The sequence below is a fragment of the Barbus barbus genome (genome assembly GCF_936440315.1).
Source record: "Barbus barbus genome assembly, chromosome: 39".
Classification (NCBI taxonomy): Eukaryota; Metazoa; Chordata; class Actinopteri; order Cypriniformes; family Cyprinidae; genus Barbus; species Barbus barbus.
The window spans coordinates 22,247,356-22,535,713 of record NC_136717.1 but is presented as its reverse complement, the minus strand read 5'-3'; the positions used below and the strand labels follow the sequence as shown (position 1 = coordinate 22,535,713).

At 37.4% G+C, this 288,358-nt stretch overlaps 4 protein-coding genes across 9 annotated transcripts; 1 reads left to right on the top strand and 3 right to left on the bottom strand.

The window, feature by feature from the left end:
• Positions 1-128,287: 128,287 nt before the first annotated feature.
• Positions 128,288-198,785, bottom strand: LOC306859096 (transcription factor EC-like). Of its 6 annotated transcripts, XM_079399927.1 has the most exons (13): positions 198,674-198,785; positions 194,588-194,661; positions 183,121-183,309; positions 182,878-183,009; positions 180,953-181,126; positions 168,201-168,392; positions 139,041-139,286; positions 138,608-138,709; positions 135,884-135,929; positions 133,796-133,852; positions 132,464-132,539; positions 131,529-131,676; positions 128,288-129,248 (listed from the first exon to the last, which is right to left on the bottom strand). In XM_079399927.1, the coding sequence occupies exons 6-13, from the start codon at positions 168,375-168,377 to the stop codon at positions 128,778-128,780; spliced, it is 1,323 nt and encodes a 440-aa protein (XP_079256053.1). In that variant the 5' UTR covers positions 168,378-168,392; positions 180,953-181,126; positions 182,878-183,009; positions 183,121-183,309; positions 194,588-194,661; positions 198,674-198,785; the 3' UTR covers positions 128,288-128,777. The 6 variants fall into 6 exon arrangements, with proteins under 6 accessions (XP_079256053.1, XP_079256052.1, XP_079256056.1 ...); XM_079399926.1 differs by lacking the exons at positions 182,878-183,009; positions 183,121-183,309; positions 194,588-194,661; positions 198,674-198,785 and having other exon boundaries at positions 135,812-135,929; positions 180,953-181,017; XM_079399930.1 differs by lacking the exons at positions 168,201-168,392; positions 180,953-181,126; positions 182,878-183,009; ... (1 more) ...; positions 194,588-194,661; positions 198,674-198,785 and adding an exon at positions 153,342-153,532.
• A 1,453-nt stretch (positions 198,786-200,238) lies between these two features.
• Positions 200,239-211,672, bottom strand: LOC306858568 (leukotriene A-4 hydrolase-like). Its single transcript, XM_079399155.1, has 19 exons — positions 211,465-211,672; positions 210,538-210,668; positions 209,528-209,648; positions 208,161-208,229; positions 207,905-208,009; positions 207,769-207,821; positions 206,630-206,702; positions 206,320-206,460; positions 205,426-205,449; positions 205,253-205,323; positions 204,983-205,094; positions 204,636-204,780; positions 202,863-202,966; positions 202,542-202,612; positions 202,410-202,464; positions 202,211-202,306; positions 201,295-201,377; positions 201,100-201,204; positions 200,239-200,921 (listed from the first exon to the last, which is right to left on the bottom strand). The coding sequence occupies exons 1-19, from the start codon at positions 211,618-211,620 to the stop codon at positions 200,801-200,803; spliced, it is 1,836 nt and encodes a 611-aa protein (XP_079255281.1). The 5' UTR covers positions 211,621-211,672; the 3' UTR covers positions 200,239-200,800.
• Positions 211,673-213,668: 1,996 nt separating this feature from the next.
• LOC306858553 (ETS domain-containing protein Elk-3-like) lies at positions 213,669-231,883 on the top strand. Its single transcript, XM_079399133.1, has 5 exons — positions 213,669-214,066; positions 222,650-222,858; positions 223,088-223,846; positions 228,640-228,762; positions 230,777-231,883. The coding sequence occupies exons 2-5, from the start codon at positions 222,652-222,654 to the stop codon at positions 230,888-230,890; spliced, it is 1,203 nt and encodes a 400-aa protein (XP_079255259.1). The 5' UTR covers positions 213,669-214,066; positions 222,650-222,651; the 3' UTR covers positions 230,891-231,883.
• LOC306858552 (cyclin-dependent kinase 17) lies at positions 231,824-286,782 on the bottom strand. The gene is made up of 17 exons (XM_079399132.1): positions 286,464-286,782; positions 259,752-259,900; positions 248,918-249,082; positions 244,089-244,222; positions 241,904-242,029; positions 239,680-239,736; positions 238,643-238,757; positions 238,435-238,529; positions 238,286-238,348; positions 238,026-238,149; positions 237,017-237,137; positions 236,830-236,927; positions 235,527-235,632; positions 235,020-235,062; positions 234,742-234,832; positions 234,552-234,629; positions 231,824-233,444 (listed from the first exon to the last, which is right to left on the bottom strand). Exons 2-17 carry the CDS (start codon positions 259,876-259,878, stop codon positions 233,407-233,409), a joined length of 1,581 nt encoding a protein of 526 aa, XP_079255258.1. The 5' UTR covers positions 259,879-259,900; positions 286,464-286,782; the 3' UTR covers positions 231,824-233,406.
• Between the last annotated feature and the right edge of the window lie 1,576 nt (positions 286,783-288,358).

Genomic DNA, 288,358 nt, shown 5'->3' with positions numbered 1-288,358 from the left:
AAACATGAAATTAGTCCTGCACTTCTTGCCTTAGGTTAGAGATTAGAAATCGTGCTCATACTATCTAATTCAAACCAGTGCCAGCTCGCTCGGAGAGGAAGGACCCCAGAAGTTAATTACACTCAGCTGTGAATTGAAACAATATCTAATTGCATGCTGGATTAATTACAAGCATCTGTGGTGTGCATGCCTAAACAAGAGGCCTCATAAATAACAGCAGGTACATCTACACCGGTGGGAATTCTCCAGCACAGCCCTCAGTTTACTTGGAAAACACTCTACTATGTACTTCTAGTTTGGTAAGACAAAGTCTTTTGCCTAGAATCGTCATACTTTCTGGTTATTTACCCATAACCGAACCTATTTATCCTGGTATTAATATCTGTCTCTGGTGATCTGATCACAAGTTGTCAGCTGAGACAGATCACTATTAACACCTGGTATGTTATGCAGATGTCTTAATGTCTTAAATTGCCTTCTGTGACCACTTCTGAAGGCCAATGTGTGTGTCTGTATATGTGTGTACTTTTGTCAGGTTCTGCTTTCTTTATGAAGGCCAAATGTTTCCAGTTGTCCTCAAAGACAGTCAAATCTGAGAAATTTGGCTACCTTGTTGTCCCCATGAGTAAAGCAGCATCATAATGGAACTAAATGCTTTTTCATGTCTAAAAATACCAAAACTTTAGAGTGGAGTTGAGCTTTGGGTTAGTTAGTCTATAGTAATTATAATTAGCTTAATTTAAGAACAGTAGATGCCATAGGGAAGACCCCGGTACGTTTTCTTCATTATTTCTTCGGCATCTTGTGTAGGGTCTCGGTTTCAGACAGATCATCCCTTCCCTCCCCTCCCGGGCGCCGATCAACTAGCGTGTTTACATACAACACTCTTCAGTTTAAAGGAATTTGCATAGTCAAATCCCTTCTCATATTATAAATGTAATTAAATCTCTTAACACAGAGGCAACCTCTGAATGTTTTGGCTGCTGAAGCACTTTTTCCCCCGCTGTTTTACAATCAATTAAAATGAAGGAGATTCACAGTCATCGCCAAAGCGCTCTGATCAGCATCAGCTGCAAGTTTATGATGTGCGCAAGACAGTCGCAATTAATGCGCGCCCCGCGCTCGCAGGTGTTCTGCGCCTCAGGCCGCCTCGTGAGAATCATATCTAACTTTGTGCGGACCTCAGTCAAAGCTAAGGCTTTGCACGCGTCAGGTTTGCATTAAGAATATTAATGCCCATATTAATTTTGTATTGACCTTTCTTGGCCAGCTTCATCCGGCAGTCCAAACAGAGAAAGAGGCAGTTTTAATTCCCCGGCTTGAAGGCAGAGAGCCTTCGGCTAATGAAAAAAGGCAGTCAAACAGAGCTGCTCACACAACATATTAAAATAGCAAGATCAATAGTCCACTCTATGATTATAGCCAAACATTCCCATATTCCCAAACAGCAGGCAGGGAATAGTACAGCCCTTTCTGTTGGATGCCAGCAAATGAAATCAATAGCGCGACTTTAAGCTCAGGCACTGAAAGTAATAGGTTTTAAATATTTGTCATGTCTCCGGTGAGCGTTTTGTGGAGGAGGTCTATTTTAGGATACTCTTACTGCAGATATGTGCACAATTCGCTGTATTAATGCCATTCTCAGCAATATTCGGAAAGCTTGACCTCATGTTGAAGCGTGTTTCTTAACTTAATGGTCCAATGGGTCATATTATTGTAGGATTGTACATATATTTCTACAGCAGGGAAGCTTCCAAAATTTTGGCAACCCATGTAAAAGTAAAACCTAAACTCTTTAGCATCTCCGTTATAACTAATAATAACACATTTTCCCATTTTTTTAAAGTTAAATCAGCCTCGCCTTGTTCCATGAGTTGTGTTTTTAAATATTTGAGGGGGGAGGGGGGGTTTTTTTTTTTTTTTTACTTCCTGTGACTAGTTTTATTCATAATAATGCAGCCCGTCCAACCTTAAGATGAACACTTATGTTATTATGCAGATTCAGTCTGTACATAATGTATATTTGATTCCAAATTATGTATAAGAAATCACAAGATATCTCAGAAAAATGTGATTTAGTTAAATTAATAAGACCTAGATGTCACGTGAGCCCAAGCTGAGAAAGTCTGAAATCAACACATTAAATCTTTGCCTCTCAGGTGAATGAACACTTCTCAAAGTTAATCGTTTCATAAGTTTTCAGGTTTCAAGTACGATGACCATTGTGTTTAGTCGCAAAATAAACTTCAGCAGCGACAAAGGGGACGAAAGGAAGACACGTTAAGACTTATGTTGTGTTTTTCTAAAGTCGACTCTGTGTGAAGATCACTCAGGAGAAATTACATTTCTGCTTTGATTTAATTAAAGCTAAATATTGGCCAATCGTCAATGGCCGGCCTGGCGGATGCTTGACACTATAATTATCTCCTGAGGTACTTTGTTTTAAAGGCTGCGCTCGAGCGTGAAACCAATTCCAGCGTTCACTCATCAGGGGCCACGTCGCTCGGCTGTGTTTGCTTACTGCTTCTTTAAGTCGTTTCTGAATTGCACCATTGGATCAAACGGGAAAGCTTTGTGACTCGCATTGGCCGGGGAATTACAACCACGCTGCTGTTAATGAAGAAAATAATTCAGTCTGTTTGGTGGTCTAGTAGGTGGTAATTTTGAGGGCAAACGTGCAGTGTTTTATTGTGACGGTTGAAAGAGCCTAATATCTAGACCCCAATTCAACAAAACAGCATTCACAACCCATTGTACTTTGTCAATGTGATGTATTTATGACTTTTGTGAGGAAAAATGTATGGCGAGACATCAGCAATTCACTGGATCATAAAAAAGGCGCATGAAACACCCGAGTAGAAACAGAGTTAGTTGTGAAAAAATAATCAGTAAAAAAAAAAAAAGAAAAAAAAAGGCTTGCCGTAATGTCAAATTAGCTTTGAAATATTTTGATGAAAGCTAAAAAATGTTTATCTAAAATAATGGAATAGATTTTTTTTTTTATACGTTAGCTTTTGTGTGTCTGTATATATATATATATGTATATACATGTATGTATAAATATGTAATATTATATATATATAAATAAAATATTGTGACTGATCGTAAAATGGCAAACTCCATCAGGTGATCTGCTCCATGTAAAATAATACTGCTTTTATTGGGCTACATTTTTCAAAGTATTCAAATTTTTTTTGTCTTCATTCTGTCATAAGGAAAGAAACTGCGGATATGCCTTTAAGTATCTTAATTTTTGGGTCAACTTGAATTTTAGAGGGATTGAGAGGCCATGATTTTTGTTCAGACAAGCAGACAGATGCAAATGTTAGCAGATGTGGCCTCCCAGACCAGAAGTATTGTATTGCGGTGATGTAACTTGTAGACACTGCAATATGTTGCTTTTGATGGCACAGCAGCAGAGTGTTACGACAAGCCGAGAGTATCCACCCATACATGTTCTATACTTTTTGTCATTGACTTATCTACTCCCTCTCTCTTTCCCCCCTCATTCCTTCTTTCTTTTCTTGAATTATTCAACAATGTCACAGCAGTGACCTGTCCCTTGTCAGCACTACCTGCAGTACCTGCAACTCTGAGGCTGTGGTGATGTGAGGTCTGTCTCTCTTCTTTGCTTTCTCTCTCTCTCTCCTGGCTGTAATTTGTGTCAGTGACAGCAGGTTGACGACTCAGCGGCAGCATATGTTTGTGTGTGTGTGTGCATGAGGCCTACTAACACACATTTTCTCCCTCTCGCTGCCGTGTCATTGTGAGAAGCCTGGAGGAGACAGGCCACGGTTTTTTTAACCTGGCGCTCCGCCGTTCACAGCTGCGACTTGTCACATTAGTCAACTCAAATTTTAAGAAAATCAATTCCAAAGTTTAATTCGCTCGACTCCCATGTCTGTTCTCCCTCCGCACCTTGGCCTCGGCGCCCCCCGCCACCCCCCAGCACCTCATGAAACAGACTCCCAAGGGGCTGAAGTCATCAATCTTAAATCACGTCCTCAAAACTAATGGTGGAGCTCTGTGCCGGGCCTGCTAAATTGAATTATTAGTGGATTGACAAAAAACTGCTGGGATTATTTTAGGGACAGGCAGTGAGAGGCTTAATGACAGGAAGTGGCGGGGGGTAGAGGGAAGGGAGGATGTGGCCAGAGTGAAGTAAGAAGGGAAACGATTCAGAAGGGTCTTCGCTTCCATTTGCAAATCATCGAGGCATGTTCACCTGTGCAAGCTGCCAGTCTTGGGCCGAAACGCACACTCTCTATGCGAACGCAGACGTTTACGCAAGCAAGAATGCATTGCACTCTCGATGCACCACTAGGCCCGCTGGAGCGTGCGTTAGCTTAAACTGTCCTTCTGTAGTCAGTGTTCCCTGTCAGGTCAACTGGTAGAGAAACAGTATGAAGTTTGACACATTTGTTGCTAACTAACTCAATAATACCACATTAAACCGTTTCGCCACATTTGAAGCAATTGTCAAACCTTAGTAAAACAAAATGATTATGAAATGCATATTCCTGACTTTTTGTCTCTATCTTGTCTCTGTAGATTCATCTTGCTTTTAACCGAGTGCAAACTTGGTGACTTTTTAGGGAGGTATGAATATTTCTGCATCATCACTAATGCAGAAGTTGTTAAAAATTGCACCCTTTTAAATGTGTGAGTGTGTTGAGAAACTATGGTTTTGCAACTGATTACCTCAAAATACTACTGTAAAAAAGCAATAACTACATTAACACATCCTGTTTCTACAGAATTGACTGTGCCAACTAACTCTCTTTGGAAATGTTGATAACTTAACATGGTTTCAAATATATCCAGTCAGATGTTAATTCAGTAATTGCTCACAAATTTAGTGGACAGTTTGAGTCTTTGGATTCATTTAAATAACTGATTCAGAGTCATTTGTTCTGCAGTCTTTTGCAAAGTCATAACTTTAATTCAAACTTATCACTCTTGAAATAGTGAATCTTGTTGACCGATTCAATAAAAGAACCTGCTTAAAAATCATTTTTTCATTACATTTTAAGTTAATTTGAAATTAAATAAAAAAAAAATCGTAAATGCAGTATAGTTTAGTATGTAGTTCAAAAACTCACAACCCATCAGAACCTGCCAATATTGAGTGGTTTGGGCTTGTAAACGGATGTTGAGGTGTATTTACAGGGGTTTTCCCTCCACCGGGTCTTGTGTTGTGTATGAGCATGTGTGTTTAGAGTTACAGATGTGCTCCCGGCATATGATGGTGATGGATGAAAGTTGCTCTCTCCCAGAGTGCGGCACTGAATTAAATTGAAAGGTACTGTTGATTCCCCCCGTTACCACCTCAGAATCAAGTTTGTTAGAAATTGATTTAAGCCAGGGGGGTCTTTGTGGAAAGAAGGAGGCAGCGATTTCCTCTCGATGGGAAGGGATGATTAGATTTGTTTTGTCTTTTTTTTTTTTTTGTTCCTTTGCTGGTGTCAGCAAATCAGATCAGCTCTCTCTTGTCAACACAAGCTCCTTGTTGAGCAGTCAAAGCTAATTTGCAGACGTGCCACTTGTTATTTTTTGTCTTCCCCCAATACCCCATTCCCTTTCTTCTCGTCTGTCCGCCGAGATGTTTTGACACTAAACGTTCCATCATTGAAGTATTGTGAGTGATTTGTATAGAATCTTTCCACTGTTTAGACTGCACTCTTAAAAACAGGTTCTTTATTGGCATCTATGGTTCCATGAAGAACCTTGAAGAACATCCATGGGATCTTTATAGATGTTCTTATAAAATGTTCTTAACACTAAGAAAATCAATGGTTGTTTTAACAACTGTTCACTAAAAAGTTCTTTGGAGAACCCAAAATGGTTCTTCTATGGCATCTCTGCAAAAAAAAACATTTTGGAAGATTTTTAAGAGTGTAGATGAGGAGTTAGAAGCTGTAGAGGTTGGCTGTCATCTTTCCTACCATTTCTACAGGATGGTTTCCTTTGGGAAAACAGAGCTTCTGACTCGTCATTCATCACCGGTGCTTCTGGTCTGTTTTGCGGTCTCCAATGGCAGGAGTCTATCTCCGTCTCATCCATCTTCAGGCCAATGTCTCACCTCAGCACTGCAATTAAACCTCAACCTCTTGTGCGTAATAAACAAGTGGGCCATGTTAAACCAGATCAAATGCGGCTTATCATATCTTCAGCTGTTTAATTCAATTCAAAGATGAGCCGTTACCTCCACTCGGTTTTTACCCTCGGCCCCATAAGGTGTCAGTCATCGTGTCATCAGGCTTCCCCCAAGCCGCCCCGGGACGGTGTCCTGTTTTGAAGACTTCAGTCCTTCCCATCACAGCGATGGGGACTGAAAGAGACTAGCGCCATAAACCTCCGTGTCTGTGCTGTCCACAAGAGATTTGTCAATACACTGAGCCATATAGGTTCTGGCAGGCTTTCTACAGGGACGGCATTTGCCTTGAAGTACTGTCTTTTCTCATCTTCAATGTCAGCCCGCGGGCTGGAAGACAACATATGTTCTCTTCATGTCCACCAGACACGGCCCCACCAGTCACATGACACATTATTGAGCTTAAACGGATCACGTATTTCAGCTTTCTTCACTACTATGAGAACAGATGGCGTAAATTACCATCGCAGAGATACTTTGACAAACACGCGGTGTCCCAGCACCGAAATGACAAAATCATTAATTTGTATCGGGTACGTTGGTGATTTTTCGCACAGCGTGAAGGCCTGTCTGAAACTCACAGATGTAAAAGATTAATCTGTTGCCTTCAGGTAGGTGAGATGAAAATCAGTGCCCGCGATGACGACTCCTGACTGTTTGGAGTTGCTCTCCTCTTTAAACCGAAGAGGAAAGCACTTTCTCTTCCTCCTGGGAAAGTCTCTTTTTTTGTTGTTGTCCTTGAACTGCTCTGTGATGGTGACCCCTCTGGCTGTGGTAATTATGACAATTTGAGGAATGGCCTGCAACTATCAAGTGCTTTCCTCTCATTTACTCAACTTAGGATTTAATTGATTTTACCACCCAAGAAGCCAACTAAATATAATCATATTATAAACCCTTTCTCTGTGTAGAAAGTGATTTTTGTGGCGGCTCCGTTTCCATTTCAAACTATAAATTATTTTTGTTGATTTTAACAAATTTGCTATTTTCAGTATTGTCAAACTTTTTTAACTAAATTTATTAATAGGTAATTCAACATTATGTAATTAGTGTCAGATCAGTTTCATGAGATTATGAATCTTTTGTCTTCCAATTAATATTTAAATACTAATTACAGAATACAAAGCTTAATAAATTTGAGTAATAATAATCATTTTTGGATATTGATAGTAATTGTTTTTGTTGTTGTTTGTTTGTTTGTTTTTAATGAATTTGCTATTTTCAGTATTGTGACACTTTTATCAAGTAAATAATTTATTAATAAGTAATTCAGCATCTGTTTCATTATATTTTAAATATGAATCTTTGAAAGGTCTATATTTTTTAAGTTTATTTAAATGCTTATTAAATTGTTCATTATTTATTAGTATTACTGTATAAAATATATTTGCGGTTATTATTAAAAAGTATAATTTATCGTTGTTGTTGGTATTGAAGTATTTTATTTAAATCTAAAAATAATTTAAAATGAATCTAAATCTAAATGAATCAATATGGTTATATGATATGAGACATTCAACTAGCAATAGTTAATTACACAGTTTAGTGATCATTATGCAAACGTATTTGACCACAAAATGACATAATTGACTAATCGGATGCTATTAAATAAATATTATAAAGTGTTGCTCGAGTATTTCATAGCAAGTTACTCCATTACCCACTGTGTATGAAAACGCAGTTCATTTTTTAATATTCATTCAAGTATATCAGTGCAGCCATAACCCAGAGTCCCACGTAGAGAGCTATAATCTTGCGCCTCTCTGGATGTGTGGAGCCCTTGTTAATGTTAAACAGAGATTAGACCTTTCATTTGCCATACAGCTCAGTTCTCGCCCCCTCGTCTCCTCTGCCCCCTTCAAGTATTCAAAATTAATACTACCCTCAGCTCCGAGGCCACTGTCTGATATTAACAAAGTAATAAAGAGAATGAATTTTTTAAAGCATATATTCTTAGAGGGTTAATATTAGACTGTTATCAATGAGAGGTCAAGTGATGTGGGGAATTTTGCTGTCAGTTGTAGGAGCTCTGCAATTTTGATAGCTTAGTCGTTATTCATTTAACTTTATTTTATATGCCTTAATATATGGCGTATAGGTGAGCAGCCTTTTTGCAATGAGCTTTTTATGGTTGGTAGTTATTTTTACCACCAATGCATTGTTTAAATGGATAAACACATAATTAGGGATATGTACAGTATTAGGGTTTCTCGGTCTTGTATTGAACACAAACTTTATTACCCCTTTCTAGATACAAAGATGTAATGCCATCTTTCCTTCTGCCTCTCCAACATCTCAGTTCCTCTCACTTCTTCTTTTCTGTTGTCCTCTCTCTCCATTAATCTTTCTGAAAGGCCTGATATCATCCATCTCCCCAGTCGGCTATTCCCGAAGGGTAAATTACTCCAGAGGCCCGCGTGGCCCCGCTCTGTATCAGGTTGACCCACGTCTTGTTTGCCATTTTGTGTACGCCGCTGTTTATTTAACAAGGAGCAGAGTGAGAGGGCCTTCCAGAGACGGTCCTTTGATAGTAACTTTGACACCCGAGCTGAATAATAACCCTCATTATGGAGTGGCTGACAGCTCCTGAAAGAGCTGATTTATGAATATGCTGGGGGCTGAAGCCTGCTGCCTTTCCCTGCTCACTCTCCGCGGCTCCGCCGGCATCTCGGGCCGACACCGTCCCTGTGCTTCCACCTTCCTCTCCTTTCCTTTTCCCCTTTCTGTGTTAGTGATTACAAGCACGTTACGTCAGGAGACTGTAGGCCGATCTGAGAGTCTGAGATCTGAAATCAATGGTAGTTGTCCATTGAGACCAAGAAATAAACACATTTCCTCTAATGGTGTTTAGATGAAAAAGAAAACAATATATAGGATGGATGGATGTATGAAGAGATGGATGGATAGATGCATAGAAGTAGATGAGTGGGTATATAGTGTAAATGGATGGATGGATAGATGGGTGAAGAGATGGATAGATAGATGAATAGAAGTAGATGAGTGGGTTAGATAGTGTAAATGGGTAGATATGGATGGATGGATGGCTAGGTAGATACTATAGATGAGTAGATAGATAGATAGATAGATAGATAGATAGATTAGAATGACATGAGTAGGTAGGTACCACAGATGGCGAGATATGGATGGTTGGACAGATAGGTGGATAGATGGATAAATACTGTAGAAGTTGATTGATGGATGGATAGAAGTAGATGGGTTGGCAGAGGGATGGATGGCTAAATAGAAGTAGATTGGTTGGTGGAGAAATGGGTGGATGGATAGATAATCATTGTGTTGTGAGCTTTTGTCAAAACGTAACTTGCTCATAAACAATTTTCCTTTTCACATGGCATCACCAAGCCCTCTTTTTATTTTTTTTTTTATTTTTTTTTTTTAACGCTTGCCTCCAACCATCTGTCATGTTTTGATGATCCAAGTCATTTCCTGTTGGATAAAATACCCTATTTTTTCCTCAATGGATACACTCTGAAATACGTCACATTAAAGTACAATGAGTAGAAAAGTGTATATTTACTTTAAAGTTTTTTCTTTTTTTTTCTTTTTTAGAGCAATACTCTCTGTGGTTTTCTGCATTCATACTGTCAGTTCATGTTCAGCCAGTCAGTTCATAATCAAGTTAAGAATCTAAAAAGTGGCTTTTTTCTAAACTTGCAATTATTTCTCTATTTTTCGGATAGTTGTTCATGAAATTTTAAACCTACCCATGATAATTAAGCCTTATTCTGTATGTATTAACCCATTTTAAATATCACCCATATCTTTTTGGACACCCCAGCATAATCAATTAAGCATGGAAGGGAAGGGATCTTTGGTATGACTGTGGGTTTGGAGAGGCCTTGAGCCCGAGCTTTGGACACCGTGGAGGTGGGATATCCAGTGGATATGCATAAATGGGTTGAGGTGGATGAAAGCTGTGCAGCAGATAAAGCCATAGCAGCCTGTCGGAATCCTGCCATGCTGGCCTTGATTTATGACCATCTCAGTCAGACTCCCTACCAAATCCACCCGCTACCTTTTTTTGCTCAGTGGAGATGCTCATGTTTGAGCCGATAGTACAACCAAAGTTCACAAACACACAAGGTAAAGAAGACAAAATCGTTCATAGGACTTGTACCACTAGACTGTCAATTTTGTTTTCAGAAGACAATAGCAAGAAGAAAGACTTTTTTTTTAATGCTGCTCTATATAAACCATCTGTTTACATAGAATCGGCCACTTGCCATGTGTAATATTTACTGGCCATTAAATGATTTTGGTAAATTAATAAAATGTATAATTTATTCAAATTTTATTTTAATATATTTCCTAGCAGACATTAAACATTTTATTTTAATTTCATTTTGTGGTAAATTTTCAAATAAATCTACTCATTCTTAATAAAAAATGTTCTTAGTAATTATTGGTATACCTTTTGCAGACAGGTTGTAGAGAGTGCCAAAGAAATGTGATTGCACCGCAGCTCTGACAGAGCTTTCTAAAATCTTAAAGTTTAAACATAGAAAAACTGTTCATGTTTTTCTTCTTTGTCAGTCTGCTTTTCCATAAATACTGTATGAAAACCAAAAAGCGGCACAAAAACTTAATTGACACCAAAGCTCAAACACGATGCCTATTATCAGCAGTCCACTCAAAAAGTCAAAAAGCACCTCTAGAGTAGCAAAGCTGTATTATTTGGTGCTATTTTCATGTCATTAGTGTAATAATGATGTGTGCACTGTTTCCTCAGGGACGTGGTCTGGTACGTCACACTGAACCTAAGGACACAGCCGATGCCTCTGAGTAGCACTCTGATGTTCCCAGTTTCTACTCTCTCGCACAACATTAAAAAGTCTGGATAAAAGGTAAGGAATAGGCTTTATTAACTTTAAATATGCATGATGTTTCTGAGAAAAGTGCAGTACGGCATCGAGAAACGGCCAAAAGCTTGACTACTTATTTCTTCTTATTTTTTTCCCCTCTTCCTCTCTCCTTCTCAAAAATTGTAAATAATTGAAAACAGAGAAGGGAAGGAAAGGGGGGAAAAAGACACAAAGATTCTGACACACTCTGCATAAGCATCTCCTTATTAGTGACCCTAGATGCCCAGGGAGATTCTGCCGCCACACACACGCAGCCACAGCGGCTCTCGCCAGCATGACTGAAGCACCCTGCTGAGAGCTCAGATGTCAGGGGTCAGTCTTCGCCATCATAACCTCTACAGACGTGTCTTCCAGTCTTTCACAGGTGACTCATAACTGTGAACGATTAAGCAGTAAGGGCAGAGAGTTAGTGTAGTATTGTGAATACAGTCATGGCAAGAAAGCATTGTTAGGCAAAGTGTTTCTTTATAAATATTTTGTCAGCTAACTTAAAAATTGCTTACATTGTCTGTTATACAGTATACAGAGACACACTGCTGTTCAAAAGTTTTGGAAGAAATAAACAATTTTTATTCAGAAAGGACACAAGAAATGTATAACATTTGACTAAAGACATTTAGAATGTTACAAAAGAGGTTCTATTTTAAACATATGCTGTTCTTTTTAACATTCTATTCATCAAAGAGTCGTTAAAAATATACAACAATAAGAAGCGACACAACAGTTTTCAGCATTGATAATGATGAGAAATGTTTCAGCATTGCATCACAGGAATAAATTGCATTTTAATATATATTCAAATAGAAACCAGTTATTTTAAATTGTAAAAATGTCACTATTTTGCTGTTTTTACTGTATTTAATCAAATAAATGCATCATAAACACTACAAAATCTTACCAACCCCAAACTTTTGAATGCCAGTGTGTATTTTGTTTCATAACTCTATATCAAGTCTTGAGCATGACTGGAACCGCATATTGACCGATCAGAATCTGTTTTACAAGAAATATCGAAAGGCACTGATCTGTGATTATATGTTTATTGATTTATATTTAACCTGTGAAGCCAGAGAGGAATGACTCTAATAATTATTATTCAGTGGCTAAAGTCGTTAACATCATGAAAGACACATCATGTCTGTGAAACCTCCCTCTCGGTCGATTCCAATTACCGTAATTGTGTTGGTTGTCTGAATAGTGCAGTGTTGATTAGGGTTCTGCTTTATGAAAATATACAATGTATCAGAAGTGTTAAGACAATCAGAGCCTTTAATATTTTAAAAGGGCTTATGATGCTAAGTTTAAGCAAATGAAAATTAGGCGAAGAGAGATCTGTGTCGACTGTCTTAAAAGAATACTTCACACAAAAATGAAAATTTGCTGAAAATGTACACACGCTCAGGCCATCCAAGATGTAGATGAGTTTGTTTTTTCTCAGAACAGATTTAGAGAAATTTAGCATTACATTACTTGCTCACCAATAGATCCTCTGCAGTGAATGAACGCCACAATAATCCACAAGTAATACACACCACTCCAGTCCATCATTTAACATCTTGTGCAGTGAAAACCTGCTTGTTTGTAAGAAACAAAGCTATCATTAAGACAGACCTCTGTCCCGGGAACTCTCGTTTTCATTTGTGCCTAATTGAACTTGGCGTTTGCTTTGACTAAGGTTTATACTTGGCAAAGAACGAATTGAACATGAATTGATCTTTTAAGTCAGTCACTCAGTACTTATTCACCGAAAACATCTTGTTCTCTGCTTCTTAGTAAAACAAACCATTTGTAGTAGTTATAGTTGCCATGAATCTCTACTTGTGATGGGAGTCTTTCTTCATCCCACACACTCTCCTTCTTACTCTTCTTCACTGAAACTGTCAAGTCAAATGGATAAACAGCATGTATTTACCCATCGTCACGATACTGCCTCTGTACTAGTGCTCGCTAGGGTATTTATGACTCTCATTCACTGTCTTCTATTTATTATTACCTACGCTGCCTTTATTATCTCATGGCCTCTCACTAGCCAGTGATACATGGACCCTCCTCTGAATTTTAATTTCAGAATTGTGTGATTATTGCTGCCATGGCCTTGTAAGAGGACGTCCTTCATGGTTCTCTCTCAGTGATGGATTAACACCCGGCCGGTTAATGAATGGGCCTCATAAGTTGTTAATGCTGTTTTAAGGTGCAATTTCTATTAATTTTCCAGCCAGTGTGTCTCACGTTTTCTCTTATTCAACACTTTTTTTTGCAAGCATTTCTTCTGCAGTTTGCATTACATACACACACACACACACACACACACACACTTGTTTCGCTGAGTCTGTGTGTATTCAGGTTTAAGTCCTCTCCAGTATATAAAAACAAAAACACACAGACATACACTTTTGAGAATTTTTATTGTTAGGAAAGATTTCAATTTTATTTTAGCTTAATTGAATATTGTTATATTTATATATTTTAATTTGTGTTTTTTTTGTTTATTTTTAAATAAAATATTTACGATTTTTAACTAATATATTTTTTATGTGTCATTTTAATCTGAAATTAAGCATTACACATTTTTTTATTTATCTTTTAATTTTTTAATTTTAATTTTTTTCACTTTTTTTTTTGCCAATGTGATTCACGTTTTCTCTTATTCAACATTTTTTACAAACATTTCATCTGCAGTTTGCACTATACCCAAACACACCTTTGAACATTTTTATTGCTTTGCTCATTTATTTCTCTGATTACTACTTGATTTTAACGTAAAATTAAATATTGTATTTTTGTATTTTAATTACTAGTTTATATTTTACATTACATTCATGTTTGAATTCATATTTGAAATGTTGCACATTTTTAACAATTTTTCCTTTTTTTTGTTTTTGTTTTTTTTGTATTATATTACATATATTTTTATTTAAAATTTATTTTTTTTAGCCTTTGATAATTTTTATTGCTACAAAAATTGCTATGTAAAAACCCAGTTATATTTGAAAAACCCAGTTATATTAATCCATAAAGGATTGAAGGGTCAGTTTCACACCGTATCTACACAGAGCTCACAACTGTGCTCCATACTAGCCTCCCAGTGCTCCGTCATGCATTTTATTGGCAGGTGCTGTAATCTTAGGATCCCCACAACACACCCAGCACATATGTAAGCTGTCAGCCTCCGAGCCCGGCCTAAATTACAGCATAACAGGCTAAGCTAAAAGCTCCAGTTAGAATACGGCATGCTTCAAAATGCCCACGCTGGATGGCTAAATTACCGAGCGGCTGCGTCAGAGTGTGAGCAGGGGGATGCGATTCCTTCCCGCTCCACTGGGTAGATTATTCTCAGGTATCAGGAGCCAAGAAAGAGGATTATTTCGGTGCGAATAGAGTTGTCAGTTTGGAAACTCCAGATGCAATCATTTCCATCTCGGGATAATTATGGGATCAGGAGTGAGGTTTGGGTTGAAAAGCTGGTGTGGGATGAGCTATCACTCTCTAATGAAGGATTTTACACACTGAGGGTGAGCAAAGTGTCAGCTAGTGTTCTCTCCTGATCCGCACCTTTTTTCCCCCATCTGTTTTAATAGCAACGGGCCTGTCTGACCCGGAGAGCAGTCATAATTATATGCTTTGTCTCAACTCTAACAACTCTAACTCTTATTTTAACGCTAACTTGAGTCCTGTTTTAAGAAAGGGCTCTTTGTTATGGCCTTACGGTGACCACCTCCACTCCAGACTGGAGTATCTGCTCTCATCATGTACAACAGAGCGAGGTTAGGGCATCCACACAGCGGATGGTTAATTTTTAGTGAGATTTTAATAATGAGAGCATAAATTTGGAATAAAATAAGAGTTAGAGTTGTTAGGAAGCAGTGAAAACTAATGGGTTTTGCAAATGCTTTGTGTTTTCACATCTAGGTGTTCTTTCAGTTAATAATAGTTAAGTGACAGTGTCAATATCAAATAAACACTAATAGGATGATCAGGACCTCATTTGTCACATTTAATCAGTTTTAAATGTAATGCATATTTTTTTTTTTTTTTTTTAGAATTTGGTTACACTTAACGTTTATGATGTTGTTACAATGTAACTACATAAGTACAGAGTAATATTAAGTAATTACTTACTATAGGGTTAAGGTTAGGCTTAGGTTTTGATTTAGTATATAATTTACTGTTATTACTGTAGTATATGCATGCAACATGTAACTGTCATGTTAAAATATTTATAATTGTTTAATAGTTTTAGGGTAAAACAATGAAATCTATGTCTAAAAGGTTGTTGAAAAAGTAGCAAAAATATAGTGATAAAATAGTTAAATCTGTTTCATTTTAATATACTGAACAAAATTATAAACGCAACACTTTTGTTTTTGCCCCATTTTTCATGGACAAACTGCACAAACTGTCAGAAACCATCTCAGGGAAGCTCATCTGCATGCTTGTCATCCTCATCGGGGCCTCGACCTGACTGCAGTTCATCGTCGTAACCGACTTGAGTGGGCAAATGCTCACATTCGATGGCGTCTGGCACTTTGGAGCGGTGTTCTCTTCACGGATGAATCCCGGTTTTCACTGTACAGGGCAGATGGCTGACAGTGTGTATAGCGTCGTGTGGGTGAGCGGTTTGCTGATGTCAACATTGTGGATCGAGTGGCCCATGGTGGCGGTGGGGTTATGGTATGGGCAGGCGTATGTTATGGACAACGAACACAGGTGCATTTTCAATGATGGCATTTTGAATGCACAGAGATACCGTGACGAGATCCTGAGGCCCATTGTTGTGCCATTCATCCACAACCATAACCTCATGTTGCAGCATGATAATGCATGGCCCCATGTTGCAAGGATCTGTACACAATTCCTGGAAGCTGAAAACATCCCAGTTCTTGCATGGCTCACCGGACATGTCACCCATTAAGCATGTTTGGGATGCTCTGGATCGCATATATGACAGCGTGTTCCAGTTCCTGCCAATATCCAGCAACTTCACACAGCCACAGAGGAATGGCCAACCTGATCAATACAGTAAAACTGCACATTTTAGAGTGGCCTTTTATTGTGGCCAGCCTAAGGCACACCTGTGCAATAATCATGCTGTCTAATCAGCATCTTGATATGCCACACCTGTGAGGTGGATGGATAAGCATGGAAGTGCTCACTAACACAGATTTAGACAGATTTGTGAACAATATTTGAGCAAAATAGGCCTTTTGTATACATAGAAAAGATCTTAGATCTTTGAGTTCAGCTCATGAAAAATGGGGCAAAAACAAAAGTGTTGTGTTTATAATTTTGCTCAGTGTAAAAATTGCCATTTTAAAAGTCTTATTTTGCTGCACAATTTTCACATTTTTATAAATAAGTCAGGGCAAGGTAAATCAATGCTATTTTGACCTAAAAGCCATTGGGAAAAGTAGCAAAAATATACTGGATAGATCTGTTACTTTATTATTTAAATCATTTTAATAAAAATTGAAATATTTCTGAAATATATTTAAATTATTTTTTAATGCACAAGTGCCATAAGTTATTTTGCTGCGCAATTTTCACATTTTCAAAAACAAGCTAGGACAAGGTAATATTTTTCAGTGTAAACTAAAGTTTGTGATATTTCTTGCATTTGAGTGGCGCTACTCCTTTTTAAATAAATATGTATGTATGTATGTATGTATGTATGTATGTATGTATGTATGTATGTATGTATGTATGTATGTATGTATGTATGTATGTATGTATGTATGTATGTATGTATGTATGTATGTATGTATGTATGTATGTATGTATGTATGTATGTATGTATGTATGTTTTTGCTTTTAGTCATTTAGCAGACGCTTTTGTCCAAAGCGACTTACAAATAAGAAAAAGTAACTAAAACTAAAAGTTACAACTCTATAAATACTATATACCTACATGTTTAAGAAAATAAAGAAATTAAATAAAATTGACACATGCATATAACATTTCAATAATAAACAAATTAATGGAAAAACTAAAATAAAAAGAGATACTTCTATCCCTTGCCGGTGTCCCTGCCCGGTGGAGTCGCACGGTAGAGTTGATGGTCTTTACACTCTTCGGTCTTCACACTAAGAAGGCTTCACACGACGACTGCCGCGGTATAATAACCGTTTTTTATACCAATCCAACAAATCACCATTTCAATTCAGCTGGACCCACTTTCCTGTTAATCAACTAAAAATGGCCAAGCAAGTGCACACACTGACAAGATACGCGATACAGTACGAGACCAAACGCGATTTTAGCAACTCTCATCCTAGTAAACAAAATAAGCGTTTCCTAGCAACAGCAAATGCGCTAAACACTGAGACAAGTAAATACACTTACGAGCTGATTTTAAACTTCGCCTGACAGACTGCTTCTCTTAAAGACTATTTCATTACACTGCCTTCTGCTGGCGTTTGAACCCACTTTCCTGTTAATCAACTAAAAATGGCCAAGCAAGTGCACACACTGACAAGATACGCGATAGAGTACGAGACCAAACGCGATTTCGATATGTAATATAATATGATGTATGTATAGTTTAAAGGTAACACAATGCAATTTATATTCAAACGCCATTGGAAAATGAGCAAAAATGTAGTTGAAAAATTGGCAAAATCTGTTATTGTTTAAATAATTTTAATAAAAAGTACAAATGTATATATTTTCAAAATACATTTTAATAAAATCCCAACAAAGCATGTCTGAAGTCAAAGAGCATTGCTGTGAATTGCTGTGCTGGTTTTAATATGTGGTTGCTTGACAGGTTCTTACTGGTCCAGTTTAATAGATGACTGAAATCTAGATGGTATTTTGGTCTTAGATATTTTTTCCTTTTTAATTAGTTATAAATTGTAAGTCTGCAATCGAAACAAGCTGTTGCACACCTTTCCTTAAGGTCCAAGAATTTGAGGTATCATTCATATCATAAATATTGCTCAATTAGTTACACAAGTACGTTTCCTATTTGGTGTGGTACTGTCCACCTCGCTGTAAACCCGTCTTGAACTGTCTATAATAATTATGAATCAAAGGCTTATTTCATAGTTTAGCATTGAGCATTCATTCCCTCCGGTGTGTATGACACGTGAGGGGGTTCCTGCCAAACGCGGTGGCTGGATATGTCGCGCTGGGCTGTGCACGCTTGGAAAAGGTCACACATTTGAAGGGATGGCCATTATGTTGGTGTCACTGCATGATGATGTATCGTCGGAGCCGAGCTCTACCTGACACACAGCGAGCACGAATATGATTTCAGAGAGCATTAAAAATTCAACAGCCTGACCTAATTACGCTGTAATATTCAGATGAAGGGCTGCATATCACACCGGGAGCTTGCTTTTGGAATCCATTTCTAATTTTATTTAGTTTGATTCGTCAATAGTAGGAATTGTAATGCCTGATGCGATGCACTACTTCAATTGTGGAATTACATTGTTTGTTCATTCCTTCACCTCTCTACAATATACTATTCATATGCAAATGATTTTCCCCCAGGTTGACATTTATGCTGATATTGTGATTTATCAGTGAAGAGCGGGGTAAGCTGTGCCACTTTTTACTTAAGTTGTTCACTAAGAGGACACTAATATGCCTAATTATATTTCAAAACATCTGCTATTAACCGAAATAAGAAGAACTTAGCAGCAGTGATATGGAAAAAAGTGGTCCAATTATGAACAAAAAACAATTTACTAATGCACAAAATTTACTAATGCATCTATCTATCTATCTATCTATCTATCTATCTATCTATCTATCTATCTATCTATCTATCTATCTATCTATCTATCTATCTATCTATCTATCTATCTATCTATCTATCTATCTATCTATCTATCTATCTATCTATCTATCTATCTATCTGTTTTAGTTACTTCAGTACATCAAGTTAAACTAAATGGCAATAAGAAATGTTTCCTTGTTTCCTTTCCTTATTTTTTATGGTTTTAGTTTTAATTACGTGTAATAATGCTGTGCAACAATTGTTAACATTTTGAAATGAGTAAGTATTAGTAATATTAATAGTATATGTGAAATGTATCTCTGCATTTGAGTGGCACAGCTTGCCCCAAAGCATCTGACACACTTCAACCCACATCATATTTTGGGAAGGATGCTTAGTTTATCAAAAAAGTATTTTATTAATGACTTTTTAATAGATTTTTCTTGTATTCCAGTTAAAAAATAAATAAAATCTAAAAACAAGATGAATGTACTTGAGAAGTAACACTGGATAATATATTATGACTTGTTTTCTATATATTATATATGAAATATACTGTGTGTATTTTGTCTTACCAAATTTAAGCATGTGGCAACGCACTTAAAAAAAAAAAATGCATCTTAAACGGTGTTGGTTCTGAAGTAAGCTTTCAAGTTTTCCTTCCTCTATATTTTACTTTCTTATCTGTACTTTGTTGTATTATTATTATTTTAAATAAAAAAACGCAATTTAAAAAAGTAAGCTTTCAAGGATTTTTTGATTATTTTAAATTTAAAATCAGATCATTCTCATTAAGAATAACAGTTTTGCATTGCACTGACGCATTTCATCCCTCTCCCCTAGTGTTTAGACAGTAAAGTCCTTCACTTAGCATGTGTGGTGTGTAAAACGCCAGGTGGAAATCCTTATTTACAGCGTCTGTCTTGCTTTAGGCCCACAGTCTCCTCTAAAGACGCAGAGAAGCTGGGATTACACTCAAGATAAACACTATCTCTGCACACAGGCAGTCTTAGAGAAAAGCATTGCGTTTCCTGGCATTGTTCTAGAGTTAAATCAATTCCCTGTGGCATTCAACTCCCTTTTCTTACCCCGCTGATCAGGCCCGGTTATAAACAGCTATCATTTGCATGAGAAAAAAGAAAGCTCAAATGGAGAGAGTGGCGTATTATCAATATTACAAAGTGTTGCAGGTAGCTCCACTGAAGTCAACGAGGAGCCTGGCTTTTCATGTCTGTGCGCATTGATTTAATGCTACTTAAAATGAATTGCAGATCAATTGGATTACCCAGAGGCAGATTTAATGAGCCGCACACTGCAGAGGATGTTTGTGCCCCCCGTCATATCAGTGAGAGAGACTCGTCATTCTCTGGGAACGCTTTCTAGCACATGACGTCTTGAGCGGCGGTCATAACAATAGCGCAAACTTTGTGAAATACTTGGTTTTACTATGGTATTCTATCATATACAGTGGTGTGAAAAAGTGTTGGCTCCCTTCCTGATTTATTTTTTTGCATATGTCACACTTTAATATTTCAGATCATCAAACAAATTTAAATATTAATCAAAGATAACACTAGTAAACACAACATGCAGTTTTTGAATGACGTTTTTTATTATGAAGGGAAAACAAAATCCAAACCCACATGGCCCTGTGTGAAAAAGTGCTCGCCCCCTAAACCTAATAACTGGTTGGGCCACCCTTAGCAGCAACAACTGCAATCAAGCGTTTGCGATAACTTGCAATGAGTCTGTTACAGCGCTGTGGAGGAATTTTGGCCCACTCATCTTGGCAGAATTGTTGTAATTCAGCCACATTGGAGGGTTGTCATGCCACAGCATCTCAATAGGATTCAGGTCAGGGCTTTGACTAGGCCACTCCAAAGTCTTCATTCTGTTTTTCTTCAGCCATTCAGAGGTGGATTTGCTGGTGTGTTTTGGATCATTGTCCTGCTGCAGAACCCAAGTAGTATTCCATAGTATTCTATGAAGTGCGTTGGAGTGTCACTGTATCATGAGGTTTTTCTTTTGACATGATTGTTTGGAAATGGATAATTATAATACCATGGCTTTATGCACTTATACTATGGTATTACTATAGTATTCTTTGAAATAGGGGTGGGCGATATGGCAAAAATATCATATCACGATTTTTTATAGAAATATCACGATTCACGATTTTTATCACGATTCTTTGTTAGTTTTACTATTTTGGTTTTACAAGTTGTCTGAGCATTACAGCCAAACTAGAAAGACAAAGATGCATGGCAGATATTTAGGCCAAAGTGGGTGAAGATAAAAAATCTTTGTCATTATTTTATTTTTCTTATTAAAAAATAAGAACAAAGATACACATTACAAATACACATAATATACAAATAAAACAAACAGTGCTTTATTTCCAGGTACAATAGGTGTATTTAGCAGAGCATTCAATGAAATTGAATGAACAAATATAAAAATAAAACACTAGATAGACTGATTCCTAAAGCAACTGTATTAAAGTTTTTCAGTCAAGAATAGTGAGGGATTTTTCTCTTTGCGTTTTGTTGTTTTGTTAACGTTAAATGAATAGTTCCCCCACAAATTAATATTCTGTCATCTGTCTGTCAATTCTGTCATAATGTTGTATTTTTATACCATCATTTACTCAAAAGTTGTTTTAAACCAGAATGAGTTTCTTTCTTGTGCTGAACATTTATAAATGCTATTTTGAAGAAGGTGGAAAACCAATCAGTTGCTGGTCCTCAGTGACTTCCATAGGATTTTTCTTTCCTGCTATCAAAGTCAATGTGGACCAGCAACTGTTTGGTTTTCCACTGAGTAAATAATGACAGAAATGAAATTTTAGGGTGAACTATCCCTTTAATGACAGTCGACAGCATGTTTAGTGTCCTGTCCCTTTAAGAGCTGCACGCATCTAATATACAGTACAGGCACGCATCCGTTTCTCTCTTAACTATTTACTTTCATTTTAGAGATAACCAACTCAGTCTGTATGTAAACCTTGTGTGTTTAGACAGTATTAGCGCAAAATATAACTTAGTTGAGTAATCAGGCGCTGTTAGACAGGCGTTTTAGTGCGCGTGCTTCAGGTGTATGCACTCAGAACAAGCGCACGGCAGACCAGCGCGCGAATTAAACATTTAACCAGCAAGGCTTGTGTGCAAATAATGTACTTTTGCGATCGCGAATAAGTGCAGTGTCCTGTCTGAGTAACTCTACTGCTGTATGTCGTGTTGTACAGTATATAGAGACGGCGGCGCCAGAACTGTATTTGACAATGTGCGCGGTAGCACGATACTACAATATTTCTTAAAAAGCAGATCGTGGAGACATTTTTATCGTCCACGATCAAAAATCGTCATATCGCACACCCCTACTTTGAAATACTGCGGAAGATTATGGTAAATCCATATTTTTTGGAAATGTACCATGGTATTACTATAGTAGTCTTTGAAATACTTCAGATATGGTTAATACACATGTTTTGTACATGTACCGTGATATTAGCATAGTATTCTTTGAAATACTTTGGGCTACTATGGTTAATCCATATGTTTTGGACATGTACCATGGTATTACCATAGTTGCTTTTGAAATACGGTGGAATATTATGGTTAATCCATATTTTTTGGACATGTACTGTGATATTACCATATGTGAAATTCTTTGAAATACTTTGGGCTACTATGGTTAATCCATATGTTTTGGACATGTACCATGGTATTACCATAGTTGCTTTTGAAATACGGTGGAATATTATGGTTAATCCATATTTTTTGGACATGTACTGTGATATTACCATATGTGAAATACTTTGGAGTACTATGGTTACTTGTTTTTTTGGACATGAATCATGGTAAAACCATGGAGTTTTGGACATATATCATGGTATTCTCTGAAATACCTTGAGGTATGGGACTACTGTTGTATTAGTGGAAATGTCTTGGAGCACCTGAAAAAAGTACTGTGGTAGTACCATGGTACATTGGTGGTATCAGAAGGTGCTTTGTGATATACATCATGGTACTTATCCATGCTATATATCAATAAAACGTGTACCATGTTTTTGGTACTTGTCTGCAAGTGTGCTTTATACAATAAAAACCCTGGTACCATCAATATCTGATACCTTCACTGTACCTTTGTACAATCTTGAAGTGAATTCTCCAGTTCTGTGCCAGGTCTGCAGTGAGTTAAACCGGTCTATATTTATACTTGGAGTTAATTTTGTAAGTGATGTAATGCCCAGCCTCATACGTCATTATCCCATTTTTCGTTTCTCTGCCAGCTTTCCATTTCTAGCTCGTTTACCCATCATCTCTCACAGACTGGGTTCATCTTGATACTGGCATAAACTCTCTCTGTTTGACAAGCATGTTTTGAGTGGCTCTATACCATCATAGAGAGATGCAGGATAAATATTTATCCTTGGCTGCTGATCCGCACCTGGGATCAATAAGGCTTTTTCTGTGTGTTAATCAGATTGCCTCAGGATCATATAATTACTGTTTAATATCCTGTTACAGTGAACAGAGGGAGAACGCCTGTCTGCCAGCTCATGATTCCCTGCTCTGTCATTTGGAGCGGTGTTTATATCTGAGCGGCTGACCGCAGGACGGCAAGCACTCCCACGGGCCGCCTGACGCCACCGGTTCACTCAGCAGCCGATGTCTTCAAGTTGGACACAGAGTGGTCCTCAAATTTAGATCAGGTTCCTTGTTTAGATCAGAGAGGGAAACTTTGGAACATTAAGATGGAAACGAAAGAGTGCAAGAGGGAAGTGTAGAGAAACAGGAAGCCTTGTGGAAGTGCTCGTCTTGAAGCAAAGTTTAATTTGCTGCTTTGGATCTGTTTTAAAGGTAGAAAATATCAGAATTTTTTGAACATATATCATGGTAGTAACAGTGAACATTTCTTAAAAGAACCATTTTTTTCTTGAAGAACAAATGTTAATCATCTAAAGAACCTTTTCTCATTATGAAGAGTTTTTTTTTTTTTTTTATGGAACCATCAACACCAAATAAAGAACCTTTGTTTTTAAGCATGTGGCAACACACTAGTTCCTAAATGTTTGGCATTCAGAATAAATATAAATGTCCTTGAAATCAAACTTTATTAACCCTTTAAATTGCATCCCTCCTTTGGGACCAAACCAGGAAAATGTCTTTCTTAAACCCTCTGGAATTAGCGCACAGTTGCATGTTTTGAACAAAGACGCTTGAAACTTTATTTTTCAGTTTAAAGAATAAAAATAGATGTATGCATAAAAAAATTAAATAAAAGGTATAGAACCTGACTTTTGTGTTTTTGCAGATCATCTTTTTTTATCAATAAAACGTTTGATCTAAAATAATAAATGTGCATTTGACACATAGAAACAGAAATGTATGAAGACGTTGTTTTAAATTTGAGAATGATATAACCATTAATATTTATTAATGTAATTCAGCAAAAATAGTTTAAAATATAGTTAAAATATAGTTCTCTGTTAATGTTAGCTTACAGAGCATTAACTAATGTTAACATATAACTTTTGATTTTAATAATGTATGCGCCATGTGGGTGGTGATGGAGCAGTGGATAAGACACATGCCTTTGGTGTGAGAGACCCGGGTTCGAATCCACTGTGAGACACCAATGTGTCCCTGAGCAAGACACTTAACCCCTAGTTGCTCCAGAGGCGTGCGACCTCTGACATATATAGCAATTGTAAGTCGCTTTGGATAAAAGCGTCAGCTAAATGAATAAATGTAAATGTAAATAAGTAAATGTTAATTAATAATTTGATACAATGCACTTATTTTGTACGTTTTACATTGTAATTATATAAAAAAATACCTGCATGTAATTAAATCTGTAATTAATTTCTTTTAATTTCTTTTAAATTACTTTTACAATTACAATGTTGACTCATCCCTTACAACTTAACCCACCCTTGACCTACCCATACCACCAAACCTGTCCCTAACCTTACCCGTATCCCAACTCAATAGCAGCAAAAGTGTTTTGCTAAACTAAATGAACACAATAAGTACATTGTAGTTATTTTTTGGTGTAAGTACATTGCAGTTGAGGATAATATGGAGTGGGACCACTAAAATAATAAATGCTAAAAAAGTAATAAATAAATTCTAAAGTACTGTTAATGTCAACTAATGTATAGGGTGGGCCATTTATATGGATACACCGTAATAACATGGGAATGGTTGGTGATATTAGAGTCCTGTTTGTGGCACATTAGTATATGTGAGGGGGCAAACTCCTCAAGATGTGTGGTGACCATGGTGGCCATTTAGAAGTCGGCCATCTTGGATACAACTTTTGTTTTTTCAATAGGAAGAGGGCCATGTGACACATCAAACTTATTGGTAATGTCACAAGAAAAACAATGGTGTGCTTGGTTTCAACGTAACTTTATTCGTTCATGAGTTATTTACAAGTTTCTGACCACTTATAAAATGTGTTCAATGTGCTGCCCATTGTGTTGGATTGTCAATGCAACCCTCTTCTCCCACTCTTCACACACTGATAGCAACACCGTAGGAGAAATGCCAGCACAGGCATCCAGTATCCGTAGTTTCAGGTGCTGCACATCTCGTATCTTCACACCATAGACAATTGCCTTCAGATGACCCCAAAGATAAAAGTCTAAGGGGGTCAGATCGGGAGACCTTGGGGGCCATTCAACTGGCCCACGACGACCAATCCACTTTCCAGGAAACTGTTCATCTAGGAATGCTCGGACCTGGCACCCATAATGTGGTGGTGCACCATCTTGCTGGAAAAACTCAGGGAACGTGCCAGCTTCAGTGCATAAAGAGGGAAACACATCATCATGTAGCAATTTCAAATATCCAGTGGCCTTGAGGTTTCCATTGATGGTGCACCACCACATTATGGGTGCCAGGTCCGAGCATTCCTAGATGAACAGTTTCCTGGAAAGTGGATTGGTCGTCGTGGGCCAGTTGAATGACCCCCAAGGTCTCCCGATCTGACCCCCTTAGAAGAGTGGGAGAAGAGGGTTGCATTGACAATCCAACACAATGGGCAGCATATTGAACACATTTTATAAGTGGTCAGAAACTTGTAAATAACTCATGAACGAATAAAGTTACGTAGAAACCAAGCACACCATTGTTTTTCTTGTGACATTACCAATACGTTTGATGTGTCACATGGCCCTCTTCCTATTGAAAAAACAAAAGTTGTATCCAAGATGGCCGACTTCTAAATGGCCACCATGGTCACCACCCGTCTTGAGGAGTTTGCCCCCTCACATATACTAATGTGCCACAAACAGGACTTTAATATCACCAACCATTCCCATGTTATTACGGTGTATACATATAAATGGCCCACCCTGTAGTTATCAAATGAAACCTTAAAGTGCTGTATGAACTGAAAAATTCCAACCATATGCAAAAGCGAACATTTTGTACATGGATAAACAACAGCAGAAGTAAATTATAGATGGTTAGCTGCATTTTATAATTGCCATTTAGCATTATTTTCCCCTTGCTGTGTACTTTTCGAGATTGTTGTGGAACTTTGTGTCCAAATTGGATCTCCTTTTAAATTGTCCATTAGTTCCTCACCTTGTTAGCGACTCAAACATTATTTCACCTCAAACAGCTCTGAACTCAGTGTACCGGACCCCGTGGATGCACGTGACCTTCCCGTGAAGTGCATTTGCCACCTGAGGAGAAGTCACGCTGCGTGGCTGCCAGTTCGGTTCTTGGAAATCACGCCTCAACAACGCACATCAAAATTCAATCACACACGAGCACCATCCAGGCACCCTCCTCCACCCCCTTGTTGACTTGATTAAGGTGAGTGGGATTGCTTCAAAACCTTCACACACACACACACACACACTTGCACACAAACACAGGAGGGGCTCATAAGTCTGATTTCAAATCTTCGTAATTGGGAAAGGGTCTTTTAGACCTGGTGTGGAGCCCCGTTCTTTTATTGTTTCCTGATTTTCATGCGCATGGGGCACAATTACGGTATGAGGGTCCATTTAAAGAACAACTCTGCGCTGAAGATGAAGAAACCACGTCAACAGCCATGTCGTACCCTGCCATTACCGCTTCGGTTCCCTATTCCTATCCTGCTATTTGTTCCCATTAAAAAAGGCTACTAGAAGGACTGCAATTCATTCAGACGTATTGTATGTGGTAATGTACACTATTAAGTACCAGTATATTGAAACAAACCTTTGATTAAATGTATTTGAATCACAAAGAAACAGCAAGAATCCTCCCTGCCTTTGTTAATGAGGGCCTCATTGTGCTACCTGTGCACACCGACTTTTGTGCCTGTGGTTTCAAGAGGCCTTTTTTCCACAGTTCTACTCTAATATTAAATCAAATCAACTTGGGGAGAGAAAAAAAGGCTTTTGTTCACATTTGAATAATTTGTACATATTGTTAGTTATATTGGCTGATCTCGTAACAGTGCAAGGCAGGAAAGGATGCTATTTTTTTTCCCCCAGGTATAATTGGCATTAATATTATGGTTATGTTTTTTTATTTAGGTTTACTTTGTGTATAATTTGTTCATTTATGCATTTGTGTGATTCATTATGCTAATTTGTGCTCAATGTAATTTAAATAGACCAACACAAACAACCAAAAACAAACTCGAACTCACGATTTTTATTCGTGGCGCAAACCGAAAACCAAAGTAAACAGCGTCCAAAAGGGTACAAAAACAAGACTTTTAAATACTCCAGCACCTTAAATACACAATACAAAGGCATTGCTCAGCCATACCAAGAAAGGCGTGCAAATCTATGTAAGTATCATACTGTTTGCATAATAGATTAGAAATTAGCATTTTTGTTCATTTTCCATGTATGCACAGTGCCCTGGAAGAAAAACGCTCCATGCATATCAGATCAGCCAGCCTTCCATTTTGCGCAGTATATTATTTGACAATCTAAAATGTGTAATTTGCATGAAATTGCTTAATTAAAACACAGTCACTTGGGGTATTAATTTCTTTGTCTGCCGACGGAGTGCGGCGCAGGCAGATGTAAAGGGCTGTCAGAGAGGAATGTCAGGGAGTGAGAGGGGGGACACTGTCCCAGCACACAGTGTCTTGGCTGGGGAGGGTTACGATGCCTGTCTGCCCGCCTGCCTGCCTAACTGCCTGCTCTGGGCACGCTTGGTAAACGGAGGCCCCTGCGCTGGAAGGATACAAAGGGGAGGATGGCGGGGTGATGGAGGAGGAGGAGGGCGGCTGGCAGCGTGCCATCGGCATGTAAGATCTGAGAGTTGCTGATATCATGCTCTCCGTATAGATACACTTGCTGCTTGGGCCACAGGAAACACACACTAGGCTGTAATGTGTATCTATGTATCAGGATTTGTTTCATCCTGTTAATGTTATAATAGATGTTTAGTAGGCAATCACATGCAAAATATAGTGTTCTTTTGTGGCAAATGTTTCATAAAAAATTGCTGTATGCTGTATAGAGAGAGAGAGAGAAGGAAATTAACTAAAAGTTAAATTCAACCAAATCAATTAAGGAAGTGTTTTATTTTTAAGCTCAGGACTTTAAGGTGGCTTCTTTTTACTGTATCTTAAGAGAAATAAAACTGGACACAATTATTGACAAACAGTAAAATGAATAGCTGAAAAATTTATATGAATAGTATATCACAGATAATTTGGATAGATTGCTGAGATTTCCTTTAATACTCTTGAGGATAAAAAAAAATTCAGTATTTAAATGTTTAAATATTTTAAAAAAAAAAGTATAAAAAATGTAAAATAGGACAAATATTTATTTATTCAATCTAGAAAATAAAAATGTAAAAATAAATATTTAAATGTCATTAATTATAAAATCCCTGGGATTTCTGTTCTCATGAGTTAAAAAAAGTGGCATTTTTAAATAAACTTTAAAAAATGATTTGAGTTTCACAAGCAAATTCTATTTTTTTATTTAAACTTCAAATTTTCACATTTAATGTAATGTGTTGCTTGCCATGTCTTGGTAGTTGTGAAAATAGCAATTTCTAAAAATAGTTTCTACACCAAATGCTTTTAAATGTAGGAAAAACAACTGAGACGTGAAGGAGATTGCATTTATGATTTTATTAGAAGCTGAATCTGACATGACATTATTAAGCATATTGGTGTGCACATTTATAATGTTCTGGCGAAACCTTGTGACAAATGTGTTATTATAGAAAGAAATCACAATAAAATAGCTGTTTTGGAAGAGCATCTGACATGCACAAACACACTAAAAGAAATCAACCGCTCAAACACACGCTCTGAAAGCGTATTGGTAGATCATGACGCGTCAGATGAAATGTCCCGTTTCCAGTTTGTGAAGTGTCACTGTAAGTCTCACGCTGTACCCTTTTGTCTTAAATATCAAAGCCAACACGGGCACGTTAACATTTGAATATTTTCCAGTTCTTCATAAGGGGAGATTGTACAATAGGGTGGGGGGGAAAGGGCTCGGTGTAGTGAAGTAGCACATATCAAAATGAAAGAGCCCTTTCACTTTCTCTCTGTCTCTTCCTCTCAGTCGCTCTCTCTCTCTCTCTCTCTCACATCAGTGACTGCCTGTGAAGGGCTTCCAAATCACAGTCCTTGTACCATTCAGCACATACAAAAGGGCTGTGTGAGCCTGAGCAGGCAAGGCCTAATTAAAATCCTTTAACAGAGAGAGAAAGAGAGGGGCACATGGAGCTGGGCTGGGATTGTAAAGGAGGCTGTCAGTGAGTTGGGGCGTCGACAGCCACACACAGACTCTGTGACAGCTCTCCAGAGCAGCTACCACATACGCCATTTGCTCAGAGGGCCTTAATTGGGTCTTTGATGTCCCCAAGAAAGGTGGCAGAGAGATGGAAATGTTATCGTCGCCCACTTTCATACTGCCTACAAGCTTAGATTGTTTATGATTTACAAAAGATGTGCTTCTCCTGCTCACTGTCTTTTTTCACCCACCTCTTTCTCTCTTTCTAATAGGGATGGGTCAGGATGGTCAATTTAGTGAAGTCAACAAGTGAGTTTAGCTGCTTTTACTCCCTTTTGTTTTTAGAAGCAATGCTCTATTTTAAAGCAAAATTTCAGTGCTAAATATAACAACAGTCATAATACATGTTATATTTTTGAATGTTACAAGATATATTTATTATTTTTTTGTTCAAATGCGATTTCATCTTTTAATATTTTTAACTAAAATATTATTGCCAAATGTAACAAACAATAATAGTGAAAATAATAAATATATATAGTATTATATTTTTTAAATGTTAAAAGAGATTATTATTGTTATTATAAGCAATTTCAGTCCTTAATATTTTTAGCTAAGACATTAAGTATAACAATGATGATAATCATAATAAATAGTTGTTATATTTTAGATGTGCTTTTTATAATAATGTTATTTTCTAAAAAAACAAATATTTATTAGGGGATGTATTGAGATACATCTACTGGGAGAGAGAATCTATCTTTAAATTAATCAAAGCACTGTTTTTGCATTATTATTATTATTATTATTATTATTATTATTATTACATTTTTGTTAAAACGCCATTTCATCCCTTAATATATTTAGCTAAAATGTTATTGCTAAATGTAACAAAAACAATAATATATATATAATTTATTATTATTATTATTATTATTAAAGTAATTTCATCCCTTAATACATTTTAGCTAAAACTTTATCACTAACAAAAGCAACAATAATATAAATAATAATAATAGCTATTGTTATTATTATTATATTTTTTATTATTTCAAGAGATCGTTTATTATTATTGTTGTTGCTGTGATATTTTCTAAAAAAAAATAATAATTCTAGGGGATGAATTGAGGTACATCTACTCGGAGAGGGGATTTTCATTCTCAAGTTGCATCTGTAAGTTCATCAAAGCACTGTTTTTGTGCAGTGTGTATGTCCCAAAAACATGTCAGATCTGCATAATGGACTTTAAATCACGCAGTAAATTATGCAGTCCTTCCTTAAGACTGATCAGTAGACTACTGCTTCATGCATCCCATTGACTAGCTGTAGTTAAAAATATGTAGTTTTTCACATGTCTACTTCCAGAGTCATTACGCCGTTAGCTCGCATTTTAACTACTGTCAGGGTCGTAGCATCTGTAACTTCCACTCCGTGCTTAATTCTCTGCCCATAAATTCACAGCCATTGCAAGGGGGCAATAAAAGGAGCGCGCATGTATGTGTGTGCTGGGAAGGCTAGAGAGGGGCGAGTCCCTGCTGCCACTGCTGATCAAATGAAACAACAAGGGCAACGGCAGCTAATGCGGGGGAGCTGTTTAGTGCAGGGCTGCCTTTTGAAATGATGATGATAATGGATTCAGTCCGCTCATTAATGGAGTCCGAGTGCTCGTTAGAGTGAACAAACAAGCCAGCCTGTCAGCACTGGAAATGCCAAGTGCCGGCAACTGTCTCCGTTTTATGTGAGGACACAGCGTTCTCGCCATTTACCCACCTACTCCACCCCCAACATCAAAGTCGTTGGCGGGGACCACCGCGACACACCACCACGCTACCCCCGGAGGCAGCTCCGGTAAACGGGGTCGCCGGGTCAAGAGGGATGAAATCGATTCCTCTCTTTTGGCTGCATCCTCCGTCTAAGTTCAGAGTTTTAAGCTAGTGTGTTCGCTCATACATTAAGTAGTTCATGCAGTAACTTCGCTCATGAAGTAACTAGGGAGAGTTTCTCTTTATTTAAATGTAATGATGTGATTCTCATGTAATTCCAAACCTGTATGCACTGCTTTCTTCTGCAGAACACGTGCACACACACAAAGATATTTTGAAGAATGTTGATAAACAGTTTTGGTTCCTGTTGACTTCCATTAAATGGGTTCCCATTGACTTTTATTGGGAACCAAAACAAAGCTCATGCAGAAGTTACTTGGAAACCAAGCAGCTTTCGGCTGGTCAACGCAGCGAATCTGCATGTCCAAATTGAACCCATTGAGAAATCTGCATGGGGAAATCCTTTTCCCTCATGTGAAATTCACTGTGGATTCCCATTTAAATGCATCTTTTACTTTTAAGCCAGTGTATTTCCCTATATAAGCAGTAACTCGTGGGAGTTTCTTTTTATTTAAAGTTTTGTTTCACTTTTTCAATTGGTTTTAAGGTGAGGTCACATTACCTAAATTTCGCACTCTCTAGTGACAATAGTGTAGCGATGTATGAAGCACAGTTCACACAGAAGTCACTTTCAAACTGAGCAGCTTTCTGTTGGTCAAAGTGGCAACTTGAACCGGTTGTGAAATCTGCATGGTGAAGATTCAGAATATCACATGAAATGCACAATTGCATTGAATCTTGTTGAAAAGATTGTATTTCACCCGCTGAAATTCGCTGAACAACAGTAAATGTGACAGCACCTATATACTTTGAAAACCAGTGTGTTTGCTTATATAAAGAGTAACAGAATTTGCTTTCAAATGAAAGTTTTCTGTTGGTCAACGTGGCAACTCCAACTTGAATTTGTTGTGAAACCTTTCACTCGAAATTTATGATCACACGGAATTTGCTGTTGAAACGATTGGATTTCACTCATAGAAATTTGCCGAACAATGGTAAATGTGACTAGACCTTTAAAGGGATAGTTCATCCAAAAATGAAAATTCTTTCATTACTTACCCTCATGTCATTCCAAACCCGCAAGACCTCTCTTCGGAACACAAATTAAGATATTTTTGATGAAATCCGAGAGTTTTCTGACCCTGCATAGACAGCAACGCAACTGACATGTTCAAGGCCCAGAAAGGTAGCAAGGGCATCCTTTTGTGTGCAAAGAAAACAAAAATAACGACTTTATTCAGCAATTTCTTCTTTTCCTGTCAGTCTTCGAAGCGCGTTCAAAAGAGTACCATGACGCATGTTTTATTTTAGTTTTCTTTGTGCACTACAAGTTTTCTCGTAGCTTCGTAATGGTAAGGTTGAACCACTAATGTCAAATTGGCTATTTTAACAATGCCCTTACTACCTTTCTGGGCCTGGAAACATTTCAGTTACATTGCTGGCTATGCAGGTTCAGAAAGCTCTTTGATTTCATCAGAAATATCTTAATTTGTGTTCCAAAGGTGAACGAAGGTCTTATGGATTTGAAACGACATGAGTTTTTTTGTTTTTGGGTGAACTATCCCTTGAGTACTTTTAAAATTCTTCTATCCCAGCAGGGTTGTATTTCTTGACAAGCATAACCACTGTGGTTTTTTTCTGTCTCTTTTTCTTTCAGCAGCCCAAGATTGCATCGGTTCACACCATTGGCTCAGCCAAAGGTGGGGGTGGGACTATTTGTTTGTCCAAACAATGGAAACGGTAGAAATGTTGGCTGAGACATTGAAGGAGGCACCCATACTCAACTGTGTAGTTAGTTTCTCTATTCTCGCATGTCCTTATGTGTGAAATTCTTACACGTTCTTACATTCGTCTTTCTCTGAAAACAAATAAATTATTAACAGGCCTCACCTCCACTGGAACTGTAGCGCTGCACTTTCATAAAGCAGACATTTTTTTTTTTTCCTCTACATCCTTCAATTAAACATTGGCTGAATTAAACTGAGTCATCTACTGTATGTCAGACGATCCTCGATCTCCCAGCGTCTTTGAACCCATCAAAAAATAAAATGACAACATCTTGTCAAGGAAGTTGAAAGATCAGAGGACTTTGGTTCCAGAGATAAAATCACTAGGGTCTGTCACCATTTCATAGAAGTTCTAGCTTTCACCAAGAATGTAATGAGTGCACGTTGGCTACTTTTTGTGATTTGTAACGCACCTTATCTTTCCACAACAGATCTTTGCTAATCAGTGCCTCTTTTTTGAGTCGCTTCTCAGTACTCGTCTTGTATACATAATAATCATACCTCTCCATATCAGAAACGAACTGTCATACTGATTAAGTTTAGGGATTCGTTTTTTTTCTTCAAGTGCAACAAAGTGTGAAGTTTCAGATAACACTCTGTTCTGCATGAAAGGAACATTTGATCATATTATATAGTTTTTTTGGAGACGGAAAGAGAACAAAGATCATCGCCCATTAAAGTCAGGCAAAATTACCCGGGTTGCATTAAGCAGCTTTAAAAAAAAGAGAGAGATATGTATCATGCATGTGGAGATGCATAAATATGACGGGGCAGCTTAAGTAGAAAATGAGATCTGATGCCTTACTGAAGAAGAGACCTTGTGCTCAGAATGCATTTAAATTTAAATATTCATATCATTATAATCCAGAGGAATATGTAACAACTGTATGATATTTTATTGAGGAGGTTTTAAAAATGAATGCTGTCCCAACTCCTTAATAAAAATCCTGCCAAAGCTCTTAGTAGTCATACTGAAGGCGTTCCTCTTTGGTGTCATGCCAGTCAAGTCTGCTACAGGTCCTCGGGTGCTTTGCCCGGGCCCCACACACACACTCTCTCTCACAGGAAGTCTTTCTTCTAGCTGTATTTACTTCTTTCTTTGAATCGTCAGATTGTTCTTGTGCGTGTATATTTTCAGAAAAACATGTCAGAGAGTGGATGCACATGAAGACCCCGTGTGTGTTCATTCCCACTCTCACGCACACACGCACAAACATTTACTTTGCTGTCTAAATGATGACTTATCATAGACTTTAATTTAGAGGTTTTTTTTTATCTTATATAAACGTAATAATAATGGTTACAAAATAACCTTAAATTCATTTAAATATTAAAATATTGTATATTTTATATGCACACCTTTTGATGTTTTTTATTAAATAATATAATGAAAATAAAAGTTTCTTAAATTTTTTAGAATCCAAACACGGCTACTTACCACCTAATCTTTCATGTTTATAATAGCACAATATATATAATAATTAACATGAATATATTAAAATAAGAATATAATTTTTATTTTGTAATAAAAATACATACTTTATATTTTTAGAATATATTTTAGATATATACATATATTTATGCATTATTTTTATGTATTATATTTTATATGTGCACTGTTTGCATTTTTTGTGAAAAAAAATATAGCTAAATAATTATAAATTAATTCTTATTTCACCAACTTTTGGAGACAGTTTTGATATATGTACAGTACAGCTGCCTCTGCAATCATTGTAACACTCTGTTTGTGGTCCAGGTGTGATGTGGATTCAGTGCAGTGGTCTCCTGTTGTGTGTGAGGTGTGAAAGGCACTGCACACTTCTTGAGGAGTTGAGGACAGATTGAGTTCTGTACTGCTGAACAGCTGTCATTACCTGCTCACTGTCAAACAACATACAGGGACGCTTGGGGTTCTGACAGCTCTACCGCCATCCACAACGTTTATTTATCTGAGGAGAAAGAGAAGCTGGAGTGGATGATGGTAAGAGATGTACAGTTACAGTATGTGAAGAATGTCATTTCATGCCTAAATGAAAACAAAGTTGGTCTTCTGTCAATATTAAAGTCAACCAGTGTTATTCTAGTATTATTGATAATTAATATTTTGAATTAGTTTTTATTTTTATATTTTCTTTACTTTAAAGTTTTTATTAATCATTATTTTAGTTTGTTATTTTAGTACATCAACTGAAAATAAATATCGCTGAAAAATGTTGGCTTTGCAGCTAGATCAAATTAATCCATTCATTCATTCATTCATTCATGCTTATTTAATTTCAGGTAAATGCGTTTTTTTTTTTTAATGGCTTTAGTTTTAGTTTTCTACAGTATAATTAACCCTGTATCTTACCTTGATTTCAGCACCATCAAAAAGCTATTTAATTTTTCATGTTTAGAATTATTTCATGTTCATATTGCCATAATGTGTATGTATATATGTCATAATGTAGTTTTAATTGAGTAGCAGTTTTAATTAAAAGTTATCTTTTTTTGACTGAGGACTTCAGATTTGGCAAATATTTCCTGCCAGACTTTGTCATTTAGTTGACTGTCCATTGTTTAACTTCCTCTTGATCACTCTATATCCACGCTCAGATTCTCACACCTCTGGCTCAGCGTTGATATCTGTTCAGAGAGCGGCAGAGAGAATGATAGAATGGAAGGAGGAGGTGCAAAAAAAAAGGAGGAGGTAAAAATAAATTGCATTCCCCTCCTAACAGGGAGCCTTCACTAATTATGCTGTTTGAGTCCTCACAGAAGCCAAGTCTTGTAAATAGACCTGTGCTCGGTGAACCCTGAGTCGGGGGGTTCCTGGCGGTGCCCAGCCGGGCTCGGCTGCCCTACTTCCTGTCGTTAATTATCTTTTGTTTGCCCTTGATAATCCGTGGCCCGCCGTGCCCGTAATGAAAGCTCTGAATCACCGCTAAGTGTAAAAAACAATGGCATTGTCATTACCACATCATCAGCGCATTATAAATAATGAATGAAACGTGCATTAGGCAGACAGAGGGAGAGTTTATGAAAATGACTTGTGAGAATAGATTAAATTACAACTATTATTACTTTTCCTTTTGATGTAGTGCATCAGAGTAATTACAAATTTGTATAAAAAGGGATTCCATTCTCCGCGAGCGATATAAAAATCAAATTTATGTTACGAGGGAATTGTGTCTCGAGTTGACAGTACTTAATGTATTATTTTAAATAACATTTTCTTAAAAACATCCCTTTCATATTCAGAAGGACATCATTAGGACGAGAATAAAGCATTCATTTTCCACTTGGCCAAACGTGAATGCCATCTGTGCGTGTGTGTGTGTGTATAAACGCGTAGCGACGAATAAAACCCTTCGTGTGATAAGCAGCCATTAAACGTGGACGGGCCTGCTGCATTCTCGTCCCTGATTTTGCTTTACGATCTTCATAAATCTGTTGGCAAAACTTATCAAGTCACAACGATAGACTGCGTTGGGCCATTAGTTTGCAGTAGCACCTTGTCCTTTTTGGTGGGAAATGCGCGTCGGTTATGGATTATAGTTTCATAAATCTGATTTTGATGCTCAGGGTCTGGTTACAGATGCAAAACGAAAAAGTCAACACTGTTTTTCCCGATCAGCTGGGATTATCTCGTCTGCAATGGAAATCGACAGTGAGATGACATCCACTGACAATTCGTCATTTGATCATGGAAGTTTTCAAACTGTGGAAATGATGTTATTACTGGTTGGCCGCATTGTGCGGGTGTAATGTGCTATTTGCCATGCCAGGCCTGGGTTTTGCAGATGGAAATTAAAGGGAGAAAATTGCTACTAACTACTCAATTACAGCGCTTGATGGTTACGCTGACCTCGGTTGGCAGCAATGGCAACACCGGGCCAATCATGTGGCCCAGATGGCATTAAATTAGAATAGGAAAAGAGGACGATTGCACATATTCATCGCACAAAAGACATTTGAATTACCTCGGACGCTTCGGCTTGATATCGAACAATTAAGTGCAGTGATAGGATTTTATGGGACAGTTTAGAGGCAACGTGCATACAGGAATCACAGTGCGGCGGAGAATTGGCTTTAGATTTCAAATCTGTCAATTAAAGGCCTTCTTATTATTCCCCAACTGGTAACTCTGGTGTTTACCGTTTATTTAATAGCTTTATTTTATGTACTTATTTCAAGAGGAGGAAAAGAGCTGGAGTATATAAGGAGGAGTCTCATATGAAACTGGCAGCGACCGTCATACATAACAGATTACCCAGGAGATGGTCGGCCAAACTTATTTTCATATAAATCAATTACAGATCTCGGTATTGGATCGCTTCTTTCTTGGGCCGACAGTTGTTTGTATTCCACCTTTAGTGTTGATTACATCATGATGTGTGTACATAGCATATATTATTTATATCGAAATTCTGCACGGAAGGATTTACAATTACTGAAGGCACTGGACTGATTAATTCCATTGAGTTTTGCTGTCGTGTTGCTGCCATGTGAAAGCCATCATTTGAAGTCATTTTCTCTGAAGTCTCATCTCTTTAGACTTTATGATTAGTGTTATGATTCTGATATTGTTTTTAACATTTAAATAATAAATAAATATAGTAATAAATAGTTTACTTTAAATATATATAAATTCAAGAGTATATAATAAATTAAAAAATAAGTAAAAATAAAGCATAGGCAGACAGACATATATGCATACATAATTTTTTTTTAAACTGTACGGGTTTGTGTAATATCTAAAACTATACTATGCATTATAGGCAAAAATTACAATTTTCTCAAAATTTGGTCACATGAGTCACTTTAAAAAACGTATTATGATGCACCATCTTTATTAAAATCATTGCATTCACAGTGTTCTCTGGCTCTGCATAAACTCTAGCATCTAGACACAGTTATCAACCTTCTATATCAACCTTGTTAGCATTATTCATTCAAAATGTCTTATGATTTATAGTTTGTAGAGTGTAGATCACATCTGTAATAAATCCTGACTGATGTAACCAGGCTTAGTCAGACAATCTCTTTAAACCTGTACAATGCTGCTGGGTCATTACAGGCCTCCGGCCTCCTTGAAAAGCCTTGACTCTTTGTTTGTCTTGTGGTCTCGCGGAGATGTTCTATGGATTGCATTCAGCTGTAATTCTAGGCAGACACTAAACCCGGCCGGAGTCAATAGCCCATAAGTCTCTTGTTTATCACCAGATCAATTGCTCCACTTCACAAGGGAAGGAGAAGACTAATTGTTTTAGGAATAATCTTTCTTTGTGCATGCGGATATGGCCATCGATTTGCAGAAATGGAAAACGATTTTCGCCTCTCAAGCTAGATGAGAAGGTGCACTTCTGTTTGCTCATGTTTATAAGTAATGAGAACATTTGAGAGTTTTGTTAGTTTGAGATGATTGCAGCTAACAAAACCTCTTAATTTTAGCCCATATCATGTTTCATGTACTCCCAATTTTTGACTCAATCCTGCTCTTTCTTGACCTCAAATATTCTCAAAAAATCCATTCCAACACATTAGTCACTAAACTCTATTTTGACATGACCACTAGTAGCTTCAGGATGTTTTCATTCATTTTCCCCCTCTTCCCTGTGAAAAAAAGGCTAGCGTAGGTGAACTGTAATGCACAGAGGGCTGTTCCCCTGGTCTGTGGGTGAAAGCCCTTCCTTTTGGGATCAATTACTTGGCATAGGGATCTTTAAAAAAGAAACCTGCCTGATTAGAAGTCCACACGGCACCCTGAGATCCCATGTTTGGGGTTCCTGGCCTCGGCATGGCTATTTATTAGCATATAATATTTAAAGGTCAGTTGCTGTTTTACATAGGCGCTCTATTAAACGGGGGTCAGTCGGGCCATGTGTATTGTTTCATTGCAAGCATAAAATTTAGCGTTTTTGCTCTTTGCTTTCAAAACATTAAGATTGCATTGCCGCCCTCTCAGGGGAAAATGTGAAAAGCACTGTTGGTTTTGCCTCTGAATGTAGCCTTAGACATGCAGTAATACTCTCACATTGTAATGCATTTAGTTCTTCATTGTGGCTGAGGGAGTCAGTTTTTTTGAAGCACCGCACGGAGAATACCCACAACTCCTTGGGAAGGCGTCTCTATTGGCAAATCATTGGAGAATGCTCACAAAAAGAAGGTACCGTGTTCGACATAGCCGCTGATCAAAGAGGCCGGAGGCTGGTGGAGATGGAGCGGCTCACCTCCATGGATAAAACTGTATTATAGTGTATTAAACAAAACCAGTGAAGGAGCAGAGGAATCCCGCCAGTGCTTTCAGAAGTGCTAAATGCTGGGTCCCTGTAGAGTCTATTAGACCCCCATCCTGCACTGGTACTGCATTGTAGAGAGCGAGTGAGAGAGGATGAGATATCTTACTTTGTGTCTTCCTAGAACAATATTTAAGCTAGAAACTCAATATAGAAGGACTAAGGTATTTTTCCAGAGACTGCTGGTGGTAATGAAAAGCTTACAGTGCACTGAAAGGTTTTTCAGGAATAATGTCCATCTCACCATTGCCGTTTGCTTTTAGATTTGTAACTTTTTCTTTCCCCGTCTTGTAGGATCAGTTGATTTTAACAATTTATTTTTCTACATTTTTGTTGCTTTTTTCGCCAAGTCCATTTATGTAAATTGTGGTTTCTTGCATGGTTTCATGTCGAAATATACATTTTCCTCCAACAATTTGCAAACACCCTAGGCAAAGTGGGGTTTTGCAAAATATCCTAAATATGTATTATTTCTTGGCATAAATGCATTAAAGAAACAGGTTTATCTTTTGTAGACAATTGGGTCAATAAACCTTTATAGATTTATAGATGTGTTAATTTTCGTTATGTTATGAATTTATTAACTTTTTTTCAAAATAAAATGTTTTAATTGTATTATCCCTTATGAATGCAAAATCATGACAAAATGGTAAAGATTTTGCTGATATTGTTCAAAAGTGTTGCCATGGGCATTTTCAAAGTTTGAGTTTTATGATTTTCCACTAAAAATTTAAAAATATTTTTGGTAACACTCCACAATAAGGTTCCAGTTGTTAACACGAACAAAGAAAAATACTTCTAAAGCATCTATTAATCTTAGTTCATTTCAACATTTACTAATACATTATTAAAATCAAAGGTTGTATCTGTTAACATTATTTCATGGACCTGAGCTAGCATGAACTAACAATCAACATTTGTATTTTTATTAGATAACATTAAGAAAGATTAAGATATGCTGTAACAGATGTATTTCTCATTGCTACTTAATGCATTAATGTAATTACTGATAGGACCTTATGGTAAGTGTTAGCCATTTTCTTTCTTGCTACAGTAGCCTTTAAGTGTACTTTTTAGTGTTTAAGATGTAAATGGCAGCAGTGTTAGTATGCAAGTCCCACACAAGTATGCACGCATGAGCAGTCCTTACTTTCAAGATTTATCAAGTCTGCAGTACTCAAAGCCAAGAAAGACATATCGAATAAAATAACTAAGTTATAGGGGAGACGATGCTTACTTGTTACTTTTTTGAACATTTTTAGTCATGTTGCATTCTTTACTTAGGCAAGCAGTCCCTTAATTTGCATCAAGTCAAATCATGCAACTTGAATCAGTCGTCCACTTTTGGTAAATGCCATCAGTTTTTGGCAGCACACAGCAATTCATCAGGACAGGTCAGTGTGTTCATGATAATTATGGCAATACTATTACCATATTTTGAACATATTTTGTCTGTTTTAGCAGCTTAGTGTTCAGAAATGATGCACTGGAAGGAGAGTTTAGTGCTGTGAAAGCACATCAAACTATTATTTCAAAAGAGCAGCAAAATCCTGTTTTCCATGTTATGCCCCCTTTAATAATCAGTGAATATCTTCACAATATGCTGCATTTATTTATAGACTTGCATTTTTTAAGTAGATCGCTCAGAATCAGAATAATTGGAGCTTTTGGTCAAGCAGTAAGAAAATGTATGGCACTCTGTTATTAGATCTGACAGCAGAGAGGCTTGATTAGATAGTTGCAGCGTAAGATAATCATGAGTCAAATCACATACATTTTCATTTTTGGAGCTGTATGATCTCTCTCTCTCTGTACTTGTATCTGCGACATGTTCTCGCTGGAAAGCATGTAATTATGGCTTGCCCCGGCTGATAAACAGCTCCTGAGCTGCACTCCACCTCGTACAACAACACATGCAACATACTCCAGATCATACGTGTAATCATGTTGTTGAGTCTGATGGACGCAAGTGCAATTACAAGAGAGGCGGTCAGGTGGGCAAAATTAGAGCTGCCATGCTGCTGTTTGGTCGTGGAAGCAGTAATGACTACTTAAAGCTGTTTCTGACTAGGGCTGTTTACTCAGAAAAAAACTAAATCGTCCGATTACAGCATTCAGGGCCAATAAATGTATCCTGTCTCTCTATCTTTCCCCGGCTTCCTTCTATTCCTATGCTATATACTGGAATAAGTGAGTATGTACAGTGCCATTTTAAACTCCCTTTCCCAGTAGAGCTGTGAATAACTGGTTTGATTAAACAAGGTGATAAGCTTCCGTTTTTCTTCCTGAATGTCATTCCAGGTTTGCTTTATCGACCGCGCTCTAATTGGCAAACCATTTCCTTGTCGGGTTCAAAAATAATGAATTGATTTGGGCCTCTCTTCTTTGTTAGCTATGTCCGGACTGCCAGGATGTGTCTGTATATTTGTTTATTTTCCTATTTAATGAGCACATCAAATGCGTTCTGTATGTGTGTGTTTGTCTGCATATGGCGGTGGGTGTAATCTTTAATTTATTGAAGTTTTCATTGATGATGGAGACTGAGCTTCGCAAAGTTCTCCAAGCAAAGCACAAGGCCTAGATACAGTGTTTCAGGCTGTTTGCACACTTTTTTTATTTGGTTCTTGGTTGATTTGAGAGGAGAAAACACTAGCTTCATTGTTTTATTTTTGCTTTCTTTTTCCTTTGGTTTAGGCACGGAAAGGCAAGTGTATTTATATAGCAAATTTTATACACAATGTTAAAAAGGGAATTTTAAATGGGCAAAAAAAAAATTGATTTAAAATTGAGGAAAAATAGAGAAACATTTAAAACATGTAAAAATCTGTTTTAAAATATTTCATCATGATATAAAAAGAAATAACACCAAGTTTAATTTAAAAATGGATTAAAATGAAAAGTAGAATGAAATCTGCAGTTACAAACATGAACATGTAAAATGAGGTATAAAAAAATTATCATTCAATATCATTATCATTTCATTCATTCATTCTTATGAAGTGACTCATAAGAATCATTTGTTCATGAATCAGTTCACACAGCAAACTTTGCATATTATGCCCACCATCGAACTTGTTCATTTAATTTGAGTGTATATTTTCCTTACTGCTGACATTAACACAACAACATTCTCACAGTTCTCCATCAGTTTAAAAACTTTCACAGCAACTAAACGAACCAAACTCCATCAGACAGACAGAAACCTGTAGTATGAAAGCTCTCTCAGCTAGACAGAGAGATTGTGACAGAGCGGAAAAGGCAAAAAAAAAAAAGAGATAGTTTCCAGGACAGGGATCTACTGCATGGCCAGGCACTCAGCCACATCTGACTTTGATTAATTACAACCTCTCCATCCCCCTCATCCTAGTACCTGACAGGGAAAATCCATCCCTGTACAAGCACAGCAGACCAGGAAGCTCTACCACTTCACTTTCTCACACCGCACTCGTTTTCTCCCTCAGGATGTGCTTTTCAGAACACACTCGCTGAGAGATACAGGGCTGCGCTCTTTTGTCCGTGAGGATGTGGAGCTATGCCCAAAACAGATCATGCTGCATTAATCAGAGCTGGAGAGTACACAGTTGCCTGGCGGCCCTTCCATCGGATTTGTCGTGCAAGGCTTTAAGCGTTCGCATCGCAGGCCTTTTATCAGCCATAAGCGTCTAATTTATGAAGCGCTCCGGCCTTTGCCTTCAGTCAGCGTGAAACCACTAAAAGTGAGAAAGGACAGACCACGAGCCGCATCGTTTTATTTAATGTAGATCATTTTGCGGCATTAACTCCCGAAGAGCTTTTTGCAGCCACTGTGTGGGAGAAAGCAGCGCTAATGCAAGAACTTAAAGTCCGTAATAGGGTTGGAATTAGCCCGTATTAGAGTTGCCGAATGAAGTTTCTGGACTTTTTGTTCGTTAAACCCATAGTCTACCTCTTTGTCTTTGGGTTCCCGTCCAGAGTGGACGATGTGCAGGGTTTTAGTGGCACGTGGGTGAAATTAGCCAGACGTGAAAGCATATCGTTAATCAGAGGCTGCCATGTCACTTTGATTTCCTGTCGTAAGGTCGGAGACGTTTGTTTAAGGAAGACGGTCAAGTGTTAGCGAAGGACGTGTCTAAATTCACCCAGAGCGATGACTTCCTAATAAACTAATGCTGAACAAGAGGGAAAGGGTTTAGGGATGTTCTTGGTGGGTGTTAATTAATAACGTGGCCCGTAGCGGAAAGGTTAGGATTCAGTCCGATTCAAATATCAGGCGGATAAAAGCCACCATCTAGATTGTTGTTAATAAGACCTCAAACTACAGCAGAACTGAGTGTTGGCTTCCATTGAGCGATTTGTTCAAATATAAAATTGACCTTCAGCTAAGCTGTGGGCGCATTATTGAAATAACTCAGCGAAGGAACAGTCACGCGGCGCTCGCATGCCATGAATTTGTCCCCATTCCTTAAGATCGTCTGGGTTCCTGGGTGGGAAGAAATGAAAAAGCGACACAGAAACAGGGCTTACTGTTTCACTCTCTGGGTGTTTAACCAAGCACAATTTGCAGCTTCAATGAGACAAAGCTTGTGATCAATGCATAATAGCTCCTTATTAACCTCAATTACCACAATTAAGCCCGACTGCCACTGGGCTGCTTTGATGACTTAATTAATCTGATTCAGTGAAGAGGCCACAGTGTCCCCCCCATAGTTCCAAGCCTTGACCGACCATGTGGCCCCTGTTAAAAGCACATCTGCTGGAACAAAACATCTCCTCATTGGCAGACAAATGCCTCCACTCTGTGAATGAAAGGCAACCCTCTGCTCTGCGATGTTCGTAATGAATGGTACAAGCCCCTTGGCACAGTGCCTTATTGGGTGGCTTGGATAGCTGCCCAGTTTGTTCGCGGCTAATTGCTTAATTGATGCATTGTTTTTAGCGGCGATATGAATTGCTCTCATTTCTACAACAAAAGGCATTACATGCCATTAGCGAGTCACGGCTCTCTATGTGTGCTTGTTTTAAAGATTTAAGGCGCCTTTTAAGATTTTGCGCATCAATGCGATTAGTAAACACCCTCTTGGAAGACGTCACGCTCTGTGGCTAATATGCCTGCGGCAGGGTTGTTCAAAACTCACAATTGAAGATTGGGCTTCTTTTCAATTCCTGAGTAAGAATGTGAATTGAATTAGCCACAATACATAGGAAGTTGAATCAAGCTTTTTCAAAACTTTCAAACAAGTCTTTCTCGAACCAACATTCAAAGTTTTGCTTTTGTACTTCAAACTCTGAATTCAAAATTCGAATTCTGTACTTTTTTGCTAACACAATTCAAATTTTAGAATTTGAAATTGTAGAAGGCATTAAATTCTGAATGGCGCACAACCATGGCCAGCAGCTGCTTCTGCCAACAACTCCTTCTGTGGTTATTTTGCGAACCGAAGATGCATTTACTTCCCCCGCGCGAACACAAAAACACTGTTAGTATTTACAGTTCCCTCTTCGCAGTTAAAGGAAATGAAATGGCATTTGACTCAGTGTTGGAGCTGTTTAATTAGCAGGCTAAGGGTTAATAAGTTCCTCCTCCGGCGCTGGAGTGTCTCCTCAGGAGAGTTGACACTTCCATAATGCATTCCCTTTCCTGCTAGAGTGTAGCACTTCCACCCCCTCCTTCGTCTCTACATATTCCCACTGAAGTCTGGGATAAAGAGCTGTTTTTCCCTCTCTCTCTGCTGCATGTTTGTCCCCAGACCCTCAGAGAGCATTCCGGAAAGCCGGCAGCCTCTGTGGAGCGTCTTCTACTGCCAGGGGAGCTCGTGGAACTCGCAGGGATGAAGAGAGCGCTGGCCACATGGAGACACACTGTTACTTATTCATCAGTTCGCAGTGCTCTGAGAGAGGAAACAAGGCCTGTGTGCTGTAAACACTGCTGCACAACACAGACTGAAATAACAAGAGCTCAGCCCGGCATCCGAACTGACAGAGATGGGTGCCAGGCAGGTTGTGGATTTGGTGTGTATGTTTTGGAGGGGAAGACTGTGCTCAGACTCCCTTGATCATCTTTAGGTGCACCAGACAGTTGTGGGAGGAAATGTTGATGCGTGTTGCATATACAACACGAAAGCCATCTCTCTTGTGACCAGACAAATGCCGGTTTTGAACATTTTAATATGAACTGATTGGGGCCAAATGCGCCGGGAACGTGCATAAGGGGCTCTGTTTTGGTGAGATTTGGGATTTCACGGGGTATAAAAATAGATAGTTGCCGCCTATTATCTCAGCAAGACAGCGCCATACGTGCCTTTTCCCCCGTGGTGCGAGACACCGGCATTTACATCAGCCTTGCACGGAAGATAGGAAATTACCTGCTTTGTGATTTGCTTGTCTGCCGCGATTACAGCATTATCATAATGTTACGGTGGGAGAAGCGTACCTACGAGGTGTCTGGCCTTCTCTCCACCCCCTTCTCTCTCCAAGCAGGCCCCCTCCAGAGAGGAACCGAGGGCCCACACAGACGCATGTCGTGCCGGGCAGGTGGAGGATGCGGTCGGAGGCATCCCCCCGGGGAGCTGGCGGGTGCAGATGCTTGACAAAGCCCCCGTGTAGGCATTCTGATTCAATCAGTGCTTTCTGCAGCAGCAGCACACAGTGGCTCATCCTACTGTTACCACAGCAGCTGCTGCGGAGAAAGTCCGTCATAAGACTACAGTTTCAATGAGGAAGAGTAGGTGGATTGCATTAGGCCTTTATATGATATGTTCATAATATATTTTTATATGATATGTTCAAATATATTTTTTTGTTCTGTAAACACATCAAGTTCTTTGTAACTTCTAAATCAATTAGGTTGCTCGTTTATGTCATGAGAAAAGCTCATTTGTTTTTTTGTCGTTTGTGATGGACACCACTCTGGACAGGTTCTCATTCCATAAGTGATACAGTTGTGAGTTTGTACAAGGATCAAAGGTCATGATTTGTTGTGAAATTCACTGCTGTGAAGTATCTCATTCATTATTGATGTTCTTATGCCTCTAGAAACATACAGTGAAGTAATTGCAAAGCCACGCTCTCATCTCCTCACCTCTTTTGCTGCTAGAGAGAATACACTGCTACGTGTCTGGTCACAAGTTCAAGTGGGCCCAAAAAGCAAGTTCTTGCCTAGTAACTGCACTATAATTTGTTGTAAAATGAAAATGGGCAGTGCGGGCAGTGGAATGGGGAGACAACACAAGGTCTACAAACATGTTTTTTTAAGTTGAACTTATTTTAACTCGAGCACTGCTTGTTAGAATGCAGTGTCATGAGTAAGATGCTGCAAAAGAAGTGCAACGATCAAATTCGTCCATGTAGTGCGTTTACATACAAACACAATGGAATGTGGAATGGAAAACCGTGAATGAACCTCTAACTCTGGTATCTATAAGGCAAAGTGTGTTATTTGTAATGTAAACAGCACTGAAAAACCTTTAGAAATGGTACCATAGTAGTATTTTAAATTAACTTGATTTTCTTTCCCCCCTAATAGATTATTTATTATGAATCTACAATATTTCTTTAAGTGCTTTACTATGGTAAAATAATAGTATTTGTTTGTGAAAATGGAGTGTATTTGTTTGTTAATTGTCTTTGATAATTGCCAACAAATCATGCTTATTTACTATTCATTTACTAACAGTAGCTGTAGTTACTATGGTATAATGCCAAATACTGTGGTAAATGTGTGTATGGGTGGGCTGCTACAGGCCCTAGTTTTGCACGAGAAACATCATGTTAAAACCAGCGAGCTGTGAGCTGACTATCATCTGCTTTCGTCGTTTCGTGCAGTCGGAGCAACACTCATTGCATTTGCGTGTGTTTAGCAAGCCGTCACAATCAATTAGCTAACAAGATGTTACAGGTTACATTTAGTTGTGGATTCAGCGTTTAGAGCATCAGAGGAAAAATCTTATGAATAGTGAAATATTCATGATGTTTGTTTAAATGCTTGGCGCACGGCGTTAATCTGTTTATAAATTCTAATAGGCTGCTCTGGAGTCCTCGCACTCAAGTTTTCTAGCGTTTAGCAGTGATAGGCGGGGAGTCTATGAAACACAAGCAAAGGCCTGCCAAGCCTGTTATGTTACACCTCTGAAGTGCAAATGAGCGTTTTTCTCCCCAACCAACACTAGATTATGTTTTTATGAAACGGCAACATCAGCAGACGCGTGTTTATTTCACTTCAGATTAGCATAGCGCTAAGAGTGGGCATGACAACATAAACAAAATGATGTTAGTGCCGCCTTAGTGGATTTCGATTTAGTTTTTCTCTCATATATCTGTAGTTTGTTCTCGTGCCCTGTTATTTTTTGGTCGATGAGATCTGAAGCTTCAGAGAACATTGTGTTCAAAAGTACAGGTAACTTAGCAGCTTCTATCTCATTAAAGTTAGCCTGCTTGTTTATATAGCTAGCTCGTATTGACTACAAATTGAACATGTTTTTACACCCAAGAGGCCAAAAAATGTGCGTGGGTGTGTTTTTCTGAGTTAGTTTGGTGGTTATGTTTCACCAAGGGGTCGTCTGTCTTTCTCTCTCCAACAACCTCAGTGTGGTTTATTTTTTATTGAAATAGCTCGAATCAGACTTTGATTAAAGGACAGGGAGCTCGTCATCTTTCTGCCTGGGTGGTTGAAGCTGCAGCCTGGGGAAATTTGATATGGATCTAACTGATGTGACTAGATTAAGATCATAATTAGTGGCGTGCGGGATGGCGCTGATAGCGGCTCGGTCCAGCACGGGAAGAGAAGAGGATTAAAACATTTCCAGAATTGCTGTCTGTGTCTGTGTGTGTGTGTTTGAGGGCGCTGTCAGCTGACAGGGTGGGCAGTCCATGTGTCAGTAAGACAAGAGTGTGAATGCTAAACATTTCACATCATGTCAGAATGAATACCCGGCATCACGTGTAAGGGGCGGGTTAGATTTAGGAACCTGCGCCTGACGCAGGCCCTGGCTGATTAGCGCAAAGGGGCTCAATTATGCAAGTAAGGCTTCATTTAGAAATAAAATGAAGTTCTGTTGGCCCAAACTGTCACCCCAGTGGAATACATCATCCGGCGGATTGTGCCTAGCTTGGAATTGCTTCCTCGTCAATGCAGAATGAGAACGAGAGCGAAAAAAACATTTCCTGTTTTTACTCTTGAGTGCATTATTAAGAAATTTGTGACGGTGGGATGCGGGTGATGTGGTAATATCCTGTGACAAAAGCTAATATGATGGGGGGTGATATTACCGTCGGCCTTGTTAGGACAGGCTGGGTTTTTTTCCCGGGCTGTGTTTTTTTTGACTGGAGCCTTCAGGCGCGAGGGGGAATCGGACAGGGTAATTGCGCTAGGGCTTCTCCTTACTAAATTAACCTCTGCTTGGAAATTTATTGGCCTGCTGTTTTTGACAATTATTTAAACTTGCGATTTTTTCTGATTCAAAGCATTTGGTGTTGGACCTTTTTACTTTCCAATAGAGGGTTGATTATAGCAGAGAGGATGTTTGGAAGAGGAGATGGTCTGGATAATTCATTGTGGACAGGATTTGGCCCGGCAATGTTTTTAACTGCTCACCTGTGGAAATATACATAGGCTGGGGTAGCCATGACGACTGGGTTAAATCAATACACGTTCCCGGGTCATTGGAGGCACAACCACTACTCTGCATTAGGGTGATTCATGCTTTACGGGACATCGTCCAAAAAGAGTATGTTTTTTACATTGCTCTCTGGCAGCACTGTAAAGACATTACATCCTGCTCCAATGCTAGCAATAAATGAAAAATTCCTTAATTTCTAATCTCGTGTGAGATATGGTCATGTTGTTTGAAGTTAATTCCCATTGTCGCAGAAGGAAACGAGACCAGACTGAATGACTGAATTTGACTTGACATTCAGCTGTTAAGATTTAGACTTTATAGGTACATTCTTTTCTTTTTAGTTATTTTGTATGTGTTTGATTTGATTCACATGTCATACACCTGTTGGGATTATAATATTATGTATTATATTTTAGTGCCTAATAAAGTTACTGACCAACTGTCACCAAAGCCCATAGTCACATTTAGGACTTGACGAATGTGTTAATTTTGATCCAAACTACTAGCCCATAACAGACATTGTTTGATCTGATTTTATCCACATATTTTCAGTATGTAAACCACGGTGTGTGTTTTTTTTTTTTTTTTTGTTTTTTTTTAGTGCTGGACATTTTATGCATTGTAGGAGTCGTCATCGTTTCATAATATACATACATACCCACCAATACCCACCAACAACCCAGTCTTTTCTCCGAATGCCCCGCTGTTGAGGCTCCTCCACCGGCCACATACGGTCTGAGCGATTGCTTTTTATGGCACATTAAAAACGATCATGTGAAAATCCAATGTGGCAAATGCTAACACTTAAAAAGGATATTAAGACATCCTGAGCGATTAGTTCCCTGAACCCGAGCTCACTAAACTTCCCCGACAACCCTTTAAATATGGGTTAGATAAATGATACAATCTCTCAAGCTCTTCCGCTCTCCCCCCCTCGAGCATATTAAACCAGAATAGGTGGACTAATGATGAGGTGTCCGTTTTGATGGTTCCGTTCCTGAAATATGTTGGCCGGGCATTGAAGCGAGACCCCTTGAATAAACATCAATCTCAGGCTCTCTCTAAGTCGAAGACAATTGTCCAAACCATGCAGCGGAGACGGCCGACAGGAAACTGACAAGTAGCCGGGGAAACGGTCAGCCGATCATGATTTACATGCTATCTGGCATTTTGGCCGGCTGACGGAGAAAACTATCACTCAGCTCTATTTGACTTTTTCCCTCTGACAGGCCCTGAAGTCATCCTTGTGTGTCTATATGTAAAGCACTCCTTTTTCTTTCCACTTGTGTTCTTCCTTCTCCTGTTCCTGCAGTCGTTTGCTTTCAGGGCTGACCATCTCCACGTAGCGATGCCAATTTGGTGTGTTGGCCATGACAAGGAGAGAGATGTAGCATGTTGTCTTGTTCCGGCCGATAAAGCATTGGGGTTGTTGTCTGCGCCCCAGATACCCACCAACAACCCAGGCACATCAATGAACAAACCCACCCCCCTCTGCTCAAAAACCCCTCCTAAATCGTACCCCGCATTTGACGCCAATTTGTTAATAAGCTTGCCGGCTCATAATGAAGAGCTGATATTAAAACGGAAGCGTGTAGTACCACACTGACCTTTCAACGGGAGAATAACGGCTCCTCATAATCAGCTCTGTTGAGTAAGCAACCTAGAAGGCAAGGTTATAGTCTGGGAAAAATAAAAGGCTGTCCTGAATGCGATTTCACAAGTCAATAAACTTCCCGGGCGTGCGTGTGTGTGGCCGCGGCGGTTATGCTGATGTGCAGGTTTTTAAAAAGTCAGGACAGCGGGATCCCTCCAGACATTTGTAACGCATCAGATAGGAAAGCATCAATCTCTTCCTCCAAAGTGCCACGAATTTAACACGGCCAGAGGCAACGCGGGAAAGGAGAGCAGTTAAATGTTCTTTATTTATCTCCCTCGGAATTCTCTCGGTAGGCTGGAGGGGTGAAATTGATATGGATGCGTTCCAGGGTTTTTATTTTGCATCGTGCTGTGACTTTGCGGTGTCTTGTTTTGTATCCACTTATTTATTTATTATCTGTTTTCCCTGCCACTTTCATTGGCAGCACTGTTACCGGTTTTGTGTCGCTGTAAAATGAATTTCCATGCATTGCCTTGAACACAAACCCAATAACCGGAATGATATTTCACAGAAATGTGGTGCAATGACACTGTAAATGAAATGTTAATATGAGAATATAGTGTAGGCTCTGGTAGAAGAGGAAAAAAACCTTGTCTGACAATCCGTGTGAGAGAGAGAGAAAGTCAGAGTTTTCTGTTGGAGCATAACAAGCTTTCCCAAACAGTGGCACAAGTTTTTTTTTTTTTTTTTTTTTTCGCTGTGACTGCATCGGCAAGTGCATCTTCCTCTGCTTCCCTGCCTTCCTCCACGCATCGCAAACTTCTGCTGACACCAGCAGAGAAACATCTTCTTCCACCCCTTAACAATTTTAGCCACTGGTCCATCACTCTCGTCAAACCTTGTGTTTTGTGATTTTTACCTCACTGCAGTTGATAGTTGACCGCTGCACGAGACTTCAGACTGAGCAGGTCAGAGTTCAAGAAAAATAGTGGGTTCATATCATTTTACTCACACCTGGGACAAGTCGACTAGTTGAAGGTGTGAGTTACTTTCATTAGTTAAAGAAATGTTCCTGATTCAGTGCGAGTTAAACTTAGTCAAGAGCATTAAATAAATGTTAACATTATTTTCATTATTTTGTCTTGCTGTAGCTCAAAAATGTATGTGCGTTATTTAAGCTTTAATGAAAGCTTATTGCTGTTTTTAAATGCCTAACCACAGTTTCTTGGTGGTTAGGGAAAATTGATTTGCTGTGATGATCAATATTGTGCTGTAAATGTTGTCGTTAGAGTATATTAACTTGAACTTATTGAACTCAGAATATTGCTTTAAAGACATTCAGGGAAAAAAAAACCCCACCACTGAACAGCTTGCGTTGCAAATGACAGTGATTTTTGCATCACTCTTCGGTTTTCTCTTACTGTGCGTGTTTCTTTGTGCACACACAGAGGAAACAGACAAGGGATTATCAATCTTCATTTTGTAATTCATGAAGGCCCGCTTGTCAGGTATCCAGCGGTGACTGAAACAACTCATTCTAGCGTGCTGCGGTAGAAACCCGAGGGAACGGCAGCCTCCTGTATCTCTTCTCCACCTCACCGCTGTCAGCTCGATGCTCACCGCGTGGGATTAAACCCTCTGTTCCTCGCACAGGTGCGCGGGCACCCGCGTGTCCACACTCATTAAGACGGAGGGCAGACTGGTGCTGCCTCAACAAACGGGAAAACAAGTGCCGCCAGCGGTGGCGGGTCCAGCTCTGTGGAACCACGTCCCCACCGATAGGAGTCTCTCCACGGGCCTCTCCGCTAGCCCGGGACACTCAAACACGGTTAATTATTCAAGCACTGATGCAAACTCACCTGAGACGCTATCAAAGAAACATTTAGCTGTTTTTTTGCACTCTTTTGCACGTTGAACACTTTTCATAAGCAGCATTTCGGGGGATTTGGGTCTTTATATTATCAAAGCTTTTTTCTGCCACATAAGAAAACATGACGTGCCAAAATTATAAAAGATGTATTAATTTAGATGAAAATGTCATAATTATAAGTTTAAATTTGCACAAAAAAAGTATCATAATTATGGCAAAAAAGTACAAAATATGTAAAAAAAAATGAGATAAAAAGTCATAATTATAATAAAGAAATTATGGCAAAGTAATTAAGTCAAAATGATGTCAAGAAGTTGATGTTATGACAGAAGTTGAAATTTATTTCAGAATAAGAAATTATGAGAAGGCATAATTATGACATTTTAGTAATTTTATGAATCAGGGCATTTTCATAATTAGGATTTTGTCATAATTAAGACTTGGTATCTCTCAATATCAAGTTTTTATCATATTATGACTTCGTATCTCATAATTTCATTAAATCAATTATTATATTTTCTTTTTTGACCTTTGTCACGTCTGACAATTTTGACAGTTGAAGCAGCATCAAGAAAAGTTGGTAAAGTTGGATTGTCCCACAGCAGCACCGCAGCTCATGATGTTGTGAATTTACTGCTAAGCCACACCTCATTAACATCAATTATTACATTTAATATTTTACCAGAGTATAAACGCACGTTCTTCATCTCCAGTGGACTTGAAGTAGTTTTAGCCACATCGTTTTTTTAAACTTTAGTGAGGACCACTAATGTAATTTGAAAGAACACATTTAATTTCCGCCTTTTCATTTTTGCACTCTTTTTAGGGGGGATGTGGGTGATCGGAAGCAGTTTTAAACTAGTTTACATCATCAAAAGTTCACTTACTGTGGATTTCACCATCAAGGTGGAGAGCAAACTTAATTACCCAGCCAGCGAGGGTGTAGCCGAGGTCCGCTCTTAATAAATCTATCATTAATATTTCGAAGTGCATAAATCTGCAAATTTGAAAATCACTTTGATCGCATCTCGCTCTTACTCTCTCCATTTGCAGTTTTTTTCGTGCTTCTTTTTTTCCCTCTTTCCTCTTCTCTCTAACCATTAAAGATTGAAATGTACTTTTCAAGAAGCGGGCCCAAGAAAGAGTGGGTTCGGTTCATTTCAGAGGAGTTCGTTTGTGGCGACCTTTTTGCCTGTGAATAATTCACTCTCTTAAGGAGCTCAGTGGGCCTCCTCCCTGAGCTTTGATTGGGGAAAATGTGCTGATTTGCAAGCAATAGCCCCAGGCACCCTAGAGCAGCCTTTGGGCTTGGGGGGCCTCAGTCCTGCCCCCCACTTTCAATCCCCATCCCGATCAACCGGTCAGCAACCTTAAAGTCCGGCCTGAGAACGCTAACTACAGTCCTTTAAGGATTAGCATAGACTGGTGAAACTCTTGAGTGCAGTTGCTTTCAAAACCCAAACCCCCCCAGGATTGTGGCTTGATCTAGGAGCTGATCCTCTGAGAGACGGCCACTGATAGTTCTCCTGCGCTGGCCAAGAACCTTCCATCACCTCAGGCTGCAATTTGTCGCTTGACCTGCCAGGGGCCTTGAGAAAATCCTCACCGGAGGAGAGGACGGGTTTCTGCTCCTGCCGGCTCTAAATCGTGAAGCCAGTGTCATCCTCGTCTGTTTTTATCCTGGTATTTATGCATGTGGAAAGCTTGACCGCCACAAGCGTTTGAAGAAAACTCGCAGCACACCCATGAGTGTGTTTAGGTGCGGTGTTTGTCTCAATTGTAGACTGAGGCTTTGCTAAAGGATACAGGCATTCATTCATGCTCCATGCTTCTTTTCTTCTGTTCAGGGTTGTTATTATTGGAATCTTAAACCTAAAACTTACAAAGATTGTTTTTGAAAACACTTTTGTAAGATTTACATCTCAAAGCATTTCTTAAAACTTTTCCTCACTTATAAAAATCGCTGTGCATCTTAGCTGTACAACAAGCGGCCAATAAATTGGACTAATGTTTCCTGTGATTGGGATTCCTATGTAAAAAATAAATATATAAAATACTGCAATATAATAAATTAATACACAAATTAAATAATTAAATTGAGAGTGCATTTCCTATTACAGACTGAAATCAGATCAGAAGCACAAAATCACATTCCATCCCTGATGTTTTGTATTTCACAAACTACAACTAAACTGAAATGTAAAGTGAATTTGAAAATGCAAAAAACGAATAACTTTGTTTGCCTTCTGCTTGACATCCATTTGTTGCCATTAGTGGAGTGGCATGAAACTGCCTGTAATTGTTGTTGGATTTGCTGCTGCTTCACAGTGGCATGACAAAACAGGAAAACTTGATGTTTGATGTTTTTTTTTTTTTTTTTTCTTTCCACAGAAGTCTCAGATCTTCGTCTGACTCACAGACTCACCCCAAATAACCATCCATCCAAACCACCATAAGTAACTGGATGTCCAGCCGACGGCTTTTGCAGGGAACATCTAGTTTCTGACTCCAGATTCAGGGGTCTTTGGAGTTGCATGCACACGATGACTTGCAGATCAGATGTCTTGCGTTAGTTAGAAGGTAAGAGCAAGGACAAATACGCACAGGCCTGTTCAAATCTCACCGCTCGAATCTAAATACCACCTGTCCGTCTTTCTCGTGAACATCAGCACTTTTCACATCAAAATTAATTTTTGGTTGGATGTGGCTTCTCCGCTCTGCTTTGTTTGCCTGGAGTCTTTGCATCTTCAGAAAGATGGGAACAGGAGGATAAAAGACACTTTTATAATCAACATTTTGTCCTTAAGCAGTCTTTTTCTTCTCAAACGAGTTTTCATTATTTATAAGTGCTCCGGAGGTGTAACTGGGCTGGGATTTCACGCAAAGGTTTGATAGGAGTTAGATGAAGCTTACAGAATTGATTTGAGAAGCATGGAAATTATTATCTGCTCCACGCATTGCACCGTTAACACATTTCGCCTTGTATCCCAAGAAAAAAGTTGAAATCTCAGCGTGTGGACGCATGCGTTCAGCCGTGCCTTTGTGTGCAAGTGAGAATGCAAGTGTCCACTTGAACACCGCGTGACTTCAAAGATGAAATGAAGTGCTCAGAAACTAGAATTGAGACGAATTTTGTACTTGAAGAGGTATCAAAATATCAAAGAAATCGGCTAATTTGACTCTCGCATGCATCTGTCAAAGTTTCATTCCCTCTCATCCAGCATCTTGCACAAAGCTTTTTAACTATGGAAAAGAGGATCAATTCAGGCATAGTTTTTAAGGAAACTCCATCTAAATGCATACACACATTTCTCTTTTTCAATATGATAAATATTTCAGTACTAAGAAAAGCAAACTGATTCCAGAGTAAAGAATTGAGGGTCAGTGATTTTAGTTTTAAAGTAACTTCTCCTTTCTCTCTTTCTCCTTTTCTTTTTCCGTCTCTCTCTATCAGTCCTATATGTCGTCGGTGGTTTCTTCCAAGAATGTTAATGGCGAATATAAAATGACAAGAATGACTTAGACATACGTGTCAGGAAAAGAGGTCATCTCGTGGCAGTGGGATGTTAATTCTCCTCTATTAATGAAATTTATCCTCTTCACTGTCTAGTCGCTTCAAAAACAGGGATCCTCAAAAAAAATAAAAAAAGGGTGGGGGAAAGATAAAGAGAGAGGGGCTAAAAGAGTCTTTTTTTTTTTTTTTTGAGGCCACCGGGGGCAGGGCAAAAGGAAGAGACTGACAATCGTCAGGTGATTAAGAGGACTTGGAGGCTAGGTAGACCTACAAAATGAATAACCGTGGACCCAAAACCACGCCATAAGGCTCAATGGTTTGTGATTTGCAAGTTGATAAGACAAGAAGATTAATAATGCTGCATGATAATGGTTGCTGGCGACTCAGCTGGGGAGATGGTAATGATGTGATCCTGCTGTAGGAGCAGTTCAGCATGCCGCAGCGGTGAAGAGACGGCAAAAAAAATAAAACGCCAGAAAAAAAACCCACTCATCCCAATTGGCCCTCAGGATATGGAGAGTTTGAAAAATGAGAATACAGTTTTTTAATTAGATATAAAGGTTTTTTTCATATAATTTTGCTGAAATGAGGACTTCAAAGAATGCATTTTGCAGCGTTCAGCCCGCTGTAATTCCTGAGTGACAGTTTTGTTAATTTGTGAGGTGTTTTTTTCCTCCCCTGTTTGAATCAAACTTTTCCTTCAGGCGATTTGAGGAGGGCATTATAAATGAAAATCAGGCAGGTGTGTGCGCGCGCTTCCGGCGAGGATGGGAAGACTGAAATCTCAGCTGTGGACACATTTGATCTGATATTGTAAAACTTACAGCAATTCTTTTTCTTGCTTAATAAGCAGGGCTAGATATGGATGGATTTAGTGATTCTTTAGCAATTCAAATGTATTTATATCCTGCTTTACTTTGATTGTAACTGATAGTGATGCTTTAATCCACAGGGATACAAACATCGATATTGATTTATTATCTTAATTTTTTTGATGGCTGGATAAATAAATAAATAAATAAAGCTATATAATCCACAGGGACCCAAACATAAATATTATTATTATTATTATTATTATTATTATTGTTATTATTTATAAGGCTAATGTTAAGGTGATATTAACTATATATAGTTATATAATTTTATTTGTATTTAAAATAACTGATCATTTTGCTTTAATCCACAGGTATCCAAACATTAATATTGATTATCATCAATCTTTTTTTCTTTTTTTTTTTGGAAGGCAAAACAACAATAACAATAATATATAAATATTAACTTTGTATGGTTGTTTTAAAATGTTTGTGTACTTTTAAGAATATTATATTATTTATATATTTGTTTGTCTGTATTTTTGCAATACCATTGTTAGGAATCTAAGCCACTGGTTATAAAAATTATATTTATGTTTTGATCACTGATCACGCTGTAAAGTGCCGGAAAATTCATATCTCAATGCATATCTCAATGCCTGCAGTGCTGTTTCTTTGACCTTTAACCTTTAGTTTGTTCATCTTGAAGTGATCATGAACCCAGAATATTCCTGCTATATTAGCATTCGACTGCAATCGTGTCTGTTTTGTTGTGTCACATGACGGTGGCGGTGTCAGGTGACGCTGACGTGTTGATAAACCACTTAGTGTCTTCGAGCAAACAAATTAAACGTGAAAAACAAGTCGTAATAAGTTTGTTCACAGGATCCCCGAGTGCCGACGTGATACGGCACGTGTTGAAACTCCACGTTGGTGTGTGAAACGTGGGTGATAGTTTGTTTGTGTGTGTTTGGATCGAGAAGCATGCTGGAGACTCACGCCGAGCATCAGATATCGTCTTAGATACTCTGATACCTCTCCCATTTACAAAACAAAGTATGCGGCTTTTGCCAACAGTGCCGGGTTCATTTAAAACAATTCAAACAAATGAAATCTCATTTTTTTCTTTTTTTCACGCCATGGCTGACACACAATCCCTCCATTTATATTTTAATTTGAGGCACTCTAGTTAATTATTGCAGCTGGGTTGTAATGACGAACTCCACATTTGCATAGGTCACAATTAAATGAATGAATTTTCGGGAAATATTCTACCATTGAAGTGTCAACTTTGCTAGAGGTCACAGTAGCTACGAATGCTCCCCCTATGCCCCGTAATGAGTTAATAACTGCTATTAAACTCTAATTAAAAGGCCAGCGCTGGGTGAGTGAAACAGTTAATAGAGCAATATCTCAGATGTTTCTCTTAATACATAGCCAAAGTAGAGATTGCCTATTCAAATTAAACCTAGCAGGGTTATTGTCTGCGAGCCCGGCCGCATTCTGACACTTTAATTACGACGGGGGAGGAAGTTGCATTTTTCACCACGACACTTTGCATTGGCGTGACTTTGTATCGTCGGCGTCGCAGGAAGTGATACCTTACGCAAGTTATTATATGTGTCAGGTGGGCGTTTAAAAGCGCCATCCTATAATGGAGCTCTCGCTCAGTGTGTATCTGTGTATCGGGCCGCTGTGTTAACATACTGCGTCGGTCACGCTTGCCACGGTGGATATTTGTCCTGCGGTGGGATTGACATCTATTTGAGCGTGGTGGGCTGTCAGTTTGACACAAAGCGAATGAGGCATATTAGACGCACGCACGCTCCTCGAGTTTACGGCCTTTAAGTGGTGCGCCGATGCACTGATAGCTACCAGTAAGCAAAGATAAGTGCCGAGAGAAGTGACAATGTCAATAGTCATAATCTCGCCCGCCAGGAAATGATGAAACACACGTGGCGTATCTGCTAAACATGCCCCTCAATATCCACTAATAAAATGAAGGGGAAAATTTCTTTGAAGACGACGCCGGAAAAAAAGAAACAATCAATAAGCCATCGGATGATAAATATGAAATTGGCGTGTAGAGTGAATATATTTGCTCCCGCGTGGACGGCCGTCAGATCGGTATGAAGAGGGCTAAGAAGCCTATTTGTATGTAAATGTGGGATTGATTATATTTATTTGTAGGCTCGTGGAGGAGATGCGCTAGTGGGACGGGTCGTCTCGCGGCTCTACCTGCAGGGCTGATACAGTGAGAAGCGCTTCAATTAGCCTTTCGTTGTCAAAGCTGTGGCTTAGTGGTTAGCACAGAGGGTACAAACTGGGATATACAGGTTTGAATCTGGCTAGTGTCTATATATAAATAATAAAATGGAATTACGTGAAAATAGCCCTTCATTTTAATAGGAAAATTGACATCCTGCAGTTTGATGTGTTTTATTCCATCTTAAACTATTTGACATTTTGCTAATTAATATTAGAATAATTATTATGCTTTTATGACATCTCATTAATGGATACTTTACTCTGAATTGTATTTGTATTTAAAATAATTTGTCACATTGATAGACCACTTAAAATAAAATAGTGAAGGCAAAAAGGTGAATACAAATCGTTTTTAAAAAAAAACCTTAAAAGAAATGGTCAACAGAAACAGGTCCTACAAGAAGAAACAATTTTAAATCAGAAATTAAGTACATTTCACAATTAATTACAAAGTAATGGTAAGAAACACATCGAATTAACACAAACTTTTGAAGTAGAAAGACTGAATAGTATCTTTTATTTTTAAAATGTAACACGTACACGTTTTCTTTATATATTTATACATAACATACCTGTGTCAGGGTATGTTATGTGTCATCTATACAGAGAATAATTGTTGTGGTTATTATTATTATTGCTGTTAATATTATTATTAAAAATTATCAAAATAATAATATTAATTATATATTATATTAAATTATATATTAAATGTAGTTCTTAAAATTTGTATCGTTTTTTTTAAATTCAAATGAATTTTATAAACAGCATCTTAATATTTACATGCATCATCATACATAATATCCTTCTCAGAAATATGAATAATGAAATAATTCTCTCTTTCAGCAGTCACGTGATCCATCCGAGTCTGGTTCGGCTCCTGGCAGTAACCTCCAGACCTCACTCCAGTGTGCCGGTAGTTTTCACCTCAAAGCGTCAGTGCAGAGCTGCTAGCCCAGGGTAAGCTCACTATTCCAGCTCTCCAGAACATTCTAATTACCAGTCCACCCTCATTATGTTTGCCATGTCATTGTGTGTGGACGAACAAATGAACGAAGGAAGGGAGGGAGGGAGGAGAGACAGAGAGAAGCAGAGAGACTGTGAGCGGTTTGGACCAATTTTGTAATTTCTTAATCACTTTTTTGGCAACCTTTGCATGTGTCTGGGTTAATACCATAAATTGAATATTGCTTTGGTTTTCTCCTAAATAGGCTATCATGCCATTGCCGTGGCGCTTAGCGAAATCTATTATTGTAATTTGCATAGTCCTTTTTAGTACAAAGATCCTACAAAGGCTAGAAGAACAAAGAGCTCATGAGGGAGAAAATAGGACAGGAATGATCCGGCTCGCGCCTCAAACGTGACGTCAGCCCCCTAATGAAATCCTTTGACTGAGACCATAGCAAATGGTGAAATTCATATCTGACACTTAATGGTTTGCATAGAAATTAGAAAGCTCCCGTGCTTGATGTGCCTGATTAATTTACACCACTTTTATGTCATGTCGGCAGCGCCGAAAAAATAATTTGCTGGGTGGGGATTTTATTTTTAATAATTGCAATAATAATAATAATAAAAAAATAAAAAAATAATCAAATGTGATTTAAAGGGATTATATAAAATGCCTAATTGCCAAAAAAGAAGAAAAAAAGCAGCAAGCACATTGTGCATGTGCCTTTTGGGAGAGCTGGCCACTTGATTTCCTATGAAAATTAATCGGCTATCAAACAATCTTCGTCTGCCGAGGATGATTATAAAGCCAGAAGAGAGAGTGAGAGAGATGGAGAGAGAGAGAGAGAGAATGCCCTTTGTGTAGGTGAAATGTGTCGGAGACTGTCATCGTAATATACCTCAGTGAAATGAAGGTTAATTCTGATGTACAGCCTGCATGGCAGTCATTATCAGCGAATCATGAAAATAAATTAAGCCACTGAACTAGATACGTCCTCCTCGCGCACACAGCAGGGATCGTGTGAGCGATGGACGGATGAACTTTACAGATTATTATTGGAAAATACTGCCGAATTCAATTAATGCACCTAAAAGACACCTTTATAGAGGGCAGCCATAATTTAAATGACAGCGGGTGTAATTTTGCTTGTTATAAGTCAAATTTGCAGAGTTTCATGTTCCACATATTTCATTTTTCCCACGTTTCCCTTCCTTTTTTGTTCTTCGTTCCTGGAAAAGTGTGATCTTTTTTCCCGTGCGTTCGTGATTCTGTGTTAACGGAGACATCTACAGCTTTTGCAAAATAAAATCCTCTGAATTTATGCCTGGGTCCGCTCCGTAATCCCTTACGGCAGACTCCGCACATCCTCTCTCCCTTCCCGGCCCCGTTCCAAATGAACTCGTACGTCGGCTGTATGCAGATCGCCTGCCTTCTCGCCTCTCGTCAAGGGCCTGCCGATAGGGCTAAACGGTTGACCTCTGACCCCTGGGAAGCTTGGGTGTTAATCCACGCAGGCATCTGACAAGCGCCGAGGAAGGCTGGGAGTCCATATCAGCCTGACCCTGGCGCACGGCACCTTTATCTGTTAATCTACAGCTCTCTTTAACAGCTTGCTGAATTAACACCCAGGCAGGGCAAGAGCGCTCCCGATTAACACACATCAGCCCCTCTGCGCCGAGCACAAAAGAAACGCTACCTCTTCTTCCTGCTTGTGTATGTAAGACGTCGTACCGCCCTCCTGAAGTGCAGCTCTCCTTCTGGGTGCTCAGGAAGTTAGGGAAAGTTTATGTCCTTTGAATATGATGATGGTGGAATGTTAAAATGGGTTAGTGTGTTAAACTGGAATATTATTATCGTCTTTTTGGGTTCATGTGTGCTAAATATAAGATACACAAAGATGTTTTTATAATATGTTAAATGTGGTTATATGTAGATTATGGTTAATGAAATATAATTCAAATAATTTTCTTTCAGGATTTTAGGCTTAAGTTGCAACCCAACACAGTACTAAAATTGCCTACCATAAAAATATACATTAAAATCTATTAATATTACAGTATATCAGAACTGAAACCCAATTTTGGGTCTAAACCAGTAGTTGACAAACACTGATATGTAGTATGATATTTATAATGTATGAAACTTATTTCAGTTATGTATATGATGTATGTCATAATATAATAGAGACATATATAATATATGTCAGTTATGTAAAAGTGTGTGTGTGTGTGTGTGTAAAATTTGATGCATTGTATAATAAAATTAAATGTGAAATATATTTTAATTTCTCACTTAATATATATTTAACCTAATTTTAGGTCGCAAACCAGCAGCTGACAACCGCTGATGTTTAGTGTATTTATTAATAATTATTTAAATTAATAAAATGACATCTTAAATTAAGCATGCAATATATTTTTTAATTTAGTTCACTTTTTCACTTTTTTAATATATTTAAAAATATGCATATTTAAATGAGTTTAAAAAAAGATTAGTACAAATAATTTTAAAATTTTGCAGAAGATAAAACATTTTTTAATATTACATATTATTTTATAAAGTTTTTTTAAAGGGTTTTGTAAAGGTAGGTAATGGCTTGACCTCTCTTCCTTAAGAATTGTTATCTTTTATATATAGATCATACTTTCCATTTCCAGTTTCTGCTAATGAAATATAGTTGCTGCATCCGTATGGATATTGAACTCATCTTTGGGTTGTGGAATTGGACGTGGATGATCACTCATTGCAGCATATAGTAAAATCAATAGGTATATTGTGTGTGTGTGGCATATCTTTAGTACAGCAGACTGTGTTCAGGAGAGACGCGGCGAGAATAAAATGTGAGGGAGTGGGGCCACCTTTTGACGACAAGAACGCACAGACAGCTGCGTTTCCCCCGCACACGCACACACATCCCTTCTCTTTCTCACACGCACACTCAGGCAGGGCCCTTAGACAAAGCAGGGACGGCTAATTCCAATGAGAGCCAAATCAATCAGCTTTTTTTAATCACAGCACTACTTTTATAGTCTGGCAGTAATGATGAAATCCTACATAGGGTGATCCCCTAAGATACACACTCTCTCTCACACACACACACACCCTGTCAATTTCAGTACTCCAGACACTAACTGTGATGATTTTCATTTTTCAATTACATTATCTAGTCAGCCAATCAATCGTGGGGCTTATCAATAATTAATGCTTCAATGACTATTAAAACTCCTAAATAAAACTGCAACATGGCTTCTGACAACATTTAATGATTTTAGCTCCGTGACATATTGCTGGGGCAAAATAATCTCCATATTTATTTTTAAATTGATAATTTCAGTGATTCATTACATGTGGAATGAGACAAACCGCGTATCTTTATTTAAATGATGAATATAATACACGACAGATGATTAGTAGCCCTCACCGTGTGCACGCAACACACAAACAGCCGTGTTATCCCGTCTCGGCTGAACAGATTGAGCTGCTGGTAATAGAAAATGTTTTTTTCGCCACAGGCTCCGCTCCACTCAGAGGGGTGTTAATGCGTGCGGTTATGGGTCAGTGTTTTGGTTTGATACTCTCGCCCGTTGCTGCCGCCTCTCGCCGAGCTCGGATTTGTCCGTGATCCAGCTCAACAGCCAGAAACAACTGTTTATAAACAGCTTTGGAGCCCATAGGCCTTGAACTAACCCAACCTCACAGCAGATGCAGCTTTGATCCAGCTAATCAGAGGCCTGAACTCTCTCTCTCTCGCTGTATATGAGTGTGTGTGATGTCTGTTTTTCAGTTTGTCAGGATGGCAGTTGTTGGTAGGCAAGATTATATTAGTTACATTTCAGTTTTCTTGAGCTACAGAGGTGATTGTTGCATGTAGGAGAGATTTGCTATATTGTTTTAAAGCACAAGCAGGTTCACAGTTACTTTTAAGTCAACATAAAATAACATTCACAACTGATTTTACTTTTATAAAAAGTTGGATAGTCAATTAGGAAAAACAGTTTAATTTTGTCCATATATTTTCATTTATGCATTTGGAAAATGCCTGTATCCAGTTGAAGCATCTAAAATTGCATACATGCATTTCATATATTTTAGCAGAACTGAACCTGTGACCTTGGTGTTGCTAGCGCCTGTTTGAGCTACACTAAAAAAAATCTTTTGAAGAATATTGTAGTACATTTTACAAAAAAAATTCTGCTTTTACATTTACTGCAATTAATTGAGCAACTTAGACATTTTTTGCAGTTATTTGTGAAAATCACGTGAAAATTGTTTCTACAACAATTTTTGGATCATAAAAAGCCATCATTCTATTGCAGATGTTTGGTAAAACTATTTCTAAATAGCAATTTAGATATTAGTTAACATTGTCCGAAATCCTGCATGACCTGAATAAGCACGTGAATGCATTTTAATGAAGGATTGTCCAAAGTCACCACCTTTTTTCTTTAAAATAACATGCACTGATGAATTGATCACCATAAGACCAGGAACGTAAGTCAAGAAAGTCAGTTTTGATTTCGTGTTGACTTTAAAGTGAAAAACTCTCTCAGAATCATATATAAACGTCTGACGCTTACAGATGTTGGATGTGGTGTGTCGTCGGGAGGGTGGGAGGGAGAAAAGAGCGCGAGGCGAGGCAGGAACATCTGTCAGCACTCAGGCCGGTGTGATGAGGAGTAGTGCTGGTATGCAGCCGCCCAGCGCAGAAATCAGCAGGGCCGGTGAACTTGGCACAGCTTTGCTGTTTATTTGGCCTGACCCAGCGTTCGCCGCGAGGCTACGGCAGCCGCTCACTGAAAGAAGCTTTTGTCCTGAAGCAAGAAATCTGTTACAAATATTTACCGTGGGGGGAATGCAAAGGCCTGGCCCTTGGCCAGCCAGACTGCGGCTATAAAATTCACTGCACATTCTTGAATTAGTCGTCCTTTCAAACTGAGCAAAATTTATACCCTCCCTTTATTAATGAGATCACGCTGTCAAAGATTATTGGCCATTTACGCTGTCAATGTATGGATTTCACGATCCCACTCAAGCGAGAGCTGTGCTATAATTTAATATCTTTGAACGGAAATACATATGTGCTTTTCTGAAGTCTGGACACGGGTAAAATATGAATGTTTCCTGGAAAAATGTGTAATATTTCAAGCCATCAGATTTTTTTTTTTTTTGCATATTCTGTGTAAAATGATGGATATTTTCCGCCATGCTTTTTTGCTTTGTCTTTTATTTTGCACATACATTTATCTATCTATCTGTCTATCTGTTTCCCACATGTTTTTTGCTTTCTTTATTTTATTATTATTGCTATTATTATTTGCACATTCTGTATATATAATAAATTTTTTATATAATATTTGTAGTAGTTTTTAATTTGTTTTTAGTTTTTTGGTCAATGTTATTTAATGTATTAAATTGTGTATTTTTAATTACATTTTTTTAATATTTATTTTTGTACATCGTTATTCAGTGCATCAAACACGTCTTTTTTTTAACCTTTCTTTTTCACATCGATATTCAATGTATAAATGATGGATAGTTTTTTCCTTCATTATTTCCTAGAGGAAGAATCAGAAGAAATCCTTTTCTTTCTTTTTTTTCTCAGGCTCACACTTGGGTCAGTAGTAACAAACGCCATTTCAAACACTGCATAATATCACACAGAGAATGTATGTATTTCTGAGGTAAAAAAATAAAAAATCCATAGCGGTCTTACAGCTTGAATACATCTGCCTTAACCGCCGAGCTCATCTTTTACCCTTGTAGCCGGACCTTGCCAACAGCTTCTCCAGCACATTGACATGCAACAAAGCTAATGGTAACCAATACGGGAGGGTCTAATCTCGACTAACTGACAAGATTTAAATCGAGGAGACATGTTCTGCTGATTAGCTTCCACACCCACAATTATCCAACTGGGGGTGTCAAGCAAGGTTTAACATCTCCACTGATTCTTCTCTCTGGAGAGATCTGGCAGGAAACGCAATCGCTTTTAATAACTGCAGCCACCTCCAGCAACACCATCCAGCGACTGCAGCATTCCCAGCCATTCAAACTCCCTTCAAAATTAACCTTTCCAGCAAAAATATAATTTAGTGCAAAATGAACCACCGAGCCCTTTTTCTCACCGCTCTTTCTCTTTCTAGCACCAGTCGCCCCCCTCCTTCGAATAATTTATTCAAATTGCCCAACTCAGAACAGTGGAGCAATCTGCTGCCCCTGAGAGGACCTGTGAATTCAGATTTTATTCTGGAAAAAGAAAAAAAGAAGTTTATATACCTGGCTGTCTCCTGACAAATAAGGGACTCATTTGAAATGTCCCCTCGGATGCGTGCGAATGAGCACGGCTCATTAAAATTCGCCTCATTTGAATATTCCGTGCAAAATATTATTTGATTGCGGGGTGTGTCCCGCTTATTTCCACGCATACGAAGCCCCGTTGGGCAGCATATGTCACCGACGACATTGAAACGGAGATTGACCCCGTTTCGCGCAGGTGCGGAGCCCCGGATGCCGTCGCGACAAAGAAACGTCACCTGACGTGACGGACAGCCGGGTTAATTCCGCCCCTCCGAAGCTCTTGCCGCATCAGTTCGGTTTTGGTCTCCGGTCAATCACCTGCCCGTTTCCCACTCTAATGAACTGTTTTTCTAAAGCTGATGAAACCGGGACACAAAGCAATGCGATTAATAATTTACTGTTTAGTTTTACTAATTGAGCTGTTTGGGGAATGAGGATAAAAGTGAAGCTGCATCCTCAGATCGCAAGGCTTTCATATGGCATTTATACACAAGCCACAGCAGGTTCCCACAAGATGAATAATGAACTAAACAAGATCAAATAATTATCACCGGGGACTTGAAGAGCACACCGTAGACAACAAAGTTGCCAAATAGCAAAGGTTCAGTCCAAAGGAAGGAGATGAGTATTTATCGGTCTTCACAGTAACATCAAAGCATGTCCTCTTTGTTTTTATTTTATGGGTCATTCTATAATTTAGGGTACATTTCATATCCATTGATAATTATGTTTTTCTCTCAATCTTCTTTTGTGCACCCTGTTTTTCATGAAATTGCCTTTGTCTCTTAAATTATAGTGTTTGCAATATCCGCTATTTGAAATGAGGAAGTCTTGAGTTCAGAATAATGTATTAAAATGTTAAAGTTAAAATTATCTATATTAAAATTCATCTGAATACCTTGGAAAAGTAGTTTAAATTAATTTTTTTCAAATTGGAAATTATTTCATTTTACTTGTGCACACAAAAAATGTCAACTATGTTGACCAGATGTCAACCCTGTGAATACTAAAACATGGTTTATAATATCACATGATCAACATCATGTGATATGAACACATTGTTAAATGTCTTCTTATTTTTTGTATATTTGAACTCCAATGTCCCATTGTCATGGAGTATAGTAATTGCCTGTCAACAATATTGGGTACATAGTTATGGGTTGCAACATTTGAATGATTTTCAGTCAAATATTAAAATTTGGGGTTAACCTGATCATATGGAACATTTGGTTGTCCAGACAAGGCCTGCCATTGAAATTATGAATCTAAATGGTGAAATTGTCAACTATGTTACTTGTCAACCCATACAGTTTGTGAGTAACATAGTTGACAAACTCACTTGTAAAATAAAAAAGATGGTTAGTAAAAATGTTAAAGTCAAGATTATCTATATTATTTGCAATACCTTAGAAATAAAAAAAATAAAATTACTCTTGTCCACAAAAATGGTCAACTATGTTACTAACCAAACCCTAAAAACTAAAAGAAAAAGGGGTTAATCATAAAACTATGCGAGCTGTATGCAATGTCATTTTCTTCTACGGTGGACAGTTTGAGTCACGGTGAAATTGTCAACTGTGTTACTTGTCAACTCATACAGATTGACAAACTCACTACCAGGGAAAAATCTTTGTTTGTCACACCAAAATTGTGTTTAATGATGAAACCGAAACCAATTGTTTTATTGAGAAAGCATATTGTTTTTACATATTTCTTTTTTTTCAGGATCTGACATGTATCCTAAATTATAGAAGGACTCTCGTAGTGGCCTTGGGTTTACTGAAACATAATTAAAGGGTTTATATTCACACATCCAAGATGAGCTATTTTTGAAACTGTGAATGGCTGTGAATAAATTAGGCAGATTACTTCACTTTGAGTCAAAGCAAATGTGAGCCATGTTTAAGACTAAAGAAATTAGCCGCAATCTGTCGGCAGATCGTTGGTCTGCACAGGATCGTACTGGCTCGTATCTTATGAATATTTGTATGTGGATTTACATGTGCGTGCTTCCACCATTATGAGCTCAAGTTTGCTTCGCGGGCCTAACATCCGTCTCCACAATAGCTTAATATCGTGTCCCAAGGTCAAACGTTAAGATGTCGTCTGACTGATCAGAACGGCCCCCGCCATCCCGAGGTGCTGTTGCTATTAGCAGCCAACTCCGAGACATTCAATGTGCTAATTTCGGAAAAAGGAGGAGGAAGGGGAGGGCGGCACAGAGATATGAGCTCCTTAGTAGCATCGGCGTACCGAGTGGGATTAATATGGAATGGGATACATTTCCGTGGTCTTAAAAAATCTGGATGAGGAAAAGAGATATTCATCTCTGCTCGCTCACGGATGAAGAACTCCAGATGCGTTCGCAGTGTTTTAAAACATTAATACCTCGATAGATTTAGCCTACTTTGTATTCATTAACTAGTTTACAATCCATAATTGTGTCTGTAATAAGCCCAAGCCAAGCGGTAAGTGTGAAGCGAATCAAATACACCCTACCTAATATTCCAATTCCCTCTCGTATTTAGAAAATAGGTATAAATTTGTATCAGTGTGAGTGAATTTGGCTCTTTTTCACGTTTGGGATCTGTTGATTGGATCGCGACGTCTAATCACTCGACGTGCTGTTTATTTGCGACAGCTTTCTCCGCTCTCTCTTTATCTGCCACATTGAATGAATAGGCTAAGACGACATGTTCACTCCTCCAAATATAGCGTTAGCATACAGTTGTGCGATATATAACCGCTACGGTGGGCTGTCATAGATGTACCCGCATCTACATATGAAACCAGACAGATCTATTTCCAAAGGTGAAACTGAGGCTTAAACAAACCCTGATGTCAATCACAGGGGCGATTCTTATTTTAGCAAAGTCAAGCACATCTGAATATGCATTATTTATGATGGAAATAAGCTTCTTAGGCAGTTTAACCCGAGCGTGCTGGCAGATATTAGCAGGAGACATACTTTTCATCAGAGCTTGGTGTTTGAAGTCTAAATAACGCATGTGTGATTAGACCCAAGGTAGCTGCCGCCCGTCCCGGGAAACTATTTTCTGAGCTGGAACAAAGAATTCTGTGTGTGTCAGGAATTTTGGGAGTTTCGTTCGGCAACAAACTCTCTTTTTCATGCGCTTTTCCCCCTGTTGTTCGGTTGCGGATACTCGCTCGCTTTCTGTTTTCTTTCAGATCACCTTACCGACAGACAGCACGGCTGATATATGGCCAGTTTGTGGTGAAAGCAAAGGGTTGTTGACCCATGTTGTTTTAATGAACAGTTCTTGGTGAAAGACACTCTCTGTGGCCCTGTCCTTTGTCTCTCTCTGTGTGTGTGTGTGTGTGTGTGAGATTTCTCTCCTGTCTCTTTGCCAAGATTTATTTCATTCATAATAGATTTGCGGAAACTCTGGCTTGTGTCTTCATCTGACAGTTTTAGAGTCGTTCTTTTTTTGTCCCCCCTTTCCTCTATCTGTAATATAGCAGAAATGCACTTGAGTTTTTCCACTTGAGTTTACTGGATTTCTTCCAGCTCTAGAGACAGAAGCTGAATGACACAAATTCGAAGACATCTGTACTAAAACAAGTATTTACTTTGGGTGGTTTTGCTCTATGTGACCTTTGTATGCTTTTAATTTCCACACATGGAATTGCTAATTAGGGAAGTAAATAGACGCCTGTAGTATATGATTTTATAACATCTTGTTCATATATCCAAGGACGGTTCTTGGGTCATTAGGGTTAGAGGTTAGTTCAAAGTGCTTATAAAAAATTTAGAAATAAATTAGTTATTTTATCAAGAAATCATACATGAAAACAGCAAAATATTTCATTCTGTTCATTTTAAATGTCTCTGAAATATTCAGTACTTATTACATACAAATGTAGGTAACCTTGGACAGCAATTTACACTAATTTCTTCTATACATTTTATATATATTTTATTATATATATTTTTTCCACAATATATGCCAGAGTTCATGCTAACAGTCAAAAGTTCATGAATGATTTTTTTTTTTTTTTTTGTGACAAAATTCACAATGCATAAAAACTGATTTTAAAACAACATTCATCACGAAACAAGTCCTAGAATGCAACCCCTGGAGCCACCTGTTCACATATCAGCAATGATTGTGATAAAGAAATGGTGAATTAGGGACAAGTGCAAACAGCTCGGCCGCATCAGGTGGGAGGCCCCTGCTGCTCCGGCGCTGGCCCTAGCACTAGCGCTCCCTTTTAGATCTGCTTATTTGGATGCACTTGATGACACAATGGATGTGCATTACTCGCCCTCCAGCCTTCCGGCAGCTGTAATTTCATAGCAGTTACCACATGCATCCTACTTGACATACAATTCACTCTCTCCGGGAAGGGAGCCAAATAATGGGATTTAGCCCGGGCTGCTAGCGCGTTCGTGCCACCGCTCCTCTAATTAGCCTATCCAGACATGCACCCCTTTGCACTGTCAGCCACACATCAGCCCGTGACGTACCACTCCACCACTGAGAGGTCAAATCTGTTTTTCAGAGCAAATGGAATAATGGACTCATATGGGCCCCCTCTCTCGTTTGCCCTGAGCACTCTCAACCACACGCCTAGCGCTACAGATAATGCTTTAGATGGTGCAGATGCGCTGTAGCATGAGAATGTTGACTGGGACAGGGAAGTGGATTATGGAATTGTGGGTAAATAGAGCAAATTATGGCCTTTCGTTGAATTATAGGTATGCTGAAACTTGTTGTGCAGTCTTCTGAATGAAACGGGGATCCGTAACCTGCTACTACCAGGTTTGAAAAATGATCTTATTCAGAACTGCGTCCAGAACTGGGTTTTGTTAGCTGTAGAGATGGACAATATATTGGTACCATACATGATAACAGTCAGTATTAGAGATATTTTTTATTTACCAGTCAATATTGCATTTTTAATTGTGAATGCTCATTTCCTCTGTTTTTACGTTTAAATGACCATAATTTAAAATACTCATTTAAAGTTAAAACACAAAGTAAAACGTGGTCACGTGACGAGTGATGTATGATCCGAAAGCGTAATTTTTGTTAATAAAAGTTTCATTTATTTGTTTATATAATATAAGCGAGTTTGTCTTTATTGTTGCTGCTTTCATAAAGAAAAATAAATAAATAAAACAATGAACCACAACGCATTTGTTTTAAAAGAGAGAAAATATACAATGCAAGTAAGCTATATCTGTCTTATTCATTTTGTTAATAAAAGTTAGGTGTTTAATATAGGCCTATGAGAATTTGCCATTGTACTATTTTATGGCTGATGTGTTTTATTTAATAGGCTAATAATGAACCCCAATCTACGATCGTTTTAAAGAAAGGGGAAATCCAAAGACCGTTTTTTTATTTGTTACAATGCGAGTAAAACACATTTCCCTTATTCGTATCGTTAATAAAAGTTCAAAGTTTAATATAGGCCTAAGTGAATTTGTCATTGTAGGCTATAGCCTTTTTTATTATTATTATTATTAATAACAATAATGAGCCAAAACTAAGCATGCGTTTGAAGTAAGGGGGAAATACAGAAACCTTATTTGTAATAACACGGGTATGTCTTATTCAGTCAGTTAATAAGAGTTTTATGTTTAATATAAGCTACTTTGTCATTGTATTGCTGATGTGTGTGGGATTTTTTTTTCCATTAAGAGTAGCCTAATACTGAATCAACCTTAAGCATTCATTTTGTTCCAAGAATAGGAAATATCTAACTTTAAAGATCAAAATAAGCGCTGCAGATGCAAGAATGCGAGATTGGTCTCTGCTGAGGTAAATAAACGCTCTCGATCTTTCTCTGCTGAATCTTTGCAATGGCTGTAGAAATGGTCGTTAACTATTGATTTGGGTATGGTGCAGGTAATAATATGATCAAAAAGTCATGGCAACAAATGACTTCCTAAGCCAGTTTAAGTTGAAACCTCTTTCACAATCAATTTGATTCAAGTTCATTCATGTTCTACTGTTGCTTATTGTCATTGTAGGCTTAGGCTTCTTTTTTCTATTTATTTAAATGAATATACAAATTAATAAAATGAGTTCTATTTATTTTCTGTTACAAAATTTTCATTTTTATTTTTTAACACTGCACCCCCAGCACCCCAATTTTTCTTGGGCTACACGCCAGGGGCTGCTGCAGTACCCTCAGCACCCCTACTTCCCGCGGTAATGAATAGTTGGTGCAATTATTCGCAAATGGAAGAAACCCAAAATAACTGTCAATCTCCCTCGGTCTGGGGCTCCATGCAAGATCTCACCTCGTGGAGTTTCAATGATCATGAGAACCGTTAGGAATCAGCCCACTACTACAGGGAGGATCTTGTCAATGATCTCAAGGCAGCTGGGACCATAGTCACCAAGAAAACAATTGGTAACACTACGCCACACTACTAAATCCTGCAGCACCCGCAAGGTCCCCCTGCTCAAGAAATCACATGTACAGGCCCGTCTGAAGTTTGCCAATGGTTCAGAGGAGAACTGGGTGAAAGTGTTGAGGTCAGATGAGACCAAAATCAAGCTCTTTGGCATCAGCTCAACTCGCCGTGTTTGGAGGAGGAGGAGGAATGCCTATGACCCCAAGAACGCCATCCCCACCGTCAAACATGGAGGTGGAAACATTATGCTTTGAGGGTGCTTTTCTGCTAAGGGGACAGGACAACTGCACTGCATCAAAGGGACGATGGATGGGGCCATGTACTGCCAAGGCATTGAAGCTAGCCAGGGCATTGAAAATGGGTCGTAGATGGGTAATCCAGCATGACAATGACCCAAGGCAACAAAGGAGTGGCTCAAGAAAAAGCACATTAATGTCCTGGAGTGGCCTAGACAGTCTCCAGACCTTAATCCCACAGAAAATCTGTGACGGGAGCTGAAGGTTCGAGCTGCCAAACATCAGCCTCCAAACCTTAATGACTTGGAGAGGATCTGCAAAGAGGAGTGGGACAAAATCCTTCCTGAGATGTGTGCAAACCTGCTGGCCAACTACAAGAAACATCTGACCTCTGTGATTGCCAATAAGGGTTTGGCCACCAAGTACTAAGTCATGTTTTGCGAAGGGGTTACTTATTTCACTCATTAAAATCTAAATCAATTTATAACTTTTTTTAAATGCGTTTTTCAGGATTTTTTGTTGTTATTCTGTCTCACTGTTAAAATAAACCTACCATTTAAAATTATAGACTGATCATTTCTTTGTTAGTGGGCAAACGTACAAACTCAGCAGGGGATCAAATAATTGTTTCCTCACTGTACATGTATTAGTATGCATGTGTATATATATTATTATATAATATGTAGTATTTGTTGTGGATCCTTCATTTAAAAAGTGTAAAAAAGATTTTTCAAAGTTGTAAATAAAACAAATATTATTAAGAGTTTTAAAAGAAAATACGATTTCAATATTTCTACTTCTAAATGTCACTCTTAATTCGTTACTTGCTGTTTCTTTGTAATTGTTTGTGAAATTTACTAGACATTTCTAAGTGAAAATTGTTTCTACACCGTTTTTTTATTTCAGTTTACTGAGTCTTAAATACTAACAATTCTTAACGAAAAGGACATCATATGAATGAGTAAAGTCTAATGCTTCACAAACTGAAACATAACCACCAAGAAGAAAAGAAAACATTTCATGTGATATATTTGCAGATCATAAAATAAACAGTTTAAACAAGTTTTCTCTAAATGAGCGATGGCACACGGCCGATCATGTGTGGTTTGTCTGGACATTGTGCAGAACTTTAATTGTTACAAGCAGAAGCTTCATCATAATAGCCCCGTCTGCAGTCGAGCTGTCAGAAACACACTGGAACAATTTAATCTGCTCCTGAGAAGGAGTCTCGCGCACCGCCACAGACCCGTCTAATCAGCCACCCGAGTATTATTGACTTGTTTATTTAACGGTAATGTTGCATGGGCCTTTGTTCCCATTCTCTCTGAGACTGTCACGCCGCATCCGAGAAAAAGATAGGGTCAAACAATTAACGAAATTAATGAGTTTATTCAGTGTGCAACCAAACACAGGGAGAGATGAAAATGGATACCTCGGCAGAAACACAAGATGCGCTTTCTTTGTATTTGTGTTGGGAACCTACAGCTCATTAAGACTGCGAGTTATTGAGAGTTATCCGTTTAATTGTGAAATGTATTAAAAATGTAACGCCTTAACAATGAGGGCAAGGTTCACTGATCAATAGTGGAAAATGAATCCTTTGTGGTATTATCACAGGTAATTGTGTTTCTCTGCCTGCTTGGATCAATAAACAAATTAAAAAATAAACAGAATTTGAAAAGCATACTGTTGATTAAGTTCTGAATAGCATCCTAACTAGCTTACTCTTTCTGGAGTAAATATTATGTGTATTGTCACTGTATGCACATTTTCTGATTGAATGACATGCCAAAATGTGCAGTGCACAACATTGTGTGCATGGGATACTGTTATCCCACAATGCAATGCACAGACTTGATCTTTCGTTTCCTGTGTATCTAATGCACTGGAACTAATTTTAAGTGCACTGAAAAAAAAAAAAAAAATGTTTTACTCCCAAATTTTTACCTAGATAATGCAATTGTAGATCAACTTTGTCTAGCATTGATATACCATAATCAGTCTACCATCGGCCTCGGCGTTGTGCGCTTGCTCTAAAAGATAGAAGTGATGTATGACGTGTTTAACTCTTCAATTATTCACACTGACATACTTCAAAAGAAAGATGAAGACTATACCTCAACTACAAAACAAACCTTGCTATACCTCGGTTTTAACTGAAATTGACTGCCAAGAGTGAAATTGACTGCCTTTTGCACATAAAACTGAATAAAAAAGTATTTATTTGATAAGGTCATGTGACAACAACATTGCATATAGAATTTTGTTGAAAAATAGTAGGCAGTATGCAGTGTATTCTGCAAAGTATTTACTAGTAGTAAGCCAATATTCACTTTCAAAGCAATCCGCCTCTAGCTATTCCCATGTTTTGTTGAATTTTTCAAAGCTATGGTCCCCAAACACTTTAAATGCATTTAAATACAGGATTCTCCCCCCTGCGGGCCTTTGGTAAAAGTCTGTCCATTTCATGTCGGACTCTAGATTGTCAGCTCTCTAATGAGGGGCCGTTTTTTAGCCTGGTTGCTGTGGGCTTCATTAGTTTTCCCTGCGTCGTGAAGAGTGAGACTCGCACGTTCACAGCGCGTGGGGCAGACACTATCTCAGAGTTGACACCCCAAGATTGCGATGTAGTTATGAGTGTGTTTGTGTGCGCCGCCGCAGGGTGACACCTTGGCCGCCTGTGATCGACGTATAATTACCTCAGAGCAGGAAGTGGTGGGTGTTGGCAAGGGGGCTTCGGCCGTGATGGATGTTGACCCCTCCCGGGAAGGATGGCTCCTGTTGTGTCACCCTGGGGGTAGGGCAGGAAACAAGAGCACTTTAGAGGATAGCATCGCCATTAGGTCACGGCAGGAGTCCTCTTCATTGCACACACACACACACACACAATGTATAAGAAAGAACAAGTGTCATCGAAGAAGAATGACCTCGCTTTTTCCGTCGGCAACACTATAGTTCAGTTCATGAGAGTTGTATAGCCCATAAACTCCCTTAATGTCTTTCCCCATCTCGCCCGCCCTCTTCCGTCAGGAGCGCGCAATAAATATTGTGTCTGACCAAACTGCGATGCTCCTTCATGGAACACTGGCTGTTTATTAGCGGCAGGCTAACTTTAAGAGAAATGCTAACATCATTCATTAATGGGCCGCATCTTGGCTCTGATGAGGCATGTCGGCGGCACCGGGCCAGGTGTAATGGCGCCCAGTAAACGGACGTCGTAATTGTACGTCCAAATCGTACCATCCGCAGCCTGACAGTGACAGAGCAATTATGGCGAGCCAAGCGGGCCGTGTCAAATTAGCGGTCCTGAAAAGAGTGCTCATCTCTCCCACCCAGGAAGTGATGGTGAGTGATGGGTGAGACATGGATGCAGCACTAATGCTCTGATTTGTCAATAGCAGGTCTTCGAGAGCTGGGTGTCAGGACTCTATTGAGATGTCGAAGGTGGGAGTCCGGTGACCCAAGCAGGGAGTCTTTCACAGGGAAGGTCATCAGTCAATGTTCCTGTCAGGCGGAGATCACACGGATGCCGGCAACCCTCCGCAGTAATTACACTTGACTGGGGATGAGGAGATGTCTTCTTCTGTGGGCCTACAATGACTGCATAATTTACAATCGGCAGCAATCAGGCAAGTCAGACGAGGAAGCTTTTGTTTTTTGGGTTGTCTGCTTAGTTCGCTGCATGGATAATCTTTATGACGTGACGGAATAAACTAGTGTGGAGACAGTTTGCTGATTCAGGACTAAATATGTATCTTAGAAGCTGAGTTAAGTTTAAATAAAGATAAATTAAAAGTGAAAAAAAATCATTGGAGTCCGGCCCTGAACTTACACCATTTGTTGAGTCACTTTTAAGTCACAATGTGGAAAGTGCTACAGTTTTTAGAGTCTTAATAACAGCTGTCTCTAGACTAGGAAGAAATGTTTTAACACACTTCATGTTTAAGTAAATGTTTTTTCTTTTATATAATTATAACATGTATGAGTGTATGCCCGTCTTATTTCTGCCATTAATGTCACTTTCGGCTCGTCACTCTCAGATTATGTTTAATTATGAATGTTTTTCAGTCATAAATGTTAATGTAGATTTGCATGGAGTTTTATGTCGAGGAAGTGACATCCTCTATTTCACTTAGTGTTTGCACTTGGATAATGGTGGAAGGAAGGAAGGAAGAGATCAAAGAAAGAAATAGTGTGAAAAAGATAAAAACATGAAGTGAGATGAGGAAAACAATAAGAAAAAGAAAAATGGTAAAAAAAAAAATCAAGAACAAGAGGAAAGAAAGGAAAGAAATAATGAGAAAGAAAGAGAGGGAAGAAGAAAAGGAATAAACACTGAAAAAGAAAAAATGATTCTAAGAAAGAATGAGGAAAATAATAAAAGAACAAAAAATAATTTAATGAAAAGAATAAAGAATGTGAAAGATAAAAGGAGCGAGATAAAGAAAGAACAAGTGACAGATAACTTTAATGAAAGGAAAGCAAAAGAAAGCAAGAAAGAATGTGAAAGGAGGAAGCAATTAGACAAAGTAGAAATAAAATGATGAGAGGAAAAAATAAGAAAAGAGAAAACGTAAATGAAAGAAAGTGAGAAAAGGAAGGAAGGAATAAAGAATAGGATAAAAGATCAATTTCAAATGTTTAAAGTTAGTTGAAATCCTCCAACCTGCAGTATTGTTCTTCACGTACAGTAACTAATGAGGTTACAATCCTACATGAACCAAAAATTGTGTTGCTTTATTCCATTCTAATACATGCGACAAGTTCTGCAGCGATTCTACTTGTTTGAATGTTTAAGGCCCTTTTCAATTGCTCATGTTCAAAGATTTAAGTGGAACCCACAAAAATCTAGAAATACAACATCTTATTTTTCACTAGGCTACTATTTTAGAGAGGAGAGCTGATGATATATTTATACAACATAGATGTACGCCCAGTGTTACGCTCTCACATCTTTTGGGGAGGATTTCACAGGCGGCGTCAATGTTGCAGACTTCCATTCTACATCGTGTTTCTTTTGTAACAGAAATCCATGTGACAAATTCATCATCCATATTTCATTCCTCTTTTGTGTTTCATCCTTATATTATGTTTGTATGCATTCATTCACATGTTTTTTTTAGGTGCTTGTGGTTTGTCTGTTGGGTAATGAACAGATAAATGTTTTAGCTTCGTGTTAGTTTATGCACATTTGATATCAGGACAAAGTCTTGTTGATTTCTCAGTTTGTCAAGCACTCCTGGCATTGCACGTTTGAAGTCTTTCCGGTTATTCCCATAAAACAAGATGAGTAGGCCGAATCAACGAGGCGTGGTGTTTAATTATTCACTCTGTCCTCCACGCAACCCTGATGAAAGTGTTGTTCGTTATTCACATTCACTATCTGCAGGGTGCTTCTGTTTTATACGTCAGAAATGTTGATAGGGCGAGGGGGAGGAAGGGGAGGGGGCGTTCGTCGGTTGACACATTGCACGCGTGCGGCACGGATTGGGAATTTACCCAAAGAGCCATGAAAGTCGTAATCTCGTGGCCCACTTTTGATGCGAACTGTCGGTCTTGAAATTTTTTTTTTTTTTTTTTTTTTTTTTTTTCGCGCCTTCCTTTTCAGTGCACCCCACTAGCCATGAGGAAAAAACAAGGAGCGGGTGGGAAGATCCTTAAAAAGCAAGCCGCAGGGTTTCGAACGTGCCCTTTGCAGCCGAGACCCCTCGGAGCGCGAGATTGACGGAGCTGAATGATGGCGTAGGACCACGGCACCTTTAATAAGAAGTAGAAGAGTTCCACTTCCTTGTTTGTCTGCTGAGTTTTGGATGTGCCACATAAGACTTCCTCTTCTCCTGAGGCACCGAGGCTTGACAGGAACAACACCCCCCCCCCCCCCCCCCGCTCTCTTTCTCCACCCATCCCAGAGTTCCCTTTCGAATTCTCGGAATGCTCTCGTCTCTCTCTTGCTCCTGACAGGTGCACTGCGGCCAATGGGATTTGTTTCTGTGGCCGGCAGGTTGTCAAGAGAGACAATAAGCAATCAAAGTGGCATGAGTTGCTGAAACAAAGAACCAGGGTCCCCCCCCCCCCTTCTCCTTTTTTATGGCGGCACGGTTTGGCGAGTCTTGCATGTATAATTAAGTGAGGGGAAAAAGGAAAGGCCACTTAATCTTCCCCCTAATGGCGATTCCTTCCATCACTGGCTTCCTCTGGGGGGCATACCCCAAAGACCGCTCCCCGGGTCACCGGTGTCCCCCAATTGTCATTGGTGAATCTTTTTTATCAGGCTGAGAGGTGTTTGCTTGCGATGTGGCATTATTCCATTCATCATTGCTTTGTTCCTTTAAAAATTCGTAGGGCAGTGGAAGGGTCCATCACTGGGGCGATTTATCATCTGGAGGAAAAGAAGATGTGCGGGGGCCCTAGTTGCATATTTCACATGAGATGTGTGTACACACACATACACACTTCTACTATTGAAGCTTGTCCTTTCACAGTTATTATTTGTTTTACCACTTTAGTGGCTGCAGCAGAAGTTGTTTTAAGAAAGCCACTGGTTGTAATTGTTGTGTTGTGAGAGATCTGAATGTATTCATCTTCCTTAATTAACTGCCCACTCACTGTCCGCACCTTAGACATTAACGGCACACACCATTTACTGTAGATTATTCCAACTACACTGCTTTATCACGTACAGCTCATTACGAGAAGCTCTAAATAGCCATTGTTTTATTATCTTGCCATGCTGTAAATACAACATTTTTAGACTTGCAAGTTGTTAGTTCTCCATTTACCAATATGCAAATCTGTAGATCTCAATATTGAGATCAAAAGATTCTAGCAGACAACTGATTATCCAGAGATGCTGCCTAAGTGTCGCTTCACCCTAGAATGAACGAACTGGCCATTATCAGTTTCGAGTGTCGTCCACATGAGTTCCGTCCTATGCACAAGTGTTCCTGCACTCGCAGGCCAAGAAGTTGCACCGGATCCTGTGATTTACCCTAAATGGGCCACACTGCTGCGCTCTATAATATAGACTATTATGTGGTCTCACCACTGACACTAATGGGATGTTACAGCGATTTAAAATGATTTAATGGCTCCCAGGTTGGGCCCCTAATGGCCCTCTTTATACTGCAATGCCTATTATGAATGTGAATGACAGTGTTGTGAAGTGCCTCTGTTTTTTTCCCACATCTGCTCAAACAGTGTGACAGGTGCCGCTTTACCGGCCGAGTGGAGGGATCAAGGGAAAAGAGGGGGAATGCACGTGTTGACTTCTCAGTCCCTCGTTTGATTGGCTTTTTTCCTTACTGTCCATCCTTCCTGTCTTCCTGACACAAAACGACTTTGGAGTTATGGTAGTTGGAGGTTTATTGTCTGGTGAAAAAGACAGGACATTAACAGTCCCGAATTGCCCAGCTCTGGTTTGTTTCCTGTGACGTTTCCAAATACAGCTTAGAGATACTACACGATCATAAAAAATGTGCAAAAGTTGTACCTTTAGCGGTACAACCCCTCGGGCTACCCCTAAAAGGTGCATATTAGTATCTCAAGATACTTTTAAGCATACTTTCAAGGGCACTGGCCCAGTGACAAGCTAAAGTGATTGAAATTCAGGCCTGCTAACCTGGTTAACCTAATCTTCTCAAGGAGGCCCAAACAGAATCTCCAGAAACAGAATCATATTTCCTGCTGATTTGAGCATATTACCCCAAATTATCCAAAATATTTAGTTAACAGACACGTGCAATAGTTGTGTGCAGCCGGAAGTATCCAGATATTTCTCCGGTTCTGCAGGTGAAGATTCTGTGTGGCCTTGGTTGTGACCCCTCACCATTGTCCTCTTTAGCAAGGCACTTAACCTCAAGTTGCTCCAGGGGGTTTGCCCCTGTTATAAGTTCATGGAACCGTTGTATGGTGTGGCAGTGAAAGCTTTGAATACAGTTGCATCAACTGTCCATTTCAGTTTATTCTTATTGCGGTTGAAGGTTCAAACTGATGCTTCATGGAACATCGAACTGTCAGCATTACAATTGAAACGTGATGCATTAATAATAATGAACAACTTGGCTAACAATGTCCTTTATAGATGGCAAAGCAAGAACTAGTGTGTGTCATCAGTACAGCAAAAACTAGCATAACAGCATTTAGATAAGGCTAAGCTAGCAAGCTTTTGAGGAGAATTTGACCTATTCAACATGCAAGCCCCTCCAACATACACTCCTCACAGTCATCGTGGACGGTTCACCGCCTGGGTAAAGCCTATTGATTGGAGCGGTCAGAGGCGGCTGTGGGGTTAAGCTAATTGTGTCACAGATCCAAACGGTCTTGTATGAACTTTCCTCCCTAAAGTATCTGTACTGCCCTCATTTGCATTAAACAACTACAAGCAGTTGGCAACAAAGCTCAGACCTCTCAAACCCTCCTGAAAGGTGAGAGCCCGTGTCCAATCAGAGGGTGACGCTGAAGGCTGAGAGGGGTTAAAGGAAATTGAAGGCTAGAGGACAATGGCATCACTGGACACGATCTGCCACTCATCATTTTTCTCGTTTTCCAGGCCCGCTGGTTAAAACCACACTGTCCACAGGCATTTTGAGAGCCGGGGAATGAGAGAAAGCTGCTGGATTGACATCCCTAGCAGTCATTACACGCTGGGTTGAATACTAGATTACTCCAAAGTGGCTCAGGGTCAAGCGGCAATGTGTTCGCTTTTGGCACACGATGACTTTAATATCGGGTGCTGTATTAGACAATTACCGCAAATCCCAGTGCCGCTCCAACCAAAAAAAAAAAAAAAAACACAAAGCACACACACACAAAAAAAAACACCTGCCAAATGGAGCTTCAACCTCATTCACACCAGACAACAAGCAGCTCCATTTTGAGACAATAGCACATGGTCTGCTGTCCAAAATGGCCACTGTGAGAAAGCATGTCCCCCGTTCGAACCCGTGACTTGCTATCCTTTTTCTTCTGGGTGAGTGATATGACCTTTAGGTGCTTTGGTGACAATTACAGAAAGCGAAAAATTGAATTATTAGCTTTTTCTTTGCCTGCCGGTGGCTGTGTAGGCGTAGCAGTAAATGCGGTAATTATTTAGCTAAATTGGCATATTATAATTCTTTTTTTCCCCTCCTTTTGGAAAATGAGTAATAAAGGAGATGGCATGCTGGTTGTTGAGAGGGGTTTGAATGAAGGTAAGTGATTTAAATAGCTGGTGTAAGCTCGGCTTGATGTTGACTGTCAATAGGAACAATGACGCGCTTTCCCAGAGGTCACTGGGAGACAGTTGGAGTGATGGGAGGCCATAGTCCTCCATTTCCCCTCTCTTTGGCTTTCCTAGATTCAGACAAGGTGATTTCCTTGATGGTGTGCACTTCTCTGGCCTTCTCTCTCCACTTCCTCTTCCTTTCCTTTTTCCCAGCATACCTCATTGTAAGCATGTTCCCGCAGTGGCTATAATTATTTTCCCTGCGGTATCCGCCTGAGATGAGCGTTTTGCTTAGTGGCTTGTATCCGGTCCTGACAAGCCTTGTTTTGATTATTGCATCCAATGATTTGGCAAACCCTAAACCACGGTGTCGCTAATTAGGTAGCGTTTGAGTGGAATAGATGACTGTGAGGTCCTCTCAAGGTCATTCCTGTCTCCGAAGCCCGGCAATAAATTTGAAGTTTGAATGGAGAGGGGAGCAACGGGGCCAGTGAATATGAAGATGAAAGTCCCTGGACGATTTGTTTTTGTGCTCACTGGGATGTGAGCGCTGTCATGTGCACTCACACGTCGGCATTAACCTTTTCCTGCCTTGCCCCTCTCATCCCTACAAAACGTATTCCTCCCCCCTTGTCTCCTGTCCTGTCCTGTTTGTTTTTCCCAGATGTATGTATCGGCAAGTACGTTCTTGCATTTATTTGCCCCGGATTTGTGTGTGCTCTCATTCCATCGCGCTTATTCCAGTCAGCTTTTGAGATGTCCAGGGACCAAAATCCTTAATGAAGGCCTGATCAGAGACCTTCTCCGTGCCCCTCTGTCCTGGCACCTGAAAAGCCTGTCTAGCGTGAAATAAGATTCACCAACTGTGGCTCTTTTGTTTCATCTCTTGAAGACCATTATCATTAACACAGTCCCTCATTGCAGTAAGCACACAAGGTTAGACTCAAGTAAAGTATCATGTTGCAACATCGCTTCTCTATTTAGAGTGACACTCGCACCAGAGACCATATATTCTTATAGAACATATCTCTGAATGATTTCTGTCCACCTTAAAGGACATTCCTGTCGGTGGTGTGCAATGGTGTTCTGAAATGAGGAGACAAAGTCCTCCTTTTTTTTAATCAAATGTAAATGTCTTTACATTAACAATGTAATCGATATTCTGTTTTGTAATCAATATTCTAGCCAAGTTTGAATCTAATCAAGTTAGCATTTTAAATTTATTTCAATATAATAACTCAAGGCAGTATCAATTTAAACAATATACTTCATTTGTGAACTTATGTTCAGCTATTCTTTTTATTGTTAGATATTTTTTAATTTTTTGGGTCATCAGTCATCAAAGTTTGGTAAATAATGGTCACAGACACAGAGATTTACTTTAAATTTCACTGATTACTCACTAAATACTTCCACAGGTCATGTTATCAGGCCATTTCAAGTCTTATTTTGACATAAAGTAGTTAAGTGAGTGAGTTGTTTACTTTTTAAAATTAGGCTTCCCATTAACGGTATTGCTCATTCGGACTGATTCGTGAACATGGAACACGCTTGAACACAAGAGACGAGACTTATCACATAAACCAATTACAGCCAATCATATCGCAATTGCCACCTCTCATGTGACTTTTCCCCATTCATTCTCAATTACCCCCCAGCAAACTCATGGCACACTATAGGTGGTCTTAACTTTACCTACTGGTGTCACTGTTTCACAACCAGGGTGTCCTCTTTTAGTTTAGTTGCCGTGTCATTTCACTGATAATGTGCTTTTGTGCCCTTAAATCATTGTTTCTCTGCAGAGCCAATGTTTTTTTTAGGCGGCGACAATGGAGGCATATATTTCTTGCCTTTGTGAGTCTGTCTGCAACCGCAGTCGCGGGGAGTGAGTTACCTGTTATTCTGAGGGAACTTCGTTCAGGGAGGCCAGAGACACATTTATCTGTTTTTCAGATGGTGTTAAATCACACAGACGCAGAAAAATGGAAGGTCATATCCTCTTGCAATGGGAGGCCCGAGACTCACCCTAGTCCAAATATTGACATGGGTATGCTAAACTCAAGGCAATAAAAATCATCAATGACTAGCTTTAACTGCCGGTGTTATTGCAACACTGTGTGTCCCTGAATTACCGCACAACACAGAGGCCGTTCTTTAGTTTTAAGTAACTCTGGTGTTCATTTGGGTTGGATCGTTTTCCCGGTCCGTCTCGTAGCACGTTGTCTGCGTGTATCTCTGGATACTCAGTGTAATAAGAGCACCAAGTCTTGCAATATCAATAAAAACAGCAAGGTAATGTGGTAAAGGGGTCTGCATTAAATCAGAAGGGCCTCCTTCCTCATTCAAGGTCGGATGAAGAATGAGCTTGTGTGCATCTGAACTGCTGGTCAATCGGCCCTATGCCGGTCTTCTGTGTTTTTAAATATGCAACTGGAGACCTTCTGGCGCTCTCTGTGTAACCCTCTTTATGCAACAAGGGGTGAAATCTGCATTCTGTGTTGTGTTGAGAGGCCTTAAATGATCACCTGGGAGCGGGTTTGACCTCATCCGTGCCCTCTAAGGAAGCACGCAGGAGACGGAGGGTTTTATTCCTCCTGTATGGGTGCCAATAAATCCAAAGGTGCGTCACGCACACTCGGGCTCAGTGAAGGACACCTGTGTCAGATGGGGTACTAATTGGCTCACACCTGCCCACTGTAACTCAAAGGGCAGCGATTCTCATGCGGGATAACAGGGGCTTGTGTTTTCTGTCTGTTATTATCATTCTGGAAATGAATATCATGATTTTTTTATGACTCATTATTTTCCTGGCACAGGTAGAGGGCCGATATTGATTGCGATGCAGAATTCATAAAGAGACAGACTCTGCTTTTGTTCCTCAACTGTTTCCCTAGTCATGAAGTGTCCAGTCGGTCTTCCAAAGGAGAGAGCGGTGCAATTTTTTTTCTTCTGTTGTATCTCGGTTGTGTCAAGCGCTGTGGAAAGAATAGATCTTTCTCCTTTCATACTAGTACCTCTTCAGGAATTCATTTATCTTGGTAAGGCCTTGTGTGCAAAGTGACATGGAAACTGAGGCGCTTTTGTGGCGGGAGGATTAATGGGACAAACGGAGCAATAAAAACGTCCAGCACCCAGAATCCCACTCAAAGCTGATCATCTTATGTTCAGAACGTCCTGTGTTCATCACAGAATGTGGTTCAGTTAGGGTGAAAACATTAATTTAATTATATAGAGTGTATGTGTATATATATTTATATACCAAAAAGGCGATTAAAGCTGCCATAAAACTGTGCATGCATGTAATATGTTATATATTAGTTACATTAAGAACTTGTCCCTGAAATGGTTTTCAAAACTATCCTGGAGCAGCCCAGCACTGTCTCCCTCATCTAACACACTCGATTCAACTCGTCAACTCATTAGAAGAGACTGAAATGGGTCAGAAAAGATAGAGTTGAGAGAAAATATGATGCGTATCAGATCCGCGTCATGTTCGGTAGCGGCAGCTCTTAAAGAAACAGCAACCAAAACAACCTGATAACCAGCTGCTGTGATGTCTGTTCATCAAGAACAAAAAAAAAGAGGAAATCAGTAACTTTTATAGTTTTAAGGATTCATCTGTATTTAGTGTTTGATAACTTTATTCAATTTCTGTATATTTCTGCTGAGGGGCACAGGTCGATAAATATGACATTTATTATAATGGGTTTATGTGAAGATTGTTTTAAGTTCACTTAAATTAGAAGTTATTTTTAAAGTCTAATAAATGTTCAAATTGATAGCTCTTAATTATAATGTAAAGTTAAATGGCTATAGTCAATGGTTAAATATTAGGGGAAAACATTTTTATAGGGAAATTAAACAAATATAAAAAAAAATACTGTCTTTGTTTTGTACATTCATTTAAATATTTAATGTGAAATTATTGCAATATAATTTAAAATTTAAAAACTTAAATGTTAGGTGGGATTAATCGCAATTTTCTCAGTGGTCGGGCCGTGGTTGTGGAATAGCCTCCCCCTTGAGATCAGACTTGCACCTTCTCTGTCCATTTTTAAATCTCTTCTGTGTGTATGTGTGTGTATATATATGTATATATGTATATATATATATATATATATATATATATATATATATATATATATATATATATATACACACACACACACACAGATACACAGTGCCCTCCAAAAGTATTGGAACAGTAAAGACAAAATTGCTCTGTTGGCTGTGGAGTCAAGACATTTGCAAATATGATTAAAAGATGAATATGAGACAAAACTACAGAATGTCACATTTTATTATTAGCCGTTTCAACACATACATGTTTTACCAAATTAAAAGGACAGCTTTTAGAGTTCATCCCACTCATTGATGTGAGCATAAGTATTGGAACAGTTGCCTCACAGGTCTTTCTAAGTGATCAGCTGTGTCCTGTTGCATTAATTCTTCAGATATTAAAAGCAGGTAATGTGTCGTATCAGTTATATCCATTACTTCAGCATTCTGAATCTTGCATTCGATGATGACACACACAAATCAGGATGAAGATGAGGGAGCTGACTTTGAGAGAAAAGCAAGCAATTTGGATGCTAAAAGAAAAGAGGAAGTCAGCAACCAACAACGACCTGATCGGCTGCGAAAACAAAAGTAGTTGATGACAGGACCATCATAAAAGCTGTGAAAATGAACTCTAAAAGACGTGTCTGTAAAATCACCAACAACTTCCAGAAAGCTGGGGTGATGCTCTGACAATCTACTGTCCTCAGGAGACTTTGACACAGAATTACAGATGCTACACAGCAAGATGCAAACCTCTGACCAGCACCAAAAATAGAAAGGCAAGATTAGAGTTTGCAAAAAAAGCACAAAGGTGAGCCAGAAGAGTTTTGGAACTGCGTTTATGGACCGATGAGACAAAGATGAACCTTTATCTAAGTGATGGGAAAGCAAAAATGTGGAGAAAAAAAGGGAACTGCAAATAATCCCAAGCATAGAGCCTCATCTGTAAAGCATGGTGGAGGTGGTGTCATGGCATGGGCATGCATGACTGTCTCTGGAACAGGCCCTCTCAACTTTACTGATGACTTAATGTGTGATGACAGTAGCAGAATGAATTTGGATGGGTGCAAAACCATCTTGCCCACCAATATTCAAGAAAATGCCACCAGATTCATTGGGAAGTGCTTCATATTGCATCAGGACAATGACCCAAAACACCCTGCCAGTTCAGTCAAGGAATTTATAAGGGCAAAGAAATGGAAAGTCTTAAATTGCCCAAGTCAATCTCCAGATTTAAGTCTGATTGAATATGAATTTCACCAGCTGAAGAGGAGACTAAAGGCAGAAACTCCCCAAAACAAGCAACAATTGGAATTGGCTGCATTAAAGGCTGGGAAAAGTATTTCAAAGGATGAGACCAAGAGTCTGGTGATGTCTATGGGTCACAGACTCACTGCTGTGATTGTGTGCAAGGGATCTGCAACTAAATAATAACTTTTAATCTTTTATATCTGCCTTATGTTCAACTGTCCCAATACTTATGCTCACATCAATGAGTGGGATGAACTCTATAAGTGCTGTTCTTTTTATTTGGTAAAACATGTATGTGTTGAAACGGCTAATAATAAAATGTGACATTCTGTAGTTTTGTCTCATATTCATCTTTCAATCATATTTGTAAATGTCTTGACTCCACAGCCAACAGAGCAATTTTGTCTTTACTGTTCCAATACTTTTGGAGGGCACTGTACATACAGTGCTGCTTGAAAATTTGTTAACCCTTTAGAATTTTCTGTATTTCTGCATAAATATGTCATAAATCAGATTTTCACACAAGTCCCGAAAGTAGACAAAGAGAACCCAATCAAACAAATGATACAAAAATATTTTCTTTGTCATTTATTTATTCAGGAAAATGATCCAATATTACATATCTGTGAGCGGCAAAAGTATGTGAATCTCTTGGATTAGCAGTTCATTTAAATGTGAAATTAGAGTTCATCTGTGCAGAGGTGTTTTCAGTCAGTGCAATGACTATCAAATGTCAGTACATGACCTGCTTTATTCAAAGAACAGGGATCTATCAAAGTCTGATCATGTTTGTTGAAGTGAATCATGTCACGAACAAAGGAGATTACTGAGGACCTCAGAAAAAGAGTTGATGTTGCTCATCAGGCTAGAAAAGGTTACAAAGCCATCTCTAAAGAGTTTGGACTCCACAAATCCACAGTCAGACAGATTGTGTACAAATGGAGGAAATTCAAGACCACTGTTAACTTCCCAAGAAGTGGTCGACCAACAATGATCACTCCAAAGCAGAACGTGTAATAGTCTGCAAGGTTCCCAGGGTAACTTCTCACATTCTTTCTCACATTGGCTAATGTTCATGTTCATGAGCCCACCATCAGGAGAACACTGATCAACCATGGTGTGCATGGCAGATTTGCAAGAAGAAAGCCACTGTTGTCCAAAAAGAAAATTGCTTGCTATAGATCATGTGGACTATTGGAGAAAGGTTTGATGGATGGATGAAACCAAAATAGAACTTTGAAGCTATGATGTTCGGAGAAAAGAACACACTGCATTCCAGCTTAAGAATCTTATCCCATCTGTGACGCATGGTGGTGGTAGTATCATGGCTTGGCCCTGTTTTGCTGCATCTTGGCCAGGACAGCCTGCCATCATTGATGGAACAATGAATTCTGAATTATACCAGCAAATTCTAAAGGAAAACGTCAGAACATCTGTTTAAGAACAGAGTCTCAAGAGAACGTGGGTCATGCAGCAAGACAACAACCCCAAGCACACAAGTCATTCTACCAAAGAATGGTTAAAGAAGAACAAAGTGAATGTTTTAGAATGGCTGAGTCAAAGTACAGACCTTAATCCAATTAAAATGTTGTGGAAGGACCTAAGCACGCAGTTCACCCACCAACATCACAGAGTTTAAGTGGTTCTGCAAGGAATGGGCTAAAACCCCTACATGTTATTGTGCAGGTCTGATCAGCATTTTCAAGAAACTTTACCTTCAGTTACTGCAGCAAAAGGGTATAAATATTTTTCTCTCACTTGTTTGATTGGGTTCTCTTTGTCTACTTTCAGGACTTACATGAAAATCTGATGATGTTTTGGGTCATATTTATGCAGAAATTTAGAAAATTCTAAAGGGTTCACAAACTTTCAAGCAGCACTGTATATGTGTGTGTGTATGTGTGTGTGTATACGCACACACGCACAGACACAAACACACACAGTATAGTAACAGTATAAAATAGTCATATTTTTTTAATGACGAATTACTGCTTAGTCAAAGAAAAATGGCAAAAAGTTTCATTTTTAATGCACAAATGCAACTTTTTAGAAAGTGTGCTTTGACACAAACAAACTTGGTATACTTAATTATATTCAAATTATGTTTCCTTGAATTTTATTTTGATTTTATTAATACCTAGTACCTTCTTACAAACTCTTCTTAGAAGTTACATTTGAGAACCACAAAAACAATTTGTGTAAATAATGTAGCTAATTAGTCAAACTATATGGTTGCCAAGCAACATTAAATTTACAATATTAATATAGAATTCTGTTCATATGCAGTCAGAGTTTGCATATACTGTGTATTTTACTGGATCTTTAAGCATGCAGGTTTTAAAATGAAACAATCCAATCTTTAAAAAAATAAAATAATTCATACCAAAGTCATACAGGGACCTTAAACGAAGCCCCACACACTTATGAAGGGGAAAATTGAGCTTTGAGCAGATGTAGTTAGTCGTTGGCCATTTAGCAGAATCTTTATATTTAAAGTGACTTACAGTGCACTAATTGCATGGACAGTCCCAGCGGGTCGACCTGAGGTTAAGTGCCCTGCTCAGGGGCACAGCGGTGATACAGCAAGATTATGATCTCTGTAACTCTCTCTGATTTCGACTTCAGACTCAACTCGCAATCCATGTTAGCAGCGTAGATCTTTAACCAATAGGCTAACACCAGCTCAGAACAATAAACAAGACGATTAACAATTTACCACATGGAGAACGGCTCATATTTATTCATTAAAGACAGGATTATCACAGCGGTAGCTCAATAAATGTTGCACGCTGCGTTCGGCATCAGGGTAAACTGCGCATCGAACCTTTGTTTGAAACCAAGCAGGGCTTATAATTTTTCTACGGAGGTGACATATCCAAATAAAAGAACCAAAGCATGGAGAGTGACATTTTCTTTTTCCTATTTTTTTCAAATTTTTTTTAAAGATCTCATGACAAATGGTAACCTGACACTACAGAATTACCGAAGTGTGTCTGAGAACTAATGAGAAAAATTTCCCAAGGGAATCTTTATCTATTGCTCCTTGGAGTGCACCTTGGGGACCTGCTCACCCGCTCCTCTGTCTGTCACTCCACCCCCTAACACACACACACACACACACATGCCACAACTTGCACTTGACACCCTGCTTCCTTTACACTGTCGGGAAGTGATGCCATTTCACTTTGCACCTTGCAATTAAAATCCGAGAGAGAGGGAGTGAGAAAGAGAGAGATACACTTACTGTAGTATGATGCGCACATACTTGCCACGTTCCCCACCCCTGAAATATGTGGCATACACATGTACGCAGAATGTGTCAAGATTGTGGAGTTGAGAGCCATGACAGGTATGGAATTAATTAACAAAAGAAATCACACAATTCCCCTTTAGTAGCAGCATTTTATATCAGCTTTTTACATTGTCTGTATGATTGCACAAAAGATGTGGTATTGCTGTGCTATTTACAGATGTCTGTTACACTTTTAACTCTCGAATTTGTTAAAGTAGGTGTTGGTGAAATTGTATAGTGTTTATCTTTCAAGTGCACCCTTACAAAAGAGTACCGTGGTGGTACCATAGTACAGTGATGGTGCCTGATGGTATACTGTGGTGATTTTGGAGTTTAAAAAAAAAAAAATGTATGTTGACATTTTTGTAATAACGATTTCTGTAAGAATCTAGTCCCAACATAATTTTAATTAAAGTATAATTTTCCTAAAGTTCACAGTTTGACAACCCAAAAGTGTCCAAATATGTTTTGTTCATTTTAAATGCACAGTTAAATATGTTTGTTTTATTATTTAGAATCTGAACAATTACACTGATATTTTATTAAATGCAGTGGTATTCATGCATATTTAAATGTGGCTTCAGTGTCAAACAGTGCTTTTCAAATTTCAATTTACAAAATTTGAAAGCAAAAACAAAAATTTAAAATGAAGCAAAAAATCAAGGCACAATATAACAGTCATTTATGCCTAGAAAAGCAAAGTTAGTAAGACTTTAAATGGCTTGACAAAGTCTTGGTTTTGAGAAAAAAGAGAAAAAAACGAAGATGGATGGATAGATCTCATCTCTAAAATGAATCACATCTGGCCTCTCCTCAGGTGAGCGTGTGTGTGTGTGTGTATGTATAGTGTTGTTAGACAAAATTTCTAATGTGGCGTTACTATACTGACCTCTACAGGAAATGTATTTGTCTATCTGTGTGTGTGTGTGTGTGTGTGTGTGTGTGTGTGTGTGTGTGTGTGTGTCGTGATGTGACCCTCTTACATTTTCTGGTAAATAAAGTGCAGTCTCAGGCTGCAGAGGCGTGTGTAATAGCTTCTAGCGATGTCCCGCAGTAATGTTTGAACAGCACCACAAACAGACCCGGACAGAGGAAGCTGTAGTATAAAACATTAGAATGGCTAAGAACAAACACACACAGCCAGCACCACTACACACAGGTCAAAGGTCAGGGTAATGTAAACAAGACACTTGATGAGTATTTCATAACTGTTAAATTTTTCATTGAGCAACAAATTGGAATTTAATGCATTACATATGTGTCCGGATATGATATTAAACATGTATTATGAGCATCTTAAGCTAAAAAAAAACAAGATTAAAGACATGAGTCCCTTTGGGTCAGGCTTTATCTTTACAAAGGTACTTGGTGCATGTTGATATGCAGCTGTTAATTGTAAAAAGCAGCCACTTGACACACTAGGGCCTTTGAGCTCTGGAAATACCAACGTACTGTTCTTATCTGTTACCTGCATATCTGTTTCTCAGATATTAGATGGACAGATTGTATTTTCTGCTTTTGCCATACCTACATGATCAAATGCATCATCTAATTGAGGGAAAACACTGCTTACCAAACAATGTAGCCTAATCTTGGTTTACTTAAAATCAGTTGACTTAAAATCAGGTCAATTGCAGAAAAAAGTTTAATATTTTTATACAGATATTAGCTCTAGTCCTGGACTGTGAAGACTGTACATTAGTTGTGGGGATATTACATCAATACTTCAATGGATGATGATCTAAATGAGTAAGTCATTGAATCATTCATTCAACCATTTTGTTCAAAAGCTCTGATTCGTTCAGGATTGAAACGTGGCTGTTGAGAGAATTAATTAATCATTTACTCATCTTCAAACAAATTAGATTTTTTTTTTAATAATCTTGTAACAATATCAATTGTTTCTCTTTAGGCAGGCGTGACATTGAATGCAAAGCAAATGGACACTTTTGCTCGAATCTCCTGATGTTTCTGCTGATGAAAATGTTTCTTCCCTCATGGCTGTCTCTTTCGGAGTTTCAGAAGAGGTCTCAACAGACTGTGCTCATATTTCCGAAGTCTGCAACCAAAGGTCAGTGATTTCAATATGAATATTTCCCTTCAGATTTGTCCAAGGCCAAATAATCTTTGATATGCACAATAACATTACAGCTTTGTGCTTTTCTAGCACATCAACAGTTTTTTTTATTTTAGAAGACATCTGAATGATACCTAACTGGGAAAAACTTGAAATTTCTTTGAAAAGTATTTGAAATTTAATACAAAATTTTATGAATGTAACAGAATTCTGTGAAAGTTTAATCTCTAAGCAATAACATTTTCCTCTGGGTGAAGTAGAACTGTTAAAATATGTGACTTTAAAGTTAACGAACTTCTGAAGGCAACTTTTCTTTTACACATAACTTGTCATATTCCACACACACACAAAATGTCCTTTGCCCCACTTTTTATCACTTGTCAAACCTCTTATGTGATCCAATCAATTCTTAATGGATACAATCCAGTCCCGCCCTCCTTTTTTGTCACTGAATACAATGTTTCACAAACACGTCATTACAGAAAATTTCATATTGACGTTAAAATGACTTTTTTTCAACACTTCTTCCCTTCTCATGTGTTCTGCAATGAACTCTGTCCACACCAGACATTTCACATTTAATTGTGTGTCTCTGCGCACCTTACTAAGGGTCTGGGAGACACTTGTTTAGCTTCAAACACCTGCAATCAATACAGATGTCATCAAACATTTATGACAACACTAGTTTCTGTTTATGGATTTATTTATTTATTTTAATCCTGGCCATAAGCATCTCTATTTCTCATTCTCTCGCACATACCTCAGGGGGTTTATAGATTGAGGACAGCGATCTTTCAGATGATTGACAGCTGATTTGTTCGGTGATGATGAGGTGCACGTGTCCAAGGAAAACAGACATGATGGAAAATTTGAACAGGGGCTGGTTCTAATTTCTGCTCAGAGTAATTATGATAAATGACGAGTGGGGGGCGATCCGGGGGCCGCGCACTTCTCCTAGTCACCTTCATAGCGCGTGTTTGCTCAACAGAGGAATCACCGCGCATCCCAATTAACCCATCGACTGACAGGAGGATCACAGTATTGCCGCTTCTGCTGCCTCTTGTTGTTATGGTAAAACTTTGATTCGATTGCTTTGATTTTATTTCCAAACTTATGAAGCGTTTCACAGATTTCCGAGCTCCTCTGTTGACAATAATGCAACTTCAATCATTTTCAGCTAGGTGAGCAACGGATGTCTCGATTTAATTTCAATTACGCTTTTGAAGGGAGCGGTGCGTTGTATCCTCTGGACCCAATTAAAGCTGTTTTTAACCTGTGAGAGAGACTTCAAGAATAACCAAAAAAAAGCAGATCTTCACACACAGGGCTATGAAAAATGCATCCGCTGGTACTCGAGGGTGCATCTGGCGTCAAATCTGATTTTGGAAGTGTGTGCTTGTTTTTTTTTTGCCCTTTTTGTAGTTCCCCCGTGGTCAGTCACTTCAGTTCTCAATTTGGATTGGATTTAGATTTGAAACAAAGCCCAAAATTAGTCTTTTTCTTCACAGTCTTGATTCAATGACTGTCCGGCCACGGTTTTCAGGAAGTTAACATTAGATATAGATTTGGTGATTACTTCTCCAGTTCTCTTCTGGATCTTCCATCCCACCATCCGCCCCTCTCTCTGTTCTCTGTGAGCGGTAGGGTCGGCAAACCGAAGGCTCGCTCCTCCTACTGTGGCCTGTGTTGTGTGTGCGTCTCATTACCTCTCTGCACATCTGCCAAAACATGCACGTCTGTAGGCCTCTCCTGCGCGTCAGCTGCGTTTACCATGGCTTTGAACACCTGGCCCTGCATGTTTTATTGATTGCTTTGTTGGTTGATGCTGGATTCCCCTACAATGTCCAGAGATGGGCTTATGTATTAGGAATGCGGCCCGCAATGGGTCAGGCAGGATGAAAGGAGATGGGGCTTTTTCTTATGTTACCCTGAAGACCTGGAGGCTGGATCCTTCATCAGATACCTACATTTATGAGCTGTTTTTGCAACTGTCTGTGTTGGTATCAGGTTTTTTAAATAATTTTTTGTACTTTAATACTTTTTGTAGCCAGCCACAAAATATTATTCACCTCTACTGGGCATACTGTAACAAAATATCTATTTTCCATTGTTTTGTCCTTATATTGTCTGAAATAAGTTGAGATAAGGTTAGGTTGTACCCCTAGGTAAGCATTGCAGATATCAGGCGGTTTCATGTGTTGATGCAGGTTTAGCATTGATGAAGTACCAAAAGTCCTCATATTTGCAGGATTAGTTCACTCAAAAAGGGACATTTTTATATTTTAATCAAGTTCACAACACGTATAACATTGTTTCACCTGTGGAACACAAAACACTGTACTTCCACTTCCAGGTCTTCTAAAGCAGTGGTTTCCAACCTTGACTCTGAGACCCCCTTTGTAATCAACAATATTTGAAGGCATAAGTACTTGGCAGAGTAGAAAAATGTGTATTGATGAAATATTAAAATTCCCATGGACTCACAAGATTGTATTAATTTAGGTCTAAATTAAGGTCTCAAAATAACACTTTTAAAATTAGTCTAATTCATATACAGGTTTTCTAAATAAGTAAGAACACTGGTTCTTAAAAAAAGTAAATAAATCAAATAAACTATTGTTGATTGGGTGAATTTAAATAACCTAAAACAGCTATAAACCAAAACATTTCTAATTTTAATGCATCAGCAGTGTCAACATTATGCTAAACATCTCCTTTTGTGTTCCACCATAATCATACAGGGTTGAAATGGTGTGATTTGGGGTTCCTTCAATGTTTTCGGAGTACTCACCTGTCCTTTGTGACTCAGTATTAGTTTTAGCTTCAACAGCTATGGTTCCACATCACATATAGAAACAAACCTAAAGTCCATCAAATGCTGTTAATTACATCACTGATTCACCCAAGAGAAAGCAAGACAGCACACTGGCCAAAAACAGAGAATGTCACATTAATTAGAGGAAGAAGGAGAGCAGGGAGGAATGTATGACTGTGAAGTCATTAATTACATGCTTAGTTTAACCTCTTGACTTGGTTTCTATTTGTTCTAGAGGGGGTAAAACAGAAACATGCAGATGTGTCAGGACCTGCATTAACGCTCCATATTTTAGAGCCTCTGCGAGTTGCAAACAGTCATCAGATGAAGGGACGCTGCCTTGTTGTCAGACGGTTGCTCCACGTCGACTTTTGTTAGTGCGTGCATCGGCTCGTCTCCCTGCGGTATGACTCTTTTGTTAATTCTCGTACCCACAGACTCTCGTTTCTCGGCGGCTTTGTTTGTTTAAATGCTTGTAGTTGTTATGACAGTGTTTAAGAAAGGGATCAGAACATAACAGATGGTCGTAGTGACTGCTGGCAATTATACATGTTGCAATATAAAAATGGCTGCTATTTATTTGAATGGAAACGCTCGCAGAGGCGCCTGCACATCAGATTTGAGGCCGTTCTGCTGATATGAGCGTTACTTTTCAGTCCGAGATGAATAATCTCCCCTCATGTAGACTAAACACTAAATTAAAAAAGCTCTTTTTTGATCTCTTTCGCTTTAATAAGCCGATGGTGGAAGTGCGCACCGGTGACTTTGAGAGATAAAAAGTGGCGGCGGTAGCCGCGCCGTGGGATAAGGGGAAATACATTTTGTGCATATGTAACGGGGCTTGATTAACAGCCTGCCCAGGCAAAAAGCTAATTATTTTATTGAGTCAGGAGACGGAATCTCACCCGGGGGATTTGGCATTAGCTTTCGAATAGAGAAGAACTATGTCTTTTCCCCCGCCTCTCGGACGACCAGCAGTCTGACAGAGGGATGAGCCTCAGGTATGGGTGGTCTCAGCACGTGTGTATCAATAAGGAGCTTACCGGCAGAACTGCAAAAAGGAGGGAGTACAATACCAGAGCAATTTGATTCTAAGCCCCTTAGGTCAATCCGTTGAACCCTTTTTTCCTCCACAAGAGCTGTTTTTTATCAGGACTCTTCCCATTTTTCGTAACTCAAATTTTGAGTTGGCAAGAAAAATGTTTTCTGTCTTTCATTCAGTACGGTTTTCAGGAAATGCAAGAATGTTTTCTCACTGGACTTTGGTTTAACCCTTGTGCTGTGGTGAAATTCTTTACGTAATTTGGTGTTACTGGCCACAAATGGCTGGCATTTTAAAAATTGCATGTAAATCTCTTATTATACTATATTGTCACCAAATCTTGGGTTCAGTCTTTTAAATAGCACAGGTTTTTGTTTTTCTTTTTGGAACTGATTGGTCGTAGGCATTAGTTTTTGAGTGAATAAACCATTATTTGTGCATTATTTTGACACAGTTCACTCAAAAATGGAGGTGCGCGAGTTCAAAACAGTGGGACCTATGATCATGAAATGTTTGGTGACAATATTGCATTTTTAGAAATTTATAAACAAATATTTTATGAATTTATAAAAGAAAATCCTCTTCGGGTTAAAATGACCAGAACACAATATGAGAGTTAAAAAAAAAGCCATACATTTACGTGCCCGAACAATCCATATCTGAAGTGGTGGCACTCTGACAACATATCGCCCTCTGCGCGGGTCGGTGTCTCCAAATGCTAAGGTTCGAACTTAATTGTGACGCAAGGGGGAGAGCGCGGCGGTTATGGACAAAATAGCAACGTACATGTCACAGGACGTGTTGCGAATAGTTCACTTAATACCATTGTATACACAGCGGACAGAGAGCGGCCACCTTTGCTCCCCGCTCTGCAAATCCCTGAATAAGAATGTGACATAAATTCTGCACATATAAAATTAGTAAATGCCACTGTAGCCATAGTTAAATATCACACAATTCCCCAAGGAGGCCCCTTGCAAGTTACCTTGCCCTATTTTGCAATAAAAAAGAAGTCAGGAAAAGAAACGGATGAGGAAAAAGGGGGGGTTGTAGGCAAAGAAAAGACGGCGACGAAGAAGTGGTGTTGGCTACAGCTGTACATAGTTAGACACAAAAAAAGAGAAAGAGAAGGGTTACGGTCCAGGAACAGCCAAGGTGGCTTTTGCATTCAGCGAGACCTCCCCTCCTGCCGACTCATATTGAAACTATCAAATAAAACGCGGCGTCGAGAAGGCTTTCTCATATGGCTCATTAGGGGTTAAGTGCGGCCTAATCTTTTCTCTAATAAAGTTACTTTGAAGTGAGGAAAGTGGGCGGTACGGGGGCCGCTGAACATTTTGTAAATGAGCTCAGCTAAAAGCCTCGAGTGCGTGTGAGCTTCTCAATGCGATCCGTCACTTTGAACCGCAGTCACGTTTAGATAGGCTCTCCTGCGACGTCTCCGTCCTCTCCGGTTAGGGTTTCCTCAGCTTCGCTTTGCATGATGGGAGATTTTCTTTTCCGTTTCACCGGCTGTCGCTGGCGCGGTGCCATGTGCGCGAGGGGAAGCCCCTCATTAATTTAGCCACTGATTGCTGTTAGCTCCTCGCGCTCGGGTGAGAGGTGTTTACAACAGTTTAGTGGAAAACTGTCACAGACTGAAGCCTTAATGTAGCACAGAGTCGCGCCGCCTGGACGGGGCTTGTTTGTTTTTTTGCGTATGTTGGCATTTTCCGCTAATAGGCAACGTTGGGCCTCTGCCAGGATGCAACAGGTCCTCTTTGAATGCCTGCAGGGTGCCAAGCGCTGTATCTAACACATTGCAATATGGTTGTGATTCCCAATATAAATGTTATTGTACTTGTCTGTGTGTGCGTGTACAGTGTGTTTTCTATCCTTCCCACGTTTTTTTTTTTTTTATCCTCCTGCTCTAATAGGACTGGAGGGAGGTGAGATTCTTTCTTCGAACAGATCATGTTAAATTACCCAAAACCATTTAGCATCCAGCACAGAAATGGCATTTTTAACATATGGAACTCTTTATTTAATGTTTTCCTTGTTGATATACAGAATCTATAACAAATGGTAATGATTCGCAGCTGCTGAAAGGATGTCAGATGTTTGGTCGAGGCTGGAATGATGAAGAGGTGCCTCAGTCCCGCAGTAATGCACATTTACTGCTGATTGGACACTTGGGTCAATCAACTAAAAACTCACAGGGACAATAAAAGATCAATCGAGAACGATTTTCAAGATGTGCAGCCACATACTATAAATGTCAATCAATACGCACTTTTTGTCTTTTTTCCATATGTTTTTCTTATTGTTGGTATTTAATCCAATTATATTTTTCCATATGTAAATATTTTAGGATCTTTTTGTGCATAGAAAACTGTTTTAAACATTTTTAATTCAATTTTTTTTTATTGTAGTACATCAAGTTAAACTAACTCAAAATGAGAAATGTTGTTTTGTCAACTAGCTGAAAAATTATTTTGGTTTCATTTTATTTCTGTTAATGTTTATTTTATTTCAAGTAACAAAAATGTTATTTTATGGTTTTAAATTTAGTTTTAGTTAACTATAACCATGAGTATAAGTGAAAAAACCTGCTTATTTGATTAGTTACTTAAGTCTTAAAATAAAGGCAAATAATAATTTGAAAAAGGTAGAATATTTAGGTTCTAATTCCAGGTTAAAACAGATTTTGAATCTCAAATTTTATTATTTTTAATTATAATTATTATTTTTAATAGAAATAACTCATTTCATTTATTTAATTTAGTATTTTTAAATTTGTATGCACACTTTCTTCAACTTGCATACATACTTTTGTTAACTTTTCCCATATGAAGCTGATGCTATAAAATAAACCAGACAGCCTTGACAAGTGTAAATGAAATCAAACATGCAAGTGCATATGCAGGGAAACTATTTGACCTTCATTGCATTTATGTATGCATAACCTGGAGAAATGTATGTTTCTTATTCAGCCCCTCTGTGATTGCTATATTCCCCCCAACTCCGGACCATCACAGGCCTAGTTAACACACCATGCCGTGTTTCAGCCTGTCATCAAATTGACTTGATGTAGCATAGCATGGCAGCAAGAATGTTGATTTTCTGAAACCCCAGGCCTTGATTATACCTAGCCGACTGTGACCAAAGCAAATCATAACAATAATCGCACGTTCGACAGTCTCTGGGGGGCCGATATATGAATGTGCTGTCAGTAATAACGGATATATGGAACTTTGTTTCCAACAACAGATCAGCTGTGATCGTTATAGACCGATGACTCAGTCCCTAAGTTGGTACCAGTTCTCTAAGATGAGATCTTGGAAAATGAGCAATGTTGAGGTGGCAAAGAGTGCTGGTGACTTTCTTTTGAAAAGTTTAGAAAATGCATTTTAAGTAAGAAGTAGCTTCTAATCACCTAAAAATTAAAATAAGCTGAAAATTTACAGATCCGCCAACCATCCAAATATGTTGGTGGATTTTGATATGAGAAGACAACAGGGGATGGACTTTTTCACAGTTTAACAGGCTCTTTAATGAGACCAAAATGCACAATTAGACCAGTAGAGAGCACATGAAGGAAGTAAATAGGAACACTTTTGATTTCATGTTGACTTTATGGTCTGCCAGGGTACAAAGCTTTTCAAAAAGTAGGCTTGAATCGAGCTAAGCTTTTGTTGTAACAGCAAATACAAGGCGCTGCCTTCGTAAAATACCCAATTCATTACTGTATTTCTCTACTCTGACATAACATGACACAGAAACAATGTAGAGAGCCTCTCTCAAAATCTCAGAAGGGATTTTGACATTTGATTTCAATGACAGTCTTTGGTTATAACAAGAGCTTATTGGTTTAAAGTTTTGGCCCTTTGGAAAGCCAACAGATATTGGCTTGGCTTTGAGGGGGAGGTGGATCATTTTGGTGGATTTCACCTCAGTCATTTGTGCATTTGTTTTTTTTTTGTTTGTTTTTTTAGCCAAATTGGCATTATTTCATTTTTGAGCAACCGGCATAAAGCTCAAAGCTGTCAGGGACTATCCCGCTATTACCTGCACGTGTTTGTTTGACAGCCTCTATCGATAAAGATAATCTTTGATCAAACAGTGCGTATTGAACTACATGCAACTCCAAACCGATGCCTAGATAAACAAGGCGCTCAATCACTGCACTGTCAGAGGATTGTCCTCCGCCAGCGTAACCATCCAGGCCTGTTTTCCTGACAGCTTCATAAGAGATTTTTTCCTCTTGTAAGGCATCGTTGAGTGATCTGTGCTGACAGCGCATGTTTGGAGTCCACAATGGGCTTGTCACGTCTTTGTGCATTCGGATATTTACTTTGTGTTCGTCTCATTTGGGCCCGTGGCACTGAATTCTCTTTCACATCGAGATAAATGTCAGAACACAATGTTATTTTTTTTCCCCCAGATTGTTATGCTAAATAAATATTTAGGCTTGGGTCTCATGCCTGCGTTGTTTTTTTGCGCTTTTATGCATATCTGTTTATCACCCTGCTGAGATAAGAAGCGACCGGGGAGATCGTTTGAATAATACAACAAATTAGCAAACACAACAAGTGCTTGCTATCCGTTGGCAAGCGGCGGCAAATTAAATATCTATTATTTACAGTTACATCTTGTTGCCAGAAGAGAAACAGTTTGTTTACTAAACATGCAGATACCGAGATGAAAGCACCACGGTTGCATAATTCATGCACCACATGTTTGCGCGTGTAAATCGGGCGTCCTAAACTCTTCCTCGTGCATTAAAAATACACCACTGTAACGCAGCAATGCTCCCAGTATTGTTATCATTTATTCAGTCATATTGACATTAATATTGCATGCGCACCGCTGCCCTCCCGGTCTGTTTTTCCGAGCTACCGGGGCGCCGTTCGGGAAACCCGTCGCGGCGAAGCCGTCCTAGGTTCTGCTCTGCACCGAAAATGAATCCTTATTATAATGACACCTAGATTAGCCCAGGTGAGACAGCCCGCCGCCCTTCGGGGCATCTCGGCACGTCGTTTAATCCAAATGCCAATTTGGCGTGGGTTTGTTTGGCGTGAGGGAGGGTTGCATGGAGAGGGGAAGGCGCTCCTCCCAGCTTGGTGCGTCTCTAATTGGAGTGCAGGGAGCGGGTGGAACTGCCTGGCGTCAGTCAGTGTTTAGGATGCCCGGGGGCAGTGCTCTCCTGTGGGTATCAAAGTGCTCTAATTAAATGCAGGGTTCATAGCGTGGCCCTCTGCATTACGGGCCGGGAGAAAGCGAAAGCGGCCGGCTGCCTCCTTGCCTTTGACTAGCCTCTGCTAATTACCTATTGTCCAATTGACTTCCCATTCCACTTCCTACCAAACAATGAAGCTCGCTCTCGTCAGGCCGACCCCCATCTTGCTGTTTTTATTTTTTTCCCCGTCTTCCTCACCTTGTCATAGCCTGGCCGGCCTAATTAATCTTATGGAGATCTCCCTCCTCTGCCAGGTTCCAACGCGCCTGGCCTCCTGTTTATAATTTGATTTGGAATGATAAAAGTATGTGTTGCTATAAAAGACGAGTGTCATTTTCCCGAGTGCTGGGACGTGCTGGGGCTATCAATCTTCCCAACGTGCCCGGCAAACTGATTTCCCAGAAAATTAACTTCAATTAATAGCACAAATTCCCTCGGCGTGGCCGCGGAGGCAGGCGTCGCTTTGAAGGAGAACCTTCAAAGATGCCTCACAATGGTGTTTCGCTCGCATCCGCACATGCCCTTTTGTTTCCCATAGCATAGGAAATATTTGCTGCATCTACACAAATATTCCCACATCAACATGAAAAATTGATTATGCTCGCGCAGCGGAATGCTAAAACAGAGATCGGGTTAAAATAAGGCATTCAGGATGTTTGTTTTTTCAAGCAACTAGCACCTTTGTACTCTAAATGGAGAGTTCTGGGGTTTATTTATTTATTTTTGGAGGGCCAAAATGTGAATTTGAGTTTAGCCCTTCAGTGGAGGAGTTCAAACTGACAATGATCCCTCGTTCTTTGCTTTTATCCAAAACAACTTTTAAAAATGTCATTTAAAGCATGCATTTCATTAGTTCACGCATTTCCTGGGAATTGAACCCATGACCTCGGTGTTGCTAGCGCATGCTGGCACTGTTTTAGCAAACAAAGATCACTAAAACATATTGTTAGTCAACATGAAACCGTATTCAAAACTATTTTACTCCTGTCATGTGATATCCCTGCTGAAAAAGAAAAAAACTAATCTTAAACCAGCCTAAGCTGATTTGCTGGTTTTAGAGGGTCCTAAATTACCTGCTGGCTGGTTTTAAAGGGATCTAGGCACTTTTCAGCTGATTAGAAAGACCAGCTTAAGACCAACCTAAAATATTATTTATTAATAGATATAAGTTATTAGCTAAAACTAAATCATCTTTTAAATTAAAAAAACTTTAGCCAAAAAATAAAAATAAATACAAAATAAAATATAGAAAATCTTAAAACGTATTTTATTTCAACTATAGTTGCCGAAGCAACATTTCTCATTTTCATTTAATTTAACTTGATGTACTAAAATAACTGAAACGTAAACTCAAATGAATTTTAAGAAAAATCATACAGAAAAAAAATCAATAACTATTAATAACTTAAAACAGAAAATAATAAAAAAAATAGTGTAATAACACTGGCTTGAACCAGTTAAGACCTTCGAATCATTGTTAGCTGGTTTAAGCAGTTGTTTCAGCAGGGATATTAAGTGAAAAGATTCAAAAAATGTAAAACGACGGAATTAATTGGATTAGAAAAAGTGGTCTGTCACATTTTGATTTAAACTCACAAACACAAAAATTCCATTTATTATTTCAAATAACATGCAGCAATGAATCATTCACTATAAAGCCCGAAACACAAAAGTACCACATGAATCTGTGATACAAACAAATGAGACACAGAACTTAAAGAGCTGTCCATGGTGCTCATATGATATAGCAATCCAATAAAATATAAGAATGCCAGACGAAAGACTGGCATCGTGAAGCAATCGCAACCATTTCAGATTCGCCATTATTGTTTCACGATGCCAATCTTTCGTCTGGGACAGCTGAAAATCGTGCAGTGTGTCTCGGGCTTAAGACTATGAGCGTTTAAGCGAGTATACAGGGCCAATTTTGATTTCATGTTGACTCTACATTGGTTTTTGTTCTAAGCTAATGTAGCGTTCTGTAAATCACTAATTAATTTCCACTTGCTAGGGCAGCTTATACATGGTTTTGTATTGTTTAAAGCCGTAGCTTCCGGCTCCCAGAGCTAGCTCTGCAGCATCTGTGGGCCGCTTGTTGTTTAGCAGCCAGCCTTCTTCTTCTGACTGCACTCGAGATATCACACTACTAAAGCAGTTGTGTCAACAACCGGCAAAACCACAGGCTACAGCGAGGAGACACGCACACACACACACACATACAAATAAAATATGAATGCCGTGGCGGGCGTTTGAAGGGTCCATTAGAGGGGCCGTTCCAGGCAGTGATGGAGGGAGATAAGTGTCAGACCCCCCGCTGCACTGCGCTGGAGCCCTGCCAGCTGTTTACTGCATCCTGGTGCGGCTGCTTGTTACTGTCTGACACAGTAAAGATGAAATATCTTTCTCTATCTCTCAACTTAGAGTGGAGCGTTTCTTCCCAACAAAGCCGCTTTTGCTGACTCACAGGGCCTGCGAGCGGGCCGAGGGGACAAAATAGCACAGCAGTTAAGTATGTTTTTTTCAGATTTAGACCGTAGCATCTTTCTTGGAAACTGTTAGTCCAAGACTAGTTCACTTTGAGAGCATTTTTTTAATGGTAGCTGCCCCCCAAAAGTTTGGAAACACCCCAACCTTCCTAAACCTTCCAACAAGACAATGACCCCAAGCACACGTCCAAGCTGTGCAAATCCTATTTGGAGAGGAAACAGTCAGCTGGCATCATGTCTGTCATGGAATGGCCTCCCCAATCACCTGACTCAACCCAATTGAGCTACTATGGGAGGAACTGGACCGTGATGTCTGTATGACAGTGAATCATCTTTGGGCAGTCCTTCAGGAGGCTTGGAGTAATATACAGTATCAAATCAATGTTTGAATAAACTGACAGCTCGGATGCCCAGATTATACAGAGCTGTAATAGCTGCTAATGGTGGATATTTTGATGAATCGAAACTTTTATTATTTTCTATGTATAAACTGTTTATGTAATAAAATGTTTTCGTAGTTTGTGTTGTCCCTTATCAGTGCAAAATGATCACAAATGAAAAAGTATTCTTGCCAATATTGTCCAAAACCCCACTTTTCTCGGGCGTTTCCAAACTTTTGGAGGGCAGTGTATGAAAATAATGAAGTATTTGAAAAGCATGAGAACAAAATTTTGTGAGAAAACAACTATGAACTGTGAACATTAAGTTGTCATTGTATTAAAGCGTAAAGACAAAATATATTGACTGAGATGTTTACTTTGAATTTTATGTGATCTTTTTTCCAGTTGATAATAAAAATTTTTTTTTATTTTTTCACAATAAGAGGTGCAGTTTTTTTCTTACTATTAACTAAACATTGCCAAAATATTGTAGTTGAGATTAATCTCTATACAGTATTAGTACCATTAAGATATAGTTTTTAATTTTTATATTTTTGTTTTTCATTTTAATGATAAAGTTTTAGTAATTTTGTGTTTTTGTCATTTGTTTATTTTTTTATGTAAATGTTTATATATATATATATATGTATATGTATATATATATGTGTGTGTATATATATATATATATATATATATATGTATATGTGTATATATATATATATATATGTGTATGTGTATATATGTGTATGTGTATATATATATATATTTTTTTTTTTTTTTCAGTTTTATTTCAGTAACTAGGTGGCATGGAATAATTTTTTTTTTTTTTTTTAATTCATTTATTTATTTATAGTTATTTTGTATTCAAAAAGTGTTTTTGGTTTAGTTTTAGCTTTAAAATAAGTTTTAGTTTTAAAATAACCCTGTCTGTATTTAATTCTCTATTTATTTATTTATTTATTTGTTAATTAAATAATTTAGTTAGTTGGATAGTATTTCAAAAAGTTTTTGGTTTTGTTTTTTTGTTAACTAAAATAACCCTGTCTGTCTGTATTTATTTATATATTTAAGTTTTTTTTGTTACCCTAAATAGCCTTCATAACCAAATAATCTTAATTTATTTTATTCAGTTTTTTATTTTACTTTTTCATTTTTTTTTTTACAAAAGTACTTGTCCTGTGCCAGCGTCTTGTTTAAACAGGAAATACGTCAACACAGGAAAAACAGCTAAGCTATTAATATATTTTATAGAGTCTACGAAGAGGCATAGAAAGCAGCATCCTCAGCTCTCAGGTCTTGTTTGGTTACCAGATGCATTTAAAACACTTTTATCCCACTTTTTCCCAGCAGCTGCTGTTGAGAGGGCCTTTACGTTCATCTTGGTTCGCTCCATAGCCGTTTAAACCAACTTACCTTCCATCAATAATGCAGGATGACAGTTTCATATAGTCTGACAAGACAATAATGCCTTTACTGAGATGTCTTGAGATGCGTCAGAACCTATCGCACACCTGCTGCTCAGTCTAGAGGAACTGTTGGCGTGTGTGATTGAAAGAGTGTGAGAGCGAGTGGGCTCTGTGTAAAAGCCAATGTTTCCTGCCTCTCTACCCTGCCTGAGGCACTGCCTCCATTGGGATGGTTTATATGCAACAGTAGGCTTCTGCTTATTGATCAGTGCTAATGTCTCAATGATCTCACACTCATGAGTCAGTTCTCCCTCTCTCAGTCGGGGGATATTGCAGCCCCAGCTGCTGCCTTCATGTTTCAGACTGATTTACAACTGCTCATTAATTAGCCACCATGCTAATGAAGAGACAGTTCTTGTCTGCTCCTGTCTCATGAATTTACACCTGCTGAAAATAACTGCTTAGACCAGTTTGAAGTGGTTTGCTGGTCTTAGTTAGCCACTAAGTTGTTTTTTTACTGTTCAAACTGGTCCAAGCTGGTTTTCACAGGTCAGGTTGGTCTCTTTTAGCAGGGACATTTGTTTTTTGTTTACATTTATTTTATAGATTATAGAAATTAATACTTTTATTTAGCAAGGATGCATTAAATTGATCAAAATTGATGGTAAAGACATTTATAATGTTACAAAAGATTTCTGTTTCAGATAAATGCTGTTATGCTGAACATTCTATTCAAAGAAACCTGAAACCTGTTTTCAACATCATAATAATAATAATAATAATAAATGTTTTTGAGCAGCAAATCAGTATATCAGAATGATTTCTGATGGATCATGTGACACTGAAGACTGGAGTAATGATGCTAAAAATTCAGTTTTGCATAACAGGAATAAATTACATTTTAAAATATATTAAAATAGAAAGCAGTTATTTTAAACAGTAAAAATATTTCTCAATATTACTGCTTTGCCTGTATTTTAGGTCAAATAAATGCAGGCTTGGTGAGCAAAACAAAAAAATCTTGCTCTTCAAAAACTTTTGACTGGTAGTGTATATACATCAAAATTTGGTGTAGGCTCAGAAATGTATTAAATTTCAAAAATAGTTGCAAAGAAACAGCAAATTAATAACACTTAGAATAAAACGTGAAAGCTTTGAGTAGAAAAATATTATGTAAACAAGACTCTAGAATGTTTATATACATAAGTTATACTATTCTGCAGTCTTATTCTCGAAAACTTGGATGCAACTCAATATTTTATAAAGACTATGAATTTTAAGTGTTTATATTTGCTAAAATGAACACAAGTCCGATTTTAGGAGTATTTGTGTGTGTATATTAGAGTCAAAACGCTCACTAGTATTTTATGGTGTTTTGCAGCACAATGCCACACCATTCCTGGTCTTTATTACCCAAACGTCTTTACTAACCCAAAGCTGCACTTGTTCATGTGCGTTTGTGCATCATTCTCTCTTATTTAAAGACGAGGTCGTAATTCAACCGTGCTTGTAAAGTCTCCGGTCTCTGTGTTTGTGCTGAAGTTATTCTCTCAACCCCTTTTGTTTCCCCGTGCCTTTAAATCTCCCCTCGAGTGGACCTAAACTGGAAACAGTAAATTAAAGAACAATGCTGAGGTACTGACCCTTTAGATCTCTCTCTTTATCTCTCGTTCTCTTTCTCTCTTCGGCTGGTGTGTTTGATTACGGAGAAAGCAAGCAGACTCTGCCTCGTTTGTTTTCATTAGGGTGATTGCCTCAATGTCTGAGCGACCTTCAGCTGTCCTCTCGGTCCAAAAGAAATCCACACACACACACACACACACACACCGGCTGTCTGTCTGTGACTAATGGCATGTGTGTACAGATTCAGTGTTAGGGTCAGCACTGGCGTATGATGGGTTTGGTGTCATGAGGGAGGGTTTGACTGACATGGTCGCAAGGTTTTCTTCATTTGACTCTCTTACACGACCCCTTTATTTTGGGCTTTGTCTTCAGATGCCGCAGTGTTTCTGCTGTGTTTTAGCAGGTTGTGGTGAGTTTGCTCGGATGGATTTGGAAGTGCGCTCGGTTGGCTGTGACAGTATCTTGTTTCTGATTGGCTGTGACAGTTTTTCGGTTGTTGTTCCATGCTGCTGTGTCCTGCAGCTCAGATATGATGCAATGAAATCTGAGAAGTTGTAGTTGAGATAAAATCCCATGTGTAACACTCTGAGTCCCTTATTAAATTAGACTTCAATGTCTGTAGCAGGGCTGGAGCTGGGTGTGATTATGTGTATAATTATCACATGGTGCTCTGGAATACTTCATTCTGATTGGTCAGTCACAACCCTCTGCAGTTGTTTTAGTAAATCTTGCATTTATTTATTTATATATTTGCGCTCATATACGTTTACAAATGTAGCACTAAAGCAAGTTTATTTTTTTTCTGACGGTGATTAATATTAATTAGTGGCAGTGGGTGCTGTGGGTGGTGTTGTGAAGTGTGACTGAAGGCCTTTGTTCTGCGGAGAGGCCCATGAACTCTCCTGAGTCGGACACCCACGCAACAACAAAAAAAAAAAACCTGAGACAGAGGGGGAGAGAAAGGAAAGGCTGTTCTACTGCTTCCCCTTTTTCCTTGACAAAGGTGGTGAAGTGTGTTTGTCATGGTATTATTGGATAAACCATAAATAAATCATTAAAATTAAAACAAATTCATGTAATTTTATTTTCACTTTATAGTGTTACTGTAGTATTTTTAATGTTTTGTTACATTTTATTATGACTGTTATATAATTGTTTACATTTGAAATCATTTTAAATATTTTTCTCAAAATTAAAGTCTTTAGTATCTATTTTGTATGTGTTTTTTTTGTTTAATGTGCTTAGTTATCAATAAAATAATGCCACAAAGCCAAATATCTTACTGATCCTCAAAAATATACATTTTCTTTTAGCAAAATATTATGTTTTATTTCTTTGTTGATTTTGGGTTGAACTGCACTGTAAAAAAAAAAATTATAATAATTTTCTGTCAGGACATTTCCGTTAACCATGAAACACAATGAAATGCAAAATTCAAAATACAGATAAAACACCTTTAAAAATGCATATCAAATTGTGCTCTATTCTTGCATGATTTTTATTTTTTTACATTGTTCATTTTTTTTTAACACATTGCATGATTTCATGAGACTAACCACTTTTTTCAACATCCCTAGACATGGCGTGCTTCTTTTTGACAGTTTTGTATATACATGCAAATTTAAATAAACATATAAGATCACACACTAACTGCTGCCAGCGGTTGACAAGTTACAGTAAGAAAAGTTAGAGCAATTATATCGTGTCAGTGTAACTGGCATCCAAACGACAGACGTTCACGCTTTCCCTCGTGTGTGTTTGTGCCTCATGTTTCTGTGTGCCATGGAAACAAAATTGCTGCTAAGTGCGATTGCATGTTAAGTTTAATACTGTTTTCAGCACGTTTTGCAACACAAACACTAAAGCAGGCGCGTACAGCTATGTGCATTGCGAATGCTCTTTATTAACCAAGAAATATTTCGTCCTATAATTTAAGACGCTAATTTAGACAGCCGAGAGGGGCAGTGAATTAGTCGTGGGACTGAATTTGAAGACACAGGCGTTCTTTGTGTGCGTTGTGCAAGCCCTAGGCTGCAACTTGATGAGTTTATAACTGTCTGCAAAATTGAAATTATTATCAGGTTACGTCAGTTAGCAACATTTCTCTTGGCCATACCGAGGGTGTAATTAACTTTTAGACCTCTCCGTTTGAGCCAAGTTTCTCAAAGCAGGTGTGCCAACTGAAACAAGCGCAGAGCCACCTTTTCTCGCCTGCGTGTCTGTCTCGCTCTTTTCTGCTCTCTTTGGCTTTGTTTCGATGTAGACGAGCGCTTGCTCTGGAGGGCCTTGTTACCAGTATGAGCGCCTTTGACTTTTCAGCCATCAACGCAAAAGCCTTTCCTTGCTTTGTAACAATTTAACGTTCCCAGGAGACCTCCTTGTGTTTTGAGCGCGCTTCAGTCGCCCTGGCACTCTGGAATCGCTTAACGCAGCAAATTTCTCATCAGCAAAGAACTGTGCAGAACTGAGAGGAAATGAAATCCAGGGCATGTTTTTGTTAAATGCGTCCTGACGCACTCATCTGGGCTCTTGTATTAAAAAAGTGAATGTGTTATTGACTCACAATTGTTGTTTTATTCTGGCAGTGAAAGTTGGACAGTCCTCTCAACGAATGCGTGTTCTGATGATTTCTGTTACTGCTGGTCAGACTTTAGGGCATTATATTTGGGCTTCTGTTATGCCTCAGTTTGTAGAGAAGAGTTGTGGAGTTTTATTAGGTGGACAAATACGTAATACTCTGTTTGGTAAAGAATTTCTATAGACTCACAATAAAGGATCCTAGAGTTTTTTAGTTTTTTTTTTCCACTTGGGCCAATAAGCAGCCATTTAGACCATCTTGCAACCACCTAGCAGCACCCTAGTAACCATTGAGAGCACTACATATATACATAGCAACTGCATAGAAATGCCTTGGCATCCTTTTGAACTTTAGTGGCAGGATTTTATACCAAATTAGCAAAGCATCAGAATATTAATATTAATTATACATTTAAAAAGCATTAATAAAATTTAAAATAATGTTCCAGTAAATTAAATTAAATTAAACAGTTATAGTGTTAAAGTTATTTACACAGAAATAACAAAAATGATCAGAAAATTAGTTGTTTTTTTCATTAACACTTTTTTCTTTTTGAAAAAAATTTAAAAAAAATTCTGCAAGGATGCATTAAATTGATCAAAAGTGACAGTAATGATAATGCTACAAAACATTTCCATTTCAAATTAATGCTGTTCTTTTGAGCTCTCTATTCATCAAAAAATCTGTTTTCGACGTTGATATTAATAAGAAATGTTTTTTGAGCAGCAAATGAGAATTTTAGAAGGATTTATGAAGGAAATGTGACACTGAAGACCGGAGTAATGATGTTGAAAATTCAGCTTTGCATCACAGGAATAAATGTCAATTTAAAAAATATTAAAATAGCAAACAGTTATTTGAAATTGTAATATTGTTTCACAATATTTTTACTCTTTTTGATCAAATAAATGCAGCCTGCACTGTAAAAAAAAAAATGTTGTTTCAATTTAAAATAATTTGTTACCCCCGCTGACTGAAAATTTTTATTTTAGTCAACATAAAATTTTAAGTTACTCAATGTTAAATTAAGGGACAACTGGAATATTTTAGTTGACTAAACTAAAAAATTTAAGTCAGCGGGGGTAACAAATTATTTTAAGTTGAAACAACAAATGTTTTTTTTACAGTGTGGGGGACTTTTTTCAAAAACATAAAAAAAAAAACATTTTAGTGTGTAATGATATAGTGAGATCATTTACATGAGTCAGTTACAGAATGTTACAGAATGCATTCAGTTTAGTGTGAAATAATGAAATGCATCAGTTTGTTTCTAGTGTTTAAGACGATCAGTTAAAGCGCACTGTAGTTGAGTGACTGGAAAGTGGCCCCTTAGTACAGGTGTGCATCTCTGCGTTCACATTCCAGGGCCCCTCCATCACTAATGAAGGATGATGCCTGGATCTCTGTTTATTTACTAGCTGCGAAACCAGATCTGCCCAATTTAAAGCTTCGCTCCCTCCCTCCGTCTCTCTCTCTCTCGTCTATTGATACATGGTTAATGGTTGTCAGATGCGGCTGTGTTAGTGGGGCCCGAGATGTATTTGTTTGCTCTGGCTGATTTCCTCAGACTAAACTGGTATCGGTCCTCTGCAGTTGGTTTATATCAAAACACGAGTGACTGTGGCGGCTCCACCTGGTAAAACAAGATGTGAGCCACTTTGACAGGAGCGTAACATCTTTCTTAGCATACGAGCAGTTTACTGAGCGAAGCCACCTGACCTGCGGCTGTTAGTATAGCGTTAAATCCTGTAGCGCGGATGGGTGATAAGGAACGTGTGAAAATAACATTTCTGTGTTTGTCTGCAAGAGCGATCCAGACTGAATTATGAGGCTCGGACAACACAGGCCACACGTTATATTTAGTTTAGCAGATTGTTGTAGGAGAAGGAACATATTGCTTGATTTGAAGAAAAACACTTTTCTGATTAAACCGTTTGGTCTGAGAGGTCTGGTTTCAAAACAATGTTGGGCATTAGATCCCAGAAAGTGCTGGGTTTACATCTTCTGAAGCTGTTTTTATCTCAATTATGGCATGCTGTCTGCGGCGAACCGCAAGTTTCTTTTGCCGTTACGAAGTGTTTATGCGCAGATCATCAGCTGTCTGCTTGAATTAGCCTTTTTCTGAGTGCTCCATATACTCGATCCTGGTGAGTTCAGCGAAAAATGATCTGTCTTGATGTAGTTTACGTTTCCCTGTCGCTGATCCACAGGTGTGTCACGTCCCCTTCACAGCTGTGTGGAACGGCCCACCTTGAGTTCACCCCTGCTGGGCTGGAGAGGCACTGCGGCCCCCTGTTTCCCTCCACAGGTGCGTCGATATCCAAGTTCAGTTGATTAGCAGGTGAAACGGCTGTTCTCCGGGGAACTTCTGTGATTTCTTCGTATCCTGTTTTTCTGGCTCTGAAAACCACAGGAAAGTGAGAATCTTCAAAACAATACAATTATATTGGAAAGAAGCCATAGAAGACGATTATACAATTAGAGATGAAGATATCAGTGATGTTTCATTCAAAGAAAAGGGCCCTAAAAAGTATTGTGATGCTTAAAAAAAGTTAAATTGTTCAAATACAAGTGGTATATATATATTATAATTTTTTTTTGCGCTAAACACCTAATTTGGTGTTCCTGTAAAAAATGGCCAGCCTTTTAAAAATTGCTTGCAAATTTATTGTCATGCTATATTATTACCAAATATTCAAACTGATTTTGTCAGTCTCATGAGCTTGATCTCAGTTTTGGAGTGAAGAAAGTATAATTTGTGGCTATTTTTGGCAGTATTCGCTCAAAAACTGAGGTGCATTAGCTCAGACCAGTGAGACCTATCTGGTCCAATCAGATCAAAAAAGAAATACAAAACCTGTGCTAATTGAAAGAATACAAGTTGATAAAAAGATTGAGTCAAATAATAATAATGGTAAAGCAGTTTTTTTGTATGCTGGTCATGTTTTTTTAATGGGAACACCTTAAGTGTAACAAGGTGGGGGGGAAATGTACAAAAAATATCAAATTTTGGGTGAGGAAGTTGTTATATCTTGTGTGCATTAAGTCGGTTGGCTTTAGTCATAATGCCATCATTTTAACTAGCATTTTAGGAAAACAGAAAATCCTCTCCAGGTCAAAATGACCAGAACACAACTTAAGGGTTAAATAAATTACTCTGGGTTTCATACTTTGTAAAGTAGTGATTTTCAATGATTTTCAGACCTTTTTAGGTGTGCCTTACATTTTCTAATAGTTTTTGGCGCCGCAGTATGTGCTGCACGTTAAATCAATTTTAAATGCTTCTCCTAAAGCTACAGATCTGAAAGAAATGAAGACGTGCCGATCTGCTTGGACTTCTTTATACATCACAGTCATCCAGTAAGGCTGTTTTTTAATAACTATCCTATCTGACTGTGATCAATTCCGAACTCTAGAGTTTCTCTGGTCTGGTGTTCAGATATCATCATGCAGTTGCTTTACACTGCCAGGACTGATCCAGGTTACAGCGCCAAGTGAGGGAAGGAGATGGAGAGCCTCATTTATACAAGCTCAAATACAGAGCAGCCATTTAAAGATAGTCTAGTGTCAGAATGCTTTTCTGTTCTGTCATATGTGGTTTTCTTTAAAAAAAGTAAAAAGATATGGTGGTACTCTGGTACAGTGATAGTAATACCATGATATTTAGGTAGGTTATTGCTAAGTGAAAATGTCATGTATATGTACACTTTAATTACTAATATGTTCCATTTAGTAGTAAATAAAATACCTTTTAGCTTTTGTGCCTTGGGTGTAGTGGGACATTCTAGAGACCGTCCAAAACCATTTTAAACTGTGTTATACTAATTATTTAATACTTATAATGCATGCAACTTCATGACCACGTATTAAGAAACTACATGGAATATTTGTACTTTTTAAAAATTAATTCGTCACACAGCAGAACCATTTAAAATAAATCCAATTATTGAATTATTGAAAGATTAGGGAAACTTCAAATAAATGGTGACCAGTCACAGCATCCTTATACATTCATATAATTTCTTAACTCAAATCTTGATGTATTTAAACCATGTCCAAAAAATTAATATATTAATAAATACTATATACTATAAACGCTACATCTTGTTTTAATGCTGATTGTATTTAAATTGACTGAATGTATTATTACTTTATAGAGATGAAAAATATTGGCATTTAATTCTTGATTTGGCATTTTTATGTTTTTGACGTCTACCCATTTATTCAGGCCTCTTCAGCTGTACAGGAAGCTCGCGGTGGGCAGATTTCCATCATCACATCACGTTTGTGCTCCCAGCGCAGACAGCAGCCTCTCTTCATCCCTTCATGGAGCTGTGCAGGGGAAACAGGCGGAAAAGGGCCAGAGCGAGAGGTGAGGCCTCGCTGAAGTGTGTTTGTTTGTGAGGAGTCGCAGTGTCAGGTGTACCTGTGAACAAGCAGGTCTTTGTTGTGTGGTGAAAGGAGCTACGCTGGTTTTAAGAGCTCACTTTTATCACCTCTACACTGAGGGCTGATAGAGGGATTATGACTCTCTCTCTCTCTTTCTCACTCTAATATAGTCTAATATACTCTCACTCACACACAATCTTTTTTTCTCTCTTTTCTTTCTCTCCGGTAAGCAGTCTGTCATTTTTGGAGTAGTACGCAGGTAGGAGACATTCATAAATTGGTCTTTTTTTTTGTGTGTGTGGTATAGGTTTTTTTAAAGAAGCAGTTTTTTTTATTTACTTTTTAAATCTATAAATAAGAATTATATTATTAAATGTTATTTAAAAGTGATAAGGCAGATAGATAGATAGATAGATAGATAGATAGATAGATAGATAGATAGATAGATAGATAGATAGATACATTTATTTCAGTATTATCAGAATCAGAAGAATCAGAATGAGCTTTATTGGCCAAGTATGTTTACACATACAAGGAATTTGTTGTAGTGACAGAAGCTCCACAGTGCAACAGAAAGACAGTAACAGGACAGGACACAGGTAATGAAACAAAATAACAGGAAATAGCCAATAACCAATGTACAAAGCAGCAAAAAAAATAAAAAATACACAATATATAATATATAATATAGGCGACTATGTATGTACAGGTGAAGTATGTGCAAATTAGAAATGAGAAAATAAAATAAGTGAGTGTGGTGAATGGATAATGTATTAGTTGTGTGTTCTACGTTTATTTATTGAGTGTTCATGAGATGTATTGACTGAGGGAAGAAACTGTTCCTGTGTCTGGTCGTTCTGGTGCTCAGAGCTCTGTAGCGTCGACCAGATGGTAACAGTTCAAAGAGGTTGTGTGCTGGATGTGAGGGGTCCAGAGTGATTTTACCAGCCCTTTTGCTCACTCTGGATAAGTACAGTTCTTGGAGAGTGGGGAGGGTTGTACCAATGATTCGCTCAGCAGTCCGGACTACCCTCCGTAGTCTTCTGAGGTCAGATTTGGTAGCTGAGCTGAACCAGACAGTTATTGAGGTGCAGAGGATGGATTCAATGATGGCAGAGTAGAACTGTTTCAGTAAGTCCTGTGGCAGGTTGAACTTCCTCAGCTGGCGAAGAAAGTACAGCCTCTGCTGGGCCTTCCTGACAATGGAGTCAATGTGAATATCCCACTTTAGGTCCTGAGAGATGGTGGTGCCCAGGAATCTGAATGACTCCACTGCAGTCACGGTGCTGTTCATGATGGTAAGTGGGGGGAGAGCAGGGGGGTTTCTCCTGAAGTCCACGATCATCTCCACAGTTTTGAGCGTGTTAAGCTCCAGGTTGTTGAGACTGCACCAGACAGCCAGCTCCTTAACCTCCTGTCTGTAAGCAGACTCGTCACCGTCCTGGATGAGGCCGATCAGTGTGGTGTCGTCTGCAAACTTCAGGAGCTTGACAGAGGGGTCTTTAGATGTGCAGTCGTTGGTGTAGAGGGAGAAGAGCAGTGGGGAGAGTACGCAGCCCTGAGGAGCTCCAGTGCTGATGGTTCGAGTGCTGGATGAGAATTTGCCAAGCTTTACTAACTGCTGTCTGTCTGTCAGGAAGCTGTTGATCCACTGGCAGACGGAGGTGGGGACGGAGAGCTGGGTTAGTTTATTTTGAAGGGTTTCCGGGATAATGGTGTTAAAAGCAGAGCTGAAGTCCACAAACAGGATCCTCACATAAGTCCCTGGTCTGTCCAGATGCTGCAGGATGAAGTGCAGTCCCATGTTGACTGCATCATCCACAGACCTGTTTGCTCTGTAGGCAAACTGCAGGGGGTCCAGTAAGGGTCCAGTGATGTCCTTCAGATGAGCCAGAACCAGTCTTTCGAATGATTTCATGGCTACAGACGTTAGTGCCACAGGTCTGTAGTCATTAAGTCCAGTAATTTTGTGTTTCTTTGGGACGGGGATGATGGTGGAGCGTTTGAAGCATGAGGGGACTTCACACAGCTCCAGTGATCTATTGAAGATCTGTGTGAAGATGGGGGCCAGCTGCTCAGCACAGATTTTTAGGCAGGCTGGTGACACACCATCTGGACCAGGTGCTTTCCTTCTTTTGTTTTTCCTGAAGACCTGGCACACATCGTCTTCGCTGATTTGAATTGTAGGTGTGGGGGAGAGAGGGGTTGCTGGAGGTGTGAATGGTTGTGTGGAGGGGTGTTCTGGGCGGGTGTGGGGTGGTCGTTCAAAACGACAAAAGAACTCGTTTAAGTCGTCTGCCAGGTGTTGATTCTCCAGAGTGCTGGGGGGTGGTGTTTTGTAGCTGGTGATGTCCTTTAATCCAAGCCACACTGAAGCCGGATCGCTGGAAGAGAATTTGTTCCTGAGCTTGTCAGAATAATTCCTCTTTGCCACTCTGATCTCCTTTTCCAGTGTGTATTTGGCCTGTTTGTACAAGACTTTATCCCCCTTTCTGTGAGCATCTTCTTTGGCCTGACGGAGCTGTCTGAGTTTGGCAGTGAACCATGGTTTGTCATTGTTGTAGAATAGATGAGTCCTGGTAGGAATGCACATGTCCTCACAGAAACTGATATATGATGTTACAGTCTCTGTGAGCTCGTCCAGGTCATTTGCTGCAGCTTCAAAGACAGACCAATCAGTCAGGTCGAAACAGGCTTGTAGATCCCGCTCTGTTTCGTTAGTCCATCTTTTAACAGATCTTAATACAGGCTTCGCAGACTTAAGTTTCTGCCTGTAGGATGGAATAAGATGAACCAAACAGTGATCAGAGAGTCCTAAAGCTGCTCGTGGAACCGAGTGATATGCGTCCTTTATTGTTGTGTAACAGTGATCCAATATATTACTGTCTCTGGTGGGACATGTAACATGCTGTCTGTATTTTGGCAGTTCACGGGAGAGATTTGCTTTATTAAAGTCCCCGAGAATGATTAAAACAGAGTCCGGGTGTTGTTGTTCACTCTCTGTGATCAGATCAGCGAGTTTCTGTAGAGCCGTGCTCACGTGCGCTTGCGGTGGAATGTAAACACTCACGAGAATGAACGAGCAGAACTCCCGCGGCGAATAGAACGGCTTGCAGTTAATGAAGAGCGTTTCTAGATCTGAGCAGCACATCTTCTTTAAAACAGTTACATCTGTACACCACCTCTCATTGATGTAAAAGCATGTCCCGCCGCCGCGCGATTTCCCCGTTGATTCTGTGTCCCGATCTTCTCTTATCAGCTGGTAATTAGGCAGATGGATCGCGCTGTCCGGTATGTCGCCATTCAACCAGGTTTCCGTGAAACATAGAGCAGCAGAGTTAGAAAAGTCCTTGTTTGTCCGGGAGAGCAGAAGGAGTTCGTCCGTTTTGTTGGGTAGAGAGCGGAGATTCGCCAGATGGATGCTAGGCAACGCCGTTCTAAATCCGCGCTGACGAAGTTTCACGAGCGCGCCGGCTCTCTTTCCACGTCTGCGCCTCCTGTAGCGTTTGACCAGAGCTACAGCTCCGCCAACTACAATGTCCAGCAAAACGTCCGAAAAATCAAAAACCGGTAGAAGATTTTGTGGTGTGTTCTGCCGAATGTTCAGTAGATCATCCCTGGTAAAGCTGATCTTATTTGAAAAACAAAAAACAGGAAAAACAAACAAAAACAATACAAACACCGAGGAGCAACGCACAATAGCTGCCATCAGCGGCGCCATTTTGTTTTATTATTGAGATATTACTGTCTATTATTGTTTTTTTGTTTAATTAGGATTATATATATATGTGTGTGTAACACACACACACATATATATATATATATATATATATATATATATATATATATATATATAATGAAAACCATATAAAATGAAAACCATTAAAAACAAAGTGTTGGTAATATATATATATATATATATATATATATATATATATATATATATATATATATATTACCAACACTTTTTTTTAATGGTTTTCATTTTAGTTTTAGATAACTATAATAACCCTGATATAAATGATATTTATTATTATTTTTATTATTTAATTTTATCCTTTTTTCTGCTAGCATATGCATTTCGCTTATCCGATTAATTTGTAGTTTTTAAATAACTGGACAATCTTGCAACTCTAAAATATAAAGGAGTGTTGAATTCTGAGAAATTATTGCTGGAAAAAAATAGCAGCAATACAAAAGCAGCGCTGCTCAATTGTAGGTGGGTGGACGTTGAGCAAGGCATTCTGGGTAGCTGTACAGCACAGTTTCCTGGTAAAAATAGTTATTGTAAAAGAAAAGAAAATAAAACCTGCTCAGGTTTGGCCTTTCAAATTTTGATATATGCACACATGGAAATTTTTATGTACAAATAAATAGAGGTACTAATATATAAACACCCATTCCCTCCTGCAACGTTTACTTCCCCGCTCGCTCACACTCCGTCAATCCCACACTTGCGTTTAGCATCCTTCAGTGGAGATCATTATTTACCAAACAGGCTTCCTAATAAGCGTGGAGTGATTACCGAGAGCAATGCATGGAGGAAAAAAAGAGAAAAACCTCCGCTAGAGGAATATCCATCATAATTGATGTGTTGCAAAGCAGATTACACACATTAGCGCATACAGTTTTGAATATGACAGCTCCAACCGAACATGACAAATTCCATAATGTGGAAAAAAAGGAAGGTATTTGACTCTCAGGGTATTAGGATGCTCGGCAAGCAACAAAGCAGCATTTGCATGTGAGTGTAACCAACCCCCACCTCTGTTCCTTCGGCCATAATTATCTCTCATTTGTTCTTTATTTCAGACAGATCCTGCGTGCCGCGTTTGCTGGACGGCTGTTGCGTTTGTCTCTGATTGAGCCGGGCTAATCCACAACACATAGTATTAGATGCGTCTGATTTACTGAAGCTGCTTACTGTAACAGATACACAGAGCTGCTTCACACAGACATTCATAAATAAAAGGATTTGAGAGATTTACTAAAGCACTTCTACACTGAATGTATATTTAGAGAAATAGAAAATTACAATTACATATCATTTAGGTGTCATACAACCAATCTTATAGTATTTTATGTATTATAATTATTACAACAATAGTCTAAAATATAAAATTGGTGTTGATTATTATTTTTTTAAGATGCATATAGAGCTATCTACCTTTCATTTTTCTGTAATTTTTCTATTTTTAATAGCATGTAGATCTTTTTTTATTATTATTATTGAGTTGAAAATATCTACATGAACTTTTATTTATTTATCAATTTGTTTTAGAGTTGGATAAAATCTACCTTAAATGTTTTGTATTCAGATTTTCATTATGGATTTTTGCATTATGGATATAAAGAGATTTTAATGGCCTGTAGATCTATTATTATTTTGTATATGTTTATAGAGTTGGAGAATGCCTACATTATTATTATTATTTAGATTATTTTATGTAGAGAGAATTTTTAATGGTGTGTAGATATTATTATTATTATTTTATTTTTTTTACTATAATTCCATTTCACATGAGAATATATTTGGATTGCTATGTTTCTGATTCCAGTTCTCATTCATCCTCCTTTTATCAGGCTAAAATGTGAGGGTGTTTGATTGGAAAACGCTCCTCTGAAGTGTCATTTTTTCCACACAAATCCTCCATCCCTCCACCTCACACTTCATGATAATCACCTTCCAGCACAACAGAAGGAAAGAAATAATATCCCACCTTCTGATTGTAACACCTTCTACAATATTTTCGTCCTCTTTAACAAATACGAGCTTGAATTGATTTTATCATGCGATATGTGAATCTGCTAATAACACATCACAAGTCAGGTGGAGTAAATCTGTCGAAAGACAAAAAGTAAAGCAGTCCTCTCCCCTCCACGCGCGAGCACAATTAAACACTTGAGCTCAGATTTCTCTCTGGATCCATATGTGGTTTCTCCCACACAGTCTCATGTTTTCTTCAACACGTGTAAATTCTAATAAGGCTGTTTAATTTCTGTCACACTCCTGGGTGTTATTGAAGTCCTTGGCAGATATTTTACTGAACGTACACTGTCGCAGATTTATATAAATTGTAAAAGTATGTTTGCTGACTAAAAGGCAAATGGAAAATGTGTTCTCTGCGTAACTGCCTTTTTATTCTATTTATACTGATAAGAATGAAATGATTTATTTTCTCGAGTAGTTCCATCAAATTCCTCCTTGCTGAGAGTCAAATGCCCGTGTTCTTGTTTGTAAGAATTATTTTAAGCTTTTAGTGATTGCTTATGGTGCTGCTTTAATCGGTGTTAAATTAAAACAATCAGTGAGGTTGTGTGTGGCTGCATGAGTTGTTTTGAAATGCTACGGGTTGTAGGGTGGCCCTCAGATGACTGAATTCTGCTGCAACACTGGCCTCTAGTGCCCGTCTGCCCTGAATAGTGCAGGAAAATGTCACACACTAAACAGATCCGGTCTCCTGATACATACTCAAACCGTGACCTGTTTGAATGACTAATTTAAGTGACTTTTCCCTTAATTAGGAAGAAACAATTATAGCTGCAAGGAATTAAAGTGACCCATACAAAGAACAATTAAAACATATAATTAAATTAGAATTTTTTACAGTTATAATAACTTAAAACTGTCCAAGGAAATATGACAACCTTCACCCAAGAATCTATGCAGAAAGACAAATAAAATAAATACACTGAAATAAAACAAGTCACTTAATGCATTCATTGATAGGATTTATGTAAAACATAATAATAACAAATTGTTATACTATTTTATCATATTTTATACTATACTATAGTATATATATATATATATATATATATATATATATATATATATATATATATATATATATATATAAATGATAGTTATTACATATTTTATTATTGTTGAATCTAATTTTAATAATTTTTATTTGTATTGTTATTAAAGTATCATTTTGAAATAATATGAAATTTAAATATAATAAATGATATTAGTATTTGCATTAGTTATTACTATAGCATTTATTCATATATTTTTTTTCACTATTTTGTGAGAATGTCGTTTAAATGACTTATTTATTTTAACGCTATTTTATTAATGTTGTATTTCATATTAATATTTTATTGTATTCTATTATCGTAGTATTAATGTTTTCACTATTTTTGGAGAATAATATTTTTTAAATAACATTATATTTATTTGTATATAACAATTATTTTTATATTTATATTTATGCTATCAATGCAAGGAGAGTTTGTATTGTGATAGCAGTTTTTTTCATTGTAAATATCCAAATGTTAAGATATGAATGAATACATTTTTTCTGGAAAAAAAATTATAATTGAGTGTTTAGGCTGAAAACTGATATCCCAACCTTCCTGCCATCGGAAGTTAAGCACATGACCCTCAAAAGCAGCATTAACTCGGTCATAAATATGTAACCCTGACTCCCTTTTGACCCTGCACCTGTTAGTCCGCTTTCTTCCTCATTCCCTATCATCCTCTTCATCAGCATGTCGTCCCACACCTCCCTCCTGTCCCGCAGCTGTAGGCCCCGCACCACGTCTTTCGAGTAGGTCAAACGGCGAGTGTATACTGCACAGGCTGTAATAGGCATAATAGGGTCAAGCCTCTGCATTTAATAAACAATTATCCATTAATAATAAATGTGTCTCTCTCTAAAGGGTGTGGCGACGGCCCGCTGCAAGCCTGGAGATGAATAATGCACAGAGTCCTGGTCAAACGGGCCGACCCACACAGCGACAATTATCCCGGTGTGATAACGAGCCTCCGAAACCCAACACCGCTGCACGAGCACACACACACACACACACACTCTCTCCAACACCTCCAAGTGACGACGGCAGTGTATCTAGGATTAATATCTCACTCCCGCTTATGTTATTTTCTTGATTTCCCTGCAGTGTTTAGGAAGGAGAGGACCCCAGACTTGTCGCTCTCGTTTTGAATTACAAATCAATCACAGGTGCCTTCCGTCGCCCAGCCAAGGTCACTCAGATTATCAGAGGTTATGAGGAGAGACCGACGGACCGCCGGCGGATTAGCATAGTCCGGCACGGGGTCTCGAATTAAAGAGGCCCTGTGGACCCTTTCAGAATTCCCAGAATTCCCAGCTCAGCCTCCCCAAACACTCTGCTACCGCTTATAATGGAATGAACGCTTTGCACTTTGCACTGGTCAATTATAGATATTAAGCATAAAGAAAATATACAGGGCTCCCACAGGGCCACAGGATATCTGACAGCGCTGGGACAGATATCAGTCAGTATGAGATGTGGCTTATTTTGAAGCTCTATTGACTGTCCAATAAACTTAAAGTACATTAATAGTCATATTTCTTAACTGTTTACTAGTGACCAGTATAACAGCACGTTAACTAGCCAGTTAGCTGATCTTTGACCTTTTTTAGTGTCCAAAATCTGCTGGCAACATCATCAAAAGATTATAAACAATTTCTGTTGTTTCTGCCATCGCATCAGATTTTGTGAATATAAGTTAATATACATTTCTGCAAATTAACATTAAGTTAATCACTTTTATGATCACAATGCCACATAGTTTTAACTCATTTTATACCATTCAATTTATTTAATTTATTTATTTTTAGTATTTAATAATGTGTGTGTGTGTGTACGTACACATACAGTTTTCATCTAATTTATCAAATTTTATATAATTGTTTATTCAATAATAATAATAAGTATTATTATTATTTTCCAATATTATAATGCATACAAAACTATAAAATTATGATTAGTATGATTAAGGTTGAATGATTATAACTGGAAAAAAAAATTAATCATGTAAATAGTTTATTTTTTAATGTTTGTTAATGTTTTTAATTGTGTTTTCACATACAACTTTTATATAATTAGTATGATTATGATGATTATGATTATAACAGGTATTAATCATCTTTAGTTAATGACGTTGGAATGTTTTTGCATTTTCGAGTGCGAGTATAAATTATTATTAAATAATAATTAGTATATCATTATGATAAATACAATGCCAGAAAATTCTCTCTCTCTGTTTTATTCCCCTTTTCACGTTATTATAAAAGTATATACATATGTAATGTTTGTATTTTATAGTTGGGTTGTAGTGGCCCTGCTTTCCAGATATCTGTATCTACATCAGCCACTGACAACCATGTATTGGACAATCGCTGCTATTTATGGTGGTTTCAAAACAGATTAATTGTGGTACATTTGCTAAAGGAACATGCGTAAGTCAGAGTCTCAGTGCATTTGCGTCACACGTGCTAGTAAATGTAAGGAAACCTGTGAATTAATATGCACTCGTGTATATGCATTAGAAAAGCAGAGCAGCGAGTTTCCGTCTGATTCCCTGTGATTTCATTTCCAGAATGAAGGTTTGGCAGGAGGCAAATTAGCATTAAAGAAATGTCTTTGCTAGATGACTGTTCCCCAGCACCTCCAAAACACTCTCTCTCTCTCTCTCTCTCTCTCTTCTCTCTCTCTCTCTCTCTCTCTCTCTCTCTCTCTCTCTCTCTCTCTCTCTCTCTCTCTCTCTCTCTCTCTCTCTCTCTGTCTCTCTCTCTCTGTCTCTCTCTCTCTCTGTCTCTCTCTCTCTCTGTCTCTCTCTCTCTCTCTGTCTCTGTAAATGACCTTGTCCATTAATGGCTGTCTGGAACTCTGTCAGTTCACTTTGTCCTAATGACGCTCTCTCGTCTCCACATCCGCACCGGCCGTCTCAACATCCTGCCCTGATCCCAGTGATTTAAAACACACTCCACCGTACCTCATCTTTATTGTGGAATAAAGCGCAGCGCAGGCCTGAGATACCTTTGCTCTCCCCGTCTGCATCTGCGGCACATCTGGAAGTGTGCGTCTAAATAATTGGAAGTCAATTTGTTTGAAGTTATGTTTTGGCATCTGGTTCAATTCATTCGATCTCTGGAAATCACATTCAGGGGTTTTATAGCGCTGCCCCAGCTGGAGGCTTTTCATCTCTTTGTGCTTCATCGTTAATTCGGCGCTCTCCGGCCAGTGATGTGGGAGTTTGGGAAATAATGCTGGGTGTGGTCCTATAAACACAAAATGGAGGCTGGGCCCCAGAGGATTATGGGAAGGCTGTGTAGTGATGTGGCAGAGTCTGGTCAGTGGGGTTCACCTGGGGACGTTATGATCACCTTTACATCAGTTCTTAACCTTGCGGTCCTGCTAACAAGCCTCATTTGTCACAATTAAACACTTTGTTCTTACTAATGATTTGATTAGAATTGGAATATTCTATTCTAATAAATTATCTTTACTTATAATAGTATAAATATAATTTACCTTCTCTAGGAACGGTCAATGTTTGTTTAAATTGTTCATTTAAATGTTAAAAGTTATTATAAGTGGCCTCACAGTAGATTTTGAGCATAAGGTACTCTATAAATGGACATTTTTAATAATAAATGATTTATTAATTTTATTTACTTTGTTGCAATCAGTGTTGTTTTTGTATAATTGAGAAACAATAATTTTTTCTTATATATTCTGTTTTTCATTTTTAAGTTTGAATAATTTTGTGTTTTAGTCATGTTTAATTGTTCTTGTTATTTTATTTTTGTAAATATGTCTATATATTTTATAGTAGGATGTGGTAACATACATGTTTTATGGTTTTAGTAAACTAATATAACCCTGGTTGCAATGCCAAGTGTATTTGATCTAATTTGATCTAGTTTATTGTTTTTACATGCACCTCAGATGTTTTGTTTTTTTCAGATGATAGGAATGATCTCAATTACAGATTAATTTATATAGTCTTACACAAATAACATCGGATGCTTTTACAAATCTAAGATGCAAAGCGGAATATTTTCCACCTATTATCTCCCAATTTCTTTTGTTTCCCAGATTTATAGTCACCAAAAGCTGACTGAGGCACAATCCAGAGGTTGTTCTGAAACATATTCTCATCCTGTATGAGATCAGACCACGTGGCACACATGAGCATCCCAGTCTGTTACCACCATCTGCTGGAGACACACAGGACAGCGGAGACAAATTCAGCTCAGGACAGGTACAGTAACAGCAACACTACATTACATATCAGAGTCAGTTTTTCTAAGAAATTTAAATATACTGACCTATATGGCTGAAGATAGAGGATTTAGTCTAGTTTAGTTTCTGCTGCGTAATGCATTGCTGTGTGTGTAATATGAGTGCATTTTAAATATGTATGTTTGCATGTATTTCATATACAGTATCTCTAATTATTAGTGGTGGGATTTGAACAAACCCCCAACCCTAATTATTAAATGATTTTTGTAGCATGTAACTGAGACCATTCAATCCGTGAAAAAAAGAAAATCCCATAGAGTTGCATTGAGGGATGTACTAGAGTTGTAACTAGAGGTCTGAATATCACAGGGAATCTTTTGATCTGGACCAGTAAGAAACCATGTAGCGATACGCAAAAAACACCATAGCCCTTGCATTATGGCAGCGAGTTTTCTATATGCAAGTTTCACACAGATGTCTTCAGAAAATGTCAAATTCTACACTCAAAGTTGAAAATCAAACATATATTTTTCAAGAAAATAAGATTTCATGTGTAATTCGGTGTTGCTTGTTGTTTCTTTGCTATTATTTTTGTAATTTACTAACAATTTCTAAGTGGCAATTGTTACAAAGTAAATCCTACACCATTTTTTTTCAGTATACTTTCTCATCTGACTACAAAAATTGTAGATCTCTAATCTCGCGAACCGTTCTAGCATATAGTATGATTGCTTTTTTGCATTGAACGTAATATTTGTTCCTTTTTCAATTCTTTTATCCATATTGAAATAAATCAAAGGACCGTATTTGCGGAGGAAAAATGGTTTGGAAGTGGCTAAGCAAAAGAAAATAGGAAATTGCGCTTCCATGAGGCCTCGTCCATGTTTGTAATTTAATGAAAATCCATATTTACTTTGGGTAATTGCGCTGGCCAATTAAGCGTAAACATCACTCAGCACTTTGTAGTTGGAGTATCAGAGCTTGATAATGATGTGGCAGTTCAATTTTATTTTCCGTCTGCGGCGGAGATGCAAGTCGAAGCTTTTTCGATTTCATTACAGAGAAACATATAAGCTAATAACATTCTCAAACATTAATTTAGCCTGGCTTTGATGAACACGGGCTATCTTCCGAAATGCATTGACGTGTTTTTTTCAGCATGCTAGTGTTTGTTGTATTATTAATGTGTTATTTCATTTTCGATTTTGGTTAAATAATATCTGCTAATGAAATGTTTCTTTAGAAGCCTGTCTGTTCTGGGCAAGTGCAAAATAAAACTTTAAATCAACTTGACTCATAAGAGACTGCTGTGTTACATGTTGCTAACTATTTATGATCGTTAGTGTTTGTGTATGCAGCAGAACTCAACTCGTTTGGGATTCAGGGTCTCGTGTGATTTTGATCATGACTGTTCTGTGGTAAACCTCTGCTGCGGATGGGTTTTGTGTCAGGAGTTGTTCAGAAGATGGTTAGCGTGTAATTAGGGCTTGTTTGAGAGTCTTTAGTGGCCTGCGGTTTGGAGATCATCCTCATCAGGGGTCATCAACACGTCACTCAAACTGTGAGTCTCCCAGTGGGCGGTACTTCAGACAGCCACAGCTCTCATCACTCGGCAGGGGTCCACAATCTGGGGCCAAATAAAAAAAAAAAAAAGTTCCTTAACGTAATTAGGCGTTAAGAAATAAATGTCTGTTTGTTTGTTTTTTGGTCAGCAAAACCGTTTGGTTACCAACATTCTTCAAAGTGTGTCTGTGTCTGTGTGTGTGTGTGTGTGTGTTTCAGAAGAAAAAGTCATACAGGTTTGGAGCTACATGAGGGTGAGTAAACGATGAAATTATTTTTCATTTCAAGTTAAGAATTTTATTCTTCATTTATTCTTCATCTTTATTTTGAGAATCCAGAATATGATAATGGCTTATATAGTATGATATGGAGCTCATACTCACAGAGTAATACAACTTAAATTTTATTCAGAGCCCAAACTGACTAAAATATGCTATTTGGTGCAGTTTCTGATATTTGTATCTAATGCTGATAGATAATGTTAATCACTGAGATCAGTATAGCTGACATAAAATGCATACAAATATCAGTTGTAACTCTGTATCTCTCAATGATATGTCTTTTTAAGATGTTATTTAAATGCTTAGTTTTATGATCAAAACATATAATGCATGACGTATCATACTTAATACTACAATTTTTCTGAAAACGATGTATGGATAATCAAGTAAACCTAAGTTCATCTTGAAATGTTTACTTCATAAAAATAGTCGAGAAAGACGTGTACCATTACCTGAAGGGGGATGTTTTTAGAATTATAGTTTACTTGCTAAAATACTTAGATTCTATACAATAGGTTTCTTAGCTGATGATTATTATTTTAAGGCCTTAGAGATTTTTTTTTTGTCAAATATGATACAATAGGCTTTATATGGTTAGGAGCTTGACTGAAAGTTTGGATATGAATGAAATGAGACAATATATTCAGTTTATGAAAAAGGGGGTTTATTGTGTTTTCCCACACCCCTAGAGTTATATATAAAAAGTAGCATGTTAGGTTAAGAAATGTTTTTTAAGAATACAGGGATTAAAACATAAATACATGAACAGTATGTTTCTAGAAAAATACAGTATGTATGAAACAGAAAGATGCGTTATGGTTTTTTGCATAGCATAAAAACGACTGCATTGCTTCGGGTCTCAGTGGTAAGTCAGCCATAAAAACGTATTGCTCTGAATAAGGCACAAAACGAACTCTCTCTAAAGTGGTCCGTCTCAACAATGCCATTAGGTTTCAGAAATATACATTTTGTGATCGTACGTAACCAGTGTTATTGCTGTATAGACAGTCTTTTAGGTCAATCTCCCTTTTTTGATGTGTCTGACTCAACATTGGAGTAAGATTCTCGTCATCTTTGTAATCCAATGGAAACGGGAGGTCAGTTACACAGTGTTACAGGTCAGCGTCTGGACGGTCAGAGCTCGTCTGCTTCCTCTGAGCTGAAGCTGCTCCTGCGGCTGCTCCCTTTGGACGCGGCGGGCGATCCGGCGGAGAGGAGCGGGTCGGTCCCAAAGGGCGAGAGAGGGTCGTCCATCAGGATTTCGTCTAGCCGGTGCTCTTCTTTCAAGGTGCTGCAGAAGAAATCGGTGAAGTGGGAGAGAGGATCGGAGTAAGTGTTGGAGCCGTCGGTCTGTTCTCCGGCGTTCCCTGCAACCATGGCCGCCGGTAAAGGTGTCCGCTGGGTGTACTCCGGGTTGCTCATGTTCTCCTGAGGGTAGATGGGTGGCTGGCCCAGCTGCGGTGGGGCCTGGGTGCTCGGAGGGGCCGGTGTGACCGTCTGGTGCTGCTGCTGTTGTTGCTTTAGGAGATGGGATGAAAGTTCAACAGCTCCCATAGAAGCAGCCATACTGGGCAAACCATGAGCGCGAGCCTGGATTTCCAATTCCTGTCAATGATAACACAGGCAAGTGAGTTAAAGATGAACTGAATAAAGAATACTCTAATTTGGTCTCTTCCCTTTTGCTCTAGGCCTTCATCTGCCCCATAAACACATGAAGGGATGCATTCAACTTCAGAAACTCATTCATCACAATGCTATATTCTGAGGTAACGTCCAGCCAGCATGGCTTCCCATTAAAACAGGGCAGCTAAATGCCACCATTGAGAAGGTTTTGGAAAAAGCATTCTTAAAAAGCTCAACATTTCATCGTCATATTTATTGATTTTAGTCAGTTTCATAGACTAAAATGGCATCTAATTATAGTTGGAGAAAAAAAAAATCTTTCAAAAAGAAAACCAAGTATTTCATATTTTTGTGAAACATTTATTAGACCTTTTGGCCTTAAGCTGAAACCATCACAAGGGTTTTTAGTGAAAAATATTAAATAGGCCCAATTTTTTGTTGACAATTAACATCTAAATAATGTAAAAAAATTTACAGAATATTTTATACATTTATAAATATCTGATTAGTGTCATATGTATAGAATGCATTTGGGTGGGTTAATTTGCCTGATCACAAAATTAATATTATATTAATATTCTGGATTTTTCAATACTAATACTTTTTATTATGTGGTATTATTTTCGTCTTTATTCATATTATTTGTTTTAAATATAATGAAGATGTGCATGTTTTGACTCATCTTCACTATCATTGATAAAATCAAAAAATAATAATAATGAAACAACACTTTTGTCACTTACATTGTTGACGAGATGAGCACTGATTACTAACCTAGTACTCTTGTAAGTGTCTACACTAACAACTATAGCTTCATATCTTTCTCTCTTCATTATTCCCACACATTATCTGTAGCGGAGACAGTTTAAATGAGCTATTGCATTGCCTCTTAACGTGGGTATCTTCAGACACTCAATTGAGGCATTATTAGCATTAGCTTTTGGATAGGGAGCCTCGGGGTAATTACTTTGAGGGCTAATTGCGATGTCTTCACATGTGTGAAGAAGACTCGCGCCTGGTCTGCGAATATGTCAATACTGTGGAAATGTAATGCATAAATTCAGACGAGGAGCCCGGCTCTTCAAAGTTATTAGCCCTCATAATCTAATTCCAGGCCCATTCCGCTCCTGACGAAGCTGTAGCTGCTATTTATTAATCAGGTAATTACCTCAGCTCGGCATGTTTCAAAGCGGGGCCGGATAGGCCGTTACAAGCATCAATAGGAGCAGGCCAGGCCGCTCAGCTGTCAGGCACATTGTACCTTTGTTTTCAATATAACCTGGTTTAAATGGTGATCGAGTGACCAGTTAAACCCACTAGTTACAATTATAAAATATATTTGAGGCCTGGTTTGAGCTGCTATTGTATTGATACTACTAACTAAACTGTTATAGAGCAACAGTCATTTGGCTGTTTTAAAACAGCTTTTTTTTCCCAGTAACAAGCTACATTTCCAAAGAGTATTAAAACGCAACACTATATGGCTGTATTTTCACCGCATACAAACATTTTTAAGACCATGTTTAGGGAGTAATTAAATATGACCATTACAAATATGATGTAATGGTGGAAAGCCATTTTTTGTAATTAATTTGCTGGTCAAACAAACAGCTCACCAGTTAATTTTTTATTCATTTTAGTCAGCTTTACCTGGAATAAAATAACATTTACTACTTAAAAAATGAAAAAAAACAAGTATTTTACATACAGTATTTTATAAATGTATAACATCTGAACTTTTGGCCTTAAGCTACAATCATTCCAAGGGTTTTTGTGGCAAACATATATTCCTAAATTAGCCAACATTTCTTCTCCATATTTATATTACTCAATTTCACGCTAATTAAAATGGAAACTAATTCGAACTGTATTCACTGATTAAATAAATGACGCACCAATTAATTTTTGCCCATTTTGTTTGCAGGGAAATATTTAGTTAAATGCTGCCACAGTTTTTGACTCTGTTTTATCATGTTTTGTTTATTATAAAAATTAAGGTTAATTAAATTCTGTCAGCCCAATTTAGATGTTCTTGAATTAAATAGTTTCATCTGTTAGTTTATGAAGATATTATAGTCTTTAAAAGCTCGAATGTAGTTGTTCTACTTTTCTGAAATGTAAGCTAGTCTTTTTTCAGCATTTTGCGTTACATCCTCGTCGCTCACTCCTACAACCATCTTTTTCTGCCGTCTCTCATGCCTACATCTCATTCTCTCTCATGGCCATATTCCCTTCGTTCTCTTGTTCTTTTTGTCTCTTTACCTGGATTCGTAGCAGGAGTCTTCTGTTGGCCTGTTCTAGTTTCTTCTGTCGGCTCTCGAGATCACGGGCGTGCTGCTGCTCTTTCTTCAGCCACTTAATATATTCCACCGAGGCCTTGAGGATCGTCCCTTTGTTCCAGCGCATATCACTGCCAGAGAAACGTAAAAGATAACCTTTCTCAACACCGCCTTTGCATCAGCAGAACTTTCATACACAGAGAAAAGCCTCACAAGAGTCTCCTTTTTTCCCAGAACTTAGAAACTGTGATTTACATGGCCAATTATTCATTCTCGGACATTACCTTGCCTTTGAATGGGGAATTTTAATGGAATAGTTAAGTACGTCTGCAGAAAGACCATTCTACGGCCTCTTGTACGGTAAAATTAATCCCCGAGCAAAAATAGGTGTCGGAAGAGGTAGAAAAAAATTGGATTTCGGAAGCCGAAGTAAAGTGCAGTCATTCCCGATACCATTACTTTTTAAAAGGAGGAAAGTGTCGTCAAATTGTCTCTTTCTTTGGAATAAGATGCTGGCCTGATCGCAGCTAATAATCTCTTTTATCTTGTGTTAATGGCAAGGTGGCAGCACTAGCCTTCCATTTAAATTCGATAAAAAGTTCAATTAAGCTGGGGCAATGGACTCGCCGTCTGCACTGTACTTCATCTCTGGGTTCAGTTGTGCTTAAACTTTAGTTCAAATGCTCTATACTTTGCCTTGAACCTCATTTTCATCATTCAGATGGGGGTCTGTTCGCTCTGTAGGCATTTCCTTGAGAAATGAGCACTGTACTGTCATTTTCTCTCTACTTCAGTGTCATTTTGCCCTGTCTTCATGAGTCTATCTCTGATATGATTGTTTAGTTTTTTTCCCTTTTCTCAGACTTTCAGAGTTCAGCTCGACTGTTATTGCGGGAATCAAGGAACATTTTGACTCACGGGTCGTTTGACTTCGGTATCAGGGTTCCGAGCTCCTTGATCCTGTAGTTGATGTTGTATCGCCGTCGTCTTTCAACTGGCAATTGTGAGAAAAAAGTATGTCATATACCACAAACCTAATATTAATATTAAATATATAATCTCATATTTTGTTGAGAATAACTTGACTGTCTTTAAAGATAAATATTCTTCTCAGAATATTAAAGAGTATTTTCTCGGACCTAGTCAGAATCCATTTGACAAATTTAATTGAATAGTTATTGTATCACAAAGCAACCAAGCATTTTTCAGGGACTGAAAAGCAGCTACGCTTCATTTGAGTCCCCATTATAGCACACAACAAAAAATACAATAAAATAATCAAAATAGACCGTTTTTGTTCACAACAGTTTCTTGGAAATTTAGGAAAAGTATCAAATAACCTTGTTCTTAAAGGAACACTCCACTTGTTTTTGGAAATAGGCTCATTTTAAACCTCCCCTAGAGTTAAACAGTTGAGTTTTGCACATTTAGCTTAGCTTAGATCATTGAATCGGATTAGACCATTAGCATCTCGCTCAAAAATGACCAAAGAGTTTATCATTTTTATTAATTTAAAACTTGACTCTTCTGTAGTTACATCGTGTACTAAGACTGACGGAAAATGAAAAGTTGCGATTTTCTACGCCGATATGGCTAGGAACTATACAGTTATTCCGGCGTAATAATCAAGAAACTTTGCTGCCGTACCATGAGTCCAGCAGGCACAGTGATATTACACAGCACCTGAAAGTAGTCCCCAGCTAGATAACTAGTTATGATATAGCTGGGGACTACTTTCAGGTGCTGCGTAATATCATTTAGCTAAGCTAAAAGTGCTACCAACAGTCCCAGAGATCGGCTGAATGGATTCAAAAATGGTAAAACTCAACTGTTTAAGGGAGTTGTAAAATGAGCCTATTTTCAAAAAAAGTGTTCCTTTAAAGGGACAGTTCACCCCAAAATGAAAATTCTATTGTCATTATCTAAATAGAAGATATTTTGAAGAATGTTGGTAACCAAACAGTTGACGGTAGCCATTGACTTCCATAGTATGGAAACAAAATACTATGGAGGTGAATGGCTACCGTCAGCTGTTTGGTTACTAACATTCTTCATAATATCTTATTTTGTGTTCAGCAGTAGAAAGAAACTCATACATGTTTGTAACGACATGAGGGTGAGTAAATGATGACAGAATTTTCATTTTTGGGTAAACAGCCCTAATTTGAAGTATTTTGGAAGCATTTACAGGACCTCTAAATAGAACATAAGGGTTAAATAACCATTTTTTTTGTGTTATAGTCTCCTTACTTTGATTGTGGTTGTCTTTTTTCTGTCTTTCTTTGGCCAGGACTCTGGTGTCAAGTTCTGTAATAGACGAAATATGGGAAGGTTATTGCAGAAACTCATAAGTGTATATCCAAAGGTAAGTTGAACACCATGCTAATGCAAAGTGTGTCTTTAAAGAAAGCCGTCAGATTAGTAATGTCATTAGTTTTGGCAACTTCCTCAAGATTCCTGACCCCTGCCTAAGACTCCCCAAACAACACTAGCCTCTGTTGAACCCATCACATGTAGCCACACATCAATACAAGCCCTCTTTTTGTGTGTGAATAAGCTGTTTTCATTCACCCCAGACTCGTCAACACCAGAACACCAGATCTCTGTCTTAATGAAGAAAAGCTGTGTATCTTCTTTTAATCCTTCCTGACCTTACCATTAACCAATCTGCTGACATCCCGGAGCGGGTGAGAGGAGGAAGGCCAAATGTTTCTGCATTCATATTCACATTCACATTCTTCCAAATTATATAATTGGGAGCAGTGATTGGATTTCTCAATTCATTTCTGCTGATTCAATAAGGTCATTTGAGCCGCACGTAACCAAACAAGAGCGCCGTGCAGCACGCTTGTGTCTTGTGAAAAAGACAGAAATGCACTTATTTTCCTGCCGGAGTGAAGAGTTCTCCAGGCATCCTTTCTATTTCCTGAATCAATTAGCTTTACTTGATGCATGACATTCATAAGAAAAAAAGGCGCCCACAAAGGAGGCATTGTGCCGTGTCTATCATGCTAAGAATACATGCTACCATATTCCGCTCATTGAAGCATTGATGATGAAGAATGAGAGCAACACAATGGTGAGCTAAACACGGAGCGCGCTGACTCTTAAAATAAGACAGCTGGATAATAACATGAAACATACAGGCTTGTGTTTGTCTTTCAAAGCCTGGGCCTTTTGGAATAGCTCATGTGGAATGAGCCCATCTGGGTTTGCTTTGCTAGATATATTTACAGTATGCTCTTGATTTTTTATTTTTTTTTCCGGTTCCTGAATTTCCAGAATGGTAGATTATATTGTGTTATTTTGTTTTTAATAGTCTTGCCTACATAAACCTTTAAAAGACATTGTATTTGTGTAAATTACAGGAATGGATTTGGCATACTTTTTATGCAGTGAATTTAGGGTTTTTTTTCATACTGACTTTCATTATACTTTGTTTGTAACCAAGAAACATATTTAGTAGTAGTATTGTTATATATTTTTATGAAAACATTTAGCATTGTATAATGTTACAACATATAACTGAAAAATAATTATTTGAAATAATAATAATAAAAAATAAAAAAAAGTATGCCAAATGCATGAACATAAATGTACATACACTACAATTTTGAGACCGCTAATTCATCTGGTACAATAAGTACTACAATGCTATTCATAATTTTTATAATACAATTATACAGTAAAGTTTATATATTGATACATGTTTTATAAATATTTTAAAATTACCTAATTATATAATATGGACTTGGATATAATTAGTGATTTTATAGGTAATTATTTTTTAATTACTGATATTTTCCAAATACTTGGGTTATGATTATCATATTTCTTTTTCCAACTTAAACATAGAAGCTTGAGGAAAAATTCTAATTTTAGAAGAAAATTTCAGACAGCACTACATATATATATATAATATATAATAAAAATAAGTAAAATATGGCACTACCAGAGACAAGGTGATAAGTTAAAATGTATTAATATTTATTTATTTAAATGTTATTTTATTTTTTGTGGACTTCAGCTTGACATTGTCATTGCTATCGCGATACTCATCCAGATAAAGAACAGAAAATTAACTGTCTCAAAACTGCAGTTTTGTGCTTAAGATATAAGCTACCTTTTACCTTATATCTACAACATAAGATACCCTTAACTGATTTCTCTTTAATGTGAAACTAAACTGCTCTTGGAAATGTTTCTTTCTGAAATGCCTTTGCTAACAGCACAGGTCCTGCTCGGACAGGCATCTGTGCTCCGTACCTGTGACTTCCATTTTAACTGAGAGCTTTGTGGGTAATGAGGGTGTCAGTCCTCCGTGAGGGGCTGTCATACCTTGGTCATCGCCGTACATATCCAGCATGCTGTTAGTCAGGGACACCTTCAGAGGAAAGACACAGAAAGTAAGTCTAGATTTACACACGGACATTAAATCTTCACCATGTGTAGTTCTTCTGTGTGTTCGTAATCTTTTATCCAGTCTACTTTGCTCCACGTTTAATACGTTAGGTGTTTTGTTACATGCATGATTTTTTTGATGCAGACTTTCTGTATATTCAGAGTAAAAACCTAAAACAACACCAGACATTCTCTGTTCAACAGGCTTAGACCTCAACTTATTATACACTGATTTTGTGGAATAAAATGTGTTGATTACAGCTGGGAGTGCTTAATTTTTCCAAATGAAAGCATAATCAAATGTAAAACATAACACAAGGATGTGTAGGATGTTATGAATGATGGGCGTTTAAATCCTGGATATATGCAGCACTTACATGCAAACCTTGTAATTAAATATTATTCAATATTATTAAAGAAGTTGTGAATAAAACAAAGATTATTGGGTTTTTCTACTTCAAAATTGCATATAAATCAATGCTGTTTCTTTGTAGTTGACATTTACTAGCAATTTCTGAGTTCAAAAAATTGTTTCCACAGCATTTTTTGTGCAGATTTAAAGTTATTTAAGTTTTAAATGAGCAGAGAAAATCAGCAAAAAGATGCTCAGGAGACAAAAGAGGGCGCTATGGAGCAAGTGATTTTTATTAAAAAAATTTATTTTGCTAAACAAGTGTTATTTTAGTAGAACTGAGATATTATAGTTTGTATTACTTTTTTATTTTTATTGTGATTTTCTATTTTCATTTTCTATTTTAGTAATTTTGTTGTGGTTTTGTAGTTATTTATATAGTTTTATACATTTCAGTTATTTTAGTACAAATTAAACAATGAGAAATACTGCCAAAATTAAATTTAAGTGTAATGTTTTTTAAATATATAATACATATTTATTAAGTTAATGTTTATTATTATTATTATTAACTATAAAAAGCTTAAATTGAGTTTTTATTTTCTTCCCTGACTACCAATCCCACTAAAGCCAGAGCTGTGGAAAGCCCATTTCTGTCAGCGTTATGGATGAAAAAGCGAAGTGTACAGGATTAAAGAGGAGGTCAGAGCGTTACAGGAAGACAGAGACGGCAGGCGTTATAGTGTTTCCTCCGCTCGTACGCGCACTCCATTATCTCAGGAGGGAAAGAGCTCGCTTATCAACATGAAAGATTGCCACGGCCCCTTGACTGTTCGCATCGTAATCGCTTCAATCCATTCCCATCATGTTAGCAGATATGTTGACACGGGGAAGCGGCTTGATGCGTCGTGCTGTATGACTAATTAGAACGAATTGATCCGTTTAAGCATGCTATCATTTCTGAACAAGTCCACTGGGAGAGAAGATATTAGCTCAATCCGATGCTTCACTGCTTACTCAGATACAAAACTCTCGCTCGCTCTTTCTCTCTATCTGCCTTATTCGTTCCCATCATGCTCTTTATTTTGTTCAACAGTATCACATACTTCTCTAGTGAGTTCAGGTGTAGCTGTAATCACGACTCAAGAGATGCTTTGTCCCTCCACAGACGTCAGTATGACCTTAACAATTTCATGCTGGTCTCACACATACTTGGGCCACTTGTGTGCGCACATGCTTACCGAAGGCTTTTCTCCTTCTGTTTTGGAGGAGTGATCACTCATTAACATAGTCTGGCTCTTCTAAGACATACCTCTCTGCATGCCAACATCATTACCAGACTAATCTGTATTGTTCCACTGTTTAAAGCCTGAGATTTAATTCTGGTTCCCCTTTGACTCTCAGCTGGACTCGGTGTGACCTCACGCAAAGACAAACCCCTTTTCACAAGCATGCCAAAGACCAGCACGCGTTTGTGTTATTAATGTGTTTAAATAATTATATATGAATGTAGATTACATTTTGGATTCAGACGTGATTTATTCATCTAAATGTGTGTATATTTATGCACTTAAATGTACTTGATGTTTCATTTCATTACATGTTAACACTTTACTGAAGGTTTACATGATGCACTAAAAATAGTTTTTATAGTTATACTTTTTCTAACACTTTATAAATGTTTTATTAATAATATAAAATTACATAATGACAATCTAGTATTTAATATAATGATTGATATTGATACAAATATTAAATAAATTATACTTGTAACTCCTTATGATTTCATATAAAGTACATATTTCAGTGGTCATCAAGACTCAAATTATTTTAGTGAAAAAAATATGAATTATTTATTCGTAATAATATAGAAATTAACATTCTAGAATTAATATTTTAGAATTATTATAGAATTTAACACTGAGTCTACTTTGAGTTAACTCATTACTCATATATATATATATATATATATATATATATATATACTTGATATTTTGACTTTTAGTCCAGTAAAATTGATTTATTTTTAAATTTTACATTTCAAAATAAATGTAAAATTGTCATTAATATTCTAGAATTATTCTAGAATATTGTACAACTTAATGTCTACTTTGAGTTAATAACTCATTACTATATGTTTTGTATGATTTTTTTGATATTTCGACTTTAGTTCAGTAACATTGACATTGACTAACAGAAATGAATTATACTTCCCTCCATGCTTTTTACACCCTATACACAGGTCATTATTAAAAACACTCGACGTAACAGTTCAACACAGTAAAGAGATTAACTTGATTTATACTTACATTATTTTGCATTATGATGCCTGGCTCCATACAATCCAAACCCCCATCTTTGAACCCGGTTTCAAGGCTAATAAGATCATCAATAACTTCATCCATTGGAAACTAAAAGAAAACAGTGATTATAGTGCACTCTTTGTCCTTCGTCAACAGTGGTTGGATTTGTCAATCTGAGATGTTTGTTTGCTTGTTTTGAGTTTCATTTTCACTATCATCAGTCATTGTGTCAATGCAGAGTAAAAGTGTGAATAAAGCCGGGCCACTAATCCAATAACAGATGATTCATCATCTCAGAAAGACGACTGTGATGAAGAAGCACCTCTTATCAGAGCAGCTGACCCATCCTTTCATTGTCAACGTGATCAAAGCTGAATGTTTGAAGTTATTGATGAGTAAAACACACAGACAAATAGATGAGATCACAGGAAGTACTCACCTCGCTGTCGTGATTGTAGGCCAGCGTGAGCAGGGTGACGGGGCTTCCTGGCGTACCGCTGTCACTCACGGGTGGCATGTGTCCGTTGCGCATGACGGGCACCGTTCCCAGGGCCTGGCCCGGGTGAGGATGGGCGACTGGGTGGGCCTGGCTAGCAAGCTTGCTGCCCAAAGTTAGGTACTGCTTGACCTGCTGGGCCTGAGTCTGGTGGAGGGGGTACTTGGAGTTTTCCAGGTGATTTTGAACCTTCAAAAAGAAGAGAAAAATAGCATTTTTAGGTCTTATTTGTCTATGAATGATTCTTTATGCGCAAGTGTTTTTCATATCACTTTTTTTTTTCCCCAACATCTGTTCAACCAAAACCAGCTAGAAAAAGGCAGTGTTTTACAAAAATGTGCACTTATTTGTGCATGTAACAAACCCAAAGTCTCATTTTAAGCATCATAAAACATTTTTAACCCGTGACTTAAAGGATAGATCACCCAAAAATCGAAATTCTGCATCATTTACTCACCCTCAAGTTGTTCCAAACTTGTTCCTTTCTGCTGCTGAACACACGTTGAAGAATATTTGTAGCCAAACAGTTGACGGTAGCCATGGACTTCCATAGTATTTTTTCCCTGCATACTATGTAAGTCAATGGGTGCCGTCAACTGTTTGGTTACAAACATTCTTAAAAATATCTTCTCACACATTCAACAGTTGAAAGAAACTCATTCAGGTTCAAAACAACTTAAAGGTGAGTAATGATGACAGAAGTTTCATTTTTGGATGAATTATCCCAGTAAAATCCAACACAAGCCAAAACATTTGCAGGACAGTTGACCCCAAAATCATCATTTACTCACCCACATGTTGTGTTTTGTGTCCTGCACAAGAACAAAAAGGTTTGGAATAATATGAGGATGAGTAAATAATGACAGCATGTGAACTACCCTTCAACCAAGCGCCAAAACGGCCCTCGTCTTGCACAAATCAAAGCAGAACATAGCAAGTCCTTACGTTGGAAACTCGAGCTCCGTCTCTCATCTTGTAGAAACTACAGTCAGTTAAATGTGGCATTCTCAATCCCTGTAAGTCCACTAAAGTAGGATCCAGAGCGGTGGAAATTAAAGCGAGTGACTGTCCCCTCTTGTCCCTGTCTGGTCTTTATAAGCAAGCAGGAGGATCTCGGTGACCTAATAAGCACTAAGGCCAGGCCTTTTTATTGCAGGTCGTAGTAATCACCTCAAACGGAGAGATTACTGATCTGACAGGTTTGATCACCACAGGGCCGAGGTCTTTCGCCTATATCGCTAATTCGCTGGGACCGCCCAGTTCTGTTTGCGTGAAGCGGCCAATCCTAGACTTCCCCCTTCTGCCACTTCTGCTTCAGGGGGTCTGAGACAAATACTGCTTGTTCTGTGCGGTTTCCAAAGAACCCAAGGGCCCATCTCTGGATCAGACTCACTAGACAACATTGTCTTGTATCTGTTCTCAAAAACTAACTGTCATGAACCGGGTCGCTCCTCTAATTTTAGTCTATAAGATATCGTAAAGCTAAATATAGGAGGGAATCATTCATTCGGGGTGATGGAGGCGACCTCTAGTAGTCATTATTATGTTGTCTATGCTCACAAAAGCACAACTGTTGAGTTACTTTTATGGCGCTCTGTATTTTCGGGAAAAATCCAAAAATGAACTTTTGCTGACCACTGACAAGTTATGCTTAATTTGATCAAAATGTCTGTTTGCTCTAACAAAAGTCACTTATTACTCACACTCGTTGAATTAGAAACATTTATTGGATGGCAGACTGTATCGCCTTCAATGGAAATCTTAAATGGAAAATATTATCCCAAACGCACCGAAATAGTTATTTAAGCCCTTGACGGATGAATCCGAAGACCAAATCGGATCTTCTATGCCCTTCTGACTGCGCATTCAACAGTTCAGCGGAGGTCTGTCTCTGTTTATCAGCCATTGCAAAGCTCTTTTCTTTACGCACACTGGATTTGGCTTCAAAAAAAAACCTAAGAGTGTAACTTCTCTTATCCCAGGCAAAGGTGAAAGAAGCCATTGTGTGTCTGAGGAATCATCTCTGCAGTGTGGAAGGGGAAGGGTTATCCTGGTTGTGTTAGAGGGCCACGTCCTTGACTCGCATCTCCCCTGTCTGTTGTGAACGCAGGATATATGACTATTAACTAATTACAGCCTGTAATGTGATTGAAGTTGAAGTGATTTTGATCACAAATGCAGTGTAGACAATGAAAGCACTGTGTGTGAAGGTGCATTAGACACCATACATAGACACTCTAGGGTTCATTTACTAAACATTCAGCATGCAGAATATGAGCTGGTTTTGCATTAACATGTCGTTGATACAGTTTTCAGGGTAGGCTTTCCAGCATATATATATATAAGATAAGCCCATTTAGATAAGAATGGCACATAATAGCAACATTAAATTAATAATTATATTATATTATTCAATTTTATAAGGCACAAAAAGCAATGACAGTGACAAGCATTGACAGTATGGAAATACATAAAACTAACAAACAATTTCTTCAACTTTTGCAAATGGACATAAATCAATTTTAAATGAATATATATATATTTAAAAATCCTTAATTACCTTAATTTGGACTGTAAGTGTGCATCTTGCTTAGAAAACCTGTAAGCGTGTCTTGAATGGAGAGGTATAATCTATTGTGCTCGTGTTGCTTAATTTTGTTTCAGGATTAGTCAAGTTCTGGTTTCACTTCAAAAAAATCTGCGTTTTGAAACACTGGGGAGGGGAATGATTTTTACCGGCTGTACAAATTATGGACAAAACCTTTTCCTGGCCAAAAGGTCAGGTGCTATAGTAAGTTGGAAAGAGAAGTTAAATCATTGCAATATAAACTTTTAGGATATGTTTTTACTCTGACAGATGGGAGTCAGAACGTTTTTTTTAACTTGTTTTGTTTCTGAAGAAATGAGTTGTGCTATACTGAATATTCCTCCTTAGCATCAATGCTGTTAGACCACAAAAGTTTCTGAGGGGAAGAGAAAGTAAAACACACACACACACACACTCTCACTAAAAGAACAAAATCACATTCACATCAAGTATTGTTCCTTTACCTTAAAAACAGTTTTAAGTTTGTGAATTTATCATTTGATTCTGTCGTCTTGCTTTTGATGTATGTTACAGCAGCAATAAACATATTTGCACAATTTAGTCAGACTCAAAGATGCAAACCATCAAAGTATCATTAATTTGAAATATAGCTTTCTTGTATTTTATATATATTTATATTTCAATCTCCTCACACTCTGTCTTACCTGCCTCAGTCACAGTCCCACTGATGGGCCATTAGCAGCTTTAGGGGAGGGCCCTTTGTCTCTCAGGTGAAAACCCCTAATATTCAAGCCCATTACCACTCCCTCGCATATTGGCTTTCGATCACAAAACATGTCTTCAAAACAATTTTCACATAATTGTGAAGTAAATATTCTGGCCTGCAAGACTGATTACTCAAAAGTCTTATTCAGGACGATTTAATGTGGGTTTTATGGCCTTATTTCGGCTACATTTTTTTTCCCCAAAACTTACTAAACACGCATAATTTTTTTTTCTAAAAAATGCAAACATGTACATCCACGTGTATTATTGTAGCATAGTTTGTGCTGAATACAAAAAAAATACATGTTGGTCAATAGTATGTTATAAGTAGCTGAAATAAGCACAAATATCAGGGCATGTCAAAACATCTCAAGGGCCCCAAAATCACCTCAGGCCCCAGAGGGTTCAAATAATACATGCCATATTAAATTATTCTCAATAATAATTTAAAAAAATATAGCTCTAGCATTATATTGACACATGGCATTTTTTATTATATTATTTTAAGTTATTTTAAGACTTATAATTATTTTAATTTTTTATTTTTGAGAGTAACTAAATACTTTTTAGCCAGTGCAGATTTTTTTTAGTCATTCTATGGCTTTTTAAAACTTGTCATTCACAAGATAACCTTCTACAAAATATTACAGATATTTATTAATATTTAAAATTAAGTATGCTTGATTATATCATCTTTGTCCATTTAACAAGGAATCATCCTATATATATATATATATATATATATATATATATATAATAGATAAATACATTTCTGCATTAAACAAAGCGTGCATTAAAGGTATAGATTTTATCAGTGTGTATTCACTGGGAATCGAACCCATGACCTAGAGTGCCATACTGTACTCTACAAGTTGGGAAACAGGAAGTAATCTCTCCAAAAAAAACAGTTTCACAGATTCATTAAGAGTAATTAAAGTTCAACCTGAACTCACAAAGTTTTTCATTAAACTAGCAGGTTTCAAAACCATTTCCAAGCTTTCATTTAACATTAAATACAAAGCATTTGAACTTAAACTCTCATCCCAATTTCTCTCCCTTTTGCAGCTACATACCGGCAGCAGTTGAATCTCAGTGAAAGAGATGACTTTAACCACACAGCAGCGGCTCATGGTCCAAACAGCCTGCAGTCTTGCCCTTAAACCACAACCCAAGAAGAGATGGAGTCACTCAGTCCAGTGTGAATGCAACCCGGTTGGGAAAGCAGAAGGATAACTAAGCTTGTGTGTGTGTGTGTCTTTCCTGAGCTGTGTGTGCAGAAACACTGGCCTGGAGAGGAAGGCATGACACATCAGCTTTCTCAGCTCTCCAGCTTCCTCTGTACAGGATCGTTCCTGCTCTAGTGGTCAGCCAAAGGCCTGACGGAGGCAGAATTTCAGGTGCTAGAGACTCTGAGCGTTTTGTTCTTGATGCTTCCTGTCTGACCATCTTTACAGCCTTACTCAGCACATTCCCCTGAGAGGTTATCTCTTTGGCGCACACACGATGTACATAAAAATTAATCAAACGAAACAAGTGTGGACACACTTGCTTGCATGTGCACTCACGTTCACTACACCAACAATTACACAAGGCCAAAGCAGTGCAGAGTGCTGCTTGCTGAAGCCTCTTGGGTTAAAATTACTGAGCAAAGCTTGGCTGAAGCACATTATTTTGACAGTTTTTCATTCAATTTTGTCTTCCAGGCCAATTTGTTTCCAGGCTTTTTTCCCCACAGTCTGCAGTATTGTTTGTTTCTCTGTACAAATACTACAAATCTGCCATACTGCTAGTTTAAACAACAAAGTCAAACTCATGTTTAGCAGTGTCAGTGTTTTTGAGGTGAGGCAGATGAAGAATTTGGAAGCCTATTTCCGCCTCAAAGGAAAAATCAATAAATAAAATAAGAAATAATCAAATTGTGAAAGTCACATTGTGAGATTTAAATTGGCAATTGACTCTTCGCAAAACCCTGCCCTCCTTAGTTACTGTTGCTATGTCCGACAAGCAATGCCACTCTCACAGTACACATCATTTTCTCAAGCAATGAAAAGTTGAAGCAAAGAGGAAACTGACAACACGCCAACAGACAAGACAGAGCAGGTTACTTCTGGTATGAAACAAACTCTCAGCTTTCAAATTTAAGAAATTCAAACAATAAATAACGTTTTGTGGCTCTTTAATGTGTCGTGAAAGATTGCTGTATTGCCTCCATTTACGCTGTACGTTCGTCTTTTCATATTTACTAAGCACAAAAATAAATATGAACATCAGAACGTATTTTATTTCAAACGCAGAAACACAATTTTTCAAGCTCAAGTCCACTGAAGTTAATCTACGCTCCTCTGATTTGTTTGTTGGACAGGTTTGCCGTTATGATTGGTCAGACTGCCTGTCAATCAAGCTCTTTGTAAAGGGTTAATTATGAGAAATTAAGTTGCAATAGCGAGATAATATATGCACTTTTGAGATATGGAGTCATATATATGAGATATAAAGATGAAATATTGGGAATCAATTAGTACTTGTGTGATATAAATTTGCAGTTGTGTAATATGGAACCATATTGTGAGATTAAAGTCACAATTTGGAAATATAAAGATCCAATTATTAGAAATTAAGTAGAAAATGGGAGATATCAAGCCACAATTGAGCAATAAAAGTTGCAAATATGAGAAATGATGTCACAATTTTTTACTGGTGCTTTTGTGCTACAGTAATATAAACTAATCTGAACAATCACGAACATTATAAAAGTAGTATCTCAAATGCTGTAGATGGTTTGTGGCATCTGAACTCTTCTTGAAAGCCAGAAGATGCTTTGGAGAGTGTTGAAATCATTGCAGAGCTCTAAAGTAGACAGGACGTGTGTATCAGCATCCTTTTGTTGCCTTGTTTCCTGTGTTAAAGGAAATGCTGAGGAAAGTTTCTAGTAATGGGCCAGAGTGCCTTTGAACCTGTGTGTGTGTTTCTGTATGTGTTTGTATATTTACTCCTTACTGAAAGTCCTGGTTGGCCATTTTTCCATGTTTTTCTCTGGGCCCGGTCTGAAATCTCACCTTTGTTAGTCCCACATACAGTATGTATAAAACATGAGCTACTTCCTGTAAGAGTTGGGCTGCTTCGGAGTCAAGACTTCAAAGTCCAGCTCACACATCTGAGAGCTGTTTTATCCAAGTAGAAAAGGAATGCATAATAAGCAGAAGACTTCAATGATTCATATATAAATTAAATATTACACTCATTTTAACTATGATAGGAGTGCCAAACTGTCCTCCCTGAGCTCAGTGCTGCAATCTAGTTTATCAACAAAAAGAAATATAGTATGTGAAAGATCATTTATACATGAAATTCACCTGAGGTCACTGTTTCCTACAACGAAAGCACATAAGCCGCTGTTAAAATTAAGATTTTTTTTTTAAGGTTTGTTATTAAATAATTAGTCGAAGAATCTTGAAAAAAACATTGCAGTTTACACAAAAATATTAAACTGACTGTTTTTAATAATAAAAGGAAGAAATGTTTCTTGAGCAGCAAATCAGTCATGATGCTGAAAATTCAGCTTTGGATCACAGGAATCATTTATATTAATAAATTACAAAATTTAAACAGAAAACACTTATTTTAAATTGTGTTAATATTTCACAATATTACTGTTTTTAGCTGTATTTTCAATCAAAAGCAGCCTTGGTGAATAGAAGTGACTTCTTTCAAAAAATATTTAAAAACAATTAGATCTCAAGCCTTTAAAATGTATTTTTTTATTTTATTATTTTAAATATTTTATTTTAAAATGTTATTGTGCTTGTATTCTTTATTATTATTCCTTAAAATAAATGCCAGTTGGTTGGTTGGCCATTTTGTTATCAAATGCAATGATTTTCATACATTTTTGAGCAAGACTTCAAAAGTGAGATATATATATATGAACACTTTTGAATATAAAACTCTATTGTATGCATCTTTACAAGACTCTACATACTTGGGACAGGTAACGTCTTGCAGAAAAAGGTTCAAAGATTGTTGGCAGTGTTACCCAAACAGCCTCATAGGCTGCTTAATAGGTTTGTGCATTTAAGAGTGGGATGAATAGAAACTTGGTTCCCCCAGAAAAGATGTGATTATGTCTAATGCGATTTTCTATTTAAATCAATTAGCCTCTACTCCTTCAGGGACGACAAGGCAACCCGTTCACAGGCACACCTGAGAGGAATTCACTGTACCCCGTCCCATTCAGATCCACCGTCCCTGTGCGCGGGCAGATTTAATTGCAGACCTAATACAAACAGCGACTCTAAAACACATTCAAATGCACCGAAAAGTAGCTGCAGTGAATCTGATCATTTAACTGCTTTCATTAGAAAATTTATCCTCAATAGTTGGGGGTCGAACCACTTTTCTTACGCGTCTAACCGTATCCCATGATCTTCTAACTCGGCCCCCCGCTTTGCACTGATCCCCTTAAAAACACAAAATGACCAAACTGAATCACATGACTTCCCTCCACACACCAGACTCACAAAAAGGACCCAGCGTGCTCAGAGCAAGGGCTTATGGGTAAGCTGTGGTTTTGAAAGGCCTTCTTTATCTGGGTTTGGGCTAATCACTGGGTTGAATCACCTAAATGGATTTGCCTGCACTGTTACTTTTTGGCTGTGGATAGTTGTGTTATTATGACAGATCATAAGTTAATTTCAGGGTTAGGAATGCCTGAAGACATTTCTGATGCACACAAACATAGCGAGCGGATAGAAAGCAATATAAGCATTAATGAACGTGCACTATATAAATGTACATTACTGTTAAAAAGTTTGGAGTCAGTAAGAAAGTAATACTTTACATTGATCAAAAGTAACAGTAAATTCTGTTCTTCTAAACTTTATACAAATCAAATTATCACAGTTTCCCCAAAAATATGAAGCGGTACAACTGTTTTTAACACTGATGATGATGATGATGATGATAAGAATATTTCTTGAGAAGCAAATCAGCATATTAGAATGATTTCTGAAGGATCGTGTGACGCTGAAGACTGGAGAAATGATGCTGAAAAGTCAGGTTTGTATCACAGGAATAAATTAAATTTTAACATTTTGATCAAATAAATGCAGCCTTGGTGAGCACGAGACTTCAAATCTTTGAACATTTATGCATTTTCCAATTTTAGTCAGATTTTGTCCACTGTTTACTCATCCGCCACTGTAAACCGAACACTGAGGGATGTGTTACAAGCCAAAGTTTAACACTTAAGCTTAGATTTCTGTTCAAATCACTAAGCTTAAGTATGAGGAATATAGTAAAAGCAAACACGGCTATTTATATTAATATATACTGATTTATCATGGCTGGAAACTATATTACGGACTCCTCAATATCAGACCGCACTGCTTATTTTGAGTACTTAAGCTCTCAGGTCATTGTCTGGTCTGTCTGTTGTAAAATAACTGAACACAATCAATCCATTTTACTTCAAATGTCATGAAAGACTGAAAGGGTAGATTAAATGTGGCCTTTAAACACAGACTCTCGTCTTATCTAAATGGAAGAATTTACATAAAGTGTCTAAACTCTTATTTATGAGTGTAAGATGAAAGCTGTATCAAAAGTTTAACAGGCTGTCGCTCCAGATATCCGCACAATTGCTGGCATTATCCTGAAATTTGAGTTTACGATGCGAGTGATCGTATGGCCTGTGGTCCAGAGTAAAATATATTTAACTGTACAATCTTTTTTTTTTCCAAGTGCACACAAAGTGCATTTGTGGGCTAAATTTGCAATGTTCAAAAGCTTTAGCTTGAGATATATTCATTATGGCTGAAATCTAATTGTGTAAAATGAAATAATGCAATAGCTGTTTAATGAAGACTAAGCAGAAAATTGGATCAACTTTGACCTTACCCGAACTAATAATACGCGGTTTGAAGAGCAACAAAGAAACTTTTGTGTCCACGTTCTCTTTAAGTCAGTGTCATTTATATGTGTGTGTGTGTGTTGTGACTGTGGAGAATCTACACAGCGTCCATGTGCATGTGTGGACATACACAGAGGCACAAGTGTGTATCTGATTGTGCCGTAACATGCGTGACACGTTAAAGCAGCCATGGCTGTCTCAAATAATGTAAAAGCCTTCAGTCATCACAATGAGGCGCGTAAATCTACTGATAATCCACACGCACACATACAGTAAGTTTGTTTATACACAGTTCTGTCCATACTACACTCAACATTCTAGCTCCATTTCTACTCAGACGTCACTGAATTGTCCTCAAATTGGGTTAAATTGAATTAAATGCACATTATTGCATTGCGTAGCTACTCGAAACAAAGGTTTATTCACAAAACCTATAAATATCAGCTCATTGACAGTGTTATCAAAGAGAGGGTGAACTTTTCATATTTCAGACCTCTTCTCTGTTACGACTTAATCAAATGAATTGTAATATCCAGACATTTCTTTAAAGATTAATATACCGATTTTGCGATTTAAATTGGATCATTGTAATTTCCTTCCACAGACCGAACTCTCCATACTCTCTCCCGGGACAAATTGATTAATCAGCACAGCCTGAGTTGAATTTGATGGTGGAGTAGAAGAACAGACGCTAGTACAAAGTGGCCAGTGTAATGGCCTCTCATGTTCAGGATTGAATGAAAGGCCTTGTCCATCTGGCTGGAACAGAGGCTGATCTGGACTGGCATGGAGGAAATCACCTCTGATTTGTAGTGTGTCAGCTAAGGTATTTTGGGGTATGTTGGGAAATTGGATACCGCAAGATAGAGGTTTATTACACAACAGGTGCATCAACTGCAGCTGGCCCGAAGAGTATTTTAAGCCACATGTCTGAATGTCACTGCATTAGCTAACAAAACATTAAACCAAGTAGCATCTGTAAAGGAATGCTAAAAGGCCTACACATTTATATAGAAGCCCATTTTAGCTTCAACAATAAAAATCTCATAATTGACTTTATTTGTAGGAATTATATTTCACAATTGTGAATGCATGTCACAGTATGATTAATATATCTATACAATAACTCTCAATTAACCGTTTCTCAATATTATGACTATCTCACATAATTGTGGCATTATGTGCCACAAGTGCAACTTCATTTTTTGTAACTAACTAAAGCAATGCAAAAAAAGGAATTTATTTATCATAATAATGACTATTTCTCCTTATTGCAATTTTATATTTCACAATTATAACTTTGTTTCTCATGATACGGCTTTATCTTAAAATGTGACTTCACAGCTCTCAACTTTCACTGTTTCTTATTAGTATGACTATATCTTACAATTGCTACTTTTTCTTATTACTGTGTATCTTACAGTTGTGACTTACAATTACCATTTCTCGTCATTTTAACTTCATTTCTTGTGATTGCAATTTTATATTTCATGTTTAATATGAGCATTTTATATGAATTTACTAGTCTATTATACTAAATATTATTAAATATTTAAGATGGAATACTGATATCATACTCAGAAATCTCACTGAAATTCTTAAGATTTGTGAAGTGATTTTGTTGTGCTTGTTTGTGTGTGTAAGATTGATTATACTTGGTAGTTAGAGGTGTGCGATATGACGATTTTTGATCGTGGACGATTAAAATGTCTCCACGCCACAGTCTGCTTTTGAAGAAATATCGCAGTGTTGTGCTAGAGCGCATATTCTATCAGATGCAGTTCTGGCGCCTCCGCCTCAATACAATGCGACATACATTCACATCAAATGTTAACTCTGCAGTAGAGTTACGCTCACGGGACACTGCACTTATTCTCAATCGCAAAAGTGCATTATCTGTATCTGCTTTAAAGCCTTGACGGTTAAACATTTAAAAAAAAAAAAAATAATTAAAATGTCACGTGCTGTTCTGACATGTGCTTTTTCTGAGTGCATAACTGTTACATCTGAAGCACGCGCACAAGAACCTGTCAAACAGTACCTGATTACTAAACTAAGTTGTCTTTTGCGTCTAATACTGTCAAAAACACTCACAGTTAGTCTAAATTGAAAGTAAACAGTTGAGAGCGAAACAATGCGTGCAGCTCATAAAGCGCCAGAGCTAAACATGCTGCCGCTTGTCATTAAAGAGATAGTTCACCCAAAAATGTAATTTACGTCATTATTTACTCACTCACACGTTGTCTCAAACCTGTAATAATTTCGTTCTTGTGCTGAACACAAAAGAATATTTTGAAGAATGTGGGTAACCAAACAGTAGCTGGTCCCCATTGATTTTGATAGTAGGAAAAAATACTATGGAAGTCACTGGGGACCAGCAGCAACTGCTTTGGTTACCCACATTCTTCAAAATAACTTCAACAGAATTATTCAGAATGTTCAACAGAACAACAAAACTAATTCAGGTTTAAAACAACTTGAGTGAGTAAATGATGGTATAAATATAAAACACTATGGCAGAATTAATAGACAGATGGCAGAATTTTCATTTTTGGGTGTTAATAAAACAACAAAACGGAGAAAAATCACTCGATGCTCATGACTGATTAATTTTAATAGTTACTTTAAAAAAGTTTAATTGATGTATATAGTGTTTTATTTTAATATTTGTTCATTAAGTTTCCTGAATGTTACCGTACATGAAAAATAAAGCACTGTTTGTTTTATTTGTAAATTATGTGTATTTGTAATGTATACCTTTGTTCTTATTTTCTATCAAAGATAAAATAAGGAGAGAGATTTTTATCTTCGCCCACTTTGGCCTAAATGTCTGCCATTCGTTTTTATTTAATATTTTGTTACCTTGCAAGTGTTTTTTTTTTTAAATAAGAATATTTGTTTGACTACTGCTCAGGCAAATTGCAAAATGTAAAACCAAAATGACAAAGACTTGTGATAAAATTGCGAATCGTGATATTCCGGAATAAAATGGTGATATGATATTTTTGCCGTATCGCTCACCCATAACTTGTGCTACAACCGTTTGGCCTGTGCTACAAAACTTTCAACTTCTGTAGCACCAGTGCTATGTGCAAAAAAAGTTTTACATGCAGCCCTGGGTGTCACGAATCTGGTCTGACTTCTGTTTACTCGCCACCAGAGGTCACTCCTCCATCACATTGACTCTTGCACCACACCACTGTTGCACTTCACCCACGAACTACAATTCCCATCATCCATTGCACTGACCACACATATACAGCTGATTGCACTAATCACGCTCACACCTGAGAACTATCACACAATCACACACCCTACTTAAACCATGGACTTCCTCTTCCTCTCTGCCGAGTATTGTCCTGCGTATTCTGTTAATCCTTCTGTGTTTATGTCTAGCTCTGAATATAACCCTCTCCAAGTGTTGCCATTCTGTGTGTATGTCTAGCTCTGAGTCTTTATATTTAACCTTATAACTTTATTTCTCACATTTGTGACTTGTCACACAGCATAAATCTGTTACTTTTTTATTTTAAAGGCAGAAATGGGCTTTAATATTTTTTAACAGCTTTGAACCAATGAGATTGATACATGTTAAATGTATTGATATCAATGAGGATTTATGAATGCTGAGTCATTTGTGCTGAAGAACAATTCCTTTTCTAATTTCTTTCCTCCTTTAAGTTCTCAACTGGCATTTTCACATGCCCAGAAGTCTTTTGAATTCCTATAAACCAGTGTAATGGCTTTAACGGCTGTCAAATAGTGAGAATGTATATTTCAAACCATGCCACCGCAATGACGAACAATAACACTCTGCATTGGAGGGAATCCCACATTCTTGAGGGGCTTTCGCTTTTTGTTTCTCATCTTGTTTTTCTCTCAGCTGAGTACTTGGGTGACGTTAATATGAGACGATGCTTCTCTTTTCATCACTGCAGGGTGTTCCTCAAACCAAAAGCCTGACTTTAAGACCTATTAGGTTATTAAGTGGCTGATATGGCACACCCAGGTATGGGAAAACCACCAAAGTCAATCCTGTACCGCGCTGTAGTGAGGTGGAGGGTGTTCGTCTGAGTATGTTAGGTTTGTAATGAACCGTTATGAGATATTTTACTTCATCACGTGTTGGCAACTTTAACATTTGGACTCTGGCAGTTGAGTTTAGCTCGTATATGCGTGAGCAGAGCTAACTGCACGTGATAAGCAAGGACAACACGAGTCAGGACATTCTCTGCCACTGAAAAAAAACATGAAAGCAGCGCTGCAAAGGCACATGCTTTTATTTACACACTGACAAGCGATGCACAACATCAAGTCCAAAAATATGTAATATCTTGTTTTCTCTGCTCAAAAACTTTTTAACGTTCCCATCTGTATTCCTATCTGATTTTAACGGAAGGCTTTCATTAATTGTAAGATTAAGTAAATGATAAAGAGATGGATTTTTTATTTTTTTGGACATTTATGAAATTTATAGGAGAATGTTTGGAAGTGCTACTCGTCATAGTAGTGTTTGAGTATTTCTTTCTTTCTTTTTCCAATATATAACATCCAGTTACCCAAGTACCCCCTACTTTTCAAAATGTTACGTAAAAATGCACATCAAATTAAAGGACTGTAATCTTATGGCTGCTGTCACATTAGTTAAGGACATTTTTGAAGCAAAAAAAAAATGAAGCGTAAAATGAGCCGTCACTGTACCACACGCAACACCAATGATACAATTATATGAATTACATTATCTAGATTGAATTTACTTTGTCAAATGTAGCATAACACTGACACATTATATATGTTTATCATTATACAGCTAGTTTGTAATGCGATTTTTCATTGAAATTTAATTTGATGCAACACAGGAAAGATTTTACGGATTAAAAAAAAAACTTTCTGTTCTCTGATGTTTGCAGATATTAGCACTTTCTCCAAAATAATAAACTTTATATGACCAGCATATAAACAGTAACTCAATCTACTATGTATGATTCTAGAATAGAAAGCATTAAATGCTAAATTGACTTACCGGACCGTACCAGTTATATTCCAGCATTTTGATTTTACGAATGAGTATAGCTCTCAAAAGCCAAACTGTCGCCCTCTATGGCACAACAATATCACACATTACTTGTGTAGACTCATCTGCGGGTACCTCTAAGCCATCGACACACACCCCGAGCCTGTTTAGCACTCCTAAGCTTACAACCTGTTGATAATGAACCTGAACCTATTATTTTGAGTCAATGAATTGAAAGAAATGGGGCAAGGAATGAAAGCCACAGGGCCAATTACTGACGCTCTTTGATGTATTATTCTCCCTCACTCACTCAAATGGCTCTGCACATTTTGTCTTCATCCTCTGTTTTTCATTAATTATTCTGTTGGGGTCTGAGTTCGGCCGGCTAATTGTGCAGACGGTCCAGCTTTGAGAATGGCAGCCATTCTCCAGAAGCTGACACCCTCTCTGGCTGTGCTCAGCCACCTTGCATTATGCCAATTAATCCAATTCTTTGAAAAAAATATATTTCTCTCTTTCTACCTCTTCTTTTGTCATTTATAATCTCTGAGAGTTATTGGGGGTCTTGGACTGACTGGGAGTTTGTTAGGTCAACTACAGTAATAGTTTAGTGTGGTGACACATGAAGAGCTTTATTCTACTTACTGTATAACAACTCATAACCTGGGGAATGTTTAGGGAATTTATTAATTTATACTTTGTTTTTTAAATCAGGTCTTTTACAGAAATCTCAAATTTGACTAAATATTCATTGCAAAAAAATGCTGTTTAGGAGGACAACTTAGGGAAACATTGTTAATAATAACATATTAATTTTGCTACATTTATTATATTTCATATTTATAAGACTATTGATTATATTTACTATTAAATTCACTATTATATGAATGAATAATATAATATTTTATCATTTACTGTTATATTCCCAATATTATATTGAATACTGAAATTGAACTATTTACAAACAAACAAATGTAAATAAGTTTTTAAAATAAATAAAATACTAAAATACTTAAAGTAATGAAACTACTGATTCACAACTTTCCTAGTTTTACATTCAGAATTACTGGACAAGGATTTTATTTACCATGAAATAATACATTTTAATATCTTTGAGCTGAGCATAAATAGAAATGTTTATTAATTAATTCCTTCATTGTTAATTAATTTTCAAGACCATTTCAGGCGTGGAAATTTGGATTTTAAATATCCCTGATATTTCTAGATTTGCAAGAAACAAGGAACTCAAACATATTAGGAGTGCTTTTAGATTTCAGATTTCATCACACCTGGATCATAAAGAACAACAGAATAATCAGATAAATCAGATGAATAAATCAAATCAGTCAGGTGCAATTCAAGATGCAGAGAGAATTGATGAACCAGTAAATGTGTGCAGTTGTTGATTTTTTTTTTAAAATCAGATTTGTGATCTAAACATGCAAAACACTGGCAAATAACACCAAATGGCTTTTCACACTATGCTTGACCCTGGGTTAACGTGTTGACTCTGAGTTACAGACACTTTTAATTAGGTTCTAAGCCATGTTTCACAACATAACAGCCATGTTTGTAATTTTGAATGGTGCTTATCAAGGGGAGTAAATAGGGGGGTGAGCCAGGAATGCAGTGCAACATGGAACAAGATAACCTCCATATTTCCAATCTCACTTTTTTTTAATGTATGTAGCCTTGAAACTACATGGCTTTTCCACAGTGTGAGCCAATTGATCACACATATTAGACTGCTTTCACCCCTGTTATGGCTATAAAAGTGGCTTTTCTTCACACCAGGATAGTGACACAGAACAGCCAGAGTATCACACCAGCCAATCCCAGCGCACTCCCTCACCAGAGTTCTAATCACATATACCTGCCTCTCATCAGCACACTCATTAGATTGGCTTTATAAGCAGTTCCATCACGTCACTTCAACGTCCGGTCTCGTTCACATATATTGGACTCTTCTCTATGCAAGTCTACCTATTGAGTATTTATTGTCAAGTGTTATTTCCTGTACTTACCTCCTGTGTTTCTCCAGCGTGTATTCCTCGTCTTCCAAGTTGCTGATTAAGTTCCTGTTGTGGATTCTCACGCCAGTTCAACCTTCCACGATCTCCTGGTTCAGTAAGCCACGGATACCATCCCCCGTCTCCTCAAGTTGTCCGAAGTTACATACTTTGAATACTCACCTGAACCACCTGCTCATTCTGCTGTCCTGTTTAAATAAACTAACATTCCTCTCACGTCCTGGGTATACTTCTGTAACAGAAGACCGGACCCTTACACGGAGAAGGATCGCCGGCAGAATGAGTCGCCCAGATCCGTTCCAGGAGATCGTGGATAATCTCCGACGGGTACTATCCACCACCACCGCCACCTCCAGCTGTCACCTCCGTCACCACAACAACTTCTTCGCCTCCTGTGATCGTAAGTTCCATGGCCAAACCAGCACCCTTCTCTGGTCTGGCGGAGGAGTGCAACGGATTCCTCCTACAATGCTCGCTGGCCCTGGCAATGCAGCCGCAGGTTTTTACTACCGAGAATGCTAAGATCTCGTTCATCATATCCCTGCTGACAGGGCGAGCGCTCCAGTGGGCCGAAACCATCTGGTCCCAAACTGGTCCAGCCACTCAGTCATTGGATAACTCCATCGCTCATATCCGGGAATTGATGTCAATTGATGAATATGCTCTTCAATTCAGGACTCTAGCAGCCGCCAGTGGTTGGAACGAGTGCTCGCTACTCACCACCTATCGGCAGGGATTGGAACCCAATCTGCGACTGCACCTCGCTGCTTACGATGACTCCATCGGGCTCGAGCGTTTCATTCAGCGGTCTCTCAGAGTTTCCAGACGTATGCAATCTTGTATGGAGGGTCAACTTTCCGCCGACCAGAGAACATCAGCCCTCCAGAATCAGAGCACGAACCTATGCAACTCGAATCTACCAGACTTTCCCTGGCTGAGCGACAGAGGCACCTGACTCACGGATTGTGCCTCTATTGTGGAGCCCCAGGGCACATAATCTCCATTTGCCCAACCCGTCAATATGAAGCCACTCTCTACTATCGTCCTACTTACTGCCTCCGGTGTCTCCATTTCAGTTAATGCCCTTCTCGACTCCGGCTCGGCAGGGAACTTCATATCAGGTGCCCTCTGTCGCCAACTTCACCTCCCAACCACGACCACGCAAACCAATTACCAAGTCCAATCAATAACCGGTAAACCCCTCAGTCGAAGATACGTGTGCAGTCGTGTTGGTCCTCTCCAGCTAACAGTCGGTCAACTACATCAAGAAAAACTCCAACTTCTGGTTCTGGAGGAGTCCACCGCTGATGTAATATTAGGGCGTCCGTGGTTAGTGCAGCATAATCCCATCCTCTCCTGGGAATCTGGTGAAGTCCTGAAGTGGGGCGAAAGATGCTTTCCTGTTTCCCTCAGATGCCTCAACCTCCTGCTCCTAGCTCCTTCCAGTCTGTTCAACCTCCATCGAGAGTCCTGTGGAGAAACAGTCAGTTGACATTCCAACTTGCTATGCCCCCTTCAGCGACGTTTTCTGCCCCAAAAGAGCCTCAAAGCTGCCTCCACATCGGCCATGGGACTGCGCCATAGATCTGCTTCTGGGTGAGTCAGTGCCCCGTGGAAGGATATACCCACTCTCCATTCCGGAACAGAAGGCCATGGAGGAGTATATTGAGGAGGCTCTCCAACAAGGTTACATCCGCCCTTCCACATCCCCTGCTGCTTCGAGTTTTTTCTTTGTAGCTAAGAAGGACGGAGGATTAAGACCTTGTATAGATTACAGAGCACTTAATAAAATTACCGTCAATTTCCGCTGTCCACTTCCCCTCGTCCCAGCAGCGCTAGAACACCTATGCAGAGCCAAAGTGTTCACCAAGTTGGACCTCCGCAGTGCCTATAACCTCCAGATACGTGAGGGGGACGAGTGGAAGACTGCGTTTGTGACCTCTACTGGGCACTACGAATATTGTGTTATTCCGTATGGCATAGTCAATGCCCCCTCCGTATTCCAGGATTTCATGCATGAGGTTCTCCGGGAGTTTGTACTAGTCTATATTGATGATATCCTCGTGTACTCCCGGAGCATGGCCGAACATCGCCACCACGTTGCGGAGGTCCTGAAACGCCTGAGGGAGCATAATCTCTACCTCAAAGCCAAAAAGTGCTCGTTCCATCAAGTCTTAGTGCAGTTCCTTGGCTACAACATCGACCACAATGGCATCCAGATGGACGAGGGGAAGGTAGCCGCCATCAAGGACTGGCCCACCCCCACAACCATCAAGGAACTGCAACGTTTTCTTGGCTTCTCCAACTTTTATCGGAGATTTATTCGTAACTACAGTACCATATCCAGTCCCCTCACTAATCTCCTCCAAAACAAACCCAAATCACTGTCCTGGTCTCCATCAGCTACAGAAGCCTTCCATAGACTCAAAGAAGCCTTTACTAGCGCTCCACTCCTCGTTCATCCCGACCCAGACCAACCATTCATCGTTGAGGTAGATGCCTCTACCACTGGCGTCGGAGCAGTGTTATCTCAGCAGCAGGGGATTCCAGCAAAACTCCATCCATGTGCCTTCTACTCCCGTAAACTCAGCCCGGCAGAGAGGAACTACGACATCGGAAACAGAGAGCTCCTTGCCATTAAGCTAGTGCTCGAGGAATGGAGACATTGGTTAGAGGGTGCTCAACAGCCATTCACAGTCTTGACCGATCACAAGAACCTAGAATACCTGCGCGACGCCAAAAGACTTAATCCACGTCAAGCCCAGTGGGCATTATTTTTTACCCGTTTCAATTTCTCCATCTCTATCGACCTGGTTCCAAAAACGTCAAAGCGGACGCCTTATCCCACATCCACACTCCCGATGATAATACCGAAGAACCTGAACCCATCCTTTCCATGAAGGTGATTGTCAACCCCATCCGATGGTCCCCGAGTTCTGTCCCCTCTTCCAATGTCTCCTCCAACACTCCACTGGGCTGTCCACCAGGACTTCAATATGTAACCAGGACCCAGCGCACTCCACTCATTCAATCAGCACACTCCTCTTTGGGCACTGGCCACGCAGGGGCCAATGCTACCCTCTCGCTGCTGAAGGACCGCTTCTGGTGGCCCAACGTGGCTCAGGACGTTAGAAGGTTCGTACAGGGGTGCTCAGAATGTGCTATATCTAAGAGCCCTCGCCATCTACCATCTGGCAAACTCCACCCGCTGCCTGTTCCTGATCGACCCTAGGAGTGGACTTTATCACGGACCTTCCACCTTCTAGTGGTAATACATACATCCTGGTGATTATTGATCGATTCTCAAAATCCTGCCGTCTTATTCCCCTCAAGGGACTCCCGACTGCCATGGACACTGCTGAACTGATGTTCAATCACGTTTTCAGATATTATGGAATCCCAGAGGATATTGTGTCTGATCGCGTACCCCAGTTAATTTCAAGAGTATGGAAAGCGATCTTCACCCTCCTAGGTGTGTCAGTCAGTCTCTCATCTGGTTACCATCCCCAGTTGAACGGGCAGACGGAGAGGAAGATACAAGAGATAGGACGTTTCCTACGAACCTTCTGCCAAGGCCACCAGAACTCTTGGAACCAGTTTCTGGGCTGGGCCGAGTATGCACACAACTCTCCTTGGTCTGGCGAACCATCGGATGTCCCATCGGTTGACCACTGGTTCCGAGAGAGCAAGAGGGTCTGGGACGCAGCTCACCACCAGCTGCAGAGGGCATTGCGCCGACGAAGGATGACTGCCGACCTAAGACGCTCCACAGCTCCGCATCTTATCAGCCTGGTCAGAAGGTCTGGCTCTCAACCAGGGACATCAAGATGCGCTTGCCCTGCAAGAAGCTTAGTCCCAGATACATTAGCCCCTTCACCATCATTAAGCAGATCAACCCGGTCACATATCAACTCAAATTACCTTCTCACTACAGAATTCATCCTACCTACCATGTGTCACTGTTGAAACCTCACCATCTCCCATTTCTGCCTCTACAGATCCTGGCCTGCCTGTTGAACCCCCCCTACCGTTAATCCTGGAGGACGGCACGGTTTATCAGGTTAATGAGATCCTGGATTCCCGGCTCCATGGTGGTCTTCTAGAATATCTGGTTGACTGGGAGGGCTATGGCCCAGAAGAACGGTCATGGGTCCCCAGAAACGACACTCTTGACCCTAGTCTGCTAGATACCTTCCATGCTGCTCATCCGGACCGCCCTGCTCCCCGAGGACGAGGTCGGCCACCACGACGTCGGGGTCCCCGGCCCTCAGGAGCAGGCCGTGGAGGGGGGGGGGGGGGGGTAATGACACAGAACAGCCAGAGTATCACACCAGCCAATCCCAGCGCACTCCCTCACCAGAGTTCTAATCACATGCACCTGCCTCTCTTCAGCACACTCATTAGATTGGCTTTATAAGCAGTTCCATCACCTCACTTCAACGTCCGGTCTCGTTCACACATATTGGACTCTTCTCTATGCAAGTCTACCTATTGAGTATTTATCGTCAAGTGTTATTTCCTGTACTTACCTCCTGTGTTTCTCCAGCGTGTCTTCCATCGTCTCCTCGTCCTCCAAGTCGCCGATTAAGTTCCTGTTGTGGATTCTCACACCAGTTCAACCTTCCACGATCTCCAGGTTCAGTAAGCCACGGATACCATCCCCCGTCTCCTCAAGTTGTCCGAAGTTACATACTCTGAATACTCACCTGAACCACCTGCTCATTCTGCTGTGCTGTTTAAATAAACTCTCTAACATTCCTCTCTTCGTCCTGGGTATACTTCTGTAACAGATAGTTCACGCTAAATGATTTGTATGGCATCTTCCATGTCGATCAAAACCGATCCCAGTTTCTCTCATCTTGCGCAAGACCTTTTCAAATTGTATGTAAGCATGGATTTAATTACTACAATAAAAAGCCTGTTGGGGGCCTGTGGAGAAACTCACTCACTGACAACACAGAGGATTCCACAAGGATTTAGAAAACAAAAGAAATATTATTCTAGAGATTAACTTTCCTCAATGGGAGGAATAGAGTAATCTGAATGAGATTAGGTATTGTTAATGACGTTCTCATCCTCAGATCTTGATTGGCATTTATCTGACTTCTTATAGGAAGCATTGGCCGTCTTTACTGGCTAATACTGGCCACTTTCCTGCTGGAGCATTTATACAAAATTGGAAGATTTATCACCAATATATGGTTTTATTTAACTGATTCCACAGAATAATTCTACTTTAATCATTCACATAATATTATTTAGATTTGATTATTTTATATTATTTATTTTATTTTATGATCGTCATGGTCTATCTCATAAGTGACTTGCACAGCCTAACTGGAGACAAACTCCTGTGTCTCCTTCAGTCATTTTGTCCAAAAGACGCCAGAAACTAATCAGTGTGGCCGAGCCATGACTCTGAGACATCGGCCTGGGGGTTTTGCGAGGGCCCCTGGTGATACACCATATTAAGGGCCACAGTGGCCCTGTTTGATACATGTCTTTCCATCAAACACAGACATAGACTCACTCAGATCAGAACCCAAAGGTCAGTCTGGACAGACAGATAGTATCTTTGAAGAGTCTAGTTCTCTCGCTTATTACCGTTTAATCAATACGATCAAAGCAATTCTATGTAGTGGAAAATCACGTGCAAGATCTGTCTCATAACAACAGACAATTATGCCACTGTTTTATAATCAGATTAATGACTCATATTATTAATGTTATTAATAAAATTTAAAATAATATAAATTGCTATTATTATTATTATTATTATTATTATTATTATACAGTGGATATAAAGTCTACACACCCCTGTTAAAATGCCAGGTTTCTGATAGAGACAGAGATAAATGTAAATGTAAACTATAACCTGTACAACTAAATCAAAAAACAGACTGAAATCTTTTAGGAAAGTGGAGTAAAAATAAAAAAACAAATAATGTGGTTGCATAAGTGTTGCATAAGAGAGCACACCCTCTTATAACTAAGGATGTGGCTGTGTTCAGAATTAAGCAATCACATTCAAACTCATGTTAAATAGGAGTCAGTACACACTTGCCATCATTTAAAGTGCCTCTGATTAAACCCAAATAAAATTTAGCTGACCTAGTAAGCTTTTCCTGACAGTTTCTTAGTCGCATCTTACAGCAAAAGCCATGGTCCGCAAAGAGCTTCCAAAGCATCAGAGGGATCTCATTGTTAAAAGGTATCAGTCAGGAGAAGGGTACAAAAGAATTTCCAAGGCATTAGATATACCTTGGAACACAGTGAAGACAGTCGTCATCATCAAGTGGAGAAAATATGGCGCAACAGTGATATTACCAAGCACTGGATGTCCTTTAAACATTAAAGGAGCTGCAGGAATTTCTGGCAATTACAAGCTGTGTAGTACATGGGACAACAATCTCCCATATTCTTCATATGTCTGGGCTATGGGGTAGGGTGGCATGAAAAACATTCAAGCCCGGCCAAATTTTGCAAAAACACATTATAAGCCTCCCAAAAGCATGTGGGAAAATGTGTTATGGTCTGATGAAACCAAGGTTGAACTTTTTGGTCATAATTCCATAAGGTATGTTTGGCACAAAAACAACACTGCACATCACCAAAGGAACACCATACCCACAGTGAAGCATGGTGGTGGCAGCATCATGCTTTGGGGCTGGGGTTTTTTCAGCTGGAACTGGGGCCTCAGTTAAGGTGGAGGGAATTATGAACAGTTCCAAATACCAGTCAATACTGGCACAACACAAAAGAATGGCTTCGCCAGAAGTAGATAAAGTTTTGGAATGGCCCAGCCAGAGCTCAGACCTGAATCCGATTGAAAATCTGCGGGGTGATCTGAAGAGGGCTGTGCACATGAGATGTCCTCGCAATCTGACTGATTTGGAGCATTTTTGCAAAGAAGAGTGGGCAAATATTGCGAAGATGTGCCATGCTGATAGACTCGTACCCAAAAAGACTGGGTGGTGTAATAAAATCAAAAGGTGCTTCAACAAAATATTAGTTTAAGGGTGTGCTCATTTATGCAACCACATTATTTTAGTTTTTTACTTTTACTCCACCTTTCCTAAAAGATTTCTGTTTGTTTTTTAATTTAGTTCTACAGGTTGTAGTTTACATTAAAGGTGGAAAAAGTTCTGAAATGATTTTGCATGGTCTCATTTTTTTTTACATCACAGAAACCTGCCATTTTAACAGGGGTGTGTAGCTTTACAGAAGAAAAAAAAAAAAAAAAAAACCACCCCTGTTGTGTCTGTGTTTTTAAACAATCCTTTATGTGCGAGATTGCGGAAAAAATTTAAAAAAAAAGAACTATAAAACTAAAGCTATTTATACATCACACATTGCATTACACATTACAGTAGAGGTGGAAATGTGATCTGCATATTTTTGTCAGATTCACCCATTAAGAAATGGTCTGCTTAAATTTCCGCTAAAACACAAAAGTGGAAGTACACATTCTGAAGTTTTATTCTACTGTCAAGATTTGATTAAAAATGAAAATGTAAAAAGTAAAACCTTTACTGCTCATAATTATCCCTGCGCACCTAAATAGACCCCCTCCCGCATAACGTCCCGTCTAGCCCTCTGGCCAGATCAGGCCCCACAGGTGCCCCCGGGGCACAGCGTTCTGTCCCGCTCAAGGCTAAAAGCCCACACTAGTATATATTCCATGCACTGAACCTTTATCTTTGAATCCTATTGGTGGCTGAACTTGGTTTAACTGAAAAAGACTGCCGACTTAACTCAATTAGGCCTAATAGGATTACAGAGCTGGTATGGGCTGGGCGGTTTAAATAAGACTGGAATTTTGGCAGACACCTGCTACATGTACTGCATTAATCTTATAAAGGAGAGTACGCTTGCTTGTTAATGTGGATTGCACATGCCAAGACTTCAGTTGCCATCTTTGTTGCCTTACTCAATGCCAGTGCATCTGATATTCAGGTATTAATTTTATGGGCATCTAAGCATTAACTACATGTGTAACATGTAGTTAATAAAATCTTTATTATCATTAAAATTCATAATCATTACATATTTAATATGTATTCTATTATTTTATATTGTTCTAATACAATATTTAATTAGGGCTGTCGAATTAATGCATTAATTTGTTGCGATTACCATAGTCAACATTTGAAGTGGATCAAAAAGGTTCACCAAAGTTGTCCTAAGACAAGAATGCATTTTGGTTTTAGGACAACTTTGATTAAAGATTTTAATCCCATTCAAATGTTGACTACTGTATGTTGGAAAAACAAAAATAACGCATTAAAATAATGCATTTAACACCCGCCTAGACGTCATGACATTGCATGCAGTTGCTGATGAACATGATGCAGGATGACTGACTTGTGTGATGCAAAAGTGATTTGATTTCACACAAACGTTCAATAAACAACGAGTTAAGTGTTACATTTTAGACAATATTGTCTGCTTAATTTCGCCAATAAACATAGTTCCAAGCAATTGCACAGCAGAACTTTGCTCAGATTTCTGAGCAACACAGTGGTGTTTCATTCCTGAACGAATCAGCGTTTTGATCGAATCAAGTGAGCCAATGATTCAATGACTCATTCGTAAAGAAAATCACTTGCTTTGTTTCTGAATGAATCAGTGGTTTGAACAAATCGTTGAATTAATTTCTAAATGACTCTAAAATGTCAATAATTTAAAGAAAAAAACATTAATTCCCATTTATTATCATTATCAGAACTTTAAACTATGTTTTGGTGGTAATTTCTCAAGTTGCCAAAATTTGATTAATTTGTGATTAATTAGATTAACTGACACTTCATGTAATTAATTAGTATATTTTTAATCTCTCAAAAACCCTAAATAGAATAGAATAAAATAGAATAACAGATTCCTTTTGAATTCCTTTTTCTTGAAGATGATGAAGGGATGTGTGGAGCATCTAGACAGAGAGGATAATCCAGAGAGGTCAGACAGATAAACAGGTTTCTGACTCACACTGAGTTTTTACACACAGTATATAAAATTAAAAAGACCGCTGGTTTAATCCTATTAGCAGGGAATGACCCTGACGGATCAAAGAGAGACAAGGAAAGAACGAGCAACCACCAAACCACAGAAGTCAGTCTTTGTTTTCCATTCAGAAATGTTGTGCTTGATCAAGAGTACTTCTGGTCAGACTTGGTCATTTCTAGAAATAGAGAACAGTGACGATATTGGACTGAGTCACTCAGCTGTCCTGGAAAAACCCTATCTCATGTTGCAATTGATTGCAGGCTGTTTGTCATAATCAATGCTGCCAATTCGGTTTCCTCTCACTGCTGATTCACAACGATTGGATGGAAGTGGATTTTGATGTTCATCTTCCTCTGCTTTCATTTCAATCATTCCTTTGTTCCATCTGTCTTAATTTCTTTTCAGCCTTTTCTTCTTGTCCTGGACGATTGGGTTCATCGGAGGTCATTTTTGTGATGTGTTTATAAACCCACCCTGCTTTAGCAATGCTTGTTCATTGAAAAATAGATTTCATACCGAGTGAGTGCATAACTGTGTGCAAATATGCAGTTCTATAAATGCATAATGCCAAATTTGATACTTAAAATGGCACATGCAGACATTGAATAAGCTGACACAACACCAATAAATGCATTTATATAAATTAGTAGTAAAACACAAAATTAGAAAAGGTTTGTTTAAAGTTGCAATGAAACTGATTTAGTGACCTCTTTTTTTTTTTAATACACATTGTGACGCACATCTCGGTGAACCGCGTTATCAAAAATAATAAAATGTGTTATTTTACAATCATTAATATACTACTGTAGTTTCCTTTTTATATTTTCTCTTTTTAATTTCAGTTAAAGTTTTTGTAATTTTGTAGTGTTTTTTGTCTTTTATATTATTTTATTATATTTAAATATGTCTATATAGTTTTTTTATAGTTTATTTTATAGTAAATTTTTTATAAGTTTTGGTTTCATAGAAATTAGTAAAAATATTAAAAATGTTTGTTTGCATTTTTAAAAAAAAAGAAAAAAAGAAAAGCTTTTCGCACAGAGCACTATATTTCCAGTCATCCGCAGTGCCTTTCACAGATATCTGTTATGAAACACCCATGCTAATCTACTCTACACAACTGTCTGTCCCATCATACATCTGTTGACCTTGCCTCCTCCTGCCAGTCCAGTGGCTCGCAGGATGTCAGACAGAGTTTGGGTCTGAGCCAGACAGGGTGGGTGGTCTCCCTCACAGTCTGCTTTGGTCCTATTAGTCAGTCAGGATCCAAACAGCACCCCTCACATCTCCGTCTCCCTATAACACATCTTCCCATACCCCCCTCGGCTCCACGACCTGCCTCCGACACACTCAGGATAAACCTCATAGATGGGGGGTATAAGATACACACTTATAGTGTGCATCTATAAGTGTAGATGCACACTTATAGATCTGTCTTCTTGAGCGAAAGTGAGTCTGCCGTAGCCTAAAGGGACAGCGCGCTTCAGAGAGACTCTTTCCTCCAAACACAGGTAGTGCTGCAGTGTTTGAAATACACAGCCCCACACCAAAACAGAGACGCGCACACACACACTTTAACACATGAAAGGCCTCTTGTGGACCAGAGCAAACACAAGGCAGCTTTGATGCGCTCCAGCCTCTTCTATTCCCTTTCCACTGGCTAAAACTGACTGTTGCTTTGCTTTTCCATCTGAAAACCTGATTTCTAGCTTTCTCCTTCTGACAGTTTTTAAAAGTGCAACTGAAGTGTGTTTTTCTTCTGTCTGATCAATTTAAGCAGATCATAACCCATTGACAAATTATCACAAATGAGATGTATTATTATTATTACATTTTTTGTTAATATTTTATATAAAACGTATGTATATATATATATATATATATATATATATATGTATATATATATATATGTATATATATATATATATATATATATATATATATAGTTATATGTATATATATATATATATATATATATATATATATATATATATATATATATGTATGTATATATATATATATATATATATATGTGTATGTATATATGTGTATGTATATATATATATATATATAATATTTTTCATTATATTATAATACATAATAAAATTTAAATATATCTTTTTATTTAAAAAAATTAACCCGGTAACACTAGTGTTCTCTATTCTTTTTCTGTTCTTTCAAATTTTTCTTTTTATTTATTTAAAAACAAACGTATTGCTACATGTACTGCATTAGACTAACCAAAACCTGTCATAGCGCTTAAATATTACTGCTCTTTTGTTGGTTTTCATTGCTTCTATTATCCTCATATTATATCACTGTCAACTTTTGGCATTTCTCTATATGCTTTTATAAAACATAACTGAAAACTCAGTTAATCTTCTGAGCTATTCAACTCCCAAAACTGGCTTTTTCTCAATCCTTTGCAAGAAAACAAAGGTAGAAGTGACCAAAACTATATTGAAACAAACTCACACCCCAGTTCAGGACCTTTTGCTTTTTACAGTCGAAATAAACACTTTCTGTCAGCACATAGTGTGGAATTATGCTCCGAAACAAAACCACCAGCAAATCCACAGCATCGGAATTCCAGACAAATTAGTCCTGCGACACAAAGGGCTGTTTGGGTGGTTTCTGGCTCAAATGTGCGGACAAAGGCATGCGTCTATAATCACATTACGGATTTAAGAATCAATGAAGCAGAAAGGAGAAAAAAGACATTTTGTACAATGCATTTCACACACGTTAATTATATACAGTATTTACATGTGCAGGAGGTGCTGTTAATGAAGTATGAAATCTTAGCAGTTATTTATTCCTGGTGGTATCTAAGAATTGTTTATATAGATTTGATTGGAATTGAAATGTTTTATATGGCACCTTGGTTGTCACCCTGTCATTGAAATGACATTTATATTTTTATATATTATTAATGCTAATATTAATCATGGCCTTAATTTATTCAAATAAAATAAAGTCATCATCTAATGAAACAATGCAATAATAACATTCCCATACATGCCAAGTGATTGACTCGCTCTCTCTCCCTCTCAGATCATGTGAGTTCTTGCTCCCTCCACCCCAAGAGATCATTATAATTTGTGTTATGATGCATGTAACTAAATTAAGATCAGCTGTAATGATCCTGCCAGCACTCCTGTGTGCTAATGACTGCCAAATAAAGATTGACTTAGATTGATCTAATATATGCTGTGAATGGCACTTAACTCATAGTTCCACTTAATATCAGTCGAGACATGTTTTCCGTGAAGATATACTTGTCAAAAGCAAAACATGCTGCATAGCATTCAGTTTCATACACTGTAACATCATGATCTGTTTTTCACAATTTAAAGGAGTATTTGACCCAAAAATGAAATTTTGCTGAAAATGTACTCTCCCTCAGGTCATCCAAGATGTAGATGAGTTTGTTTCTTCAACGGAACAGATTAGAAGAAATTTAGTATTGCACTTTCTCACCAGTGGATCCTCTGCAGTGAATGGGTGCCATCAGAATGGTAGTCCAAATAGCTGATAAAAACATGATTCCAGTCCAACAATTAATTTCTTGTGAAGTGAAAAGCGGTGTGTTTGTACAAAACAAATCCATCAAGGCGTTTTAACTTTAAACTGTCATTTCTGTCCAAAATAACATTACCAGTCCATAATAACCAGTCCCTTTATCAGCTGTTTGATGGCACCCATTCACTGCAGAGGATGCACTGGTGAGCAAGTGATTTAATGCAAAATTTCTCCAAATCTGTTGCAAAGAAAAAAACTATTCCTTTAAATGCCATCAAGCAAAAACAAAATGATGTGTTAGAGATTTGCATACCTTCCATTGAGTCCAGGGCCAGGTGGAGGGCTGACTGCTGTGGTTGGGGCCCGGGTTTGAATTGGTGTTGTAGGAGTAGGGGCAGGAGGAAAACGAGGGCCCCAGGACCCACTGGTTCTGCTGGTTTGCAACATTAGTCGCAGGGGCCGATTGAACAGTGAAGATTGACTGGAACATTGCGGATTCCTAATGCTGCAGAGTGAAAACACAACAGGAGAGATGAGTAAGCTGTGAAATGTGAATGTCGCTGTATCTACACTTATTTATTGACTTTTATTTAGTGTATAATACAGTGCACATTTCATTCAAATTTAGCAGCGTTCAAATCTTTCGCTTAGATTTGCATCTTGAATCAGTGTCATGTGTAAGTCAAAATCCATAAAGACGTCCAGATGAATTTAAATAAGCCAGTTGAGCGTACTGTCCCTAGGATTCATCTGAAATCACATTTGAGGGATGTTTTCTTTCAGCCTGTGATCATATTTTGCAACACGTCTTTGTTTAGACTCACGTCAGCTCTGCATGAGATGATTGAAACGGATCTGAAATAATAAGAGGCAGTGTGTCGCATATATAGTCTCTCAGTTCAACTGTCACACTCAATAAGTGATTTTAGTGTTAAAAAAACTCTTGAGCTAATTGGCCGTTTCAGTGTTATCTACTTTAACAGCAGCAATTTCTCATCTGAAAGTGACGGATGGTTTGAAAATCATTTACACATTATTGTGATATGTTATTGAAGGAAATTCCCGTGGTAACTAGGAATTACACAAGCTTCAGTCTGGATCCAACCCTTATAAGATCTGAGATGACCAAACACCTGAGAAGAGATGATGCCAACCCTGAAACAACACACAAACCAACTTTGTGTCAACTTGACAGTCACCACTTATAAGCAACTACTAAACATAGTAGAAACGTAATTTCCTGTAAAGCTGCTTTGCGACGATTTGTATCGTGAAAAGCACTATACAAATAAACTTGAATTGAAATTAAGGATTTTTTGTTTATTTAATTGAATAATTAACACACACACATACACACATATATATACATATACATACACATATACACACATATACATATATACACACATATACATATATATATATACATATACATATATATATATATATATATATATATATATATATATATATATACACACATACATATATATATATACACGTATACATGTATGTGTGTGGCTGTACATACACATGTAGTTGTTTTTTGGTGTTTAGCTTAGTGTTATGTTAGCAGCATTATTATACTCATACCTTTTGTTGTTTTAATATTTTGAATTGTTTTTAGCTTATTTTTTTGTTTTCATTTAAATGTTTAGTATTGAAATGTTGTTGTATGCATTTGTCAATTTTATTTAATTTCTTTATTTTCTTAAATGTGTGTATATAGTATTTACAGAGTTTTGACTTTTAGTTTTAGTTACTTTTTCTTATTTGTAAGTCGCTTTGGATAAAAGCGTCTGCTAAATGACAAAGTAAAGTAAAGATGCATCATTTTTTAATCGGTTTATTTTAATTGTTTACATTGCTGCTTTATTATTAGTTGTTCTGATTGTTTCAGTCTCTGTGTGAATATTTTTGGTCTATGATGAGGTAAAGAGGCCTTGCACCGAGCTGGAAAGTGGCTGCAAATAGCCTGTTGTTCTTCAGCGCCGATCCCACACTGGTCCTGAGGAGAGGACATTGTTCCTGAGACCGTGGCATGACCGGCTCTGATGGACACAGATGTCACCCTCAGCAGTCAGACGTAATGGGCTTATGAGAACATGTCTTTTCTGCAGGACAATGTGTGATTTGGGCCGTTTCTCCTGAATGATGAGGGACTAATGAACTTGACAGACACAGGGATGACTGGATAGAGAATCACTGAGAGCTGGAAGTCTGAGAAAACTAGGTCACCAAACTAAAGTTTTTTTTTTTTCAACATTTATTTATTTATCCATCCATCTTACTATATGCAAATTGATGACGGTCTCATATTTATCTATCTGTATCTACAGTCAGGTCCATAAATATTGGGACATCGACACAATTCTAACATTTTTGGCTCTATACACCACCACAATGGATTTCAAATGAAACATGTGAATGTGCTTTAACCGCAGACTGTCGGCTTTAATTTGAGGGTATTTACATCCAAATCAGGTGAACGGTGTAGGAATTACAACAGTTTGCATATGTGCCTCCCACTTGTTAAGGGACCAAAAGTAATGGGACAATTGTCTTCTCAGCTGTTCCATGGCCAGGTGTGTGTTATTCCCTCATTATCCCAATTACAATGAGCAGATAAAAGGTCCAGAGTTCATTTCAAGTGTGCTATTTGCATTTGGAATCTGTTGCTGTCAACTGTCAAGATGAGATCCAAAAGAGCTGTCACTATCCGTGAAGCAAGCCATCATTAGGCTGAAAAAACAAAAACCCATCAGAGAGATAGCAAAAACATTAGGCGTGGCCAAAACAACTGTTTGGAACATTCTTAAAAAGAAGGAACGCACCGGTGAGCTCAGCAACACCAAAAGACCCGGAAGACCACGGAGAACAACTGTGGTGGATGACCGAAGAATTCTTTCCCTGGTGAAGAAAACACCCTTCACAACAGTTGGCCAGATCAAGAACACTCTCCAGGAGGTAGGTGTATGTGTGTCAAAGTCAACAATCAGGAGAAGACTTCACCAGAGTGAATACAGAGGGTTCACCACAAGATGTAAACCATTGGTGAGCCTCAAAAACAGGAAGGCCAGATTAGAGTTTGCCAAACGACATCTAAAAAAGCCTTCACAGTTCTGGAACAACATCCTATGGACAGATGAGACCAAGATCAACTTGTACCAGAGTGATGGGAAGAGAAGAGTATGCGAAGGAAAGGAACTGCTCATGATCCTAAGCATACCACCTCATCAGTGAAGCATGGTGGTGGTAGTGTCATGGCGTGGGCATGTATGGCTGCCAGTGGAACTGGTTCTCTTGTATTTATTGATGATGTGACTGCTGACAAAAGCAGCAGGATGAATTCTGAAGGTGTTTCGGGCAATATTATCTGCTCATATTCAGCCAAATGCTTCAGAACTCACTGGACGGCGCTTCACAGTGCAGATGGACAATGACCCAAAGCATACTGCAAAAGCAACCAAAGAGTTTTTGAAGGGAAAGAAGTGGACTGTTATGCAATGGCCAAGTCAATCACCTGACCTGAATCCGATTGAGCATGCATTTCACTTGCTGAAGACAAAACTGAAGGGAAAATGCCCCAAGAACAAACAGGAACTGAAGACGGTTGCAGTAGAGGCCTGGCAGAGCATCACCAGGGATGAAACCCAGCGTCTGGTGATGTCTATGCGTTCCAGACTTCAGGCTGTAATTGACTGCAAAGGATTTGCAACCAAGTATTAAAAAGTGAAAGTTTGATTTATGATTATTATTCTGTCCTATTACTTTTGGTCCCTTAACAAGTTAACAAGGAGGCACATATGCAAACTGTTGTAATTCCTACACCGTTCACCTGATTTGGATGTAAATACCCTCAAATTAAAGCTGACAGTCTGTAGTTAAAGCACATCTTGTTTGTTTCATTTGAAATCCATTGTGGTGGTGTATAGAGCCAAAAATGTTAGAATTGTGTCGATGTCCCAATATTTATGGACCTGACTGTATGTCCGTCTGCTTATCTATCTATCGATCGATCTATAAAACTGTCTGTCTGTCTATCTATCTATCTACCTATAAAACTATCTGTCTGTCTCTGTCTGTCTATCTATATAACTATAAAACTATCAGTGTCTGTCTATACATCAATAAAACTGTCTATCTCTGTCCATCTATCTATCTGACTATCTGTCTCCCTCATCCTGATGTAGCTACACTTCAAATGATACATTTTAAAAGCTGTTCGCTATCCATGTTTGACCACGTGCATGTGCGAGGAATGATTCTTCCTTATTCTTTGACTCTTCTACATGCTTTAATTTCAGATATTTGATATGTTACAATATGTAGGTATGATGTAGAGTTATGCAGCTTGAGGATCTCATTGTATCAGAGAGAGATCAGTGAGACAGTGACGCCTCTCACAATCAGAGAGGCCACGCTGAGGAGCCAGACAGCACTGTGAAAGGAAAGAGCTCCATAATGGAGGAGCAGGAGGTTGAGCACAACGTAATTGGCAAGTCTTCCTCCTTTTTTGCCCACACCTCTCTACTTCCTTGCATGGTGCAAGTGATGTTAAATTGCCTTCTCTCTCTCTGTATTCCCTCATTATTTTCCCTCTTCCTGTCAGCATTGCCGAACAGTAGAATATGCGATCCTAGGCACCAGTCAGATTCGGAGATGGACTGAAATGCTGCTAAAGAATGTTCCTGTCCATCTGTCAGCATTCCAGGGACAGAGCTGCTTTTAGCTTCCTTTATTTGAGACAATCGTTCCTGTCTATGCTTCTCTTGGGTTTGTGTCCACATTGGGTCACTATTTGTGTGTGAGCCTCTCCATTATGAGGCAAGTAAGTATTCCTCACAAACAACAGGGGCATTCTATAAAGCTAATACTATAATGAGGGAAGGTAATGACACTAAACCAGGGCTTTTGTCACAGGCCTCTATGTCTGCAGCAGAAGCAATGTTTGACACATTCAGAGGTTAGAAATCCCAAGCCATTTTCCATTTACTTCAATTTACCAAACAGTAAAACCCTATATTTGGCGTTTGGGATTCAAGGGGTATGCTGGCAAACGGGTTGTCGTGCTGAACTGCAACCTGCTGCATTTGGCATTCTCATCATATCTTTCGCATGTTGATTTAGATATTTTGTAAAGAATTTCTTACTGGTGTTTGCTAAAGCAATTGTTTTTGTGCATTTTGCCAGTACATCTCAGACAAATCATACAGGTGATCAGGTGTTTTACACTTAGGATTTAGGCCTTTAGGATAATAAAACAAAATACAATAAAATGCATTAAAGAAAGTACTCAAGCCATATCTAGAAACCAGAATAGCATTGGTGTAACTTGAGCCAGTAAGCAACAAGGTGACACGTTTTGCACTAAAAATCAGTTTTTTATATAATAAATGTGGCTTTTTCCCTGTCAGTGTTGTTGATTTGCAAAGGGGTCATTTTTGGATGTCACCAGGGTCAAGATGAGGTCAACGAGACACTGGTGAGCTTTAACTAGTGATTTACAGTGTATAGTAAAACCCTTCAGGCTTATGGGTCATTGGTTAGCTGGTTGTGTAGGTGGAGACAAGGAAGTATAGGATATACTTAGAAATTGTAGCCTCAGGTGAAATGCATATCAGTGCAAAATGCCCTCACAGGATAAAATCCTGCCATGCTCTTGTTAAAAGTCTAGAGAAAGAGCTTTAGAGTATGTATATGTGAATGTATATGATATCAAATGTGTGTGTGTGAGAAAGAGAGATCTTAGAGGATGTGTCTCAGTCTAATGAGCTCTCCTTTCCCCCCGGGCTTCATTAAAAGCTTTCCCTCAGAAGCAGCCCTGTGTGGCGCTTTGCCCCTCCAGCAGCTCTGGGCTGAGAGACAAAACACTTGTTACCTCTCTCTCCCTCTTTCTTTCTCATGTCATCTCTCAGGTCCTCAAAAGGCTTTGTTACAGGCTTTTCAAGTAGAAGCACCTATTTATTTGCTCTTTTCACAGTTAATTCTTGGTTTTCTGCTCTCTTCAGATGCCGAGCAGGGCTATGGTGCTTCTGCCTGTGCTCAAATCCTGAGTCACTGGGTCTGAATAATGGACAGACTTAGAGATGGAGCAATGCATCTCAAACACACTCAAATAAAAGCTGTTGCTGGGTCAGTCCTACAACGCAGTACATTTTCAACTACTCATCTCTCTTACCCGTTGTTACCCGTGTATTCTGATTCTTTTTGTAGGCAAGTATTATTACAATACATATATTACAGAAATTATAATATAGTAGATGTTAATTAACTTTTATTTTATTGCAATGCATTAGCATGCATTTAAGCATTTCTTGATCTTGACTGCAAATGATGGAATAGTTCCTACAGTGCTCCATCTGAGTTCGTTCTACATCTCTGTAGTTTTTCTAAAGGAGTTCATTTGTGCAATGCTGAGGACTTAAGTGGCCGGAGTGAGTTTATTTGCTTTGGTGAGTTGTCATATTTAGTGTAATCTGGCAGCTGTAGTGGAGCCTGTCTGGACAGTTTGACTGTTCAGTCTCAATCTCAGTTGCGTATCTCTGTTGTAATCCTGTTAGGAATACCCACTGATCTGGCATGTGAAGTCACTGTTTGCATTCCCCACTCCTGATGAACCCAGAAAAGATTTTGCACATTTTACTCACACTCGGGTTCACTACATTAGTGAGGACATCTCATAGAGGTAATGATTTTTTTGCATGCGATGTCACTTCTTGTTGGTGGGGCCATAAGATTTATGGTAAAACAGTGAAGTACTTGCCATTTATGGAGTAGTTCACCCAAAATAAAAATTTGCTGAAAATGTATTTACCCTCAGGTAAATGAATTTGTTTCTTCATCTGAACAGATTTGCATAATTTGTTTTCATCAGTTGTATTACATCCGCTCCTCTGCAGTGAATGGGTGCCGTCAGAATGAGTGTCCAAACAGCTGATAAAAACATTACAATAATCCACAAGTATACATACCACTCCAGTCCAACAATTAAAATCTTAAGCAAAAAGCTGAGTCTTTGTACTAAATAGATTCATCATAAAGACATTTTAAGTCCTCTATCCTTGATATTGCTTTCTTCAGTGAAAAATGATTCATCTTGTCTGAATCAGGAGAGAAATACGCACAGATCAAGCACTGTTTACAAGTGAAAACATTTATAAACAAATATGTCAGTGGATTTTGATGTAAAAGGACAACATGGGATGGACTTTTTCCACTGGAGGAAGCATTATTATGGATTATGGACTCCACTTTGGAGTTGCTTCTTACAAACACAAGATGTTTATTGATGGACTGGAGTGGTGTGGATTATTGTGATGTTTTTATCAGCTGTTTGGTATCTTACTCTGACGGCACCCATTCACTGCAGAGGATCCATTTGTGAGAAAGTGACGTAATGCTACATTTCTCCAAATCTGTTATGATGAAGAAATAAACTCATAATTTTTGTGTGAACTATTCTTTTAAGTAAACTTTATAATATGAACTTCCCCCCCATTGCATGTGTTTTCTTGTGCACCCCATTTAGGGAAGTTGTTCTTATGTACGTTGGCACGCATAGTTCAGATACAGAAGAAACAATATTAGCAGCTTTTCCCAAATGCACCAGACAGGGAAGTAGGGGCTTGTGTTTGTGTCTGTCTAGCCAGCGCTCCTCTTGAGTCGGTCTCATCTCAGACACAGAGTCTTGGCCAAACCCAAGAGCCACAGGCCAGGGAGAGAGCAACCATTCAATGTCATCTCTGATTGGCCAAGGTCGAGCAGCGCCTCACCTTCCCATGAACCCCTCCGCTGTCACTGATTGGACGAGGTGAGCCGAGCCTCACTTGTGTCTGAACCCTGCCTCGTGTGATACGAGAGCTGCTTTGTGGGCCTCAGAGACGCTGTAGGGAGACGGACTCAGGGTGGGTGGACATGTTCTTGAGGGCTCTCCAACCATCACTTGCTGTGGAGAGCTCCTTCATCACCACGCTGGCATGATAGCACTACTCATAAGAGCACCAAACCGCCTCTCCTCAACAAGGCAATTCAGACTTCCTCCCTGTCATTAAGCAATATGAAGTCTGGAATGTGAATGCCGAGATGTTTGATTCCTGCCCTTTATGAACTTATCTGGGCTGGGTGAAGGTATTAGACTTGAATATTGGAGAGGAACCCAGTGTATTACATCTTTAACTACAGTTCCTCGGATTCCCACAAGAGGTCACTGTGTAGAAGGCATGGAAGTCGGCATTGAAAACTTGAGAAGATGAGAAGTCTGACAGTTTGCATAACTTTCGGTTTTCTTTTGCTTGCACAATGAAACTCAATCTATTAGGCAAACATCTTCAGCTATTACACAATTTCTTAAAATTACTAATTTCTTTAACAGATTTATTTATTTATTTTTTTAAACATTTTGTCAGTAGTATCAAGACCATATCATTTTGAATAAATCGTTACTTTATCATAATCATCTTCACATTTTATTATATATTTAGTATAGTGACAGTATATATGACCTCCATTAAACTAATTTGTGAACAGTTTAATATATTTGAACATTCAAATTTACTGAAGGAGCATGTCAAGGTCATGTTATTTTGAATAAATCCTTAATTTATACTAAATATATCATAAAATGTGAAAATGCAATGATAGTATCATAGTAGTATATATGATTGTTAAAACTGAATGTATTTAATATGAGTAATAATATACCATAATATTATCACAGTATATTTTACAATCATTTATTCAAAATAAATAATAATTACTACTACAACCACTACTACTACTAAAATAAATTAAATATAATTAATGAAAAATAAATGTCATTTATTCAAAATAAATTAAAACAATACTTTTTTCTGTCAAACAATAAAATAAATGAATAAATTAAAATGAAATGTCATTAATTTATTAAAAATAAATTAAAACTTTTTTTCTGTCAAACAATTAAACAAATCTGTGAAATATGGACTAATTTAACAGATAATTTATTAACATTTAAATGTATTGAAGTGGGATGTCAAGACCATGTTATTTTTAATAAATCAATGTAATAAAATGTGATGATAAGAATACAGTACTTCTCATTATTGGCATATTAATAATGTATATTTTAATATTAATATAATACATTTAAATAAATATATATATATATATAAAACTGTGATATATAAATATTAATCATTGTTATTATTTCTGTTGTCATGAGAGCTTTCATTTGTAAATGTTATGTAAAAACGCACGTCCTACATCTGTCCACACCTCTCTTTCTCAGGACTGTGGTGATCTTGTGACCTTTCAGAGCTGGGTGGGCGATGGTCAGATATTGAGCAAGCGCAGCTGTGTGAATCAGAGGTGAGCAATGCCATGCTTTCCTTCAGCCCACTGTCCTACTTCCTCTCAACACAAACACACGACACTCTCTCTCTGTCTTGCACACATCCCTCTGTAAATTGCACACATCCCTCATCAGTTCTGTTACATTTCAAGTTGTTTCGAAAGAGGTCTTATCATAATTTCTTTTTTTTTTTTTTTTACATCACAGGACTGTAAAATAAAGTGCAACCAACTAAATTTTCATCAATTTTAGAATCTGCAGAAGGACTAATGATCCTTCATAATAATTTAATTGTAAATTGTAATTTTGGAGGACACTGAGTTCTAAAAGTGCGCTTTGTTTTGTAAATCAAACTCAAAAACAAATCAAGATCAAAACACATTCAATTTCTAATAACAAGATCACATTTTAAAAATATTTTGTCCTTTTATGGCATATTTTAAGCCAGGCTGTCCCTTTGTAGGATGTCTATGTGATGTGGGAATATGGGATATATTATTTATAAAATGCCTTGTTTTGTCAATTCATTACCTTTTGAATGATTTTCTGTAAAATAATATGCTAAAAGAATCTAAAATGACATCTTGGAACTCTTAGCTAAATAAAATCTGAACATGACATGCATAATATTTAATTGAATATTTGTATTTAAAATACATGTGTGAGCTAGGGCACTCTTAACTCTTAAAAAAAATAATAAACTAAATGTGAAAAAATGTAACATTGTAAAAGATGTTAAGGAAAACGGGACATGGATGTATTTTAGGTTCATCCTGGGCTAAAGACACTGGAACAATGGCGTTCTGCTCAGTCCATTATCTCATTGTCATTCAAATGTTAGATACCTTTCCCTCTCTATTTTCACCTTGTCTGTGTTTCAGATCACCTCTGTGTGCCACCTGACACTGATCAACACCTGCAAATCTCCCACTCTCAATTTCTCACTCATTCTATCTCTTCATATAAATGACATTAATCTTTGGATGGCTCTTGCTCATCTGTCTCTGATATCTCCACGTGTATTCTTTCCTTTCTGACCATTTCAAGTAAAAGTCTGCATCTTGCAGCCATGTGTCTGTGGTCTCATGAAAGATTCCCATATGCTACTCTTCAGACACTCAGCATTAATGCCCATCGAGTCAACTGCCCTGCACTTCTGCTTTATGTATATCTCTCCTGTCATGCAATATTACGTAATGCCTGGTGTAGGGTAACAACTGCTAAATATGGGAATGTTTGTTTCCTGGCTCCAAAGTTTGATTTATAAATCTTTTTATATTTTTTTTAAATTCTTTATTTTTATGTTCATATTTATTTAATAATTTTATTCGGCAGTAGGCGTCAAGGCTAACCTCTAGTCCCAAAGTTTATGAATATGTTATTTTTATTATTTATTATCTTTGATTATGTATGTTTTTACAATTATTTCTTTATTTTTATATTTTATTATTTTATTGTGGTATAACATATAGTGGGGCTAAGGGAGTTTTTTTTTTCCTGGTCCCAAAATATAATAAATTATTATTATTATTATAATTATTATTTCTTGTTTTTATTTTATTCTTTTATTCTGGTGTATGGGACCACTGGGGTTTTTTTCAGTCCCAAATAGAGGAATAATATTTATTATTATTATTATTATTATTATTATTATTATTATTTGTTGTTGCTTTTTATTTTATTATTTTATTCTAGTCTATATTGGAATGTTTGTTTCCTGGCTCCAAAGTTTGATTTATAAATCTTATTTTATTTTATTTTTTTCATTCTTTATTTTTATATTCATATTTATTTAATAATTGTATTCTACTGTAGGCTTCTAGGCTAACCTCTAGTCCCAAAGCTTATGAATGTTATTTTTATTATTTATTATCTTTGATTATGTTTAAGAATTTGTTTTTAGAATATTTTTTACAATTATTTATTTATTTTTATATTTTATTATTTTATTGTGGTATAACATATAGTGGGGCTAAAGGAAATGGGTTTTTTTTCCTGATCCCAAAGTGTAATAAATTATTATTATTATTATTATTATTTCTTGTTTTTATTTTATTCTTTTATTCTAGTGTATGAGACCATTGGGGAGTTTTTTCAGTCCCAAAGAGAGGAATAATATTTATTATTATTATTTCTTGTTGCTTTTTATTTTATCATTTTATTCTAGTCTAGGGGACAGTTTAGCTGAAGAAAAGGTTTTCTGGTCCCAAAGTGTATAAATGTAATAAACTGTTTATACAACTGAGTACTACTTGTAATATATTGAATATAATATATTGTAATATAAATGTATACATTTATATTATATTCAATATATTACAAGTTACAAGATTTTTTTATTTATTTGTATTAAAATGAATAAGAAAACTGCACCCAGAACAAAACTGAAAACTATCAGTATTTTGTCTTTAAATGCATGTGATAATCCTCAATAGTATAAATGTGCAACATTTTAGCATTAAAAAATTAAATGTTTGATCTGATTATTTTAAGCTCAACCGGTTGTCTTTGCACGTATTGAAATTCTGCAATGCATAGTGACAGAGGTGTTTAGAAAAGGTGTTTTACACCTGGGTGTGTTCAGTCCATTGCGCATCATTGTCTTTGTACATGCTTTTCACCCACTCTTATATGGGTAATGGTTTTGAACAATCATTTTAACTGGCAAATATAAATCAATGTGCCGTTTTTGCAAAGTCATACCTCGTGTTTTGATTGTGACAGTCACTCATGTGCTCGATTAAAACGCCCCCCGCCCCCATAAGTGGCACCCTTTAAAATGAGTGCAAAAGAAACCACATCCTGTACAAACAAGAAATGGGTGCAAAAATCCCATGATAGATGGAATTTCCTGTATGTAAAACAATATATGTGATGAGCCCCAATAGAGGAAGTTTATTAAAGAATGTGGTGGAGGCAGCCGCTTCTCCATTTTTGTTTTTTAATAGTTTTCCTTTTTTGCCATGTCACTTTGTTGCTGTAGACACAGATTTTGCAAACGCAAAGCGATTACTAGAAATGCATTACTCAAGAGCAGATAGACCTACTTAAGAAAGCCCCTCTCAAAATATCTGTTTTCCATTTATACATTTTGCAAACACTTTTATTCGGATCAACTCTTTAGTATTTAAACTAAACATTTTAAGCATTCTAGAAATTTAACCTATACCAACTGAGCAACACGTACAAAAGAATATGCCTATTGCATAAATGTAAATGTTTTAGTACTTTTAGAGACATTTTAGTACCCTTTTGAGTACTTAACATCCACTACTTTCAGTACACATTTTATTTATACTCAGAAAGAGACATTTTTGCCTTATAAAGTAGCATTAAAATTATAGTAAACATCTTCACTTTGTATTAAAGGACAGGAATACTAACTGAAATATTAAGCTTTAATGTGTCCCACTTTAGATGTCGTCCTTAAGCAGGTTTGTTAGATTTGTTTCTTGTTCTACGATGATTGTTTCAAAAAGTGATTCTGTGATAAACTGGCAAATCTGGATAATGTGTGTATTTACAGAAATATTGTTTAAATAAGACCATTAAATTACAGCATATCTCTGGTCTCTCATAACATAATAGCATATGCATATGCATAAGCATGCCTGGTACTGGTCATACACTTCTGTGTAACATTTCTTTATCATAAACACATGGCTGAAGCAGCCAGCTAGATTAATAGTTCTTGTGTGTGTGGCAGATTGAGTTTAATGAAAGATATAAATTACCTGTGATTGTCTGCTGCAGGTGTTTTTCTGTGAAGTCAGCGGTTGGTTGATCTCTTTCTATAACTGTTGGCCAGCAAGATCCATTATAAATCTTTATCCATTTCCTCTTTTTCTTCGTCCATGGAACCGGGTGCAAATGGGAAGTCTCTACACTTTCTGACATACATCTTGAACCTAGAAAGAGAAATATTGTTCATTTTTATGTAATATAAACTGATGTTCCATCATTATCAAGATCAAGAGTTGTTTCCGATTTTTGTGTTACAATAATGTAAGTGGTCCCACTTTGAACAAATCACTACTGATGGAGATTTTATGCTTATTTTTGGTCTCATGAATTAAAAAAAAATATTTTCTGGCATAAAAACATAAGTATTGAGTTTGTCCTGTGATGTCCAACGGACATCTTTATGTTGGATTGTGTTCTGACACCAGATTGTTGAGTGGACATGTCTCTGGTTTTCAAATTATAAAATTGTCTTTACTAGTGATTCGTGGACGGCTTTGAGTATTGATATATATTATTTTAGTGCCGTGTATATTTTTCTGATTGTGTTTTCTGTGCGTGTGTTTGAGAGAGAACACTAAACCACAATAGTGTCCATATTAGTAATTGTTTTGCCTACTGTGACGACTCAAATGTCATATGAGTCGTTATTACTAACGTGACATTAAATGCCACATTAGAAACGTTGTTTTGGTTTGGTATTAGTTTTGATGTTTTGCAAAAGTCTCTTATGCTCAACAAGGCTTGATTTATTTGACCAAAATACAGTAAAAAAATTATAATATCATTACAATTTTAAAAACAGTGTTTTCTGTTTTAATATATCATAAAATGTAATTTATTAATGTAATGCAAAGCTGAATTTTCAGCAGCCATTACTTCAGTTTTTAGTGCCACATCATCCTTCAGAAATCATTCTAATATGTTGACTTTACTGCTTAACATTTATTTGAAAACTGCGTTTTTTTCAGGATTCTTTAAGGAATAAACAGTTCAAAAGAACAGCTTGTATTTAAAAAACTAAAATCTTCTGTAACATTATAAATGCCTTTACAGTCACCTTTGATCAATTTAATGTCCTTGCTGAATCAAAATATTAATTTCTTAAACTCTAACTGACCCCAAACTTTTGAATGGTAGTGTATTAGTTTTATATTGATTTATTTATTAGATATTATTCTCCAATTTAAAAAAAATAAATAAATAACTTATTTACATGTTACAGAAATATTTTTCTCTTTGAGGGACTAGATGTGTGCAGCCAAATGCAATCTTTTTTAGGTTGCAGTTTTTTCTAATATATATATATTAGAAAAGGTATTTGAAACCAGTGTACAAAACCAGTGGAAACACCTTTGTGTACTTTGACTCAAACCTTGTATTTGGCAGGACACTTCCCTTGTGACAACTAGCCCCATCTATATGCTTTGTGTGTGTGTGTGTGTACCTGTTTTTATATACCGGTGGGGACTTAAACCTGAATACACACAGACTCATGGGGACTTGTGTCACTGCGGGGGGTGTGTGTGTGTGTGTGTGTGTGTGTGGTCACTGTCAAGAAATGATAGATGCGTTTGACTTGAGACGGGTATCTCGGTGTTTAGAGGATTATAAGCAGGGAAAAGATAGTTCAAAGCCGAAAAAAAAAAACTTGAAGCGTTTTAAGTGTCCCTTTACCCATCGCCCTCACCTCTATCCCAGAATTCCCTTTGTCCAAAAGTTTCTGGCGAGAACAAACTTCCCCCCACATCTTCAAAACCTGATCACTTTGCTTTATTCTGATCAATGTGCTCCACGTTTCTCCTCTTGGTGTCAGAGTAGTCAGGAGATAAAAAAGCAGGAGGGAAGGAGGGGTGTGAGAGGGTAGACGGCTTACTTTTTTAGATGCCAATTGTATGTGTCTCTGTGGCTGCCTTACCTGTGTTCCTTTGATCATAGCTGAGCATGGAGTGGCGTTTGATTCCAGGGCTACTTTGACAGCTCGCAGGCTGGCAGAAGCCTCTCGGATGACTGGAGATCAGAGAAGACAGGCTGGAAAGCAGAAGTCCAGCTGAGAGAAGATCAGAAGAGGCACAACTTCAACCAGAGCTATTGTGAAGGAACGTAATGGCTTAGATAACTTTTTCCCCTCCATCTTTTTTTTTTTCTTGTGAAAACTTACCCTTCAGAATTTTGAATTGCCCACTTTAAGGTCTGTGGGGCTTTGTCTGGCTTTGACAAAAGAGGCATGTTTTTCTTTCCGCCTTGTCCTGGAGAGCCCGATCTATTTAAACAGCGTTACTTCTGCTTGACGTTCTCTTGTTTTAAGCCCCGCTGGTTCAGCACAGTTCACTTGCTGTAGATGCACACACTATGAAAAGAAAAATTAATTACAAACATTGTTTGTAATGTCTATAAATGTGTAAAACAGCTACATTAGAGTCAAATGCTTGTAGACTTTATTAAATCTGCATATGCGTCGCTGTTTTGGTTTATGCTGTTTTGTGTGTGTGTGTGTGTTAGGAACTTACAAATTAAAATTTTGAAGCTGAATTAGTGTTTTCTTAAATGTGTTAATTTAACTCCATTGTAAACCAATCCAGTGCCGTCTGTGACCCCGCAAAATATATACAGAGGGTAATGTCTCCCTCTGGTGGAGGATGTGATGAACATCTTGCACTGCATTATAGACATTTCAAATATATTAAAACGACTTAATTAACCTGAAATGTTAATTCTGTTATCATTTACTCAAGTTGTTCTTCTGTTTAACACTAAAGAAGATATTTTGAAGAATGTTGGAAACCAAACAGTTACTGATAGCCATCAACTTTTTGAACAAAATGTTTTTTTATAAGTCAAAGGCTACAAGCAGTTTGGTTACCAACATTATTCTTCCATCTTTTGTGTTCAATAAAAGAAAATAAACATATAGTTTTGGAACAAATAAATGGTGACAATTCTCATTTTTGGGTGAATTATCCCTTTGTGGAAGTGGAAAGCAACAAGTGGAATGTGTCATAACATTAAATCTTAATATTAAAAAAGATTAAGCTCTTCCAAAAATGTTACTGCTGTAAAACTGCCATAAAGAAAATGAACAACAGAGTTGAAAATGGATCCCATTTTGATCCCATCGCTTCATCACAATTTCACCTTCCAGTTAGGCTCATCAACCATAACTGCTTCAAAAACAGCCAGAAACCTTAAGAGTTGTGATTGATGATAAGCTGAATTTCTCAGAACACATTGCTAAAACTGCCTGGTCCCGCAGATTTGCATTATACAATATTAAGAAGATCAGGCCTTTGCAAGATTAATCTTTAATGAGCCGAAAAGCACATCACACCTCTGTTCATCGATTTGCACTGGCTACCAATAACTGCTCGCGTTAAATTCAAGGCATTAATGTTTGCCTACAGAACCACCACTGGCTCTGCACCCCTTCACCTAAATTCATTACTTCAGCTTATGTGCCCTCTAGAAGCTTGCGTTCTGCAAGTGAACGACGCATTATTGTACCATCCCAAAGACACACAAAATCACTTTCACAGACTTTTTCATTAACTGTTCCCATCTGGTGGAATGACCTGCCCAACTTGGTTTGAACTCTACCGTGCGACTCCACCGGGCAGGGACACCGGCAAAGGATAGTAGTATCGCTTTTTATTAAATTTTTTCATTTATATGTTTATTATTGAAATGTTATATGCATGTCAATTTTATTTAATTTCTTTATTTTCTTAAATATGTGGGTAGATAGTATTTATAGAGTTGTAACTTTTTAGTTTTAGTTACTTTTTCTTATTTGTAAGTCGCTTTGGACAAAAGCATCTGCTAAATGACAAAAGTAAGTAAGTAAGTAATATTTGTATACTTTATAATTGCACTGTCCTTGGAGCGGACCTGACCTACATTTCACTGCTGGTTATACTCTGTATAATTGTGTATGTGACAAATAAAACTCTTGAATCTTGAAAATGGTCTTTTGTGCTATCCACCACACATGCAAAATTGGTGGATTGTGTAACTTCAATAAAGTAATAGGCTAGTGAACAATTACTTGTTTACATAGGATATACAATGTATTTTATATTATTTAGACACTTAGGCTATAGTTTGACAGAATGTTCTAATTCAACATGCCATGGGAAGTCAATCTAACTTAACATTTTCTTATATTGATAATTTATTTCTTATTCCTTAACAGTTCATCAGGCTCTTAATGATTTAATCTGTGCCATCATTGGAATATCTGAAGGCCAGGTTTTTCCATCACTCATCATTAGAACCCATTGGCTCTTGATTCTGACTTGTACTTAACGTGAACGCGCAAAACAAAGGGGAAGGGGTAAGACAGAGAATTGGGATTCACCCTTACTCCTATGAAAACGTACCATAGTTCTTAACTGCATTTGTTATAATAAGGCTAGCCTATTAATCATTACCAGGCCAATAATGACTTTATTAATCTATATTGCATTTGTTATGAGAAACAACAGCCTTTAGAAACAATAGTTGCAACATGCCACAGTTGTAATATAAATCTATAGGGAAAAATCTATTCCCTTAACAGATTATCTATTATAAATTCTAGACAAAATTTACCACAATAAATATGCCTACAGTACAGTACAATGTGATAAATTATAGTAAAGGTGGTCATGAGTAGTTTAAAAATATTTTAATATTATGTTAGTGCTGGTGCAAGATTGTTTTCTCCTCTTATCTTCAGTCTTTTTAGTTTGTGCTTTTTTAGATAATGTTCGACTTTCTCCATATCATTTTAAAGTGGCAGTTTCTCAATAGAATTCAAATAAATCACATTTTACCCCCCCCAATAAACTACACCCCTGGCCACACCTGTGAGGTGGATGGATTATCTCGGCAAAGGAGAAGTGCTCACTAACACAGATTTAGACAGATTTGTGAACAATATTTGAGAGAAATAGGCCTTTTGTATATATAGACAAAGTCTTAGATCTTTGAATTCAGCTCATGAAAAATGGGGGCAAAAACAAAAGTGTTGCGTTTATAATTTTGTTCAGTGTATGCTACTAATTTTGTAAATGTATGCTACTAAGGGAGACCAATGCTTAATTAAAAAAAAAAAAAAAAACTTGGTCAGAATAATTTTAACCATATAAAACTGTGGTTGCTACAATTTTTTTTTTCCCAGATGTTACTCATTTTGATAATGAACAAAAATTTACCTCAGCATCCTAACTCAAGCTACTATCAAATGTGCATAAGAGACAAAAAAGTGACATTATTATTATTATTATTATTATTAATAATATTATTATAAGGCAACTCAAACCTGTTTCTTGATTTGAAACAATATCACTCATTAGAACATGCAGAAATAATTTTTTCTATTTAGATATTTATTTTGTTAAGGAAAATTAATGGTCTTGTTTCTACAACTTTCACTTTGAAAGAAATAAAGATTTGACATTTATCATGATAATTATCGATATCAACTGATATGAATATATATATATTATTTTTTCTATATTCTATCTACTTGTTTTCTTTAAAACAAATTCTGTGTACACTGCATTAGGCTTCTTGTTATAGCACTTGCATGTTGTTGCTCTTTTGTTGGTTTTGATTGCTTCTAATGTCCTCATTTGTAAGTCGCTTTGGATAAAATGACTAAATGTAAATGTAATAATTGTAGTATATTTATAGAATTCTAGTGAGTTCTGTTTTTTTTACCTTTATTAGGCTAATCAATTCAGTACACTTTAAGCATGTTATAATATGTATTCTCAGTGTTTTGGCCTTAAGTTTATGACAATTAGACGTATTTTAATAATCTTCAAGCAGAAGAAACAACAGATGCAGGAATGCTGGAAACACTGCTGGAAACACAACTAAATGATCAATAGAAATTTATATAAGTACTTTAATACAGAAATAAGGACTGAGGCCTTCATGCACGTGGAAAGTTACTTACAGGTAAGTCGCGTTACTCTCGATTTCTGCACTTTAACGCAGTTTGTGTCGGTTTTGTTTGCTTACGGCTGTAACTGAGAGACATTAAGAGTCTTTCACTGAACTGTCACCTGCAGAAACTGTATTTTCATAGCATTATATGACATGAATGTGATCAAGCATCATTGATGTCACTAATCTAATGGTGTGAGGCTAAAAGTAACGCTCGCTTAGTGGAGCAGATGGAGAACATACAATATGCAAAGCCTAACACTTTACTGTGTCATCGTGGTAAAGGTGCCATGCCTTTATGATTTTTGCACAGGTGCTGTATTTTTTTCTCTTTTTTTGTATAGCTGAAAACAAACCATACATATTAGCAGACATCTATTATATAATGGTGCTACACAGTGTAATTTGTAGGCATATCTAAATATAGTTGTAAATTAATGTAGTAAGGTAAAAGCACAAAGAATTTATAATTAAACACTCTGACTCAAAAAATCAATCAAAGTGTAATCAGAGGGATTCCTCATTGAAACACATAAGGTGGGCTTAAATGCTTCCACAGTGAGTAATGGTGAAAAAAGACAATCTTTTCCTTTAAAAATGTAAGATGTGTGCAAAGATATGCCAGGAGCTTAAATATACTGTGGACTAAGCATCATAGTGATGTATGTTTGTGCTTGTGTGCCCACATGTTATTTTTAATTGAAGGTTAGCTTGTTTTGGCTGTAGTTTGCATACATTTTTTGGCAATATACCATTTAAGCATATCTTTAAAAAAAAGTTAGCCTAATTTATGAAAATAATCTGCCCTACAAAACAATTTATGTTTTATGTCTAATCTGCTCTACTCCACCAAGCTACTGTTATAAACATGAGCCCCGTCAGACTGGTCGTGGCGGCGGTGTGACAACAATATATAGTGATATTCTCAATGTTACTCAGAAAACAGGATACAGGAGGTTTAACTCATTCGAAATACTTCTGCTTAATGCTACACTGTTAGATATGCAAAAGAAATCTCTCCTATCTCTTGCTCTGGCTACTGTGTATAGACCGCCAGGGCCATATACAGATTTCCTAAAATAATTTGCAGATTTCCTCTCAGATCTATTAGTTAATGTTGATAAAGCGCTAATCGTCGGAGATTTTAACATTCACGTTGATAATACAAATGATGCGTTAGGACTTGCGTTTAATGACCTAATAAACTCTTTTGGAGTCAAGCAAAACGTCACCGGGCCCACTCATCGTTTTAATCATACGCTAGATTTAATTATATCGCATGGAATTGATCTGACCGATATAGATATCGTACCTCAAAGTGATGATGTTACTGATCATTTCCTTGTATCGTGCATGCTGCGTATTACTGATATTAATTATATGGCTCCGCGTCATCGTCCGGGCAGAACTATTGTTCCAGCCACCAAAGACAGATTCACAAATAACCTGCCTGATTTATCTCAACTGCTCTGTGTACCCATAAATACACATGAACTAGACGAAATGACTAGCAACATGGGCACTATCTTCTCTAATACATTAGAAGCTGTTGCCCCCCTCAAATTGAAAAAGGTTAGAGAAAAACGCTTCTCAATATTATTAACTCATCGTTATCTTTAGGTCACGTCCCAAAACCATTCAAGCTGGCAGTTATTAAGCCTCTTATTAAGAAACCACAACTAGATTCTAATGAACTGGCAAATTACAGACCCATTTCAAATCTTCCGTTTATGTCTAAAATTTTAGAAAAAGTTGTGTCTGCTCAATTGTGCTCCTTCTTGCAAAAAAATTATCTCTATGAAGAATTTCAGTCAGGTTTCAGGCCTCACCATAGTACAGAAACTGCACTTGTTAAAATTACAAATGACTTGCTTCTTGCTTCAGACCAAGGCTGCATCTCTTTGCTAGTATTATTTGATCTTAGTGCTGCGTTCAACACTATAGACCATGACATACTCATAGATCGATTACAAAACTATACTGGTATTCAAGGGCAGGCTTTAAGATGGTTTAGATCCTACCTGTCTGATCGCTACCACTTTGTTAATTTAAAAGGAGAGTCATCACAATTATCACCAGTAAAGTATGGAGTACCACAAGGATCTGTCCTAGATCCTCTGCTATTTTCAATATACATGTTGCCTCTTGGTAATATTATTAGAAAATACGGGATAGTTTTTTATAGATTAGTTTTCATTGTTATGCTGATGATACTCAACTATATATCTCAACAAGACCAGATGAAACCTCTAAACTAAGCTAATAGATTGTGTAAAAAATGTAAAAAGATTGGATGACCAATAATTTCCTCCTATTAAATTCAGATAAGACAGAGATATTGCTTATTGGACCAAAAAAAACAGTACACAGAATCTCTTGGATTACAATTTGCAACTAGATGGATGCACTGTCACATCCTCTAAAGTCAAAAATCTGGGTGTTATATTAGACAGCAACTTGTCCTTTGAAAATCATATTTCCCATGTTACAAAAACAGCATTCTTCCATCTTAGAAACATTGCCAAGCTTCGAAACATGCTACCTGTTTCTGATGTAGAAAAGCTAGTTCATGCATTCATGACCTCTAGACTGGACTATTGTAATGCACTGCTAGGTGGTTGTCCTGCATCTTCAATAAACAAGCTACAGATAGTCCAAAATGCAGCGGCTAGAGTTCTTACCAGATCAAGAAAATATGATCATATTACCCCAATTTTACAGTCTCTGCACTGGCTACCTATTCAGTTCCGTATATTTACAAAATATTATCACTTGCCTATAAGGCCCTAAATGGTTTAGCTCCTGCGTACCTAACTTGTCTTCTACCACGCTACAATCCAACCCGCTCCCTAAGGTCACAAAACTCTGGACTTTTGGTAGTACCTAGGATTGCAAAGTCCACTAAAGGAGGTAGAGCTTTTTCAAATTTGGCTCCCAAACTCTGGAACAGCCTTCCTGATAACGTTTGGGGTTCAGACACACTCTCTCTGTTTAAATCTAGATTAAAGACACATCTCTTTAGCCAAGCATTCACATAATGCGTCTTATAATCTTGTACTGCCGTTATATCTGATTAAATGTACGTTTATTATTATTCTTTAGCTTGGGTTGAACAAATCATTTGTGCTTAGATGGAACAGCAGCTATGCTAATTATGTCTCTATTTGTTTCTCTGTTTCTGCCACATCATTAACATCCCGTGGTAACTACGAATTACAGAAGCTTCAGTCTGGATCCAACCCTTAAATGATCTGAGATGACCGAACACCTGAGAAAGATGATGCCAACCCCTCAAGAGGACCTCAGAGGATACCAAAGCTCAGACAACATACAGAATTACCAAATTTTGCCATAAATTAAATATATTAAGGTTCTGCAATATATAAATGTATATTGTGGAAACTTAAATTCCTGTAGAGCTGCTTTGCAACGATTTGTATCGTAAAAAGCGCTACACAAATAAACTTGAATTGAATTGAACTTATGATGCATTTATTTGTAAATTAATGTCAAATGAATCACAAGACGTAGTGTTTGTAGTTCTCTTGCTTAATTGTTTGGCAGTTTATCTTTCACTAAGGCTCAAGGTTTGACCTTTAGATTAGCTTTGTGTAGCAATTAAAGGAAAATTATATAAAATGAAAAAGTTTTATTTGTACACACACACAAACAGTACATTTATCTCTTATTTGACAAAATTCCAATGTGCTTATTAACAAAGAAAAGGCTGAAAAGTTTTTGGGTGTCTTTGTGTGACGTCCCATGAGACAATGCACATGACCAACTCAACACTGGCAAATGTGATTGACATGCAAAAAAAAAAGAGCTCCTCTCCTAGATGGCTCGTCCTGGGCCTAAACTATGCCTTGCCCACGGAGGGCCCAGAGGCAGCCTTACAATATCTTACTCTTTTTAGCTTTATTATTATTATTATTATTATTATTTTCTCTCTATTATTAATACTATGATTACTACTATTATTATTATTACTATTTTGTCCTCTTTCTAATCCTCCAACTTTCCCCACATTTATTTATTTATTTATTTTTTAATTAATTACTATCCTCTGATTTTTGTTATTAATGTTACTATTATTATTATTATTATTATTATTATTATTATTATTACTGTTATCATTACTGTTGTACTTTTTTTTTTTTTGGTTTAATTTATTTAATTTTATTATTATTTTGTTTAGTTATACTTCCAAACCCAACACCCAGTCTCACACACACACACACAAACCATGTAGGCTGTCATGTATGTTTTGTTGACCCTGGTTACTCTGTATCTGATTTGTCACCTGTAAATAGCATGTTTGTTTGCATAATTAAAAAAAAAAATATATATATATATTTTTTTTTTTTTTTTTTTTTTTTATGGTATTCATCTCAAAAGTTATTATATATTTAATAATCATGGGTGTTAAACAAAGCACCTACTTTTATAATTATGTCTCCACTAAAACTTTTTATTTTTTTATTCATCAGTAAAATATTACAGATTCTTGTCATTTTTAAAGTGATATTGCTATCACAAAAGATAGACCAGGTGCTTTTTATTTTAATAAAATTCAGTAAATGACAAATGTATTTTAATCTGTCCTCGCTGCTACATAATTTGTTCTTTCTTAAGTGTATAAACTTTACAGTGGTCTCAAGTAACTAGATGATCCAATTCAGAAAGATTTAACATTAGATTTGGACAGTTCAAAGTTCCTGTCAATATGACAAAACATCTATTTTGTTTTTTTCCCAGTATCCAGCAGTATATTAACCAGAAACTAAAGCACAGAGACCGGTAGAAGACCATAAGCTCAACTTCAACAGCATGTGAGTACAAAGATTCAAATATTATTGAGACAGCATTACAGAAGAACACTTAAATGCCCTGCTTTATTTCTTCCACACTGTACAGCTTTAGGAAAATGTACATAATTTTATATCTTTCTATTAAGATTCTACACAGGCTGTACAGTTTGTTTATACATTATATTTAACATTTATTTCTTTGCAAATCTATATGATGATTATGAAGAATTACTCTTATCTTTGTGGTGCACAAGATTTATGAATCATTAGATCCAGTTTATATCACTCTATCAGTGAGTATATGTATCTACTTACATGTATTAAAATGGATCTTCACATATATGGAGTAATTATGCATGTCTTTCTTTATCCTACAGAATAAGGGATGTGTTTGAACACCAGAAGAGCTCTGGGACTAGTGGACAGACATTCGCTGTAATGATCATGGACAGGTAATACTTATATTATTTACTAGTTAATGTGTAAGTTACAATCATTTTCTCTTTGAGGGGTCACGCCTTTAAAAAGCAAATGATTTGTAACCTAAGTAGGTGGGGAGGGGACGGGGAATGAAAAAATGTATATGAATATAACTTCGTATTTCTTAAGGCTTGCCTCAGGTACCTCATTAACAACACAAAGACATCAATAATATAAAAAACATTTAAATCCCAAAAAAAGAAGAAAAAACACCTCAAAATCACAAGTAGTTCAAAAGGAACACTGTTCTCTTCAAGGGTAACACTAATTCAGACATATTTATTAAAGAGTCACATAAGTACCATTAAACAACAGAACAACAAACAGAACTATAACCCATATTATCTACAAATAACTATATTTAACATCACAGCACAGACAGCTTGAACAGACACAGCCAATTAAATATTCATCTCCCACAGCCAATCAATTACTACCACATAATACAGACTGTGATTTAGACTATAGCGTAGAATATATTTCCTTTGAGTTTGAGCCTAAGTAAGGTGGTCCTAAAGGAGCAGGACTGTATACACCTGCTGTAAGCAGATCATCCCTTTGAAGCCACAAATGTTCAATGATATGAAAAGTCTTCCTGCTTCCGGAGAGACACTTTCCTGAGTGTAGCTACAACCTTCGCAGAAAACACATCCGATGTCAGTTGCTGTGTCTCATATGGAAGGCTGTGACCTCTGGTGGTCACATTTGATGGCTGCATATGTCATCGAGGATGTCAAGTACCCCAGAGTGCCAAGTATGTATCGCTGAAGCCCGGAAACCTGCAAGTGGGAGGGACTTATGCTGCAAGTAGGTTGGGAGAGGTTAGGTTTAGGGTTGGGTTTGGTGTAGATGATATTACAAATCTCACCCATTTGGAGCTGGCTCCGACCTCCGTTTATACCTAACTCCCTCTTGTGAGAAGGGTATAACTGCAGCCTGGAGATCTCCAAATGGGGGCGGGAACTCCAAAACGGGGTGGGGGCTCCAAAATAGGGCATGGCTTCCTCCCATTGAAAGACAGGCACATGACACGCATGCGCAATTTTTTTCTCCCAATCAACTTCAGCGTAAACTCCACCCCACAGCTGATTCTAAAAATGTTATTGGTTGTGTCAATCACAGTGTTCATTTAATTTCCTACACTATGCTACAAAAAATGCTAGCCCCTAAACCTACCCCACACCTGACCCTAACCTTAACCAGTGAAATTGGCGCTGAAAAGTTGCAGTTCAGGAGATAAGCAGTTAATAAGATTATGCGATATGAGATCGCCGAGCCAGGTCGTTCCGTTTCCGTAACTCCCCAACCAGACCTCACCGGACAATGCCACCTTTTTAGTTCCACCCAGCGTCTCTACCCCATCCTACCCTGCAAATTTCAAGTCCCGGGATGCCTCCGTCAAACACCATCAAACACACCTTTTGTTCACTTACACAGCAGAGGAGGGGTTTGAACCCACAACCCTGGAGAAGAGAGTACACTATGAGCTCTGACCACTCAGCCACACCACCTCACACACATACATATATATATATATATATATACACACTATACTATACTATAAGAAATAAACACATTTACATACATTCAAGAAAGAAAGAAAGAAAGCATTATGTCTAGACCAATTAAATAAACATTACCAATTTTAAAGTAACAATTTAGAATTACAATATTAAAATCTGGCTTTTTCCAAACGTTAATAAATAAATGCATTTGAAAACAATTATGCATTTATGTTGTTACACTAAATAATAAATAAATATGAATAATATTACAAAAACAAATATTTACAATTCTCTATAATAATATAAATATTAAAATTAATCTTTTTAGAGGATGTTAATAAATAAAGAAATTAAACATTAAAAAGTTTGTGAATAATAATAAAAATAACATCTATTTTGAATTAGAATATTAAAATTGATTAAGGCTGGTTATGTCTCGCATGATGCTTGCATTACAAGCTAAACATGAAACACTGCAGCCCTACAAACCACAAACACAAGCATTACCTGTCTGTCTTTGATCAGATTTTCCTTATTAAAGCCACTATCTGTCCACACATCCCAACTAATCCTTCCAACATTCCTTATTCTGTAGTTTAAAGAGACAAATAAAAATCCTTATGCATCTAATTTACAATAGGAATTTTGTCTTAATTGAAATCACACATTTCAAAATTATCTTTTCTGATCTTTTCTGTTTATGATGTCTGGTCCAGTTATGGTCATTTCTGTGTGTTTAACTGCACATGACCCACATTGAACATTCTGAAAGGAGCATTAAGCTTCTAACTGTGGTCCTCTACCCTAAACTACAGTGCAGTCTTTCTGTATTGGATCATTTACTTGAGACCACTGTAAATTTTACAGTGTAATGTAGACAAGTGAACATAAGATCACTCACCTGCTGCACTTTTAAACCTGATGGTTCATATTCCAGATGTGGTCACTAGAGAGCAGCATCACAATGTGGAAAGACTGCAGAAAAGAAAACAAGACAAATGAATTATGATTAAACCATCAGTCGCAGAAAATAGTCAATACATCATTCTTTTAAATAATATAACAAATAATTAGAACTAACTGTAAATGTATATTTTTTATAATAACAGAACTAGTGCTGCTGCTTGGTCATTCTGTAAAGAAAGTAATCTATTAAACAAGGCTGACTTATAATAATACTTAAAGATGACTTCTCTTTTCTAACGTTTTTTTTTTTTTCCCTCGGGTAGTCTGCATACTGTCAGCAGCTCATTATTTCATGCTAAAGCCTGTGCTCATGAATATTAATCAAGTTGCCTACGTTCCCCAACACGATTCGCTGAAATCATAGATGGTGACAGCTGAGTATCAGCAAATGGGATTACCATTTAACTCCCTATAAACTATCAATGTTCAAAACTTTGCTGAAAAATCTGCTCTACATAGTCTACTACATGCTTTATGTTGTCTGCTTGATAATCATCTTTATATTGCATTGGACTATATTTTGGCCCCACAATAAAAAAAACTAAAGGAGCAGAAAACTAAGCATCTCAATTTCCTCTTAATAAAGGGGATATAGAATGACACTTTTTATATTTATATGCTTTTTTATGTAAGCAGTTTGCTACACTGATCTCAGTGATTTACATTATAGTCATCAGAATATCATCTTTCGTTTTGGCCATATAAATATCAGCGGCTGCACCATATTCTCACTATATCAAACGAAAAATGTCTAAAGGGTCAACAAACTATATATTAATTAATTGACTTATTTATCTTGCCTATTATTTACTATGTCCATAAATAACTGAGATGAATAATTAAGCAGCAAATAATATCATCCATGCTCAATAAATTTATAGCAATTAGCGTTGGTGAAACAATTATGCCAGTATATTGTGTGTGATGTTTACATATGATACTGTCCAGCAGTCTCTCATTTACAGAAATTAAAGTAAATATACCTTTATATACGACGTTATTGTTTCTGAATACTAAGAAATGTAAGGTCTAAGAACTTAGTATAGTAATAAAATGTTTTTTTATGCAGAAAGTTACTTACAGGGGAGTCTCGTGACACTCGATTGTTGTACTTTTTGAAGTTTGTCGGTTTGTTTGCTGACGGGCTGTAATTTGTGCTGTTGATTTACATTAATAAGAGTCTGTCAGTGAACTGTCATCAGCAGAATCTGTATGGCATTAAAGTTATGAATCAAAATTCCCTTTCAAGTATGAATGCAAACAAGAGTCATTGTCGTCAAGGATGCAAAGGTGTCAGAGTGAAAGTGAAGTACTTTTATGCCGCCTAGTGGAGCGGATGGCAAACATTATTTGTTGTTTTTTTTTTTTTTAAACTAGATGATGTGCTTCAAGTTTATTCACCTTTGTATTAGTCAAGCAAAACACCATAAAAAGAATGGTGTTCACGCGTTAAAAATCATATACATTTAAACTGCTTAAAGATATATTTATCCCGTTGACATGCCATAGAGTCGAGACATGAACGTGGTCAATTTGACGATTACATTTGTTACAAATGTTTGAACTAGTTGATACAGGAAACCAGCAGTCTAATAAAGACATTGACTGGCAAAAAGTATTTTATGTATTTTGAAAATGCAAAAATACTAAGATTAAATGCATTTAAAAACAAAATACATTTGATATTTTTCAAAAGTATTAAAATACAAAATAGTATTTTGTATTTCAAATATGTATTTGAAATACTGCCCATCCCTGCCTACAGAGTGCAGGCATACACGACGTGGTTAAATCTGGTTAGACTAGTGTGTGTGCGCGTTTGGAGTGCGTTCTTTCACTGCATGATTTAGTCTATTAATATGCATTCAAAATAAATCACATAATTGAAGATAAGGGGGCAGAAATTGTATATATTTATATCAATTCATATAGTTAATGTCGCACAAAGAGTGCCGTTTTTTCTTTTTAAAAAATCAGGTTACAAATGTGATATTTACATTTAGACATTTGGCAGACGCTTTGCGACTTACAATTGGGGAATACAAGAAGCGATTCATCTTGAAGAGGCAATCAGAGGAAGTGCTCGTAACACCAAGTCTCAGTCATTGTTCAAATAAGTACAAGCTAGTAAGGGAGGGAGAGAAAGATCGAGGGAAAGATTAAGGTTTTTTTTTTTTTTTTTTTGCGTTTAGGATTAAGTCAAGTACTGCCGAAAGAGAGGAGTTTTCAGTTGTTGCTTGAAGATTGACAGGGATCCGGCGTTCCGGATAGGTTTGGGAAGATTATTCCACCAGCCAGGAATGGTGAACGAGAACGTTCTGGAGAGTGATTTTGAGCCTCTCTGTGATGGTACCACAAGGCGTCGCTCACAAGCAGATCTCAGACTTCTGGAGGGGATGTAGGTTCGTAATAGTGAGTGGAAGTAGGAGGGTGCTGAGCCTGTGGTAGTTCTGTATGCAAGAATCAGTGTCTTGAACTTGATGCGAGCTGTCACTGGTAGCCAGTGCAAGGAGATGAAGAGAGGTGTAACATGCACTCTTTTGGGCTCGTTGAAGACCAGTCGTGTAGCTGCATTCTGAATCATTTGTAGCGGTTTGATTGTGTTTGATGGCAGACCAGCCAGAAGGGCATTGCAGTAGTCCAGTCTAGAAACAACAAGGGCCTGGACAAGAAGTTGTGCAGCATGCTTTGTCAGAAAGGGCCTGATCTTTCTGATGTTGTGTAGTGCAAACCTGCAGGATCGAGCAGTCTTTGCAATGTGCTCTTTGAAGGTCAGCTGGTCATGAAAGATTACACCAAGATTTCTGACCGAAGTTTATGGGGTAATCATTGATAAGCCTAACTGAATCGTGAAGTCATGCTGTAGAGTGGCAGGGAAGACAAGAAGCTCCGTCTCTGCCAGGTTGAGCTGTAGGTGATGTTCTTTCATCCATGCCGAGATGTCTGCCAGGCAGCCTGAGATCCATGCAGCTACCGTTGGGTCATCTGGTTGAAAAGAGAGATAGAGCTGTGTGTCATCGGCGTAGCAGTGATAGGAGAATCCATGTGCATGTATGATGGGACCCAGTGATGTAGTGTATGTGGAGAAGAGGGGGGGGTCCAAGAACCGATCCCTGAGGAACTCCAGTGACCAGTTTATGTGGTTTGGATACCTCCCCTCCCCAGGCCACCCTGAAAGATCTACCGGTGAGACAGCGAAGTGGAATCCCAGTGATGCCCAGTGATGAGAAGGTAGACAGGAGAATCTGATGATTGACAGTGTCAAAAGCAGCAGAATGGAGGACTGATGATTTGGAATCGGCCTTTGCAGTTCGCAGGGCTTCAGTGACTGAGAGTAGCGCAGTCTCTGTTGAATGGCCACTCCTGAAACCTGACTGTTTAGCATCCAGTTTGTTGTACTGTGAAAGAAACCGTGAGAGCTGATTGAAGACAACTCGTTCGAGTGTTTACGCTACGAATGGAAGGAGAGAGACAGGTCTGTAGTTTTCTAAAAGAGAAGTGTTTAATGTAGGTTTTTTGAGCAGTGGTGTTACCCGAGCCTGCTTGAATGCTGTGGGGAAGATGCCTGTGAGGAGAGATGTGTTGATAATGTGTGTGACTGCCGGTAAGAGTGTGGGAGAGATTGTTTGGAGAAGGTGTGAGGGGATCGGGTCGAGAGGACATGTTGTAGGATGGCTGGAGAGGAGAAGTTTGGATACTTCTGCCTCGGTGAGGGGACAGAAGGAGAAGATGGGAGTTAGAGCAGTAGATGTGGTTGATTGGAGGGCCTGTGGAGTTGAGAACTGGTTACTGATTGTTCTAGTTTTGTCTGTGAAAAAAGTGGCAAAGTCGTCAGCGGTTATCGAAGTGGTGGGAGGTGGAGGAGGGGGACAGAGGAGAGAATTAACGTAAATGTTCTGAAGAGATTACGCATGTCTGGAGCGCTGTTGATCTTGTTGTGGAAATGTGAGGATTTAGCGGTGTAGACTTTTGATTTTATACAACAGTTCAATAAACAATAAGTTAATATAAAGATACTTACGTTTTAGACACCATATTGGCTGTTTTTGCTCGATTTCGCCAGCAAAAAACATTCCAAACACAGCCACCGCGCAGTTTTGCGTCTGTGAGCAACATGATGATGTTTTGTTCCTGAATGAATCAATTGTTTAAATGATTCGGTTCAATCTCAACGACTCAGTGACTCGCTGCCACCTGCTGGGACTTTGTAGAAATCAAAGCGTTTGAGAGAGGCGGGGCATAGAGGATTTACAATAATGTACAGTATTTGAAAACTAATGTTTTTTTTTAACAATAAAACATGTCAACATATGCTGTTACACCAAATACACAAAATAATGATCTTTAAAAAAAAGATCTATATGAAATAAATGTTTTTCTTATACACATTGGCCAATTAACGGCACCCATTTATTCAATACTTTTTGAAGCCTCCATTTGCCAGTTTAACAGCTCTAAATGTTCTCCTATTGTGCCTGATGAGGTTAGAGAGCACCTGACAAGAGATCAGAGACCATTCCTTCATCCAGAATCACTCCAGACCCTTCAGATTCCCAGCTCCATGTTGGTGCTTCTTCTCTTCAGTTCACCTCACTCATTTTCTACAGGGTTCAGGTCAGAGGACTGGAATGGCCAGCAGAAGCTTGGTTTTGTGCCCAGTGACCCATTTTTGTGTTGTTTTTGAGGTTTGTGTTTGGATTATTGTATGGTTGGAAGATCCTAACATGGCCCATTAAAATATTTCTAACAGTCACTTATTGATTTTTTTATCTGTTGGTATTTGATAGAATCCATGATGCCAACAAGATGTCCAGGACCTCCAGCAGAAAATATAATATACATCAAAAATACAGCAGTATATTTCATTGTACACATGGGGTCCCTGTGTTCACCAAACCCATCTTGAGTGTTTGCTGTTAAAAAGCAAATTTTTTAGTTTCATCTGACCATAGAAGCCAGTCCCATTTGAAGTTCCAGTCGTGTCTGATAACTGAATATGCTGGAGTTTGATTTTGAATGAGCTAGGAGAATTTTTCTTGAAACACTCCCAAACAACATGTGGTGATGTAGGTGCTGTTTGACAAATTTTTTATTTTTTTTAAGGTTTTCTGACCCTGAGACTCAACTATTTTCTGTAATTCTCCAGCTGTGATCTTCGGAGAGTCTTTAGCCAAACTCTCCTCCTCATCATGCATTAGGACGATATAGACACACGTCCTCTTCCAGACAGTTTCGTAACATTTTATGTTGATTAGAAATTCTTAATTATTGCCCTGATGGTGGAAATGGGAATTTTCACTGCTCTAGCTCTTTTCTTAAAGCCACTTCACTAATTTGTGAAGCTCAATTATCTTTTGCTGCACATCAGAAATATATTCTTTGGTTTTTCTCATTGTGATGGATGATTAAGGGAATTTGGGCTATGGGCTTTGTTGACCCTCCTATTTATATTTCTGTGAAACAGGAAGCCATGGCTGGATAATTTCATGTTCATAATCACCCTGGAGTGCTCAAAATTGTGAATATGAATGAGAATATACTTCAGAGATATTTTACTCATAAGAATTTCTAGGGGTGCCAATAATTGTGTCCAACATGTATTTGAGAATTTTTTTTATTTCAGAATATTTCCCCATTTTAAATTCTTATCCAATGAAAGGTTAGATTTTTGTGAATTTTTTTTAAAGGATTAACAATGCAGATTAATTTTCACAGCCTTCTCTGATCATATTTACCAAGGGTGCCAATATTTTTGGCCATGACTGTATACATATGAAATGCATTTGTTTGTATGTTCACCATGATACATTTTGTGCTGGATAATAGAGCAGAAACCTCTTGTACAGATGAGTTTATTACAGACCTTACTTTGGACATGTCATATAAAAGGATATAGTGGATCGTTCATACCAAGATATGGTCTTTTTTTTTTTTTTTAAATTGAACTACATGATACTTAAAATGCTTGTTTTTTTCTAAGCCCTGAGACTGAGACATTAAAAAAAAAATGCAAGCTTTGGCCAATGAAGAGAAAATCATTCTACACAATAACCCGTCTGTTCAAGGTGTGATATGCAGTTTTGTATCGGAGTACTAGGTTGAAGCATAGAAACACTGCTCGTGTATAAGAAGATCAGAAAGCAGCATTTTAGCCATCGATTTTCAAATCTTTGGCCACCAGCATGGCTGTGACAGGGTGAAGTGCTCCACGATGCTCCTTAAAAGTCTTCACTGCCTCGTCGCTGTACTTGGAGAAGTTGTAAACTTCCCTAAACGAAAAAGGGAAGGAGAAAAGGAGGTCAGCAAGTGCACATTGAAATGGTCTTGAGCTCTGGACACTTGAAAACAGAAGTGTGCACACATTGCTCGCTGTAGCAAGGAAATGACAAAACTCTCTGTAACATCCTGTTCCTTTTGGTCCTTCTCAAAACAAATGAATGCATTTACTTGAAGAGTGGGCGAGTGAATTTCATTCTGCCCTGTTCAGTAGCCATCTTCAGCGCCAGGGGAACAGTTTCCTCCCAATGTGCCCTCACACAGATGCGCAACCACCTGCATAAACAACCAATTTGACATCATCAAATACTGAAATATGTAATTATCAAATATTTAAAAAAACAAAAAAAAAAACGGGGTGCTTACCTGAAGCGGACCTCTGCATTTTTAACACTGTTCAGCTGGTAGACCTCCTGCATCTTCTTCACATGCGCCAGAGGAAGGGGCTCCTGGCAATATGCAGAAGAATCAGACACATTTCAAGACTACTTCTGCTTTCAGTTCCGGTCTTTTTTCCGATCTTTTGCAGAGCTAAACATGTTTTTGTTGCAGCATCACTTACATAGCACTGCAACAACATACGGAGGCATTGCAGACTAAATTAGATTTATACATTTGAAAAATGTTTAATTAAATTAAATAGTTAAAATTATAAAAAATGTAAATTAAATATATTTTAAAAACATCATATTTATATAAAAATGTAAATAGTTTATGTTTAAGTGATATGCACTGAAAAGTAGATTTATATATATATATATATATATATATATATATATATATATATATATATATATATATATATATATATATATATATATATATATATATATATATATATATATATTTTTTTTTTTTTTTTTTTGTCATTAATTTTAAATGTCAAATTTAAAAATTAAATGAATTATAAAACATTTAATATTTAAATAAAATATAAATGAAAATATCACATTTATGTAAAAATGTGAACAGTCCTTGCTTATGCAAAACTCATTTAGATTTTTACATAGAATTTTTTTAAAATATTTAAATTGTAACTAAATTAAAAAATATTGAATTAAAACAAAATAAAAAAAATCTTGTTTACCTAAAAATGTGAAAATCAATGTAAATTACTTTTTTCCCACTTATTTTTATTCTTTACATTAAAAAATGTGAATAGTTCTTGCTTGTGACTCGGTAAGTCCTAAGGTCATTGCTAGGATGTTCTTGACAAAAACAAAATATTGTGATACCTCTGTCAATTTAAGGAATTTTTCACCCATTTCAACTTATTTAGTACCTCTTGGAGAAACAAAGCCATAAACTCAATGAGCTGAGGAGAGTTGAGTTTCTTCACGTCTGCCTCAGTGAAACTTGCAAGGTCCTCTTCTTTTGCCTTAATAGATAAAGAGGAGGCTTAGCCTTAAAACTCAATGTTATTTAGAGAAGCTTCAAAACTGTGAAAGGCTTTGGTGTCGTTTAATAGGAGAAAGGCTCACTTTCACCCATCTCTGGCACAGAGCAGTGCAGGCATCTGCCATAGTGGTATCATACCTGTGAACAAAGAGGACAAGTATAAATCAAATCAAATCAAAATCACACACACTCCAAACATGTGCTCCAGTGCTCACTGTGGTTTGACAGGGGGCATTCCTGGAGTGTGCATCCATCCATTCCAGTCCACTTTATTCAAGATGTCCACCTGACAAAGAAACAGAGACATTTAAACATGAAATAGAATTTTCTTTAGAATTTTCACAGGATATTTGTTTGATCATCATGAATGGTTCCAAATTACTATTATTATTATTTTATTTATTTTTTTTATAAAAAAAATGACAAAAGCTTTAAAGTGAATATACAACAATGTATGCTCCTATATTACTGGGCTTTATTTGTCATCTTGCATACAAGAATTATGCATATGTAATACAGAGTGCATTAGTTCTCACCTTGTCTTTGAAGTAAGTGAACAGATAGTTCTTCCATTCCTCTGTGGTTACACTGCCATAGGCAAACAGCTGAATGTAAGACTTCACGAAACCCATGAAGACCTCTATAATTAAAAGGCAGAAAAAGACAATTTTATTTTTACATTATTTTTATTTGACATTAGTGCTGTCAAACGATTAAATCGCATCCAAAATAAAAGTTTTTGTTTGCATAATGTGTTTGTGTATATTTATTATGTATACATAAATAGACAGACATACATTTTGAAAATATTTAGATTCATATGATTTATATTATAAATAAATATTTAAACAACCTTTTCTTCTGAAATATATACATGCGCGTGTGTGTGTGTATATATATATATATATATATATATATATATATATATATATATAAACTTATTTTGGATGTGATTAATCGTTTAATAGCACTATTTGACATGTAGAGTCATATAATAAATATTATAATTAACTTTTGGCTTACTTTAAGATATTTGTATATATATTTTTAAATATATTTAATTATATATTTTTGGGTTGTATATTTATTTAAATATTATATTTTATTAAATTTTATTGTTATTAATATTGTAGTAGTATATTTTTATTTAATGCCATGTCAGCATCTTAGGCTATTTTTATGGCAAAAACAATTTAAAAAATACAAGTATAACAAATACAATAAAAAACAGCACGATATGATAAAAATGCAAAAACTTTTTCTGGCACAATTATACTAAATAACTCTTTAAGTGAGTTCACTTCATAAAAGAGTTTTCTACATGCATTAAAAGCTGGACAGTCCAATAAAATACGTTTGACAAAAAGGGGAATCTTGCAAAACATGCATTGAGTAGGGTCTGTTAATATTGTGCATACATTGTATCATCATGGAAAAAATACTATGAAAGTCAATGGATGCCATCCACTATTTTGTAACCCACATTCTTCAAAATATATTCTTTTGTGCAAAACAGATAAAAGAAACCGTTTTGGAGGTTTAGAAAGTCATGACGGTGAGTATAAGATGACAGAATCTTAATTTTTCACTTTAAAGCCCAATTTATACTTCTGCGTCGGACCCAAGTCATAGCCTCTACGCAGTAAGCTGTGTGTCGTTTTCATTTATACTTCTGCGTCGTCGTCCGCGTCGATGTGCAGTACACATGCTAGTCTGCAGTGTCCACGGGCATGTTGCTGGTGTAACCCGCAGTACCACGGCAAAAGCCCAAGAAGCAGCAGCTCGTCGGAGAAGCCGTGACGGTGGCATATAAATATCAAATCATTACGTTAAATCATCATTTAAAACTACAAAAAGGGGACAACAATGGAACAGGAGATGGCGGCATTATTTCAATCTCCACAAGGACGTGTACCACGGCAGATCAACATTGTGTGTCGCGGACAACTACTGCTGTATAATGCTATGTACTATAACAAATGATACGACACTTGTTCTTTGCTTTGTTTTATTTTTAATAAGGTGTAACATTAAACTATATTACAGTGCTCATAAACGCACACAAAACTCAAGTACACACGGAGGGAGGGGTTCTAGAGACCAATCGCAGCGCTTGCGGTCCGCGTAGAATTGACACGCTGTTCGATTTTTGGAGAGGTGCACGTCAGGTACGGCGCAGGCCTGTGTGTCTCTGTGTAGGTTACGGCGTAGATTCGACGCAGAAGTATAAATTGGGCTTAACTCTTGATCTACTTTAAGCAGTATTGGCACTTTAACCTGGGAGAGGAGAAATTATTTTGTGTGTATACCTGGACCTCCCATCAGTTCCTCCAGATGATAAAGCAGAGCGAACCCTTTCTCGTAGGGCACAGAGGAGAAGGCTTCATCCGTGTCCACCTCATGCAGATTCGGGACCAGGTTTGTGAGCACATTATTCGCTCCAAACTGTTTGACCTACAAAACGATACAGCAGTGACTTGCTTTTTCTGTTTAGAGTTCCTGATGCAATTTACTGACAATCACCAAACAGACAGAAAAGTAGATGACAGCAGCACAGTGCATAATTTGCATGATTTATCAGGATTTGAGAATAATCTGCTGTAATTTCCTGTGAGGATCAGAAAACAGTTAAGTGTGAAATGTATGTGTGACTTACAGACTCTTGAAGCTCTTTCCACCCTCCGATGCCTTTAAACTGCCTGAGCTGTTCACTCTCCATAGACCTGGCAATCATTCTCTCAATGTACACCGTATGACCCTCATTCAACCTGCAGAGAAAGACTTCAGTTATTACAGCGGTCATATCATAGAAAACAGAATCTTTCTGACCATTTTACAAATAAAACATTCAAATGTACTACACAACACTGATCGATCATTACAGCCCAAAGACGCCTCTTTTGCATATTCAGTGCGTCGGACTGACCAGAAATGCTCCCAGGTCCTATTTGTCACCAGGTTCCCTGTCCAGCTGTGGGAGATCTCATGAGCAATGACCTGCAGCCAAACCAAAAGCACAGAGCGCATTCACATTAGCAAAAGATGCGATTTAGAATCCAGTCATTAACCGAAAAATGTTTTGATGCACAGTTGACTTACACCAGCGAGGGATCTGTCTCCAGCCTGAAAAGCACAACGAAAAAGTTAAATATTTTATTTATATTTGTTTTTATACTGATGTGGTTCTGCTATATTTTTCTGTTAATTAATTAAATAATTTATTATAAAAACAGATGTGTATTCTATAAACATGAACAAAATTCAAGCTTATTCCACTGTTTGACAAATTAATCTGACCTCTCTAGTGGAACAAGAGCAATCTGTAGTGACTTTACACAGAAATATACAATTACTATAGAAATATGCATTGCTTAGCATTAAAATATATAATACATAATATATTATATAAGTATCTTGCTTTGGCTGCATTTTTAACAAAATCTAAAACAACTGTTTTTTTACTAATTTATTCATGTGATGCAAAGCTGAATTTTTTATTAGCCATTACGCCAGTTTTCAGTGTCACATGAATAAATAATTGTTTTTTGTATTGTTTTAATTTGCTGCTCAACAGACATTGCTTATTATTATTATCAATGCTGAAAACAGTAGTGCTGCTTAATATTTTTGTGGAAACCATGATACATTTGTTTCAGGACAATAAATAGAAAGTTCAGATGAACATCATTTATTTGATTATAAAAGCCTTACGGTCACTTTTGATCAATTTAATGCATCCTTGCTGAATAAAAGCACTAATTTCTTTAAAAAAAAATAATTATCTTGACCCCAAACATTTAAAAAATGGTGTATATAATGTTGTAACACATTTATGTTTTATACTGCAAGTTCACAGGACCTGTTCAGAACCGTCATGGACCGCGATTGAAAACTTGTTACTTTCAGTCTCTAAATGTGGCTTTGCATGTCTGTGTGAATGCATCTACCAGTTTCAGAAGTCTGCATATATCTATGAAGAGGAATTTTACGGACCAGTACAGTGGGAGTGACAAATGTGAGGCAGGGGTTCTCCATGCCCCCATAAGGAAAAGACGGAGGCAGCACCAGGACATCATAGTGGCCCCACACATACGGCCCTGCCAGACTCTCAGCAGTCTTCAACATGGTCTCAGTCTGATGAACAGAAAGAAGAAAACAGTGTTATCTGTTAGTCATATCAGATTGCAAACGCAAGCAATGCGTGGTTACTGGTGTAAGACATGTTTATAACAATCTGTCCATATGTCTAACATTCAAAAGTGCTGAAAACGCAGTCTAGTGCATCAGAAAAGAATCCTCTCGCCTCTGAAAACTCAAACGCTGCCTCATCCACATATTCCTTCTCAGACCAAACTCTGGATCGGGGGCCGATTTCCCTGTAAACCACAAACAAAGATCATTTACACCTCATCTGGGAGGCGTGCACATAAATCTTAAATTAAGATTTCTCTTTTATGCTCACCTAGGCTGCATTTATTTAATTCAAAGTGCAGTGAAAATAATAACATAGAAAAGGTTATTTTAAATCGTGAAAATACTTCACTATTTTCAAATCTTTCTAAATGTAATTTATTCCTGTGATCTCAAAGCTAAATTTTCAGTATCATTACTCGAATTATCTTTATTATCAATGTTGAAAACAGTTGTGCTGCTTAATATTTGTTATCTTTGTATTTTGCTGCTATATATATATATTGTTTTGAGTAAGTTTTTTAAAGAATTTAATACTTTAAGGAAGGTTGCATTAAATAGATCAAAAGGGACATTCTATGTTTTAAACATTCTATCCAAATTTCCACAAAAAAAAATGGTTTTAAACTGATGAACTTGATGCATCAACTGTTTGCAACACTAATTACAACTGTTCATCCTGGTGGCTTGACCTGCCCAACTCCATCCGAGCAGATCTTCAAGACATCTCTTCCATTTACACTTGACCCTCTAACACAAGAAGCATCTATTGTATTTCGATTAAATCTACTGGTTTTCTTTTTATTTATTTTTAAAAAAATTCTATATGTACTGCTATGTACGACTAACCAGGACTTGTCACAACATATATTGTTGCTCTATTGTGTATTTGCTTCTATTGCCCTCATTTGTAAGTCATTTTGGGTAAAAGCATCTGGTAAATGTTTAAAAAAAAGAATCTTCTTTCAAAAACAAAAATATTATTCCAAATTTTTGATAACCAGTATACATGACCATTTTTTCACAGTTTTATTGCCCTTTTGTATTAAAACAAGCCATGTTTGCTACTGTACCTTTCCATATATAAAAGCCTTCTTATAATAAGCCAACCAATTTGAATGTGAAATACAGCCACAATGTGCTGAATATGTAAATATGGTCGGTCATGTGAAAATATGAGCCTGGTTCTGAAATCAAAACTATGAGAAAAAAGAATGAAGACAAGAGAAAGAACAGCAGAAAAAGGATCACCTGCTTTCCAAAGCGCCAACAACAATAGCAATGAGGTAAGAGGGCATTGGGACCTGCAAGAAAGAAAAAGATATGAAGACAGCATTTGGAAAAAACAATTCTTTATTTAAATAAATAAAAAGGATGTGACGCTGACCGGCTGCCTGAAGCGATAGATGACTCTGCTGCTATCACTCGGATCTGGTTCCTGACCATCACGCAACGCACTCATCAATGCCACCAACTCTCTGGGGACAGACACCTGAGACACAGAAAATTGTTCCTAGTATTACCGGCAGAACAACTGGATTTTAATTGGTTTCCTTTCAGTTTAGATTGTTTGTCTTGGCATGCACTTCAGTGCTGCTTCGTTGAGTATATAATTAGTACTTTGAGCTATTCATGCATGTTACCTGGGCATAGTAAGTGTGCTTCACTGATGGACTGTCCTGACAAGGCACCATGGTCCTACAGTGAGTGGCCTGTAGAGACAGAGTAGATGAAAAAAAAAAAAACATACAATAGTTTTAAATGCAATGTAGTATGCTCATTAATTGAAAACCACTACTATAAAAACCCTGGCTGGAAAGTTTTCAGCCACAAGCTGGTGTGAAGTTCTTCCTAACAAGTAAAAGTTTAGAAACATTTGTTTGACCACATTGCAAATGCTTAAAAGATGCATTATAATGCAAGTCAAGCTTTATTACACCAAAACTCAAGTAATGTCGTTTTTCTGGCCTTTAGAATTAAAACAAGCTGTTTTTGAAACTGTACCTTTAAGACTTATATATGTAAATGACCAATTATGATCCTCCTTATAAGAGACCAAAAATGCACATTTGATTTAAAATGTATATGGAATAGCACCCAAGAAAAGTGGAAAACCCATGTGGTTTGCTTGAAAACTGCTATTGTGAAAACCCAAAGGAAAGGCTGGAAAGTTTTAGGACTAAAAACTTACTACAGCACTCAAGCTCTAGACGGACTCTTCGTGATAAACTAGTGAAGCATAAGGACTGTGAAACACTGTGGTTAGTATTGAAAGATTGCACAAATTATCATTTATCAAGGAAATTGCACATGAACCACAAGTCTTCACACACACGTGCTGTGTGGTTGTGGAAAGATGTGAAATGGCGAGGAGTAGGGGTGGGCGATAAACCGGTACACGCGATAATTTGAGCTTTTGGTGTAGTGCTACGCCATCACAAAAGATTAAAATTTGCTTTCACTTTTAAGCCTTTTTTTAAGCCTTGTTTAAAATCAAATGATTTCAAAACCTAAAACTACTTTTTGACGTCTTGTTGCACATTTTGTTTGTATCAAAATGCCATCTTGGCAAGCATTAACATAAATGCAGCCGGTTCTGTCTTAAGTGAACATAAACAGCAGGGAGAAAATCGGATTTGTGTCAGATATTGGACCTGTGCATTAAGTCTTAAAGTGACAGCAGCCTAATATATACCTGCTGCTGTTTGTGTCATTTAATGTTAATCAAACAAACCAAAGACAAATAAACAACTTTAAAAAGCATAATATTGTATATTAAATTTATACAGTTAAGTTTTTGTTGTTTTTGTCTTTTTTATTTTATGTGGTATTTCTTATTTCTAGTAGACAAATAGAGCTGGAGGTTTCCAGTTCGATCCATTTCATTTGTGTCTTTGTTCTATTGTATTTATTTGTTCTATTGCTTGTAATTATTTAAAATTGTAAATAAGTAATTAAAAATTGTGATATAAGATTTTGGTCATATCACCCACCCCTAGTGAGGACGTACCTGGCACTGGCTGAAAAGATATGGATGTTTTTTCCCAGCAGTCTGTTTGGGGGTCAACCACTGCAGTGCTGTAGCACTAGGAGACGTCTCATATTCAATCTCCACAATCACATGTTGCCCACTGAAACACAGACGGATCATTTAAATACAAGTTGGGAAAAATTAGGAAAAACTTTGCGCTGAAATTAACAGGGCTGTCAAAGTTGACTTTTGAGATTATTTAAAGCAATTAAAAACTAAGCCGATTACAAAGCTGCAGGAGACTTTCTGCTTGCAAATAATAATAATAATAAAATCTATTATATTTTATTTTGATTTCTTTCCTTATAAGAAGAAATAAATGAATTAAAATAATAATAATTAGAGGAATGGTTCACCCAACAATCAAAATTGTTTGCTGGAGAAAGCAAGAATAGAAGAAACAACAGGTTTGAAATTAAATACGGCATGATGATAGATTTGTTTTTTTACAAACACACATCTTTTCACTTTACAAGACATTAATTGATGGACTGCAGTGGTTTGGATTACTTGTGGATTATTTTTTATCAGCTGTTTGGACTCTCATTCTGACGGCACCCATTCACTGCAGAGGATCCATTGGTGAGCGAGTGATGTAATACTAAATTTCTCCAAATCTATTCTGATGATTCTTCCTGATGAAGAAACAAACTCATCTACATTTTGGATGGCCTGAGATCGAGTAAATTTTAACCCAATTCATTTTTAGGTGAACTATTCCTTTAAACTGAATGCATTAAATTAAATGACTGCATTTTTGTATTAATATAATTTAATTGTTTTTATTAATTATGCAAATTATATAATTAAATATTTTTCCTTTGAGGAACTTTGTCAGATCTAGCTCATTGGTGATAACTTTGTTCGCAAAGCATAGCATGCATTTGTATGCATGTTTCTTGGCAGTGAATTGCATAACATAAATACCTTAAATGTTAGAAGTAGAAAAACAAACTGCTATCCCTTAGTACATAAATTGGTGTCAGTACCGTGAGAGTTCAAAAGGCAGAGTGATCTCTAGTGGGGATCCCTTAAATTTATGCTTAGTCCCCAGTGCAAACTGCACACCCTGGCCATTTGCAGAAACCTTAAAGATCTTCAAGTCCTTTGAGTCCAGCGTCTAGAAAGAAAGATCGAAAGCGAGAGAGAGAAAGATCAGATATAAATAAAACTATACATACCTAAATCTGTCAGTCTACGGTTTATGGTTGCAAACTACATGTACAATAGGCGTGACTTTTGATATTGAATAGTAGATATTTTATGGTTGATCTTGTCAAAACAATTCATGGAAATCCATGTTTGGTGTATTTGTTTTCACTTCACACCTCTGAAATGCAAACTGTATAGCAGTTATGCAAGCTTGGATTTATCTGAAATCTTCTGACAAGATGCACCTTTACTACAAGATCAGGTAAAAGTCTATCAATGTGATCTGGAAGGTCCTGGAATCAAAGTTCAGATCAAGTGCAGTAAACCAGGTGCACAGTACGTGACTAATAAACCTCATTAATGATGAGATACATTTCACATTATTGACAATATGACAAGCAATGCATACGCACGTGCATTTGCAAACGCTGATGGTTGAATAAATGGATCAAATTTATAAACAGCACACTTTGAATGCGACTACAAGTCATCAGGTTACGCAGCGGATATCATTACTGTATCAAATTCAGGTAAATATGTAACCCAGTCCAGCTGAAACTACTGTTACTGTAAGACGAGCATATTTAACATGCATGCAATTAAACAATCCATTAGATTCTTGTACTTAATACTAATGAACTAAAGCAATAAAAACAGTGTAGAAGCATACAGCACACTGCATCTTATGCACACATAAGTGTGAACGTGAGGTGTAGTGATTAGTCAAGCTAACGCAGATTTGATGAATCAAATGAAAACTGTACCAGAGAAGAGAATTTATCCTCCAGAACTTCCACAGTCAGGGCGACTTTCCCTTTGAGCACGTGCCTGTCAAAGTCAACATGGTAAATGAGATTTAAGTGCTTGGTAGCGCACTTTGAGAGAGAGGAGAAAGAGCTAGGGTCTGACACAGGAGTCATGGTTGAAACAGAGAACACTCCGCTCGCGCTGCGAATGGATTTTAACCCACACGCAGTCACGTGACGCCGGCAGGGTGAATCGCATCATGGGAGTTGTAGTTTTATGTTCTTCTCAGCGAGAACGATGAACTACTGTCCTCTAGTGGCTGAGGGTGTTCATACAACTTAAACGTGACCCTGAACCAGAAGTCGCACAGGAATATTTGTAGCAAGAGCCAACAATACATTGTACGGGTCAAAATTATAGATTTTTCATTTTATGCCAAAAATCCTGTTCCGTGAAGATATTTTGTAAATTTCCTACCGCAAATATATAAAAACTTATTTTTTTGTTTAGGAATATGCCTTGCTAAGAACTTCACTTGGACAACTTTAAAGGCGATTTTTTTTTTTTTTTTTTTTTTTTTTTCAGATTCCAGATTTTCAAATAGATGTATCTCGGCCAAATATTGTCCTGTCCTAACAAACCATACATCAATTTATTCAACTTTCAGATGATATATATATATATAAATCTAAAAAAAAAAATAAAATAAAAAAATAAATCTCAAAAAAAAAAAGAAAAACAAAGCCTGAGTGCACAAATTAGGCATTTGTAACCTAAAAAAGACATAAACATACATACAATTTAGCTTAAGTTCTTCAGAGAGAGAGAGAGAGAGAGACCATCAAACTGACCATTGAGATTTTTGCGCTGTGACATTATTGTAATGCACATACTCTCGTGATTAAAAATCACGCAAAAATTAAATCTTATAATATTTAAAGTATGCCTATTTATGCAATTTCCCCCTGGCTTTAATAGCATGCTAATTTAATAAAAATGATTTTCTTTTTAAATGCATTAATGTCAATTGTATATACAATTGTATAATTATTATTTTTTCGATATCATAATACCCTTTCTATAACTACATTATTATTATTATTTTTTCAACATTAATTGTAATTTAAAGATTGACGGGCGTCAGTTCTTGTAAAGAGGTTCACAGGCGCTTGTTGTAATGTGTTCACCCTCCACTAGATGGCGTGAAATGAACAGACGTTTTAAATACAGGGTAATTGCTGAGATCATAATTGTTTTCATATGCCCCTTAAAATATCAGTGTGTGTGAACATTGCAAGGGGACAGACTCGGGCCTATTCATTAATATCAGCCATTCAGTTATTACATAACATCAGATAAATCAGAATTTAAAGAAGAGGTTAAGAGACTGGTCAATTGTGTGTGTGTGTGTGAGTAAGTGAGTGTGTGTGTGTGTGTGAGTAAGTGAGTGTGTGTGTGTGTGCGTGTGTTTTGAAGGATCCGGCTTCCTGTCAGTGGATATCCCTCCAGGAAATCGGAAGATGGTTCCACCCCCCTGTGGAGCCCCATGCCACTCATTTACTAAGAGAGAGATTTATTTGTAGTAGCAACAGAAATACAGATACAGGTCTGCGTTTTATTATTTGAGAGACATTTTTTATTATTTGAGAGACAGTTTATATGCTAATATCACTTGTTTATTTGCATTGCACATGTCTACAATCTTTTGATATGCCAATAAATAAGTATTTATTTATTTATTAAGTAATTTATAAAATTAACTAGGGTATTATTTTTTATTATATATTTTTTTAAAATGTGCATATTTGTGGGAAAATAGCATTGTAATATTTTTAAGCACTTTTAACAAGGCTGGCAAAGCATCCAGTACCGTTCTGAACCCGTAATCATAGTCTCAGTACAAATTAAAAGGTATTAATTTAGCTTGCGATGCCGCAATAGAAAATTATTAGCCTAACTTTTTTTTTTTTTTTACAATTACAACTTTTTTTTTTGTCTAACAGAATGTTTACAATCCTTTAAAAATGTACAAAAGTCACCATTTCAAAAGGAAAATCCACCCATTTCACAGAATGACCTATTTATTCTCTTTAAGATTTTTTTCTCCCTGATTTAGTAAAGTTATGAGGACGTTTTCTAGCAACTTGATCCCCAAACGTCAGAATCTCACACACACACACACACACACACACACAATGTGTGTAGAGGAAGGAACACGGCTCCTCCCGACTGGTCCCGGATAGGAAGAGGGTGAAGTCAGTGCGCTCCGCTCGCAGCAGATTCAGATTACAGTATACTGCGTGCGCGCGCGTGTTTGCTTGTGTTCTTGATCGTCGGATGGTGGCTGGAGGAGGAAAAGCGTGTTTACACAGACGGGCCGAGCGCCTGGGGAATAGCGCACGGCTAGAGGAAGTGAGCCGGCTCGCTGTCTGCCTGCACCAACTTCCTGCTCAGAAAGAGAGAGAGAAAGAGAGAGAGAGAGAGAAAACAGTCGGGATCCCATTACAGTCCGACTGAGAGCTGCCGAGACGGCCGACAGCATGGAAAAACAGCGCATTATACGGAATTCTTTTTAATAAAGCGAAAAAGGACCCCAAAAAGCCTGACCATTACGCACAGGTATGTGAATAATCCATCCATGCTATTCGAACGTTTTATACATGTTTTTAAACGTGTAATTACTTCATAATAACATTGAAAGGAAGAAACCTTCCAAAGTACACGACTGAAACTTGATATCCCCCCAAAAGAATGAACGTATCCAAACGACGGAGCTGTTTGAAATGTGAGGTTTGAGGCTTAAATGTGTACAGTTATAATGTAATTAATGTTTAAAAACGAATAGATCTCTTTTAGCAATAACAGAGACAGAAGACACTTCAAGTGTCCACCGTTCCCGTTACTTACGCGCAATTTACGCACCGTTTACGCACGGTTGAGAAAAGTATGAATACCTGTTGAGCTCACGATTTCCGGATGTATGTTTGAAACATTTTGTTGGTTGTAATTTCGAAAACAGGACTGCTAGAAAATGCTGAAATTTGGCTCCTGGCGCTTTAAACGCACTAGTAGAGTTTCTGGTTTGTCTGGAAACAGCAGCAGACTAATTGCCATGCGCTTCCGGATTGAAACTGGCAGCAGACAGCATCTTGAAAATGAGTCATTTGGGCAAACAAAGAAACTTCAGTTCAGCCCTAGAGCTGATGTTACTCCTGCATCTGGATATGCCCTGGGATATTTAATATGATTGGAGGAGATCGATGCTTGTGAGCCCAACATGTGTTTGGGGACTTACTGTAAGTCAGACATGTATGGACTTCAGATAGCAGATAATGCTAGAGTTTCCTCAGATCTAACCCAAGATGTCCCCAAGTTCACCACAAGTGTCCTAGCATAGTAACCTGGTGTAGTTTGTCAAGTTCACCTCTGACAAGGAGAAAGTGTCCACATAGGCTACATATTTTTGGTCTTCATTTGAAACTACGATATTATCATTTCAAATGAGATGTTTTGGTTTTTAAAGCATGCTCGTGCCATCTTTCTTTAAATCTAATGCAACCTTGGATGCAATTTCCTTCTGGAGTTTTGGACACTGCGTGTAAAGTCTACAGTCACGTTCCTCCTGTCTACTTCCTGTATGGTTAGATGGGTTGGATAGATTTGCAATTATGCCGGTTTTAGAGTCTTACATAGACATTATTTCAAACACAAGACATTTTAAATGCTCAGTGGTAAAACAAATAAACAACCAACTGTGATTAGTAGGATTATTATTTGCATTTCAGTATTTTTAGCCTTGTATTTGCCCTAAAATGGGTTAAAAGAGGAACCATCATTTTGATCAAACAGCCAGTTAGATTCAAACTGTTTAATGCAAAGAGTAAAATGCAGTGAAATCTAGTTCAATGTAATCAAGGAATGCTTTACAATCAATTTTTTACTATTATATTTATATTTTTATGCCATAATATTTCTGTATTTTCCATGAAATTGCTTAAAGAGGAACCATAATTTCAATAGAACAGCCAACTAGATTTAAAAGCTTAATGCAAGCATTCCAAAATCTAGTTTAAAGTATAAGGAATGTTTTCTTTTTTGATATTTTGCTACTAAAAGCAATGATATTTTAAAGTGTCCACGCGGTTTCTGAAGCCACTATATGGACACAGACACGCCGCCAGACGTTCTCGGATCTGTCTGCGTAATTTCAAGAGCTGCAGCTCTCTCTGGAGAAATGTGATCGTGGAGAGAAGTCCTTCACGGCTTTCTTTTCTCCCTCTCTTCAGCAGGAGCTCCCTGAATTTTCCACTGCAGTCTGTGTGCGCAGGAAGAGCGCACATTTAGTCATGGCGAAGTAATGTCTGCGCACACCAACTAATCTCATTACGAGTTTCCGCTGGCGCTACAGTGGAGGGGTTTGTGAGCGCGACGGCAAGTTTGGTGTTTAAAAGCTGTCTAGGGGCCATTCAAAACACTGGGCTTGGGGTTTTGGGTCCAAACTGTCCCTGCGTGTCTGTTGCATGAGTCTTGAAGGGTGTGAGCGTGTCACTTTACGCTGGAGAGAGCCTGGAGTGCATCTTCTCACCTGAAAGATTGTCCTCTTTTCCCTGTTATACTCACACACACACACGTATGTTGGTTTTTGTGGTTTATGGGGACACTCCATAGGCGTAATGGTTTTTATACTGAACAAACTGTGTGTGCTATTGCCCTAAACCTAAACTTAGCCCTCACAGGAGACTTTGTGCATTTTTAGATTTTCAAAAAAACACCATTTAGTATGTTTTTTAAGCCTTTTGAATTACGGGGACATAGGCAGTGTCCTCATAAACCACCTTCATATTGTAATACCTCTGTCATACCCATGTCATTATACAAATTTGTGTCCTCATAAACCACATAAACATGCACACACACACACACACATGCAGTGTGTGAAAGTTTAAAAATCAGCCTTATCAGGCAGTATACTCTATGTTGCCTGTTAAGCCACTGACAGACTGAGCTGTTGCCTGGTTCTGTGTCTACAGACATGTTCCTCCTGTCTACTTCCTGCATGGTTAGATGGGTTGGATAGATTTGATGTTTGCAAGGTTTTTTTTGTGTGTGTTTTCCATTGGCATTTTTTGAAAACAAGTTCCAATAGAGTTTCTCACCTATGGCGATCTGAGAAAAAGTTCAGCTGCACACTGAAAAATGACTCGAAAAGCGCAATTTTAAGTAGTACATTTTGACCGTATAAAATTAAGCAAAATCTACTTTGTAAAATAATATTAAATGCGTATATCTAAAATTCAAATATATCCGCAACTTGCAATTGTAAAATAATTAAAACTATATACTTAATACATAATTTTTTGGAAACTAACTACAACTAGTTCAATTTTTGGTACACAAAACACAGTTATGGTGGGTAATTTTTGAGCAGTAGAAAAGTAACTCAAAACACAAAACAAGAATATAACTGCAAAATTAACAAAAGTGCAAATAAAACTGGCAAGCAGTGCAAAAACAAGCCCTTAAGTATTCATTACCCAATGCATTATGGGAACAGTGCATTGTAAATGTAGGTAGTTTTAGGTAGATTATATTAAATGTTAAACTTTTTGAAACCTATTGCAAAGTTTTCTACTTTGAAACAAATATGAGACATCGTTATAGATAAATCAAAGTAGATTTATTTATTAAGCTCAGATCATTTATTGGAGAAAATAATCAATCTTTCCTGCTGTATTTACTTTGCAACACATTTTTTTAGTGTATCTTCTACAGTGTAAACTCACAAATCGACTTTTCTGTGACAAATAAGCATTTAAGGTGGTAAAACTTTTAGGAAAACTTTCTAGGATTAGATGGTATCTGTACACTTTTTTTTTAAATTTTCTGCACTATTTGGGAAAAAAAACATGGTTAAACAGAACTAAAAAGTACTGCTCTTATTGTTAAAATATTTAATAAACAAACATGATTGATTGACAAGCGGATGTTGAGAGATAGAATCCCTGTGGACCTACTGATGCCATCTAACTGTAAAAACTATGGATGATTCATTTATTTCATCCTAAATTTCATGCAGTGTGTTAAAACATCTTTAAACCCAATGACCATGAAGCTGATGCATGCCAGACAACGGGAGAAGAACAGAGCCAATGCAGCGCTATGTTCGAATGTGTCTCTAATAATCTAACAATGACTTTTACAGCCACGTTCCGTGCAGAAACTTCTCCAAACTGCCAAGAGCTTTTGAAATCAGCTCCCTCTGTTTATTCCCTTTGATTAGAGCAGTAAATCTGGGTATCAATGAGTCCGTTGATCATGGTGTCACACACAGCGTGTCTGTCTTTAGACGTCCATATGGGTGAGAGGTTTGTGCATGAAAAGAGAATAGGAAACCTCCCATTTGTGCCTTGTGTCCGTGTGGTCCCCACGTTCCCGTGTTTGCTCCCCGCAGCAGGAATTCCTACCTTTCAGTTCGGGATCGGCATTCCCAGGAAGACGCCCTTCAAAGGAGAATTGGAGGAAGTCCTGATATAGACAGTTTTACGGTCGTTTAACGCAGATGCTCCGCTCAGAGGATGCTGGAGCAGGAAATGGTTTTATTTAGCTTCTTTGGGGGTTTGGAAAAAAATAACTGGGTATGTGGCGTACGGCGAGCTTTCATGTTCTGCCCAAGAGTTAAGTCTGAGATCTGACTGTAAATTGCTACATATGTATAATGAGATCTGTGTCACATATGTAGAAGAGTATTCAATGAGCATGTGTGTGTGTGTGTGTGTGTGTGAGAAAGCACACGATACTTCCTGATAAATATCTGTAGCCTGTTTTGGCAGCATATTCTGAGCACTTCCTCCTTTGTCACCAGGTTTGGCCGAATCTTGCTGTTTGTGTCTCTTTACTCTCCCTCTGACTGATATTCCAACCAAAAGCAACTGAAAAGACAAAAATAAAAAGTCTTGCACACCAAATTATGAAGCAGAAAGCCAACATGAAATCAAAATCTTAATACATGTTCCAGGTTTGCAGGAATTATTCACTGATTGTTATTCCAAAGTGAAAAAATAATCATAATCTATCATCAAATTGTAATTGTAAATATTTACAAATTTTCCAACCATTTTTCACAATTCAGTTGATTTCTGATGGATAACCAAGTGTTTTATGTACAAATGTCACATAAAATGTAATAAAATTTCACTTTTCTTATTTTCTTAAAACATTTACTCATTTTGCAAACATTTTTCACAACCAGACGATTCCTGGTGAATAAAATCAAGCGTTTTATTCAGAAATGTCTATTCATCAAAATGTAATAAACTTTTACTTTTCTAATTTTCTAAAAATATATACTCATTTTCCAACCATTTTTCACAGTTAAATTGCCTCCCGAAGGATCAAATCAAGTGTTTTATTTCAATGTCACATTACCAAATCAAAACGAAAAACAAACAAAACAAAAACTTTACTAAATTTCACTATTAAAACTTCAGTTTTATTATTTTCTTACAATATTTACTCATTTTTCAAGATCCAGTTAATTCCCAATGGAATAGTCACTTTACTACATCAAAATTTAATAACTTTTTCCTTTTTCTTTTTAAATATTTATTATATTCTATTATATTATATTTACTAATTTTGCAACTATTTTTCAAACTCCTACTGACTCCCAAAGTGTTCAAGTGTTTTAGGTTTGACTGTAGCCTGTCCTGATAAAGTTTGGGGTTGTTTGTTCCTTTCGGCTCATTATTTGATCAATCCCTCAATGTCTTCCAGAGCCAGCAGTTTGATGAGCGAAAACCAGGGTGAAAGTTTGTCAAAAATATGACAAAGACTTTCCCAAAATAAGGCCGTCTGCAACCAGGGAGTTCCACTTGGCCAATAAAACACGCTCCGTGTCAGAGCTATCCACACTAGTGAGCCAGACAGGCTTGTTTCTCCATCTACCACTTCGTCTCGTTCGTTCCCTCCATCCGTCTCGGGAGAGCGTTGGCTCAGACAGCAGGAAGGCTGCAGTAAACGCCAGCCCGCCCTGTTTGACTGACTTACAGTTACCAAAGGGCATGATGTAACGCTAGTTAAAACTGAGGAGTGTGTTCAAACACACACACACACACGTGACAGCTTTGAATTCAAGTCAAACTGGTTTCCTCATGTCTATTAAACGCCTCTCAGACCTCAACCTGAGGTCCTTTACTGTTCCTCCACCCAGGTCTTCCTGCTGTCCTGCATCCCAACACTCAACACCATCCCCTCAACTTCACTCTGTCTTATGCACCAGATATCCACTGAAAATAAGCAAACTCTGTGCCACAACATATTAAGTATATGCATGTTTCTTAAAGGGATAGTTCACTGAAAATGAAAAGTCTATGGTCATTCATGAGCCATCATGATGTTCCAAACTCACTTAATTTTCTCTATTCTGTGAAACATAAAAGGAGAAATTTTCTTTTTTTTCATGCGATGAAAACATGCACATATTGAAAAGTGTGTTTTTTATGTGATCTTAGAAGACTTGATAGTGCACAAATCATATTGGATTACTTTTATGATCATTTTATGGTGCTTTATTTTTGTTTGTTTGTTTGTTTATTTTTCAGCAACTGGTCTATTTCTATTTATTTATTTGTTTGTTACCATTTTATTTTATGATTTTTCATAATTAAAAATAATTAGACAAATAGATACTAATAAAGTTACATATATATTTTAATTAATTATATTTAAATTAAAGATTTTATAACTGCACTTGAGAAAACATTTCTAGAAATATTAAGTGTACTGAAAATACTTATTTCAAATTTTATATATAAAAGTATTTATTTTATTTTTTTCACTTGTTATACATTCCTAATTGTATATTTAATTTTATTTTCAACTTGTCATTTTAATTTGTAACAGGTCAACTTGCCTGTTGTTTGAAAAGTAAAATGTTAGTCTTGTCACCATAAAAAACTCAATAAAACAATGAAAATGTTGCATCCCCTGGTCAAAGTGTACATGTTTTGTTATGTATATATAATTTTTATATTTCCTAAACCTTAACCAGGGATGTAGCGGAAGAGGTTATGAGAGTACACTAAGGGTAAGCATGTGGCTAAAGGGCATGATGATAGCGGTCACAGGAAGTGGCCCAAGCAAGATTTAAACTTCCTGTACTGTTGGGCTTTTAACATTGAACCACTGCACCTTCCTGTAGTCAATCCCAGACCGCATGGATGAAAAAACTCACTCCCGTTCATGAGAAAATCCTTATTTTACACCCAATGGATCCAGATTGACTACAGCTTTGTTGTCTAAATCTAAGTAAGCTGAAAAAATTATTAATTTGTCTTTGTCTTGTGCAGGACAGTTTAGCATCACTCAAATCATGTTGTCCAAACTATAAATGTTACAATGAAAGGCTCTGCTTATGTGTAAGGTTTTTTGAAGGAATGAGAGCAAATATCAGTGTGCACATCCTGTTTTGTGAGATTGAAGCTTCCTGTCTGTGTCCAACCACAGCGCCAGAATATAAAGAGCACTTTTAGCCATTTTCTTCTCTGAAACCCATTCACAAAAACTGGACGATCTATCCATTTTATCTTCAACATGGGTGGCCATGGTGTATAAAGATTAAGTATGTGTGTCTTTGCATGTTGAACTAATTTTGGCAGAATTAAAGTCTGATAATAACGGTTTGGGTGATGTTCAAGGATTACGCAGCAGATCAATTTAAAGGGAAGTGTTTGACTTCATGTTTTGTATTACTGTTATTCTGGATCAACCGATATTTTGATCAGATATACACTATCGTTCAAAAATGTGGTGTTTTTAAATGTTTTTGAAAGTCTCTTATGTGCACCACAGCTGCATTTATTTGATCAAAAATACAGTAAAAACAGTAATATTGTGAAATATTATTACAATTTAAGACAATCATTTTCTGTTTTCATATATTTTAAAATATAATTTATTCCTGTGATGCAAAGCTGAATTTTCAGCACCATTAATCCAGTCTTCAGTGTCACGTGATCCTTCAGAAATCATTCTAATATGCTGATTTAATGCTCAAGAAATGTTTCTAATCATTATAAATATTGAAAACAATTTATTTTGGAAAACATTCTTTGATAAATATAAAGTACAAAAGAACAGCATTTATTTGAAATAGACCTTATTTTGAAATAGTCACTTTTGATCAATTTAATGCATCCTTGCTGAATAAAATAATTAATTTCTTTTAAAAAAAAAGTAAATGATCCCAAACCTTTTAACTGTATTGGCGTTTTGATACCTTTGAGAATTCCCTTTCTACTTGTTGTAGGTTTTGGCTCTAGGTTTGGGACATTTGAACTATTTTGTGCCCCCTTAACCCACTAATCTCTACCTGGTCGCTCTAATCTATGTTCCTAAACAGGATCTTGTGGATAAACTCCATGTTTACCCTGTTAGTAATCTCTGTTCACCAGTGGGTGTATTTGCCTGCCTTTGAGCGGACACCTCCGTCCCAGAGAGTTCAGCAGCACGGTCGATGCTGGAACATGTTGCTTATTTGCGATTCATCCCCATGTCAGGCTTTCTGGCTGATAGCTCTTTGTTGTTCATGAGCCTGTGCGTTAATGTACAACAGAACAGGAAATGCTTGTAGAGTTTGTGGGAGGGCACTCAGGAATGACATTTTTTGTTCATGCGTGAGATGAAGAGTGCAGAGGGAAAAGGGGAAATTAAAGGAAGAGGATGAATTCAGGAGCGTTCTTTAATGTGGCCGCATTTGTACGGCTGATGCTCTGGCCTTTCCCTTTTCACCACTTCCTGTTCAAAACCTGCATGAATATGGTTAAAGGAACGTTTTTTTACGAATGCAGTCAACTCCTGGAAGGATGTCGGATTATCAGATCAATTGAAACAAGGCGCCAGTCCGTGCTTATTCACAGACATATACTAAATTTGGCTTTGCGGTAACACAGCATCTTCTTCAGATCCTTAAACCTTGTTAGGTTCATTAAACGTGTCCTCAAGCCACCTTTTCTTTCCAGATAAACACACAATGCATGCAGACAGAGTGTAAAATTGGCTTTAGTTTGGCTTTATTATTTTTTAAAATAAAAAAAAAACATTTAACTAGGTTCTAATTAGGGTCTGGAAAAGAATACCAGCCCTATTATGATTATTAAAATGTAAACTGTTAATGTTTATAATTTTACCTCTCTTGTCTGACAGATATGGAGAGTGCCATCACGCTGTGGCAGTTTCTGCTGCAGCTACTGCTGGACCAGAGCCATAAGCACCTGATTTGCTGGACGTCCAACGACGGCGAGTTTAAGCTGCTCAAATCAGAAGAAGTCGCCAAACTCTGGGGCCTGCGCAAGAACAAGACCAACATGAACTATGACAAACTTAGCCGAGCACTACGCTACTACTATGACAAGGTTACACACGCAACAATTTTACGAGGTGGCGATTTCGTAATGAATTCATACAATGTGATTTGTATGGAAAAGTATGATTTTCCACCCCTACAACTAACCGTTGATGGGGCATTAGCAGATCAAACTAAGACCAAGATTGTACAAATGCATACGAATTAGCCACCATTTCGGGTAAAATAGTTACAAACTGCCATTTGTATATATTGTAATAATCCCTTTTCTTTTGCAGAACATCATAAAGAAGGTGATTGGCCAGAAGTTTGTATACAAGTTCGTCTCGTTCCCTGATATTCTGAAGATGGATCCCCAAGCGGTGGAGCTCGGCCGGGATGGGGGTCACGTCGCAGGGGGCGTCATGTTGCAGGAGGTGGAGTCAGATTGTGGTGAGGGGGAGGAGTCTCCATCATCGCTGAGAAGCCCCGCCTGCAGGAACGAGTATCTCCACTCTGGTCTGTACTCGTCCTTCACAGTCAGTTCCCTCCAAAGCCCGACTCCACTGCTGCATCCAATCAAAGTCGAGCAGCAGCGAGGGGGCGAACGAGGGGAGGAGGGACAAACGGTGATTCGCTTTGTCACTAATCGATCAGAAAAGGTCGTTCCCCTAGCTTCCTCGCCACCACCTGCATCCGCAGAGGTCTTCTTCGCTTCAAAATCCTCCCCTTGTTCATCCTGTAGCCCCTCCCCTTCTCATAGCCCTGTCTACACGCTGCGGCCGGAGCGCAGCCTGGAGGCTCGCATAGACGAATCAGAGCAAAGCGCTCAGCCTCTAAATTTATCATCCGGCCACAGGGAGCGAGCCCAGAATCGGGCCACGCCCCCAGAGAGGAGGACCGGTAGCAACGGACTGCCTCCCAAAGCTCGGAAACCCAAAGGGCTAGAAATCTCCACCCCTTCCATACTGCTTTCAGGAAGTGACTTGGGCTCCATCGCCCTCAACAGCCCAGCACTGCCCTCAGGGTCACTTACACCAGCCTTTTTCACTGCACAGGTATTAAACTATGTCACATGTACATTTACATTTCCACATGCATATTTATGTCACACATGCATCTGTTTCCTAATGATCAAAGCAAAGGATTTTTCTCAAATATAGGAAGAATACAAGGTGCCCTCTTTTGGCTAATAGCAAATAACCCCAGACTGCATAGCGACAAGCTCAGTCAAAGAGAAAGAAATGTCAAATACATTTCATTCAATACCAAAAATGACTGATAAAGAAAAAAATGTACTATTTTACACAACATTTGTGTGCTATGTAATTTCTATACTGCTGTATTAGAACACAGTGTAGTTAGCTTAGCAACATGCTAATGTAAAGCAGTATTTAATTGACAGTGAACAGTTAAGCCAAGTATAGCCAAAAGCTAAAATAAATGTAAAAATGCTAACATTTAAATTAATATCATACATTATTTATTAGAATTGTTCAAATTTAAATAATAAATGACATTAGACATTATTTTTATGCTATGCTTATTAGAATATTGTGTAGTTAGCTTAGCAACATGCTAATGTAAAGTTCTATTGGATTCATTCGTGAGAAGGTTGCAGCTACGTTTTTAACAAATACGTAATTATTGGTCTGATTATGTTGGGCTAATTTTGTCACTCTCATACATTAGAACTCAGGGTTCCCACGAGTCATGGAAATTCTGGAATATCATGGAATTTTAAAACGTCTATTCCAGACATTGAAAGTCAGGGAATTTTAGATATTTTTTATCCAAGTCATGGAATATCAGGGATTTTTGTTCGCCAACTCCATTCAGTACTCACGTGCTGTGTTCTGCGTAAACAGCGTGTACAGACAGCCACGACTCTGACATGCGCAAGCCCTGAATTGAGTTTCTCTCAGCGTCTTTCTTGCGCCTGAATGGGCAAATACATACAAAAATATAAATAACCCGTCTTGGCAAGTAACTTTGTAGCTTTAACAATGATTATTCTATATTTCATTTTTACAGTGGAGTACATGCACCCGTTCGACCGGACATTTTTGTTTCATTTTAGAGCATCTTCTGTTCCGGCGTACACACAAACTGCACTGCAATCATTTTCCCAAATGCCATTTGTGTGCAAATATTACATTATTATTACAATTAGTCTGTAAACGGCCATTAACAGAGGCCAGAGTTACTGAGGACGGACGCTAAGAGGGGAAAATGCCATAACAGACAGAACAAGATTCATGATGCATTTAAATGAGTATCGGCAACCAAGGAAACGCTGTATCACTGTTCCATAAGCGCCACCTGCTGTCAGAGAGGGAAATTGCATCTCATTCAGCCCGGCTGCTGTTTCCGTTTCACATAGCATAATTTCACAAAGCTAAAGTCACACCATTCTGTTTTTGCTTCAGATTTTCAAATTACGCAGTCTAAAATAAATCAAGCATTGCACGCGTTTTTTTTTTTTTTGATTGATTCATGATTAAAATGCAGTGGTTACCTTGCCACTAATTTCAAATGGCAATGAAAAATCAAGGTGCAACGCAGAGTGAAGAATATGCAAATGTTATTTTATAAGTAATTATTCCATTTCTGTACCTGAACACCTACAAACATAAAAACTTAAGTAAAATTTCATTTCTATCTTTGCTATATATTTAATTTTGCTATTACTTGCAATTTGTTCATTTGTGCTTATTTACTGGCTGTCGCTTATCTTTAATAATGTTTGAACTTTATATTAGTTAGGCTAGTGTTTTTTTTTTTTTTTTTTTTTTCTGCTGTAGTATTAACATTGTAACATGAGAATTGTACAATTTTATTGGTATCTAAAATATTGGTGTCAAGTTTGTTTATTAGAATACAAAAATCTAAATTGATAAAAGTAACTTTTTTTTTTTTTTTGTAGCAAGGCTAGTGAAAATATTATGAATGAATGAATGAATGATGCATTTATATAGCGCATTTATTGTGTATTGCCGTACACCCAAAACGCTTTACAATCATGTGGGGGTCTCTCCTCAACCACCACCAGTGTGCAGCATCCACTTGGATGATGCGACGGCAGCCACAGTACAACGGCGCCAGTGCGCTCACCACACACCAGCTACAGGTGGAGAGGAGAGTGTGATAGAGCCAATCAAATGGATGGGGATTACTAGAAGGCCATGATTGATAAGGGCCAGTGGAGGGAATTTGGCCAGGACACCGGGGTTACACCCCTACTCTTTACGAGAAGTGCCATGGGATTTTTAGTGACCACAGAGAGTCAGGACCTCGGTTTAACGTCTCATCCGAAAGACGGGCAATATTAACAGGGCAAGTAATAATTTTAACCACTGAAAAAAATCATTTTTTTCAGCTCCATTTTATTCCCTTCCCACTCGTCAAGTGCCAATCACTAAGTCAAATGCAGTCACCAGGCTGTACCAGTTAACTAAGGCAAATATGCCAGAAAAGTTAAATTTTTAGGAGCTTTGGCTACAAACCGACCTCTTCAAAGACCGAGTTTAAAAATAAAAAGTATAAAAACTATCAAAGAGCATTTAATGTAAAAAGCAAAAAAATTGCTCTGCACAGCATCAGACAGTTTTTCCGTTCATTATAGGTCATGGAAATTCAGCTTTTTAGTCAGTGAAAGTCAGGGGATTTGACATTTGACAGAGTGGGAACCCTGAGAACTGGACTTATATTTAACAAAAGTATTAACAAAAATAGTTTTGTCTAAGTAAAAACTGACTATTTATTCCAATATGCTATAGTACAATATAAATGCAATGTATTTTTCAAATTTTTTTATGGCAGAGTATAATGTTGTTAGCTTAGCAAGAAGCAAATTTTGCACTATTTAGTTGCTGCATGTGTAGAGCTTTCATTTCATTGTAGGAAGCTTCCTAGGTTTTGGAACTGAGCTATAAATGAACACAAAACCATCCTCTACGGCACTGTTTTTAAGCCTTCAACAGGTAACAAATAGACAGGGCACACACCTATTCTGGTAATACAGCTATTCTATGAAACGTTTCGGTCTTTACTGGGTGGGTTGGGAGAAATGCGTGGCAGGCCGACAGGTTTTTAAAAAGAGGTAGAGAGACAGGAAGAGGGAAAAGACAGACAGAATGGCATAAGCGAGAAAAGAGAGACTTGTAAGTAAAGCCATATGTCCGTAATCTCATACACTACAGCACAGTGACACAGGACAGAGAAAAACTGAGTGAGAACGAGAAATTGATTTCACATGCTGCCACAACCTGGTGATCCAAAGTCCATGACCCATGGGAAGCTACATGCTTGTGTGGATTTTTCTCCCACTTTCTCTCTTAAAGGGACAGGTCACCCAAAAATGTACTTTCTTATATTCATGTCGTTCTAAATATGTATGACTTAGTTTTAATGCAAATGCAAGCGTATGCATACGCTGTTTGATAGTTCGCATGAACACAGACATTTCATCCTTGTCCAGTGCCTGCGCTATTTCTCTCCAAACATTTTACACATTAATCTAGAGTTTCCAATATCTGTTCACCCCGTTTGTCATCGCAGGTGTCTATAGGGGCATTCGCACCAGAGGAACCTTTTCATAGTTCCTAGAACTATTGGCGGAAGTTCCCACTTTTTGGAGTTTTGGCACCACAGGAACTAGGAACCTATTCAGTTCAAGGAACTCAATTTGGGGGAACTACATTAGCTCCTATATCAGAGTAGTTCTATTCTATTCTGTTATTTAACAGCATACTGACTGTCCAGCTGATCAAGCGAGCGGAAAATTCACAAGACGCATTGTCGCGCAAGACAGTCAGCGAAGAACTTATTGACAAGTCCATTTTGTCATGTCCGGTTGTATCAGAAAATGGAGGAGAACATTATGGGATGATTTTATTCGGCGATTGAAACAAAAAACATCCCGCGAGTAATTTAGAATGATAACACGATGAGAATATTCGCTTCGTGTTTGGTGTGTACACACCATAAGTCCATCCATCACAGCCTCATTTACATTCAATATGGCATCTAACCTGACTAAGTTCTGTTGTATGACTATTGTATTCTACTACATAAGCCATATGGACTAATTTTACAGTGGCCTTTTTGGAGCAGTATTGGCAAATCTGCAGTTTTCCCGTTAACATTGTTGTCGCGGGTTATTTTTCACATCAGCTGGTTTAAGCGACCCAAATAACATGATATTTAGCCCCTAAAATGTGAATTTTACCAGGGGAACCCCATAAAAAAAACAGTGTATTTTAACCCCCAGAACATAATTGGGCTAGTTTTGAGTAGCAATTAGACCAGTTTTATTGTGAAAACCTGGCAACCCTGTTTTGGAGTTCAACAGTCCCTGCTCACCTTTGGAAAATTGAAATTGGGACAATTGTCCACAAAAGACAAAGTTAAACAGATTTTCAATAACATGAGTTTGAGGACATGACGGACGTTTAATTAAGGGGGTGAACTGTTGCTTTAAAGTTTAAACATACTGAAACATCTACAACAGACAGACAGTTATTTCATAACGCCAGATTGAGCAAAATGCTCCATCTGCTTGGACATAAAAAAAGCGTCAATTATGTCCAGGACAGTCGTCCTACCGCTTACACGCATTGCATTTGTGCTACATACCATTGACGCTCCAAGTTTGTCCTGTTCAGGTGAAAAAATCTGGAAACTGATGCAAAGACGTGTCTGGACATGCAGAGACTTACATTCGTCTTTCTAACATTTCAAAACGACACTGGGATTTCGTGATCCATGACTTCAGTGACTAATACAAATAACATCTCATGTTCCTGTTCCCCCCTTTCACAATACCTCCCCTATTCCTCTCTCTCTTCAGACTCCCTCTGGTTTGCTGTTGACGCCCAGTCCTCTCCTGTCCTCCATTCATTTCTGGAGCAGCCTGAGTCCCGTAGCCCCTCTCAGCCCCGCCAGGCTACAGGGCCACGGGTCACTCTTTCAGGTACGCACAAAACATTCTCAAACCTATAAAAAGAGGAATCTGAATTTCAGGATGTGCTTTAGAACTGACATGCGAGTGTGTTTTAGAAAGTGATTTGCTTGTCTGTTTTGTGAGCGTGTTTGTGTTTGGTGTCATGTTTCAGCCTTCAAATGTGAGCAAGAGGGGAAATCCTGTGGATACTTCCTGTTCTGGCCCGGGGGAGAGTGAGTGTGTAGGGAGGTGTGTGTGTGTGTGTGTGTGTGAGCGAAGAAAAAAGACAGAATGCAAACTGTATATTTATGCTCATCTTGCTTTTTGAAGGGAGGGTCCAGTCTTTACTGTAAACATCGCTAGCCAGCAGGAAACCATTACGGTAACCACGGGCGACTGCTTGGCTCCGCCTTTACAGGAATAGTGTCAGTTCGTGATGTGCACTTTTACTACCGCACACACACACACACAGAGACACACAGACACACATACACACAGACAGACGTACACTCACTCCCCCACTCTCACTTCCTCCCTGGGCGGCCGTAGTGGGATATTTCTGGTTGGTCACATGATTATTGTTCCTGCCGTCATTGGCTGCAGTGGAAAACTTTTGTGGCACGTCTGGCTTCTTTTCTTTCACAGTGCAATTCTTCTTTGGGTTTTTTTTGTTGGTTTTTCTATACCTGTAAAGCATATACCAGGAAAAATAGATGCTTTTGAGATGTTTTTGAGTCAATCCGGGAAATGGATTTACTGGTGTGTGTGTATTAGGGTTTGGAAATAAGCTACAGATGTTTCCTCTCTGCATTGGATATGGGGGAAAAACAGCTTCCTGTTAAAAAAGGGAGGGGGTGATAACTGAAAAAGACTCTGTCTGTGTGTATAGTCAGCTCTCACATAACAGGAAGTTCCTCTCCTAGCGCTACCGTGATGGACTACGAGTGTGATTGTTTTGTGAACCACAAAGACAGGGTGTTTGTTTCCCCCTCACTGAGGTGTATTTGGGAGATATTTACAGAAACTGTTAAGAAATGCCCAGGTATTCTTTCAAAAATCAAAAGTAGGAAATTATATAGTTTTTTTGTTGCTTTGATCTTTTTTGAAGCCAGATTTTAAGGATACTTTGGTGGCATTTGTTGTACTGAATTCAATTTATGGTATTTTTAGAAATGAAAGAATAAAGTAAATAATTTAATCATTAAAAAAAAAAAAAAAAAAAGTCACCAGAGAGAATGATATTCATTTCTGTATTACAGGAATACGATTTCTGGGGAAAATGTCCTGAAAATGTCATCAAAATGCCAAAATCAGTCCTACAGGCTTATTTATTTGTTTGTTTGTTGTTTATATTCATCTTTATTAGGTTATAATAAAATAAAAATTTAATCATAATATAATAATTAAAATAACAATACTGATACTGCTACTAATAATACGGATAATAATAATAAAGGACACATCCATTTAACCTGAAAATCGAAAATAAATCAAATAAATGAATAAATAAACAAACACACGTTCAGGTAGTATCTAACTAACTAATAAATAAATAAATAATAATAATAATGAAATGAAGGTAGTATTTAACCTCAAAATCTAAATTAAATAAATAAAAAGTGGTAATAATAATGATAATAAATTTAACAAAGAAACATAAAATTCCCAGGTAGTATTTAACCTCGAAATAATAAAAACCAATAATAATATATATCCTAACATAAGGGAACATAAGGAAATTCCCAGCTAGTATTTAACCTCAAAATAAAAAAAGCAACAATAATAATAATAATAGCAACAATAAAATATTATTTATATCCCATTAAATAATACCTGGACATTTATTGATAAGATTTAACCATTAAGATGTGTAAACTATTATTTGATCCAGTTCATTTACTGTTAGATGACATTTCCTGATAATGCCCCCCCCCCCCCCTATAAAGCATTTGCTGTATAGTTAGTAAACATAGCAAATGAAAACATTGTGATTCAGTATGTGTAGCATTACCTCAATGTCCTGTTTGCTTTCTGACTCCCACAGTTCCCCACCTTGCTGAACGGGCCACTGCCGGTACCCCTCCCCAACCTGGACTCCTCTTCATCATCCTCCTCCTCCTCCTCTCTCCTCCTGTCCTCCAGCGGCCAGAAATCCTGATTTCTGGACACTCCACAGATCCCTTCCCCAGAATTATACCTTTGCTCTCACACTAAGAAGGAATTATGGACCTTCATGTCGTTTTTGAGCCAGACTGCACTTCACCCCCTTGTGGCCACCTATAGCACCCTTCAGTTCAATTCTGAATTTTGGACCAGCAAACTGTTTTCTTCTTTAACTCAGGCTGCAATCCAAACAGCTCACCAAAATTCCTCTGCAAGCTCCTAAAATAGTGAATTATGATGAGGTAATGCCAAAGAACATGAAGTGTCCTTTTGAGAAGATGGTGAGTCATTGGAAACAGAGCCTTAGAGAACCTGTATCCTGGAGAACGTGTGCTTGACAGGACTTTTTGGCAAGTTATTTTTCATAATCTGAGTTTCAGATAGAAACAAACGATGCTGGACGACGTAAAACAGCTAAACTTCAGCGTTCCGCACTGTTCTCCATTCCTAAGGTGCTTCAACTGGAAAGATCTCGACCAGTTCAAAAAGAAGACATGTTTAAACCATATTAAAGGACTCTCATTAGCATTTAAGTCTCTTTTTTTAATCTTTCCGAGGCTGTGAACCGGGTTTCTGTTCGTTTGTCTGGTATTGTATTGTATGCACTGTGCTTCAAATGTAGTGCCTTTTGTGTAAGAATTGTGTATTTGTATTATTTTCCTGCTTAAATACGTTTTTTTGTAATAGACGAAATTCCATTTAAATATTGGAAAGAAAAGCTTTGTAATAGCTTCCTTTTTTTATTAATGAATTAAAAAAAAAAGTGTATTCTGCTATTAATTTTATATTTTTTTGCTTTTCAAGAGTCAAGAAAATGTGCCTCGTGTTTTTAAAATAAAAACAAGCATTGAATGCGACGCGTCTGAACGAACACCTTGCATTTGTATATGAAATACACACAAATATAATAACCAGACGACAGAGAGTTCGCTGTATGAAACAGACCATGTTTACTTCACTGATTAAGAGAAATAAATATCTGCAGTACAAAGAGTTAGACGGTCAATTCAGCCGACAGCTGGGAGGCGGAGCTTACAGGACACCACGCACTCCATGCGTCACGTATACACACGCAATCACGCACGCACGCACTCACGCACGCACCTCCAGAAACAATCGACTGTGATTGGACAATATTAATTAACATCTGTCAGTTAAAAAACAAACAAAAAAAAAAAAAACAGTCATCTAAAATCTGTTTGATATCTTCTGCGTACTTCATGTTTATAAATGCTGGGAAAAAGAAACATTGGTCCAATGCTGCTGTCAAAAGTTTTTTTTTTTTTTTTGTTATTACTTTTTTCTTTTTATACACACAATATCGTTTTCTCTTCTGAATAAAATGAAGCACAAATGTGGGACAGTTGGGCTCCAACATGCCACATTAAGATACCATTATTCACAGAAGGGTCAATATGTAACATTAAAAAACAATCTCTTAATACTGTTAATGAAACTAGCTCATCTTCATAGCCATCGCTTGCATGGAGCCTTTAAAGGGCTCTGTTCAGTTACAGCTCTCCATTTTTTCACACATACAACCTCACTTTCTTGCTCGTTTACAAGCGTCACATACACTCGGAAGCTACAGAGGAGCTCTATTAATAGAAGAAACTGGTTTTGAAGATGCATCAGGAGCTCTAAGGGTCAAAGAAAGAATAATAAAAAAAAAAACACATCTGGCATACAAGCACTTCAGCTCCAATAGGATCACTCTGAATGAATGCAAAAGGAGAGATGGTCCGCTTCTCAGTTCAAAACGGTGAGGTCACAAAGTTCCTGCTGGTCCAGTGTTTGTTTTCTACACCCTCGTTTTGCAAGTCCACCTGGTCGAGATGGTCCCTGGTTCAAGTGATGTGGCCTTTGAGGAACAAATCCACTTTTTCTTGAAATGATACGTTAAAATTTGAGGTTTTGGAATGAATGTTTTGAGTCTGTCATTCGGTTTGAAGTGCAATCGGCATGCCAGAAAACCAAAAGCAAATTCAAAACACTCGCCTATGCATTCCACCTCTGTAAAACCAACACAATGACAGCTGCGATATCAACATTTTGTTTCAACAGAATTATAATCGTTCTTTTAAAACAAAACAAAAACGTGGGACTGATGTGTCCATGAGGGTCGCCCCGAGAGTGAGGAAGTTACGTAGAGACAGTAGTCAATTAGCAGCAAAACAACCCCTCCGTCAATAAATATATACACGTTCACAAGCTTGCACACCCTAAGCGTCACACAGGGGAAGGGGGCGTCCAGATGAGGGGCCGATGGGCACTCTGGCTCAAGGCTGCATGCTGGATGGCGGGACACTTGGGGGTGGAAGAGACCACAGGTTCGGCCGATCCCCTTCACCACGCATGCACACGCGACAAACACCCCTCTCTCTGTGAGCAAGGGGGGACTAAGTCTGTTAGTCTATACAACACAGTCACGGAGTAAGAGCCGTCAAGTGTGTGTGTGTGTGTGTGTGTGCTTGTGTGAGAGCGATGGGCAAGAGTGTGAGGGAACGCAGCTTAAAACAGCATGCTCTGCCGTCTGTTCTTGCTGTTGCCTGAGAGGAGAGAGACAGAAGGTTGAGAGTGAAAAGGAGGAGAGAACAAGGTGTACAAGGTTACAAAATATGTTTTATAAAGAATAATTTTAAATATTCAGTTAAGAAATATATTAGCTTTATACAGACAAGAGAATACGGTGTACAAGGTTACAAAATAATTGTTAAAAACGACAATTAATTAATTTAAAATATATATTTAGTTATATTATTAGAGGACAGACCACAGTGTACAAGCAAACAAAATAATGCTTTTTTTAATTTATATAATTAATTTTAAAAGGTACACTATGTATACACTAAAAAAAATATATATTTTTTTAATTTACAAAACTGATATAATAAGGGAGCACATCATGAATCCAAAAAGGTCCCATTATTCTTATAGTATTTTATATATAAATTAGAAAATATCTTTAGTTATTACACACTAATTACATTAATATATATGAAACAAAACGTTAGAGGTTACAAAATCTATTTTTTTTTGTTATTTTGTATAAAATGTATTACATTTTAGGACATTTATTTTTATTTTGTTATAAATTTAAATAATAAATTTGTTAAAAATATGTTTTGAAATATTTTGACATTTTTATTAAATATGAAATATAAACTTTTATATTATAATTTTTTTATATTTAATTTATTGAAATATAATATTCATTATATATGGTTTATAAACCATATCATAAATCAAAGAAATAGCAATTTCACTTATTTTACATAATATTTAACTCATTTATTTTTTAAATAGACATTTTTTCAAGACTATGCATTAATAAATCCACTGACAGTGCTATTAAAAGATGTTGTCATGATTTTGTTGGCATACAGCACTTCTGTTAATCCACCAGGAGGTCACAGGTATCAGTTAACCTTAAACAATTTATTTTTTAAATTTTTAAATAATGTATAATTAATCATTTTAAATAATTGTCCAAATCTAAATACAAATCACATTAACCAACCTGTTCAACAGCTATTGGTCTACTACACGATCATTGCCACCGAGTGTCAGTTCCCAAAACTACTAACACTGACCCATACTGACTGACTACTATAAGAGTATCTGAACATAAAAACATGTATAAAACAAACACACACCTGTCTCTGGGTACGAGGAGTTCCGGTAACCGGGGTCCCTCTGAAGCTGCACTTCCTTCAGTGTAAATATGGATATGTCTGCACAAGCACAGCATATCATGAGAATGAGGGCATATGAGTGATTATGTGATGTGTATATGTGATGTGTATATGTGTTTGTGTGTGTGTGTGTGTGTATAAAGACACTCACTCTCTGGCAGTGCGTGCACACTCATGCCCAGACTCTTGAAGTAGGAGTGTTTCATTGATTCATCTGCAGAGATCCTCTTTTTGGACTCATACTATGGAGAAAAAATAAATAAAGGATGAAAGCCTTATTAGATTGATAAAGGGTAGTTTTAAGTTATCTTAATGCTTTAAAAGGGTTAATGAAAAATAAGAGTGTTCATGAGAAGGAAAAGACGGAAAATCATTTACAATTGTTTTTGTGTGTATTTAATGCAATCCATTGTTCTGGCACATTCTTACCCTTAGAAAGGACAATAACAGCTCTATTCCTTCAGTATCCAACCTGTAGATAGGAAGAGAGGGAGGGAGAGAGATGTGACCATCGGCAGGTTGACAAATTAGACTGGCAAACGTAAGGAAGGAAGCAAACGGCCTCAGAAATTCCACAGGATATCCTGCTTTACTGGCACGCACACAGCTTTCTAACATACACTAGAACACACACACTTTCCCACAGCAGCATGCGCACACTCAAACACAGGCTTTGAGGTCATGGTCATTTGCTCTGTGTGGCAAGACAAACACACTGAAGCCACCGCAAAGTAGAGGTACTTTGGGTACAAAATTCGTACCCGAACCCGAAGAGACCCGTAAATGTGCTGCACGGAACCGTCCTAGACCCGTATTTTATTTGAATGTGGGACCCGAACCCGTGCAGACCCGAGAAATGCCTTTAATGTACTACCCGGACCTGACGCGGACCCGACCATTACTCGAAAGTTGGACACACAGATAGAGTGCAGGTACCTGGGCGCATGATTGATGAAGGGCTGAGGCTTGTATTTGGGGAAGTTGTAGGATTTGAACTCTTCGATGGATGAGATGCCGGGCCAGTTGTCCTCTGTAGGTGTACCTGTTTCACACAAAACATCAATTCAACACTTTATATTTAGAGCCTAAATATAACAATAAGTGAATAATAAGTAAATAAATTAAATAAATTTGTGTAATATAAATAATTTATTATAGATTTACTATTTAAATGATCAAACATGTTAATGAACATTGATTTAATGTACATCCATACCAATTCATGTCCTGAAGACACATTTTAGATTTTACAGGACTTCAATTCGTGGATCCCTTTTGATCATAATCTTTCTGTTTTAACTTCAGTAGGCCTATTTAAAAATTCTAAAATTTACCTTTTTTGTAATATATATAATAAAATTATATTATGTATATTTAAATTATATTATAAAATAACATGCTACACTACTTAAACTCATGAATTAAAAACATGTTTATCATGGAGGTGTAGTACTGTGTGTGTAAATTTACATTTTAAATATACTTAATGTTAATATTTATAATAATTTTATAGATATAGCAAAAGAAATCTGTGATAATGAGGAAAAAATGTAAAAGAAATGTCCATAAATTTTTATGTTCTTAAGGATTTCCACAATTTTACCAGGACTTAACTCTTTTTCTAAATTAATTATTTAGAGTTCTCTATTTCGAAGCAGTGGAAAGCCAATAAAATGCTTAACATATGATTTATATTTATGCATTTAACAGATGCTTTTAATTCATTGAATACCTTTTTTTAATCAGTTAATGTTTCCCCTGGGAATCAAACCCATGGCCTTGGCATTGTTAGAACCATGCATTACTCTTTGAGCTACAGTTTAAATTTGAATATAGCTTAAGAATAATAGCTTAAAACCTCCTTTCCATGTCTTTTTTCCGAGATAGTTCCACACTCCAGGATGCACAGTTAAAACACATCAGGTGAGTGTCAGCAGGACAGGATTTCAGCTGAACTGTGGTAACCTACCATGTGATCTCACAGTTTCCATACAAAGCGTCTGTTTTTGTGTGTGTGTGTGGACAGCAAGCATGGCAGCTCAGATGGTTGCAGTTTGTTTTTAAAGCAGGTGAGAGGCACTTCTGAGACTGAACACCATGACACATCTGGTGTGAGTGTGTTTAAATGTCGTAATGTCTGGAGTTGAAGTGTGCGTTTCATCACACAGGCTCTGAATTGAATCATTTAGTTGGAGAGCTGGGTGTGAGAGTGTGTGCGTGGGTGTGTGTGTTCGCTCACCCAGTAATCTGAAGATTAGATGCAGCTCATCTTCAACGGTGGATCCTGGGAACAGCGGCCGACCTGCAGCCATTTCATAAAATATACATCCAACACCCCTGAGGCAGAGAGAGAGATGGAGAGAGGATAAGACAGAGCATACAGGACTGCATGTAAATGATGAATGTAAATGAGACACAACACTCACCACATATCGATCTGTGTGGAGTATTCTGAGGATCCCAGTAGTACATCAGGAGGTCTGTACCATAAGGTCACCACCTCATTAGAGTATGTCTTAGTGGGAACCGACTTGGCTCGTGCCAGACCTACAACCACACACAAACAAAAACACTTATTATACTTAAAACATTTTTTTTTATATATGCTGAATGATTAATTTACGTTTTATGAATAACAAAAAAAGTTAAATGAATATATACTATATTTTAATAAAAAAATTCATTACATATGATATAAAGTTAAATACATATTTGTAACATATAAACATTATAATATAAAAATGCATAAAGGCAACATATTAAGTCCACAAAATATATAGTAAAATTCGAATACATCTGAAATATTACACTTAGTATTTATATATAGAATAAAATATAATTTAATTAATACATTTGTAAGTTAATACATTTATAATACATTAAATTTAATTTTTAATGAAAAAAAGTACATAAGTACATACTACATAAACCTTAGTTATAAATATTAAATAAACTATATATATATATATATATATATATATATATATATATATATTAGTGCTGTCAAATGATTAATCGTGATTAATTGCATCCAAAATAAGTTTTTGTTTACATAATATGTGTATTATGTGTATATAAATACAATATGAAAAATGTTATGTTTATATGTTAAATATAATAATAATATTAATATTAAATATATTTCTATATAACATAAAATATAAGAATATTAATATATAAATGCATAAACATGCAAATATTTTCAAAATATATACTGTGTGTGTGTTTACATATACATAATAAATATACACATGCATATATTATGTAAACAAAAACTTATTTTGGATAAGATTAATCACGATCTCTCTCTCTCTATATATATATATATATATATATATATATATATATAGACACACACACACACATACATAAAGCACTCAATGGTGTAATATATAACTGAATATCATTTATTTGACAGCATAGTGCTAAACATACCAAAGTCCGCCAGTTTGAGTTCACCCCTCTCATTGATGAGCAGGTTCTGTGGTTTCAGGTCCCGGTGCAGGACCTTGCGTCTGTGGCAGTACGCCAGTCCTCTCAAGATCTGGAACAGGAAAATCTACAACCACACATGGACTACAGGTTAGAAGACCAGAAACAATGTTTCATGTGTTGCATTGCACTAATACCAACAAACCAACCGTTTATGTTTTGTTAAATCCATTTGGTGTAGAATAAACAGACACGGGACTGACCTTAACATTGTGCATGCTCATGATGTTTCCACAGTCGTCCATGTACTGCTTCAGATCCTTATCCTGCAGGAAGCCATCAGAGAACAAATAAATAAATACAGCAAGAAACAAATGGATCAGAATGAGAGAAGCATGAGACGTTCACTCACCAGATACTCAAAGACCAGAGTGAGGGATTTGTCCGTGTGGACAATATCATGAAGCGTGACGATGTTGGCGTGCTTTAAATCCTTCAGTAATGACACTGAAATAGAGAAAATGGCAAGATCGATCAGGGCAATATCAACATCAGTATCTAGGCATCCAAAGGGGTTTTGAGGAGAGATGAAGAGAAAGAGACAGAGAGAGATTCCTCACCCTCTCTAATAGCTGTGCATGGAGCGCCCTCCTCGTGCTCCAACCGGATCTCTTTCAGAGCTACCAGGTTGTCCGTCAGTTTGCTCCGCCCCTTGAAGACGGTGGCATACGTCCCCTATAACACAATTATAGCAATGATTAGATTTCAGAATGCAAAAAGTCAATAGGTATGCAACAACAGATTAATCCTTTACTGACAAGCATCAAGCAATGTTATTGTAGTAAAATGAATTAATTAATAAATATTACATCCCTACAGTAAAACTAAAAAAAAAAAAGAAACAGTAATCTGAAAAATGTCAGTCACACAAGTTTTACACTAGGGATGTACTTAATGGATTAATCATTTCCTGAAAAGAATCAACCAATGTTATTGGTTAAAAATAAAGTTATCTAACCAACTAACTAAATAAAGAAATAAATGTATTGTATGCACAACTTAAAAAAATTGTACTTAAAATAATTTATGTATAAATCACACAAGGTCTACGTTATTAAAATAATTTATGAATAATCACACAAGGTTTACGCTAGGGATGCAGCTATTGGATTAAGCATTTACTGACAATTATCAAACAAATTTTTATTGGCTTCAATAAATAAATAAATAAATAAATGCATACATACATGCATACAGTAAAAAATAATAATTAACGAATGAATAGTGGACACCTACAGCAGAACTAAAAAAAAAATTAAATAAATAAATAGTACTTTAAAAACATCTTTTGTACAGTCACACAAGTTATATACAAGGAATGTGTTAAAAAAGTATTAAAGAAATAATTAAAAAGAGTAAAATAAATAAATATTATGCCCCTACTGTAGAACTAAAAATAAAGAAACAAATTGTGCTTGAAAAAATATTTTGTGTGAATTAGTGCTGTCAAACCAATTCATCAAAAATAAAAATTTGTGTTTTTGTGATTTGTGTCTGAGACTTTGTTGTTTCATTCACCGAATCATTAATCACTTTTAAATGCACTTTTCTGACAGGGCAAATCAATGATGAAAGGTCAGAACTAGACTCGTCATACCTCTCCCAACTTGTCCAGTTTGATGTAGGTCTCTAGTTTCCCAAAGCCGATTTCTGACTATACAAAGAGAGAAGGAGAGAGATTGCTTCATTAATGTGATCTGGTTAACGCTGAACAGGCCTGCATGTGTTCAACAGACCTTATCAGTGAGAAACACGTGTCTGGAGTGTTGCTCGCTGTCTCTGATATCTGCAGCCAAAATCATTTCCCAGATAAAGCCATTAAATCACACACAGTACTCAGACTCCCATGGGCACCAGGGGGCACCAGAACGCCAACATAAACCCCCTCTCCTTTACACACACATTGAGGGTTGGAGGTAGGGACGACATAGACGGATGACAGCTAAGAACAATGGATGTCAAGAAACCCAGACGCAAAAGCAGGGGGCTTTCACATGCAAAACCCCCTAGGTATGCGGCCAACGGACAAAGAACATGGTACGTGTCTTTGTGCTGAACTGAGAGCATGACAATGTTTGTAGCGACACACTGGGTTTCTCGTCTACGGGCCAGGTTTATCTGCAGCAGTCCGTGTTGTTTTGAAAAGCTTGCGGTGGACTGTGTACTCATTAACTAAAGCTGAATATTCTTCAGACGTAATATTTTACTCTTAAAGAGCTCAGCTAAAAATGTCCTTTACTCACTCTCATGCCATTCCAAACCCATTTCTTTTAATCATGGAGCTCAAAAGATCTTCAAAATTGTTCTTTGCATACAATAAAGTACATATCATGAGTTTTCAACCTGCAAAAAAGCACTTTAAAAGTCGCCTGTATGACTTGTGCACTATTTCTATTCTCATATGAGTCTTATAAAGGCATGATATGATAGTTTTGGGCAAGCTATTCTCTGTACTTCTCAAATCTAATTAGATTAGATCACATTTTGTAACCAATCGTGACCCACAAAGTCATAGCACAGCTTCTGAAAACTTATAATATAGTGAAAAAGCCGTATGGACTTCATAATTATCATAAAAAAAAAATTTAAAAAAATCATGACAATTTTGGGAAATTTGCCCAAATTGCAATTTTCTTTGTGCAAAACATATTTTTATATCTTTAATGAGATGTAAATGTTATTTTTAAACCCTTTTTTTTAATCTTTAAATTTTGTGGTGTAATACGAGCTGGATGCAATCAAACAGATTCAACCATGTCCGTTTGGCAGAAAAATGCTTGTATACAAAAGCATTACTAGCTTTGATTAACATATTGACAGACCATGGTTATTGTATGATTTCATTGCATTGATGACTAAAAACATCTTAGATATGCGCAAAAAGAGTCAAATGGATTTGGTACAACATGAGGGTGATTAAATGCTGATATTTTCAAATGACCCATTCTTTAAATAGGACCCATCCTTAAAATACATTATGGTTCAAAAGTTTGTGGTCTGTAATTTTTATTTATTTAAATATTTTAGAAAAGTAAAAACAGTAATAATCTAAAATATTACTACAATTTAAATGTAAAATTTTCTATTCTAAAATACTTTCAAATATAATTTATTTGTGTGATGTGATGTCAAAGTTGAATTTTCAGCATCATTACTCCAGTCTTCAGATATACGGATTTGCTGCTCAAGAAACATTTCTAATTATCCAAAAAATCAGTGGAAATCAGTTGTGCTGGTTAATATTTTTGTGAAAATTATAACTCTTTGATGAACAATAGTTAAAATGAACAGCTTTAATTTGAAATAGAAATCTTTTTTAACATTATAAATGTCTTCCGTCACTTTTAATCAATTTAATGCATATTTTGCAAATTAAAAGTATTATTACTGACTGTAAACTTTTGAACGATAATATACATAATATAATATATAATTCAGAGTGACAATGGCTTGCTGTTTAACAACTGTGTCATAGTTTTAACCCTGCCAGACTGAATAATCTACATGCACCTTTTTGCTTCAAACACAATGTGGGATTTATTCATCTTGAACACCATGATGTCAAAAGAGAAACAGAGAGAGATGCAGCATGGTTGCCAGGTAGATATCCCATCATGCTCAAACAAAGAGACGCATGGCATATTATGAAATGTGATTTATTTACGATTTATTTCAGTGAGGAGGTGCATCATGATTATGTGGTTTATAGAAAGCACAAACACATAATTAAGACTAGTATGGAACAAATATGATGGCATTAGAAGGTAAATGTCCTTTTAACGTCTTTAAATCTTTATAAGGGTTTATTCACGCAAACTCACCAGCGAGGCTCTGCGTGACCGTCGGCTGAGGGGTTGGTCAAACGGCGGGCTGCTCAGCTGCAGCTTTTCCAGGTAACCGTCAGGAATCCGGATATCAGCAGGCAAAGACAAGCGTTTATTCAGGTCCTGAGAATCAAATCACACACACATATGCAAACAAGTCAGTCGCGAGGGACAAAATTAGCTCAGTTCTTATCAAAGTAGGAATCAGATTAATAATTGATGCTTGGGGACTATTCAATTGGTATGTGCGTCTCGTCTGAGAGCAGTGCGTTTTAAATAAGATAGCGTGACTTCATAAAGCCGTTCTCAAACCAGAGCATTAGCATCTTCCATAAATAACCCTCCATCACGCTTTGAATCTCTCTCTCGCAAGGCTTTTCTCTCCACCCACAGGCTACTTTTAAAGACACGCGCAGCATGATATAATCTCATGGGCAGCACATCAGTCCAATACTTGTGTACATGGACAGTCTGAATGAGGAGCGAATCACTTCACCCCAAAATCAAAAGAAAACTAATTATATTTTGCATCAAGACATTTTGAATAACATTAAAATCAGCACATTAATCTTTAAATTAAGCACATTTACCCACGCAATTCTCATCACTTTCATGCAAAATAAAACAATGTGTGCCACATTTTAAAGTGTTTAGACAAGATGATTTTCATAACTGTCACAGTAATGAAAATATAATGAGAAAAAACTAATTTTGAAAAAACAAAAGTAACACTCAAATGCATGACAGTATTGAGAAGGAAATAAATAAGTAAATAAAGAATTTTAAAATCTTAAATTATGCATTATTACAAGAAACTAACACTATATCTAAGCAAAAGTAGTATAACAAATTTTATGACGACAAACTTCAAATGGATAAATTATTTTTATTATTATTATACATTTATACATTTAATTAAGATATAAATTATTTAAATTTATAATTTTTTTTATATATGGATTTTTTTTAGATACCATTTTTATATATTACATGTTACAGTAATGAGATTTTAGCGGTAAAACTAAATTAAATTCACTTAAAAAAATTGGCAAATGTCACAAAATCATAATAGTAGACTATATCCAACAAATTTCTTTATGAAATCTTTTTTCCCCCTCTTTATTTTTAAAAAGTAGAATGTGACCTGACACCTCTTCATGAGATTCACCTTGGCTATACATTGTTAAATGATATCTACATACCTATAGGCTTTTAAACTGCATGTAGCTGCAGTAACCCAATTCACACAGAAGGGGGCAAAAGAGCACCGGACAGAGAGAGAGAGAGAGAGGAACACATGGCCAAATAACTAGTTTGGACTGATGTTTGCAATTAAACCCCCAGAATAAGAAGCTTTAAATGCTTCATGTAGCAAGAGTGTGACGTGAATGTCTTGATGTATTCAGGTTAATTCTGATTAAAAAAAGTAGTTTTTTTTATTTCAAAATCCTATAAGAGTGTTATTCAAACCCTCTTTTTAGACAGAAAGCCAGTTATTAATATCAAACAGCAGCACAACCTCGACAGACAGACACAGATGTATATGATTTGAAAATCAGTCTGACACATTACAAACCAAATGCGATGCCTGTTTACAGTGATTTTTCTGTACTCACAGGAAACGAAAAAGCCACATGACACATCAATCACAGCCAATCAGATTATATTTGATGTATAATACATAGTTATACGGAGTGGGGATTTTGGATCAATGAGAATTCACAATGGGCAGGACTACAAATGCTATTAGCCTAGACATAGAAACCAAACCGTACTGACAAAAAAAAAAAAAACTGCTTTGATGTACAAAATGTTAATTTGTTGTGGCTGTCTTCAAAACTTGACATTTAACACCTGAGAGTTCTCGAACTGCAGAAGTTCCTCTTATAACATCTGCACCTGCCCACAAAACAACCAGATTTCTTAAGATCGTCTCACCAAGGAGGAAGGGGAAGAGAAAAGCCGACTAAAAGGACGTGGGAGAAAATAGGAAAGGATGAGAAAGAAAACACACCAGAGGAATCCCTCCACCTACCCAAGGCCAAAAATAAAGCTCTCAGTAGTGACACATCACCCAGTCTGAAGCTTTCAGGGTAACACACGCACGCTTTTCTGCCTCCTCCTGTGAATAAGTGAGGTTTGTGCTGCTGATTCATTTATGGCCACACGCGGTCTATCTTACCTCCATGGATATGCGCCGATGACTTCTGGTGCGGAGACACACGCCGGTGGGTGATTGCACTTCGTCCGAAGACGTCCCTGAGGCCCGATCGCTTTCTCCATCCGAACCCATCTTCAGATTCTCATGAACAATGTCTGCGAGAGAGGAAGAGGAGGTTAGAAAATCTAAATGTGTGATATATGTGGAGCGAGACGCTGCTGCTCTAACGGATGAGCTATGGAAAGGGTTTCTGGGAAGTTTTATTAGGGCATATACTCGTACATAGCTGAATCCCAATACTTAGAATAGTTCCCATATACTTATACTAATATGCAATAAAAGAATGCATGTTTGATAATATTTTTTTCATTTGATCTTTTACACTAAATTCTATTTATTCTGAAAAAAATCACATGGAATATTTGGGTTAAATTAAATTTATTTTGGGCATTTTTTAAACTAAGGAACAAGTCCTCTATTTGGCTTTTCAATTGGTAATGAGAATTTGAGAGATAAAATAAAATAAAATGAAAAATAAAAAAATAAAATGAAAAATAAATTTGGCTTTATACATTTATATGAAGGATTGTCATCATTATTATTATTATTATTATTATTATTATAATATTTGAAATGATTAAAAAATTATTTAAATTTGATTTAATTTGACAATTTGACAAATAAAAACATTTAACATTTTAAATGGATGTGTCATTTTACATAGTTTAATTCAAGGTGGACATTTTATTTAAATGTGAAAAATGTCTGTTAACTTAAATGATTATAACTTTTAAAAACAAGTAACTTACTATAAGAAAGCATTTACCGATTGTTTTCTTAATCCAAATTTGATACAAAGTCATTAAACATGATGACATGGAGACTTTTGAATTAAACAATTTTAAGATAAGTCCTTTTGACACAAAACAGCCATCAAAAAATGCAAATGCTGACTGATTTTAGGCCTATGATGCACTTTACGGACATTACTAATACATTATCTTATGGTTAAAATCAGTTAAAAAGTACATCTGAAATACTATTTTAATATACTATGGCTTGGGACACACTAATCTGACTATGTAGGATAGATAGTGATTCGGGATTCAGTCTAGTGTGTGTGTGTGTGTGTTGTAAAAGCAGCATGTGACTCTTCCATTTCAGTGAAAGACCTTATTCATTCTCTTCCCTTTAAAAACACAAACACTCATACCTGTGTACATAAAGCGACATACGCACAGCACATCAAGCTGATCGTCTGTTAATAATTTTCCCGCAGTTCTTGATATTCATGAAAACCAGTCAAGCGTGACACTGACACACATGCTCTGTTCACATTCACCTACGCCACGATTCCTGAGAAAGGTTCACGGATTACATCGAAAACAAGAAAGGTGTGAAGGGATATGCACTGTCCCATGTGCTTTTTGTTTACACAGCACTTGTGTGTGTGAACTATGTCCTCTCCATTACATAAAAGTATGATCTGGCTTATCGGAGCTGGCCTATGGGCCAAATCATGATGTAATCAGGGTTTAAAAACCACATGCATACTCACAAATTGAAAACCAGTGGTCGGGAATTAAGAGTCCCGTCCAGTCAACACGTGTTCATGTACATGTGCGCAGTCTTTTAGTACTTGGAAAAGGGGCGGCCTAAAAGCAACGGAACATAAAAGCTGTTCCGGAAGAAAAGATTATATTCCTGCATAAAAGAGTGCTGGGAACTAGAAAAACAGTCTGAAGGTGTGGTCGTGGCTCTGTAGTTTTATGGCAGGCTGTTTGCTGCTGTACGGCCCCGTCCTCCCTCACCTCATAAGGAGGAGTCCCCCAAGGGTGACATATCGGCTCGCTCTTTTATCTGGGCAAGGCAGTAAAAAGTACCTATCCTGAGGGCCATCCATTACCGCACAGCTGTCTGCTGACTGTCCGCTCTGATATCTTCAAACCAGAGGGAGAGAGGTGAATTTTCAGAAACTGTCCAGAAATGTCGAAGTCATATTTTATGCCAAAACCACAAGAAAACCATAAATGTATTTTGCATAAAGAATGAAGCAAAGACAATGAAGCACATTATCCTCATTGATTATCATTATTGAAATGAGCAAAAAAAAAAAGTATAAATTGTTAGTACTATTGGTATATTAAGGTAGCATTTATGTATTAATGTAAAAAATAAAAATAAAAAATAAGAGTATAAATATATATATATATATATATATATATATATATATATATATATATATATATATATTTTTTTTTAGAAAGCGTTCCCAAAATTGTCTGGAAAAAATTAAAGCAGTTGATTGGGACAAAGGCAGCTATTCTCTGGACATTCATTTGTTGCCCAATAAAACAAATAATTGGATGAAATTAATTTTTGACTATTTTAGACTTTTTACAGTCGAGGTACTAGTCTTCTATTTGCCTTTTAACTGGTAATGAGAACTTGAGGGAAAATAAGTAACTTATTGGGGGGAAATGTCTTGAAAATATAAAATAAGTTAAAACTGGATTTAATTAATTTCATTTTTGAGCATTTTAGGAATTTTTTAAGCCAAGATAGCAGTCCTCTGTTTGGCTTTTTGATAATGAGAGGAGAGTAGAGTAGAAAAGATTAAATAAAATAATTTGGGATAAATGAGCTTAATTATATTAATTTAATAGAAATATTGTCAGTGCAAAAAATCTTAGGTGTCATGGTTTATGCAGAATATAATTTCTTAGTATTTCTTTTATATTTTGACGTTTGGGTGAAACATGACCTGGACATTTCTTATTAGAGAGACACGAGGAGAGATCCAGTTTCATGGCCTCATTTCTGCATCCCGTTACACCAATGAAGTGTTTGAAACAGCGAGATGGTGTGTGTAGAAGTGTGAAAGCAGTGCAGTCGCAGGTAATGTGCCCTATTTTTTTTTTTAAATCCGACATACTGTGAGGTAACGAGTCACTCTGTCAAATCACGCCACTTCCCTCCGTTCACTCTCCCTTTCCTGCCTTTCATCTCCTTCCACCTCCTCCTCTCAACATCAGAAGCGCTGTGCTCTCTCATTCCGTCAAGCCTGAGACAACCTCACTTGTAATTTTGACGCGTGTCATCTGTCTGCCTCACCCCATCGCTCTGTCTTCTGCTCTCCACTGGCCGTCTTTTCCACACTAACGCTGTGAAAGTCTAGAATGCGCAGTGTTCTAGTTTCCCCCAAAAAAAGTGTGGCACGGAAAAATCTTGCAAGAACAAAAGTGGGTCAAACTCTAATAAACTCCAGACTGTCTTTGACTTGGAATGCGTCCTATTCAAGGAAACTCAAGATGATCTCCGAATGCATTTACATCACAGCTTACAAATTCCACAATAGGTGCCAAATAAACAAACAGCCGCTCGCTGACATCACTGTGAACGGATAAGAATGAGGGAATGGGGGCCGGACACGTCTGGACTTGTGTCTGAGAAGCTGGTAAATAATGTCATGTATGGGAAGCACCACACATAAACACACACTCACTCTGATAGAAGCACTCAGAAATGTTCAACTGTGACACACACTTCTTGTTTGATCGCCTACCACTAACTTTCTCCTGACTCACTTCCTGTCAGTGTGTGTGAACGCCCACTCACACAGTTGCACGCATGCACACGACAGGGACATAAGGTTGAGCGGCTCACATTCATCACATAGCAAGATTTTGCAGAGCTGAATTTTTGACACGTGACCGATCATTTCATATAACTAAACACTTTTAGAGAGAAGAACTGCTTGCTGGCATTCAACCTGAAATAGTCAATGAAGTGAAAGTGGGAGTGGTCTTGGAAAATTTGGGATTGGTTTATAGGTGACTCGAGTCGTTCACAAGCACCACGCTCCCTAAAAATGATACATCATTAAGCAACGCAAAGGACTGAGCCAAATATTTAAAACATCAATACAAATACATAATTAGAACAATTGTTTTAAAAAGTCAAATAAACTAAATGACATGGAAGCATATTATTAATTTCTTTTGATGACAATATTTCTTTATTTTCTTAAAAAAAATGGCCTTGAAAAATATAAAGGGTAAAAAGGTTTACCTAAAATAAAAATATTAACTGAATTTAATTAAATTCTAATTAGGAAATTACAACTGTATTAAAACGAACAACATTATATTAAAATATGAAATTAAATCAAACTATATGTAATCTATATATATTTATGAAAATAACAACATTTTATTAATCCTTAAAAAACTGAAACATTGAAGTGTATATTAAAAATAAAAACAATTCAATTCTAATTTAAAAAAAATAAAATGCTACTCAAACAACAATAACAATATTAATCATGAATAAATTATTAATATTAAAATTAAATGTAACAATTCTAATTAAATATTGTACTAAAAGAATTAATTTTAAAAACAATAACAACAAATATCAATTATTTTAATGTTATTAATTCCGAAAAAATTAAACGAAAGTTTATTGATATTAAAATTATTATATTAACAAATATTAAATGAAATTCTAATTAATGTAATTCTAAAAAATATTTTTATTAAAATGATTAAAATCCTGTAATAACTGTCTAAAATTATTAAAACTGTGTAATAACTGTTAAATTAAAATAAGAAATGAAATCATATTACAATTATTAAAATGTTTAAATATTACTACAATTCATTTCAAATTTTTGTTTTGTCAAGTCCAATAAAATGGATTATTGCTGCACATTATATTGAACAGCCCAAACATGTACATGATGAATTTTGTCTTTTTAAAGAAACGTTTAATGCGGAATACTTCTGAATAGGTCTTTAAATAAAGGCTCTACAAAACAGTCTGCAAGTGTGTTATGATTGGCCACTCACCGAGACGGCTGCCGTTTCGAGGCATGGCCATGAAGGACCCCAGACTTCCCCCAATGACACTGTGCGGTCGGCGCAGGGGAGGCTTCTTAAAGGAGCCCGTGTACTGGTGCAAAAACGAGTGCATGCTGTGGGAGGAGGGCGGCCGGCCATTCCTCACGATGGGCTCTGAAATAACAACAAGACCTCCATCAATACACACACAAAACATCGGTGTAATTGCATGAATAGATTTATATCCTCATAGGTGCGAAGCAGTCAATACTTCGTTAAAAGTATTACTTTACTACATGAGGTTATGCTGAGGTCAAAGAGAAGCTGCAGCAATAAAGGGAAACCGGCAACTTTCTATAAACCGGTGATGTCTTGATAATCACCCATATCTTTCACTTTCCATCAAGCTGAGGGATGCTGGGAAGGCAACACCTGCAGTGCTTTTAACTTTTAATCAAAAGACAAGCCAATCATACTGAAGGTGTTGCTATAGCAACATTTAAACCAATAGGAAAGCAGCTGTTAATACTGGAGCCATTTGAGCCAATCAACACAAGGCATGATAAAGCATCAATCAAACAAACTCAAGTTTTAATCAAAAGTTGAGTTAATTACTAAATAGCTGTTGATATGACAACACATTATCAACCAACAGAACCACTGTTGACACTCGACACCAATGTGCCTTTCAGATAAAATATACTCTGCATATATTAAATTTAATCAACAACTGTAGAGGTTATATGACCATCGCATATAACGTGTGTGTGTGTGCACCTGTCCCTCCCACCTGTTTTTGCCTACACCACCTGTCCAGTCAACCAACCCCTCCTTGAGCTCGCACACACACACACGCATTAAAAAAAAAAAAAAAAACACACAGCACAGCAGTGGTACTGGCATTACATAAGGAGATAAAGAGCTGCTCTCTGGGACGTTGTAATCTAAAAGTCATTCTTCCGCAGCATGCTCAGACATACAAACACACAAACAGCGAGGCTCTCTGTCTCTAAACAATCCAAACTAAAATGTATCTTATACAGTATTTAACCCAACTAATGTCCTATTAAATCGCATCCACCTAGGTCAAATTTGATCCCTGGGTCAAATACTGAAAAGCACTTAAGTGCCCCTATTATGGGTAAAGAAAGGTTCAAAAAACGATTCATTTTTCCAAACCCCTCCTTTGCATGCCACTAATCTGCGGTGATTGGGCCGATTGGTCTCATTTTTATTTAATCATGCCTGTAATGCCTGATAAAGCAGCGTCTGTGAGCGCAGTGCTGCTTTATGTACAGTGTTACCGGGGAAACAGCTATTTAACTACTCTAAAAGGGGCACCTAGTGGCAAAGAATGAATTTGAATTTTCATTCAGACCAAAACTAAAAGACCAACAAGTGGGCGGGCAATATGCTAATGTTTCATGTTGACGTCAACATGAAACTGCTTGGGATTCATTTTAAAAACGACTCGTTTCAATGATTCAGGGCCGACTCTTTCTTTTGAGAGACAATAACTTTGTACACTGTTTTTTAACTTGGCTTATTATAAATAAAGAATTGTATAATGAAGTTAAAAATTGAGTAAAAATGTAGTAACTTGTTCATTTCTGTCAGTTTTATTTATAAAGATTTACATTATAAAGTTGAACTCAAAAAAGAGAAAAGTATGTGTAAAGGGCTTAATCTAAAATGTAGTATAATTTTGGGTCAAGTTTGATTAATATATTGACAGACAATTTAAAATTGCATCACAAAATGAACAGACAGAAAAATTATTTTTTTTTAGATTATACTGGGCTTGTTTAACTATTTTTTGACAATGTCAGATTTTAGTTTGCTGTATTTTATTCTGAAAATAAAAACAAGAGAAGGGGTTAAGTCAAAAAGCAACTGCAGCCCCGAACCATTTCACTTCTAACACGACTGAAAAAACAAAACAAAAAAACAATAGCAAAACACAAAAACAAAAATAAGAAAAACAAACAAAAAACAGGCTTGATTTTGTTCTTTGGGAGTAAAGGGGTAAAGTCAAAACGCAGCCGCGTTCACAAACTATTTTACTTCTAACATGATTGAAACAAAAGAAAAACTAAAAAAAAAAAAAAAAAAAAAAAACCATTTTACTTTTAACACGACTGAAACTAAAGAAAAAACAAAGACAAACAGAACACCCCACCCCCCCCCCCCCCCACCCAAAAAAAAAAACAACAACTTTGGGATTTGGAGTAAAGTCAAAATGCTGTTGTGTTCAAAACATTTTACTTCTAACATGATTGAAACAAAAGAAAAAGAAAAACAAACCACAAAAAAACTAAACAAGTAGGCTTGATTTTATTCTTTGGGATTTGGTGTTAAGTGGTAAAGTCAAAATGCAGTTGTGTTCACAAACCATTTTATTTCAACATGACTGGAAATAAGAAAAGACAGACAACAATACAAAACCAAACCATCAAAACAAAAGCAAAAACAAACCAAACAAAACACCAAAACCTAACCAAAAACAAATTGCAAAACAAAAAACAAAACAGGTTTGCAGACCTCATTCTTTGAGGTCTGCATTTTGAAAACTGATCCCTTTATTAAGTTCAGAGGGGAACAGGAGGGCTTGATGATGTCAGCAAAAATGGAAAGTCATTTCATAGGCAGAGCGAGTTATTACACGGTGATGAAAGATTACAAAAGGCAATCATTTTTTTCTTCGCAGTAATAGGTAGATCAATAGACCCAATTCGGATTCCATGTTAAACAATGTTGTTTGCGGACTCTGTTTTGATGCCCGAGCATGAAATGCTGATGGTGTCGTATCTTCATTTATTCAGAGCGCGCTCTCTTTTTCACTGTGGCCGCACTCTCTCTCTCTCTCTCCCTCATATCTTCCCACACCACAGCTGTGTCTCTCATTACAACAGGCCTTTCAACCTGCTTACTAAGGACAATCCAACAAAACACCAGGCTCTCACACACACACACACACCCGGCGCAGGTCTGATCCACCTGAGCCCATGTGGTAAAGTTCCACTCATGGCCAGCTGCGCACAGGGACTTTATTTCCATACAAGCATCATGGAAACTCTGGAATGTTCCACAGCCAATGCTCAACAGGTCAGGCCGTGACGATATGTCATGCTGTCAGATGCAGGAAGGTCCCGCCGACAGCATCGGAGGGTGTGCGATTACGACAAAATAGTGGAATCTGGACAGACGTGCGCTATTTTTCCCACTACTGAGAACATATTGTCATTTTTCAGTGCATAAGTATATAAATTGTAAACTCTATGCCTATCCTGTCTTGTTGCTAAGCAACAGCGCTCCTGAGGAAAATATTTCATGTCAGCAGAAGCTCTTGGGCCCAAAGCAAGGTTGGGTCTACGGTTGCTGTGCCGACAGTCTCCGGTGACGGGCTCTTAGGGGTCTTTGTGCAGCACCCTGAATGCCAAAATGAACACAGGCAGACATAAACTCACTCTCTTTCTTCCTTATCGAGATGGAGTATGTCTTCAGAGAGCGTTCGAAACGTAGGGGAACTACGAAGCACAAATAAACACAAAAACACACACATGACTAAAGAGTAAGTTTAGCAAGGCTGATGGTGCACATGACTGTCCTGTTCTGGCAGCACTAGGGATGGGCATTTCTGGTCATATTTCATTTCGAGTAATCCACAGGTTTGAGAAACGAGTACTCGATTAATCGGGGGTGGAGCTTAAGCAAGGGGCGGGGCGTGTGCGTCATAGCGACAATTGAAATATTTCAATTAAAGCCCTGTTAAAAACGTTGTTGATAAAACTATGACAGGATTCAGAAAATAATTAAATTAACACAGATTATTAAAAATCACTATCAATAGAGGTTAATACAGTAAACATTTAAAAGAAATAACAGCGTGAGGTGAAGCTGAAGCGCTTTTTCTACATGACGCATTGTATATAAAATTAATCACATAGCCTAGATACACAATATGTAAATGTTATATTACAAATTGTATTTATCTACACAAAATACATGTGAGCTTGAACTACGTGCCAACCAGAAAGTAGTGGATGTGCTTCTCCCGTTACAGGGCGCTTTAAAACAACGGCAACTTTGCAACCGCAAAAAAAAAAAACAAAAAAAAACACACAGTTATTTTACAGTATTATCCCCATCCCTGTGTGTGTCTTATTATTTGTATAAATATTTTGGATCAGTTTTTAAAAAGAGAACCTACCTTTTTCTATGTTTTATAAAACAAATAAAACACACATGATACTCTGATTTTCAGTTATTTTATTCAACTGTTATTTTTAACAAAACAATATTTTACTTCAGCAGCATCACAACAGCTGTGGATCAAAAAAGTTTTTTTGTAAAAGGTTTGCAAAAATAAAGTTTAATACAACTTCACCAAACGACTGTTAAGTAGCCCATAGCCTAACGAAAATTAGAAGCCAGCATAATTTGGCTGCGTAAACTTAAAGTAAAAATAGCCTGAATATTTTTACCACAGCTATAAAACTTAAAGATTAGGTAACATAACATTTCTTTCAAAATGATCAGTTGGTAAAGGGAAATAAAATAAAGCCGGCATAATTTAACTATGCTGCTTAAACTTAAAACAAAAACAGCCTGAATATTTTACCATGCATGGCTAATAAAACTTAACATAAGGACTACATATTTTTATTCAAAAAGATCAGTCGGTCTACTTGCTCAGATGAAAGCCGAGTGCGGAGTCTATTTACAATTAGACCGGCGGTGGAAAAAACGCGCTCAGCAGGCACAGAAGTTGTCTTTCCTCAAAACCTTGTGTGAATTTTCCATTCATTTATGTAATGACAGGTTAGTGTCATATACGATTCAGTGGTTAGCGAGGTCCACGAGTCCGTGGTTATAGCCACCCGCGCTGCAGTGACCGTTTTGCGTGATGGGACAGTATAGTGGGGCTCAACGTAATTCATTAAACGTTTAAAATCTTCACCTTCAACAAAACTAATAGGCAGCAAGTCTTCTGCTGTCATTTCTATTAGCTGCGTCATCTTCTCTGCCCTGCCTGTGTCGCATTTCTGTCTGATGGTGAAATCTCTTATGCTCGTCTGACTGCTGGTATAGTGGCATCGGCATCATCTGCTTTTTTGCGTTTATGTGCAAGATGGTAACGCATCGAACTTGTTGTGGAGTTGTAGACGAGTGTGGCGCTGCACATCACTTGACTGTTTTTTCGTCAAGTTTTTCAAAGTGTTGCCAGACATCGCTGCGCGCTTTAGAAGCCATATTCGCTCTGTGCTCCGGTCTTGTCTCTAGACCGCAACTTCTCGCAGCCATAACCAATCAAATATCAGACTACCGCCCAAATACCAGCATAACCAATCAGAAAGAATGAAAGTAGTTTAAAAAAAAATTTAAATGCATTTTTAGAGCCAATCGATCATCGTTTTCATGCTCGATCGTCGCTGATGCGTTCGAGTAATCGATTAATCGAGTACTCGTGCACATCCCTAGGCAGCACCAGACCACAAACATGAAAAACAAAGAATGGCTGGAATTTAAGGAAGCAGTAAAGAAAAACAACTGTCCATCTATCCTGTTTTTTGGTATATAGTATCCACGTCTTTCTTGTGGGCAAAGGACTGATTAACACTATAATATTGCTAATTATTAATATAAAAAAAAACAAGCAAAAAAATTAAAATAAAATAAATAAAAGCATTTTTATACAATAATAAAAACAATAATATATTAATATATTATCATAATACACAAACACATTAAATATTTATAAAATCAGTTATTAAAAATGTTCCTGGTTAATTTTTTATTAATGTATATTTTACAATATAAACTAATAATTTAATATAAATTAATTTAATGTAGAATATAATATACACAATAGTTATACAAATATAAAAATAAGTTATTAAAAGTGTTACTATGTAAACGTTAAATTTTAATTGACAAAATTCATAAAACTACTTTCTATGGGGACAATAAAGAATAGAAAATATTCAACAGATTTGGTAATTTTTTTTAAAAGAAAACAAAATGTTTGTGCGTACCATCTTGCATACGTCCATATTTAAGAAATAACAACAAAAAAAAATTTATTCAGGATTTGGTTTCCTGCATCTGACATGTTGCTGACTACATCCACGACTGCACAAAAAAAAGTTAGATCTTAAAAATTTGATGTGAAACCTGAAAGCAGTGTGTCATTTTCTGAACAGTCTTCAACATTAATGAGATTCATCTGCTCTCGTTTCCATACTGCATGCACATCTTTCCTGAGGGTAAAGTGAGACTATAAATCAAATGGCTCACTTAATGTATAATTAACAGAACTATTAAATCTTTAAATTAAATAGGCTAATGATTCTTTCAGATGTCCCAACAAACCTAATGAGAAATACATCTCTAACATAGGCATTATTTATTTTAAAATAAAGATAATTTAAAGTAGCGATTATTTTACAGCCATCACAGTGCAAAATATTCCTCTGAACGTTTTTCCAGATGGGCTGCAGCGGCTGAGGATTCACCCTGACCTGGATGAAGCCGGCAGAAGTTTGAAACCCTTGGTAATATGTGGATTAAAGGAAAGAGAAGAGAGCGGCATAAGTTCCTTACGTAATGGCAGGGTCTTAAAACATTCATTAGTCTGTCTAAAAAAAAATGGCTGGGTCAACAGCACTGCCATTCCCCAAATTCAACACACAGACCTAAAAACATCCACACTGTCAATGTGTTTATGCAGAGCTGAGTGGGCATGTTTAGACCACTGTGCACTAGCACTGGTGAAAGAGTGCAACATTCACGTAAAAAAAAAATAAAAACCTGCATTCTCTGGATGCTAGTGTTAGTGTTTAGGGCACGAGTGAGGGAGGATGTTTTTACTGCTGCTAGACCAATGTCCACACAGTAATAAATGTTACCAGCTGCAATGCATCAGGACATGCAGATAAGGCCATGTTCATCCAGATATAAAGATAAACATGCACAGACTCTGAGCCAATCTAAAGCTGCGGTCACACTACCAGCGACTTTGTCACTGCATGTCACCACGGGCTGGCGATGAGGCTGCTAGTGGGTGTTCTCAGTACTGGTTGCCTTGACAGCGAATAAGGTTTCTTGCCGGCGACAAACATTTGAGGCAAAAGACTAAATATAATATGAATATAAATTAAATCCGTGCATACAAACAAAAATGAATGAGAAACAGAGCCTACTTTTGTTCCATTGAGTGTGTTTATCTACGGTTGAGAGGAGAATGATCATATGAGCTCAACTGTCTTCTTTCCTACTGGCTGTCGCTCCCGAAAGTCGCTCTTCGTTTGCATAAAGTTGAAGGATTCTGAACTTTGTCGCGTCGCTGGACACGCCCCATCTGGTGGCCAACGGTTGCTACCGCTCGCTGTCGCTCGTGTCGCCAGCTCTCCATTGAAATGAATGGGATAGTGTCGCTTTGTCGCTGAGTGCCGCTTGTAGTGTGAACGGGGCTTAAGCTGTCTCGATATCTACATATAAAGCTAATGTCTAAGGCAGCAAAACAGAATCTTATAAATTACTAAACTGAAATGTTAACACTCGCTAATAGGCACTCCTAAATAGGGCTCCTCAAGACATGTAAAAACCAGCTATGTTCATGTTTTATTTTGATTTAACCTAGTGGTAGACGAATATATCGCCAATGGCAATATATTGGCCAATATTTGCTAATATTTTTTAATTAAAAATTTTAAATAAAAGATTTTTTAAAAGTTCATTTTTTCCCCTGAGATTTTTCCAATTATTTATATAAATATTATGTAAAACAACTCAATTTAATTGCAGATATTGGCATCAGCCATAAAAAAAAAAAATTAAAAATCAACACTGGTCAACCATTATTTTAATCTGTGGTGAATAGATTGCACTATATTCTAATAAACAAAACAAAAAAAAACAAAGGATACACAGAAATTGGGTCATTTTTAATTAGATTAAACTATTTTCAGTACTGAATATTATCTACATGGTCATTTGCGTTTAAGCCAATGCATTCTGGGACTGTGTATATTTCAGAAGAATGTGTGCATTTCAACCTATATTTTAGGTCAAAGTGAGAAATGCAATAACGCAGCATAACTTTGATGCCTACGGTTGTGATTTAATGCATCTATAATGCTTAAAAATGCTGAAATCAATAACTATTTTATGTTTTGGTCAATTGGGGGCTACTATGTATGAATTTGTATGATCTCAGTCACAATGTTTTAGTCGATCTGCTTACAACCCATTGGCAGTTAGGTTTAGGGGTAAAACTGCAAAAACTGCATGTTTTTAATGTGATTCAAATTGTACGAAATCATAGGAAATCACCTTGTAGTTGCTTCTCCTCATGAGATCAGGTTGGGTTTGTAAGTTCATTATATAAAGTTTATGCTCAGATATAAACTGCAAGCTGACCCTGAGCTGAATGTGTCCTATTTCAAGGGTGATTTTCGATTCGGCATGAAGTGTGAAGCAAAAAGGCTTGAAAACCATATCTGTACCCAGTTACTCTACACTCAAGAACATTTTGACCACATTTCCCACTTGCATTAAAACCCTCCCTCATAGGTGCTCCGAGTCTGGGCCGAAATGGCCATGGAAGTTGAATCTGTGCTTTCAATAAGTGTGGTTACCGTTTTACCTCGAGCGCTCAATATGCCCAGCGGGTGCGCTGGGGATGGAAGGTAAGCGAGAATGCACTGGAACTCACAATACACTGGCTTTCAGTTTACACAGTCTCATTGTACAGTCTGAATCGGTCTGTCTGATTCCAGTCCATCCGTCAGGTCAGCCCCAAGGCAACGGAGCTAATTTAGCCTCTCACAAGCCGTCATATGCTCCCTTCCTCTCATTCTCCTCACAGGGGTGTCATTGCTGTTACGTAATTACTAGCTAGCTGAACATACAAGAGCAAGGAGAAGAAAAAGCACTTTGAGGAAGAGGACAGGGAGTGTTTTGCTTAGATTCTTTTCAACTGAAATTGCATTGACTGGAAGCATGGCAGTGACGGGCTGACTGGAAGCATGGCAGCAGACTTTTTCACATCAGCCCTGGCTCAGCACCGTTTATGGTCACAAAAATGGCACAGGCTTCAATTATGACAGATCAGAATGACAGGTTTTCAACGCAGCTCGAAATTATTCTGTCAGGGTGACTAACGCGAGCTAACATGGTCAATACAGGCGACCCAGAGAAAATAAAATACTCTAGGTGTAAATACTGTGAGCAAAGAGAGAGACAAGGAATATTTTGGGTTCAAACTCGAGTTAAGACATGATGTTACCAAAATAAATGTCACTCATTATCTTTAAATAAAACAAAACTCTGGGTTACAGTAAGACACTTACAATGGAATCGAATGGGGTAAATCCGATAGTACCAGTGTTATTTTAGTATCATTGAGATGCTATTATAATATAAAGTATTTGAACTTTATTTTTATATTTTCAGGTTCATTTTGGTTAAAGCTTTAGTATTTTTGTTTCTATGAGTTTGTCGTCATTTGTATTAGTTTTTGTTGTTTTTAATGTGTTTATAAAATTTGTATTCATTTTTTTTTTTATTTCAGTTTTAGTTTTAGTCATTTTAGTACACCAAGTTAAACTAAATAAATATGAGAAATGTTGCCTTGGAATTTAGCTGAAATAATTTAAATATGTTATTTCAGATAACATTTCATTTCAAGTAACCCTGAATAGTACAGACACAAGACACTATACATGATTTTAATGTGGCAAAAAAAACACGACTTCTTCAAACCACTTCACAACAACATAATGTTTAAAAACCTGGAAAGACCGTAAAATGAGTGTAAACACTGATTTAAGTGAAGTGAAGTACTGCCAAGTATGGTGACCCATACTCGGAATTCGTGCTCTGCATTTAACCCATCCAACGTGCACACACACAGCAGTGAACACACACACACCGTGAACACGCACCGGGGCAGTGCCCGGGGAGCAGTTGGGGGTTCGGTGCCTTGCTCAAGGGCACCTCAGTCGTGGTATTGAGGGTGGAGAGAGCGCTGGACATTCACTCCTCCCACCTACAATCCCTGCCGGCCCGAGACTCGAACCTGCAACCTTTGGATTACGAGTCCGAATCTCTAACCATTAGGCCACGACTTCCCCTAAACAGCTTTACAGAAAAAAGTATACTCCAAAAATTGGCCTTCCATTTTAAGTGCCTCAATTTTATTCCCCAAAATTATTTTGTGTTGATATTCATTATGCAATCAGCAAACAGTTGATTGAGCTTAACTTGTACTCCTTTAACATAAATAAAAAATATTAAAAAGGGAGAGTAAAGTATCCAAAGGGAATAGAGAAGTGGTAAGAGTTCACAAAAACACAAGCTTGTCATTTCGGTTTTACACACTCCAGAATGACTTGACAGGTCAAAGTAACTACACATTCTAAGTTATTTTAAGGGATTCAATTAAATGCCTTGGATTTATTCCTGTAAATTTTGAAATGAAAAACAAGAGTCCAGTCACTACCCGAGTGAAAATCTCAGAGGTCAGGCCAAAGCAAACACGAAGCCGTCTTTCACATATCTGCAAGAATGCAGAATATTTGTGGTCTTCAAATATTAGTGTAGTGATACACAGTGTGTTGACATGACATAATATATAAGTGAAATAAATATGAAAATGTTGAAAAAAAGTTACAACATGAATGTTGAATGCATGCAAAACAGGTTTTCTACGCTGCAGTGGTGTGTTACATCATATAATAGACTTAACTCAATTAGTTTGAACTACTTAACATAAACAGTGACCCTGCACACACAATATAGACACAGCAAACAATAGGAAAGGTACAGCGCACACACTCACCGCTGTCCTTGCTGCTGTTCTCCTCGATGGTCATCTGTTCCGCCAGCTCTGAAAGAGATTCATCGATCGTCTGGCTACCACGCAGGGTGAGCGATAAACGTCTCTTAAACCTCTTCATCCTCTCCATAGGCCTCAGAGGCAGGGGTGGCCTGCAGGACGGACACACACACACACACACAGCGTTAATCATAACCGGCATGCGAATATCTGCGGGTCATGCAGCGTTTGAAGACTTCTTTTCATTAAAAACTGAATTTATTACTTTTTTATTAAATTCTGTGGCATTGTGGGTTGAGGGCACCCTATGATGTATGCATCTCTGACTCATTTGAGGACAAAGTGACTGACAAAACCAAAAAAAAAAAAAGAACAATACGTTTCATTACTCATGCCTTTGTTCACTTGTACAAATGCAAACAGTTTCAGAGTATTTCATATTTGCATTTTAGAATTGGTTTAGGCTACGGCATGGAAAATATAATGATCTTAAATTACATTTAAATTAGAGTTTTGTGGCTTTCCGTCCATGTCAATTAAAATTTACTGTACTTGTCTTCCAGGAAAACAGACCAAAAGACTGATGACTCAACTAGTACGCACAGGCATGTACCAATAAAATACTAGAAAGAGAACATCCCATCCCCCTGATGCTAGTCTCTGATTAGCAGATTAAAGAAAGAAATTATGCCTTACTGGTGCATCTTCAGCAGTGATAACCCTCATACTTTCTCATTTACTTTTCTAACCAACAATTGCTGGAATGAATCCATTTTGAATGAGATTTCATTGCTTTCAGTGTAGTTTTAAATTAAGAGTCCTTCACTAACTTCCTGTTTCAAAAGGGAAAAAATGCTTGTCAAACCATTTCATGGAGTCTTAAATATCTACTGACTAATAGGAAGGCCTCGTGTGTGTGTGTGATAGTAAGTTCCTGTGGGATAGTTTTTAAGCTACACAGCAGGCCTTTAAAACTTGCACGTGACATACACAAAAAAAAAAAAACATTAATAATCCAAAGGCTTTTTATCAAATATTCATGAGACTGTATTTTGTTTTTATAGGCACTTCAACACATGGTTTTGCATTTTTTAAAACACACGCTCCCACGTGCACCATAAAAAGAATACATTTTAAACAATAATAAAAATAAATTATTTCAATAGAAATTGTATTTAAAAAGAAAGAAAAAAAAGATTTTTTGACTGAATGAGAGTTTAAAGGCAAAATTAGTCTAAATGTAAAAATAGGACAAATGAAAACACTAAAATAAATATCCAATATTACAATTATTTATGAATACATTTAAATATATAATACATTTAAAAATGTGGATATGTGGAGAATAATGCATGGCAATCAGCTCTTTTATTTTAAGTGGCGTTTTTGCAAATAAACTCCTCATTTATTTTTAATGCATTTACTTTTACAATATAAATATATATAAATAATAAAAACAAGAAAATTAATTTAAATATATTAAAATTATGTTTAGAAACAATAAATAAAGTAGAAAAAAGCTAAATGTAAATAAATTTAAATAAATGACAATGCATTGAATTAAATGTAAATATTGAAATACACCTCATATCTTGCATCCCTTATTATAAATAAATCCTGTCATCCTAGATTTGCATTGCTGTTGCCATTTTATAAAAGCAATAAACTATAAGGCATGCATAATGGTGATTTTAGCATGATAACAGGGGTTAATCGTCATGCATAACAACCCTTGAACGTAAAATCACTCGTGCATGGTTTCTCTAAAGGCTTTTAATACAGCTTTAATGTGTGTGCTCGTGTATTTCTCTCAATACATGCTGACTTTGCACCGTTTTAGGCAGGAAACACCTTGCTATGGGAGGCAGCGGGACTCTTTCTGTCCATTGTATTTCACCGTCAGACTTCACACACCCAAGTTCACACAGGACTTGAAGGTTTGTTGTGTTCACAAAGCGAGGTACAAATTAAACCCTCCAAGTTTCTCCTAGTCTATCCAAAAGTACACATACTGAGAACCTTCGCCCCTATGCGGTCATACAAATACACAGAGACGCACAAAATGAGATCAGGTTACAGCGAGATGGCTTTACTCAGGTGGTGTCTGATTTCAGGACGCCGCAAAGAGGGAAAAGTGCATCCAAAAAACACGAATCTGCCCCCAACTACAGGAAACGGCCTGAGCATCTGTGATTGGTTCCTCTCGAATACAATCATGCACACGCATGCACGCCATCTGTCTATCCGACACAGTCTAAAGTAAGGGGGGCCACGAGCTCTCATATGAAGGATAAGACCACTGCCACAGGCCAATATAGCACCGATGGACAGTTATGTGTTACATCCTGACAGAGCACATCTCAAACAGCTTGTATCTCACTCTGCTATGCAGGACGGCAGGGTCTGGACACACCCTGTGGCCATAAGCGTGTGTTTTCATGGGTTCGTGTTTGAACAGTTGGCATTCCTGTGTCAGACCTGCCAGGACAGGGCACAACCAGCACGAACACACACGCACACAGACGCTTTAACACTCGCCAAAGTCACCATCCCGTTCATTACACACATGCAGACATTATTCAGCATCATATCATTCAGTGACAGACTTTGATGTTTGGTCTACAGGGATTTTACATCATAAATAATACATTTATAAATAATACATTTAAACAGAAAATGTGAGGCAAGACACCTTAGATGAATAGGGTAAAAAAAAATTATATTATTGATTTATTCAATTTAAAGATCAAATTTTTATTAAATGTATATAGAAATTGAGAGCTATTTAAATAAATATAATACTTATATAAGTATTATTACATCATAAATACAATATGTAAATATCAACAGGCAGAATTTTTTATAACAATAAAATCACCATGTTTTTAGTAATTTAATTTTGTATAAAATCAGGCAAATGATGTAAATAAACCTTCAGAAAATAGATGGGAATAAAGCTGTAAAGTCTGGTATACGCAAGTGCTACTAAAGTGGAGATTTCTAGCTCAGTGCAGGAGAAAATATTACATTTGAGAAAACAGCCCTTAAAGATATGCATTTAATTTAAATATACGGATGCAAACAGATAAAGAACAATAAAATAAACATTTAAAAGTGTGTTTTGGATGTTTTATTTCCATTAGGCCTATTTCCACGAATAGCTCAAAATCTCACCACTGCATTTAAAAAAAAAAAAAAAACGTTTTTCACTGTCTTGCCTTAAATATATACATATAACTTACCAAATGTAAATGCATTTAAATAAATACATTTCAAAATAAATAAATATATACATAAAATTAAATAATTTATATAGATCAATCAATAACCTTGCATCCCTAATAATTATTAAAATACATCTTTGTCTTATATTGCTGTTGCAATTTTTTAAAGCAATAAACTACTCAAGGCAGTTTTAGCATGATTATAAAGGTTAATCACTTTGCATCATGACTAATAACAACCCTTAAAATGTAAAATCACTCATGCATGGCTTCTCTAAAGGTTTTTCTACTCCTCGAGTCTGACTCAATAAAACTACAAACGCATCACAAAAGTGAGCGTACAGGCCATTTTCTTGTTCTTCTCTCGTTTTGTCCACTTCTTATTCGGCGTAGGACACTGACACTGTTGTTACAGTGACATGCTGCATTGTTGACCAATGAGCGAATGGGATTGGGACAGTGCTGTCTATTGTCACCGCGCCCCCTCCCGCCATTAACCCCCCAGCCTGGTGCAATATCCATCCCCAGACAGCAGCTCTCCGGGGGATCACGCTGATAGGAAAGTGGGCTGCTGCAGGGGGGAAATCAGGCCGCACTGAGGCTGATACTGAAAAATATGCAAAAACGTTTATAGGTCATTTGATATGCATGTTGTAGATGGGGCTTGTGGTCTATGGAGATTATACAGTGTAGTTATTAAGTGTAATCAATAGTAGAATAGTAGACATCATATTTTAAACTTAACATCTAAAAAAACAAATATATATATATATATATATATATATATATATATATATATATATATATATATATATATATATATATATATATATATATATATATATTTTTTTTTTTTTTCCACGACATTAACATATACTAAAAGTTTGGGGTCAGTAAGATTTTTTATTTATGTTCTTATGCTCAACAAGGCTGCATTTATTTGGTCAAAAAGACTGTAAAAAATTCAAAATTTTGGGATATTATTAGAATTTAAAATAACAGTTTTTTGTTTTAATATGTAATTTATTCCTGTGATGCAAAGCTGAATTTTCAGCATCATCACTCCAGTCTTCAGTGTCACATGATCCTTCAGAAATCATTCTAATATACTGATTTTCTGCTCAACAGTTGTGCTGTTTAATATTTTGTGGAAACTGTGATGATTAAATGATGATTATATTATAATTAAAATTATATCGATAAAATTACAACAACAACAAAAAAAATATATAAATAAGTTTATATGAACTTTAAAAGTTCAATTTCTGTTAGACTAAAGCAATAATTTTTTCTTTTAAAATGTAAATTCTTTAGTCTGAATGAAATTGTGCAAGTCTGAAGTTAGAATAAACTAATTATGCTTTTCAATTTACTAACACAAATTATGAGCAATAATAATAACAATATTGCTTGACTTGAGCAATAGTAGTAATTCATATTATATATAATATACATTATTTAATTAGCAAGTTTAAAATCTATATATAAATAACAGAATCCATGACTAAAGCACAGTCTCTTTTGCTTTGCTCGTTCCATCTTTCCGTTTGGCTCCACATGAGCAGCTTTACAGTCGTCCAATCATACACTAGCACGGGAATCAAACGCCGGGAGAGAATATGTTTACATCCCCCGGGCCGGGATTAGCCCACCTCGCCTGTACGCGCTCCTCTTGAGAGATAAGGCGTCTTTGTGCGGGACTGAGAGGGCGTATTACCCACACCATAACAAAACCCTCATGCGTCTCGTGCGGGCTTGGGGCGGAACAGGAGCGGATAATGCATCCCAAACTCACAGCGGCTTCCCGAAAACAAACGCATGCACTTGCACAAACCTGCAGAGCTTGCAAACATTAACGCTTTTTACCCAATAACTCACTCACACATATAAACAAAACACCAGGACTGGCGCTGATGAATTCTGGGACGACCCCTGCAGCCGGGTGGCACCACGGGCCGAGGGTAATTAGAGCGGAAAAGCCTGACATCAAACATCACACCAGTCACCAGCCAGAGGCATCAAACAACAGGCTAATTAAGCGCAGCCTGGAGACACAGAAACTGGGTTAGGTAGTTAAACAGACACACTGAGATATACACAAACACACTCCCTAAGTATTAAACCTGATGGGTTGTGATGCAAACACATTGAATCATGCGGTTTTTATTGAAGAGAAGTGTACAATTACTTATTTTCCAGATGATTTTCACCCTGCGATGATTAAAAAGGTAAAAGGATCCCAAAGGCAAACATTTTGGGACCAGAATAACAGATATTTAGGGGTGGGCTCTTTAGACTTGGGCCAGTCAGACATTTTTCATGTTGCAAAAGAATTCTATTTCAATTAAATGCTGTTCTTTCAAACTTTCTGGCTGGAAAAATACGTAGAAATATTAAGCATGAACTATGAACATAGATAGTTTCTTGAGCATCAAATGATTTCTGAAGGATCATGTGACACTGAAGACTGGAGTAATGATGCTGAAAATTCAGCTTTGCATCACAGGAATAAATTACATTTTAAAATGTATTATAATATAAAACTGTTATTTTAAATTGTAATAATTTTTCACAATATTACTGTTTTTATCAAATAAATACAGCCATGCATTGGTTTTACCGACTTCAAACTTTTTAAATGACATTTTACCTATATGTATAATATGTTTCCATTAGACTATTATACCCATACCCACATCATCTATACTAAAGTGAGAAGAAAAAATGGTGATCTGAGCAAAGAGTGAAATAATCAGTATGGCAGTAAGAAAAAAAACAAACAAACAAAAAAAAAACTGTCCCAATACGGAAAAATTACAATTTTTATTAAAATAAAGTTTTAGAGTTAGTGTACATGCTGCAGATGAAAATGAGACGCAAATGTGATAGAAATTTAAGCTAAATATCAATTTATTGGTTTTACTATGGGTCATTTTTTTACATGTCAAATTATGTACAAAGTTATTATTGCGGGTGTTCTGTTATATAAATGCTAGCTATGAAACTAGCCTTAGCAACGGAAATGTGTCTTTTTATTCCAAAAATGCCATTTCCATAGAATGCTTTAAAAAAAGCCCTGATATTATTTGCAACCAATATCAGACTAATCCGACCGATAATAAGAACAATAATTAAAAATTTACTTAAATACGGTTCATTCTGATATGGTCACAGATATATCAAAGCATCCTAAATGAAAAATCCCCAAAATTCAATAGAAGTCTATTTTTTTAATATATATATTCCCCTTCAAAATCTACCCAAATGTTTACCCTTTAAATCACTCATACATCATAAGGGAAGTCTGGAAAGCACATCTCAAATCTCAAATGAATATTGGAGGAATCTCTGTTTAGGATTGGCAAGCCAGGGTATTTTCGATTCTCTTTCTATCGCTTCCCACATACACACAAACAAAAAGTCCATTCCCATCGCCATGGCAACACGTCTTCCCTGGGACTTCTCAGCATCTTCTTTCTCACAGATCAGAATCTGTAATTTACCCCTCCGTACACCCAAAGAGAGAGAGAGAGATGGAGCGGCTGACTGAGTGGGTGAGCGAGCAGCACAAAACAGAAGCGAACGAATGAGAGAGAAAGAGAAGGAGACATAGAAGAAGCAGAATGATGTCTTTGTGTTTGACTACAAAGCATGAGATCTCCACGGAAACTCTGCTCATCTGCGCCAAACTGCAGGCAAGTGAGACTAAAATGACAAAAAAAAGGGCAGAGAGACAGCTAGTAAGAGTAACAGTGAGTGAAATTAGGCATATCACACGCATGACTATACAAGCCGCTTCATATCCGTCCGTTTCAATCAAGCAGGCCTGGTGAAAGCATCTGCTAACACCCAATAAGTGAACTTCACCTTTGAAAAATCCAAGCTCCAGAGATCAGATACTGACATCAGAAAGGTATCAAGGCCTGTTGACGTGTTCGCTTTGACCTGTTAGTGTGCATTAGCACATCTGCCCTCCGCAGGACATCAAAGATGCATCGTCGCTGGCGTTTACACAGCGTAACGTAATTAGAGCCACAGAAAGAGGAGCGCGAGCGGGAGATCTGGCGGTTCTGAGCTTCTTTCATCTGTCCGTCCACTCCACGATACTTAAAGCACTTCAGCGCGTCATTAGCACGCTCTTCAAAATCACTCTCGCCCCCCGCTGTAAACAAAAAGCAACGTTCATGCAATGACTGATGGGAAGACGGAAGGAATAAATGCATTCATATAGACGACTGCCTGCAGGGTCGCAGGACGGCTGATGTCAGGCACAATGACTAAGACCAAAGACTTGTCGCTTTGTGTGTGAGAGAAGTAGTGTTGCTGAACGTAAATGATCCATGTAATGGAGGAAAATCTCCAGTAGTTTTTGTTCAGGTATGGTTTGGTTTTAGGTTGCCAGGACTTTATGGACTTCAGATTACATATTAATGTAAGGAGAAAAAAAAAATTATAATTTTTGATGATTATGTTAATGGTGCAATTTTGCCCAAAGTAATGTTTTCTCAAAAGTAATTGTGTTAGAAATCCTGATGAAAATGTATTATATTCAGAAACTACCATTCAAACGTCTTTGGGGCAAGTAAGAATTTTTTTCAATACTTTTATTTAGCAAGAATGCATTAAATTGATCAAGACATACACTATATAAAAGTATTGGGTCACCCCCTTCTAATGAACATGTTTGACTACTTTAGTCATTTCTATGAGTACAAATCTTAATGTTTAAGCATATAATGATATTCTAGGGAATTGTGTGCTTATAATTTTATAGCAACAGTTTGGACAGGACCCTTTTCTATTCTAACATGACAGTGCTTCTGTGTATAAGGCACGGTTCAAAAAGACATGATTGATTGAGTCAGTGTGGAAGAACTTGACTGGTCTGCAGAAAGCCAAGTCCTGATCCCAGCTGAACACCTCTGGTGTGACTTTAAATGCAGACCTTGAGCCAAAAACTCAAACACCAATGACTTGTATAGATTGATTTCTGAAGGATCATGCCATTGCACACCGAGTCCGAATTTTTCGTCCGAAATTTTCGCACGTTGAAAAATAAATACGACCTCACGTTTTGTCAATCACGTTTGCACACTGACTCCGAAATTTTCGTCCGTCAAAAAAAAAAAAAAAAAATTCGGATCGGGTTCGATTTTTTGCGTTTTTCGCATCCGTATAAAGCATTTTGAGATGCTTTGAGAATGTGTTTTGACAATTCAGAGCCACCGTACAAGCGAAAGCCAAAATCCAAAATAGTGTCAGACAAATTAATACACTTCGTCTTGCAGCACAGAGTACTTTATGACAAACAAATTGCGGAATACAAAGATACAGAATATAAAGAACTGCTGTAGCCTATTTTTTTATGCCTGGCGCGCACCTTTCAGATGCCGCAGTTCGGCGTGTGTGTGTGTGTGTGTGTGTCCATACCTCAGACAGTCTCTGTTCAGGATAAATTGGTTCACGGAAATTGGTGGTCTTTTTAATATGTGGATGCAGTATCGCTAGCAAAGTATCAAACTGAGGCACTGACATCCTGAAATAAACTTTGAATCTCTCTGGATAATCCCGCTACTCTTTGATAAGTGAAAGTGAGTGAGTGAAGTGACATTCGTAAAGGAGGTGGAACTCTCCTTCCTCTCTGCGCAATCGGATTGGATGGACCCAATATTTCCTTTTTCTTTTTTAAAAAGAGAGGACAACAAAATCATCCTCACTGCTTGAAGACATTTTGTATAGTTTTGCGAATTTTTTCGCAACGGATTAATTAAAACGCATCGGACTCAGTGTGCAAGGTCTCTGTGCGTGACGAATTTTTAAGATTGCGAATGCGAAAAAACGCATGCGAAAATTTCGGACTCAGTGTGCAGAGACCTTAAAGGTGAAAATTCAGCTTTGCATCACAGGAATAAATTGCATTTTAAAATATATTACAATGGTAAACTTTTATTCTAAAATGAAATAAGATTTCACAATTTTACTGTATTTACTGCATTTTTGATTAAGGAAATTCAGCCTTGATCGAGCATAAAAGTGACTTCTTTCAAAAACATTTTTGAAAATGACCCCAAACTTTTGAATGGTAGTGTTAATTTGTCATTTATTTAAATTTACATTTCAAAACTTTGCAAAATCCTGTTACGCATAATATATCAGTATAATCATTTTTGATTATTTATTTAGGCCTACCTGAGTATTTATTCCATGAATTCTTTCCACAAGTCCCTTTGGTTGCTGATTGTTAATATGTTGAGTCAAAGCTCATTAAACAAAACACTCCATTAAGCGCGTTAGTCAGTTTACAGTATCAGTCACAATGAATCTTATATAAGCTCACTCATATCAACACAAACACTGAAATATTCAGCTAGAAAATCTCAAAGCAAGCCATCCATCAGGACAGACCCAAAACAAGATTAATTCATCATGAAGACAGAGTCCTGATGGAGACATCTTCTCAAATGCTGCTCAAGACTGGCTCCAGCTCTCTTAAAAAGCTCAAAGAATTAAAATGTCATAAGTTAGAAGAGCTTTAGCACATAACTTTATTACTCGAGTCTCATGCCAGAAATCAGAAAAACTCAATCCCAATCATTAGGAGTCACAACAGCATCTCCGTGTGAAGTACCATCCTCCATTCCGGCCGTCTCTCACATAAACAAACAAAAATCCTTGAGACAGGAATGTGGCGATGCACAGATAATGCCGTCTGTCAGTCAAAAGTAAACAAAAACACATATGATCTCTAAAATCAAAACATCTCAGCTGCATGACCGAATGAGAAGAGAGGACATGAAACGAAGAAGCTTCACAACAACAGACCATCTTTGCCCTTTTGTCAGCAAATTCTTACACAGAAATAAACAAGCACACAATAAAAGAAAGAGAGAGGAAGACCCCATGAAATATAGAATAGAATAGAATTTCTGTCATTGTACACAAGATACAATGAAATTGCAGAGCTTCTGCATAAGGTGCATGGTACATAATAGACCAAAAAATACCAAATAAATATACATGATACAAAGTGATGTACAATTAAAATATTTAAGCTAAGACAAAGAATAAAGAAAATGAACATAGAAAGAGTTGCTTGTATATATATATATATATATATATATATATATATATATATATATATATATATATATATATATATATATATATATATAATAGTAATAATAAGTCACAGTTTGCACTAATATGAGGTAGACTTCTGGCTCTGAATAAAACTATTTGGAATGAGAATATAAAAAACATTGCACAAAAAGTGAAGATATTTCACTGGAATACAAGGCTGTACTGCACTGAAGAAATAAAGACTAAGAATGGAGATTGCACAGAAATATGATACACAAATACACATATTGTACTGAGTAAGATGTCAATGAGTGTTCAGTGCATGTGTGTGTTCAGTGTGATTATAGCTCTGGGGAAGAAGCTGTCCATGAGTCTATTGGTCTGTGATTTAATGCATCTGTAGTGCCTGCCCGAGGGCACCAGTTTAAACAGGTGGGAACCAGGGTGAGAGTGGTCTTTTCCAAAGTTCTGAGCTCTGCTGAGGCAGCTGGAGTTGTAAAGGTCCTTCAGGGAGGGAAGAGGGCAGCCAATGATCCTCTGCGCGATGTTAATGATCCGCTGTATTCCCTTTCTCTCTGCCTCAGTACAGCTACAATACCATACTGTGATACAGTATGTCAGCAGGCTCTCCACTGCAGAGCGATAGAAGGTCTCCAGCAGCTTCTACTTTAGGTTGTTCTTCTTTAACACTCAAGAAGTGAAGGCGCTGCTGTGCCTTCTTGATGATTGCTGTGGTGCTGGCTGACCATTTGAGGTCTGCTGAGATGATTGTGCCGAGGAATTTGAATGTTTGAACCCTCTCTACGCAGTCTCCATTGATGTAGAGGGGAGCGGGGTCTGCCCTGTGTCTTCTAAAGTCAAGGATGATTTCCTTTGTTTTGGTGGTGTTAAGTGTCAGGTTGTTGGCTGAACACCACTCTGACAATCTCAGGATCTCATTTCTATAGGCAGCCTCATCCCCCTTTGAGATTAGGTCCACCACTGTAGTATCATCTACGAATTTGATGATGTTGTTCTAGTGATGGACTGGGCGGCAGCCATTCGTATAGAGAGAGTACAGAATTGGGCTGAGCACGCACCCTTGAGGGGAGCCAGTGCTGAGCGTGCGGGTAGAGGAGAGATGGGGACCGAGTTTAACAGTCTGAGGGCGGTCAGTCAGGAAGTTCCTGATCAAAGTGCAGGTGAGTAAAGGGAAGCCCAGATCTGTGAGTTTCCTGAAGAGGATGTCCTGTATGATGGTATTGAAGGCTGAGCTATAATCGATAAAAAGCATCCTCAGATATGTTCCAGATGGCACAGCGCATTGTGGAGAGCTATGGCTATATTGCATCCTCAGTCGATCTGTTAGCTCTGTAAAGCAAATTGATGTTCATCGAAGGTGGAAGGGAGGCAGGTTTTCAGGTGGTGCAACACCAGACTCCCGAAGCACTTCGTGATGATCGGTGTGAGGGCGATAGTCATTGAGACTATCCGTGGCTGATTTCTTTGGTATGTGGATAATTGTGGAGGATTTCAAGCAGGATGGAATTGAGGCTTATGTCAGAGAGAGGTTGTAGAGGTTTGCGAGGACTCCTGAGAGCTGGTCAGCACATCCCTTGAGCACCTTCCCTGGGATGCCGTCATGGCCAGCAGCTTTCCGTGTGTTCACTGTTCTGAGCACCCGCCTCACTTCATGCTCCTGGACAGTGAGTGGGGGGGGTACCAGGGTCTGGTGTAGTTTTTTGCAGCTGTGGTTTGTCAAAACAAGCAAAAAAGCAGTTCAGTTCCTCTGCCAGCGGACCCGAGCTGTTTCCAGCTGCACAGCTGCTGCCTCTGAAGTTTTTTAGGTGCTGGAATCCCTGCCATACCTGTCGTGGTTTACTGTCTGTGAAGTGATCTTCTACCTTATTTTTGTAGTCCCTCTTTGCATCCTTAATTCCTCTCTTCAGGTTGGCTCTGGCAGCACTGTAAAGAGCTCTATCACCTGACCTGAAGGCAGCTTTCCGGTCTTTAAGGAGCTTGTGGACTTGGCTGGTCATCCAAGGCTTCTGGTTGGGAAAAACCCGGATGATTTTATTCACTGTGACGTTGTCCATGCAGTACTTGATGTAGGCCAGGACCGCCTCAGTGTGAACAGCCAGGTCATGATGTTTAAAGACTTCCCAGTCAGTATGTGTAAAACAGTCCTGGAGCTGAGAGAGTGCATTTTCGGGCCATATAGAAACAGTCTTTGTGAGTGGTGTTGTTCTTCTTCTGAGGGAAATATATGCTGGAGTAAGAAGCAGAGAGAGGTGGTCTGAGTGGCCTAGGTGAGGGAGAGGAATAGTTCTACATGCATGTTTAATGTTGGTGTACACACGGTCCAGTGTGTTATCCCCTCTGATCGGGCATTTAACATGTTGGAAGAAGTGTGGAAGTGCTGTTTTCAAATCTGCCTGGTTAAAATCTCCAGCTATGATGTGTACTCCGTTGGAATGAGCACACAGCTGTTTATTTATGGCATCTAGCAAGAGAGCGAGAGCTGTGTAACATTAGCGTCGGGTGGCATGTAAACAGCAGTGACAATCACTACTGTTAGCTCTCGCGGTAAAAAGAACGGTCGGCACTTAACAGTCATGAATTTCAGGTCCGGAGAGCAGTGGCTATCTAGGATTATACTGTTGTTTGACCAGTCATTGTGCACAAATATACACACACCACCCCCTCTGCTCTTACCAGAGTCGTCGTTTCTGTCCCAGTGGTGTAACGTGTGACCCGCCAGCTGCACTGCTGCGTCAGGGATCCTTGGGTGAAGCCAGGTCTCAGATACTATCATAATGCAGCAGTCGCGGATGTAGTGGTTCCCGGCGATGTAAAGCTCCAGTTCGTCCATTTTGTGAGCCATGGATCTTGCATTGGTGAGAAACATACTTGGTAGAGGAGGCTTATGTGGTTGTTTTCTGAGTCTTGCCAGAAGGCTGGCCCGGTAGCCCCTCTTTAGTTTCCTTTCCCAACGCCGTCTGCCAGAGCCGACAACAATCCACGGTGATTCCGGGGGTCTGGTGATGTCCTTCGGGATATTATGTGCGCGATAAAAGTCATGTGTGACTGTAATCTGGTGTTGAAATCCGATGTCTAATAAGTTCTGACGGCTGTAATTATGCTTCACAGAAGCAACAAACAAAAAACACACAAGAAAACAAACAAAAGTACACCAAAAGCGAGAGCTGTAAGCCGCTGCGTCCGTACGCGCTGCCATCTTGGAATGATCCATATATGTAGAATCAGATGATTCCCAAAAGAATGCAGTTGTGAATAATGTACCAGTTTCCACAAAAAACGTTTTCAACATTGATAATCATAAATGCTTCTTGAGCAGCAAATCAGCATATTTGAATGATTTCTGAAGGATCGTGTGACACTGAAGACAGGCGTAATGATGCTGAAAATTCAGCTTCGTATCACAGGAATAAATTACATTAAACATTCTAACAGAAAATAGTTATTTTAAATTGTAATGTTATTTCACAGTATTACTATATTTTTGATCAAATAAATGCAGCCTAGGTGAGCATTAGAGACATTTTTTTAAAAAAGCCTTAAAATTTTGAATAGTCATATAGCAATTATTATACAATTACTATACAAAACATCAGTATTTTTGATAGCATTTTTACCATTTTAAGTACCATTTACTACAACAAATGAACTGCAATCAAACTGTGACTTCACTAATATAAATATAATTCTTATATTGAATTATAATTTAATAAATTACATAATTTAACACAATCTAATTTAACTAATTTACTTTCTGTAGCTCCATGGCACCACTACTGAATAAGTTGTTATTTGATATTTTTATTTACTCTATTCCCAATCCTGTTTCTAAGGTATAACTCTCACGTCAGTAAACTCTCAGGTGTCTGATACTGTTCTTGGAAGCATCTCAAGATGCAACTATCCAGATCATCTACACAAATGCCATCCAGTCTTATTTCAAAGTAATACGTATCACACTGGAATACATCTGTCATCAAATGTATCGTCGTTTCATACTGTATACTAAATTATGACTACTAGACAAATATAGGAGATTGCCTTTGAATGAAAATACATGAAACCTTGCCTAACACCCATTCACAGCAGTCTAGAAAGTATTTCCATGTTCGTATTGTGCTTATAAGTGTGTGTCTGCACGTGTTTATGTCTGCAAGAGATAAGAGGATGATCACACACAATCCCCCATGACGAATGAAGCACCGAGCAGCACTGACTCCAGCAGGGAACTGCCTGTTCTATGTCTCTGATACACACATACACACAGGTACGTGTCAACAGAAGGTCAGACCAATATTACAGTCTGTGCCCATAAGATCAACAGAGATGAAAGTTTGAAAGGAGCATGTACAGATAGGAATACCATGAAGATGAATGAATAAATATTCATGCACCAAGGTATTTGCACAGTACTCCCAGATACTTCACAAAAATCTATAGAATTCCAAGGTGTTTTAAATAAATAACTTAATATTAAATAACACTAACATGTCCAAAATAATAGTACATTATTATTAATAATAATAATTTGTTTGTTTTTGCAATATTTAAAGATGTGTTTTATATAATATTATTATTATCATTATTTTTATAAAAACAAAAATGTTTAAATATTGTAAAAAAAAAAAAAAAAAAAAAATTGAAATAATAATAATAATAATAATAATAATGCATTATTACTAATAATATTATAAAAACAAATTTAAATATTGTAAAAAAGAAATTGAATTAATAATAATAATAATACTTTTACATGCTCAAAAGCATGGTATAATCACAACTGAAATTCAAACTATACAAACACACAAATAAAAAAGTAAACAAAAAAAAAAAAAAACACGAAACATCATATATATATATATATATGGTTTAAATATAAAACTAGATTAAAAAAATTACCATGGTACATGTCCAAAAACACATGGTATAAACATAATTGTTCAAAAGCAATTACCAGGCAATTAAATAAGTATAAAAAAAATAACACAAAACACGGCTTTACCGTAGTATGTGTCCAAACAAGGCATTGTAATGAAAGCTGTGTCAATGCAATTCTAAATCAATATAAAGCCATTCTTTTTTTTCCCCTCACGATATTGAATCCATATTGATCCTTGGATACAATAACATTTATATGGGTATTTGTGTCATATACAACAGTTCAAATCATCCATAATCAGGTCATCACAACAAGTTGAAACTGTAACGGGCAGGGCATCAAAAACACTTGATGCACTGTACTGGACAAAAGTAAAGTGAATCATAACACCATCTTGTTTATTCCATTGTGTTTTAAGAGGGCGAGTACTAACAGGTAAGTGAATAAGAACACTCGTCCCTCCCTGTGTGCCAGAAGCATCTGCAATGCCCCACATTCGCCTCTCTCTCCGCCCGAGAGATGCTCCATTACTCCACTTAGCCTTATATTTTTAGCCCGTAGCCAAGGCCAGCTTCCCTGCATCACCCAGATGTGTCACTCCGGCACTCCATCAGCCCGGCTTCTGCCTCCTGCCACAAACATTTCAGCAAAACACACTTAAAGACAGAGGTCAAAATCGACATGGCTCCAACAGGAAGTGCATATTTGGCACTCGCTCAGAGCTCTCAGCTGATTTTGAACGCCTCCAGATATGGGTCGGGCGGCAGTTCATCTGACCGTCCTGACACCCGAACGGCTGAATCAGGTTCCTAATCCCACGATCCTCTTTTATGCCATTCCCACAGCAGGCGAGTAACATTCCAATGCAGAATCACAAACAAATCAAACAAATAAAGACAAAATCATGCTAAGCCCTCTGGGTAATGTGCCAAAAAGATTTCCCTGCATCCTCAGACCTAATGTTCTGGAATATACAAATAACTTCAAATAAATACAAAAAAAGAACACCTCCACATATTGGTTTGATGCTATAAATATATTAAAGGAACTGGGAAAACTCAGTGAATGTGGGAACTAGGTCGATTTATTAGGAATGGTGGCACTGCAGTGCGCTAGATGCTTTTAGCATGTGATGCAATCTAACCAAACTTTGGACGGGGAGTTTTACGCCCGTCTGACTCAAAGTTAATCATTCCTGACTTTCTCCTGCTCTCAATAATAAATAGGTTTAGCTAGCAAAGACCTGAACTAACAACTCAAACACACACTTGTAATCAATAGACCAAGATACTTTTAACATTTGAACAATTCAACTGTTCAATTGCCCTTAATTTCCAATGACTGCTTGGTAGTGTAACTTTAGACTTTACTCTTCTATAGATTTTGTTTTATATTTTCAGAGTAACTTTATGTGCTTTCATAATTTGCATTAGTTTTTTTATATGTTTGTATATAGCTTTCATTTTTATTCAGCTTTAGTAATTCTGGTACTTCAACAAACTTATTTCTGTTACTTGCCAAGCTAAAGTTGAAGTTTTTCAATCTAATATGTATAATTTATTTTATTTCATCATTTTAAAGTTGAATATTAAGCTTTCCATTGATGTATGGTATGTTAGGATCGGATAATATATGGCCGAGATACTGCTATTTGAAAATCTGGACTCTGAGGGTGCAAAAAAATCTAAATATTGAGAAACATCGCCTTTAAATTTGCCCAAATGAAGTTCTTAGCCATGCATATTACTATCAAAATTAAGTTTTGATATAGTTACGGTAGAAAATTTATAAAATATCTTCATGGAACATGATCTTTACTTAATGTCCAAATGATTTTTGGCATAAAAGAAAAATCAATCATTTTGACCCATACAATGTATTTTTGGCTATTACTACAAATATACTCCAGCAACTTAAGACTGGTTTTGTGGTCCAGGGTCACAGGACCAAAAAAACAGTCATAAGGGTCCATTTTTTGAAATTGAGATTTATTCATCTTCTGAAATCTTAATGAATATGCTTTCCATTGATGCATGGTTTGTTAGGATAGGACAATATTTGACTGAGATACAACTATTTGAAAATCAGGAATCTGAAGGTGCAAAAAAAAATCAAAATATTGAGAAAAATCATCTTTAAAGTTGTCCAAATAAAGTTCAAAAGTAAACAAATTAAGTTTTGATATATTTATGGTAGGAAATTTATAAAATATCTTCATGGATGATCTTAATATGTTTGGAATAAAACAAAAATCGATCATTTTGACCCATAAAATGTATTGTTGGCTATTGCTACAAATATTCCTGTGCTACTTATGACTGGTTTTGTGGTCCAGGGTCACATATGTAGCTTCTAATATATGCTAGGAAAGTTGACAAAATGATGTGTGTGTGTGTGTGTGTGTCTTTCTCTTGCTTGACAGCAAACTGATAACTCATCTTGTACTAGTTTTTATCCAATCAAATTCTCTCTGACAAGCAAAAGCTGTAAATGGATAGCAACTAATGGTTTTGTTGTCCATAGCTGTGCTATAAAAAGGGCATTTATATATCGCAGCTAAACTTCCTGTTTCAATAGGGAATGCATTTGTCAAAAGTCAACCACATTGACCAACTAATGGGGGATGGATGGTCTACATCTGCTGACCTACTCTTCACCCAGTGCACCAGTCCACTTTACTAACCACAGTTGTAACTAAACCATTAAAGCTTAAAGGATAGTTCAACCAGGAATGAAAATTGTCATCATTTACTCACCCTCTACTTGTTCCAAACCTATATGAATTTCTTTCTTCTGCTGAACACATTTTGAAGAATGTTGGTAACCAAACAGCTGACGGTTGCCATTGACTTCCATAGTCAGCTGTTTGGTTACCAACATTCTTTAAAATATCTTCTTTTATATTCAGCAGCTGAAAACAACTCATACAGGTTTGCAACAACTTGAGGGTGAGTAAATGATGCTCAATTTTGAGTGAACTATCCCTTTAAAGACATCTCCAGACATCTGCTCAAATCCTGTCGCCGTCCACCTCGTGTCGCACACTGAGGGTCCTGATGTGAGGTCCTGATACGAGCTCTGTCCTGTTTGACTCTGCACAACACAGCGGTGTGCTAAAACCCCCACGGCCCGGCCGGTTCCCATGACAGATCATGTGCACAGATATTTTCAGACATCAGCTAAATCACCCAAGACCTGGGGAATAAAACAAGAATGAACTACTGTAATCGATCACAGCTGAAGGAAACAGCAAGGACAGCCCAGGCTAAACGGAATATGCTTGGAAAGCAGACCTTGCACAAAGAGGGAATTATGGGAATGAGATTTTTGTTTTTTTTAATTGAGAGGAGAAAAAAGAATTACATTTTCCAGGTTCACTACATATTAAACATGCTGTTGTTTTCCACATAAAATTTTGAATAATTATTATTATTATTAAAAAGCTATAAAAGCCATTTAAGATTAATACAAGACAAAAATTCTAAAGTAATACAAATAAAATACAATACAAAAAATTCAAATGTTTATGCAGCTAAGCAGTCAAACCCTAAAAGGACAGCTTTACAGCTCAAATATCATATTTTAATGCACTGAATTAGCCTAAATATAAAATAAGTTTACAATCAATATAAGCATTGACTGACCTTCAATGTAATTTTAGTATCACGAGATACTTCTGTTTTTATGAATATTTTGAAACAGTTTTTATTTTTATGTTTTCATTTTAATTTTAGTTAAAAGTTTTAGTAATTTTGTTGTGCGTTTAGTTTGTTTTTATTATTTAAAAAACCATGTTTATATAGTTTTTATTATTACTATTTCAGTTTTAGTTATTTCAATACATCAACTGAGAAAACTGCCTTGGCAACTAGTTGATTTTTTTTTCTTTATGCATTTATTTAATTATTATTATTATTTCCATTTAAAATTATTTCAGTTAAACTGATTTTATTTCAAGTGACAAACATTTGATCACTTAGACTTTCATAACATACTGATGGAGAAAAAAAAAACATTTCTGTGGTTACAAAAAACATTCCTTTAACAGGGATTTAAAATGTTACTTTTTTTTTATTATTCATATATAAGACATGAGCTCATAGACAGTACACAATCATTCATAAGAGCGAAGAAAGACCTCTGACTCACAGATGACGAACTCCAAACTCCAGGTAACTTTATCAACCTATGCACAAGAACAAAGTATGCTTTACTGCAAAACAAGGGGGAGAAGAAAGATGAGTGCAGAGATCTGTGACGCTCCGCCGTTGCTTAGAGACGCTGGAATGTAAACACCATGCGAGATGAGAGAGGCAGTGAGATCACTGTGGACAACCCACACTCACACAATCACACAAACACACAATCACACACACACACACACACTCCTTCAGTCGAACGTGAGTGACACCAAAGCGTCTGTTCCCTATCGATGTGCCTTGCCATAAATATTTTAAGCTAGAAGGATGAAAGAAGTCTCAAAGACACACTCTCACTCTGTCGGAGTCACACAGAGTTTTTGGAACCGTGTCCCTAGGGGGCCTTTCACACAGGACGTGTTCTTGCGCTCCAAAACAGCTAAAATGAAACAGTGCAGGGGTTTGAGACACGTTTTTTAATATTGAACTATTTATCACACCGTGGCATAAAAATGGCACATTCGTGGTCGAAGATGCAAAAATAAATAAAAAATACTGCGAAACACAACCCAACAGCCAAAGACGTCCATCTGAAGAAGCAGTAGTTCCCCAATTTACAAGCTAATCATATAGTTCACTTACAGCTAAGCTATGCTTTAAAAACCAGTTTACAAATAAATATTACAATTAATATAATAAAAAAGTTATTTTTCTGGCACAAAAAAAAGTTAAGCATTTTTAATTGTTAAAATAAAAATATAAAATAAAAACTTATATATAAATATAATTAAAATCATTAAAAAAAGAGTTACTACCAAGCACAATTGCAATACTCAGTGCAAAGCCACTGCAAACAGCTTAGTGAACAGAAGCACATCAATTCAATATATCACTTCATGAGAAGTGCAGAGGGAAAATTTCCCACCAGTCATTGTGCAAGTATCGTCATGCAGAACTACACAAAGTTTAGGTAAAATAACCACAGTGACAAGAAGTCTGGCATTTTTATTCAGCTCAATTCACCACAGCGTGAGCATAAAACACATGAGCTGTGACCTTTACGATGCAATTATCATGTCTGTGGGTCACATAACGGGGAAGATACACATAATAAATGAACCAAGTTACATACATTTTAATATTGAACACCAAAAACAGATACGAATTATTCACATAATAAATACAACTTGTTTATTTTTAATAAAAAAAAATTCTATAATTTTAACCAATTAGTTTCTGCTTACTGAACACTATGTAGCGACCCTGTCAATCTCAACCCTGATCCAAAGAGATTATCAACCAATCAGAGCGTAACACACATACAGATGGACACGCACGGCACAAATGGTGTCAAAGCGATGATCACAGGGGAAAGTAGGCCACTATATGGCACAGAGAGCATGTAGCACAGTTGGCCCAAATGTGAGATGGGCACTGGATGGTACTGTAGGAATTTAGTGTGTGTGTGTATTTGTGGGATGTTGAAGCAGTCTGGCTCAGTGTGGCACGATACAAAGAAAGCTTTCAGCATGAGTTTGGCGAGAGAGAGCTGAACCCACAGACAGAACACACACTCACATTACAAACTAAATGCACCGCTTACATTCATTTATCTGCAAGACGCATTTATGCAAAACGAATTACAGTGCATTCAATGTATACCCATGACCTTGCAGTTGCTAATGTCAAGTACTAACTTTTGAGTTTCAGGAACTATCATCAAAATATAAATTACTACTATTAAATAAGAATAATAATATATTTATTGTTTTTTCATGCATATATTATTTTGATACAAATGACTGCAAGTTAATCTTATAACGACTCATTACTCACTTGAGAACAAATGGCTGTAAAATGCAAACAATAGCCAACATTAAATAAGCAACTTTTACTTGTAAACACTGTATCTTACCAAATACACAAGTAATTCTGCCGTTTGATATTCCATACCAATTTTTATTTTATTTTATATTTAACAACTGATACAACCAAATAAGTAACAAAGTGTCAATATCAGTGAAAAATGTCTCTCTAGTTAATAGTCTACCTCTTCAAACCAAACTGGGGCTTGAGGGAAATGACAACAAGCACTTGCACACAAATAACCACACACACACACACAAACAAACACGTACATTCTTTGCATGACTGAAATATCTCTCATTGTGTAGAGTCCAGGGCTGCAGGGTTTAGACAGTCGGGTAATGGTTCACCCCCAATAACACCCGGATCACACAGCAACATTCAGGTCCTCTTTTCCTGTGTTTGGTAACCTGTTGTTTTTCCTGAAAGGTTACCAATTGTTCAAATAGCCGTCGGCAGTTTAGAGAAATGTGTGGGGACTGAAGTTTCCGCATGATTTGGCAAAAGTTGAATGTCAATCCCAGCACAACATGACAGCATTATGATGTCATTAAAGCAACAAGACGGACATGCATGAAACCTCTAATTAGGTCACTTCCTGTGATGTTTGCCACTTCCTCTTTAAGGAAGGCAGAAAAGAAGGTTCTGAACAATGTGTTCTGAACATCAGTGATGCACTGACACTGAACAAGTGAGAATAATCACAACTGGAACAATCACTGTAAGTACACACTAATGTAATGGCACCCGATCAGGGTCACATTCTTGAGAATTAGAGACGAGAACCAGAGCTGCAGAACGAGGGAGAGAGAAATGGAGCAACATGCCCTTTCCAGAAGACGTCTGCATTGCTAACAGGGTCCAAAAGAGTGTGAACCACTTCAAGATTGTGAACTAACCTACATTCAGCATGCAGGAAAAACAACTCTTATATCAGCCTCAACTGTTTCACCTGTACCAAAAACGACTTAAATAAATAAATAAAGGGGGGGGGGGGGGGGCATAATGGATGCCACATTTTATATTAAAAAAAAAAAAAAAAAAAAAAAAAAAAAAAAAAAGGTCATAACATTTAACTTTTTACTAAATAACTGATATCCAAATTAATGTTAAAATATTCTGAGAAATATATTATAATATTTATAAATCCTATAATGATGGTCAAACAAGAACGGACTAGATCATTAGTGAGACTACCAGCAGTTTATAGGAACAATTATATAACATATACACTAATAACAATGACAACAATAAAAATAATATATTACTATTATTATTACTTACAATTGGTAATCATTAAACTTTAATAGAATTTATTATTGTGTTAGTTGTATCAAAAATTTATATGAAAATTATGTAATAATAATATTTAATTATTTACTATTAATAATCATTCAATATTAAGATAATTTTATAAATTATATAACAATAATATAATTTTATAACAATTATAAAGAATAAGTATAACATGCAATAATAATAATAATACATTATATACTACACTAAATCATTATTATTAAAATTAAATATTAATATAACTTAACATTTAATTACATAAAAATAATGTTTAAAAAAATAATTATAAATACTACTTTCTTTTTTTGCAGCTGTATTTTTTTATTATTTTAATATCATATTTTTCCACTTTAATTATTGTGCTGATAGCGTATTGTCCTTTATCTGATATGCAATTTCCCAAAATCCCAAGTATTCTTTTTTCCACAAAACATCTTCTAAATATGTGCCTAATCCACTTTAGATGAACCCAAAACCAGCCTAATTATAATACTGTGCCTTTGTTTCAACCGATTCAATCAAAAACCATTTCAGATGCACTCAGAAAGACACTGGACATTGTTCTGGGTGGCTTACATGAGATAGTTAGTTATCAAGAACAAAGACCAGAGAAAGACCACCACATAAAAAAACGCTGACTTTTCTATCTGGTTTGTGTGACTAGGTGTGTATGGAAATAGTGTGGTGAGAGGAAGCGTGTGGGTGTGCAGTCAGAGTTGTCTGTACTGTATGAAGAGCAGAGCATCAGCTGTTCTTCAACAAATTAACTGTATCCATCATGTCCTTGACCTACTGATGGTATAAGAACCCCACTGCATAGAGAACAAGAGACACGGGTTCTCATATAACACAACCCACCGCCTGACTGCTAGCAGTTCTGCAAAGGTCAAGTTACATTAATGCCTACAACAATGTGTTTCCTCCGCCTTGCTCACCTTACCCACAAACACACAAAAAAGCAAGAACAATCGCTCTGCAAAAACACCATGAGGCCAAATCAATGCATGACTCCAGAATGAAAAACACGCTGCTACTTCATTTTCTCACTTTTACAGTCAATTTGTTTCTTTCATCATTGTGTCTCCTTCCCACAAACCCTTTTTAAGTTGAAAGGATTAAGTAACACTTAGCTTTTGACTTGCACTAGTAAGCAATCATCTAGTGATCAAGCAGAACACCTTAGCAACCACATAGCAACACATCGGAAACCACCGACAACACTCGAGTATCATTGGCGATGGGTTCCAAGGGCCCTATGAAATCCCAAATTCCATTTGAATTTTTCTAGACTCGGTTTTAATGCTTAAATTCAATTTTATTCATCAAAAAGCAGGTCTAATTATTTGGAATCATGAAACCTACAGTAAAAAAAAATTCTGACTGTATATAGTTGGGCTGGACGATATGGCCAAAATTTATATCAACACATTTCTTAATTTCAGTCGATACGATATAATTCTGATATCGATATGAACACTATTAAAAAAAAGACTGAAAAAAATCTGTCTATTAAAAAAAAAACTATTAAAAAAAAAAAATGCCAAGAATGCCCACAACAAATGTCTATGTCAATAAATATTTGGGGGGGGGGGGGGGGGGGGCCTTCATACAAACAAGAAATGTGAAATCACTGTCAAATAAACATCTCAGACTCATCTAAGTAATATTTAATAACTTCAAACTATAGGCTAACATACATACGTTTTTGAACAGTAAGATTTTAGTTTTTTTAAAGAAGTCTCTTCTGCTTACTAAGGATTTATTTGATCCAAAATACAGCAAAAACAGTAACATATTGAAATATTTTTACCATTTAAAATAACTGATTTCGATTTGAAAATATTTTAAATATCCCGTGATTTCAAAGCTGAATTTTTAGCATCATTACTCCAGTCACATGATCCTTCAGAAATCATTCTAATATTCTGATTTGCTGCTCAAAAAAAATTAATTATTATGTTGAAAACAGCGGAGTAGAATTTTTTTTAAGTTTCTTTGATGAATAGAAAGTTCAAGAGAACAGCATCTAATTTAATCTAATTACAAGCACTTAATTTTTGGAATCTGATTACGTAATCCAGATTACATGTAATCAGGTATACTACCCAGCTCTGCCAACCAACACATAGAACGCCTTAGCAACCGTATAGAAACACCCTAGCAACATAGTGATAGGTTTTGCACAAGCAAAGACTTTATATAAAAAAAAAAAAAAAAAAAAAAAAAGCAACAGTGTCCAGTTTGATGGATTGTACCACTTCAATTCTAGATTTCCTGAGCTTGGAAATCTTTCAACATGTTTTGAAGATTCCAAAACAGCCAATTACCGACCAACCAACAAAGCAGCTCAACCGTAAAAAAAGACATTTACACTTCACGCTATCAGACAGTGCATTACACAACAACATACTCTGGAAAAGCTAGTGAGGAGATTAAATATGGATACGAACAGTTTATTAGGAAGACAAAAATAAAAGCGCAAAGTGCGTGTGGGTGTGTGAGAAAGCAAGCGCGAGAATAAGAGTGAAAGATGCTTTTTTCGTGATGCCTTTTTATGGGCCATGCATAATCAGCATGATCCACCACCACAATAAAGACAGCCAAGTACAAAGGGCCCAGAAGCGACAAAGGCCATGTAACCCTGCTCCACTGTCACAACACACTAACACGACGTGAAACTGTATCATGAGCTTCATCTGGGTGAGGCATGGACCCATTGTCCTCCTGTTACACTGACTATCATCATCAAACGCTCAACTAGAGCATACACAGAAACAACGGTGTGCCTATATCTCATATACCCAACATTCGTCCATCACCATGTGGGTCACATTACATGCAGCCGCCCAGACTGAGAACAGCCAAGCCACAGTCCCCGATTTGGGTCATCCATGCAACAGCTGCATGCCAGGCTGTGGAACGCACCCTCATTTCCATCTCAAGAGCCCCTGATTGAGAAAAAGGCATCATCCCGGGGATGGCAAACCCCTAAATTGGCCACCGGCCCATAATCGCATCCAAAGAGGGCACATGCATTCATATCCAAGCATACATGTGTGCTCATTTGCAGAATTCAATGCATGCACATCTTCATCCTTCGCATTTGCTAGACTCACAAATAGTCCTGGCATAACAGAGGGCATGTGAAGTTGGCACCACGCTGATGTTCTCCACATTCACGGTTTATTTAACGCAACCCCCTTTGCGCTGCTGGAGGGCGGAGAGACATTTGTCCAGGTTCACGATTCATTAAACCCATCAACACATTTCCAAGCGTTACAAAGTCACCTGTGGTTTGACTGGAGGAGGATGTGTGGATGAAGACTGAATCTGTGGTTTCGCAGGGGTTTGTCTATTAACCCATTTTAAAAGTGATCGATAATCTAATAGGATAAATGTTGAAATTTAAAGGGTCTGAAAGTGCACAAACTGTCAAATGTGCACTGCCTTCATTTTAAGTGATCACTTTTATGTCATAGTACACATGCAATATTAAAAGGGTGTTATTCATTATTACTCAATCGCATATAAAACAGGATCATAAATAAGCGTGACTTTGATCACATTGAAGAATTAACTGGTTGTTGATGCATGCTACATTACTTTAAAATGTTTAACAAAAATATATTAGCATCTATTATTTTTGGATGATTACATATACATACATGCATTCATTAGTACGGTTAGTTTCTGAAAACAAACAAGTAGTTTAACTAACTTTTGGAAACTTTTCCAGACAATAAAAGGCATTTTACATGGAAAAACACGGGATTAAACTATTCTTTGCAGTGCACCGACAAGCATAAAAACTGGTTCAACCTAACAGCTTTTATAAATGTTTATTCAAAACAACTGAATTCCAGCATCATGGATTATATTTACATAAAGACAGACGTGAAACAAAACTACAAAAACAACTCTACAAAGCCTGTCAGGGTTGTTATTCGACCAGGTGGTGGAATGCAGTACTAGTCAAAGCTTAAATAAACACTTCAAAACAACGGGTTTGCGTTGCTTTCAAAGCTAAAATCAACAACACAGCGTTTAAACACGACATATAGCTCGTGTTGACAAACCAACCGTCGATTAAACGACATTTAATCAGATCCAAACACTCCCCAAACCTGGCAGTTTGGTTTGGTAAACATAACTGACAAACATTACATGAGCGTCGCGACTATCTTCCGCCTAAACGGATCGTTACAAGACTCACCAGAGACGGTAAACGGTGTTTGGACGCGAGTCCCTGCCCTCGCTTGCTTCTCGGAGGCCGGATGCCGTCTTTCCACTCTCCGCCAACACACAACAACACAAGCCGCCTTTTCAGACGACAAACACGCCTTTATCGGTCAAACTTGCGCTGGTATCCTCAGCGGTTCACTATGGCGGCCGTTTCCCTGGAGCGTTAGGCGACGGTGCTCGAGGCCGGGAGGGGTGCTGCTGCTGCCCGTCTACTTACGCCTCCGCCTAGGGGTGACATCGGAGGAAGAGGAAAACCTTCTTGAACAATCATTTGAACATCGCAATCATCTGAAAGTTGGCCAACAGCGCCACCTGCTCTCTAACGGCCGCATCTGCTCTCGTGGGTGATGTGGCGTCGTGGTTACGACCCAAAAGGTTGTAGGTTTGAATCTTTTGAACAGTGGCAGCGGTAAAAGACTAACTTACTGGTTCTAATTAGACATTTTACTAGCTTATATGTGACTCTGGATCACAAACCAGTAATGGGTAAAAAAAAATATATATATATATTTACACATCATCTGAAAGCTGAATAAATACGTTCTCCACTGATGTGACCGGGTATGGTTATAACATTGGGAAAGTTACAACACCATTTCCACCTGTCAGGGATAAACTGATAATTTCATTATTTACCCACTTCCTCTCTAATCTTATATGAATTGTTGTCAAAGGCTAGATGCAGATTTTATAAAGAAAAAACTGATTTTGGTGTAAGAATCTGATTTTTTTTAACCAAAACTATATTTTGCTTAGTACTTAATCTGTTGCAGATTAAATCATATAATTACATTAGAATAAATTGTAGATTCTCAGGCAAAATGTGATGTATTTTTAAACTGCTAATTTCAAACATTCGATGACAGGGGTGGGGTAACACAATTTAACATTCCCTTACATAGAACTGAACTTTCATGTTGTATGGAGGTTTTTTTTTTGCTAGCTCAAAGCTCAAAGTTTGGGTAAAATGTACCCTGCGGGTTTCTGGATCCACCAAGCCTGCACTATTAAAAACATTGGTTTGACACCATTGTGAATCTGATTGAGAAAATTAATTTACACACATACACACACACACTCCTGCATCCAACAGAAAGCTGATTGGAGATGTGGTCATTCGTAGAAAGTGCGACATTGTCTTTTAGATTGTTTCAAAGAACCTGTTTTTAAAGCAAACTTTATGAGGTGGCTGCTGTTTTTGCTTATTTTGTCTAACTGTTACAACTTACCCCAGCAAGGTACTCCATGTATTTGACTGTGATATTCCTGCAGAGGTTTGAATTGGTGCCTTTTGTAGTGAACAAATGTGGATGCTTTGTATAAAAGTTTGAGCACTCTAACTCAAAAATTCAGCGAGTTACAGATGCTGAAACAAAAAATGATATAACTATTTGAAAATCTGGAATCTGAAGGTACAAAAAAATCTAAATATTGAGAAAATCACCTTTAAAGTTGTCCAAATTAATGCATATTACTAATCAAAAATGAAGTTTTGATATATTTAAGGTAGGAAATTTATCAAATATCTTCATGGAACATGATCTTTACTTAATATCCTATTGATTTTTTGGCATAAAAGAAAAATGTTGTATTGTTGGCTATTGCTACATATATACCGATGCAACTTATGACTGGTTTTGTGGTCCAGGGTCACATACTGTATATGTTTTTTATTATTATTATTAATTTAGTTAATGTAGCCTCGTTTAGATTTAAAAGTTTTAGTTTGGGGTTGATGGTTAATGAAACCAGTCATTAATCAGTTTTGCATCTCTTCTAACAGATTGTACTTCCTCTGTCCTGACAGTTTTGAGTAACATTATAATGGCTTTTAGTTAAAGCAATAGCCTAAGATTGTTAATCTAT

Bases quoted from the DNA above. Each gene is read 5' to 3' on its own strand.
- LOC306859096 (XM_079399926.1), bottom strand. From the start codon at position 168,377: ATGTTCCAGTCAATCTTCACTGTTCAATCGGCCCCTGCGACTAATGTT. The intron at 135,930-138,607 runs GTAAGTATAAAT...TTTCCTCTGAAG, and splicing joins GCATCATAATGCAAAATAAT to GTGTCCCTGACTAACAGCAT. The intron at 133,853-135,811 runs GTACGGAGCACA...CGTCTATTACAG, and splicing joins AGTTAAAATGGAAGTCACAG to AACTTGACACCAGAGTCCTG.
- LOC306858552 (XM_079399132.1), bottom strand. From the start codon at position 259,878: ATGGAGAGGATGAAGAGGTTTAAGAGACGTTTATCGCTCACCCTGCGT. The intron at 238,150-238,285 runs GTCAGTCCCGTG...GTGTGGTTGTAG, and splicing joins TGAGCATGCACAATGTTAAG to ATTTTCCTGTTCCAGATCTT. The intron at 237,138-238,025 runs GTATGTTTAGCA...GTGTGGTTGTAG, and splicing joins ACTCAAACTGGCGGACTTTG to GTCTGGCACGAGCCAAGTCG.
- LOC306858568 (XM_079399155.1), bottom strand. From the start codon at position 211,620: ATGACTCCTGTGTCAGACCCTAGCTCTTTCTCCTCTCTCTCAAAGTGC. The intron at 205,324-205,425 runs GTAAGTCAACTG...GTTTGGCTGCAG, and splicing joins GAGACAGATCCCTCGCTGGT to GTCATTGCTCATGAGATCTC. The intron at 202,613-202,862 runs GTGAGAACTAAT...TTTCTTTGTCAG, and splicing joins TCACTTACTTCAAAGACAAG to GTGGACATCTTGAATAAAGT.
- LOC306858553 (XM_079399133.1), top strand. From the start codon at position 222,652: ATGGAGAGTGCCATCACGCTGTGGCAGTTTCTGCTGCAGCTACTGCTG. The intron at 223,847-228,639 runs GTATTAAACTAT...CTCTCTCTTCAG, and splicing joins CAGCCTTTTTCACTGCACAG to ACTCCCTCTGGTTTGCTGTT. The intron at 228,763-230,776 runs GTACGCACAAAA...TGACTCCCACAG, and splicing joins GCCACGGGTCACTCTTTCAG to TTCCCCACCTTGCTGAACGG.